The sequence below is a fragment of the Stegodyphus dumicola genome, chromosome 11 (genome assembly GCF_044657685.1).
Source record: "Stegodyphus dumicola isolate Sdum_Otavi_A_Nest chromosome 11, ASM4465768v1".
NCBI classification, from domain to species: Eukaryota; Metazoa; Arthropoda; class Arachnida; order Araneae; family Eresidae; genus Stegodyphus; species Stegodyphus dumicola.
In genome coordinates this window covers 92708163-92961804 of record NC_140778.1, presented here as the reverse complement: position 1 = coordinate 92961804, position 253642 = coordinate 92708163, and the positions used below count along the sequence as shown (strand labels likewise).

Sequence of the window (253642 nt, the reverse complement as noted above, 5' to 3'; positions counted from 1 at the left end):
TTCCACTTCCAAAGACCTGAAAGACGAAAGAAAAGTAATTTCGGATGGTTTGGTTGGTTTATTTAATAAAGGCCAAGCACTCGAGGGCTATCTGCCTAAGAGGTGTGATGTCTTTGTGAAGGATTTTCTAAGGAAAACTGACTCATATACACGTTACACATGGAAGAAAACCCCGAAAACGGCCATGCAGCCAGCCCATTCACAGGATACGAACCTCGGACCAAACTACCAGCGCTCAGCGACTTTACCACTCATCCGCTAGTAGTAGTAGTAGTAGTAGTAGTAACGGAGGACGTGGGCACCATTTCCCCCTACCATTGCGATTAATCGGTTCTGCCCACGTCCGCCATTATCTAGTATTTATTAATAAATAAAAGGTTTTTACATTGTCATATAGTGTGCCATATAGTGCCATATAAAAAAATAAATAAAAATAAAAATCTTAAAGTAGTACTTTAGAGTCTTTCATGAAGTGTATCTTTGTAAGTAATTCTTTATAAAATGTCGAAATTTGTCCTTAGTAAAAAACGTTTGAAACTTATTCCTTCGTTCTTCTTCAAGAAGTTCTCTTTCGTTCTTCTCTTTCCTTTAGTCTTCCTTTCATTTAATCTTCGTTAAATCTTCCTTTCTTCTATATTAATTTCTTTCCTCCATTTTACATGTATTTTCTTCCTATATATCCTTTATCTTTTTACTTAATATAGTGAATAAGGAATCCATCTTTATGAATTACTTGTTAACATATTCTTTCCACCTTCTACAGAAAAAAATTTCCTTTTTCTTTTTAAAACCTTTAATTGTAATATTATACCTTTTCCCTTTAAAATCTTTTTCCTTTGAAGCCTCCTTATTCTGCCTTTCCTTAAACGATTAAGTAGTCCTTCATTAGCTAAATCATCTTGAATACTACTCCTTGTTTCCTAAATCTTTAGTTATCCTTATACTATGGAATATCTTTATCTATATCTCAATTCCTTAAACTTCTTCTACTCAGCAGCTTCTTCTTCTCTTCCTGTAATTTCCGTTATGTTCCCTTCATTCTTCATATAAAGGACAAATATGAAATCCAGCATTAGGAATTATTTCTTCTTAAATTTTCACTTCCCTTTTCATTAATTTCATCTTCTTCTCGTCCTCGTGGTTTCTTCATAAATAACTTGATATCTTATTCTGTATTTTTTTAATAAAACATCTTCCTGTAAAATTTTCCCCTTCTTCTTTTAATGAAACTTTCTTATTTAATGAAAAATGTCTTAACTAGTAAATAGACAGTAGATTTTACTGGTTAGCAAATTCAAAGGTACATTTATTCTAATTGTAACGTGACATTAGTTCCTTTTCTTATTCCTTTCTATGGCTGAATCATGTAGAGCCTTCCCCTTCTTCCTTTATTGGACAGTTAAGGAAAACATTCTTGTTAGTTCTTGTTTCTTAAGAAAAACATTCCTTCTTCATAAATTACTTGTCCTTTTACCTTTTAACTTCTTTTTATAAAGGTTAAATAAATTTCTCTTTCTTCTTTGTAGAATCTTCCTGTAAGAATTAAATGCTTCATTTTCATAGGTAGCCTCCTTATTCTTTAAGGGAACAGTTGAAAGATCTGCGCTTTAGATTTACTTTCACTCTTAAATCGTATTTCTTCTTTACTCATCCGCTGGTGGGCGAAAGTAGTTTTGGAAACTTTATGCGTAAGATTTAAAATAAAGTACTAAAAATGTTTTCAAAAATTTCATCAAAATTGATGGCCCACCAGCGGCCGAGCGTAAAATCGCTGAACACTGATAGTTCGGTCCGAGGTTCGAATCCCGCGAACGGGCTGGCTGCATGGGCGTTTTCCCCATGTGTAACGTGTATACGAGCCAGTTTCCCTTAGAAAGTCCTCCACGAAGGCATCCCTCCCCTTAGGCAGATAGCCCTAGTGTGCTTTGCCGTATTTCTCAATACACCAAAAAATACACCATCGAAATTGACGATTAGAAGGTAGTCGGATACATTTAAGCTGAAAAATATACTTACTCTCAAGCGTGAACTTCTTTAAAATGGTAGTAAAATATTAATAGTAATTTTTTATTAATTAGAATATGAATAATTTCTCTTTCAGTTTTTACATATTGTCGTATTGACCATGGACGTCATTCCGATATTTTAAGCTAGTTTAAGGCATATTCGCTATATCTTCATATACCTTCTGTTTCTTCAAATTGCGCTAGCTAGCAAAGCGTTCAAAGCGTCACGAATAAAGGAATCTATCACTACAATCAAATTTGAGGGAAAAGGCAAATTTTAATATAAGGAATAAAGAGCAAATAGCAGAAATTTAATTTTGTTTTCTCTTCTCTAAAAGAATTAACGATTTTATTTGATTACGGCATAGCACGCAAGAAATATCCGGCTAGGTATGGGGATGCTTTCTAAAGGAAATTCACTCGCATCTACGTTATACATAGAGAAAACCAGGAAAACGCCCATGCAACAAGTCCGTTCTCCAAGGTTCGAGGCCCACCAGCGGCCGAGCGGTAAGGACGCTGAACACTGGTAGTTCGGTCTGAGGTTCGAATTCCGCGAACGAGCTCTCTGCATGGGCATTTTCGTGGTTTTCCCCATGTATAACGTGTATACGAGCTAGTTTCCCTTAGAAAATCCTCCACGAAAGGCATCCCTCTCTTTAGGCAGATAGCCCTCGTGTGTTTTGCCATAACTGAATAATCCAAATCCAATCCAAGGTTCGTACCCTGCTCAACTACCTTCGTTCAGCGACTTTATCGCTTAGCTGCTTGCTGCTGGGCAGAAGAATTAACGAGGCGCATTTATACACAGTTTAAAGCTATGCTTGGAAATCGGATAAATGGCTCAAGTTAACCTGGATATTAAAGACCTCACTTTAAGAAATGGTAAATAATAAAATAATTATTAAATTGTTTACACTGCCGTACTGGCAAAGAACTTGTATTAAAGCGAGAGAAATGGCTGTCAGCCTTGCAAGAAATATTTCCCGTTCTAACAGTCCAGATTACGTCGATATTTTTAGTTTTTACCTTTATAAATTAGATTCTGCGTTATTAAATTAGTCGGAGTCTAACGAAGCACGTGAGAACTCTTCTTGAAAGGAAAATCAGTATCGACATATCAGCGTGGAAGACATTAAGTTCGTTAATAAATTCCGTCTGCTTAAGCAAATGGATACTACCTTCATGAAAAATTACAGAAGTTAGCAAAAGCAAAAAACACGATGTACTTTTCCGTTTCCGCCGGCGCAAATCTCGCCAAGCAAACTTTATTGGCGACAACATACAGTATACACATAAAAAAAGTTAACAAATGTTAGTTATAAGAATTTTCTAGTTTGAAGGCATAAACATTTTAATATCGTTTAAAATTTTGTAAAAAGCCGAAAAAAAAAGGACATTAATTTAAGAATTTACTGTTTAATAAGAAAATGAATTTAATTAAATTTCATTTTAATACAAATTCAATTAAATAATTCTTGCGCCATTGCTGCAAGGAATGAAATTTAAATTTAAATTTTAACAAACACGTGTAAAAGTAAAAAAGCAAATTTAAAGCCAAAAAAAATTTTTTTTTTTAAATATTGGTTTCTAGATTTTTTTTAAAAAATAATTTTTTAAAAAAATTTAATTTTTTAAAAAAAAGTTTAATTTAATACTTGACTTTACTTGCTTGTTTCTCAAAAGACATCATTAGTATTTTCCTTTTAGAACTTTAATTCTTAAATGCTAATTTCTAAGGGTACCACTTTATTGGTATTTCTTTTTGGACATTCTTTACTTTTTACTTTTGGTTTTGACTTTTACCCTTGCCAGCATGAATGACGAAACACGAATTGAATGATGGAAGAGTTAGGTTTGGAGGCAACTTCCCCTTGATAAGTCTGTCTCCTGCCTGCTCAACAGTCATTCATTTATGCATTTAAAAAAAATTGTTTGGATTAATTTAAATTTACTAAATTAATGAATTTATTTTCATTAATTTATTTTCATTGATCGGTTTTGCACTTGATTTGCTTATGCTTCTGAATTTAAATGATATTGTAGATTAGTTCGAGAATTAAATCTTTTATAAGTTTACACATTTTTTAAATATTAAAAAATTTTTTTTTTTTGGCTTTAAATTTGCTTTTTTAATTTTGGCTTTAAATTTGCGTTTTTACTTTTATACGTGTTTGTTAAAATTAGAATTTAAATTTGTTTAAATTTAAGACTTTACTATGCTTTTATGGTTCAACATCCTGATTCGCCGGTTCATATCACGTGATCCCAAGTGATCTCATCTCACGCAAACTACGCTACAAAAATATAATTATATCAGTAATTTTAAGTTAAATCTTGATTGGGAATGCAAGAATTATTTCAATTCGTACGAATAGCTTACTCAGAAATTATGTAAAACCGCAGTGCTTTACTCATTAGAATTAATGAATTTAACTCTCGACTTTGCCTTTTCTCTATTTTCGCTTCGGGTGAGCGGTGTGATTACATCCTAATTGATTTGATTACCGCGAATGGCGTACTAATCTAAGGAAAAATGGCTTGTAATTGATGCTACATTTATTGAAAACCATGCCCGTGCATCCAACCCGTTCTAGGTGATACCTTTCTAAAAGAACCTCGCCTGTATTCAGGTTATACATAGAAACCATGACACATACGTCCACCTACCATTCACTGAACTATAACCTAAGCTGACTACCAGAGTTCATCGGTCTACTCCAAACGGTTGCTGGTGACCTTCAGGATTTGTTAAAAATGCAATACTTTATATTTACATAATTTTTTTATTATTTCCCAGTCTTTCTTAAGCAAATTCATACACATTAAAACAAAATGAGTGTTTCTTTCTTCAACTTCCGAATGAGTATGAGGTAGTTTATCTTAGAAAGTTATCTACAAAAGCAAAACCTCCCCCCTACGAAGATAGCCCTTGTGTTATATTCATGTAACCTCAATTTCTTCCCTTTTTACGCCACCACCGGCCAAGCGATAAGCTTGCTGAAACACTGGTACTGAGGTGTTTCGGCAATCTTTTACCGCTTGGACTGCTGGAGGATGAAAAATATGGGAGTTCGTCCCGGATTCAAATCCCACTGGGTTCAAATCTCTGCATGGGTTTCTTGATTTCTTTCACACGCGAAAACTTTCAGGTTAAGAGGAGAGATAACTCGGTGGAGAACATTCTAAAGAACACTGGTTCATATCCACAACACATGAGGTAAACCACGAAAACACACATGCAACCAGGCCTTTCGTTGGTATTTCAACTCAGGTTCAACGACCACTATGTCTTCCAATGGTCAAGGAATTTCATCGGAAACATTCCTCAAATTACTAACAGCATTAAAATTCCATTCTTTCTCAACAATATCATAAATAAACTAGCAAGTCAAGGCTCGGATTTCTGTCAAGTAACATTAAAGAACATTAAACTACTATTACTAGTAGCATCGTTGAAGAAGTGATTGCTATTAGGAAGTTGCTACAGTAGCTCTTAAATGAAATGTGGTTTTAGTACTGTATTCATTAGTCCAAAGGGGCTTTGTTCCTGAGAGACTATTGCTTGGCATTCTGCGTTGCAATCTTTAAAAGGCTGTATTACTTTTCAAACTGTCGCCACCAGATATTATCGCCCTGTATTATATTTGATGAAATTAAATAATAAAGAATTTGCATGAATGTATGTATGTATGTTTCTCGCATTGTGATAAAACAACGGTACCTAGAACCATCCAGTTTTGAACGACGTAATCTTACTGTGAATATGGGCATCTGGATGCCCAAATTTGAAATTTGGAATTTGTTTTATTATCGATTTCATATTTTGTTACACTTTAGCGAATTTTTGATTAACAAACTCAAGGATTTCAAAGCCAGCAAAGACAACGTTGTACAGAAAAAAAAATTTTATCACCAGCGCGTGAGACTATGTATCGAAAATTCTAAAGATATGCTGCATTTAAAATAATTTTGGGATATTGCTTTTGAACTGAATTTTATGACAAAATGTTAAAAAAAAAAAAAAAAAAAAAAAAAAAAAAAAAACGCCCCTTTCGACGCAATTTAAAATCTGAAACCTTTGAGATTTTCATTTCTTTTTAGTGTATTTTATTTTACTTATTATTAATTACACTAAGATAGTATTACTTTTTCAAAAAACTTGCATTAGGACTGAATTTAAGACTTTATTTTTAGGACTAAATTTTATGCATTTCTGTACAAATAAAAGAGAATTTACTTGATCAATGTACCAAGTAATATTGTAGCAAAGTAACAAATATTGTGTCAAAGCGCCTGGTCGTGTATTCATTGCGGATGCTCACAGCAGCCGTTGGGTGCTCAAAATGGCTAGTGGATAGAGGTTTACTTGGTTTGTTTGATTACGGAAAAGCACACGAGGACTAGCTGTCTATAGGGAGGGATGTTTTCGTGGAGGACTTTCTAAGTGAAACTGAACTTATATACGCGTTACACATTGGGAAAACTGCTGAAACTCCCATGCAGCCAGCCCGATCACGGGATTCAAACCGCGGACCGAAGTACCAGTGTTCAGCGGCTTTCACCGCTCGGCCGCTGGTGTACTAAATTTTCTAAGGGAAATTAGTTGTTATTCACATTACATATATGGGGTACAATAAGTAAACAAACAAGTAGCCAGCTCGTTTTCCGGGTTCAGAGGGCCGAGTTAAACTATAAATGTTCACCGGTCTTATCCGCTTGGCTTTCGGCGGGTTTGCACTGTTTCAAACTAGAAAGCCGCTCATTGATGATGAATTTTTGTGTGCATATCGTGGTGCCCTCCAAAAGTCGAATTTTCATTTTCGGTACTTTTCCCTTTGGCCGACGCAAATCTCGCCAAGCAGACTTTATTGGCGACAACACACAATATACATATATAAAATGCTTTAAGAATTTTTTATTTTAAGGCATAAACATTTTAATATCGTTTAAAGTTTTGTAAGAAGCGAATAAATAAAGATGATAAATTTGTAAAAAGACATTAATTTAAGAATTTACTATGCTGTCATGGTTCAGCATCCTGATTCGCAGGTTCATATCACGGGATCCCAAATGATCTCATCTCACGTAAACAACTCTATAAAAATCTAATTCTCTGAGTAATTATTTACATTAATTTCAAGTTAAATCTTAATTTGGAATACAAGTTTAAATGCAAGAATTATTTCAATTCGTACGAATAGCTTACTCAGAAATTATGTAAAACCGCAGTGCTTTACTTCGCTAATGCATTCTCATTAGAACTGATGAATTTAACCCTTGACTTTGCCTTTTCTATATTTTTTGCTTCCAGTAAGCGGTGTGATTGCATCGTTATTGACTTAATTACCGCAAATGGCCTTAGGACATAAAATTGAACTATCTGGTAAAAATTCTATAATAATTGTATGAAAGCAGCAGTGAGTACTGAAAGAAACAATCAATCTGATAAGAAATGGCTTCGACTTGTTTTGAAAATGACGCGTAAAAGGTTACCATCGAGGATATTCCGTTTGGCGTAAGTTGTATTATTATTGGCGACTTTATCGCCTGCGCCGGCAAAACTGAAAAGTACCTCATTTTTCCTTATATCCATTTCTGAATGTTTTCAGGACACTTTCATATTACTTCTCAATGCTTTTTACATTAATTTCAACATTACGGTTAAAACAAATGCGGGGGGGGCAACGTAATATACTCCGAAATGAGTTACGAGGAGCGTAGTGTAACCGACAACTTAATTTTTCTTGACGATTATTTAAACGCTGTTTTATTGAAGCAATGATTCTGCAGATTCGTGACTCTGGCGTGTAAGAAGTGACATTGTTTACCTGTTACACGCCAAAGTCACGAATCTGCAGAATATTTGAAACCAATGTTTTTAAAACCAATGCAGGCATATTTGAAACCAATGTTTGTTTTTATCTGAATACTATCTAAAATAATTACTAGATATTTTCCTGATATATTAAAATCTGTGTGAAACAATCTGACATTATACATATGAATCTGCATTAAAAACGAAAGTAAAAAAAGCTAACATATCACTTCCATTACAAGTGCAAACAATTTTGTATGAAAAGGATAAATGCCAAGGTACAAATCCTACTTTCCGAGTAACAGAAATAGCTCAAAAACCCGTTTAAACACATTTTTATCCGTTAATGTTGCTTATTAGCCACTTTTATGTTAAGTGTGTGTTGCTAACAGAATTATCGGCTTCAAATTAAGTATGTCAATAAAATGTTTTTACAAAGTCTCATTATGTGAAACTGGAAGTCTGATTTGGTTTATTTAATTATGGCAAAGCACTCGAGGGCTATCTGCCTAAGGGAAGAAATGCTTCCTTGGAGGACTTTCTAAGGGAAACTGACTCGTATACACGTTATACATGAGTTTTTAAATTTAACGTTTGGTGTTCCCTTCAAGCATTTTTACGATACATTTAAAAGCCAGACGAAGGCTGGCAGCGTAGCTGCTAGTAACTGTAATAAAAAAAAATTCAAACCAACATTTATGTGGAGAAAATGAATTCAGGAAAACAGATTCCTGACCTACAGAAAAAAAAAAAAAAAAAAAAGAAAAGAAAAAGGAGAGCTGTTATTTAACGAGAAGAGTACAACAAATAAGAAAAAAAAAACTTATGAGAAATATTTAAGAGAAAAAACTGTAGCTGTGTTGTTATTTATACAATTTCACAAAACCTTGTCTATAACTGTACAATCAAGCATTACTCTTCAGAAAAGTTTTGATTAAAAAAAATTATAAATTTCTTCTTAAACTAAATAATTTTGGCAACGTGAAAATAATGAGGTAAATTCAGGCCATGTCAATTTACATGCAAAACGAAAAACACAACAAAAATGAATTTGAGTGGTGCATTAAAGTGTATGCTTCAATGCGCCCGTTTGAAAAACAAAACATAACAAATCTGAAAGCTTCCAGATTTTATGTTACACTCATAGGGGCTTTTTTTTTTTTTTTTTTTTTTTGACGTTTTCTTGTGTTACTTATTAAATATCATGTTCTTCGCACTTAAACCATAAAATTCAATACAATATCATTAAAAAAGTAACCTCGCGTATAAAATATCCGTACTCAGAATGCACGCAATGTTAATGTTAATGGAACGCTTTGAAATCGTTGGATTTGTTAATCAAAAACTCGTAGGAAAAAAAAAAGAATCATGATGAATGAAATACTAAGCTGACGCAAAATCAATCGAATAAAACATTATTAACGCATTAAGAACGAGTCAATAAATGAATAAAATATGCTAAAGTAGTATAGTTTAAACTGTATAGTTTTATAGTTAAATACGTATAATTCTGCCCAAACGGAAACAACTGATTGATTCAAAATTTTATATGAGTAATTAGAAGTAATTTGAAAAAAATAGAATCAATACATTTTATTCGGTGATGCATTAATAAAATACTAAATAAAACTTCTGAAAGAAAAACGATAATTTGCACACAGCTAATAATTTAATTCCTTGATAGCGGATTTTATTTTTTATTTATTTATTTATTTATTTATTTTTTAGTCCAAAGGGATTTGAATCCCGAAGGACTATTAGTTTCGTTTTGGCATTTTGCGTCGGACTCATAAATGTCGGTTCACTTTTCAAACTGTTGCCACAGAATGTTAGAGTCCTGCATTATATTTGAAGAAATTAAATAATGAAAAATCTGCATAAATGTATGTATATTTCTCGTATTGTGATAAAACAACGGTACATAGAGTCATCGAATTTTGAATAACGTAATCCTCCAACGAATATGAGCATGTGGAAGACCAAATTTGAAATTTGTTTTATGGTCGATTTCCTATTTTTTAAAACTTTGACGAATTTTTGATTAACAAACTCAAGGATTTCAAAGCGAGCAATGGCAACGTTGTGCAGAAAAAACATTTTTATCTCCAGCGTGTGAGTCTCTGTATCGGAAATTCTAAAGATATGCTCGTTTTAAAACTATTTTGCGATATTCCTGTTGAATTGAATTTTATGGTTTAAGTACGAAGAACATGATGTTTAACAAATAAAGATAACGCACAAAACGTTAAAAAAACGTAATTTAATTTGGACGTAATTTAAAATCTGAAACATTTCAGATTTTTTTTTTTTTTTTTTTTTTTTTTTTTTAGTCCAAACGGATTTGAGTTCCGAAGGACTATTATTTTAGATGCGTCGGACTCCTATAAATGTCGGTTCACTTTTCAAACTGTTGCCACCAAATGTTAGAGTCCTGCATTATATTTGAAGAAATTAAATAAGGGAAAATCTGCATAAATATATATATATTTCTCGCATTGCGATAAAACAACGGTAGCTAGAGCCATCTAATTTTAATGAAGTAATCCTACTGGGAATATGGGCATCTGAAATCCCAAATTTGAAATTTGGAATTTGTTTTATATCGATTTCATATTTTGTAAAACTTTAACGAATTTTTGAGTAACAAACTCAACGATTTAAAAGAGCAATGGCAACACTCTACGGTGGGGGGGGGGAGAAACCTTTTAATCTCCAGCGCGTCGAACTGTGTATCGGAAATTCTAAAGATACGCTCATTTTAAAATTATTTTGCAACATTGCTATTGAACTCAATTTTATGGTTTAAGTGCAAAGAACATGATATTTAATAAATAAAGGTAACACACAAAACGTTAAAAAAACGGCCCTTTAGACATAATTTAAAATCTGAAACAGTTCAGAATTTTTTTTTTTAACTATCCGGCAAAGCTTGAACGCCGTGAACAATCTCCTGGCACCTTTCAGAAGTGAAATTTGATTTCGGGTGGGTTTGGTCTCATTCATTTGATTACGGCAAAACACTCGAGGGATATCTGTGTTCATTTCGAGTGTTTGGCAATTCAAATGGGCACGCAACAAGCTGTTATTCTCTGCAGCCCGTTCTTCACTCAATCTAACCTATAATAAATATAAGGAAAAGAGAAAACGAGCTGTACCATATTGAAACGTACTCCTTCATTTTGCCGATCCTCACACGTGACTATTGTTTGCGTATAGAAACTAATCTCGGCATCAAAGTTAACATTAAAAGAAATACGTAATAGAGAAAACATTAAGAAAAGAAAAACAAATAGAAAAATGTTTTTGGAAGAATCTGAAATAGTTTCAAGGGTTGCCAAATGATTGCAGAAATGTTAGTGATGGCATTTTTGGCGACGTATCAGCGACACGAGTTAATACAGAATTACATTTTTATTATATAATTTATATGCTTAAAATTATTACATATAATGAGCATGTACGAGACGGGTATAATTTCACTGACGAATTTATGTGTGATAAACATTCTTTAAATAAATATTACAAAATAATCTCAGCATCTTTTTGAATCATGTAATTAAATTTTTCAACCCACTACACAAGAAAACACTGCAAAAAAAGGGGAGAGTGCAGGTCCCCTATATCTCTCGTTCTACTCGGTCGATTGACGAAATTCAATAAAAGTTTTTCATGTCTCGAAAGATCCACTTAAGATATATATCAGATTTATATACAACTTTGTTCTAAAATAGGTGTTATGACCCAAAATCGGACTTTTTCTGACATGATGTTTTCCATATTTCTATCCTACGACTCAAATTATGCCTAAATATGAAATTTTGTAAAATCTGGTGAGATACCTGCTTAGAAATTTAAAAACTTAATTTGGCGCACTTTTTTCAGTTTGCTCCAAGAATCATTCACTTGGCGAAATTCTTAATTTATGCTAACCTACTTTCTTTTCCTTTCCACTGTGCAAGAGCGGAAAAAAATACATTGTTTATTCTTTCAAATAATTTTACCAAAGTGCGTAAACAACATTTGGCGATATTATCGCTTATAATAATATGCCAAATTTCAAATAGCGCCAGTATAGAAATTCAAGTACATCTTGGGAAATTTTGAATGAATAACTAATATTTTTTGCAGGAATGCCTAGAAATACGTCTATTTCAAGGTGATGATAAAAATTCTATAGCTTTTATTCAAAATGTTTTTTCGAAAGTTTATAAAAATTGCTAAAAATTACAAATTTAAAAAATAAATCAGAAAATATCTGAGAATTTTATTTGGATTGAACGTAAATTTAGAACTGTGAAAGAAGGAATCAAGTAAATTTAATAAAAAAGATATATTAATAAATGTATACCAAATTCAATTAACACTGAGAAGATAAAATTTTGAGAGCTATATTATTAAAAACTACTCATGCGAGTTTTTACAAAACTTGGCACTTTGGCATAATTTGAGACGTAGAATCGAAATACAGTGTCTCACATAAGTGATGGGACACTTGTGCTTTACAAAAGGAAACTGTTGTAAAATAAATTTAAAAAACATGCAAAAATTTTTTGTGGGTGTGTTTCATACTTAAATTTAGTAACAATTATTACATAACATACATTTTCTCAAAATATTAAAATATTAATTTAATAAAAATGCAATTGTTTAGAACGGAGCAAAAAATGGCTCACATAAGTGATGGGACACTTACTTTTCCATCAAATATTTATCCAAAAATTTTACTTTTTAAAAGGTTTTAATATTTTGTTGGATTTTCTTTTACTTTTAAAACATGATTTAATCTTCTTCGAATGGATTCGACTAATTTTTTTGTGATTTCTGGAGTGATTTTACCCCATTCTTCTTGAAGCACCGGTTTTAATTGTTGTTTTGAAGAAATGGTGTGTTTGCGAATTCTTGATTCCAATTTTTGCCAAATATTCTCTATGGGATTTCAGTCTGGAGATTGTGGTGGTGTTTTTATTATTTCAGGACAGTTATACAGCAGCCAGAGGCTAACGTTCAAAGCAGTGTGCTTGGAGTCATTGTAATGGTAGAATTTAAAATCGTTATGAAAGTTCAATTTTCGTGCTGAAGATTTCAAATTTTGATTTAAAATGTCAATATACTTGTACTGATCCATTATACTGTCAATAAAAACAAGATTACCAACTCCAGCGGACGACATACACCCCCATACCATGACTCCTCCTCCACCATGTTTTACTGTTGGCACCAAGTTCTCTTTGAGAAATTCTTCCCTGGGTTTTCTACACATGAAGATTCTACCCTCAGAACCAAATATATTAAATTTACTCTCATCAGCAAATATAACTTCATTCCAATAATCAGAATTCTTATTTATGTTGGATTTTGCGAAAGCCAGTCTGAGTTTTCTATTCTTTATTGAATCTGAGTTTTCTATACTTTACCGAGTTTCTTTACTGAGTCTGAGTTTTCTATTCACTTACGAAGAATTGTTTCCTGGCTGCTCTACCGTGATATCCAGCAGATCGAATTACTCTTCTAATAGTCTCAGGGTTAACAATTACTCCATACAATGGTTGTAAATCAGTAGCAACTTTAGGAGCACTCATTCTTGGATTTTTATTAATATTTCGAACGATAATTCGCTCTATTCCATTGAATAGCTTTGATGGTCGGCCAGGTCCTCTTTTATCTTGAATCATAGGATTCTTTTTATATCGTTTAATGATATTAAAAACTGTTGAATGGCCAAGTTAACTGTTTCAGCAGTTTCTCTAATAGATTTTCCATGTTCAATATGCAAATTAATAACTAATTTTCGAATTTCAGGCAAAGTTTCTTTTCGTTTAGCATTCATGGCTGCACAGAGCTAAAAAACACAAACATTCCAAAACAAACTGGAGAGAAATACTGCAGAGGATTTTATAAATTATTGCCAATTGCTTTTGAGTAAAAATAAAAACCCCAAAAAATATTTTTATTGTAGTACGTAGTAGTATCTAATGGTGTCCCATCACTTATGTGAGTCATTTTTTGCTCCGTTTTAAACAATTGTATTTTTATTAAATTCATATTTTAATATTTTGAGAAAATGTATGTTATGTAATAATTGTTACTAAATTTAAGTATGAAACACACAAAAAATTTTACATTTTTTTAAATTTATTTTATTACAGTTTCCTTTTGTAAAGCACAAGTGTCCCATCACTTTTGTGAGACACTGTATGGAAAACCAATTGCACGTCTTTTGAAAAAAAAAACTCCGATTTTGCATCAGAATACCTATATTAGAATAATGCTAAATGTAGATCTATTATCCCAAATTGTGCTTTCGACCCCAAAATATATCCCAAATTGTGCTTTCGAGACACAGAAAAAGAAAGTTAAATTTCGTCAGTTGGCCAGTAGAACAAGAAATATAAAACTGTATTTCCACTACTTCTGCATATCATTAGCTATATGATTAAAATAACAGTTAAAGAGATATATATTAGCTAAATTTTATGATGAATATAACAGTTAAAGATAGAAAAATGCGATTCTAGTTATTTATAGGGGAAATTCATTACTAAAAAGGCAAAGCAAATCATTAAAATTCTAATTACTAATTATAGCTTTCAACATATCTACAAATCGTGCAGCGAGCTATTCCACATTTAACACCTTTACCTTACCAAAATGTCGCCAAACTACCTGTTTTTTTCCACCAATCTGCTAGCCGAATTACGCTTATGCTAAAACTGTTATGGAACAAAAGTGCTTAATCATGACGAAGATTAGGTGCGAAATTGGGAGAAGGTGCAGAATTGCCCACTGCTTGCCGCGTTTTTAAGAATTGCGCATAACAAGGTATCATCTATGTGCACGTCGACCTATTTTCACTTAAAAAAACATCTCAGAATTGCACAAAAATGGCATTGCGCAAACTCTTAACTTTATCCATGTACACTGCTAAAGTCCTAGCTAGTAACCTTTATCGCCTTACCAAAATGTCGCCAAACTACCTGTTACCATATTCTAAAGATTAGCCAACGTTCCTACAATTCCGTACTGTTTGTTTACAGAAATAAATTACACTTATAAATACAGATAACACTTTTAACTATCCATTACTACATCGCTCTCTTTATCTGCACTGTGAGTTTTAATTAATTTTTATTTGCATCACTGTTGCTATCTACAATGTAACATTCATTTTTCTTTCTCTTCTTTCGTACGCAAAGTCTAAATCTTATGTTTAAATTTATTAGTCAATATCTGTTCAATTAATGCATCTACTATAATTTTAGGCAATACTTCAAAATGATCTTCAAGATTAAAACTTTTAAAATCCACTCACCCTATGAGAAATAAATTTCACTGGCAAAAATTCATCCATCTTTTTCGGTAATTCAGCCACCAGCGGAAGAAAAACAATGCAGCACTGCTGCCAAATTCGAAAATCCAAATTTTGCCGAAAACTTCCGAGTCAATAAATATCTGAAGTTCAAAATTAAAGAAGCTCTTGGCGTTCTTAATTATTCTTTTATAATAAAAAATGTGAGTATGATATTATTCCAAAATGAAAACATAAACTCCAATTAGAAAAATTTTTTCACTGATGATGTTTTAAATGAAATTATTTTGTCATTATTTGTTCTAACATTTTAGAATAAATTTTCATCAAGTTAGCTATTACTGCATAATTTATTGCCAACAAAATATTTATTTTTCCTTAATATGTAAACGAATATACAATCATATATATTTGTGACTGAGAATAGAGTATAATAAAAAAATTGTTACTATAATTTCCTTTCGAACATTATTATGAATAGTATTTTATAATTAAAAATATACTAAAAACTCCAAATGATATCATTTCTTTATAACTCTTATACAAAGTTCATGGAAATTTTTAAAATGTTCGAGACCAGTTATTATTTATTTAATTAGTCAATTAATACTTAATTTATAAAATTTGCTTACTAAAAAAGTCCAAAATTAGGTAATTCTAGTAGTTCAAATACTATTCATTTCATAATATAGAAATCATTTTTTAATGAATAAAAGCCGTTTTCTTTCGGATTTTTTTTCAAGCTTTGTATAGTTGACAAGTATGTCTATGAAATGTTTAACATTTATCTCAAAATCACTGCTATAATTTTTATTTTTAACACATGATTAAAATTTCAAAATATGAAAAATTCGAAAACAATTTTAAATAATCAAAACATAATAAAATTAAAGTACTGTACAATTATTAAGCATTATTGAACGTGGAATAAGGTAAGCAAAAGAAACATTTCATATAAAAGGCTGAAATTAAAATGATTTAAGAAAGTTACAAAATCATATTTCCAGAGTAAATAAAAAAGAATAACTTTTTGTATGAGGTTTACTGCATCGTTACATTAAAGAAAAGACCCCGATATTCCTTTGCGAGTCCTTTTATAGCCTTTGGAAAGGCGGAGCTTCCAAGAAATGACGTCAGCCTCGTCATCCATTCCAGCTCGCTTTAAATATCTCCAGAACATTCTATAACTGTACTTGTAGAAAAGGCGGGAAAAACAACTTGACTACGGGGCTGTAGATTTAATTCCACGTACTTTCAAATAAGATAACGTCACCATTAAAAATGAAAAGAGCATACAGTTAGAATTTTAAGTGTATTCTTGACTATGGAATTGTATTATTACATATATATATATATAATAGGAAACTTATCATAGAAAATCATAGCCTAATAATTCATGAGTTGACTGACAAAGCTGAAAACAGTTATGAAGTTTGCCGTCATATTTTAATAGAAAATTTGAACCAATTCCTCAGTTTCAAGAAATTTGGTTTCTTCCGCCTTCTTGGAATGCTTTCGTGATGTGGAAATTAACACGCTGGGCGAGTATTTCTGAGGTCCGCGGTTCGATTCCCAGCGAATGCGTAGCTAATTTTTCATCTTTTCTGCTTCTAAAAAATACTAATGTCACTACAGTGACGCCCGAACTAAAAGGGAGTTGGATGATGATTTTACATACCCAGGATTTGGCGACTGGGTCCCCTAAAACCCCAGTCGCCCTTTAAAAGAGGTAGTATATAAGGTATTTCTCCCGCCTTCTTAGCAAACCTTCGTTGTGTAGTGGACTGCACACTGGGCGCGTATTCCAGAGGTCCGTGTTTCGATTCCCGGCGAAGGCGTTGCACATTTTTCATCTCTCCTGCTTTTAAAAAATACCTCTAAATTTGCTCCTGTATATATATATATATATATATATATATATATGAAATGTAATTTCTCATACATTATTTGTTTAGTGCAGCCGGGGCAACAGGAATGAGACAAATTTTGGAATATAAAGTGGTAGATTTATTTTAGCATCCATCTCGTAAGCGTTCTCCTCGTACCTTGAGCAGAAGCCCTACTTATACATATGTGTACGTCACGAGGCTCCTCCAATCAGCAATATTAATTGAAATCACGAGGTGACGCTATCTTCTCATCAGGAGTGTTCTTAAGTACTTTATGTAATATGACAGATTTATGAGTTTGGCGATTTGGCGGGCGCCAACAGGTTAATATATTTTATACTAAAGAAAGGATTTCGCCAAAAGTTAGGAACAGGGATGCAATTTAGGTAGAGAATCGCCAACACATTATTAAGCAATATTAATAGAATTTAATTTAATCAATTGATTTAAAAATATCATTACAGATTATTCCCCCCATCTGAAAAGGCTTGCAGTCGCAGCCGTCGACCCAAGACAGTACAGATAGTGAAAGCAGAAAATTTAGTTATTAGGAAATTAAGTGAGTAGGAAAACTGATTGGATTTACCTCAAGGCACACAAAATGTTTACATAAAATATAAAATGTTTACATAAATTATGACATAAAATATTTGAATATAATTAATACAGTATATAAAATATAATAAATGATTAATGAAATTATAATATAGTAACTAAGTGCAGAACAAATAAAGCACTAATAGCATATTGCTGGTTAGCTACGCGGCAATAGGAAATAGTAATATAACTGAATTTGTAAGTTTATATCTTAGAGCATGCCATTCACAGTTTGTGTATGAGTCCGTACAATCATTAGAGTTGTCATTCAGGCTCATCTTCAGTCTTTTACTGGTCTTTGGAGATCTCCGTATCATTTAATTAGCGCTAGAATTATGGATCAGCATTGGCACTGAAACATTTGAGTTTTTATGTCACGATACTAGAGCTCTTATACTCTTGTTGAAAATACACATTTGGCTAGGTTTTTAACATATTTTGTCACTCTATTTTTCTCTTATTAATGATAACAAAACAAAATTTAACTTCCAACATCCATACCAGTTTTTTGTACACGATGCTGCAGAAACATAAAATGAAATTCAGAAATTTCAACAACTGAAATTTAACTTTTTTAACTGTTGCTACAATTTATAACACAAACATAGGAAAACATGAGCTCAAGGAAATGTGAGGGTATAGTACTCTACTTGCAGTATAGCCTCAATTGAGTGTTTCCCACACGGAAAGTGCATTGAATCTGAAACTCAAGTTTGAAGGAGCCCAGTAAAAGAAAAGGGCAGACAAACTTTGCAGGCACTGAGAGATAAATCAACTATTAAGGGGACAACAGGATGAAAACTAAAAGAAGGGTTATGGATAGTTTATTGATTTATAAATTTTGATTTATTCATGATGTAATTTAAAGTTTTCGGGTGGATAATAGAACCTTAATTTTGACGCATGTACAATCTCAGTTGGTTTCTTCGTGTGAAAATTTTCCCTGTCGATTTCATAATTAACTTCAGATAATTTATTCATAATCCGATAAGGGCCTGAATAGGGTGAAGTCAATTTTCTAGTATTTGGGTATTCCAATTCCTCGTAAAGGACAAAATCTCCAGGTTGAAATTTAGATTCTACAAATCTGATGTCATATCTAGTTTTATTCTTTCGGTGGTATTCGATAGTTCTTTTCTTTGCTAAAGCCCTTGCTTCATTTAAGGAAGGGTATTTATTTTGATCAATTGGAGATTCAAAAGGGAGGTTACCAAATAGTAAGTATGCTGGGGTGAACTTAGTTACCGTATGAGGGGAGTTGTTATATTCGATAACAACTTGCTCTAGCACTTTAGTCCATGGTACTTTTTTAGAAGAAGAATTTACTTTACATTTTAGTCGACTTACTATTGATTGATTTACTCTTTCTACTTTACCATTTGTCTGGGGATGATGATATGAAGTTAAAAGTTGTTTAACATTATGCTTTTTAAGAAATTTTTTGAATCTAGACGAAGTGAAGGCTGCATTCCTGTCACTCAGAATTTTTTCGGGGACTTGTACTTGAAATATTTGTTTTAGACAATTGGCATAGGTTTCTAAAGTTACACTTTTAGAGGGAAAAGCCCAGACATATCTTGTTGCATGGTCAATAACTATATGCAAATATTTTTTTTGTAGAATTATAATAATTAAATCCTCCCACAGTGTCAATAGAGAGACATTCGAAAGGTTTGTCGGTTGAGGGTACGTCTTGCATAAGACCAAATTTTTTCTGTTTTTTCTTTTTATTAAGTTGACAAGTATGACAATGTTTAACAAAATTTCCGATATCTTCGCTAATATGAGGCCAATAATATTGAGAGGTGATTAAGTTAAGCATAATTTGAACTCCCGGGTGACCAAAATTTTCATGGGTTTTATTCAACAATTTTAATCTTAAAGATTTAGGTACTACAATTTTATAAAAATTCTTTTTCTTAATTACCATCATATCATTTATCTCTTGGTAATTTTTTCCGCAGACATTATCAGTTTTTTGTTGTTGGATTATTCCATTTCTATCAAGTAAATGTACATAATGTTGGAGGTGCTGTGAAACAGGATGTCTAGAAAGCATGTCAGCTTCAATATTGGTAGAGCCTTTCGGATACTTTACTTCATAATTGAACATACTTAGTTTGAGTGACCAACGGAAGAGTCTACCTTTTAAATTTTTAACATTTTTGAGCCAAACGAGGGCCGCATGGTCCGTATGTATAACAAATTTTTGTCCATGCAGATAGTAATAGAATTTGTCTAGGGCATCTACTATGGCCAAACATTCTAACTCAGTAATCATATAATTTTTCTCATAATTTCTTAAAGTTCGGGAATGATATGATACAGGGTGAAGGACATCATTTTCATCTGGTTGTTTCAAAACAGCTCCAACAGCAGTTTGAGAAGCGTCAACAAAAATATGACATGGCCTACTGGAATCATACAATTGTAAAACAGGTTTGGAAATCAGTATTCGTTTCATTTCGTCAAAAGCTCTTTGACATTGGTCATCCCATTCCCACTTGACATCTTTTTTCAAGAGTCTGTTTAATGGAGCTCTAATAGTTGCATAATTCGGAATGAATCTATGATACACATTCACACTTCCCAAAACTCTTTGTAACTCTTTGGTGTTACTGGGGTTTTTAAATTTCTTTATAACTTCTATATTATAGTTATCGGGAATTATTCTACCATTTTTTATTTCATAGCCAAGAAATGTGATCTGATCTCGGACGAACACACATTTGTTTCGATTCAATTTAATATGCTCCTCTTTAAACACCTCAAATAAAATTTTTAAATGTTCTAAATGTTCCTTCTCAGAGGAAGAGTAAACGATTATATCATCAAAGTAACTGCAAGCAAAATTAATTTTATTTTTTGTTAATATTCGTCTAATTGTTCTGTTAAAAATTGCAGGAGCATTTTTGAAACCAAAAGGGAGTCTTAACCATTCGAATAATCCAAAATTCGTGCAAAAAACTAATTTCTCAGTATCTGCAGGGTGAATCGGGATATGCCAGAAACCAGATCTCAAATCAATTGTAGAAAATACTTTTGCTTTACTTAATTTGTCTAACAAAGTGTCAATGCGAGGAAGAGGGTTTGCATCTGTTTTAGCCAGGGAATTCAATTTTCGATAATCTATACATAATCTAGTTTTCTTACCTTCCTCACGTTTAAGTACTAAAGTCACGGGGGATGAATATGGGCTACAACTTTCTTTAATTATACCTGCTTGTAATAATTGATCAATTTGGGTCTTAATTTCCTCTTCTTCCATAGGGGATGTTCTATAAGGTCTTAATGATACAGGCAAATCAGAATTTAAATTAATTCGTTGAGGTTCAACATTAATTTTTCCTACATCATACTTATTTTTAGAAAACACAGATGAATAATCATTTAACAATTTTTCCAAGTTATACCCTTTGTTATCGACAGTATTAGAAACAGCATTTTTCACATAAATGTTAGACTGAGAAACTAATTCCTTTGGATTTGTAGTCCGAGATTTACAGGTTGGAAAATTTCTTACATCATCATCATTATTATTAACACATGGATAAACATTTGTTGTACCACCTTGAAGTTGGAGGTGTAGAGATATGGGTCGGCTGTCAAAATGGCAGTCATCATTAAGTACAATAGCTCTCTGTTTAATTTTTAAATTAGTACAATCAATACTCAACTCAAATAATTTGCATTCATAAAGTCCTAAAATTACATAATTCAAATTATTATCAAGAACAAACAAGGTAATTTGTTTACTAATCCGTCCAATTTTCATTGGTATACAACATATTTTGTTGAAGATTATTTTTCCTTTAGTTTGGGTTACTGAAAATGATCTAACTCTTTGTACTTTTAAACGTAATTGTCTAGCTGTTTTGGAAGAAATTATTGATATGGTGGCACCACTGTCTACAACACACTCTAGACGTTTCTTATTGGGCAAATATCCCGACACCTTTAATAGTCAACTACTGTGAGGGGTTTCTGGGGTTGGTTCTATTGCAAGGGGCGTAACATTAGGTGTATCAGATCTCTCCCTTCTGAAAGGACAAACCTGAAACCAGTGAAAAGCATTTGGGATTCCGTTCCGGGTGCAAAGTCTACAGGGACTAGGTGGAAATGGCAATCTATTTTGAGAATTATAATTATGATGGCTTGTAAATCCTGGACCACTGAACCGATTATAAAAATTACTTGGTCTCTGAAAACGTTGGAAATTGTTGGGTCTAGGAGAATCTTGTCTCACAGTAGCTGAAATTCTACTTCTATTAAATCGATTGTAATCTTGGGGACTGTTCTCAATCGGAGTAACAAATCTGGGAGGTGCACTTTTGATTTGTTGATTTTCTCTAATCTTAATAAGCTTATGGACATGAGTAAGCCAAGAGATGGGGTCAGAGGGTGCGTTGATCGTCATTAAGGATTTTAATTCTGTAGGAAGGCCATCCGTCAGACCCTCCAAGATCATTTCATGAGTTAGATTTAATTTTTTACCAATATCTAATTTTTTGCGAAAATATTGCGTTATGTCCTCTTTATGATTGTACTTGTAATTGGCAAAATCACCAAACGTAGTTAAAGTGGGGTCGAAAAAATTTTCCTTTAAAATTTGGACTAATTCCACATATTTAGTAATTTTATGGCAGTTTTTGACATATACGCTAAGTGCATTACCTTTTAGATATCGAGCTACATTATTAAGCTTCCACGTTTCATCTTTATCTAAGTGAGTTTTGTTAATGTACTCAAGCCATGAATTTATATCCATATCATTCTGCGCGTCAAAGGGAATTATACTTGTTTCAGGTTCAGCGCTAGCTGCCCTTAATGAATCATCAGGATCAGAGAGGTTTTCATTAGCCATTATTCTTTTAATAATACTTTCATAAATAAAACTAATAATACTTTCATAAATAAAACTAACTCAAAAATAATACTCTTTAAATTTTCCCAAACCAATATTAAAACCAAAATACATCCTTTAAATACCAAATTTAAAACACATTTATACCAAAATAATACTTAAAATTTTCAAAATAAAAACACTATTATTAAATCAGTAATTATAACTCAATAGTAATAATATCATTTGCATCGCCAATCTTTTTACTAATTGCTTCTGTTTGACTTATTGTGACGAGAATACGAGTGATGAAATCGACACGAAAATACACATTTTTGTGCACTCTTGATTAGATTTTCGCAAAACACGATCAATCACCACACAAGCACAAAGCTCTCGAGAGCAACACAGAACGGCGTAGACGTAGGGAAAGATTTCCATCCTCAAAAGTAGGTCAACGGTAAGAGCACATTTGATGAACGACGAACTTACGATGGAAACACAGATCACACATCACAGGGGGCAGAAGGATGCTTCTCTGGACGTAAAATAATCTGCAGTATACCAGAATACAGGTAACAGAACGATGATTTTCTTGAAGCAAGAACGCCTACAGAAAAATGTAGAAACATAGAAGTCGCACAGCGGCAAATTCATCTAAAGTGCGTAACATTTTATCCGTATAATCCTTGGGGTATTTTCTTTTTTAGATAATCCCTTTGAAGGTGGTATCCTACCGGCTTTCTGAAATGTAATTTCTCATACATTATTTGTTTAGTGCAGCCGGGGAAACAGGAATGAGACAAATTTTGGAATATAAAGTGGTAGGTTTATTTTAGCATCCATCTCGTAAGCGTTCTCCTCGTACCTTGAGCAGAAGCCCTACTTATACATATGTGTACGTCACGAGGCTCCTCCAATCAGCGATATTAATTGAAATCACGAGGTGACGCTATCTTCTCATCAGGAGTGTTCTTAAGTACTTTATGTAATATGACAGATTTATGAGTTTGGCGATTTGGCGGGCGCCAACAGGTTAATATATTTTATACTAAAGAAAGGATTTCGCCAAAATTTAGGAACAGGGATGCAATTTAGGTAGAGAATCGCCAACAGATTATTAAGCAATATTAATAGAATTTAATTTAATCAATTGATTTAAAAATATCATTACATATATATATATATCCCTAAGACCCTAACAATTTGGGGAAAATAATCATATGATTATCGTTTTCCCCCCTCTATGTTCTCTAGGTCTAATACCCTGTGAGTTCGCAATTATATTTAAATTAAAAATTAAACTAAAAAAGAAATATTTCGGATATTTGTCTGATATTTAACAGAAATCACAAGTGATCGTCGATGGTTTCAAAAGAAATCACTTTCACGGCGCTTTTGAAAAACGAAAAACTGCTATCCTAATAATTCATGAGTCGAGTACATTCACGAGGAGATTCCTTGAAGGTGATGGCAACTTAAACAGAATAAACAAATACATAATGTTGGCGAAAAGCCCACCTGCGGTAAGGTAGCTTCCCCGCAAAGAGGAGTTAGTGTTGCCAGAAAGTGGCAGGGAAAGGCAGGGTTGCCCGATATGGCGTCAAGTCGCCCATTTGGCTATAAAATTGGCGATATGCTGTGGATGGAGCAAGAACACTCTAGAACACACTTTTAGCATTTTTCTCGAGAATATTCTCGAAGCTATGTTAAAGCTATATATACCCTGCCTGCCCTGGGGGAGAGTAGTGTCTTGAGTTCAGAGATTAGCTTGAGAGCGATCGACCGAGTCCGGAGCTGTACTTTAGTACTTTGCCGTGAAGCTGTCATCCCCCTTATAGCCTGAAAGCTGTGTTGCTAGGTATTTCAGCGTGTTTGTGGTAGTTTTTCGACGAGTGTAAACGTGTCTTTTGAGCTATCCTGCGTAATAATGCTCACTAGCGAATAAATTGTGTTTTGATTTTTCATCACGTATTACCATCAATTACTCTAAATCTACAAACCCGTAAAACGCAGCGTAATTAATTTTTTCATCCTAATTATTTCGAATTAATTTCCGATAGCTCCTGCGCATTTTTAAAACTTGTCTTTATACTTTTATGTAAAGAGATAAGAAAAATATTTGCGTGATTATGATTTAATTTATATTTCAGCGAATTTCGGTTAATAGTAAAATTATAAGTATTTAGCCATTTTAAAATTCATACCGAAAAGATTTGAAGACGAATTCTAAATGATTTATTGCTTTCCCTCTTATATACGATGTGTTTCATTGCTATCAAGGTAGAAATAGCTCTTCGTTTGAATTTTTTATTCTTCATTTTGTCTTTGAACTTAAGTCCTTTATATATTGACTAGAAGCAAATTTTTATTTAGTTTTCGAAATCTTAAATATTTCTTTAGAAATGTCTTTGTCATGGTACACTACTGTCTGCCATTCTTGTATTTTATAACCATTAATGTTTGCCGTAATTGTATTACAATAACGAATAAAATCATTGTTATCTTAAACATTAGATTATTTGCAGGCATTTTGAATTACACATTATTTTTTGTAGCAAGAAACTGCTTTAATTTTAGAAAATGTAATGAATATTCTCGCGCATCAACAAGTTGTAGCACGTCATGTGTTTTTGCGAAAATAAAACCAACAAAAAATCCTATAATGCAAAGAAAAAAGTAGAAAGTTTTAAAAAAAAATTTAAATCGAAAAAAAAATCTAGAAGCTTTCATATATTTATATTACGCCCATAGCTGTGTTTTTTTAACGCTTTGTGTGTAACATTTAATTACTAATTATTTTCTTCGCACTTAAATCATAAAATTCATCACAACAGCATTATTACAAAATAATTAAAAAACAGCATTTCCGATACACAGTCTCGCGCTCTGTTGAAAAAAAAATGTTTTTTTTTTTCGTACAGTGTTGCCATTGCTGGCTTTTAAATCCTTGAGTTTGTTAATTAAAAATTCGTTAATGTTTTACAAATTATGAAATAGCAAAATATAAAACAAATTCCAAATTTGAGCTTTCAGATGCTCGTATTGGAGTGGAGGACTACGTTGAACCGCCATTTATAATAAAGGAACGCAAAATTTCAAAATGAAATTAATAGCCCTCAGGACAATTTTATCCTTTGGGCTAAAAAGAAAGCTTTCAGGTTTCATATTACGGCCAAACAGGTGAGGGTTTTTTTTTTTTTTTTTTTCATTTACAGACACATAGACGTTTAGAGAGCCTTTGGGCTAATGCCACATTGGGCTAAAAATATTTAAAAACACCATACCTTTAGAATTTCCGATAGACAGCCTCGCGTGCTAGAAATAAAAATGTTTTATTCCCTATAGTGTTGCCACTGCTCGCTTTGAAATTGTTGAGTTTTTTAATCAAAAGTTTTACAGAATATGAAATAGACAATAAAACGAATTCCAAATTCGGGCTTCCAGATGATGAATCAACAGGTCTTATATAAGAGGGAAAGGCAATAAATCATGTTCGGGTGGAGGACTATGCTATTCAAAATCTGATGATTCTAGGCACCGTTATATTTTCACAGTACGAGAAACATATATGCATTTATGCAGATTCTTTATTGCTTAGTTTGTTTAAATATAACACAGGGTGATAATATTTGTTGGAACAAGTTGAAAAGCGATTTGGACATTTAAAGTGATTCGGCGCAAAATTCTGTTGCGATATAAATATCCCTTCTGGGCTATCTCCCATTTGCGCTAATAATTGTACAATTAACCGAGAAACAGACAAATAATGAAAATCTTCAATTAAATGTCTAATGAAATGTTGTAAATATGTGCCGCCCAACCGGGGTAGTGGTTTTGACTGCCGTACGGAAGGACCGGGTTCAAATCTCGGAGAAGGCATGGATGTCTGTAAATGTATAGTGTCTGTGGAGCATTGTAATCAAATAAACGAAAACAAACCTTGCTACCATTCATTTACTCAACTTATATTTGTTTCGTTATTTCATTTAATTTTTATGGCCCTTGTTTAATTTATTACTAATTTGTTACCTTTTTATTTCTTTCTTTATGTTACTTGATTTAATATTTTAATTTAACATTTATCTATTGATCATTAACTTTAACTAACTATATTACTCACCTCTTTACATTTTAATTTCACTTAAACATTATTAGCCAAAAGGGCATTAACCCATAAGGGATATTAATTTCGTTTTGACATTTTGCGTTGGTTCACTATAAATGTCGGTCCACTTTTCAGATTGTTACCACCAAATATTATCACCCTATGTTATATTTAAAGAAATTAAATAAAGAAGAATCTGCATAAATGTATGCATGTATGCATGTTTCTCGCATTGTGCGATAAAACAGTGGTACCTAGAGCCATGCAGTTTTGAATAATCCTCCACTGAATACGGGCATCTGGAATTTGTTTTATTATCGATTTCATATTTTAAGGACTTTAACGAGTTTTTTATTAACAAACTCAACAATTTCAAAGCGAACAATGGCAACACTGTACGGGGGGGGAACTATCGGTACATTTATTATTTTAACAAAACGCGCGAAAGTGTGTATCGGAAACTCTAAAGATACGGTCATTTTAAAATTATTTTGCGATATTGCTCTTGGCCCACCAGCGGCCGAGCGGTAAAATCGCTGAACACTGGTAGTTCGGTCCGAGGTTCGAATCCCGCGAACGGGCTGGCTGCATGGGCGTTTTCGTGGTTTTCCCCATGTGTAACGTGTATACGAGCCAGTTTCCCTTAAAAAGTCCTCCACGAAGGCATCCCTCCCCTTAGGCAGATAGCCCTCGAGGCTTTGCCATAATCACACACACGCGATGTTGCTGTTGAACTGAATTTTATGGTTTAAGTGCAAAGAACATGATAGTTAATAAATAAAGGTAATACACAAAACGTTAAAAAAAACTCTACTTTGGGCGTAATGTAAAACCCGTAAGCGTTCAGAATATTATTTTAATTTTTATTTATATATTTTACTGGCATCTTCACATTATATGTTCACAATTAAACATAATTTATACCTTTATTTCACATTAATTCATTTATTTATTTTGCTTAATATTCCTGATGGCGTTTCATAAGGTTCCGACATTTCTAATTTTAGAAATTAGATCCGATGGAAGATTTCCAGTAACCACAATAAAAATTGTCATTCCGAACAGGAAATACACACAAACATAGGTAACTCGAAAAGAACATAAATTTCCTTGATGATCCTTATGAGGAAACTAAAATAACTGCAACGATACCAATGGAAGGAATAGTTTTCATTTGTAATTATGTAATTCTCCTTCTTTTCCTCGAATGGAACATACCTTCAAAATTATACAGGGTACTAAGGTCTTTGTGCTCTGGGAAAGATATATTCGGATATTAACACCGGATAATTACCTGTTAGTACTTGCAGCGGAAGCTCAATGAACTCTGTAGGCCCACATTTTCAAGGGTGGCTGCAATTGCAAATCGGGCAACGGTCATCGAAATGGTCATCGAAGCAGTTCGCGTAAATTCGTAGTGCGTGCATCCTTCTTCCCTGGTACCCCGTGGGAAGACTGATGTTTTGGGTTAGTAATTATAATCAGCGTCTTTTAACCCGTCAGGCATGGATCCGTCATCGACAAGAATCGACGCTTCGCATCCGCCATCTTGGGTCATGTGGTGTGAAACCGCTCCTTATTCATGAAGTAGCATCTACTCATGTGGTGAAAGGAGGTAAGTAAGCCAAAAATGGAGAAATACTTAACAATTCAAGAAACTGAGAAATATATAACAATTCAAGAGATAATATAAAATAATTTTCTCCGTACTAGCACCTTTCTTCATTCTTTAACATAGGTAACTTTACCTTCTTCACCATTATATTTAGGTAATAAAACAGCTCTTTCTTTCTTATTCTGTCTCCTATATATTAAGCATCAATGGATATTTATCACCAATAAACTTTTACGTAATCTTTAATATTTTTTTAGGAAAATCTCATGCTAAAGATCGAATATTTGTTCATAATTTTAGCCCAAAAGAAAGGTAGAGGGCTATCAGTCTCTAATGGTGTTTTGCGGCCTTTCACTTGTAGTTGGTTGGTTGGTTGGTGTATTTAATTATGGCAAAGCACACTAGGGCTATCTGCCTAACGGGAGGGATGACTTCGTGGAGGATTTTCTAAGGGAAACTGGCTCGTATACACGTTACACATGGGGAAAACCACGAAAACGCCCATGCAGCGAACCCGTTCGCGGGATTCGAACCTCGGACCGAACTACCAGTGTTCAGCGACTTTACCGCTTGGCCGCTCATTTCACTTGTAGAGGAGACATTAGGTTAGGCCGGAGAGATGAAAAATGAGCAACCGCCTTCGCCGGGAATCGAACCACGGATCTCTCAATAACACGCTGAGCGTGCAGACAACCACACCACGAAAGCATGCCAAGAAGGCGGAAGAAATACCTTATACACTATAAATGACGGATCACTTTTTAAATCGTTGCCACCACATATTATCGCTCTGTATTAGATTTAAAGAAATTAACTAATGAAGAATCTGCATGAATGTATGTATGTTTCTCCCACTGCGAAGAAAAGAAGGTACCTGGAGCCAACAAATTTTGAATAACGTAAGCCTTCAACCGAGCATGGACGTCAGAATTTTGAATTTCGAATTTGTTTTATTATCTATTTCAAATTTTGTAAAACTTTCAACAATTTTTCTTTAACAAACCCAACTGTTTCAAAGCGAGCAATGGCAACTCTGTGGGGGAGTTGGGGAAATATCTTCAGCAAGCGAAAATGTGTATCGGAAAATCTAAAGACAGGGGCTACGAGGCGTATTCGGAAACTAAGTACCGTTTTGAAAAAAAAAAAAAAAAAAAAAATAGTAAAACAATTTTTTCGAATCCAATTTTATTTTTACATGAAAATACATGTTTTAACTATTTTTCAACATAGTTTCCGCTAATGATCAAACACTTTTCATAGCGGGTGACCAGTTTTTGTATACAATCGTCAAAGAAACTTCCCGCCAGTTTCGATAACCACGACTCCACAGCATTTTTCGTGTCATCGTCAGATCCAAAGCGCTTGCCACCAAGCTCGCACTTCATGTGCAGGAACAAGTGATAGTCGGACGGCGCCAAGTCCGGGCTGTACGGCGGGTGATCGAACTGCTCCCAATGAAACTGTCGAATTAACGATTGAGTGACACCGGCAGTATAAGGCCGAGCATTGTCATGGAGCAACACAATTCCTTTACTGAACATTCCTCTTCGTTTGTTTTGAATGGCACGCCTTAGTTTTGTTAAAGTCTCACGATATCGTGCCGCTTTAATGGTTTCACCTCTGGGAAGAAATTCAGTAAGCAAAACGCCTTTCCTATCCCAGAAGACAGTGCACATGATTTTTTGTGATGACATTGTCACTTTGAACTTTTGTTTTTTCGGAGAATGAGTGTGTCTCCACTCCATCGATTGTTGTTTCGATTCTGGTCTGAAATGACACACCCAAGTTTCATCACGTGTCACAATTTGGTTTAAAACGTTTTCTCCCTCATCACTGTACCGCGTGAAAATGTCAGGGCACTACCAAGTCGCTTTGTTTTGTGAACATCAGTGAGCATTTTCGGAACCCATCGGGAACACAGTTTGCAATAATTCAAGCGGTCAGACACAATTTCGAACAAAACAGTACGTGAAATTTGTGGAAATGCCTCTGAAAGAGTTGTCGTTGTGAAGCTTCTGTTCTCATGAATTGCTTCATCAACTTTCCTTACCAAATCATCGGTGACAACAGACGGCCGACCACTCCGAGCCTCCGCGTGGACATTTGTTCGACCTGCATTAAACATTCTTACCCACTTTCTCACCATTCCATCACTTATCGCGTATTCACCGTAAACTTCTGTCACTTGACGATAAATTTCGGCTGGTTTAACATTCCTCGCGTTCAAATATTTAATCACGGCACGGATCTCACAGTCAGCGGGAGAACTAATTGTCTTAAACATTTTAAATGTGCACAGCAAATTGAAAACACAACATAGAGCAACCAAAATGGCGACAATTGAAAGTCAGTGAACAAGAAAGACTTGTGCGCATGCGCGGGACGCCTACCACAGCGCTGCGACGGAGCTAGAATGAAACGGTACTTAGTTTCCGAATACGCTTCCGAATTTTGCTGTCTTTAAATATTTTGTGATATTGCTGTTGAATTGAATTTTGTGTGTTTTAAGTGGGAAAAACATGAAGAAGTTGCATGTGATACATAATTTTAATGTTATTTTTTAATCTAGCGTTCCATAATAGGGTCAAGGGCATGTAAGTCTTTAGAAATGTTTTTGTTTTTGTTACGAATTACGTAACAAATTAGACTGTTGTTACGAATTACGTACCATATTAGACTTTTGTTACGAATTTCGTAACAGATTAGACTTTTGTTACGTATTACGTAACAATTTAGACTTTTGTTACGAATTACGTAGATCTTGACCTGTTGTTTTTGTTGTTACTTATCTCACTTGTCTGACAGTAACATGAGAACAATTCATCCTGACAAGCAGAGGAAGATTGTACCTGTCTTTGGTAAGAGCCGTAAGCATCATGCTTTCTCAAAGATATTCTGTATCGCAGTAGGCCACTATACCCACCTGGGCGGTAGAATTTAACCTAACCTTTTGCTAACACGTTTTGTTCTATTGTAATACATAATATACTGTTAACACTCACACAATTTTATTTTTTTAAAAACCCGTGAAATTTTTGAATATATCTTTAATGAAATTCCTTTAATTCATCTTTTAATTCAATTAATGTCATATTAAGATATTTACTCGTAACTCGTCTTTAATTCATAATTTATCCTTAATTGAAATTGAAGTAATTTAATTTAATTTAATTTAATTTAATTGGAATTTTTCTTTCGCGTTTAGGTACCGTAATTAGAAAAACGTTTATAGCCAAATGTTCTCGTCTCGTCTTAAAAAGTGAATAATGATGGACACCATTTTGAAATAAGAGTGAAAAAGACAATTATAGATTGGTCAATACAGTAACAGTGATTGCGATAGATTAAAAAAACCCCAGCAAATAAATTGCCAAAGTGGGGCTAAGTTAGAAGCGATTGTGTACTGGCACCTGTTCTAATCAAGTTTAAAGGAGTTGAGATACATATTTAGTCGAATAATATAGAGACTCTCGTGTATTACCTGGAAGGCATCAAAATGAACAACACACAGAATGGCAAAACAGCTATCACAATTTTCTTGTCCATATACGATTAAAAATAAAATATTAAAACGTCCACAAAATAAGTATACTGGGACATTAATAGAAGTTTAAAGAAAGCGGTAGCACAGAAATGACATCAAAATGACTCGATTCACTTAAATTTTCTTTTTACAATTTAGAATACATCATTGTTAGCAAGTTCTCCGAAGTAGATAGTATTCTTCCCTTCAGTAGATAGTTCTAGTGTGCTTTGCGATAATCCAAATAACAACAAAACACATTATTAATAGTCGCTGAACACTGGTAGTTCGGTTCCGGGGTACGAATCCCGGCTGCATGGGCATTTTCCTCATGTGTAACGACTATACGAGCTAGTTTCCCTTAGAAAGTTCTCCACGAAGGCATCCCACCCCTTAGCCAGGTAGCCCTCGTGTGCTTTGAAGAAATAAACCAATAAACCAAACCAATTAACAATTACACCAATCATGTGTAACAACCAATCATGTCATGTACAAACCAATCATGTGTAACAACCAATTCGTTACGCATGAGGAAATATCGATTTAAAATCCGTCATTAATAGCAAGTCCTTGGCCCACCAGCGGCCGAGTGGTAAAAGCCGCTGAACACTGGTAGTTCGTTCCGGGGTTCGAGTCCCGGCGAACGGGCTGGCTGCATGGGCGTTTTCGTGGTTTTCCCCATGTGTAACGTGGATACGAAACAGTTTCCCTTAAAAAGACCTCCACGGAGCATCCCTCCCCTTCCGTGTAGTGCCTAAGGGCGAAGCACGTAATAAATAAATAAAAGAAAAAAAAAAAAAAAAGCAAGTCCTCCACAAAGACATCTCTTTCTTCTGTAGACAGCCCCTAGTGTGCTTTGCCGTAATCCAAATAACCAAACCTAACATGTTATTTACAGGAGCGGTAAAGTCTCTGAATACTGGTAGTTCGGTGCGGGGTTCGAATCCCGGCAAACGGACTGGCTGCATGGGCGTTTTCATGGTTTTACCCATGTGTAACGTGTATACAAGCCAGTTTCCCTTAGAAAGTCATTCAAGAAGGAATCCCTCCGCTTAGCCCTCGTTTGCTTTGCCGTAAACAAATAAAACAAAACAAACTATTTCATTAACAATTTCGTGATTATATATTTATTCACATACTATAACCGAGAATATTGCGACAGTCAAAAAATAATTATTAGTCAAAAGGGGCTTTGTCTCTGAGGGACTTCGGTTTGTGATTTCGAGTCGAATCACTCTGAATGCCAGTTTCACTTTTCAAACTGTTGCCACGAAATATTATCGCCTTGCATGATATTTGAAGAAATTAGATAATGAAGAATCTGCATAAGTATCTGCATAATAATGTGCATATGTATGTGTTTTCGCATTGTGATAAAGCAACTGTACCTGGAGCCATCCAATTTTGAATCACGTAATCTTACTGCGAATATGGGCATCTGGAAGCCCAAATTTGAAATTTGGAATTTGTTTTATTATCGATTTCGTATGTTGTAAAACTTTAATGAATTTTTGATTAACAAACTCAAGGATTTCAAAGGGAGGAATGGCAACGTCGTACAGAAAAAAAAAAAAAAAAAAAATATTTCCAGCGCGCGAGATTCTGTATCGGAAATTTTAAAGACAGGCTCATTTTAAAATTATTTTGCGACATTGCTAACTGAATTTAATGGTTTAAATGCGAAGAACATGATATTTACTAAATAAAAATAACACACACAATTTTTTTAAAATGCCCCTTTGGACGTAATTTAAAATTTAAAAGCTTTCAGATTTTCCTTTTTTTTAAATTCCATTGATTAAAATTTAAAAGGTCTTTTATATTTTTATTGAAACCTAATTTGGTCTTTCTAGTTTCAAGAAGAGGCATTTCTATTCTTAGCTTTTCAATGGGTTCACGAGTAAGTCTCAAATCGCATTTCAAAACTTCAAGAATCGTATGTTATTTTGCGCGTCGCTCTATCTGTCATCCACCTAAAATCCGGAAAATCCAATAACCTATTTATTACCCTGGAATACTTTCACTTTTGGAGGAGGAAACGGCGGTGAAAGCTCCGAAAATTATGGAAATTGACTGCGCGCCCGACCTGTCAACCGCGACCGTGAAACCACCACGTCGCTGACCTGAGCAACGATTTGGCGCCTATTTGGCGAACGTATTCCATCCCTACTGACGCTCATCCAGATGATTAACTACATTTGTACGCTTATTTTAAAGCAATAAAAAGAAGCAATGTAAATAGAATTCGGTGAAAATCTGCAATTCTTGTGGATTAATAAAATACATTAACTTGCTTTACGCAATATGAAATAGCCACCAGTCTATTTTGAAAATACTTTGCGAAACCCTATATCATCTTTGTTTCCTGTCTTAGATAAATAGGTTTTTCTGACAGAGAAATTATGCGAAAACATTTTTTAAAAATATTTTTGCATTTTTTGGTTCCCTTTTTCTGTGAAGTTTTTTCCTTTTTGTCATAAGCTAACTTTGATTTTTATCTTTGTTGAAAACTGAGAAATATTAAACGATTCTTATGATTTAGTAATTCTGCCATTGAGTGAATGAAACATTTATATTGTCGCGTGCGTACGGGTTCGCAGTAGATTGAATGCACACATGCCCGATAATAGGTTGGTAAAATTTATTTTAGCAAAAGATGCATATCAGAGTTCTGGAATTTTCCACAGAATTTTCCGCATTGTTCCTTTAGCGACTTATCATGTAAGATACTGAATTCCTGCAAAATTTTCGCCTGTTTCTTGTATTATAGGAAAAACCTGCAAGCAAAAGTTTTAAAATCAAGTGTAAGACAAAAAAAAAAAAAAAAAAAAAAAAAAAAAAAAATCATAATTTTTTTTTATCTTTCTTTCTTTATTTTTTACGTCCTTGCACGAAGTAAAAAGGAAGTATTGTAATCGCGAAAAGTTTCAGGCAACATATTTCAACGAAAATATCCATTTTGACCGCTATCGAATGCAATTTAACGATGTTTTTGCGTGATATCTATACGTAAGGACAGAATAAAAGACTCGTTTCCTCCAAAAAAATTATAAAACTGCTTTAAAATTAATTCTGAAGAGAAATTTTCGTGGTGTCTGTACGTACATACGTTCGTACATACTCGTTTACGTACGTACATACTCGTTTTTGAGTTATGCGTCTCGCATAACTCAAAAACGAGTAGCCTCAGAACGTTGGCCATTGATTGTTTACATTTGAAACAGCAGACTAGTGGATTTGTTGCCAATCTAGAGAAACTTAGCTTTACAGCAACAAAGGTAACGCCTTCATTTATTATTGCCAATTAAATCATTCTTAATCCTTTCTGAAATCTTTTCGAGGAAATAAGCGTTTAAGATTTACTTCGTCATTTTTAATATAGATATTTTGAGTTTTTATGTATTTTTGCCTTCTCGCGAAGTGAGAACTGAATTAATTGAATGAGAAATACTCAATCGTCTGTGAAAAACTGCTTCTTTCTTGTTTTGTTTGCTTAATTTCTTTTATACATCGTTCTAGCTTTATTATAGTATTTGAATAGAACATGTGGCAACGATTAGATAATTCTATTCTTTAAATGATATAAATTTTGTGCATTATGAGTTATAATATGAACGAAATATAATACTGTTAAGTGAATCTAGCGCCAGAGTGTCGCTATGGTACACAAATACTAGAGTGAATTTTAAAGAATGCATTTATTCTCTTGTGGTTTATGCGCTGTCGGCGAAATAGATTTAATTCAATCCAATAAGTTTAAATGAAATGCAAGAGAAAATGCGTATAATTTAATATTCCGTACAAGGAAATCATGTAGTGTACACATCAGATTGTTTTTTTTTTTTTTTTTTTTTTTTTTTTTTTTTTTTAATAAAAGCCGTCGTTAACTTGGGATACAACTAAATGCATGCGAAAGCGGTGACGTTGAAATTGAGTATTTGTCTACCAGAGTTTGGTTGTATCCTGAAACTTTGGAGATTTCTACTAAAGTGGGTGCGATAATACGAAAGTATCAATTAATCGTTATATTTGATCAATATTCTGAATGATCTGTATTTTTACATTGATTGCAACTATGCCTGGATGCCACAGGATTCTACTATATAACTTTGTAAATGATTAATATGAAAATACAAATCATAGTCTTCTATAATCTGAAATTCAGGCACAACAATGTTTTATGTTAGGGATATTAGGTTATTCGAAGATGGCAAAGCCAAGAAGGTTACCTGCCTGAGAAGGAGGATGGCTTCGTGGAGGCCTTTCTAAGGCCAAACTGGCTCATATTGGTATTGCACATAGGGAAAACGACGAAAACCAACTATGCCATTTTATGTCTATATATATCATATACTATATACCGTATTTGCTGGTGTATAAGACGTACCTCTTTTTTTATACACATTTCTGAGGTAATTCACAGTAATGGTAAACAAATACTAGAGTGAATATTAAAGAATGCATTTATTCTATTGTGGTTTATGTGCTGTCGGCGAAGTAGATTTAATTCAATCCAATAAGTTTAAACGAAATGCAAGAAAAAATGCGTATAATTTAATATTCCGTACAAGGAAGTCATGTGGTGTACACATCAGATTTTTTTCCTTTGAGAAAAGGTCTGAAAAACGGGTGCGTTTTATACGTCGATAATTCATTTTTGGAAATTTTCTTATTTCGGAGTTAGGCGATTTTTTCTTGTTTCCTTGCGGAATGTGAGAATATTTAGTTAATAGAGTTCAGTGAATGCGCATGCATTGTCATCGACAATCACAGTCGATGACAATGCATGCTGAGTTCACAGCTGAGTTCGTTTAAGTCAGTGTTTCTTAAACTGCGGGACCTGCAGCAGGGGGTCGCTAAAAATTTTAGCAGTTTTGATATTTCTTTATTATAATAATTTTACAATTACCAAATATTTTTACACAATGTATCTGAAAATAGATAAAGATAAGCCAATACGGACAAAGAAAAGTAATGAAAACGTATTTGACGCATTCTTTTTATAATATAAACGTTCATTTTCCTTGCTTTGCACGTGACGCTGTCATTTCGTCTGTTACTTATTTAACATTTTCACATTGTTCTATGTTTTAAAATTAGAAATTAATGACCTAAAATTGCAATACTATATTACAGTACAAGTGAAAAAATTGACAGTTTCACTCACGCGTTTCGGATTTGCGCAAGTCTTATGGCGTCCCACAAAATTTTTATAAATATTAAGGGGTCCTGGGGGTCGCTAAAAAATCTCAGTAATAAAAAGGGGTCTTGACTGAAAAAAGTTTAAGAAACCCTGGTTTAAACTTTCCAGTTTTTGTAAACGACTTCTAAGAGTGTGAAATTTCTATTCACTGTTCAAATGTCTTAAGTTTCTTAGCAAGTTATGGCTCTAAAACAATGTCGGCATTGCTATTACATAGCATACAACCTACGTGTGATTGCGTATGCTAAAGAACATGGGAACACTGGATGGTACAGAGGACATTTGTTGTATGAGGACTCAGATGCTGATTTAGAAGAGGTTTCAAGTGACTCGACATTTAGCTCTGGAGATGAAAGTCTGGGTTTTGACGAAAAAGATTAGAAGGTATTCTATCCCAGATAGGATAGGTATTTTCAGAAAGCATTACTTTATATTATATATATATATATAAATAAATTCATTATAATGATCAGTAAATATCTATGTTAAAAATTACGAAGTAAATCTTAAACACTTATTTCCTCTAAAAAATTCCAGAAAGGATTAAGCATGATTTAATTGGCAATAATAAATGAATGTGTTATCTTTGTTGTTGCGAGGCTAAGTTTCTCTAGATTGACAACAAATCCACTAGTCTCCTGTTTCAAATGTCAACATCAATGGCCGCCATTAAAAAAAAAAAGGCTTAGCGGCACTTAGACAACTTTAAAATTGTTGATAATTCTAAAAATATTTAATACAGATGTACTAAAGGCATAAAAACCTTAACCGGAAGATAAAAACAACATCATACAATCATTTTTAAAGCAAAAAATGTACAATTTACGAACATATAAGAGTAAAGAAACTGAGATCACTGAGCCGGGTAACAAAGTGGATATATATATAAATATATTTATATACGTTTGGTGCGGCCGATTGGAACCAAAATACGAGGTGCACATCTACATGTTATAGTAGTCTTATATACAAAATTTAACGTTTTGAGTCTACTCGTTTTTGAGTTATGCGAGATAAATACGTAGCGTATTCGGAAACTAAGTACCGTTTCATTCTAGCGCCGTCGCAGCGCTGTGGTAGGCGTCCTGCGCATGCGCACTAGTCTTTCTTGTTCACTGACTTCACACTAGTCACAATCGTCGCCATTTTGGTTGCTCTATGTTGTGTTTTCAGTTTGCTGTGCACATTCAAAATGTTTAAGACAATTAGTTCTCCCGCTAACTGTGAGATTTGTGCCGTGATTAAATTTTTGAACGCGAGGAATGTTAAACCGGCCGAAATTTATCGTCGAGTGACAGAAGTTTACGGTGAATACGCGATAAGTGATGGAATGGTGAGAAAGTGGGTAAGAGTGTTTAATGCAGGTCGAACAAATGTCCCCGCCGAGGCTCGGAGTGGTCGGCCTTCTGTTGTCACATGATTTAGTAAGGAAAGTTGATGAAGCAATTCATGAGAACAGACGCTTCACAATGACAGCTCTTTCAGAGGCATTTCACAAATTTCACGTACTGTTTTGTTCGAAATTGTGTCTGACCGCTTGAATTATCGCAAACTGTGTTCCCGATGGGTTCCAAAAATGCTCACTGGTGTTCACAAAACAAAGCGACTTGGTAGTGCCCTGACATTTCTCACGCGGTACAGTGATGAGGGAGAAAACTTTTTAAACCAGATTGTGACAGGTGATGAAACTTGGGTGTGTCATTTCACACCAGAATCGAAACAACAATCGATGGAGTGGAGACACACTCATTCTCCGAAAAAACAAAAGTTCAAAGTGACAATGTCATCACAAAAAATCATGTGTACTGTCTTCTGGGATAGGAAAGGCGTTTTGCTTACTGAATTTCTTCCCAGAGGTGAAACCATTAATGCGGCAAGATATCGTGAGAGTTTAACAAAACTAAGGCGTGCCATTCAAAACAAACGAAGAGGAATGCTCAGTAAAGGAATTGTGTTGCTCCCTGACAATGCTCGGCCCCATACTTCCGGTGTCACTCAATCGTTAATTCGACAGTTTCATTGGGAGCAGTTCGATCACCCGCCGTACAGCCCGGACTTGCGCCGTCCGACTATCACTTGTTCCTGCACATAAAGCGCGAGCTTGGTGGCAAGCGCTTTGGATCTGACGATGACACGAAAAATGCTATGGAGTCGTGGTTATCGAAACTGGCGGGAAGTTTCTTTGACGATGGTATACAAAAACTGGTCACCCGCTATGACAAGTGTTTGATCATTGGCGGAAGCTATGTTGAAAAATAGTTTAACCGGAAGATAAAAACAACATAATAAAACCTTAACCGGAAGATAAAAAAAACATAATACAATCATTTTTAAAGCAAAAAATGTACAATTTACAAACATATAAGAGTAAAGAAACTGAGATCATTGAGCCGGGTAACAAAGTGGATATATATATAAATATATTTATATACGTTTGGTGCGGCCGATTGGAACCAAAATACGAGGTGCACATCTACATGTTATAGTAGTCTTATATACAAAATTTCAATGTTTTGAGTCTACTCGTTTTTGAGTTATGCGAGATACATACGTACGCACGTACGTACATAAGTTCGTAGAGACGCCACGAAAAATTAATTTTAAAGCAGTTTTATAATTGTTTTGAAGGAAAAGAGTATTTTATTCTGTCCTTACGTACAGATATCACGCAAAAACATCGTTAAATTGCATTCTATAGCGGTCAAAATAGATATTTTCATTGAAATATGCTGCCTGAAACTTTTTCGCGATTACAATACTTCCTTTTTACTTCGTACAAGGATGTAAAAAGCGTCTTATACACCGGCAAATACGGTATTTCATATTTCATTATTGTTCTGAGACAGTGGCCTTGTAGTCAGTCCCTTTGCCTACTATCGAAACCAAGCCAGGTGGAATTACAAGTATTCTGCGGTTTCAACTACCAACCACTGTTGATTCGAACAATGTTTTGAGGAGTTAAGTATATATTGTTTATCATAAAATTAAACTATTCTTTCAGAATGAAAGATCTAAGTTTCTGGATGTTGAGCGAGAGCTCTCATGTTACCGTTGGACGTCCTAAGACATCGAAAATCTGTTTAGTAAGACAGAGGTATGAAGAGATTATTAGCCAACCATTCTGCGCGATATCTTCCCTTTAAAAATACTCATTCATCAGATTAGTTTAATGAGATTCAGTTTGATCATGCATTAAAAGAAGCTTGATGCTTGGTCATTCCAGAAAGTCTTATTTGCGTTTGCAAGCCGGATGAAAACAGTGTGGAGTTCCAGGCAAATATGTAAAAGTGCAGAGACGTCACAACAGAATCGAACAGGTATTCCCCAATACACTAACCAACAAAAGTTTGAAAAACTGGAATTGACTGTATGCCATTCCTAAAGAACACTGGAGTTGTACATCGGGTTTGTTACCTTGAAACATAAGAGGGTAATAACATGAAATTAGGCAAAGTTACATAATATAACATAAACTGTTCAGTATACTCATCATAATACTGGATTACATAAATGCAATGGGGATGATATTTTGGAGATCGTTTCACTGGAATTTTTGCATTTTTATGTAAGTAGATAAACATAAAGAATTTGATTTTTCTAATGTATTGGAATGTCTGATTCTTGTTTGTGAGGATACATGTTTCAGGTACTGAGCTCAGATCTTTCATTACAAAGTCCATGGACTCAACTCAGCACAAAACATAAACAAAGTTCATGGGCTCAGCCCAGCACGAAACATAAACAATCACCCCCTCAAAGTTTCGCCCTCTTGTTCAGATTCACCCTGTATATCTGGTTGTTTAAATAGCTATAGAACTTTGCGAATGAAAAAATGACAAAATTTTAGCTCGTTGACTTCCTCAAACTCAGGTAAAGGGAGATACAATTGTTGATAATATTAACATGAACATTTATGCTGCGTTGAAGTAAATCGTATTATTATTCCTTCAGATAGTCTGCTTTGACATGTTCAAGGAATCATTGAAAAAATAAACATTTTCATGCACATGTTAGTATAGATATTCATTCATGCTTCGTTTCTCCCAAATTATTCTCTGTGACAGCCAGATGCATACGCGTGTTTCATTCTTAGTAAACGATTTGAAATAAATGTTATTGAAGAATTGCTGCAGAACTTTTGTAACTGCCAACATAATAGAGGTGGCTTTAGAAAGGGCTTCGGAATTAAAGATACAATTTCTAAGAATTCATTAGATTTAGTATTTGTAAACAGTTATGAATTGTTTATTAAATGTTACTTGTTTATGAAGGTCCGATTCAGTTCAAATCTGAAATTTTTGAAGTTATGTAAAGTTTTAGCTTAAATTGATTTTTTCTCTTTTTATGAGAAGTTGTATAGATGAAGGAGTTTGATAAAAGAAGACTCCAAGGAATAAAAATAATCTTCTTCATTTTCAAAAAATAAGTGCAGGTAGTAAAATATTTCTTCGCTTTCAAATTCTTCAAAAGACATACTGCTTTTCTAAGAAACTAATGCCAGTTTGAGACATAATTGTATCTGATTTTAATAATTTAAAGTAGGATTTTAATGTTCCGACTACAATTTACGCACACCTCAACAAAAGCTAGTAATATGCATAAGTGTATAACGTAAGTGATAAAATTTCCTTCTGAAAATAATTCGTAATATAAAGCATAAGAGAAGAGAAAAAAAGACTTTTTTTTTTTTTTTTTTTTTTTAAATCTGAAAGGTTTCAGAATTTAAATTGCGTCTAAAGGCACGTTTTTTAACATTTTGTGTATTACCTTTATTTATTAAATATCATGTTCTTCGTAATTAAACCATAAAATTCAGTTCAAGAGCAATATCGCAAAATAATTTTAAATTGAGCATATCTTTGGAATTTCCGATACACAGTCTTACGTGCTGAAGATAAAAATGTATTTTCTGTACAACGTTGCCATCGCTCGCTTTGTTAATCAAAAATGCGTTAAAGTTTTACAAAATATGAAGTCGATAACAAAACAAATTCCAAATTTCAAATTTGGGTTTCCAAACGCCCATATTCGCAGGAGGATTACGTTATACAGAATTTGATATCTCTAGGTAACGTTGTTTTTTCACAGTACGAGAAACATACATACATACATTGATGCAGAATCTTCATTATTTAATTTCTTTAAATATAACGTACAGGTCTAATATTTGGTGGCAACAATTTGAAAAGTGAATCAACGCTTGTAGTGAATCGACGCAAAATACCAAAACGAAATTAATAGTCCTTCTGGACAAATTGCCCCTTTGGACTAAAAACCTCTTTCAGATTTTATATTACTCACAAAAAGCCTTTTTTTTTAACGTTTTGTGTGTCTGAAAAGTGATTCAGACTTTTAAAGTGATACGCCACTGAATCCCATTTCGACACTGATAGCTCATTTGGGCTGACGCTCTTTTGGGCTAGTAAGTATGTAACGGAAACTAACAAAAATCAGTAGCTAGGGAAAAAAAAATCTGCAATTAAAATAAGGATATTAAAAAGAGAGTCCAAAAGCTTTCAGATTTTATATTACGCCCAAAGGACTTTTTTAAAGTTTTGTGTGTTGCCTTTATTTATTAAATATCATGGTCTTTCCACTTGAAGCTTATAAAATTCAATTGAACAGAAATATGACTAAATATTTAAAAACAGAATTATCTTTAGAATTTCGTCGATAGATGGTCTCGCGCGCTGGAGATTTTTTTTTGAGGGGGGGCTGTAGTGTTGCCATTCCTCGCTTGAAATCGTTAAGTTTTCAAGCGAGGAATGGCAACACTTCCTAATTCCAATCCAAATTTGCCTTCGGCCTTTAAAGAAATTATGTTTTAGTTCTAGTTTCACCAACAGATGGCGCCACTTGCTTATTCTTGTCCAGGCTTTCTTATCTTATCTAATCATTATTTCCTACCTTGTTCATTTGTGGTTTTGCAGCTGAGGATGGTGGTTCGGTAAAACCATCGAAACTAGTCCTGTGAAAATTTTGTAAATATAACGCTGATTTTTGTTGTTTGACTTCTGAAGAAGTATTTATTCGGCGTCTTAATTATTGTGTCTTAATCGTTAAGTTTGTTAACAAAATTTCTTTTAATGCCTGACAAAATATGAAACAGACAATAAAACATTCCGAATTCCAAATTAGTGCTTATAGATGCCCATATTCGGTAGAGGATTACATTATTCAAAATTTGATGGCTCTAGCTACTATGATTGCATCATAATGCGAGAAACATACATACATGTATGCAGATTCCCGTTTATTTAATTTCTTTTAAAGGGCAAAAATATTTAGTAGCAATAATTTGAAAAGTGATTTAGCCTTTCACAGTGATTCAACTCAAAATCCCATTTCGAGAAAAATAGCCCTTCTGAGCTAACGCTGCTTTAAGCTAAAAAAAAATTGCGATAAGTTATATAGTATTTTGTACGAACATCAAGTCTAATCACGCTTGTAAACAAAATTCATGAGATGCATACACAAATGTAGCGGGTTGTATCATCTTTAATGCTGTTTCTGTTAACAGAAGTATCACACACAAATGAGAGCATATAAATATTTTACTCGGATAAACACTCCTGCCATCCACACCTAAAAAACAATATTGCATAATTAGCATAACCTCATTAGAATAGCACAACCAGAACGCACAAGATAATGGCGACAAGCTTACCCACTTTTTCTTTTTACTAGAAGTTGCCAGATTCCTCAAGTTAAACAATACTCAAACAAATACAATCTTGACGTCACTTCGTTTTGTCGTTAAGACATTTTTTTTAAATTTATATTCACTAAGGACAAGTTTAGCGCATATATATATATATATATATATATATATATATATGTGTGTGTGTGTGTGTGTGTGTGTGTGTAAGATAAAAAATATTGCTGGGTTATTTTCTGACACAAGTTGTTACGTTATTTTCTTCCTTCACATTCGTACGGGATTTGTGTGGATTTGGAGTAACGATGACAGCACTTGATGAAATATCCAAACACACTTTATTTAGCCATTATTAATCAGGACAGCTCTAAAGTCTCAATGTACAATCGTCGAAAGTCTACTATACACTCGCTGAAACAATCAGCAACACAGCCTTCAGGTTATCAGGCTATAATGGTGGAGTCAGCTTCACTGCAAAGCACCAGAGTACAGCTCCCGACTCTGCTTGGTCGTTCTCGGAACTCCACGTACTGTTGAGACTCTCCACGCTACAACTCGTGATGCACTCGACGACACACAGAGCACAACTCCCGATTCTTCGGTTCAGTTGTTCCCGGAGCTGAACACACTCTCTCGATAATAACTAACCACGATACACTAAGAGACTCTTTCGATGCACTCGAAGACCCACTCGGCACTTTGTGCCCGGCTGTTAAATCGATCGACTCCGCACGGACTGACTAACTCGAAACTATCTCACACTCCCTCTCCGCGTATCAGCAGAGTTTATATAGTTTTTGGCTTGTGTTCGAGAACATTGTGGGCTAAACTGGTAAGAATTCGTTCCAGAAGGTTATCCATCCATCCATGGCATATCGCCAGTTTTGTCGCCAAATGTGGCAACCTTGCCATTTTATGGAAACCCTAAAATTGCTTTGCGGAGAAGCTATCTTACCACGCCTGGACATTTTGTAACAATATGAAAGCAAACTTCTAAACTTAATTGACTATAACATCTTTCATCTTTTATTTAATTTGGGAACTTCCTCTCTCTGTCTTAAAAATAGCGCCATAAGTCTAAACTAAGTCATTCAATTTAATCGTTCTATCTTACGTAATGCTTAATGCAGATGCGTCTTGCCCAGTCAAATAATTGCAAACCAAAACCTTTTTTACTCGAACTGAAACTTTTGACTACCTCTCTCCTTCCTCTGAATTACTGCATCATTTTTGGCTTCAACTTTTGCGCTACGTGGGTGCTTTGCTATGCTCGCTTCTATCGCCACAGTATCAAAAATGTAAATGTTCTTAAATAGGTACGATTGGATTGCTAAGTGAATTGTGACCACAAATGTGAATTTAGATAAAAAAGGAAGTTAATCTGGCTCGACTTGTCCCTGTTTAATATGGATCAATATCTAGACTAAACAACATTGCTACGCTTTTACATCTTAGTGTTCATACATCAATACTTCTCTGAAATTTGCTTTTATTACACTTATATATATATCTATATTAAAAATGAGTCAAATAATCCAACGAAAATCTTTTTAGAAGGAGATGTAACTTTTGTGAACTATTTTAATCATAATTTACTTGTTTGACATACGACAAATCATATTATCTGAGAATTCTCGTGTCCTTCTTATCCCTTCTCATTGAAGAGTATGATCGGTCTAAGTAGAACTGTTTGGAAATAGTTGATAAACATCAATTCACTTTTATCGTATTTCTAAAGTATTCAATTAAATTTAAATGCAGTTTGCATTTTGACCACTACATGCATTCTCCAACGCTGTCTAACAGGTCTATCATTAGTTACGCTACCTGTGAAGGTGCTTATCTTCAGAAACTGAGCAAGAATTTCTAATCCCAGCAGTTCAAAAATGTGACAAAAAATCACAACATTTTTCATCGTATCCTGCGAATAAATTGGTAAATAAAATTATTTTCTATTAAAAGGAACATTTATTGGTGTACCAGTGAAGACATACTGAGCGTTCTTATCTCGCGTATTACATCAATTAAACTTCAAACTTCATCATTAAAATTTCATCGATTAAACTCCTAAATTCATTAAATTTCATAAAAAGTACGTCGAAATGTGTTGAATCCTACTTCCATAAAAGATTGGCTTTTTGTCTGTACACACTGGCTTTTTCTCATTGTGAAACCACATAACAATTACGTCGAGTTCAATTAAAAATTAAAGCTTCTAATTTTCTCTTTGCAGTCCCAGTCGCCAAGCGGTAAAGTCGTTAACAGTGATAGTTCAATCTGAGTTCGATTTCAGGCGAATGGTCTAGTATGGGCATTACACAAAGAATTTTCCCCATGTGTAACGTGATTAGGAGCAAATTTTCCTTAAGGATAAGGATAAGGAACGGGAGACGTGGGCACTATGCCTCTACGATACGAGCACTATGCCTCTACCATACGAGCACTATGCCTCTACCATACGGTTAATTACTAGAGAACCCTTAAGACAACACTAATTCAAATACCTGAGTACATTATTGAAAATGAATGATTGATTACAAACAATTGTGGTATACCTTGGCAGTAAAATTGTTGCATTTGTGTAAATAACAAGTTACGATAAAGACAAAGATGTAGTGATAGTCTGTAAAGTGCTAACGATTAGTATTCCAGTTGTTGCCATTAAAAGAGGATACTTCCTGCTGTAATGGTCACTCCAGAGTCGCAAATTTTCCTTAGTAACATCTCTACGAAGACATCCCTTCTTTTAGACAGACTAGGTTTATGTTTATTTGATTAAGGAAAAGCACTTGAAGGTTACTACCTAAGAGAAGGGATGCCTTCGTGCAGGTCTTTCTACGGAAAACTGGCTCGTGTGTACATTACATATGAGAAAAACCACGAAAACGCCCATATAGCCAGCCTGTTGGCCGAATTCGAACCTCATACCGAACTACCAGTGTTTAGCGACTGCTTGGCTGCTGGTGGACTTCCTCTAAGCAAATAGTGCTCGCGTTCTTAACGATAGTGAGTTAAACCGAAAGGAATCGAATTTCTTCGCACTTCCACATTTTTTTTGAATTTATTCCGCAGTTCGCTTTGAAGTTAAGATGCTTCAACAACTGTAATACAGTGTTGATTTCAGCCAGTATCAATTTATTAGGTTCTACTAATCGGTGAGTGACAGGAAGATTGTTTCCAGACTTCTCTCTCTCTCTGTCTAGTTACATAATCAGATGTTGATGAGACATGACTGAACCCTGTGTAAAATAAAAGCTACTTTCTTAAATTCAACACTGATAGACCATAAAGCTCTAAAATTGAAAGCTATTTTCCACTAACAGTGCACAAAACTGATTACTGATTATGAAGTTGTTTATGTGGCCCTCAAAAGCTACCTTAATTAAGCTTGGTTAAGCCATTGAGGTAACATGATTTGTATGAGACAGCAGGTGAATCTCCAGGAATGGTCCAGAAAATGAGGTACAAATGGGAAGACCATTGTGTCTTTTACTGCATGTATGCCAATCTAATGCAAAGCGAGGAGAGACAAAAGTCACGCCGCGCAAGAAAACAAATAAACGTCGGCAATCAAAGCTAGGTTACGGATCTGTGGTCTCTAAGCATGTGAATAGAAAATATTTTGACCAAATTACTTTCTGGAATGATCTGATAACTAAAAACTCCTGAAAAATTTGCAGCATCACACCCAAGTCTAGTTTTGAAGAAATGCATATTTAGTAATGTGGTCCACTATAGGATGGATTTTTCAAGTCACCATGGATCGGTTTGTTTCCAACCAGGTAATGTGTGATGATAATTCTTATCAGAATCTTATTCTGTATTATCTGAAGTTTGTGGAAATCTGCCTTTGAGGCTAACGCCCAAATTGCAGATGCGTAGCATGAAATCGGCCGTATAATGTATGGGAATATCATTCTCTTTTTGTTGAGAGACATTCCAATGTAATTTCTAAGGCATGCACATAGAAAACGCATTCTAAACAAAAATTTGTGCATCTGTTAAACCTATATGTAGTGGTAAGCAATCATTTAATGTCTACTGTTATATGTATGATTAAGCTTACCAGATGTACTCTGTAATTCTCGATTATGGTGAACTATCTCCTAATTTGTTTCATAATTTGGGTCATAACAATAATTTCCCCCTTAGGGCGACTGGGGGCAGCTTCTGGCATTGTGTCTAGGACATGTACCAGACAGACTCGACTTCTGGGATAAATAATCAGTCTCCAAGTGACTAGAATCATAGTTTATTCTGTGGTAGGTTCAGGAAATAAACTGGAAAAACTCTCATCAACTATTTATCTATTAATGGAGATAACTTAAAAGCACTGTAACAAAGGTCTTATGACCTAATTAATTGTAATTATCATTGTATATTCATTGTAACCATGTATAAAATGTTTTTTATTTCCAATGGCAGATTATGAACAGTTACAGCAAAAATACAAGAACAAAGAACATAGAATACAATGAGGAAAAAAACAGCTGCAACAGAATCCATTAATCTATCCATAGACCATGTATAAAATTTATAATATCTGACTGGTGGTAGATAGTATTCATCAATAAAGCATAAAAAACGAAAGTTTAAATGATGGTGTTGCTGCTCTATTGCTCTGACTGGTGGTAGATAGTATCCATCAATAGAGCATAAAAACCGAAAGTCTAAATGATGGTGTTGCTGCTCTATTGCTCTGACTGGTGGTAGATAGTATCCATCAATAGAGCATAAAAACCGAAAGTCTAAATGATGGTGTTGCTGCTCTATTGCTCTGACTGGTGGTAGATAGCATCCATCAATAGAGCATAAAAACCGAAAGTCTAAATGATGGTGTTGCTGCTCTATTGCTCTGACTGGTGGTAGACAGTATCCATGAATAGAGCATAAAAACCGAAAGTCTAAATGATGGTGTTGCTCCTGTCACCTGTGTTAGGCTCAGGCTCGGCAGGGACCGATTAGCTCCCCTTGGTGAAGACTGTGGGATAGTCTTTGAAGTCCCCCCTGGATTGGGGGTTATGCCTCCTTGGATCCTCTTAAGAGATTGGTGCTTAACTGTTCATGGGCTTCTTTGAGCCTGGGTCTAGGAATACACTGTCATAACAATAATAATACAGCACCTAATACCTTAAGATACAATAACACGCCGAACAAGTATTAATTTAGAAGTCAAGCAACAAAGATCAGCGTCATTTTTTCAAATTTTCACAGGACTAGTTTGGATGGTTTTACCGAACCAGCATCCTCAGCAGCAAAAGCTCAAATGAACAAGATAACATATAGTGATTAGATAAAATACAATAAGAAAGACTGGACAGGAGTTAACTGAGACCGGACAGGTGGACAATTGATGGTGCCAGTAGCTTAACTCCTGTCCAGTCTTTCTTATCTTACCTAATCACTATATCTTATCTCGTTCATTTGCGATTTTGCAGCTGAGGATAATGGTTCGGGAAAACTACCGAAACTAGTTCTGTGAAAATTTTAAAATATAAGCACTGATTTTTGGTTTTTGACTTCTAAATTAAACCTTATACATTGTTTATAATACTTTTTATTTATGTCAGTAGTTTTATTAAGTGTCAGCAGTGTTTTTATTTACATCTGCAATGTATGTATTCATATTTTATTTTATCAGTAGACAGTTTGGTTAAGTAAAACAAGACCAAAGTTCATGTGGTTGCTAAGGTTATCAGAATGCACTCGACTGGTAAGAGAGCGTAAAGAAGTAGACAGTCAGTATAAAGGTCGTGAACAGCGAAAACGATCGTGACATATCGTTCGTGACGGAAAAATCAGATTGACTTCTTAAAAGAGGCTTCTGACGTCGGAATATAATGACTTGTTAATCATTCAAGCGAATAAATAAATAACAATAGGAACACTTTGGAACAATAGGAAAAAGTCTGTGTCTGTGTAGTCCTTTTCGATAAAAATTTCACATATATTTAATTCATTACAAAAAAGGCAAGAGGCTAACACCTTGTTAGTCTCTGAATTTATTGAAAATCATTGATGGAGCAAATCATAAAAATTCACGTAAATTCGTTGTAAGATTTTTACGCATCTAAATTAAATCATAAGACAAACAAATAGTACTCATTAAATCCTATGAAAACAAGCGAAACAAGAAGGGTTTATTAAATACTCTGTAATTAAACGAAAGGGAATTCAGTTTGGAAAATTTAAACCACAGATAAAAAAAATTAAATCACAATCGTTTTTAGCAGTGTGTCCTATTATTCGCTCGATAGTGCTGGAATCTTGGCTAGTTTATTTCACCAAGTTACACATTTCCAAGCACCCAGAATATAATTACAAAGTTCTAAAATTCAGGCCAAATACAGAACGTTAAAACACAGTGTTTTAGGAACAATATGTACATTAAACAACAAAGTACGTATTAAGAAGAGGTAGAGCAAGGTACTATACCCCTTCTTAAACGTAACACATCCAACTTCAGTACTACGGTTTACCGTAAACCTTCATCGGTTTGCCTTCCACCACACTTTAAATCATGTCATCCGACTAAACAAAAGTTAGCTTCATTTTATTCCTATGTTTTCCGTGCTCTTCAAGTTTGCTCCTCCAAACTAGCCCTTCATGAAGAACTAAATTATTTAAAAGCAATAGATATTGACAGGGGCTTTTCACCCAACATTATTAATCAGGCAGTTATAAAATTCTCATCTCAACACACTAAAAGGCACACTTTTGTTTTAGGAGATTATAAAACTTCTGTTGTCATTCCATTCTTTCCATCAATTAGCTATAAAATTGCACATATTTTGCAGAAATTTAACTTTCGGGTTGCGTATTCTCCCATCAATAAAATTCCGAGTTCCATACTCAAGGAACCTATTCCGGATATGAATTCCTGGGGTATTTATAGGATTACTTGCCAATGTGGTTTAATTTACATTGGCCAAACTAAGAGAGCCTTAAAATTTCGCGTCAAGGAACATGAGGCATATGTTAGAAAAAAGGAAACAAAGTCTTCTGTTGCCCAACATTGTTTCCGAAAATCACACTTTCAATTTTTCTGCTGCCAAAATTATTCAAAAAACATCTTCCATTGGAGAATTGGATTTTCCAGAAGCATTTCACATTCAAAAAAATCTTTCTCTTCTAGTTAACGATCCTAATTCCAATCCGTCTTTGCCTTCGGTCTTTAAAGAAATTATGTTTTAGTTCTGGTTTCATCAACAGATGGCGCCACTTGCTTATTCCTGTCCAGGCTTTCTTATTTTATCTAGTCATTATTTCCTATCTTGTTCATTTGCGGTTTTGCAGCTGAGGATGATGGTTCGGTAAAAACCATCGAAACTAGTGCTGCGAAAATTTTGAAAATATATCCCTGATTTTTGTTGTTTGATTTCTGGATTGGTATAGTAAGGACTGAAAGGTTTTGTCACTAGCATTACCTGTATGAAACTGTAGTAAATTAAGTTAAATGGATTGCATGGCTCTCCTTTTCATGTTTAGTAATGTGTGTGAGACGATAGTACAAGCCTAATCCGTAAGGATAGTTGTACAATGCTTCAATGTGTCCGGTTGAAATTCTGGTATTGACTGAATCTGAAAAAAATATCAAAATTTATGACATTTCGCAAAACGCTAATCAACTAAACTATGTACTCACTCTTGCAGAGTGGTGTAATTATGAGAATCCTTACCTTTTTGAGTGAACTTCATATAAAGCAGACAAAGGGAATTTGACGAGGAGATACTTCACAGGCCAGATGGCTTGTCGCCCTCAACCCATCCCCGAGACAGCGAGCGTTCCAAGTACTCGTAACATTATCATTCATGTAAGAATATTGGAACTTGCTGGTCATCCACTGCTGTAAACACGGAATATACAGGGTGATTCTAAATTGTTTTTACAAATTAAGAGGGGTGATAATATTCATCTAGACGAGCAATAATTATCATAGAACACAGGGTCGCATTCTACTCTGAGAGGCAGAAATGATGAAAGTAGAAACGCATTGAGGAAGATTAAAGCAGTTAAGAAAATTGAATGGAAATTTATCCCCCCCCTTCTTCACCATGGTTGGGTCGGTGGTGGGAAAGATTAAATGGAGTACTAAAGAGAATTCTTCTAAAGATATTAGGAAAATCCTCTCTGAACTACGAAGAGTTGTTAACAATCATTTGTGACTGCGAGAGCATTATACACAACCGTCCTCTCCCGTATGTGTCAGAAGACGCAAAAGATTTGAGAGCTTTCATCCCAGCAATGTTTCTAACAGAAATTCCAGGGACTGGAGTTCCGGAATATCTAATGTCTTTTCATTTTTAGTGCGACTTTGTGAAGTATCCAACTGTACACCGTTGTAGATCCATCCTCTTAGATCAAAACAGGCTAGAAGTATGATTTCTTGTGGCTGCCTTATAAAATTTATCAGTTCTTCTCTGGATTTATCGTCTAAGGACTATCAAGAATTAACCGTATGCAAATTTGAACTTAGGAAGTAGCTCTTAATTGGTACTGGAGAAAGCCAATCAGAGCAAACGGCGTCCTTGAAAAATGGCACAATATCATTCGCTTCAAGTATTACCTCAGTAACATCGTCCGAAACTTTTCATGAATGCTATTGCGAAGTACAAGTACGAGAAACTGGCAGATATTCACCTCACATACGGTAAAGCAAAAGGGAATGGACTCGAAGCACAAAGATTGTACGAACAAGTAGTTTCCACTTGTCGGATTCCAAGTCATCCAACCTTTTCCAGTGCTGATCGAAGAATGCGAGAACCCAGTTAAAAAAGCAATGCAGGGCTTTCGCGAAATGTACGAACGCCAGAAATGGAAGCGCGAGTTGCCGGCATTTTGAGCACTTTCTGTGAGTTTTTCACTAAACAGTAAATCTGATTGCGCAACTTTTGGTCTCGTTCATTCGCTTTCCCAACACTGTTGTAAGTTCAGGGTGGAATTCTAATATTCCTCTTTCCTGCCTCTCAGAATGGAATGCGACCCTAGTTCCTAGTTCTATGGTCATTATTGCTCGTCTGGATGAGTACTATCACCCTCCTTAATTTATAAAAACAATTTAGAATCGCCCTGTATTAATTAGGAACTTGGTTCAAGTTACATCCCTCCGGGAAAGTCTAGGTTATATGAGTACAGCCTTAACAAGGACAATAAAGGACCCCAAAATTTCTCACTCGCAACCCTGATTTGCATGACCCACTAGTATTCGAATACATACAGAGTGCACCACTTGAAAGGAACCCCCAAGGAAAGTGTGATAAAAATTTTATAACAAGAGGAAATGAAACCACATTTTTATATGACATACCTTTATGCTTTAGAAATGAAAGTGCATTACGAGACATACTGGACGTGATCTCTCCTCACCCACAGACACAGTTCACACTGCACTGCATGTTCGCGTATGTTGCTGCCAAAGTATTGCGTATCACTGCCAGGATTTCACAGCGGGCGTGGTGTGTACTTATACGCATTAAGAGGTTATCACTTCTAGCGACAGTCCCGGTTAGACTGGACTTTTCTGAGAAACGAGATTCTGGTAGCACAGTTTTAAACGGAAGGTTTCCTAGAAAAAAGAACCCCGCGGGAAGCGAAGTACCGCCTAGCTACGGAAACGATGTTGTGGCTAAGTGGGAGTTTTTCAAACCTCACCCAAAATGTCTCGGCTGGAGGTGCTCTGTCCCAGATAGAGTCAACCAATCAGACGAAAATTCTGCTTCTGAAAGGTTCACGTGATCCCAATCTGAGCGATAATGGATTACTGTTTGGCGTTCAAGTAGTAAGTGAAAATGGTAACCTAGCTACGTTGGTTTCCTGGAAATGTGCGGGTTCTGAGAATTGTCCCTTTCAACGTCCAGTCGCGCGTAGCCGAAATATAATGTAATTAGAACTTTACCTGTAAGGCGACTCCCATAGAACAAAGTCAAAAATTAGTTACTTAAAAACCTAATGCTTTATAAGCTCTAAAAAAGAAAGACTTTTAAGAAAGGCTTAATAAACATTATTTAAGCAAAATTGTACAATGCTCCGAATTCGACAAAACAATTTACGAAACATCTCCTAGATTAAAGAATTTTAAAGCTAGTTTTTTCAAATTTAATAACTTGTCTACCATAAAAGAAGATAAATCGTTATGTGATTAAAAAACGTAAAAACAAAAGTTTTTGAAGTTATGTCTCTCGTAGACAAAAAACTATTTTATTTTTTAGTCAAGATCATAAAATTATACTATTTTCTAGAGTTAATTTCCATAATTATATAATTATATAGTTATACTTATTTGTATAATTATGCATTCACGTATAATTACAAATATAATTGTGTAAAAATAATATAAAGTACACAATAATATATTGCGTAAATTGATATTAACAGTAATACAGTGTGTAAATCGTATAAATATATTACTGTTTTTAATACTAATATATTTGTGGAATTTACACGAAAATGATATTGAAATATAAATTTGAGTAATTTTATATAATTAATTAGGAAATTTTAAGTTATTTATATAATTTTAAGAAGACGCTAATTAAAAAAAATAGTATTGTACTGTTAACACTTCGAAGGAGATGTCTTGAAGGTGTTTACTGTTTACACCTCACATATTTTCTCTTCCAGCAAAGTCCGTTTCACTTTTCAAACTGTTGCCGCCAAATGTTATCGCCCTGGATTATACACTCTCTTAAAAAAATCGAAGCATCATCAAGGAAGTGGTTGTTTTTGATAAAACTGAATATGTGTATAGCTCATACGCAGATAATAAAATGATTAAAAATTGAAGGTCATAGTACCTGTTAACTGCTCACAATCACCCACTTAGTGTTCACATTAGTACTTGGTCAAGCCACCCCTGGCAGCATGCTTCAATTCGTCGAGGCAAGGAATGTTAGATGTTCCTAAAGTCATCCTGCGACACATTCTGCCAAGCATTCATCAGTTGTCATTCCAGATCTGCAGTATTTTGTGGTACCCGAATCTGGCAGTCTACCATATCCCAGACATGCTCCATTGGTGAAAGGTCGCGGGACCTTGCAGGCCAAGGAAGAGTATCAATCGCGCGGAGACAGTCCTGAGATGCCTCTCCGCCATTAGCTCCTGCCCTTCTGGACTCACACTTCGAACTCATTTTCTCTTCAGCGCCAAACATCTGATGACAGCTGGAACACATCAAGCAGAATGCTTGATGATCTCGGCATAAGTGGAACTTGGAACTTGGAGTCCAGAGATATGCGAGCGGTACGTGGCCTGGCATTATCTTGCTGGAAAATGGCCCCAGGAATCCGATCGCAAAAGTCCTTCTTTGTGCTTCGTTTATTTCCCCCCCTCCCAAAAAGAGTGTATTTGAAGAAATTAAATAATAAACAATCTGCATAAATATATGTATGTTTCTCGCATTGTGATAAAGCAACGGTACCTAGATCCATCTCATTTTCAATGGCGTAATCCTAATGCGAATATGGGCATCTGGAAGCAAAATTTTGGAATTTGTTTTATTATCGATTTCATATTTTCTAAAAACTTTAACGAATTTTTGATTAACAAATTCAAGGATTTCAAAGCGAGCCATGGCAAAGCTGTACTGAGCGAAGAATATGATATTTAATAAATAAAGGTAACACACAAAATGTTAAAAAAAAAAAAAAAAGCCCCCTTTGGACGTAATTTAAAATCTTTAAGATTTTTTTTAATATAATGAAGAAGCAAATTTCCAGCTGGAATTAATTTTTTATAAAATGAAAAATGAAGAAATAGCATAATATGCCCCCCTCAACCATTTAGAACCCCTCATTTTAAATATACAATTTTGTTTTATATCTTAAACTTTTAGGGAATTTATTGTTAAATTAGTAAGCCTATTCTACTAACTCCCTATCTTATAATTCCTTCAGATATTAAAAACAGGAATCTGCTTGCCAAGATCAGATAAAAGTTTCCTTTTAATATTATAATTTATATAATTTTTAATTTTTTGCAGTTTTCAGATTTTATTTATTTCAGTATTTACCTAGTATATGACTATAATAAGCTTATATGAAAAATACGTTTGTGCGCCATGCCCTTATTTCAGTACATGTATTCATCAAATGTAACCTCGTTTCACTAATCAATCCTTTTTAAGTTAAAGATTGAAAATACCGTTGCCGGAAGATAAATAACGGTACAATGTGTTTAAATTCTGGAGTAATCTTATAAATAGTTACTTTGTAGTAAACATGTTTTGAGTAAGAAGAATCGGCTCCTATCCAATGTTTTGGTTCAAGGTCATGGTTACTGTTGCCACGCAAAAATAGAAAGTTGTCTAGAACAAGTATTCTTTACAACTCTAGAATTTCTTTGGCAGACGCTATTTTGTTTACCAAGACTAAGTTTTTCTACGAATGATTTCCGCTCTGAATACGAAGGAAACAAATTTGCGGAAGTAAAATGTTAGCGTAAGATAGCTGTTATTGAAAATTACAGTTTAAGAGACTAAGTAAATAGACTAGAGTTTTACTATCCGAATCGTTTCCTCGGTATCGATGATATACTGCCATATCACAAACATTTTTTACTTCCTTGTATCAAGTAAAGGAAACAGAGTAACTACGAAAAATTTCGGTATCATATTTCAACGAAAATATCCATTTTGACTGCTCTAGCGTCCCTTTGATTGATTTTTTTTATTATTTTTTAAGTATTATTAACAAAGGAGCTTTGTTCCTTAGGCACAATCGTTTTTGTTTTGCGATTTTGTGTCAAATCACTCAGAATGTCCGTTTCACTTTTCAAACTGTTGCCATCAAATATTATCGCCCTGTATTATTTTTGAAGAAATCGAATGATAAAGAATCTGCATAAATGCATGTATGTTTCTCGCATTGTGATAATACAACGATACCTACAGCCATCCAGTTTTGAATGAAGTAATCCTACTGCGAATATGGGCATCTGGAAGCCCAATTTGAAATTTGGAATTTGTTTTATTATCAATTTCGTATTTTGTAAAGCTTTAACGAATTTTAGATTAACAAACTCAAAGATTTCAAAGCGAGCAATGGCAACGTTGTACAGAGAAAAAAAAAAAAAAAAACATTTTTATCTGCAGCGGGCGAGACCGTATATCGAAAATTCTTTAGGTATACTGAATGTAAAATTATTTTGCTTCTTGAACTGAAATTTATAAACAACACATGATATGGGCGTAATATTATATCTGAATTTTTTTAACGTTTTGTGCGTTACCTTTACTTATTAAATAGCATGTTCTTCGCACTTAAACCTATACGGTTTTTCTCTCGCTTTCTTAGCATGGCTTCGTGGTGTAATGGTCAGCACACTCGGCGAGTATTCGAGAGGTCCGTGGTTCGAATCCCGGCGAGGCCATTGCTCATTTTTCATTTCTACTGTTTTTCAAAAATATCTAATGTCTCTACAGTGGCGCTCGAACTAAAAGGTGTGGTGAATGATGATTCTTCACCACCAGAATTTGCGACTGGGTCCCTTAATCCCCTTTGAAAAGGGGAGTATATAAGGTATTTCTCCCGCATTCGTGGTGTAATGGTCAGCACATTCGTGGCGTATTCGAGAGGTCATTGGTTCAAATTCAAGGACCTCTCGAAAAATGAGCGACCCAAGGGCATTGCTCATTTTTCATCTCTCCTGTTTCAAAAAAAAAAAAAAAAAAAAAAAAAAAAAAAAAACACTTATGTCTCTACAAACCATAAAATTCAATTCAACAGCAATATCACAAAAAAAATCTTGCACATAAAATATCCTTGCTTGAAGATGCACGCTATGTAATGTTATGCACGCTATGTAATGTTAATGGAACACTTTGAATTTGTTGCTTTTGTTAATCAAAAATTTGTTAAAGTTTGAAAAAATATGAACTAGATAATAAAACAATTTCCAAATTTGGGCTTCCAGATACCATATTCCAGTGGAGGACTACGTTTTTCAAAATTTGATGTTTCTAGGTACTGTTGTTTCTTCCCAACGTGAAAAACATACATGCATTCATGCAGGTTCTTTATTATTTAATTTCTTTAAATATAATGCAGGGATCAGACTTTTATAGTAAACCAACGCAAAATGCCAAAACGAAATTAAAAGCCTTTCTGGGCAAATCACTCCTTTGGGTTAAAAAAAAAAAAAAAGAATATATCATGCACCAACAGAAATCCTTTCATTTAACATTTGTTATACAATAATATTCAGGTTTGTATAAATTACTCACACTTTCCTAATCTGAACTATACATAAACCCTTTCTTCTCCACAGAAAGTTAACTTTTTGCAGTACACACAATGTGTTACTGACATAACTCCCGCGTTCGGCAAGGGTTTATTGTATAACCATGTTCCAGGATAAGATTTTACACCAAAAATGATTTGAAAACTTTAGCTGCCAGCTCCAAGAATTTTGCCATTTTACCCCCGGATAAAACTATTCTGTGCTTTTGACAACTCATTAAGCAGTATGAAAACATTTTGAACAGAAATTTGGCAGATGTCTTTGATCCTACGTCAGTAATTACGCAAAATACAGTTATGCAAAAATAGTACAAAATTAGAAAACTTGCTTTATAAGACACAGATTTAAATTCAGACCTTAGAAAAACAAATGAAAATATTTCTCTCATTTTGGAAAGTTTCCAGATAGAAATAGTTGAATAATAAAATGGCAGGACACAATTTTAATAATTATAATAGAGCAATATCAACGTAATCTCTACATATAATAAAACAAAGAGTCTGTATGTGTGTGTGTGTGTTTTTCGTTCGCGCTGAGCGTAAGCTAATAGACCCACGGCTACGAAATTTGGTACATAGATGCATCTTGACAAGAGTCTATGCACCTCGAAGTGTTTTTTTTTTTTTAAGAAATTCGAATTAGAATTTTTTTTATTTTATGTTTTGTGACGAAATCGCGTCATTTTGAGACATAATGGGCTATAGGAAAGCGAGATTTTACTCTACACACTCCATTTTCACATCGTCATGAAACGTACGCACTTAGCTATTTTACGAACTTAAAATAAATTTCGTGTTTCAATAAATCGATTAAATACGAATTTATTTAACAAAGGGAGCTTAACACCTTTTCAACGGGATTTTTTCTAAAAAAGTTTATTTTTAAAAATGTACAGTTTATTTTTCTTTGATTTTTTGGACACGTTAAACTTTCATCCTAGCGACTGCTTTTTCAAAAAGAATTTTGGAAAAATGATAATAATTTGTATTTTTAAAAATTTTTTAAATGAAGCTTCCGAGTACACTTATCACATCTCACATCTTTAAAAATGTGATTTTGGCAAAAATTTTCTTGTCTTATTGTTTTTGATAGATTTTTGATGAAATAGCATCATTTTGAATAGTTTCATTCTTTTAGAAATATGGGTTTGGCAACAACATTTCATCGTATTTCTTATGTCACGGTTTTTAAAAGATTTGCATATATATATAGTACATTTTTATTGATTTTTTTTATAAAGTTGTTCTGTAGAGTAAAATTCTGCGCGGAATTTTATGTTTTTTGAGTTACTTTCATGTTATTTTTTGCTTATTTCTCTGTTTGTAAGATATTGAAAACTTTTGCATGATTTTTTTCTTCAACGGAAAGTTGGTTAATTTTTATTAGGATAATTAATATTTGTATTAAGGGATCTAGCTTATTTCAATGTAATTTTTTTCTCTTGAAAGTATAAGATAAAATATCATTAATTATACTTCGCTTTTCAAAATTTTTTGTTTTTTGTATTCTTTTATGTTATTTATTGCTCATTTCACTGTTTTTAAGATATTGAAAAGTTTTGAGTGATTTTTTTTAGGAAACAAAGTTCTTAACCTCCTTTATACCATTTGAGTTATTAAGATTTTGCAAAGGGAAATTTATTAGGATAATTATTATTTGTATTAAGGGATATTGCTTATTTCATTGTAATTTTGTTATACGTAATAACTTTTTTTTATGAAGTTCTTCTGCAGAGTAAAATTCTACGCAGTTTTTAAATTTAACGTTTGGTGTTCCCTTCAGCCATTTTTCCGGTACAAAAGCCAGACGAAGGCTGGCAGCGAAGCTGCTAGTATCAATATATAATATCAAGTACAATGTTAACACTAATGCAGTTCTGAAGCATATACAGATATCCGAATTCAAATATCCGGAATAACTAGGATCAAAGACAGAAAGACCCATCCGGATATTCGAAAAATGTAGATCGGGCGATTGCCTTTCATCTGTATGCCAAATAGTTTTTTTTTTTTTTTTTTAGTTTAAATGAGTAAATGAGGTGTTCATTTTAAAAATGTAAACGAGCGAATTTAATTTCTTATTTCAAGAAAAATTATACAATTAAATAACAACAAACTAAGTAACTAAAATAACTGACTAACTGAATTGAGAGGTTTTCCTCCTTTTTATAAGATTTTTAAATCGCGCGCGAGAACTTTCTAGTACTTTCTCGAAATAGAAAAGAGATATTTATTTATTAAATGTTACATGCACGCGCTCTTGTATTTTCAATTTTCCAGCTTAGCTTTCTTTTAATATTCGTCACGCGCTGCACTGCGCGGGAAATAAAACCATTTAATTTACTATTCAACTAACATAAGCCATTTAAATACCAAATCCGTAACAGCATCTTAACTTTGTTCAGTGCCATACAGTATGAGGCCGCCCCGGGAGTTTATTAGGATCTTAAAAGTTAACATGTCCATACAAGGGCTAGACTACATGTAGTACATTGTAAGAACGTGAGACAACTGAAGGTTATGGTTACAGAGGTAGAACAAAATAAGACATAAACATAAAACATAAATGGAAATATATAAAGAAAAACATGAAGAAACACATAAAGCACTAAAAACACAAAAAGGTACACTAAGATACACTAAAATACACGTAACTAAATAAACACCGAACACACATAGATAAACACGATGCAGACAATAATAATGTGGACACATAAAAACGAAACACTTGATGATGTTATGAGACGCATAATAGCACGTAATTATTTAAACAGCGCGTGTGATATTGAGAGGACACTCAATAAGGCACGCATATATACGTGAAGCAATGTGATGACAGTAGTTCATGAAACCATGATAATAATAGTACGCACAAGAAAACGCGTAGATATACAAGATGCAAAGTAAGGACTAAGGTACATGATACAATGATATACAGGATGCAATATAATGGTAATAGTACATGATGCAATAACAGTGGAGGACGCGGGGTATATGCCTGTTTACCTATGTTAGACACCAGGCGCCCCCGTCCTCCGTCACCTGTCACCTGCCATACAGTATGAAAAACTGTCAACAGGCATTTACAAAAAGGGGAGGAGGAACACAACATTTTACAAAAGAAAAAGGAGAAACAAACCTGATAAATTTTACTACTATTTTAATTAAATCCTGCTTTAAAGAGAACACGGTAATTTTTCAAAAAAATCTGAGGATTTCTTAGAGCGGTGCGCGTATGTTAATTTCACAAAACCATTTTAGAATCACTTTACAACTACGCAATAATCAGCAGGCATAATTGATAATGCTCACGGCTTGATAATTGTTATGCCTAAGTGCAACATAAAATGATTGATTTCTGTATATGTTCATGAATATGAGTTTTTTTTTATTAGAAAGAGGATTAAAATGCTGTATTCCCTATCATTCGCGTTGTTAATTTTTAGACAAAGAAAAGAGAAAAGTTAATTAAATCATATTTATTTAATTAGTTAAATAAATCTGTACGTATGAATATACTTTTTCAAAAGAGGAAGAGGGCTTTATCAAAATACGAACAAGGAACATGGATAAGAAATGTTTTGATAAACTCTTGTCTAAACATCTCTGGATTCTCATTTTAAAATGTAAGCCAGCTTTAGAACATGCAGTATTACTTGAGATGAAATTCTATTTATTTTTGTTCCGTTACTAAGCATATGGATCATCTTTAGTAACCGGAAATGTCATGTGTTTTCTGTTAGCAAAACAGCCTTAAGCACACCGGTGGCACAGGATTCCAGAAATTATGCTTCCTGTCGATGTCATACCTTTCTGACGAAAGCTGTTAGAGATAATTAGCTGTGCATGATTTCCTACTCTGTGTTAGAACTTCCTTTTGGATACAGAAAACCATGTTTGTTGTAAAAAGATCCCTTTAAATATTTATCCAGCAAATCGTTTCATCCTTCGGTAGAACAGAGGATATTCTTTTGAAAATTGAAAGTTATATTTCTGAAATGGGATAAGCAATCAAGATGGTGGGCGTTAACAGTCTCAAGAAGATATTTTAAACTTTTTTTATGAGTAAATTACACTGTAAAAAAAAACCTCGAAGTTTACAGACAAAAGTCTTGTATAGTTACAGAAATGCGAACAATTACGAAGGAAATACCTGTAACGAACACAGAACCAAACGAAACTGTAAACTCTACAGGAATTTTTCAAGAAGTTTTGCTTGGATTTTGTCCGTAGCGTGTGATCACGTGGCTTAAAACGGCTGAGAGAGAAGAACCAATCAGGAAGAAGGTGGAAAAACAGCGTCTTAGCGGGAGAGTTCAACGATAGTCGCCATGTTAGCCATTATTTTTGCTATGGTCGAGGTAAGTTCGAAATAGTGTTTGACGTGTATTTTACTAATTTTATGTAATGTATTTGTTATGTTCTTTACACTATCTATAATTAAATTCCTTTAATGTTTAGCTTATAATTCTAATGCTTCTAAATAAACCTGTGTTGAATTATTGTTAGAGTTCAAATCACAGAGCTTGTGTTCCATTTAGTAAAATAACAACTTTTATTCGTTACATCTGCAGGTGTCTGCAGTTAAACTGCTCATATTTATAAACAGAAACAAATTTGTTAATATGTTAGTTTAAAAACAAAAAAGCTTAATATTAATGTTCTATCTATAATCTAATAATTTCTCATTTTAAATATTTATGTATCTTTTAAAACATATCGCGTTAGAATATTCATATTTTTCATTTTGTTAACAGATGTAACATTATTATTCCATACATGTTATCATTAATCCCAGCGTGAACTGCTTTAAAATATTTTTCAGAGCATTATTACACTATGTATGTTATTATTAATCTGAACAAAAAAGAAAAAAATAAATGTAATATATTTAAAACATTCGACAAAATAACTTAACATACATTAAAAATGGAATATTATTTCATTAATACATGCGATAAGTTCGCCTTAAAAGATTATATAGTCGGATAGCAATTACATATTTGTAAATGTATTCAATGTATATTATTTTTTGTGTTAAAGATAGTTTTAATCCAGGACAGTCTTTACCAACTTATAAAGCATCTATTAAGTTACATTATAACCAACATTTACAAAAGGCAATAATCGAAATGCCGTGACTTTGACATATTTTTAACTATGATGTAACATACTAGGAACATTAAAGAAAAAAAATTCTATTTTTTCCTTTATGCTTGTTGAAAAGTAAAATATTAATAAAATGGTACAACATTCATTCTAGTACTTACAATGTAAATTTACATATAAATTTACTATAAATTTTGGTGCAAAGTTCATTATAAAATGCATTTGCTAATATTTAATAGTTATAGCATTCAATATCAAATCATGGAAATTTAAGTAATGATACGTCAGTTGCATATATTAATTTCAATACTCATGCCAAATTTCTTCTATATCTGAGATATTTTTTTGAGAATAATTCTTTTGTGTCATCTTTTCATTTAAAAATCTCTTTGAGATATATTTTAATGTGAATTATTTTCAAAATTATCCTCATTAGAATGAATGTTGTTCTCTTTATTATGTTTGAAACTGCCGTTACGCTAAAAAATATATTCAGAAAACTATTTATTGCTGAATGTTTAAAATAAGTTCTACTGCTCCTTTTTGACAAAGAGTATCCATTTGAATTGCAGTTGGTTTTAATTAATCGTTGGTTGTATTTTTAAGAACTACTTGATAAAATTCAACAAATTAGTTCAATCTATGAGTTCATCTGAAAAACCTAAAATTTTTATTCCAATTCTGTCATGTGTATATATTTCAAGAATGAAAAAGAATTACAAATTCACTATCCAACAATACTGAGTAATATAAGTTGTTGATGTAGCCAAACTTAAAATGACCCATTTTAAAACCAGATTAAATAAATCATCGCGTATTTTCGGTCATCGAATTTCTTTGGCGTTAAAAGTGTCAGAGATTTAGTAAATCCAAGGGTCAAGGTAAGCTCAGATATTTTTTTCATAGTTCATATTTGCTAAGTTATAAATTTTGCTGATGCAAAAGTTGTGTAACTTATGCAAACATATGCTTAGAGTATTTGAACTAGTGTTGAAAAATCACTGGAATTTAAAATGTAATTGACAGTATGCCTTAAAGCTTGTTTTGGTAAAAGCATATTGATTTCCCTTGATTCCCTTGATATCCCTTGATAATACAGGGAGCACCCTTCAATATACTCTAACTGCTGTTTTCCATAAATTAAAACATTTTAGACATTTAAGATATCTTCCTGTAAGTTACAACTAAATGAATGACTCTTAAGCATAAAAATATCAAATTTTTATGCTTAAGAGTAGAAGGAGTTATACACTTTTTAAATAACAGTGTCAGAAAAATATACTTTTTAAAATATGTAAACCATTGTTTGAAGTACAGAAAAACCTTCCTTAGCAACTATACCTCTTTAAGTGACTATGTCAAGTATTCTGGTGATACAAACATTGATATTAATTATCACTGAGAATCATGCTTTGTGAAGTAACCACCTCCATTAAATATCAAAATTGTACAAAATTATGGAAGGTTATAGAGAGGTTTTACTGTATACTTAAAGTATATCATATCACTGTTAGATATTGATGATGTAAAAGATATTATCTAATCATAAATATTTCAAGCATTAAATAGCTTAGTGTAAGTCAATAAGTTTTCAGATTCTGACTTTGTACCTTGTCTTTCACTATGTAGTATTTTTCTAGCAACTGTGTTAAGTACCAGTAAGTTTCTGTCTTAAATACCACTTAATGTAATCAGGTATCATCTGTTTTGTCTGTAAAACTTACTCGTAATAAGTGAACAAATGAATATCTGTAAAACTAAAGATGACACTCTATGTAAAAAATACAAGTATTGAAATGTCTATGAGAGGAACATTTAAAATATTAAATCCACGATCAATTTTTGCGACATCTAAGATAGAAAATACCCAAACTGACTAGTTAATTCAGAGGATGAATGCATGTAACATCATTGTTCATGTGTTTGTTAATTGTGTAAGTTTTGAAGTTCATGCATTCATTGTTGATAACTATTATTGGCCTTATATATATACTTGCATTTCAAAATTTTGTATATTTTGCCAGTGAGCTAAGTATTAAATGCTGTTACGTATAAGTTCATATTATGTGGAAAAGTAGTTTTTGATCTAACACTTTCTGAGAATTTTTTAATGTTGATCATCAAGCTTAAAGCATACGGCTGAAATTACCAGTATTAACCATAATTTAATTATTCTCCTGTTTCAGCGTTTCTGAAACTTTTTTCGAATAGAGATTATGTGAATTATCATAATTTGTGAATCCCCTTGCTGCTGTTCCCTTCGAAAGCAATTTTTTAGCATATATTACTACTAGTACACTAATATTTTTAATATATAATTAAAATCCATTATATTTTATAATTAAGCCCATTGAAGAAAAGTTATATTTCTAATATTTCAAGATTATTAATGAGAAGGATGATTTGTAATTCTTGCATGGCTCTTCTATATTTGGATATATGATGGTAACACCACAGTCTTAGTGGATATATGATAGTATATTTGGATATATGGTGGTAAGTACCACAGTTATAGTGCTTTAAATCCATCTTTTACTGCTAAGACTGAGTGGGAAGTCTGTAAGTAGGGTAACCAATATAAAATTTCCTAAAATGTCTATCTTACGAAAAAAGGTGATAGATGATTGTCATATGTAACTTTTTAAACTCTGAGATTTTTCAACTAAATTTTTTTGTCTCCTTTGGAAACTTCGGAGGACCACGAGGGCAAGCTGTATGATCCACAGACTGAGAAGTGCTACCTTAATACATTTCAATTTCTAGAGAAACTAATCTTAAAAAAAAACTGATCATTATTAAAACTACTTTACAGATTTATTTTATATTACAAATAAATATAGTAAATATCTAATAAACCTCTTATTTTCTGCAAAATGAATTATTTAAATTTGTACTGCTTTTGCTTCAAAAATGGATGATACATGCAATTTATGATTTCATGAAAGGACCAAAAGGAATCTTGTTTGCAATTTAATTATTTAATTTTAAAAAAGATTTAAATCATTTGGAATATGTGCAAGTGCATGCAATTATTATGAAGAGATTCTGAATTAAAATGTCACATAACAAATTTAGAATATGTTATGTACTTCTAACGAATGTGATTTTTTCTTTATTTAGGAGCCATGCTTTGAATCCTAAGAAGAAGAGGGCTGCACCTATACAACTATGATTAATTAAAAATAACAATAATATAAATTTTACCTATTTTTTTATTTTATTTTCCTTTTGGATAGTTTTTAAATAAAAATAAACCTATTTTTGTTTCTATATTCTGTGTATTGGAATAAAGAGTCCCCCCCCCAGTGTTCACTGATTTGCATGTAAAAGAATTGTGTGCAAAATTAAATCAATTTTTGTTTGTCACATTCATTTTTCACAGTATGTACAATTTTCAAGATCTACAATAGAAGATTCATTGTAGCATAAGTCATTTTTTTTCTGTGTATTTTAAATATAAGATCTGTTTTTGTATATATCAACATTTTCCATACCTTTTTCTTATTTAATTTATAAAAACGTTAAAATATAATAAAATCAAAATAAGTGTATATCTATTTTTCAAGTTGGGTAAGGAGGAGAGGCATGATCTAGCAAAGGTAAAATGGTTGAGAACCACTAATATATGGTATTAAAGGTATTTTCATTTCTGCATTAAATTGCTGGAACCAAATAGATCTTTTATATTATCTTTAATAGTTTTTGTCAACTAAATCTAATCTTACAAGATGTAGTTATGCATAACGAAATTCATTATTATGAATTATATTGACTGTTAATTATAGATCTTCACGCTAGCTGTATATGTTAGGAGTGAAATGCATTGCAATATCCAATATTTTCAAAATATGATATTTTTTGAAATAAAATATATGATTATGGAATATTACATTAAAATGAAATGGTTCCTTATGTAACCTGTATGTTACACTAAAAGGCTTCATCGAATACTTGTAAAGTAATGAGCAAATACTAAGTTAATATCTTGTGTGAATAAATATTAACTTACAGAATTTTTTATTCCATAAAAATCTATCTAAAAATATAATTTTGTTGAATGAAGATTTAAACATTTTTCCCGAAGATTTAAAAAGTCGTTTGAAATAATGATAACAAAAACATTAATCTGAAGCATTTAATAAATGAATAGAAAATTTTGAGAACAATTAAATCATCCACAGGAATTTTGAAATAATCATCGTATTTTTGACATCAGTTAAAGAAAGAAAATCTGAGTCATTTTGATTATAGTGATAAATTAGTTCCATTAATAGTAGGATAGAAAATTAAAATTTTAAGGAGCCATTATGCATTATCAATTTTTCATTAAAAATTTTTAGTTTATTACTACTATCATATCAATTATTAATGCTGAATTCTTTATCTTCAGTTTTTACATTCTTAAGTCTACTTTTCTTAATTTTCTAGGCATAGCAGAGAAAAATATAATTATAGGATCAAGGTATTTCCAAATACGTTATATTTTCTTCCTTAAATTTTTAAGATCATCCTATATTCATCATGTATTATAGACACAGTATCAGGGGATTCTGTTCAATTTTTCAGTTAGAATTTGGACGAAGTTGTGAAGTCATACCTACATTAAATGCTTGAATTGATTATTTGAAATATGACAAAGCAAGAGAGGGCCATCTGTCCAAGGAAAGGAATATTTTAAGGAAAACTTCATGTTACACAAACATTTACACAGGCAGCCCATTCTCTAGGATTTAAATCTAGAGCCAAATGCTAGTGTTCAGCTTACTGTCTGGCTGCCTGTAGGCAATAAATGTTTTAGTAGAAGGAATACTTGAAAAATTAAATTTAGGACTAATTCTTCAATTTTGTATTCAATGAGAAGAATGTAATTTATTAATAAAGTTTTAAATCTGGGAAAATGCCTGTACAACTGTCCGATTAATTAATCTATTATTTCAATTAATTGTCAGTAGCAGAAGAGATTAAAAAGCATTTATGCCTAAAAGAATTATATGTTGTAATTTAAATGAATAATGCAATTAAGCATGAAAATAATTTTGGATAGCTTGTGATAACTGAATTTAAGTTCATTGTTGAGTTACATCAGTAATTTTTTTTAGAATTTGAAAAAATATTTAGAATTGTTTATTGAAACAATTTCATTAAAATATTTTTTACTGTAATCATATCCAATTGCAGTCTCTTTAGATTACACTGTTGGGTATAAGGAGAATCATTTGGTTTAGTTTATTTAAGTATGGCAAAGCACACTAGGACTATCTGCCTAAGCGGAGAAATGCCTTTGTGGAGGACTTTCGAAGGGAAACTGACTTATATACATGTTACACATGGAGAAAACCATTAAAATACCCATACAACCAGCCCATTCGCGGGATTTGAACCTCGGACCGAACTACCAGTGTTCAGCGGAGGAATTCTAGAACATTACTAATTTATTGCCAAAAAACCATTAAGTCTAATACACAAGTTTTTTTCCAGCTATTTCATGATGCATATGTAACTTTGAGATGTCTTAAAATTCAATAAAGGAAAGTAATGTAGATGTAAGAAAAACATAAAATTTGAGCTTCTTTTTAACATTGGGAATATTTTGAAAGAAAATGTTGTATATCTTTTAGAAAATCTAAGGTATTTTTCCTTATAAAAAACTTAATAATATTTAAAGTTACATAACTTCCCTTTCCCCACAAATAAATAAATGCAGCGTATTTTGTTACAAGCAGTAGCTGTAGACATTTCACATAAAACATATGTTCTACATGTGTAATTATTTATAGTAATATTACAATCAAAATATTTAATATTTGAGAATACATCATTTTTGTATTTTGTATAAGACAAATATGTTCTATATGCATAATTATTTGGAAGAACTTTTAAGTAAATTATCTGCAACTTTTACATATATATCCTTTAAAATTTCACATGAAAATACATGTTCTTACATAATCACTTGCAATAACCTTACAAGCAGAACACTAGTAATCTACAAATATTCCCTTTAGTAATTCACATTCAAAAATTACGATCTACTTTCACTATTATTTCCTGTAATCTTTACAGATGTTTACATTGGTAAATCACATATGAAAACCACGTTATACTTACACGATAATTTCCTGTAACATTACAGATCTTTGATCTGTAACCTTTACAGACATATGCTTCGGTAATCAACATACAAAAACTTTGTTATGCCTACAGAATAACTTCCTGTAACATTACATGTCAAACATCTGTAACCATTACAGGTATAATCTCTGTAAAGTTACTAAGAATATTCCTGTTTTGATTACTCAAATAATCCATGGCATCCCAGTTTCCACGACTTTTCTTAGTAACTTTACAGATTTTTTTTTACAGTGTAGTTATCAAAATGATCCATTAAATAAAACTCTAAACAAGTTATAAATGTTTGTAATTAAGTATCCTTGTTTAAGTTAAGTATAATATCGAAAATCGAAATTTCCATTGCATGTACAAAGTAATATTGAAATATATGCAGTTTAGAAAAAAAAAATGATTGTTACGTTTCTCATACTCCATAAAATTTGTAAATTTAATATAAACTAAAGAAGGATAATTCTTTAGATTCAAAACGTAAATTAATTATCATTTTATAAACTTTTATTTAGTTCACTAAAAGGGTTTCACACTAAGCGGAATTTTGTCATCGAGTTTTAACTTACTACTTGGTATGCTATGGACTTCAAATTTGAACCCACACTTCTTGTCCTTTCGATTTCAATTTTTTTTTACGTTACAAAACATCACACATAATTTAGTTTATCGCGTAGAAAGAAAAATATTCTTTTTAAATAAAAGAAATCACACATAATTTAGTTTATCGCGTAGAAAACTTTTTAAAAAAATTCTTTTTAAATAAATTAAATTCTTTTTAATTCTTTTTAAATTTTTTAAAAAATTCTTTTTAAATACTGGAAAAGTATTTTTTCCGATCACTCAGTTAAAAAATAATCATGGAGGTAGCGAACACAGATAATAATTTTGAATTATTGTTTACATTCGAAATAATTTGCTTATAAAACATTTAAGACAACTCATTATAAATAGTGACATTTTTTTATTCATAGCAGTTGGCTACAAAGATGTAGAAAATTTTATTTCAAACAATTCATTCACTGAAAATAAAAGCGAATCCAACATATATATGCAGTTTTTACCTTTCTAAACCATCTTCTATAGGCAGTCTATTGCAATTTTCATTTTATTAGAATTTTTTTAAAACATTTTATTTTGATTTTATTAGGTTTTATTTCTAATAAAAATTTACAGGAAAAAATAGACGCTTCAAACTTACAAAACATCCGAAGCCAAATGTCGACACAAAATTAAATCTCTTTCAGCAGTATTAATACAATTTTGTTATAAAATTCTGATACGACTGAGCATAAAATGAGGTATTCTGAAAATTCAGGAATTCCAAGCAAAGTATCAGGAATTCCAAGCAAAGTAGTATTAAATTTTAAGATATAAAAGACATAGACAAATATTTTAGTTCTAATTACTATTATTAGCTAATTTTTCTTAAAATTAATTAATAATTACTCTCATCAGCTAGTTTTTCTCATTGACACCACATTTCTTAAGCGGTAATTCCTCAATAGTTTAACAGTAGTCATGATAAAATATCTAGTTTTCAACATGGAACAGTCTTCCATAAAAGCCAATTATTGGTCACTTCCAGAAGATGCCGTTAAGAAATGATTCACTATGGGTTAAGAAAGAAAAAGAAATAATTCAAAATGCTTCAAATCTAAAAGTTAAATGCTCAGTAAAGGAAATAAAACTTACCTAAATGCGAAAGCCAAATACAGAAGCCTCTCTAAGGAGACCATTTAGGGTTCTTAATAATGCACTCTTTTATGAACCTGGTCACCTTAAGAAAATGAGATTTAATACCGAAACTTCAGAGATATAACTGTCACTTCTAGAAGTGGTCGTCTAAGCAAGATGTATCACTGTACGTTACAAAACCCTAAGACATAACTACAAAATTTACAAATATATATCCGAAAAAATTTAATAATACTTTTAAATTACTTATAGGAAATATCGAGATATAAAGATTTCTCTTAAAAACGACCATTCACAATTCCTCATCTTTTTAGTCTTTTGTGAATTAAAGGTTATGTTAGAAAGTTAATATTTAAGACCTATGTATATTTACGCTCTCAGAAACATTGTTCTTCTGAAGAAGATAGTTGCCAAGAGGGCTCATTGTAATTGCATATTATTCCTGAAAAAAAAAAAATCTAAATTAAAATTTTTTAAGTATCATTTTAAATTTGAGGCTTCTCAATGAATGTTGAAAAAGAACGACTAGGTGTAGGTGTATTTAATTATGGCAAAGCACACTAGGGCTATCTGCCTAAAAGGAGGGATGCTTCGTGGAGGACTTTCTAAGGAAAACTGGCTCGTATACACATAAAAAAAAAAGAGAACGAATAAATTTCCCTTAATATTCCTTCGACGCCGAAATATTCGCCTTATCGCCGAAATATTCACCAGTGTCCTAACGGTAAAGTCGTTGAACACGCGTAGTTCGACACAGCGAAAGAAACTGGCTGCTTCAAATTTTTGTAGTTCTAATATATAGATGCTTGCAGGGAGAAAACTCCTCCACAAAGGCACCCTTCTGCTCAGGCACATAGCCCTAACATGCTTCGGCATAATCCAATAAATATAAATTTAGTGTTCTATTCAAATTTTATGCAGCTACTTCCTAACATGCTTCTGTCAAACGATTAACCAATGAAATATCCAAACGATTAACTGCAGGCTGTATATCAAAACGTTGATGACATTTTAAAAAGACGGATAAACTGAAATAAAATAAGGGTTAATTTTTGCTAAAAGAATATAACATTGACAAATAGTGAATGAAAATAATTTTACAATCTGATAATTAATTAAGCAATTTTGGTACAGGTAGCCGCATGCAGTTACCTACCTTCTCTTTTCTAATTTTTTTAGAGTGTAGTTTTCATAAAAATTGCAAATAAAACGTTATAAAAGAGATTAATTAAATAATGACCTTTAATAGTGAATAGATAATTTTAAAATTCTACTAATTGCTATATGTAGCATTAAATTTTCTACTTATTTTCAGTTTTTAATACTTTAGCAAAAATATTATCAATTAATCCTCAGGCAAATTAGTCATCTTCCCTATTTTGTATTTTTTAGGTTTATATGATTCAGGAAAAACAATCATTAAAACTTTATAAAAGACAGTAAATTAATAATGACCTTTAATAGTCAAGTGCATTAATTAAAAATTCAATTAATTGCTGTACTTTGCATTAATTTTCTACTCATTTTCAGGTTTTGAATGCTTAAGTTTCCTTATTGCTTTTCTACCAAAAACAGCTATAATTAATCCAAAAATATAAAATATAGAGGTTAACTATTTCTTATTCCTATTAGTTCACGTAAATCCTTATCCGAATATATATTTACAGCTTTTAAAGCTCAAAGTGCACACTCCTACAATATTATAGTCATGAGATGAGTTGCAGGTGCTTTATTTTTACCACGATACTTTTTACGACGATGTTTTAATATTGCGATGTTTTTGAACTGCTTTATTTTCGATGACGATGTTTTATACCCCGATGCTTTAGAATTGCGATGTTTTCCCTTTGTTTTCTTTTTTCCCATGATGATTTGTTTCACGGTGCTTTCGCCTTGCATTTTTTTTCTCCCTGATGATATTTTTGCGATGCTGTCTTCTGTAACCGAGAAGAGCAACCAGAAATTTGATCACGCCCAGCTGGCGGATTTTAGGGAATCGAGAAGAATTACGTGCGTGCAGATTTTGATGTAGGAATATGCCCTTTTAACGCACAGGGACTGTGACATAACCCCCTAAAATTCAAAACAGCCCGACGAAGACCACATTCAACAGATGAAAAAAATGCTAGAAAATTTCTTCAGCTGCCTGATAGAAAAAGAACCGTAAGAGCTGATGTCACTCGAGCTGCAATTCATGCCGCCGAACAAAACAAAATGGCGAACATCAAATACATCGAGGATGAATAGCTGAAACTAGGGGACATGCTTGTGGAACAAGCCGACTTTTAGTGTCTAGTTGGACAGGCGATGTTCTGCCTGTTTAACGTTGCCGGTTTCCACAAGCTAAAATACACGTAAAGTTATTCTTCTCAACTTTTTAATCCATGCCCTTCCGAAACGAAGGTACGTGTGTTTGAAAGGCCCGTATAATAGGGCAATTCGACATTGGCATATGGTGGTGCTCCTTCCTGAACGGAATTGTCTTATCAGTCAGTATAGACCGCAGCCACATGAACTTTACCCTGGTAAATGCGATTAGCCACAGATTCATTTCACTAGATGATGTCAAAGAGAACGTACTGAGAAAAACTATGAATTTTTGGACAAAGTATCCGTTGGTCGAATCTGGACAATTATAGAGCCCACATTGATGGGCATATGGAAATCAATCTCGTAGAAGAAAAGAACTTATTTACCAAGCAAAAATCCTCTCCAGGAATTATCGTAACCAATAATTACTTGATAACATCTGCTCTGATGGATGCGGATACAGGTCATAAATTTTAAAGGCAGCAAACTGATGTTTGACCTGCATCCTTCACTTTAACGAAGGAACACACTTATATTGTCCTAGTGATGCTGAATTTAATTCCAGCCGAATCACATATAGAGTTAATGTCAGAAGCTTTCATCAAATGGCAAAGGGTACACAATACAGGCTGCAAGTGTGTTCAGAAGGTAAGTCTAAATATTAAATTGATTTTTGATTGTATTTTAAAATTAACCATTCAATTTTTATATTATTTTAATCGGGAAAGTTGCTCAAAATGATAATTTCCTTTTAAGATATCAGAATAAATATGTTTACGTAGACAGAGTCGCATATTTCTAAAGAAATAATTTCTCAATAATTTCCAATTTAATATGTATTATTCCTATCTATAAAATGAGAAAATTGCAGCACCTTTCTTAGTGCAGTTGCAATTATCAGGGTTGAGACTTTAATATGCATTATTTTATAAATCCTATGTATAAAATGCGGAAATTGCAGTATCTTTCCTAGTATAATTGCAATTATCAGGTTTGCCACGCTATCTGGAAAACCGAGAAAAGTCAGGGAATTAGAAAATTGACCAAGATAAAAGCCAGAGAATTTAAATATTTTAACTAAAATCTGGAAAAGTCAAGGAATTTCGCACGGCGATATCCGCCCCAAAAAATCGATTTTCGCTCCAACATTGGAAGCAATCACTTTCTTGGCTAATTATCGCATGATCGTCATTCGGGCAGCTGACGTAGAGCCAATGTTTGCAATGCCAATCAGATTGTCTTTTAGAAAGGCAAAGCAAGTTTCCTGCATCTTTGGTTTAAAGTAACATGGAGAATCCAGAGATTCGCAAATGCATGTGCAGTGCATGTTGAATGAAAGTAAATTCCTCCCCCCCCATAGCTTAAACTGCGCCGGAGCCCGGCTCCGGTACTTCGTAATTTTTGGGATAAATCATACAGGGGTTGGACAAAAATATGGAAACACCTTTAAAAAAAAACATGTTTCTTTGCTTAATATGGTGTAGGAAACCCGTTGGCATCCAAAACAGCTTGCAGTCTTCTCGGAATGGATAAATACAGTTCCTGTACGTTTGCCAAGGGAATATTATACCATTCTTCCTGCAAAACGATGGCAAGTTCAGATAACGATGTTGGCGGTGGATAACGAGAACGCACTTTCTGTTCCAATGTAGACCACAAAGGTTCGATAATATTGAGGTCTGGTGACTGTGGTGGCCAGGGGAGATGAGACAACTCATCCTCGTGCTCAGAAAACCAGTCCTGGACAATGTGAGCTGTCTGAACAGGGGCTTTGTCGTCTTGGAAGACACCATCACCATCGGGGAACAAAGTTTGTACCATGGGATGAACTTGATCGTCCAAAATGTTCACATAAGTCTTCGCAGTCATGTGCCCTGACACAGTTATCATGGGGCTAGCAGAGAACCACGATATGGCTGCCCAAACCATAACAGAACCCCCGCCATGTTTCACTCTTGGCAACAAGCAGTCTGTATTATAGGCTTGAGATGGCGTTCTCCAGACGTAAACTTGGCCAGAAGTGGGAAACAATGTGAAAGAAGACTCGTCAGACCATATTACTCGCTTCCACTGCTCTATAGTCCAGGCTTTATGACTTAAACACCACCTTTTCCTGTTACGGGCATTAGCATCACTGATGAGTGGCTTCTCAATTGCAGCACGGCCAGCAATTCCCTGTTTATGAAGCTCCCTTCTAATTGTTTTGGTACTCACAGGGTTCGGTAACGCAACATTCATTTCAGCAGTAACTTTTGCAGCTGTGGTCTTCTTATTTTTCGTCACAATTGCCCTTAATGATCGTCTGTCACGATCACTCAGGACACACTTTCGTCCGCGCTGTGATTTAGCAGATGATGTTTTTCCGCTTTTCAAATATGCGGAATAAATCTTCGATACATTACCTCTTGAAACACTAAACATCTCGGCTACCTTGCTTACGGAAGCACCTACCATACGTGCTCCAACAATTTGCCCACGTTCGAAGTCTGTTAACTCTGCCATAATGCAATGACAACCTCACATAACAGTACTCCGACAACAACTGAACTGTTTAGCACATTTACGAAGTTGTATAGGTGGCGTCAGTAGTGAAAAACGCCAGCGCCACCTACATATTTCATTAAAATCAATCTTTCTTTTCAAACATGCATTTCACAAGGTGTTTCCATATTTTTGTCCATCCACTGTAATTGTAGGCGGAGCCCTAAATAAAAAGGCTCCGGCACTTCTTTTATGTAACTGAACAACAATTTTAGTAGAAATTTGAGCTCGAAAATTTTTAGTTTATTTCTTTACATTTTATTTAATTTTAATTATTTAATTACTTAAATCTTTAATCATTTAAATAAATAATAATTAATGAGTTTTTATTTAATTATATAATAATTATTAATTAAAAATAATCTATACATATTAATTATTAATACTGATTAACTAATTAATAATTACTTTGATGGTAATTAATTATTTAATTTTCAAATTATTAATGATTTTAATAGTCATTTTATTAATTCTTTCACTTTTGTTCCTCTTTGCTGACGGTCTTCCATAGGGTTCCGGTACTTCTAATTTTAGAAGTTAAGCCCTGCCCCCCCCATACTCGTATAAAATAAAATATTTTAAAGCTTTTCTTCTTTATTAAATGCCTTATTTTATGTCATTTTGCAGTAAAATGAAAAATAACAGTCATCTAGACTAACCATTTAATATATCTATATTTGCGAAAATACCGACGACTTTTGTAATTCAGTTTTTAATCTTTACGTAAATAACTTATTAATTTTTAATCTTTACGTAATTATCTTTACGTAATTATCTTTACGTAATTAAGACTTTTCACTTTCTTTATAATTTCGCATATGTTTTCAATTCTTTGAATGATGTTTTTCTTGCTTAAAGGTAACATTTTGATTTGAATTTTTCACTAAAGTTTTTTTCTATTTCACTTACGTTTTCAATTCTTTCAATCTCTTCACTTAAAGGTATAAAAAAAGGTATAAAGGTATAAAAAAATAGAATTTATTTTCCCCTTGATTTGGGGTTTCGAGTGAACTATTATAATTAAAATACATTGAAATGGTTCATCAGCTAATTCTGGATACAAAAAATCAAGGATTTTTGTGGAAGAGAGATTTCAATTGATTTCAATGTTCCGCTTCCTGACGAAGTGGCATTGAAGTTGATTGAATTCCTCTTCTATTATGTTCTTTTTTCTTTAAATTGTATTGATTTTTGAATTGTATTCATTCCTATAACATAGGATTTTTTGAAATTTATACTTATTTCAATTTTTGGTCTTTGTGAAAAACTGGTTCTAAATTTCTTACTTTATGTCTTTATTGATAATTTTTTCAGCATGATTATATTATGTTTAAAATAATTATTTTGTAATTATATATATATATACATTATAAGTCATATGTAATTGGTAAATTCTTGTGTTTGCAAGTGCATAATTAATTTACCCTCAGCACAGCCAACACACACTACACGAATAGCCTGGAATTTTTTTGAAACAACCTGGAAAAGTGGAATTTCCAGTCTCCTGTTTGAGTGGCAACCCTGAATTATTTTAGTGTCCTGGTGTAATTGTTATTTCCTGAGTTCGCTGTTATTTATATCCTAGTTGTGTTATTTTCTAAAATCCTGTTCCTGTTACAGTATGTACCTGTTTGGAAAATCAAGGAAAAGGATATTTCGGAAAAACAAGCAATCGCTTTGGTTTAATCAATGAACTGCGATCCTGATAGCAATGTCATCTATGAATTACTCTTATTACTCTTTGAATTATCTTAAAATATATACACTCAAATCAGAGTGATATTATTAAATGTTCTCTCTAGTTTCTATTTTGTTTTTTATTGAAAAATATGAAATAGATTACATTAATAAAGAAATTTTGTATGTACATTCTTCCTAAGCCTTTGTGCTTTCTAAGGTAAACGTACTTTATGCTTTGAAACCCCTCTCTAAGATGTGTCTAAATGTGCTTCACTTTTCTAAGAATTCCTTCCCCCCTTATTTTTGTCTTATATAATAATGTTGTGATGATATTGCAAAAGTAATGGCAATAAGTGAAAATGACTTTTCTTAATGGAAATATTTTTGTTTTCTCTTTTCTCGTTTTCAAAATATGTTTGACAAACGCGCTTTATGTTTCTATGTTTAATTCTGATGAATCTTGAATATTTTGATTCTGAATCTTGAATGATTTAAATAAATGGTTTTTAAGATCAAGTTTCCGAACAACGTTTTTTTTTTTGCAAGATTGTGACACAAAAATTATTATAAATGTTCGACTGACTACTAACAATCGAACCCCTATAAAGGGAAGACTGAGAATTTTAATGTATGAAACGCCGGCATTCAATAGAATACCTAGAATTTTATAGAATGCCTGGCGTTTTTAGGCAAAGTATGAAATACGAGAATTATTATATACTTTACCTAGGCACTGTATATCATACCTAAGCATTATACAGAATGACAAACGCGCTTTATTCAAAGCATGGAAGAAATGCCATGATGTGCTATTATTTAAAAGACGTTCATTTTTGAAAAATACAAACTTTTTCTGATAAAATAATGAAAGCCTGCCATTAAAATCTTTTATTCTAAATACGTAGAAAACATGTAGTGATATGATCGTGGTACATCATAATAAATTTATATTCTCTGCCTGATTGGATATCAGTAAGGTATACCTGACAACGGGAGTTAAATTCAGAAAAAATCATAGGTTTCACAACAATGCCCTTTTTAATACCTCCTAAGGTATATCCTACTTTTATAACGGTTATTTTAAGTTTATTGCATTTTCCTATCTCTTCTAGCTTCAGCGTACAGCTCCTTGCAAGAATGAGTTTTTAGAATCGCGTTAAATGGAAATAAGGAGTAGTAGGTAAGTTACACTGACTTCGAGAGAAGCATTCTAAATCTTTTTCCTAATTTTTAAGGACTTTCTGCTATTTTAACATGTCATGTACTTGTTAATATTTTGTAAATAGTGGTCTATTTTCTGGGTAAAAATATGTATTTTATGTTTTGTGTTTTTTACATCCCTCACGTGATAAAGGAGTCACCAACTTTCATCTTGTTCTCTGTACCCAATCAAACATTTTTGTACTTCCATCGCTCCTTGAAGCACCTATGTTACGATATCCAGTATACAGCTTGCATACTGCGGCAGCAGCGGTAACTGGAACTGCACTTCGAGAGAGACTTAGGATTCCTGAATTCCTTTTGGCTACTTCTCTCTAACTGTTACTACGTTCGGCCGTATTACGTGGCTTTTGATAGCTTCGCTAGCTAATTTAAAATTACGGGCTAACTAGGTTAGAATTTGTGTTAGCTTCGGCTAAATCTCTTTAGTTAGTTATTAGACAGTTCTTATTTCTTACATTTTAAGTTAAGTCCAAGTGGAGACTTTGTTGTACGCCCTGAGAAAGGAGCCATCTGTAAGTCTTTATTTTGAGTAATAAAGGGTAATTGACCCTTCTTGAGTTTGCGTTTCTGTTCTTGGACTTACGCAATTTTTCGCTTAATATTTCACTAGGTTCTTCCACACTTAGTTTAGTAGAATAAAAGGGAGGAACACTACAAATTTTTTGTTTCTTCTGGCAAGGTTCACAAAGGTGGATGTGGAGTTCAATATCATGACGTGTAACGTTTTTAGGTTTGGTTGTGAGTTCTTTCAACATTCTGTCACGTCCTCTGTGTACAATAGCCGAATGAGCTTCATGACGTAAGTGAAAGAACTCAGAGCCCGTGGCGTAGTATTGTACAGTACTGACGCCTTCTTTAACAGGATGAATGAGTTTACGTTTGATTTCTTTTCTGCAAACTTTTGCCTGTGATATGGTATAAGTGCTACAATATAATGAATTTTGCAAATGTCAGGCAAGCTACCAAAGGCATTATTTTTAATTTGTTACCGATATTATTAATGTACGACATCTTGCATATTACTATACACTCTTTCGTACGCTTATTAAAAATAGCTGAACTAAAGGACAGAAGAGAGTATTAGATTGTTGGTACAGAGTATGGCTGCTTGAGGAAATTTTCAAGTCGCAGCAATTGTTTACGTTCTATTCCTTTTTTTTTTTACTTCCTTATATGAAGTAAAGGACGTATTGTAATCACAAAAAATTCCGGGTACCATATTTAAAAAAATATCCATTTTGACAGCCATCGAATGAAATTTAACGATTATTTTGCTTGACATCTGTACGTAAGGACCGAATAAAGGATTCTTTTTCGCCAAACGAATTATAAAGCTGTTTTAAAATGGATTCAAACGAGATTATTTCGTGGTGTCTATCCGAACGTATGTATGTTCGCATAACTTAAAAATGACTTGCCTCAGAACGTTGAAATTTTGTATATAGAACTGCTTTAATATGTACTTATGCACCTCCTTTTTTGATTGCAATCGGTCGCATCAAAAATATATAAATATAATATGTATGTATACCCAATCTGTTACTCGGTAAGGTGAGGTCATTTTTTTATTCTTATATTTTGGTAAATTGCGCATTTTTTGCTTTAAAAATGATTGAATTATATTCTTTCTATTTCATGTTCGAGTTTTTATGCTTTTCGTTAACCTACATGCAATAATTGTAGAACTATAAACAATTTAAAAGTTGTTTAATGGCGGTTAAGCACAATTTTTTTTTACTATAGCAGCCATCTGTGTTTACATTTGGAATTTAGCAGAGTAGTTGATTTCTTGCCAGTCTAGAGAAACTAATCTTCACAACAAGAAAGATAACGTCTTCGTTTTTTATTGAGAATTAAATCATGCTTAATCCATTCCGAAATTTATGTATTTTTGCCTTGTCGCGAAGTGAGATCTGAATTAATTGAATGCGAAATGTATCTGTAATGAAATTCCATGAAATACGTTTAAAGCAAATGGAGGAAAAAATGCGTATAATTTAATATTACGTACAAGGAAGTCACGGGGTGTACACATCAGATTTTTTTTATGTAAATAATTCGTTGTTTTAAACAAATGCAATATAGAGAAAATTTGTGTTGTATCAGAATTAGTGCCTCGGTTATATATCTACATGCAAACAAACATTGAGAAATTTGAATATCATGATTTTATTTAAATCAAAGAAATTGCGTACAATATAGAATTGTTCAATACATTTACAAGTAATATATTTGTTCAAATCGTACCAGTAAGAGACTAGTAATATTTTAACTAATTTACCAATATAAGATTTGAAATTGTAATACGTTGAGCTGGATCACTACCAAATTTGGCATTTCTGTTTCGGATTCATCGGCGCATCTGAAGGACAATTAAAATCCTTGAAAACTCCGGTAAATTAGATATTTCTCCTCTGACTCTGAAACAGAAGATGTATTTTAAACTCTTTAGCACAGATCATGATATCAAATGATTAGCAATTTTGTCTAAAACTTCTAAATTTGTTTGGAAACTAATTAATTAAAGTAAACCATAAATCAGATATTAAGATCGAACAACCAAACCTGAATATGATTAAATAATATATATGCTACCGGTAAATTTTGAAATCCGGCATTGTATGGAATGCCTAAAACTATGTATAAAATATTTCCTATTTTACACATTTCCTAGACATTTAGTAGAATTCTAAATGAGAAACCGTCAAAGTATGAAATACATCTCCTATTCGTTTCGAATATCACGCGTATTTCAATTCATTCAATACTTCATACATTCCGTTTCTGATACCTTTTGTGTGTGTTTATGGTAACGAGTGACGCACTTGCATGGGCCATGCTAGTGAAGATGATGAAATGCATATTTTGTGCACCCTTTGTTTCATAACTGAAATTGTTGAAGGTAAAATAAATTCCGAATTCAATCTGGAACTACAAGCCAAAAAAAATGAAAATAAATTGGAAAAAAAATTCCCAATTCTTCTTTGGGATTACTTTTCGAGATCCTATTCCTGACGTCGACAAAGGCGAGATGATTCGCGGAATATATTGGCATATTTTCATTATCTATAGTATGCCAGAGTTTCATACTTTGCCGGCAACATATATAATAGATTAATGAAGAATCAGGATCAGGTAACATATATAATATATCAATGAAGAATCAGGATCAGGTAACATATATAATAGATCAATGAAGAATCAGGATCTGGTAACATACGTAATAGATCAATGAAGAATCAGGATCAGGTAACATATATAATGAAGCAATGAAGAATCAGGATCAGCTAACATATATAATAGATCAATGAAGAATAAAGAATATATAATGATCAATGAATGAGATCAGGACCTTTTTCATACTTTGCATTTGCCATTCTGTAGACTGCGTAGGTATTTTATACAAGGAAAAGTATGTAATAATTCCCAATTCCCATATTTTATAAAACGTCCGGCATTCTATAGCATGCCAGCGTTTTATACTTTGCCGATAACATATGTAATATATCCTCATGAAAATATTGATTTTACAAAACGAAAACCTAATGACGACTCTAAAATCCCCTTTAACAGGATACGGGATAACGAGATATTTTTTAATGTAGCCTGATCTCTCTAGATATTAGGGGAGAGAAACAAAAATTGATGATATTGTGGTGATGGCGATAAGGAGCGCGACTTGCGCCCTCCGATAAGTGTGGCAACCCTAGAGGAGAAGTTTTTTACGAGTAGCGAGCAGAGCGAAACAGGCAGGCTGTCGGGGAGTATGCGCGATGTTCCTAAATAAAGCTTAACTTTTATTGTGCGCTATGTCTTGTTAATATTTATATCAATGCAGTAGAAACATAATCTGTGATATGGAACTCGAGGATTGGTGGTAAAACATAACAGGAAATCACCATAATATCAAGAAGTGAGCACTGATTCGCCTCCAGTTGGATGCAAGTGAATTCCTTGAAAGAACCGCATGAAAATTGTGTTTCATCTGTGGCTTACTAGATCCATCTTCATTCTTGATAACTGCTCCATGAACTCAGGTGCAGCATCAAAAATTGCAGCGAAAATGCATTTTGCTTATGACTAGTTTTTTCTGCAGCGCTGCTTCTTTAGTATACGCCAAGCATCTAGTTAGAAGTAAAGATCTGCTTTTTTTGCTTTCGGTTGAAAAAACGTATGACCACATGCTGCTCCCTTACTGAAATATTTTGCACTTCAAATACAGTTTTTAGACAGCATGCCATCCAAATTGTGTATGAGACGATTATAGGCGAACCAATAAAGGGCACGAGAGTAACTGATCTCACAATTACAACACAGCGATGGAATCAGAGTGCCAAGGGTCCTCGGGTCAACAGATTTATCCCAAAAGTGTCAACAGAAATGCAGACTCAAAATTATTACCTGACACAGTTTCTAAAGGGACATAGCCTATTACTCACGCACAAATTCTGCTTTGACTTTCGTGACAGTAACGACGGCAAATGTGGTGAGGAAGACGACCTCGACTCTTCTCCTGTCCTCTCAGGGATGAAGACCAGCTCAAAACGCCAAGTGGCAGCTTCTGGCCGCAGTGGTTTCAGAATATTAAGACGAACTTGACAGCACGGCGAAAAGTGATAGACAGTGAAAAAGATAGTGATAGAAAAGTGATAGAAAGCAGTGATAGACAGCTGTTCAATAATGTACATGGTAGAGAAGAGAAACAGTTGAGATAATACCAGTAAGGTAGTAACTAATTCTTCAAACGCCAGCTCAGACAGTCATGACAGAGAACAGAAGCAGTGGAGATAATGCCAGCAGTAGTAACTAATCCCTCAAACGCCAGCTCTATGCCACATTATCTGCAATGGCACTCTTTAAAATTGTTGTTGTTGTTACTAATCTCCATGTCTAGGAATATACTAGACGAGGTCCACGAGTCCATTCACCTTCATAAAATCGAAAACTAGCTTAGGAGACATGTAAAGGTCCTCAAGAGACAACGCCAGGCACTCAAGGATATGTGCCGGTGCATCTAGTCATTTAGAACAAATTGGGTGCATCTTGAGACTTCTCTCAAAAGTAAGTCCTTTCAGGTGTCCACTGAAGAATCGGGAAAGTACTGTCTGAACACATCTATCGCAATCAATAACAAGAGATTTCCAGGACAATCAGCTTGATACCAGGAATGATTCGGGGGAACGAGCCAAATTTCCCTGTCTGCATGTTTTCTAATGGAATACAGTTCAAGATATGTCAATGAATTGGTAACTGAAAATGGTTCATCAGAACCCTCCTTCACCACTCTTTAAAGTAACCACCTAGAGATAGTCTGGGTTTCGAAATGTAAATACAACGATGTGTACTGTTGCAAGGCAAACAATAAGACTAATCTATGTAAGTAATTTATGCTGTGAATGTATACTTCTTCAAAGGCCATGCTCTGTAATATATTTTATCCAGTTCAAATTGCAAGGCAGGCAATCTGACTACATATACTTCAACGGCCCTTTAACCGTGCCCATGTAACATAGTGTATATAGTGTAGATAGATCAAATAAATGCATCTGCTGAGTTGGCATTCAATTCCGCATGCATAAATACGTATTTATCTGTGTCGAAAGCCAACTCAACGGTTTAAACCACACATCGCGCTCTTGTTAATGGCTGCTGCTCACTGTGGGAATTTACTTTCTCTTCGTAGCATCTGACAAAGTAAAGCCGACATTTAGAAACGAAATGTATGGCTATCTTTGCGAGAGAGATTTAAAGCTCCTTCGCTTTTTCATTAAATCATGTGGTAACAGACGTTTGCTTTTAAAAACCATTTCCATGTTTCACTTACCTAAACTTCGGAGGCACGTATGATTGACCGCGAAACTGTTCCTCCAGGTATTCTTTAGTTTGTTTCTCACACATTACCTGAAACAAATTTTATGTAATGCGCTTACATTTTTTGTGCAAATATACCAATAAATAGTTGAGTAAAATTGTACTACTATTTATTAATCTTGTTCGACATTAGAAGTGAAAGGATTTTGTAAATAAAATAAAAAATTATAGAGTTGTTAGGTTATTTTGAAGCAGGCGATGAGAAAAAAATGCAGTGCCTTCGCCGATACTCGAACCTGGACCTCTCGAATACGCACCGATTTGTATTACCGTTTCACCACAAAAGCATGGTGGACAGGCTTAGAAACCATGGTTTCACGTCATACTACTGTGTACTATTATTATACTACTAGCAGCTTCGCTGCCAGCCTTCGTCTGGCTTTTAAATGTACCGGAAAAATGCCTGAAGGGAACACCAAACGGTAAATTTAAAAACTGCGTAGAATTTTACTCTGCAAAAAAACTACATAAAAATAGTTATTACATATAACAAAATTACAATGAAATAAGCAATATCCCTTAATACAAATATTAATTATCCTAATAAATAAATTAACCAACTTCCCTTTGCAAAATCTTAAGAACTCAAATGGTATAAAGGAGGTTAAGAATTTTGTTTCCTAAAAAAATTACTTAAAACTTTTCAATATCTTAAAAACAGTAAAATGAGCAATAAATAACATAAAAGAATACAAAAAACAAAAAATTCTGAAAACCAAAATGATATTTTATCTTATATTTTCAAGAGGAAAAAACACATTGAAATAAGCTATATCCCTTAATACAAATATTAATTATCCTAATTAAAAAAATTAACCAACTTTCCGTTGAAGAAAAAAATCATGCAAAACCTTTCAATATCTTACAAACAGTGAAATAAGCAAAAAATAAAATGAAAGAAACTCAAAAAACAAAAACTTCCGCGCACAATTTTACTCTGCAGAACAACTTTATAAAAACAATCAATAAAAATGTATTATATATATTAAAAAATGACAATGAAATATGCCAGTCTCTTAAAAACAGTGACATAAGAAATACGATGAAAAATTTTTGCCAAACCCATATTTCTAAAAGAATGAAACTATTCAAAATGATGCCATTTCATCAAGAATCTATCAATAACAATAACAAAGGAAAATTGTTGCCAAAATCACATTTTTAAAGATGTGAGAAGTGTACTCGGAAGCTTCATTTAAAAAATGTTTTAAAAATACAAAATATTATCATTTTTACAAAATTCTTTTTGTAAAAGCAGTCGCAAGGATGAAAGTTTAACGTGTCCAAAAATCAAAGAAAAATAAACTGTACTTGTACTTAATCGATTTATTGAAACACGAAATTTATTTTAAGTTCGTAAAATAGCTAAGTGCCTACGTTTCATGACTATGTGAAAATGGAGTGCGTAAAGTAAAATATCGCTTTCCTATAGCCCATTATGTATCAATATGACGCGTTTCGTCACAAAACATAAAATTAAAAAAATTGTAATTCGAATTTCGAAAAAATCACTTCGAGGTGCACTGGCTCTTGTCTAGATGCACCTATGTACCACATTTTGTAGCCGTGGGTCTATTAGCTTACACGCAGCACAAACGAAAGACAGACACATACACAAGCAGACTCTTTCTTTTATTATATGTAGAGACTATTCTACCTATTATATGTACTATTATTATACCTTTTATAACTACTATAATTATATCTAATTGATATGATATCAATCAAAATGTCAATACACTATTATGTACTATTTTAAATACTAACTTTAAAAATAAACCGAAGTGTAGTGGGACTATACCTACATTACTTATAGTAAACATTGGGTGTCCCACTACACCTCCATCTGAACCTGAACCTGGTTTTATGTCATGGCTTTACAATCACCAAATCCTAGTGGTGACGAATTATTCTCCACCACTTATTTCATTTGTGAAATATGTTCTTTGCTTTTGCCGGGATTCTAATTTAGACAACTCGAATACGAAACGATTGTGCTACCGTTGCACCACGCAGGTAGGAAGGAGGAAGAAAATACTTTATGAACTGAAAAAAAGGAAATTATTTTAAACAATAACTGTTTATTTATTATTGAAAACTTTCATCCGTTAATCGCATGTATGATGTTGCCGTATTTTATTCAGAAGTGCTTAAAATTAACATTTTAAATGTCACTCTTGCTTCTTTCATTTTAAAAACATTCCGCTTAAGTAATAAATAAACTGCTGTTATTTAAAAATTGGAGGCATTGAAAGCTTTTTATAATCTTATATAAAAGGCCTAAACGGAGCATATTATAGTAGAGATAATCCTACGAGAACATTTGAATTAGATTATTACACCTATTATTCTAATTAAAATGCGTAAATAACGTAATTAAGTACTTTACTTGTTTGAATACTAAAATTAAGAATGAAACTGTTGTTGATGCGGCAATATTTTGAAATAAAGAAAAGGAGTTCATTGCTTCCTATCTTTTATTAGTTTAAATGGGCGTTGCGCAGAAGGGCTATGATTCTCGAAACGGCATTTTACGTCCAACCCCTAAAAGCGTTCTATAATTTTTTCACATTTTTGCCACCAAATATTATCGCCTTGTAATATATTTAAAGAAATGAAATATTGAAGAATGTGCGTGCATGTATGTATGTTCCTCACATTGTGACAAATCAACAGTACCTAGAGCCATTAAAATTTTGAATAACGTAGTTCCCTACGCAAATATGAGCACCTGCAAGACCGAATTTGGAATCTGAAATATTTTCGTATTGTCTGATTAATTTCGTATTGTCTAGTAATTTTGAAATAAAAATTTTGGTATTGCTATTTTTTTAAATATTTTATTAATTTAATTTAAGATATTGCTGACAATTATGAGTTGGCTCCAATGTCGCTTGTTTGAAACGCATTTTAATTTCCCCAAAATTTAAGAAGTCATGAAAATTTCTCAAATTTTATGCACACCGCTGGCCATTAAAATTGCAACACCAGGAATGAATGATCTAACGAACGTCAAAAAAATCACATGAAAAGAAGAAGAGGTTGGAAACTGCAAATGATTAATATTTTCAGCCCATTTAGACGACGCAGTAGGGAGAAATGACATCTGAAGCATTGCATAAAAGAAAAGTTGTGCAGTGGATTTCTCATTCGGAAAGCGCTTTGTAAGGTTGGATTTTGCTCAGAATATCATGTTATGTCCGCGATAATAAGAAATGCTTACCAGCAAGTATCGGAAAGCGATGCAGACAGGATCGTTGCCTATTGAGAGTGTAGATTATCGATCCGTGATATCACCCTTAGCACTGGTCAACATCCAACAACTGTCATGCGAATATGGAATCATGGATTGCTGAGGGTCATACTGGACGGCATGAAAAATCTCAACGCCCTCCTATGACTAGCGCACGAGAGGACACATATTATGAGGTCAGTCTTGCAACTCCGTACAACCACATCACGGACCATTATTCAAGAAATGGGCATATTTGCATCGATATGCAGGGTATTTGATTGCTATCCTGGCTTGCACAGTTTCCAGATCTGTCACCCATTGTAAACATCTGGTAATGGGTTGCTGAGAGACTGGCCCGTCACCCCTCTTCAGCTAATGTAGTCGTTGAAGTGTGGCATAGACTTAAAGTAGCATTGAATGAGTTTCCCGTTTCTGTGAGCCAAGCACAGTTCGACTCCATGAATGATCTGATAACGGCCGTTTTAGATGCCAAAGGTGGCAGCTGTTTCTACTAATTTAGCACCCCTGTAAACCCCCAAACTGCTTACAAATTTAATCATTTTGTTCTCATGCCATACTGTTTACGCATCTCTTTTGTATTTGCTTTCCTTTATGGTGCTGCAATTTTAATGGCCAGCAGTGTAATGAAATAAATCAAATAATTGCTCAATTTAAAAGAATCAATATGAATATCAAAATCAATATTTCAAAGAATTGCTTAATTTCTTAATGTCAAGAAAATTTTAAAAAAAATAGGAAAAAATAAATTACCGAACGAAACAATAGGCTGACAAAGCAGAAAAAATATTTCACAAATAGACTTATAAGTAACATTCTTTTGTATTTTATAGTAATGTAACAACTTTCCCATAAATTTGTCTGATAGTATTTTGCAGAAACTGGTCCTAATAATAAAATACCACGTTTATAGCTTTCTCTATTTACTAGCATTCATCTTGATATGAATACTATCGTACAAGTGGATGAGTACTGTTACCAAATGTATGAGTACTAGTATTCTCCAGTATTTCATCTTCGAATGAAATATATAACTTGTCTGTGTGTACTATATTTGGTCGAGTACGTCCCCCTCCTTTTTTTAGTAACTTTACCGCTTGAAAACCGAGAGATAATAGAGTGTAGTACTTCTAAAGTGATTGCTTAAATCATAAACACAGCACATTAAAAAGCACGCATTAAGACACATTAATATTATTGCATTGTGCATTTCAAAAGGCTTCCCAATTTCAATAGTATTTTTTTTACAAAATAATTTCCTATTTGTGCATATTGTTACGTTTTTCTTTTTCTGACACCAGTTGTTGCGTTATTTTCTTCGTTCACGTTCGTACGGGGTTTGTGGATTTGGAGTGAATAACGACGACACTTGATGAAGTATCGAAACATACTTTATTTAGCCAATGTTAATCAGGACAGCTCTAATAACACTTTTTACAGTCGTCGGAGATCTACTATAAACACGTTGGAACAAACAGTGACACAGCCTTCACACTGTCAGGCAATAACGGTGGAGACAGCTTCACTGCAAAGCACCTGAGTACAGCTCCCAACTCTGCTTGGTTGTTCTCGGAACTCCACGTACTCTCCAGACTCTCCACACGATGCACTCGAGGATACACAAGAGTATAGCTCTCGACTCAGCACAGTCTATGACGAAACTCGACGATGCACTAATTTGCGATGCACTCGACGACCACCTCGGCGCTAGACTTTGAGACACTCGCTCAATAACTGACTATCAGCTCGCTAGACGAGGCACACACACTAACTGACTGCGGACCAGCAGGGTTTATATAACTTTCGGCTTGTGTTCGGGAACATTCTGGGCTAAACTGGTAAGAATTCGTTCCAGAAGGTTCTCCAACCGTCCATGGTATATCGCCAATTTTGTCGCCAAATGGGCAATTTCTTGCCAATGTGACAACCTGCCCTCCTTTGCCATTTTATGGCAACCCTAAAACTGCTTTGCGGGGAAGCCATCTTACCGCGCCTGTAACAATATATTTTCCTGAGAGAAAATCGAAATGTAAATCAGTAGTTTCTAAATTACGCACTGAAAGCGTTAGGGCGAAAATACACGAGAGGGTAGCGCATGCGAGTAAATACGGCATTTCCCAAATGACGATTGTGTAATAAAGGTTGAACAAGTATTGGAAAAATGTACTACGAGGGTATTTTCTCCCTCCTTCCAGCATACCTTTGTGATATAAAGTCAGCACACTCGGCAAGGATTGTTCGGTCAGGTTCGAGTCCCAGTCACTACACTGCTTATTTACCATGTCTCCTGCTTCATAAACACCTAATGCCTGTACAGTACATCTACTTTAAATTTTTATAAAATCGATGCTTTTTAACACTTTTGTTTATAAAATTTATAAATGTTAAAGAAATCAGGGTTTGTGTTGGAACTGACGATCACTGGGTTTCAGCGGAACTGCAAACATCAGATTCTCAGTTCAGCGGATCTGCAAACATCAAAAATATCTTTTCCAGATATTTATATACATTCTCATCCAATGATGAAGTTCAATTACATGAGTTCTGAGGCAATCGAGGGGAGATAGTTAGTTAGTTAGTTAGTTCTGAGCACTGGCCCCCAGCCCACCTAGCAGGCGAAGCCTACCATATGGCTATGAGGGGACAGGCCAAGCCCCAAAGGCATAACGACAACAACAACAAAAAAAAAACATAAAGTACATACATAACATTCCAAACACTCTCGGTGAAATAGTATATACAGGGTTTTCGGGATAAATTTGACATATTTATAATTGATTATATTTTTCCGTAGGTTGGAGGTATTGACACACACTATTCGTCATTTAAACGTTTGGACCCTTCTTCAGCCATATACAAGATATCAGAAAGGATGGATGACTGAAACCCACCCACAAGGTGGGTTCCAGTTCCATATCATGCGGTTCTACGACGCATATTATACCTTTATACTAAATTTTGTAACTTGCATGATGATGATTCGTGCCGGCCATCAAAATAAGGATATTATGACTGCTGCCCAATGCTCCCTGAACACAGTAAAAACAATCAGGCATGAACTAGAGACTTGCAATGGTGACTACAAGGATGTAGCAAGAAGAAAGATCCCTAGCAGACGATCTGATTGCGTTCGTACAGCAGAATTCCTCGCAAATCTGCAGGAACAGGTGTTGAAGAACCCCGGCATTGGAATTCAGGCTCTGTCACTTGAAATGAATGTTGCAGCCTCTACTATGAAGCTTGCACTCAATGAAGACTTTCGCTACTACTCATACAAGTGGATTTTCGTTTTCCTTACGAAACTGTCAAATTTATCCCGAACACCCTGTAAATGTGTCGTTTCCATTTCTGTGTTTTTTCTCAAGTTTAAAATCTTTATAAGTTTTACTTTCAATTACTTATTATTATTCAAATCTTCTTTATATTATCAAAATTTATCTTAAATAAGTTACCTCAATTATTTCTGTTTTCAGTATGATTTTCTGCTTTGTTATATCTCGATACCAATATTCTTATTCTCATTCACAGTTTGCATAATATCTCTTGCAAATTTTCTAAACAATTTATAATTAATAAATGTATCCTCAAACTTCGCAAATTTATATTTTTCTCTCACACTTCCAGTCAGGCAACAGTTCTCGACGAAACGCTTTGAATCGCCGAATTTATTACAAACTTTACATATATCATTTTCCTGGAGGTGGAACCTTTTTATGTAAGCAGGGAACCTTCCATGTGCAGTGAGAATTTGATTGACCTCTGCATCTCCTAAAATTCCCATTTTTTTGCTAATTTTTAAACATTTTAGATAGTTTTTGTTTTTTTCAGAGAGATCCCATAAATTTTTCCAGTCTTTAATAAGCTTGTCATATATTATAGTACATGTCTTCTTTTTCGAATCTTGAATAGAAACCTTTTCGGTCCCAACGTCCAGGGAGGCTTCTTTCGCTACAGCATCCGCTCTCTTATTTCCATAATGACAAGCGTGAGATTTGATCCAATGTAAATTCAAAATATGCTTCTTTCGTAGCTCTATATGCTCATTTTCATTAACAATATTATTTTTTTGAAAGGGGCGGGAGAGCGCCATAAGAGAGATAAGGCATCTGAGTATAAATTAATGTAATACCCCACGGATAAGAGAGATAAGGCATCTGAGTATAAATTAATGTAATACCCCACGGATAAGAGAGATAAGGCATCTGAGTATAAATTAATGTAATACCCCACGGATAATATCTTGATCCAGGATAAGGCCATTTTAATTGCCAACAATTCTGCTTGATAAACTGAATTTCTTGGTTTTAAAGTAAACGTTTTGTAATCAATTTCAATACCGTGGAAAAATACAACGAAGTCACAGCCGATGCTCTCCGCAAACCCTGATCCATCTGTATAAATTTCAATTTCTCCAGCTGAAATATAGCCTTTATCGTAGGATATACCGTAATATTCGCTAATATAATACCGTGATATTTTATAGTTACCGGCGATATTCATTTTTTATAAAATTAAATAGAAGGATGCTGATAAAATAATGGATTGCAGGAAATAACGGATTGCAAATGGAAGAGAAGTAAGTCACTGTAAAATTTGTAACCTTAGACCAGCGTACATTTTAAAATATTACTTTTTTTTTTTTTTTTTTTTGGCTTGATGTTAAAAAGCTTCCAGCTCATTGATAAATGAATTTTACAGTAGATTAAAATTCCGAGATGGAAGTCAGTTCTTAATTTATTTTGTAAAAACTAAGCTCTAATCCTAAGTATTATGATACCTATGATAAGGCTAAAGGTCACTTAAAAAAGTCAAAATTCTCTCTGTCTTTTTCAGGTGTATGTGGAAGAGTATCAGATACGTAACGAATAAGATAAATAAAGTCTGTGGCTTATCCAGATAAGTGCAGTTCGTGGTCGCATAAATAAGAGAACCATAATAAGGCATAATATAAAATAGGTTTTAGGTGTTATGAGAAACTAACACTTACTTGAGCTGCACTTATCCAAAACAACTGATCCGGCGTATATTTCAACAAGGGAAGCCTTTCTTTTTTTTCTGTTTTTATGTATTCCTTATATGCCTGTAAAAACAGTGAAATAGATGCAACAGAGAAATTAAAACAAGGAAATAATTTTAAACGTAGTAGATGAATATGAAATGAAAACAGTATTCTTTTCCGACCATCAAAAGATACAAATAATGTTTATTTATAATATTTCATTTAATAAAATGTTTTTATATAACATATTATATAGTAAAATAAAAACATTTACATAAGTGACGATTAACGTGGAAGCAGTATCCATCTATGATTTTTAATTACGAATCGCAAGTAGATACCATCTGGTGTTTATTTATTTTAAATGCAATTTAATATATTTTGCAAAAAAAAAATTGAGAATAGTATTAGAAAGCTCAGGTTGAAGAGACTAAAATTCCGAATTCCTCAAAATAAATCTGCGCTTTCCGCCAGAGTCGAATACAGGGTCTATGAAAAAGAGCTTGGTTTGGTTTGGGAGATTAGGGGCAAAGCCTTGACAGCTATCTGCCTTAGGATAGGGATGTCTTCGTAGAGGACTTTCTAGAGAAAACTGGCTCGTATACATGTTAAAAATGCGGAAAACCACGTAAACGCCCACGCAGTCAGCCCGTTCGTGGGATTCGAACCTCGGATGGAACTACCAGTGTTCAGCGACCTTACCGCTCTACCGCTGGTGGCCGTATCAGTAAAACGACATGCGTACTAACCGTTTGAAAACAAGGCGTATGGAGGAGTGCATTTTCTTCTTTACAAAATTGCCTAATTTTTATTACTAATATGTTTAATTTTAATCATTTAAGCGTATTGTAAATCTACATAAAATTGAGTTTTAGGCAAGAGAAAATAAGTTCTGATAGATTCACAACGGATAATGAGAAGAAGGAACCTTTATTCCTTCTTCTCATTATCCGTTGTGAATCTAATAATTAATAATAGGAACCTTTATTCGATTTACAATTAGAAATTGGGTTTCATTGTAAGAAATGTGAAAATTTTAAATGCCATTGGGTACAAATTTATCAGAAGAAATTGTAAGCGAAACTGGTGTGAAGTTTCCCACATTTCCAGTTTTGAGATATTAAAACATCCTTTTGAAGATCTTGGGAAAAACGATGGGGCTGGGTGTAGCTGCTGTTTCAGAAATGCAAAGCCGAAATTCATATGATCTACTTCTTCGATATGAAAGAAATGGAATCATCCACAGAAACTTTATTTACATCAAAATTTCGGGTAGCGTTGATGATAAAACCGTCACTCCCTACATTTGAACTGACGGATGTTTTAAGCCCTCGATTGTTCAAGAAAAGTTCCAGGACGTTGAAATAATTTAATATCTTTACACTTCCATTGTTTCCATCGACGGTGGAATTACCGATCCACTGGTAATCGACTGGGACGCTTACTATATTGACCAAATGTCCCCGCTGACGGAGGCCCACCAGCGGTAAAGTCGCTGAACACTGGTAGTTCGGTCCCAGGTTCGAATCCCGCGAACGGGCTGGCTGCATGGGCGTTTTCGTGGTTTTCCCGTGTGTAACGTGTATACTAGCCAGTTTCCCTTAGAAAGCTCTCCACGAAGACATCCCTCCCCTCAGAGAGAGAGAGGCCTCGAGGCTTTGTTATAATCACAAAAACCAAACCAAACTCGTCTGACGGAACTAATTTTGCTCCAAAATTTCCTTAATTGTTGCGTCCCCAGAGTTATTTTAGGTGAACGTTCAAGTATACGAATGTGTTTTCAGAAATCAGTGTTCGAGGGAGGGAGGAAGCCTCCCGAGTTCTGGACAGGGATGGAAGAAGAATGCAACGGCGGTGAGAAGAATAAATTCTGTTTCCATATGTACAAAGCTAGATATGAATATATATATCTTAGATACTGTAGATGGTCTTTAATAACATGAATAGCTAATCATAGGTTTGGTTTGGTTTTTGTCATTATGGCAAAGCCTCGAGGGCTATCCGCCTAAGGGAAGGGATACCTTCGTTGAGGACTTTCTAAGGGAAGCTGGCTCGTATACACGTTACACATGGTTAAAACCAGAAAACGTACATGCAGCCATACCGTTCGCGGGATTCGAACCTCGGAGCAAACTACCAGTGTTCAGCGATGGCGAGAGGTAAAGTCGCTCTCGCCCGCTGGTGCGCGAAGAGCTAATGAATTCTGGAGATACTTGCAATACATATAAAAGGGACAATTGAGTTGTATTTATATATTTAGCATAAATAGTCATATAAATACATTAAGTATCACAATAAACAATTTTCAGAGATACAGATGCAAATATTTTAAACTATATATTAAGTAAGGAAATAAGCAGAATTATTCAGAGTTAAATTAGAGTTCATGACATTAATTTGAAGATAAATTTTTAAAATTATATTTTATTATTATCCGCGAGCACACGCACCGATCCGACGAACACGAGAACACGCGCCGGGTATGTCATACCCGAATAAAAAATTTGTAATTAAAAATTTGTCAAAAAAGATTAATCGTTTTCTTAAAAGAAATTAAATGTAAAACCAAGTTAATACTTCATTTTAGACAAAATAGGAAACAATAAGGACAGGAAAAATTATTTACTTACAATTTTTTGAACATTGTTTACAAAATGAGGTCATATGTTCCATACATATACTTTTGCTACAATTTTCACAAATGAATCTAGTCTTTCTATCTTTTTTCTTGGGGCACTCTGTACACCTCTTGTAAGTCATTTTAAGTTTTTGGGGGACAGTTCATTGTTAACATGTTCATCGGTGGTCAATGAACATTTTCTATTAAGCTACATCCCTAAGGCTTTGAGAAAAGTACTCGTCCCGTTCACGAGTGAAATTTTCCACCAATTCTAACATTATTCCGGAATTTATTTTTGTTCCATTTTACTCAATTTTTTCCAACATAAAACTCATTTCTACATTCCAGAATTTCATTTTCTGTTTCTGTATCTGAATCACTACTCTATATGGATGAATCATGATTACTAATTATATTCTTTGTCATCAACATCTTCCTCTTCTTCACTAAATGAATCCTAATCAGAAGAAACTGTTTCAAGAAGATTTTTCAATCTTTTCATTTCTTCATCGTAAGGAATATACGGCGCCATGCTTACAGCTCAAGAAAAACTTATACTAAAAGCTTGAAAACGAGAGATGCGAAGTGACTCACTGAGAAACGCCAGTACACGCGCGGGTATGACATGCCCGAACAATGCTGGTCCTAAAAAACCGTTGCACTTGCCACCTCAGGAATTTCTCCCATTTAAGTATGTGACCTTGAACTCAGCTACACCAAGTTTCGTCCTTTTATGAAATAATGGGCGAGAAATATACAAAAAGAAAAATGCGCATGGGTATGACATACCCGCCGCGTGTGCTCCCGGGTTATAAATACTTACACACATTGATTTAAAGGGGAAAAAAAATTATTAAAAGAAATTTAAAAAACGGAAAATAAAAAGTTAACTTAAGTAGCATACATTCAATGGAAGTACAGAAAATTTAGTGGCTGTGCTGGAGATACTGATAGGAGCTGAAAGTTATTCCAGCCTGTTTGAGATATTTTGTGTGATTCTGATACAATCAAAGACGAGTTTAGGACACAGTGATTTTTCAACGCATTTTCGTCCTACTCACGGATATGCTCCACAGCTGGCTGTCGAAGGTTCAGCAGTCTTCTCGCAATAAACACATAATAATCTAACCTTCTTGCCATTTCGCATGAGCACTGGTCGCTTTCACGTCGTCCAAAACGATGCAAATAAGTCATACCTGGTGCATGCTCTGTTATAAACGAAGTGATATATTCACAGGCATATTCTTAGAATCTGCTCTATTTGGTAAAAGTCTGTAGCCTTCTCTTCCAGTAATCTCTCTTTCCCACAGACGTTGCTAATGTTTCAGTAATTCGCTCTCAAGCTCAGCTTTTAACAACGCACCCAGATGGAGTACATCTAATGTGCATACGTGGGTCTCGATCGGTGCTCTATTGGTTTATTGCATCTGCAGTTTTTTACCCACTGGAGTTTAATTACTCACTGCAGTTCCCACTGGAATTTAAGCCTACGGTTATCTGCTATACTAATAAAGAGTTCTTATATGACCTTGACAATTTTTGCAGTCTGTGCCTTGGATTGGGTGAAGGCTATAGGCAAAGTTTGCATTTACTATATGTATATTGAAATAATCATTAACTAATGCATAGACAAATGCGGCTTTTAGTGCTACCGACTCACCCGGAAAAACTGAGTTTTGCTGCCTGAGCTTTCTTTCCCATTCTTTCTTTATGATCTGGCTTCCAAACACCTTTCATATCTTTATAGAGATGGTATTTGAAAAAAACGTCTTAACTCTTTGAAAGGCGGTGGTTACCTACAATAACCACCTTTTCTATTGAACGCCTTACTCACTCGAGTGAGTGGTTTTTCAAGACTGACCACTTCTGAAGTTCCCTTGTAGCTTACTAGATGGAAATCAAGAAACACAAGCTAGTAGTTGAGGACTTTACCAATTTTACATCCGGAGGATATTCGTACAGCGTTTTTCGGAGGACATTCGTCGTCAAACATTGTGCGGATATTCAAGAAAATATTCAAGCAATTCGTCTTCAAGAAAATAAGCATCAGCCATCAAAGACAACATCACGATGATGTGCACTATGCAGCATCAAGAAAAAGGCCTGTAAAAACAATATGGGAATGCCGAACATGCAAAGCTGCACTCTGGTTGAAAAAGAAAAACTGTTTCCATGAGTACTATAGAGACGGATTCGTAAGGATGTGTTCTGTGGGTGATGGTCACTGACACTAACCATCAGAAGTGGTCATTAGCTTCACGCGTCTTGGACAAAATATGTATAATTGTCGCAAGTAGTTTCATTGTGACACCTGATCTAGTAAATAAAACAAGAGTTTTGCTGAAAAAGTTAATTGCCTTTTCCTGCCCCTCAAAGAGCTAAAGTTTAATTTTAGGTGCTTATACATCAACGATTAAAAGACAGATACACATTTTCAATCGACTTTGGTTAAAAATACTCTTTAGAAAGCTTTCACATATTTGTAATTAATCACCTTTTGTATATATCAACGTAAAAGATCGAAATTTGGAAATCTTATATTTTACCGATTAATTTTAGCATGTAGTGTATTAAAGTGACAGAAGTCTAAAATGCATCTAAATATCTTTATAGGGTAACAGGTAAGGTACACTAACAGGTAAGAAGCAAATTATTGCTCCCCCTAACTCATAATATCCTCAGGATGTCGTGTAAGTCGCAATATCCCGGGGGGCATACTTAGGATATCCCGAGTATGTTGATTCTTAGTTATTCTGAGGACATCGTAATTTAACATCCTGAGGATGTCTTGTTTAAGTCGCTTTGTCCCGCGATATGTGATGATGTCCTGATGATGTTGATTCTTAGCCGTCCTGAGGACTTTACCAATTTCACATCCTGAGGATATTTGTACAGCGTTTTTCGGAGGACATCCGTTGTCAAACATTCTGCGATATTTATTCTCAAATTTACCAATTTTAGTTTTTTTACATTGCCCATCCAACAGCTATGTGACCTAGCTATGTCTGAGAACAATAACAAAGTTCTAAGAATGTTGAAATAACTTTTTATTTTTGGTCCACCAATGACCGAGTGGTAAAATTGCTTAACACTGATGATTCCGACCTGGAAACGATTTCAGGTTAAGGGACTGGTCGCATGGGCTTTTTCGGGGTTTTCGCCTTGTGTAATGCTTGTAGAAGGTTTATAGTTTTCCTTAGAAAGTCCTCCGCGAAGATATCCCTCCGCTTTGGCAGATAGCCCTAGTGTGCTTTGCCATAATCTATCAAACCAAACCAACCTTTTTATTTAAGCAGGATTTTGAACTTAAAGGCAGTGTCTTGTGGTACAATAAACCACACAACTTGTCGTCAAATCAAACGCTGAACAGTAGTCAAGGAATACACAATACACTATTACTAGAAGCTGGCTCACTAACTGTACCGGAGCGTCAGTGTTGGCAAAGAGAAATCGCAGATCCGAATGATTGCAACTATTAGAGGAAACTAACTACATAGCCAGCAGCACATGATGCTAGAAACACTCGCTGTCTCATATCCAAAAATCTCAGTTTGAATATTCACAACTATTTTGCATTCTGATAAGCAATATGGAAAGGATAAGTTATAGTAAAGACAAATTATAAATAACAGGTTAATTAACACATTTCCTACACTTTCCATTTCGGGATTTTAACAAACTATTTCAGTTAGTAGCATTTACCAATACCAATTGCCAAAATTCCGATTTTTCCCCCCTGTGATTTTACTTTTAAAGTATCGATGGGTTTACTGTTTACTCGAAATGCATTGGTAAAGTTTGAAATTGTAGAATGGAACATACAGATATGATGCGTGGATACAGGTACAGATACAAATAGGATGCGTGGTAAAGACTACGGTTTACCATCTTTGAGCTTACCATCTTCTACGGTAAAATAAATAGTAATGGTGTCGGTTACTTTAGACCTAAAAGATATTCATTAAATCGGATAATTGAGACAGCTCGCTTGAAATTGACAGACAAGAAGTTTATTTTTAGGCATAAACATTTTATTTCAATTATTTGCAACAAATCGCTTCATTACAAACTCATTTCTTTCAAAAAACTTTTAAAACTACTGTTCTAATCACAGTATCGCGATAAACCGAGGCGTTGCTACTCTTTTCCAAGCAAAGTAACGGTAACGTACTGGTAACGGTAACTGAGGTAATTTACTTACCATAAGTGGTGTAACAAACGGTAACGTACTAAAATAAACAGTAACGGTAATTACGGTAATGTAATTAGTATAAATATCAGTTCTCTACTGTACCTTTCCTTTTTCTTTTGTACTGTATTTGTACCTTAAATAATAATTTTACAAATCCAAAATTTTAGCTATTTATCTTACCAGATAGGCCGCTTTCAGACCAGCATTATCAGCTATAGTTTGTGCTTTTGTGTTCTTGCTATCTACCTGTGAAAGACATAATAGTTTCAGTTCTAAGGAGAAGGGTATATACAATTGTTATGCAAGATAAATCAGTTCTATAAAATAATTTTGTGCACTCTTACGACACATGCACCATAAATCAGTTCTATAAAATAATTTTGTGCTCTCTTACGACACATGCACCATAAATCAGCTCTATAAAATAATTTTGTGCACTCTTACGACACATGCACCATAAATCACTTCTATAAAATAATTTTGTGCACTCTTACGACACATGCACCATAAATCAGCTCTATAAAATAATTTTGTGCACTCTTACGACACATGCACCATACAATGCGTCTTTTAAAATACACTCCTTTTTACTTCCGTGTGCAAAGTAAAGGAAGTACTGTAATTGCGAAAACTTTCGGGTATCATATTTCAACGAAAATATTCATTTTGACCGCCATCGAATGAAATTTAACGATGTTTTCGCGTGGCATCTGTACGTAAGAACAGAATAAAGAACTCTTTTTTTTCCCACAACGGGTTGCAAAAAGTCAGAAGAGAAGTTTTTCGTGAATATTCACAACTAATTTTCATTCTGATGCGTCTGTACCTATGCACGTATGTACGTATCTCGCATATCTCAAAAACGAGTAGCCTCAGAGCGTTGAATTTTGTGTATGGGACTGCTATAATATGTAGTTCTACACCTCCCTTTTTTGTTGCTATAGGCTGTGCACCAAAAGTACACAAAAATACATAATTTTAGATTATTCAATATATATATATTGAATAATCTAAAATACATTGAATTCGAAAACAAATTTTTCTAATACTTGCGCAATAGCTGCAAAGTGAGATAATAATAATTTATTTACTAAAGAAATATTGATCATATTATCTCCTTATATAAATTTAGTAAAATGTATCAAAATGAGGGAACCCATAAGTAGGAAGTTCAATTCCGAAATTTTGTTTTTAAAAAAAAACTTGAATGTAAATCATAAAAAAAAAGTTTTCAGGGGACTTGAATTTAAATCATGAATAAGAAAATTTCAAACTTTGAAAAATAAATTAAAAAAATTAAAACAAGTAACGATCGCTACTTATCGGAATTTAGTTGACTTTTCAAGGGAAACAAATCAACTCCCTTTCAATGAACAATAATTAATAAGTGTGGAGGTGTTTCATGTTTTATTCAAGTAAGAGTGATGATGCCAAACTGGCAAATTTTACGAAAATTTTAGTTCTGAATGAAGCATATTTGCTAATACAGGATTCTTTAGAAATTTTGAGTGAAAAGCTAGTTTATGTGGTAAAATTTAAAAGACACTTCAGTAAATGTCCACCGACACCTTCGCTTTTATGCAAGTTAATTCAAGACTACTTTTATAAAAATAAACATAATAAACCGTAGTAATCTTAACTGGAATTACGAAATAGAACTCAAGATAATTGAAATAAACATGAGAAACATAAGAAACATAACTATGGTATCTTTGCAAAAACAAATCTCAAAGGAAGCGTTCAGTTTTGTGCACCGAAAAATCTGCCTTCTTGCCTACTGCCCGAATTGCTTGCTTCTTCGTGGAAACTCTAATTTTAATTGCAAAAATTGTTTCTTTTTTAATTATTTTAACTGTATGTCGTGTTTTATATTTTCTATTTTTTCAGTTTTTAATGAAGATATTTTGAGGTTTTATGTATTTTAAGGTCACCTTACCGTGAAGTGATAACTGAATTAATTGAATGAGAATCTCTAATGAAATAATTTTAAATGAAATGCAGTCAAAAATGCATATAATTTAATATTCCGTACAAGGAAGTCATACGGTGTACACATCATTTTTTTTTTTGATAAATGAATGTGATTTCTGGTTAGGAAATTTTAATATATAAACCTGATATAAAATAATTCCCCTGCCATTTTATTAAATAACATTTATAACACACCAACTCAGTTTTAATTTTAACAGCGAAAACGTTTTTATAAGATAAATACTTGATTAATTTTTAAATTTTTATTTAATTAGTTATGAATATAGAAATATGAAAGTTTTAGAATTATTTTATAGCATAAATCATTATTAGCCGTGGTGCCCAACCGGTGGTTCGCGGGCGACTGGTAGCTCGCAATACTGTCTATAGGTTTCACCAACCCACAATCAAAAACAAAAACAAATCAACTAAAAGTTGAAAAACTGAAATATATATAATAAGAAATAAGGAAATGTAAAATGTGAAATGTACATGAAATATAAAAGGCCAGAAAATGCATTAATTAACTTACGTTCTTTCTAGTGGGATGTCGGTAAAGTGTTTTGTTCTGTGTCTTATTCAGAAGGGGTGTGTGTCCGAAATTCCGTTATCGGTAGTCAGCAGTGGGAATGCTTATGGGTTCCCTCATTTTGATACATTCTACTTAAACATACATATACTCACTCTGTTACTTGGCTACATGAGCTCAGTTACTTCTTATTCTTATATGTTGGTAAATAGAGCATTTTTACTTCCTTGTACGAAGTAAAAAGGAAGTATTGTTATCGCGAAAAGTTTCAAGCAGCATATTTCAACGAAAATATCCATTTTGACCGCTATCCAATGCAATTTAACGATGTTTTTGCGTGATATCTGTACGTAAAGGAGAGAATAAAAGACTTGTTTCCTCCAAAAAAAAAAAAAAAAAAAATTATAAAACTGCTTTAAAATTAATTCGCAAGAGAAATTTTCGTGGCGTCTGTACGAACGTATATACGTACGTGCGTGCGTACGTACGTGTACGTATGTACGTATCTCGCATAACTCACAAACGAGTAGCCTCAGAACGTTGAAATTTTGTATGTAGGACTGCCACAACATGTAGATGTGCACCTCGTATTTTGGTTGAAATAGGCCGCACCAAACGTATATAAATATATTTATATATATATCCACTCTGTTACCCGGCTCAGTGATCTCGGTTTCTTTACTCTTACATGTTTGTAAATTGTACATTTTTTGCTTTAAAAATGATTGAATTATGTTGTTTTTATCTTCCGGTTCGGATTTTTATGCCTTTAATAAATCTGTCTGCAATATTTTTAGAATTATCAACAATTTTAAAGATGTTTAAGTGCCGCTAAGCCTTTTTTTTATGGCGGCCATTGATTGTTTACATTTAAAACAGCAGACTAGTGGATTTGTTGCCAATCTAGAGAAACTTAGCTTCGCAACAAAAAAGATAACGCTTTCATTTATTATTGCCAATTAAATCATGCTTAATCCTTTCTGGAATTTTTTCGAGGAAATAAGTGTTTAAGATTTACTTAGTAATTTTTAATAGAGATATTTGGAGTTTTTATGTATTTTTGCCTTTTCGCGAACTGAGAACTGAATTAATTGAATGAGAAATACCCAATCGTCTGTGAAAAACTGTTTCTTCTTTATTTTGTTTGCTTAATTTCTTTTATACATCATTCTAGCTTTATTATAGTATTTGAATAGAACATGTGGTAACGATTAGATCATTCTATTCTTTAAATGATATAAATTTTGTGCATTATGAGTTATAATATGAACGAAATATAATACTGTTAAGTGAATCTAGCGCCAGAGTGTCGCTATGGTAAACAAATACTAGAGTGAATTTTAAAGAATGCATTTATTCTATTGTGGTTTATGCGCTGTCGGCGAAGTAGATTTAATTCACTCCAATAAGTTTAAATGAAATGCAAGAAAAAATGCGTATAATTTAATATTCTGTACAATGAAGTACAGAATGCTCTATTTACCAACATATAAGAATAAGAAGTAACTGAGCTCATGTAGCCAAGTAACAGAGTGAGTATATGTATGTTTAAGTAGAATGTATCAAAATGAGGGAACCCATAAGCATTCCCACTGCTGACTGCCGATAACGGAATTTCGAACACACACCCCTTCTGAATAAGACACAGAACAAAACACTTTACCGACATCCCACTAGAAAGAACGTAAGTTAATTAATGCATTTTCTGGCCTTTTATATTTCATGTACATTTCACATTTTACATTTCCTTATTTCTTATTATATATATTTCAGTTTTTCAACTTTTAGTTGATTTGTTTTTGTTTTTGATTGTGGGTTGGTGAAACCTATAGACAGTATTGCGAGCTACCAGTCGCCCGCGAACCACCGGTTGGGCACCACGGCTAATAATGCAAGAAAAAATGCGTATAATTTAATATTCTGTACAATGAAGTCATGTGGCGTACACATCAGATTTTTTTTGCTTTAAAAATGATTGAATTATGTTGTTCTTATCTTACGTTTAAGGATTTTATACCTTTAGTTAATCTACATGCAATAGTTGTAGAATTATCAACAATTTAAAAGTTGTTTAAGTGCGGCCAAGCCTAGTTCCCCCCCCCGTAGCAGCCATATTCGTTTACATTTGAAACTTAGCAGAACAGTGAATTAAGTCAGTTTCTGCACCATCAGTGTTTTTCTCCGAGTAGAAGCAAAAGGAAGCGTTCAGTTTTGTGCACCGAAAAATCTGCCTTCTTGCCTACTGCCCGAATTGCTTGCTTCTTCGTGGAAACTCTAATTTTAATTGCAAAAATTGTTTCTTTTTTAATTATTTTAACTGTATGTCGTGTTTTATATTTTCTATTTTTTCAGTTTTTAATGAAGATATTTTGAGGTTTTATGTATTTTAAGGTCACTTTACCGTGAAGTGATAACTGAATTAATTGAATGAGAATCTCTAATGAAATAATTTTAAATGAAATGTAGTCAAAAATGCATATAATTTAATATTCCGTACAAGGAAGTCATGCGATGTACACATCATATTTTCTTTTTCTTTTTTTTTTTTTTTTTTTATAAATGAATGTGTTTTCTGGTTAGGAAATTTTAATATATAAACCTGATATAAAATAATTCCCCTGGCATTTTATTAAATAACATTTATAACACACCAACTTTGTTTTAATTTTAACAGCGAAAACGTTTTTATAAGATAAATACTTGATTAATTTTTAAATTTTTATTGAATTAGTTATGAATATAGAAATATGAAAGTTTTAGAATTATTTTATAACATAACTCATTATTAGGCGAAGTGCCGAACCAGTGGTTCGCGGGCGACTGGTAGCTCGCAATACTGTCTATAGGTTTCACCAACCCACAATCACCAATATCACCATTATTTTAATCCTAATTTAGGTAACAGTCATAAAAAAGTACAATTACACGTCAAGCACGTGGACGTTGTATTTTTGTTCTCCTACTGGCGTGTTAGGCTTTTCCTGACTGTTCTGTGAAAGAAGCATTGACGACGATGTTGACTTTAGCAAAACAAACTCTAGGGAAAGACATATACGACGCAGTTAAAACTGTCTTGCTAAAGCTATATTACTGCATCATTATAAAAAATCTAACTACATTAATGAACCATTAAAAAAAGTCTCGTCGCAATCACAACTGATTCAGAATAATACTGGATTTATAGGGTCTGTAAGTAAGATGACATATTTTCCAAACTTTATTCATACTACTACGTCATTCATCACGAACCGCTGCTAATAAATTGAATCATTGGCCGCCGATAAATTGAATCTCAGAAGTAAGGTGGCTAAGTCGAAGAAAAATTTTTACAAGACCTTTTCTTTCATATTCAATAATACAAAAAAAATGATGAGAAAATAATAAAAATACTATAAAAATACAAATTTAAATGAAATACAATAAATATTTTCGCTTACATTTGCATATTTGCATTAAATAGCAGTACACCTTCACTTTGGAAACATGAGTGACGTATTTAATTTAAATTTTTATTTTGTAGTATTTTTATTATTTGATTTGTTATTGAATATGAAAGGAAAAAAAGACTGTGTTGAAGAAGTATTTAAAAATTTTCAGATAAACAAAATAACATAATTTAAAGTAGTTAATCAGCTTTTGGGTGAACAGAAACACAGTGGTTTTTACTGAAAATGGAGTTTAACTGAAATTTGATCTACTTTTTCTTGACAGCGATGAATCAGATTTTAATTGTATTCCTTTTCTATTTTTCACTTATTTTTATCGTTTTCAAAATTTGTTCTAATTTAAAAATACTCAATTTTACATTTTTCATTTGCAAAACCTAACACTTTTTATGTAAAAAGTTTCAAAATACAATTAATTTTAAATTAATTTTCTTTCAAGTCTCTGAATAGGTTTGTTCAAAAATTATTTACTTTTTTAGTGTTTAATTAATTAATTTTTCAACAGCATTTTGTGCAGAAATAGTTTTAAGAATTTTTGTTTAAAAAAATTTCTACAGTACTATATATATATTATATACATATATACAGTACGTAATATATATATTACATACTGTACACATACACACACACATATATATATACATATATATATACCTAATAAGGTAAACATTAACAGACATTTAGCAGTTTGGTGATTACTAACCCTTAATTAATGAGTCTCCGAATTAAAACTCACTTAATTTTCAGCTTACTTACCACCAACTGAATTGCTGTATCGCCTGTTATGTGACTATTAGCATTTGTACTCAATCGTTGTTGTCGTTAGAGCCAGCCTAAACTCTCTATAGAATCTTAAAATTTGTAGCGGAATTTATAGTTACTTTGGAATATGGGTATTTGTGACCTGTGGTTTTTAAAGAGACCCTGTTAAGACTTTAACTGTGTTGAATGAGGATTTTAGCAATGTCTTATGCATTGTGATTCTGAGTTTACAGAGAATGTTTACTATAAAGGTCAGTGGTAATTTGGATGTAAGAAGTTATTGAGATGAATTTTTATACTAAACAATATCAATTGGGTGTATTAATGTACACTGCGAAAAAAAAAAGGGGGTACAATTCTATATCTCCCATTCTACTGGGCCGATTGACAAAATTCAAATTACGTTCTTCATCTCTCAAAAGCGCGACTTATGATATATATTAGATTTATATATAGCATTGTTCTAACATAGGCATTTTGACACAAAATCGGACTTTTTCTGAAATAGCATACCAATTTTTTCCCATGTTTCGATTCTACGACTCAAATTGTGCCTAGAAATTAAATTTTGTAAAATTTGGTGAGAAATTTACGAAGAAATTTAAAAAATTTATTTTGGCGAAATTTTTCCAGTTTGCGCCAAGAATAATTCCCTTGGCGACTTTCTTAATATGTGGCAACCAATTTTCCTTTCTCTTCCATTATGCCGAAGCGGAAAAAAAGGACACCTCGCTCCTACTTTTTTACACTGTGCATGAGCGGAAAAAGTCGCATCGTTTTTACTTCCAAATAATTTTAGCAAATCGTCTAAACCACATTTGATGTTTTATCCCTTTCAACAAATATACCAAATTTCAAAAGGGACAATATATAAATTCGTGTATACAGAGTGATTATAATTAAAGTTTAAGTTTCAAAACGCTATAGAAAAAGAACCACTCATGAAAATGACGCCAAATTTGAAAGGAATGTTATTGAAGAAGGCGGAAAGCGTATGGCAGAAGAAAAAATTTAGTTTCAAAAGTTAGCAACAGATGGCGCTGCAAGCGGAAGAAGACAAATAAAAATGTTAGTTAAATTTCAGTGTTGACCGCGCTCTGCTGGTAAAGCTGTATTACAAGAATGATGGTTGTGCAAGAGTAGCTCTGCAAAAATTCACTACACTGAAGGGTATAAAGGAGGGCGTTGGTCCAATGAGTGTCGTAGGTCTAAAGAAAACGATGCAAAAATTCGAAACGACAGGTTCGTTTGATGTGCAATCTGGTAGAGGGAGAAAACGAGTGCATTCGACGGTAGTTGAAGAAGTGGCCACAGCATTACAGGAGGGGTCGGCCGGTGGTGTGCAACCGTGAAGTGCACGAGGAATTAAACGAACATTGACAGGCCTACGAGCACGGTGCTGAAAATTGTACGAAACATCCTGCAATGCTATCCGTACAAAATTGGCCATGTGCAGGAGTTGCTTCCGCCTGACCTAACAGCTAGGGAGACGTTTGCGTTAGAATTCCTGGCTCGCATGGAAGTGGATAATGAATGGCCGTGGAAAATTTTGTGGAGAGATGAAGCCCATTTCCATCTGACAGGATACGTGAATACCCAGAATTATCGAATATGGGCAACAGAAAATCCACTGGCAACGCACCCCGTACCACTTCATCCTGAAAAGGTCACGGTATGGTGTGGCTTTACGGCATCATTTATCCTAAAACCATATTTTTTCGAACAGACGGGTGCTTCCGGTCCTGTTACTGCAACCGTCACTGGTCAGAGGTATGCGTCTCTTTTGCGCAACCACGTGATTCCAGCTCTGCAACAGCGTGGATGTGTGGATGAAATCATTTTTATGCAAGATGGCGCTCCTCCGCACATTGCACATCCCGTGAAGCAGCTGCTGAGGCGCCATTTCGGAAATGCTCGAATTATCAGCCGTCATTTCCCTACAGCCTGGCCGTCCCGATCGCCTGATCTTACTCCGTGTGATTTCTGGCTGTGGGGATATCTGAAGGATGATGTGTTCCGTGCTCCAATTGCAAATTTAGCGGAATTAAAGGCACGCATTTCGCAACACATTCTGAACATCACCCCGGAGACACTGCGATCCGTTGTGGAACATGCTGTTTGTCGCTTTCAACTTGTTGCACACAACACCATATTGAACATGTTTTGTGCCAGTCTCGCGACAGTTCCGAACTTCTTTGATGAATGGTTCTTATGCGGTATGTCGCCGCAAAACTCTTGAAACCGATTTGTCCCTTTCGATGTGATATGTACAGTCATGCAAATAAAATTATTCAACAATTCTAATTTGTCAATGCGTTTTAATGTGTAACTTCCACCTTAGCCATTGTTTTACGAATCGCTTCTCGTTTCTCGTCGTGATTCTGCCGCTTACAGCGCCATCTGTTGCTAACTTTTGAAACTAAATTTTTTCTTCTGCCATACGCTTTCCGCCTTCTTCAATAACATTCCTTTCAAATTTCACATCATTTTCATCAGTGGTTCTTTTTTTATAGCGTTTTGAAACTTAAACTTTAATTATAATCACCCTGTATATTCGGAAATTTTGAATAAAAAAATCTAATGTCTTGAAGGTATGCTTAGAAATACGTCTACTTTAAGGGAATCGTAAAATTTTTATAGATTATGATTTGAAACGTTTTTGAAATATTTATAAAAAAATGTTTTAAAATTCAAAATTTAAAAATAAATCATAAAAATTGAGTGAATTTATTTGAAATGAACCTGAATTTCGAAATGGGAAAGGGTTATCAAATAAGTTTAATAGAAAAAGAGAGATTAATTAATATATACCAAACTCAATTAACATTGAGGAGCTAAAATTTTGAAAGCTAATTTTTAAAAAACTAATCGTGCGATTTTTACAAAACTTAGTAGTTTGGCGTAATTTGAGTATTGTTTTTGAGTTGTGATGTTTTTTCAGAAATTGTCCGATTTTGTGTCATAATACCTATATTAGAACAATGCTATATATAAATCTGATACATATCCTAAGTTGCGCTTTTGAGACATGAAAAACGCAAGTTGAATTTCGTCAATCGGCCCAGTGGAACGGGAGAATAGAACTGTCCCTCCCCTCCCCCCTTTTTTTTTTCCCCGCAGTGTTGTTCACTTGTTTTCTTAGTTCATGTGCAATATTTCAATATTTGCTTGTTATATTCAGAGTAATCACTTGTGTTACTCACGTATTTACGGTTTGTTTTCAATTGATTTATGTATAGTCTGCCTAATAACTGAAGGTGACTCTGAGAAATAAAAATCAGTCTGTAGAGTTGGGTATTTATATGTTCATTGAAAAACATGTGCGTCGATAAAGCCCATTTAATGTAACGAACTGCTAAAGTTCTGGCCTAAATTTCTCAGAGTATTTCTAAGTTTGCCTTTGCGAGCCATCAGATTAATAATTATAAAATCTAAGCTTCTTTCAAAAAATTAAATTGCCTTTTAAATGACATTAAAAAAAATTCCTCAAAATAATGCATACATGATGCCATACGCTTTCCTGAATTCAGTTAATTTTCATTTGTTGCCTTTCTTTCAAAATCGGTTCTTTTGAGGAGGTGTAATACATCCTAATTAACTCATGCTCCCACTTGACCATCTCCAATGATTAATCCAACTTAAACAGTCTTTTATTACCAATTTAAACAGATCAAACAGGAAGAAAGTATAAAGTCTTAAATGTGTCTTACCTCTAAATTTAATCCGTAGTCATCTTCAATATAACCACCATATTGATTTATGAAACAATTGGATATCCCTTCAAACCTCAACTGTACGTGTGGTCGCCACCAGTTAACTTTATTGCCATCTTTATCATAGAATCGACCTGTGATGTTAACATCAATATTAACAAAGGGCACATGAAAATACATAAGTGTTTACTGCATTTTAGTTAATAAAAATCTTAAATAAGTCATTTACTTCCTAAATGAAAGCTATGATTTTATAACATTTGTATTTTTATTTCCAGTGCGATTGCAAAGCAAATGGAATTTATAATATTAATTTAAAAAGCAACAAGAGCTTGGAACATGGGGCATTTGAAGTGTTGGATGAATTAATCAGCTGAATCGACCTACTTGTTATATGCTAATTCAATAAGAATGCATAATAAATATGCATAATCATCTCTGAGTATCAGCAAGAATCTACAGCGCAAATATCTAGCAGGAACTCAGCTACTACAGCATACTTATTCTTTCTCCAAGAGGAATGGAATGATTGAAATTTAAAGCAAATCTCGCATATGTTTCCTTCCTTTAAGAGTTGGCATTCATTTTTAACCAAAAGGATTTTAAGTCAAAATGCAAGATGATGAATATTTTTGAGAAAGAGATTTATCATTTTACAAATAAATTTATTAGTGATAAGAAGGCACTTTAATCAACAATTCGAGATATCTGAAATATGTTAGCAGGCAGTATGTTTCGAAACAGCAAAAATCAGAATTCTTTAAAAATAGTTGATCTCTTTCCATCCATGTCTTACATGATTGTGAGATTGCCTTGAAAATATAGCTAAAAAAACAGAAATCCCTGGAAATGGTTAAAACAGTTATGATGAAATATCAAGTAAATGGTAACATACGCTTTTTTTAAATCTTAAAATGAAGGTTTTTATTTTTGTTTGCTTGCCGCTTTCAGATCTGAATGAAAACACCTTACAGGGTGGTCCGTTAAGTTTTGCTGATAGGAATTTTTTCCTGTAAAACCATTTAAGAGAAGGAGGAGTGGTTGGCGACTAAGGCTTATTCTGGAAATTCTTAATCACCACGGAAGGTTTAGTTATTAGTATAGAGTAGAAAGAGGGGCAGGAAACTTTCATTTAAACCGCAGTGGTTAAAATGCTCAACTTGTAAGGGTCCTAAGCTTTACTAACGTTTACTTATTTTAAAACTGTGCTATCACTTCTTATTTTCTACTTCCGGCCAGAATTAAATGCTTTAACTTGTTTAAGCAAATTGTCTTGCTAACGCCCTAGTATTTAAGTTGTGGCTTTTTGCCAAGAGTTAGAAAGAGAGAAGGAGATTTAGGAAGCAGGCCGCTTGCACTGCACTTTACGAGTTTTTTCTCCGTTGCTGGTTGCCTTTAAGGCCAGAGGTTTAGCCCTCTTGATATTTGAAAACGTACTGTAGTTTCAACAGCTCGGCGAACTACATACGTACCCATTTAAATAAAAGCCAGTCTTAGTGCTAGGCATTTGTATACTAATTCAAAGTTAGCTTTTAGTTAGAGCTTTAGTTAGTAGTTTTATATTCTTACGTTCAGACCACAAGTGGTTGGTCTCTGTATCCCGAAGTTCGGAAGTACTTTTAAAAGTATAGAAAATAAAGGGTTTCGTATACCTTTCCTGCTTGTGTCGTCTGTTACACACAAATCTTGAACATAGCTTGAGTAAGCTCCCTGTTTCTATTCAGGACACATCATGTTTCCAAAGCAAATCAAGAGAAACACAAGTCCTGACAAACTTGACAATTTTCTCACGTCTAAGTAATTAGTCTATACATGGAATGGAGGGTAAACTATTATTTCTAAAAACTGCTGGAATAAAGCTGATTAAAATGTTTTAGGGTAAGTTATACTATCATAATACGTTAATAAAAACTGAAAAAAGGTATATGAAGGCTTACACCACCAACTTGCGTTACGAAACAAATAAAAGTATAATACCCTGCTACAACAAAACTGTAATACTCTGCGACAAGGAAAAAATCTGAATATCTAGGAAACAGAAGAAATTGAGCAATATAACCAATTTTGTACTTCAAGGGAACTATTACCACTTAATAAGCATTATCTTTTTATTTAAAATATTTCGCTTTGGTAATATTTTAATAAGGTATTTCTCCGGCCTTAGTGGTGTGGTGGTTTGTACGCTGGGTGCGTATTCCAGGGATCCGTGATTCCACTCCCAGTGAAGGCGTTGCTCATTTTTCATTTTGCCTGCTTTCAAAAATAACTAAAGTCTCTACAAACTTAGTTATCATTTTAACGAATGAAAGACTCTCAAAGTAAAGTATAAAATAAGTATTTATACAAACCTAGTAAAAAAATGCTGTTAAACTCTTTCACAGCGAAGTCGCCCGAAACGTACGTGCATTCAGACACCCTCAGGTCGTCCCAATGCCTGCGCTCTTTTTCTACCTGGTACTTTCTCCCATCACGTTATAACCGTTAGCATGACTGATTGTTTTCGGGACATATCAATCATATTATTGAAACAATTAAAAATAGCTCTCTTATTTGAATGCACCTTCCCTCTCCTTTGTTTCGTCATAAGGGAAAACTGCTAACAGTGGGTGAAACCTCATAAAGATCCCCAAGAGAGAAGTAATCACTTCACTTAAGTAGGTTACCATTAACACAGTAGTATTCAACTTGGCATGGGGGAAGGAAATTCATTCCAACAAAAATTCGTGTATGCGGGTGTTTCAGATCTTTGAGAGGAATAGAATTTGGCCTCTAACGATGCGAAAGAATTAAACACAGCTCTACAGGAGCAGATGTGAAAAGGTGTTTCGGTTATAGATATAAAAGGTTAACTTATAGGATTCCCCACTGTGTAATTCTAAGTTACAGTTAAAAGTGAAGAATCTTAAGAACTAGTAAGCGAATAATGGCTTGAGCTCGTGAGATAGGAAACAACAAGTGAGAAGCGTGAAATAACCTTTTATTATTCCAACTAAGTTTAACAAAACTCCGTCTTGGAGTAATACAATAAAGCCGACACTTGGGCTTCAACTTAAGAGACTAAGAATTAAACTAAATTAATCTTAACTAAAGGGATATAGCCGAAGCTATCAAAATTCTAACAGAGTTAGCCCTTAACACTAATTGACTGCGAAGTTATCAAGGGCCTAAAGTAAGGCCGAGCGTAATAATAGCTTAAGAGAGAGTAGCCTAAAAAGGCGGATGCGTGCAGCCAGAATATCTGGTATCTCTCTTACTAAGATAGTAGAACTTTGCGGTTCAATACCGCTCTTCCTCATTAGCATTCAGACGTGATTCTAAAAGTACGTTCTGGCCAGGAGTGGTAAGTTGAAATTAAGAAGCGATAGGAAAGGTAATTTAACTGTTAATAAAATTAAAGAAATCCTTACAAACTACCGCGATATTTTTAAGGATTTAAGCAGCTCAGTTTTTAATTTGTTTCTTTACTGCATATGTATGCATACGCTGACTAATATTTTAACATGAATAATTATTTTACCTTCGTTTAAGAATGCTTGTGACATTTCTTGAGCAATCTTGAAACCCAGTGCTCCCCAATTCAGAGAGCTGAGGAAAAATGGATAAATGAATAAAATATATTTATAAAATTTTTATTATATACAATTTTTATCAAGTAATATGAAAAAATAAATTCAGAAAATTTAACTTTAAAGTATATGCGGAAAATCAATAATGCAGAACATTTCGAAATGTCTTCTGAAAATTCCTTTTAACCGTTTTGCTACACCATATTCTGTAAGGTTAAAATGCAAGGAGGAGTTTAAGGAGTAGCATATATAGAATAGAATAGTAGAATAGTAGCAAATAGCTCAAATTTATCTAATGTAGGCTTTGTAATAAATTTTAGTCCTTTGTTTGTTATTGCAATAAACAAAATCCTAGAAGCTTCTCGTGAATAATAAATACCATGTCTGTAAGCGGCCTTTATTTTCGCAGCTATCGTTTGCATACCTATGTTTTCATTGAAAATTATGTTTTAAATGACACAAAAATTCATATTTTGATATTTTTAAATTTTAAAAGTCAATTTTGTAAATGCTACGAAACCATACTTTTTATACAGTTCCTCTGCCTTATATTTAGAAAAAAATATTCTAAGGAATAAAAAATTGGATTAAAAAATAAAGCTGACAGAGTGATATTTAATTTCAGTTTAAGATATCGCCATCTTTTTCAGCTTGCTTAGAGGGATCGGTTAAAAAATAAGTTAAAAAATATTTCGTGATTTATTTTTTCTGTGCAATAATGATTATGGTGATACTTTTTTGTAGTTTACTAAGGCGTAGTATTTTTTAATTTATAAATTTATACGTATGGTATGATGAAAGAATGTTCAGATAAGTAATTTAAAGTTTTCAAAGTGAAATGCGTTATTAATATTCATATGAAGTTCTACTGTTAGAATTTACTCTAATAACTCTACAAAAATCGTTGAATGAACATGAAATATTTTTCTATTTTAATTTATACTAATGTTACGAACTGTCGGTGGCAATACTGAAATTTGCCACTGCTTTTAGTATATGTATTTTAAACGATTCTACGAATAAGATTTCCTTTAAACTTTTGTATCACTAGAATCTGCATAGAATGCTGGTCACTTAATCTATTAATATCAGCAATCTTTTCAATTTACGAAGTAAATTTTTCTCTCTTTAACTTACGTTCGACCATTCAATTTTAGGAAATGGGTTCAAAAATTTCAAAACTTAATACCTCAGCTAATTTTTACTGAACGGGGTCAAATGTTTGGTTCCCCCCCCCAGAAGGCGTATAAGCTTTTTCTAAATATAACTGTATGAACTAGGATACTGTACAAGAAGTACCGTACAGTTAGACACTTAATTTTTAGAATATTGATTTTTTAGATCTCAGATTGTCTTAAAATAAGTATTTACTTAATTTAAAGCATTTTTGAACATGGAAATACGTGTCTGATTACGAAAAGTACCAAAGTTTGTGAAAATAAGAGAGGAAAAAAAAACTCTACAGTTACAGTCTATAATCAGCTAAGCAGTAGGTACTCATTCATCGGTGGCTAAAATAGCACAAAAATATATTAAACATTTCAAATATAAATCTTTGCATGATTTTTGAATATGAATCATCAACTTTTGTCATTCTATAAAATTCACACTTAAATTTTATTGCACAGATTTGTAAACGTAACTTTTATGATGCTTTACTTTAACATTTTGTTTTTTTGTAAATAACCATTTGTAAAAAAATCTGTATAATTTTGTGCATGAATACAATGAAATTTAAATTGATTCCATTTTTGACACGCTAAAAATTAACTGATATTTTTTTTTCTTTGTTGTGAAGTTATTCGCAATTAGATGAAAAAAAGCAAATTTTTTGTGCTGTTGCTTTACCAGAATACGTTTTTTAGTCTCAAAATTTGTTTTAAAATGATGTTTCTAATCACATTCTTTTGAAACTGGCATACTTTAGTATAAAATAATACATACCGTTTTTTTATATATGTTTAAACTTTCCAGTACGACCGAATAATGGAAAGCAAAACCTCCACGTTTCTCTTCGGATATTAGTTATATACATAAGGTTAGGAAATATTTTTTTGTTGATAAACAAATTAAAGGACAATATAAAAATTAAATTTGGGAAATGACGAAGCTACTTGTTTTGTTTTAATTATATTTAATATTATGATTAATCCAGAACTCATTTAACGTATTCCGCAATTTGTAATGTATTTGTTCATCTTTACAATGTACCTGGTTATTAACCCCTTCGAGCCGGGTAGCGAAAACGCGCGCTTATCGCTGAGGCCGGCAGTGTCTTACGCGAGCGTCTCTCCAGGGCCGGGGGCTTTTTTGCTACTAAGCCTAAATCCATGAAATTTCCGAAGTATCAAAGCATTGTTTAATAATGCTCTATAGAGTATTTAAACGGCTTATGCTTTATAGATATTTTTATATATATACTTTAATTACCTTATTTCTTTTTTAAATGCATATTTTACACATTTTATTTTAATTACTCACCATTTTATGACTTTTAACATTATACATCTGAAAACTAAATATATTACTTAAAATTCTCTTTTCGTGTGAAAAATTTGAAAACAGGGATCTACACACATTCCTACATTACATTCCTTGCACTCGTAATAACTCATTTGCCGTTTTGGAGGATTTTTCCGGGAATGTGAACAAACGAAGCATCGTCGTCTCATTTTCTTATCAGTCTCTTCTGAACAAAGTTTTGGAAAATGTCTTTCAGTTAATCTTTCAGAATCAATATCAGAATTTCATAATCAATATCTGAAATATTTTGCATCATTTCTGCTATTTCATGCTCTGTTAAACATTTTCGACGCTTCGACATTGCAACGGTAAAAACAAAGAATTCACGTCTAACAAGATCTAATTATTTTCTAAAAACTGAACTGCAAACCGAAATACCCAACGCTTTAGAGAAAATAAAACTTCTCTACTTACAGTAAACAACTACCACGTGCGAATAAAGTGCGATTTAAAGAGACATCATAAATCACGCCATTCGGAAACATTTATTTCCCCGTTTGTTTATATAATCAAAAACACGTGTATGTGAGTCATGCTTCTCTCATTTCGAGTAGAAGGTCTAATTTACATGTATCTGAAACCATATGGACATACAGTACCATCTTCTGGCAGAAATTATAGTTTGAAAAACGTTCCAAAGTACTGGCACAAATACGTGACAGTCGGTAGAGAACGGAACAATCCTCTGGCACGCCTGCGTGTCGGCCGGTAGGTAAGTGTGTTCGTTGCTGGCACGTATACGTGACAGTCGGCGCGAAGGGGTTTTAAAGCATACTGTATGCCTAACATGTAACATAATAGTGAAAAGTGTTCCGCTTAGTTTCAGCAGTCCCCACCATGCACCTTCTTTCCATGTTCTGGTTCTTATTTCAATGTTCTTCATCTAGCATGGCCAATCCGCGGAGGACACAGTATTAAGCTCCTTATTTATATTTATTTTTAATTCCATCGACGAGATCCAACAGGTAATCCAACAGGCTGAAAAGCAAATAACCCAGTGAGCCAGCTGTTCCGTCGATGGCGAAAAGAAAGTATTTGCTACGACAAATGCAATACAGTTTACCGAATTTTCATGCCTTACGATTTGCTAGCTGGCGTTTCTTGCCTCTTAGCCAACAGAAGAATAAGCCACCGCCATCGACGGTAGAAAAGCAAGAAATAGAGTGTGTATCCCCACTTGCTCAAGCACTTCTTATTAAAATGATATACTTTGCACTACTTGTATATAATTTTATAAAATGAAGTTTTCTTTATTATTTAAAACTAAAAATGGGACTATTTGCTACCGCCATTTCAACGTGGCTGTTTCGCTGTCATACCGTTTCACTGTCGTGACAATTCGCCAGACATATTTTTCTTAACATGAAGGTATTATATTTTGCCGTATAATATTAAGATTATTTAGTTTAATAATTTTGTTTATATATTGCATAGTCAAGACATATTTTTCTTTATGCCTATATTATACTGTTACTGATTTTGTATTTATTTAGCTATTTTTGGTAGAATTAATTAAAATTGTTTTAAATCCCCGTGTAATGCAGCACGAGACTTATTTAAAGAGAAAGCTACGCCGGTAAAGTTAAAATACAGGAGCACACGCATTTAATAAATAGGATATCTCGTAATTGCTTTTGCTTTCCAGAAAACTCGAGAAATAAAAATTACCAGAATGTTCTCGTGCATGATTAAAAAGCTTCTAAAAGCCAGAGAAAAGCATCTCAATTTAGTTGTTTACTTAGTGCTGTTATTGATTGTAGCGAATTCGCGGTGAGATCGCGTTAGCTTTCTCAGTGTTCTGAATAGAGTTCTATTCGAAGTTTTAGAAGTTTAAAATATACCTACTATAAGATATTGCGATATTGTATGAATATATCTGAGAAAATTTTGGCATTTTGTTGTATTTCGTGGGATAAGAATAAATTTTATTAACTTTCTATCGACTTGTGCATTCAGTCCATTACGAATCCGAACGCAACAATAACTTGCAATATTATATTAAGTTCGCTTAGTTTGATTATTGTGATTTTCTATTATATACATCTGGCTGTCTTAAATTTCTTTCGAAATTTAAGAAAAAGGGCTTTGCAACTAATACATGTTCTAGAATTGCTAAAATATTACCTAAAACTAATCTAAACTTTAGGCATTTAAAGAACCAGATATTTGTGAACATTTATATTCCAGCAAATTCCTATCATTAAATGTTTTTGAGTAATATGTAAAATGATTTTGTGTACAATTTTATACAAATATATCGTTACGCATGATATAAAAGTTAAATTATTGATATACCCTCTGTATATTTATTAATTTCAAGAGAGTAATTTTTTAACCCGATTGCGAAGTAATTCTCTTTTCGTTTAAGATTTCATGAAAATGGGAATTTTTTACTAGCATGAGTGACTTTTCTGAACTAGCTAATTAAAATTTCAAGAAATTTTGACGAATCGTGTAAATATTGCATGTGAATAATTTTTGCAACTATAACATAACTTCTGTTCAATACAAAAATTTAGCTCATAATTATGAAATGCCATAAATTTTGTTCTGTTTGATATTGATATAATTTTATAACTAACTATTTAAAATTTTTTACATCCCATATCTGTAAACATTTGTATATATTTCAAGTAACTTTATAAGGTATTTCATTTCTACTTGAGGGCGAAACAGCGTATGACGAGTCAGCTAGCGACGGAATGTCCTGTTGGCTAAAGAGCGACGGTGATAGGCGAAGGCGCAAAGTCTTAGATCCTTGAAATAATGTCATGGAAATAACAAAGCATTACAAAAAAGAAAAGTGTTATAAAATGTAAACCGTGTTTAAAAGAAAAATTCAAGAGTGCTGCAAAATTTTTTAAAAGGGCTATGATTTGTGCATCAAATAACAGTGCATTATAAAAAGAAGAGTGCTATAAAATATAAACCGCGTTTAAAAGAAAAATTCAAAAGTGCTACAAAATTTTTAAAAAGAGCTAGGATTTGTGCATCAAATAACAGTGCATTATAAAAAGAAGAGTTCTATAAAATGTAAACCGTGTTTAAAGCAAAAATTCAAGAGTGCTAAAAAATTTTTAAAAGGGACTGGGAGTTGTGCATCATTGAGGTAGTGCGATAACTTACTGTAGTCGACCTCTGTTGAAAAATGCTTGTTGTAAAATTCCTGCTGGCAAATCTGTAAAATGAATTCTTTTCATGAGAAATAATAGAAAAATAATAAAAAAATTTTCTGCCTAGATCCAATATCATTTTAGGGTTTTAAAATATTGAAAATCCTTTAAGTATTGGATACATAAGTCTTAAATCATTCCTAAAAAAAACCAGGCATTTTCCCCACTACACGTTTTTAAAATTTTTAGGATGACATCTATCTGTCTGTGTGTGACGATTTTTTTCCAACCACGATAATACATACGTGAAACTTCTAAAAGCTTCCATTTTCCATGTTTAAACTTTCTGCATTCATGTGGAGATTTGATTTGGGTTGGGATAAAGTTGGGACAAACGGAAGTGGTATTTTATTCGAAGCCCAAAACAGGTTTTAAGAAACATTTTATTAAAATAAAATCCAAAACTTTTTAATTTTACTATTTAAGATATTTATATCAATGAGGACAACATAATAGATGTTGGCTATGATTGATAAATCGTAAGTGATATTTTATTTGAAGACGCGAACAGATTTTTGCGAAAACTGTATATTACGATATAATCCAAAACTTCTCAAATTTTGTATTGAAAACTCTTATATTTATATACACAATCATGATAAGCATATACAATCATAAACAATCAGGCGTATACAATCAATTTTTAACTGTATATGATGAACTATATGAAAGCCTTTACTTGGAATTCTCGCGGAAAAGTATAGAATCACTATAATAGGAGTTTAATCTAAAATAACGCAGCACATATTAAGGCTGTTTCTATTACAGCTAATATTTATTTATATCAAGCCGCAGGCGAGAATGTGCCATTGCTCGCTTTGAAATCGTTCAGTTCAATCAAAAATTCTTTAATGTTCGACAAACTATGAAACAGATAAAAAAGCGAATTCCAGATCCTTGTTTTCAGATTTAAGTACCGTTGTTTTTTCACAGTGCGAGAAAGATACTGTTGTGTAGTGAGCGAAACCGCTATGCAAACCCTGGGTTGTGACATCAGGTTCAAAACAAAACACAGCATAAAAATTTTATTGAACGCAAAAAAAAAAAAAAAAAAAAAAAAAGGCTACATAAAATTCGACAAGAGAGAAACTTACTATTTTCAAAAATCACATTCTATACCTTTTACGTGCGAGAGCAATTCGTGGCTCTCGAGCTTGCGTTTTTAACATTGCCAATGATTTAATTATTTTAATAAAGACTATTTTAATAACTATTGAAAACGTATTTGTAAGTTAAAAAAATAATAATTTTCAGCTTATGCTCACGAGACATCCTTGTCCATATAAATCTTCAGTCTCTTCTTCTTTTATGTAACCTTATCACAATGCATAAGATTTTTCCTTATTTAATTTCTTTAAATATAACGCAGTGCTCTAATATTTGGTGGCAACAATTTGAAAAGTGAACCTGCGTTTATAGTGAATCGACACAAATTGCTAAAACGACATTAATAGCCCTTCTGGACAAATTCCGTCTTTGGGCTATTTGCTATTAACTGCTCAATGAAGTACTGTTAGAAATTTTGTACTTAGATAGGTAATTTTAGTAGAATTATGAGCAAAATAAATTGTTGTAGTTTTCTGTGTAACGTAGCGCGAGACAAATTTTAAGAGAAAACTCTGCAACAAAACTACGAGTACAGGGGCAAGTGAATTTAACATTGTGTAAATGGGTATCTCGGTAATTTGGCGAGATATCGCCAAGCTGACAACGGTTTGGGCGACTATTTGGCGGCATTTCTGTTCTGTCCCTGTATCACCGTAATAAGTACTGTAAGTGAATAAATGTAATTGATCACTATGTTAGCTGTAACCGTAATTAGACACTCATATCGCCTTCCAGTAATTTCTGGAAGGAGACAATGCTAGAAATATCTTGGCTGCCGGCTTAAAACTATTTAAGGCCGGAGACAGAGCATCTGCTCTCAGTTAATTCCTGTTGTTATTTCCTGTTAGTTAATTCCTGTTTGTTTATTCCTGTTAGTCAGTCAGTTAATTGCTGTTGTTAATTCCTGTCAGTTAATTCATATTTGTTAATTACTGTTAGTCAGTCAGTTAATTTCTGTTGTTGATTCCTGTCAGTTAATTCCAGTTAGTCAGTCAGTTAATTCCTTTTGTTGTTGTTGCTACTGTTGCGAGTTCAGAGTGAGGTCGAATTAACTTTCTCTTTAGGCGCGCTTCGCATTGCGTTGTGTTTAACACTCTTAGTAGTTTGCTGTGTAACTTCTGCGTAATACTGTGAACATTTGTACGGCTATTTCTGTGGAAAATTCCAGAACTTTGAAATATTTCTTTTGATAAAAATAAATGTTTATTAACCTATTATCGGACTTGTGCATTCAGTCTTCTACGATCCCGTATGCACGCAATAATAAAATGTTTAATAAGAAATAAAGAAATCAACATTTGCTTATGTTGGTATAAATTTAAAAAACTGGTTTTTACGCATACATAATAAAACATAATCCAAAATTTTGTTTACAGACTTTTATTTTTATTGGAGCAATAAATTAGATTTTGTTTACAAACCATATACCGTAAGTACAAGACACATGCCATACTGTTTACTACTAAGAAGAATTTCCCGACTCACCTGCAAATGTATGGTGTGGACATTCTCTGGGTCAAGCAGGTCCCTTATCTTGGGGTGATCCTCAGTAAATCTCATACGTGGAACCCACACGTTACACATATTCTCAGGAAGTTTCGAGCTAGTAAAGCTTCACTCTTCCCCTTAATTGCTCGAAACAGTGTTCTATCTATTGATAATAAGTTGCTCATTTACAAAACCATGTTGCGTCCAATTCTTAGTTATGCATGCCCCGTCTGGGCATACTCGTGCAAAAGTTTGAGAAGGCAGTTACAAGCTGCCCAAAACGGGGTATTGCGTATGATATGTAATGCCCCCTGGTACATTCGGAATAGCCAAATTCGTAAAGAGTTAAGAATAGAGGATCTTTGTGATTTTTATTGCCGCCTATCTAGGGCATTTTATGATAAACAGGAACTTCTGGACAATCCTGTGGTTGTTAACTATTGTTATGTTACTAGGGACCCCAATTTCATTAACCGCCCAAGGGCGATCCTAAATGTTAGTAATATGTAATTTTGTATATGTGTTATGCAAATTGTTGCTCAGATTCTTTATTGTATATTGTTCTTTTTTCCTCCTGATTGCATTTTGTTTTTACTAGTGGCACTAAGGCGTCGCACTTCGTATTTTGTTTCTCTTGTGCGTACATGTATTCTTCTGTGAAATAGTTGTTAAAAATAGTTAATTATGTATGGATTAGTAATTAGGTACTTAAGGAAAAAAATATGTATTTATTTAATTATTTAGCACATTCAGTTATATTTCTCATAATTCGAAACTTTTATCATGTTATTCGATGAGGGGTAGGGCTATGCGCCCAGGCACCCTGGTGGTTAAGCACCGCAGTTCAATGTATATAATGTATATGCTTTATTTCGAAAAATATATATATACCGTAAGTGATACTTCGCTTAACGGTTGTTGCCATTTAAAATATGGAATTGTCAAGAAATCATATGGTAGAGATTTTTTTACTCATGGAAGTAAAATTCATATTTTACTACAGATGTATTTCATGTCTGAAAAGTGGCAAAAAAAAAATTAGACCTCTGTATACTTTAAGAAAAAATGCCATGTTGAGAAGATAACATTAATTTCAAGGCTGATTGGTGGAATATGACAGTTAAAATTAGCCTTTCAAAAATTGTTTCTTCAAAATAATTAAACAATCAGAAAAGAAAAGCATCCAGTACAAATTTTTAAAAAATGTAAAAATTCAGGATGTCGAAAATATCTGCATATAGTTTTAATTGAGTTTTCCATTACGCAAGCGACTATTTCGGAAGTGGGGCAGTGACGTTCACAAAATTCAAAAGATGATTTCTGTAATTTTAATTTATGACTATTTCTGTCATACCGTGTAAGGAATATTTGCTTTGCTCACTGGGTTCTTTTGTTGTACATCTAGTACTACCTTTGCTAATAGTCGGAATTGCATTTTGCTAATAGTCGGAATTGCATTTTGCTAATAATCGGAATTACATTTTGCTAATAGTCGGAATTGCATTTTGCTAATAGTCGGAATTACATTTTGCTAATAGTCGGAATTGCATTTTGCTTAATAGTCGGAATTTCATTTTGCTAATAGTCGAAATTACATTTTGCTAATAGTCGGAATTGCATTTTGCTAATAGTCGGAATTGCATTTTGCTAATAGTCGGAAGCATCTTCGGCTAATGATGTTTGTTCTTTCTTGTTCCGAAAGGACTAATAATCCTACAATGGCTCCCAGCTAAAATATTATGGACCCCTAATTCGTTTGAATTTTGTTGATTGGATTTTGTCCTTTTCTCACCAACGCCCCCTTTAAATGGGAGAGAATATGTGGAATTTTTTTTTGGTAGCACGACCGGCTGGCATTTGGAAAACAAATCCTGGCGAGGGTATACCTGATTCTTCCTGTTTCTTCGGCCGGAAAAAATAGTTTAATTACATTTTCTCATTTTCATGACATTTTGGTTAGCAATGCTGCGTGCATACTGGTTCGTAATATATTGAATACGCACAAGTCCGACGGTAGGTTACTAAAATTTATTTTTATCAAATGAAATACTTCAAAGTTCTAGAATTTTCCACAGAAATACTCGTACAAGTGTTCACAGTATCGCAGGGCTCAATCTGTAGTTACACTCGAAACTACTAAGAAAGTTAAAAGCAACGTAATATAAAGCGCACCTAAAGAGAAAGCTAATCCAGAGATATCTTATTTCACACTGAACTGAAAACAATAACAACTAACTAACTGAGAGCAGATGCTATGTCTCTGGTCTTGTATAGTTTTCCCGCGGCCCCGAGGTATTTCTAGTACATTCTCGAAATTACTGGAAAGCAATACCACGGTCGAATTATGGTTACAGCTAACCTAGTGATCCATTACATTTATTCAATAACAACAGCTATTACGGTTATACAGGCACTGGACTGAAAGGATTGATTTGTCGCGACGTTTGCCGACTTTTGGAGATTTCTCGTCAAATTTGGCGACAAGATAAGTCGCCAAAACTGATGTCAGCTTGGCGATATCACGCCAAATTAACCATTTATTTAATGTTAAATGCACTTGCCCCTGTATTGTTACTTTCGCGGCATAGCTTGTCTCTAACAAATTTTTTTTATATTACATTACACAGAAAAATACATCAATTTCACATATAATTACACTAAAATCATCTATCTATGTACAAAATTCGTAACAGTAATATTTGTATAATTATAGTACTTGAAACTGCAGTACTACTCATTTTCAGCTTTTCGTTCAACAGTGCAATGATTTCGATTCATGTTTTTTCAAATTTCTGAATTTCCTTTTCAAAGAAATTTATAAATTTGTTCCAAGTTTTGAGTTATTTACCATTATTCGTTTCGGTTACCACCTATTTTTTTAGCAAAATAATTGATCATTCTATTTTCTATTAAGTTTCCAGTAGGTGTTTGGATACATATTTAATATTTGCACTTTTTTGCCTTATTTATTTTTTCAGTATTTAATTCTATGTTATCATTAATATACGATAATCTTGGTTACTGGCAAGCTGTTTTGTTTCACTATTGAGTTTGAGTGAATGGCAACAACATTATTTTTGTTTATGTTTATTCTTTTTGGTATGGAATAGTTTCCTTAACAGCACTGTGCTGCAGGCATTTTTCTATTAAAGAATATTTAATGTTTTAGAATGTTAATAAAGTTTGTCTACAAAGCTCATTCTTTTTAGTTCAAGGCAATTAGCAGTATGCTTGGCTAACAGAATTTTTTTAAATCTAAAAATCGCATTATTTCAGAATTTCAATTTGAGTCCACTAATTCAAATTGTTAATATTTCTCAAACTAATATAATTTTTTAATTCCTATGGTTAGATTTTAGCCAAGTGATGATTATTCCTTGCTCTGCAATTTACAATCATGTAGAAGATAGGTAAAATAATGAACAATTCAGATTATTTTATTAATAAATATTGCGTTTCGTACTATGAAACTGCTCATTTTATGGCTCAGAAACGAGACAATAACTACACGTCTAGTGACACCTAACCCTGTAGATCAGGGATGTCAAACTCATAGGTACACTTGGGCCAAACAAACAAGGTTTAACTTTAGGCGAGCCGCAAAAAAAAAATCAATATTCATAGAAACGTAGATTTATTTCGAATAATACAATAATAAACATATATATATATATTTATATAGAAAAGAGCAAGAAAAATTTAATGTTTACGTCCTGATACTTGACATCTCTTCTCTGCTATTATCTTTCCTATTTCGGGAGAAATTTTGTTTGCAGTGATAACTTTCAACGCTGACCCAAGGTGAGCATCATTAATACGGTTTCTAATAGGAGACTTATTACCTTTCATGACTGAAAATAACTGCTCGCACCGATAAAAGCTACCAAGCATAGAAATAATTTCATATGCGAATTTTCGAGTATTTTCAAACCTGGCGGGTAAATATTTGTAAAATTCAGGCACGCCCACTTCAATGAATTTTGCTTTCAAATTTGAGTTGCATTGAATCTCGATCACCTCCATTTGCATATGGCTGGGTACTGAGTCAATACATATTGAGAAAATCGAAGAAAACAAAAAAAATTTGTCTTCGAGGGAACTAAAATCATTAAACCTCGTTTCAAATTCAGTTGTTAAATTTGAAATTTTTTCTGCGTATTTTTGATACGAACAAGTATCATCTAAACTTGATTTCTTTATGCTGCACGTCGGGAAGTGCGTCAAATCTTCATTTTTAAGTTGTTTTTCCCAAAAAACTAGTTGACATTTGAATGCTTTAATTATGTCAAACATGTTCGCAATGATATGATCTTTTCTTTGTAACGATAAATTTAAATCGGTTAAGTGTTTGGTTATATCAACCAAGAAAGATAAATCTTGTATCCATATTAGATCGTAAAACAAACTTACGTCTTGATTTTTCGTTTTTAAAAACTGACATATTTCTTCTTTCAAATCCCAGAATTGTTTGAGAATCTTGGAGCAAGATAACCAACGTACCTCGGTATAGTAGGACAAACCCTAATATTCACTAACTCACTTAAGAAAGCAGTGAATTGACGCTGATTTAAACCTCGAGATCTTATAAAATTTATAACTTTTTTTATATACGACAAAACATTCTCCATATTTATTACTTTTGTGCATAGAACTTCTTGATGTATAATACAATGCATATGATGAATGTTTGAACCGTGAATTTCACTAAGTGTTTTTCTTAGTAATGCTACGAAGCCCTTGTTTTTCCCGGTCATTGATGGAGCGCCATCTGTAGCTACAGAATTTAATTTTTCCAAAGGTAGATTGTATTTGTGCAGAAGTCCAAAAACACAAGCAAATATATCTTCTCCTGTGGTAGTACCAGGCATCGGTATTAGTTCCAGTAATTCCTCAAAAATGTTAAAATTCTTGTCACAAGAACGAAGAAACACTGCTAATTGAGCTTTGCCACTAATGTCCGTGCTCTCGTCACAGGCAATGGAGAAGCTTTCGAAACTAGAAGATTTTCTTTGATCTGATCACTTAAATTCGCGGCTAAATCAGTAATTCTTTCCGCAACTGTATTTCAAGACAATGAAATTGATTGAAAAGCCTTCACAATTCCAGGACAAACAATTTCTCCAGCTTTCATTAGGCATTCCTTGATGAAATCACCGTCAGTAAAAGACTTCGAATGTTTAGCTATCAACTCGGACAAGACGTAGCTTGCATGTACCGCCGCTTCACTTTCTTGCAATACTTTACTAAACATGGACTGTTGCTTTTTCACTCCTAACTTGAGCTCTTTCAACTTTTCTTCTCTCATTAATCCTTCGTAATTGTTACATTTCGATTTGTGTTGTTCGTAATGACGTTTAATGTTATATAACTTTGGTACATTAATAGTATTATTACATATCAAGCAGATTATTTTATCTTTTATTTCACAGCAAAAATATTCTAATTCCCATTTTACTTGGAATATTCTATGTTCGTCAGCGATTTTTCGTTTAATTTTACTACCACTTGGTTTTAATATAGACATACTGAATACAAAGGGCTGGAATAAACACGGTTAACGTTAAAAAGTTAACAAAAATTTATTCTTTCCACAAGAGATAAATCAAAATGCTGAAATATTTTTTCAAAAATATGCTAACAATATCACAAAATGTCAAAAGTTTAGCAAAAATCAATTCAAAACAGAGAAACTAATTCTATCTCACCGCGAAATCGCTACAAATCAATCACAGCATTAAGTAAACAAACAGTTCGCTAGATCTACAGCTACTACTGAGATGAGTTGTTTGTTTTCGGCTTTTATAAGCTTTATAATTAATTTCTCGAATATACTGGAAACATCTATAAATATCTGGATTTTTGTGGATGGCAACAGCAATTACGAGATATTTATTTATTAGGTATTAAATGCACGCGCTGTTCTATTTTTAACCTTCCAACGCAGCTGTCTTTTCAAAAATCGTCTGCGTTGCTAAGGCAACATGAAGCAAATCTAATTACAATTCTAAATTAAAAAAAACTAACTAAATAAATAACTATGAAATCCGTAACAATATGAATTAAGTAATAATTAATAATAAAGCAAAGTGCATGCACATGCATGCACCAATATATCGTACAAAACTATGATTGGAAAACTGAGACCATGAGTTCGGCCACATTCGGCTATCGGGGGATGCGTACAAGTTCTGAGTGCACGTGTCCCCCAAAAGGCGAAGGTAGCCGAACGCAAGCTACTCACACGCATTTGTAATTTTAGTAGTGTGTGTGTCAGCTCGCTGTGAGTTATCTAACAACACTGAATAAATTATCGTTAATTACTTAGCAGTAAACATTTCATTTTTTTCTTCGTCGATATGTTATTTTATTATTATATATTATTATTTGCCGATATATTGGCCGGGCCGCGAGTTTGACATCCTTGCTGTAGATGATGTTACGTAAAGTTTAACACCATGTTTGAGTTTCATTCTGCTTATTTTATTTTTATTCGTGATCTGCGGCAATTATTTTACTCTGCAGTGTTACTTTTGTTTCGGAATTTTAATCTAGTTTCTGTATACAGTATTTTATTTTTCCTGTTTTATGAGAAAGTGATTTAAAGGTTTCAAATTTTTAAAAATTTTTTTGTATATACAGAGACTGTTCGCACATTTTTTTTAGACGATTTTTCTTTGCTATAAAAAAGTCGTCTGCTTTGAAAATTTCGTTTTAACTGCAACTACATTTTTTAAAATGTAAATTATCATCTGCTATTTGACGATTGTGTTTTCCTGCAAAATGGCGTATTTAAAGAAGCAATGGACGGAAGGCTATGTTTGTGCTCTTCCCGAAGAAAATTATTCGTATTGCATTATTAAAAGGTTTCGTGAAAGCTATGGTTTTTCGGCACCTAATGTAACGATAGATGATATTATCAATAAGAAAGGGGGGAGAAGTCAAAGTTCGGCTCCAAGGAGAAAAATTATTCAAAATATATATCCAAGGTGTAAACAGAATGTTTCGAATGTTGTAAAGGTAGGAACATTAATGTTAAAAGAAAATCCTCGAAGTCAAAGGACAGTTGAATAATCATTAAAATACCCAGTGTCAAATGATTAATGCTAAGTGATTAATGCTGACTTAAGTCTTGAAACAGCAAAAAAACGTAATGTGCATCGTCTTTCTCCACGACATGTTTCCAAAAGCAGTTGCAATGCAGAATTCTCTATGAGAAACAATTATTCGGACAAAAATGGGAAAATGTTGTCAGAATAGATGATTCTTGGGTATATTTAAATGAGAGCAATGAAAAGGGATCCATTTATTATCATCAAAGAGAAGAAAAAACTTAGAACAAGGTTCAAAGAATCTGAAGGATAAAAGTTTTTCTAAGAGATTTATGTTTATTGTTGTTTTTTGATATAACGACAAAAAATAAAAGAGAGCGAAGAAAACTGTTAAAGTCAACTTATCAGGAACATATTTTATACCCAATTTTTTAAATATGAAATACCTTCTCTTTACCCACAGTGCATTCAATTAGTAAAACTGCTTCGAAACAAAGCAAAGAACCGCATTTCAAAATCCGCTGTTAATTTCTTCGAAAAAAATGGAATAAGAAATGTGTATCAAGGCTGTACCGTTCATTCACATCCCTTCTAAATCTCCTTGATATATCAACTACAGACTTTTAGCACTTTTGGATTTTTAAAATGCTGATTGTCCAAACGTCAAACAATCCTCCTTGGACTTTAAAAAGCTTTTTGAGAGAAATAGGATAAAATACCTCTTCCGCTACATCTAAAAATGCTTTACTGTCTTGGAAATTACGGTGTAGAAAGATAGGGAAGAATAAGGGTTATCAAATGAAACATTTAAAACACAAAAATTTTCGATAAAATAGTATCTGTAAATACAATGAAATTCGTCTGTGTCCGAAAAAAATCTCCGAACAGCCTTTATATATCCATGCGAAAACTCGAGCTATTAAGATAGTAACAATAAATTTCAAAAGTTAAAGAAGAAAATCATTTTACCAAGTCTGTTAGAACTATAGTAGTAAATAATCTGTGCAGACGATCCGTTTGGATATTCGGGAAATCTGCAAATGAAGCATGAAAACAAATTAAAACATATTTATTTTTGTAGTAAACTTATTTCTGAAAACTTTTTCAAATTGTAATTAAACTTAAAAGCTCCAATGAGAGAACTCCGGAGGAAATATTTGAAAAATTAAAAAAATGTCCATCTGTTTTTCAAGTTAGATTTTACAGAATGCAGAATTATTCGTATTTTAGCATAATCGAATGCTAATATATATCATGATCTTAAAGGTCCATGTACGGCCTGTATTTATACAAAGAGTAGTAATAGACAAATTGTACTTCCAGTTAGAAAATATGTTTAAATTCGTGCAAACTACCAAGGGAAAGAGGAAGTTTTTTGATTTGAAAAAGAAAATGCCCCTGGTATTTTATACCTCGATTTATGGATTTTTAATATATTACCTTGATTTCTTGGATATAGTCCAAGATGCATGTATGCATACTTTCGTAAAAATGTCACAAAAAATAATCTAAGCCGCATATATACGGCTTTGCTGGTCAGAGAGTTTGAAACCTCAAGCTGTACAAAATTACAAAATCTATCTTTTTATACAGCTGCTTTTGAAATCGATATTCATCTAAAAATATAGAAACCATTACAAAATGAAATTGGAGCGATTTTATTCTAAGATATCAACTAAAGGAAATTTATGGTTCGTTGAATTAAAATTATCATAATTAGCATGAAATTGCTAATTATGATAATTTTAATTAAACAGTGCAACATGAGTAAATTTTTAATTAATGTTTAAAGATTCTAAATTTGTGCTTCCTTTTTAGCACCACTTTTTTGACAGAATACATGTTGCTATCAAACAACAGCATTAGATTTGAAGATTAAACTTGATTTACAACCCCCTGAAGGGTTAAAACTAATTTATTATAATATAGAATGATTTTCTCCTGCAGGGAAGTCTTGAAACAAATTGCAATCACAATTTCCAGGCAAACAACATGATAAATCACTACAAATAAACTTAGAAATAATGTATTTTATATGGTTTTGGCAGGGTTGCCAGGCTACCGGGAAAAGACAAAATCGAAAATTGATCAAAGATGTCAGGGAATTTAACTCAAGTAACATCTGTGTAAAGAAGGAAAGGTTCCATAATCGTAATATAAACCAGTTTGCTATTATGCGGCACGATTTTCTTACCTCCGTGTGGTCCGCCACAGTAGCAAACATTCTGAGTTAATCATTTGGTCGCTTGGACGCAGCTATAAAATATACATCTTTGTAAACTCACCAAATTGATTTAAGACACAATAACACGCCGAACAAATACTAATTCAGAATTCAAACAAAGTCCTGTGAAAATTTGAAAATTTGAAAATATAAAGCTGATTTTTGTTGTTTGACTCCTGAATTAGCATGATTTTTGTTGATGCAATTTAGCTTTCAATATGATTTGCGTTGATTCATCAGGCTTTAACCATGATGTTTTTTGATTATTCATTTTTCATCACAAGTTATTTTTCGTTTCAAAAATGGGTTGATTATCTTACGTTTGAAATGCGTATCGCAAACACTGATTCGTAGCGTTAAGCGAATTTCTATCAATTCACGCGGAAGCCAAATATTGAGACTCTTACGAGTCCAAGACATCTTATGTAATTTGCAATTGTTGCGTGTGATACATTTAACTATTTTGCAATCTGTCGCGAAGTTATGCGGCGATTCGATTCAGTTATGGCTTTAATTTTGTCATCATTAACTTGACCAGAACGTTGGTCATCATCAAGTGAAAAATCTGCAGAACTAAATTTTTTAAAACAATTCTGATATATGTGTTATGTTAAGCAATCGACATCATAAGTACACCGCTGATCCGGTATAATGGTTAACATCGCTGACTGCCGTGCCGAAGAGTTTGAGTTCGAGTCCCGGAGAAGGCATGGATGTGTGTAAATATATAGTGTCCGTGTGGCATGAAGGCACTCTAAATATGCGGCGAGCCGAAGGTCCTCTCGAAAAACCGGTGGTAGAAGAAGAGGGGTGGGAGACCTGTTCGCCCGAGGTGCTTATCAAAATTGGGGGCGGAACTGAGGTAAATCGCACTGTCATCCGAAAGGTGCTCAAGGCCTAAACTTGCGCTCCTTGACAAATTTCGTGGGCTTGGGTTGACTATAGATCGGACAAGTGAGCTTTAGCAACAAGAACACATCACAAATATCATATATCTCTTTGTGAGCCCCAGCCGCTTTCTTGTCTTTATGAAAATAAAAAATCTGATGTGTACACCACATGACTTCCTTGTACGGAATATTAAATTATACGCATTTTTTCTTGCATTTCGTTTAAACGTATTGGATTGAATTAAATCTACTTCGTCGATAGCGCATAAACCACAATAGAATAAATGCACTCTTTAAAATTCACTATATTTGTTTACCATAGCGACACTCTGGCCCTAGGTTCACTTAACAGCGCTACATTTCAATAATTTTTTAACTCAGAATGCACAAAATTTATGTCATTTTAAGAATTATCTAATCGTTGCCACATTTTCTATTCAAATACCATAATAAATCTAAAGCGATGTACGAGGGCTATCCAGAAAGTAGATTACGTTTTGGAATAAAAAAATAAACAAAGTATAGGAAACAAATTTTATTATATACAGATGAAAGCCACACTCAAATACTACTTTTCTACATAGTCACCATACAAATTAAGGCATTTATCGTAGCGATGTACGAGCTTGGAAATTCCTTCGTCGAAAAATTCGGCCGCCTGCGCCTTCAACCACTTCGTTACCTCTTCTTGCAGCTGTGCGTCGTCATCAAAACGCATTGATTGCAATTTCGTTTCACAGTTCACATGTTTCACCCATGTTTCGTCACCAGTAACGATGCGATCGAGTAAAGAGTCACCATCCTTATGGTAAGCGTCCAAAAAGTTCAACGCTGCAGCCATTCGCTGATTTTTGTGGTCCTCTGTCAAGATTTTTGGAATCCATCTTGCACAAAACTTGTGGTAACCAAGCTTTTCGCTGATGATTTCGTGCAACAAACTTCGCGAAATTTGTGGAAAACTCAAAGAAAGTTCCGTTATTGTGAAATTTCGATTTTCACGGACTTTAAGCATCGACTTTTTCGAGAAGTTCGGCGGTCACTATGCTGGGTCTCCCACTTCGATCTTCGTCGTGAACATTGGTTCGGCCATTTTGAAATCTTATGACCCACTGACGCACTCCACCTTCAGTGATAATGTTGTCCCCATACACTTCACGAAGCTGCCGATAGATTTCTATCGGTTTACAGTTTTTTGCAGTCAGAAACCTTATTACTGAGCGCACCTCGCAGCTCGCGGGATTTTCAATTAACGCAGACATTTCAAACCGTCACAGTATCTGAACGGAGCACAGCACGAACCTCTCACTAGCACGGCTAGATGCAGACTGAGCTGCGCAACGCTCTGACCCCAAGATGGCCGCGCTAGCCCCGCCCCTAGCGGACACAGACGGAAACGTAATCTACTTCCTGGATGGCCCTCGTATAAAAGAAATTAAGCAAACAACAACAACAAAAGTTTTTCACAGACGAATTTTCAATTAATTCGTATTTCTCATTCAATTAATTCAGTTCTCAGTTCACGACAAGGCAAAAATACATTAAAACTCAAAATGTCTGTATTGAAAATTACGAAGTAAATCTTAAACACTTATTGTCTCGAATAAATTCCAGAATGGATTAAGCATGATTAATTCGCAATAATAAAAGAAGGCATTATCTTTGTTACTGCAAAGCTTGCTTTCTCTAAATTGGCAACAAATCTACTATTCTGTTGTTTCAAATGTAAACAAGCAATGGCCGACATGGCAAAATTATTAGGCTTAGCCGCACTGAAACAACTTTTAAATGTTGATAATTCTAAAAATATTGCATACAGATTTACCTTAACCGGAAGATAATAGCAGCATAATTCAATAATTTTTAAAGCAAAAAAAAAAAAAAAAAAAAAAAAAATGCACAATTTACAAACATATAAGAGTAAAGAAACCGAGATCACTGAGTGGATATATATATAAATAAATTTTAAATTTATATACGTTTGGCGCGGCCGATTGCACCAAAATACGAGGTGCACATGTACATGTTAGAGTAGTCCCTATGTATAAAATTTCAACGTTCTGAGGCTACTCGTTTTTGAGTTATGCGAGATACGTACGTACGTACATATGTTCGTACAGACGCCACGAAAAATTCTCTTCAAAATTCATTGTAAAGCAGTTTTATATTTTTTGTGGAGGAAAAGAGTCTTTTATTCTGCCCTTACTTACAGATATCACGCAAATACATCGTTAAATTGCATTCGAAAGCGGGAGAAATGGATATTTTGGTTGAAATATGCTGCCTGAAACTTTTCGAGATTACAATACTTCCTTTTTACTTTGTACAAGGAAGTAAAAAGTAAAATATACCGAGTATGTTTATTTTTGCACCCCAAACTTTTGCACCTCAAACACTGACTTTATTAAAACTCACTGTAAACTAACAGTTTCAAACAAAAGCACATGTCGTGTGTTTCTATAGCAACCTAAAAGTGTCAGCTGTCCAATCCCAAAAGAGGAAAAAAGGATTATAAGATTGACAGAAGAACAACAAAACGAACATAACGCTCTCGTATTTGTGCAAACGGAAATTATTTTGTTGCTAACCCAATAGTCGTTTGTAAATAAAATATAACATACATATCTACTTGCAGTTCTATCAAGTTCTTTACTTGGCCTTTAGTAGACCACCTGTAGACACTTATCCAGTAGTTCTGAGAAGTTTTTCTCAATTGAGAAAGGAAATTGTCAGTTGACCACTTGCGCACTTTCATGGCTTTGTCGAAATAACTTTCGTTGGTAAGTTTCAACTGTAAAACAATCAAATTTTATTGTACAAAGTCTTAACGGATTCTTCAGACTTTATAGGTAAGGTAGTTTGCGAAAATTTTAGTATAAAAAATGGTACTTACATTTTCGTATCGCTTGGCGATAAAAGAATCATTCCGAAGCAGATCTGGATAACTAACATGCAGTTCCATACTTTGAGCCTACATGACAAAACATATACATATATATATATATAACAATTGTTCCTAAAAAGTATTCGTAAATATGTAATGGTTAATTAATTTTTAGATAAGTTTTTGTTTCATTATGTTAAAAATACAGAAAAACACTCAAGTATTTGATTTAAGCCAAATTTGTAAAATATTATACGATAGTGACGGGATGAGGTGATGTACAAGACAAGAAATTTCATTTGGAAACATTTGTATTTACGATGTTTAGAGGAAATAACACATCAAAGAGAAATTAAAACCCATTTAATCTTAAATTTAACAACCAATATGGAGTAACGCAGCTTCCATTTACTCACAAGATGAAATATAAGGTAACTATGAAGTTTTTTTTATGAGCAATTCATTCCAAGCACTCGCTGTTAAATATTCCTTAGCTCAAACACTTTTTAATTAATGCATTTCAAATAACCTATTTCAAATTACTTTGTCGGTTAGATATTGTTACGGAACGCCCAGTTGCGGTAAGATAATTTCTCCGCAAAGCGGATTTAGGGTTGCTAGAATATGGCAAAGAAAGGAAGGGTGGCCAGATCTGGCGCGATATCGCGCATTTGGTGACATGACATAGACGGAGCGAGAACATTCTAGAACGAATATTTACCGGTTTTCCGCAGAATGCTCTCGAAGGCAGGTTAAAAGCTATAAATACTCTGCCTGTGCGAAAAGTATAATGAGTCGAGTAGTGTCCTGAGCTGAGAGATTAGCTCGAGAGCGATCGCCTGAGTCGGGAGTTGTACTTTAGTGCTCTGTCGTGAAGTAGTCTTCACCGTTATAGCATGATAGCCTAAAGGCTGTGTTGCTGATTACTTCAGCGTGTTTATTCTAATTTTTCGATGGATATGACGAGTCTTTGAAACTGAATACTGACGAATAAACTTAGTTTTTATTCCTCATCAAGTGTTGTCATCAATCATTCCAAATCCACCAACTCGTAGAATGCAACAATATACTGAAAAGCAATCTGAAAATAAATTTCAGCACTTTCAGCATGCAGATTTTCAGCATACAGAAAATGCATTTCAATATTACGTAAAGTCACAGCTTCTAACTCATATAAACTGAAGCTATTCTTTAGGGAAGAGAAAATGGTGCCCCCTTAGCGATCGTCTTAAGCAGCAAATATCCAGCATTACAAAAGCGCGCAGGAACTAAAAGTCGCATTATGAACCGCTCACGTGATTTACAGACACGACTCTAATGTTTTATGTTTCCTATTTTGTCAGTGCATAAAGCAGAAATTCGTCTGTGCTTTAAACAAAGGCAACGCGGTTGGAGGGGGGGGAGTCTGAAAGCTTTCATATTTTATATTACTCACAAAGGGGCTTTTTTTAAGGTTTTGTGTGTTGCCTTTATTTATTAAATACCCTATTCCCCGCACTTAAACCACATAAAATTCAATTACAATAATATCATAAAATATTTAAAAACAGCATATATTTAGAATGTCCGATAAACAGTCTCGCGCGCTAGAGATAAATTTTCTTTTCCCACCCAGTGTTGCCATTGCTCGCTTTGAAATGTTGATTTTGTTAATCAAAAATTTGTTAAAGGTTTTTGAAATATGAAACAGATGATAAAACAAATTCAAAATTCGGGCTTCCAAGTGCCCATGTACGGGTGGAGGATTATGTTATTCAAAATTTTATGGCTCTAGGCACCGTCATTTTTTTCACAATGCGAGAAACATACATACATTCACGCAGATTCTTCATTAGTTATTTTTTTAAATAAATACAGAGCGGTGATATTTGATGACAACAATTTCAAAAGTGATTCGGCGCTTTTAGTGTTTCAACAAAAAATGCCGTTTTGAGACTAATAGCCCTTCTGGGCTAAAAAAGAAAACCTAATATAATTTTTAATAACTTTTTTCCCGATGAAAACTTCCTACATTTACCTGAACTAGACCACGAGGAAGCCAGCAGGAAAATATTCCTCTGGTGGGAAGGAGAACACTGAGAGTTCATACCTCCTGATGTTACAAAGAGTCTTTCAATAAAATCAGGAAAATGTCGCTTACAGCCAAATCATAGCATCCTAATCAAGCTGAGGTAACAATGTATCAAATCCTTTTAATGACTATTCTGTATACTATTTTAAGGCTGAACTGAGAAAGAAAATAAGTATTTAAGATGGCTTCGAAACAGGAACTCTCAAAAACCAAACGCAGATGTAGAAAAACGTCAGACTCTTCAGTCTATACACCTAAATCAAAACTAGGAGTATATATTACTAAACTAAATTAAAAAATATGAACATATTAAACGTATGTAAACATGTTTATAACTAATAAATAAATAAATAAATTCTTAGCATTTTGTTTGTTTTTAAACAATTGAAGCATTTTGTTTCATTTCTGAAACCAAAAGAACTCTCCTGATCGCTCTTGGCAACAATTGTTGATGCCTTGTTGGCGACATTTAGCATTTCCTTGCCAATTTGGTGATTTGGGGATATTTCTGGAAAACTCGTTTTTGAAGGAGCGTGTATTGCAGGGTTTGTATATTCATGTGCTTGTTTATTTTGTGCATTATAATTTCGATTTTGTAATTCTAAATCGATTGGCATTCGAATTGTAAGAATAACGCAACCAGAATATAAAATATGAGCAGTTTTGCGATTTCTTGCTACCTAGAGAAGATTCTGGAAAAACTAATTTTTGATGATCGAGGAGTGATTTTTCTGATAGCTCCAAGAAGTTCTTGGACAACCCTATAAAATCTTCAACTGCATTGTAGGCAAGCATCCGTTTCTTCAACTGTTCTGTTGATTACATATATCTCTATTAAATTCCAGAGAGATAAAGACTATTTTTGACTTCATTTTCTGAATGATTTTAGTAATTTACGATATTCCGTACGTTTAAAAGAAAATTTGACTTGTCCTCCTTAAGCAGTTTTATTTGATGCATGAACTATTATTCACTTCCCTCTCTTAATATAGCGTAATTATTAAGTAGGTACTAATAATTCCGAGTACATAACGATCTTATGTGTGTCCTTCAAAAATCGTAAGTAACGTTCTAGACGAAATTTTATTAATTGTTTCTCAGCAATTAATTCAGTATTTATCTGATAGTGGCGAAAGTTTTTCGCTAATAAACATTCGTAATGAAGTTAGGGAAAAAAACATGAAAGTAGTACCTTTAGCTATTACCACCCAAATCTCTGATTTTCAGGGATCATTTTGGTAGCTTTTCAAAGCAATGAACGGCCCAAAAACATGTGGCCGCGAGTCCAAAACAGATCAATCTCATTTCGGAAGTCCTATGCAAAATGGAAGATAGCACCACCAGGAAGGTGTATCTCTAGATTTGAAAACAGGTAGAAGTCTGCGGGAATTATATTGGGGATATATGGTGGGTGTGGCAGACAAGTCTGCTACAAAATTGGCAAAGTAGATGGACAGAGGCAGAGGTAGGACAAAGGACATTATGCTTACTGCCAAAATTTAACATGGAAATAAAGACCCGCTGTGCTAGCCTAACACAGTTTTTGACAGGTCATGGACCATTCCCAGTATACCTGAACAGATTCAGACTTAGGGATACTCCTTTCTGCGAATGCGGACAGGAAGGTGACACGGACCATTATTACTTCCATTGTGTACATACAAAAACCTGGCACTTGAAGAAACCAGCGGACTTTGCCTGGGCAATGTGGACTTCTAACACACTCAAAAACAGAATAGCCCTTGGTAAAATAGGAAAAATCTCAAGACACTGCCTAAGCAGAAACAATCGTGAATAATATTATGTTTAAAATGTTCAGAACTTAAAGCAGATAACCAGAATAACGCTTAGTGCCTGCAGTTATCAATATGTAAAAACTGTTATTGGTATGTAATATTGGGCCTTGTTACTTTGGAGTCTTCCCTGCCGTGATGGCATATAATTCCGTTTGGTTCATGTCCGTGGTCGGAAGCTATCACAGCGGTGCACTCACGCACTCACTCACTCGTGTCCAGCCGTTGAATGCAGATACATGTGGTCTTGCATTATCTTGACGGAACATTTCCTTTTACGCCGGGACTCGGACAATCAATGAAAAACGTCAGTGCCGCTTTTAGAAAACTAATTTCGTAATAAACCGTTTTTCATTGATAGCAGCGTCAACACGGACTAGCATCTCGCTGTACACCTTACTTGCAAGAGTTTTACCTTTCTTCCACGTGCTCTTTGTGGATAATACCACGGCCATCCCACTAGATATAAAACATGACCTCTTTGTTAGACCAATTACGATTTACGACGCTGCCGACGGGGTCACCGGGCGCAGACCAACCCTCTTTTCGACAAGTGATGACGATACGGCCCAGAATTTTGTCCTTACGTTGATATTCCAGAAGATCAGTGCAGGCGCGAACGCGTCTCTCCTGATCTGCTGGAGTCGGCTAAAGCGGCAGCCAGCGAACTTGTACGTCAAGTTTATGCGACGCATAGCACGACTAATGGACATGGGCACTAAAGTCTAGCTCCTTAGCAAGCTTTCGAATGTTTCCCTACTGATCTTCTTTCACAAGTTCTCGCAAGCGGGCCTCATCGAAATCAATAGGCCGGCAGAGAGCTCTGCTTCTTGAATGCCATAGTCCTTGTTTTTGAACTTTCCGTAACAAACCTTCACAGTGTCATATGATACAACATTAGTACCTGAAGCTGTACACATGATTTTGGTGACATCCTGTAACTGACTTTCTGCAACAGAACTGGAAGTAAATGATGGTTCTAATCTGGTAGCATGATAGTTCCATTTTTAACACCATGTACACTGCGAAAAAAAAAATGGGGTAGTTCTATATTTCCCGTTTTACTGGGCCGATTGACAAAATTCAAATTTCTTTTTCATATCTCCAAAGCGCGATTTAGGATATATATATTAGATTTATATATAGCATTGTTCTAACATAGGTATTTTGACACAAAATCGGACTTTTTCTGAAATAACATACCAACTGTTTTACATATTTCGATTCTACAACTCAAATTACGCCTAAATATGAAATTTTGTAAACTTTGGTGCGAAATTTACGGAGAAATTCAAAAATTTACCTTGGCGCAATTTTTTTAATTTGCGCCAAGAATAATTCACTTGGCGAATTTTTAAATATATCGCAACCTATTTTCCTTTCCCTTCCATTATTCGGGAGCGGAAAAAAAGGCATGTTGTTCCTACCTTTTTACGTTGTGCATGAGCGAAAAAAAAGTCACATTGTTCCTACTTTTCAAATAATTTTAACAAAGTGCTTAAATCACATTTGATGTTTCATCGCTTTCATCAAATACGCCAAATTTCAACACGCGCCAATGTATAAATTCATGTATATTTTCGGAAATTTTCAATGAAAAAAGTGTAATTTTTTGCTTAGAAATAAGTCTACTTTAAGATAATGATAAAAATTTTATGGATTATAATTTAAAATGTTTTCTGAAAAATTTATAAAAATTATTTAAAAATACAAATTTTAAAAATAAATCATAAAAAATGGGACAATTTCATTTGGAATGAACCCGAATTTCGAAATGTGAAAGGAAGAATCAAATAAGTTTAATAAAAAAAAAAGAGACATTAATGAATATATACCAAACTCAATTATCATTGAGGAGCTAAAATTTTGACAGCCGATTGTTTAAAAACTATCCTGCGATTTTTACAAAACTTGGTAGTTTGGCGTAGCTTGACTCGTAGAATCGAAACACTGAAAAACATTGGCATGTCATTTCAGAAATAAAACAATGCTATATATAAATCTAATACATATCCTAAATCGCGCTTTCGAGACATGAGAAACGCAAGTTGAATTTCGTCAATTGGCCCAGTAGAACGGGAGATATAGAACTGTCCCCTCCTTTTTTTTTCCGCAGTGGACTTAGCGATGTTTTTTTACAAATTTCACAACACAGTGTTCTAGCAAGTCTCTTTCTTTCAAATGCCAAACATTCTTTGCAAAATGTTGTAAGGATCCTAAGTTTTACTAACATTTATTTTATTTTAAAACTGTACTATCACTTCTTATTTTCCACTTCCGGCCAGAATTAAATGCTTTAACTTGTTTATGCAAATTCTCTTGCTAACGCCCAAGTACTTAAGTTGTGGCTTTTTGCCAAGCGAGAGAGAGAAGGAGATTTAGGAAGCAAGCCGCTTGCCACTGTAGTTTTACGAGTTTTCACTCGGTTGCTGGTTGCCTTTAAGGCCAGAGGTTTAGCCCTCTTGATATTTGCAGACGTATCGTAGTTTCAGCAGCTCGGCGTACTACATACGTACCTTTTTCAAATAAAGGCAGGTCTTAGTGCTAGGCATTCGTATACTAATTCAAAGTTAGCTTTTCATTTAGAGTTTTAGTTAGCAGTTTTTATGTTTTTACGTTCAGACCACAAGTGGTTGGTCTCTGTATTCCGAAGTTCGGAAGTGCCTGTAAAAGATTGAAAATAAAGGGTTTCGTATACTCTTCCTGTTTGTGTTGTCTACGTCACACCTTCTTGAACATACACTGGTGTCCAAAAATTAAGGACGAAGTCGAAAAATTAGCATATCAGCTGAACGAAGAGGCCGAGCGAACAGAAAGACCAATCAGGAGATTAAATAAGGTGATGTACGGTAGCACATGCGCAGATATGCAGGTAGACGTAATGGGGGAGTGTCTGAGTAGAATAAAGCATGTTGTCGGTGTAACATCAGTATTTCTGGCAAAGAGATTGCATGCCGTATAGCAGTTAAAATCACACCGAGTTGCTGCCTCAGCGAGAAATGGCGAATAATCAATCTGTTAGACGACATCTTTTACCCGAGGTCGAATCATTGTGAAGTTGGAGGAAGGCCGCAGTGTGACAAGTGTGGCTGCAGAGTTCCGAATTGCTCACAGCATCGTTTCACGACTTTGGAGACAATTTCAAACTACAGGAACAGCTATCCGGGGGTTTAGTAGTGGTCGTCCACGAGGAACCACACCCGCAGATGACCGGTATATTGCCTTACAGGTCAGAAGAAACAGGCGGCAGACAGCGGGAGAAATCGCTAGACACACGACACAGGCGACTGGACGACCGATATCGCGTTTTACCGTGGCCAGAAGACTGCACGGTGGTGGTCTGTTTGCACAACGCCCTGTACGGTGTGTACCTCTAACGCCTGCCCATCGGAGAAGGCGTTCTCTGTGGTGCCGGGAACACCGGAATTGGAGAGACAATGGGGAGTACTCTTTACAGATGAGAGCAGATTCAGTCTGAGTAGCGATTCTCATCACATACTCATCTGGAGAGAGCGGGGAAGCCGCAATCATCCCTCAAACATCATTGAAAGGGACAGGTATGGAGGTGGCGGTGTTCTCGTTTGGGGAGGCATCATGCTTGGTAGTCGCACAGACCTTCACATCTTCGACGCAGGTTCAGTCAACGGGACCCGTTATTGTAACGAGATTCTTCTTCCATATGTGCGTCTTTTTAGAGGCGCTATGGGTCCGCAGTTCCTTTTCATGGACGACAATGAACCATGTCATCGCACAGTAGCTGCCGAACAGCTCTTAGAGAGTGAGGATATTGAACGTATGGATTGGCCGGCACGATCTCCGGATCTCAATCCCATCGAGCATGTATGGGGTTTTCTAGGCAGACGCTTGGCAGCTCGTACCTTACCACCAGTAACGATTCCGGAGCTTCGATTGGCGCTGCAAGACGAATGGGCAGCAATGCCTCAACAACTCATTGACACCCTCATTCTCAGCATGGGCAGACGCTGTGAAAGCTGCCTAGCAGTCAGGGGAGATCATATCACCTATTAAAGACCGGATGTTTCTTGCTGGACACCCATCACAGGGATGTTTCGGCCTTCAGTCGCATTGCGCTCCATGCTACTTTTTCAATAAAGCATCTTTTTATCCCTCTGATTTCTCTTTTAGTAAGTGTTGCTTACATTACTCATGTCCTTACGTATTGGGGATCTTACGGTATTAAATGTGTTGATTTGGAAAGCTTTTGTACAAAGTTATATTGAAAAAACCGTCTCGTCTTTAATTTTTGCACACCAGTGTAGCTTGAGTAAGCTCCCTGTTCCTATTCAGGATCATTCATGTTTCCAACGCAAATCAAGAGAAACACAAGTCCTGACAATGTGATTAAACACATCAACGCGAACCATTTACCAGATGATATTTGCGCTGGCGGGAAACTTTCGTTAAAAACTTGATATATTTTAAAATTCGGGACACTACAGCCTATTCCACATAGGTCGAACGAAAAATATCTTCTAATAGTATGCTGTATATTATGAAATGCATATTTTGCAATGAACTTATTTATACTGTAATGGAGTGCGCACATGAAAGTTTTGTTAGACACAAGTATCATAGGACGAACTTTGTTCCTAACCAAGGAGACGTGACGGAAACAGGTACGAAGATTTTTTTAAATGCCTTTGCGGTTCAAGTTTGCTCAAGTATAGTCAATAACCGAAAAATGACAACTGAAGAAACATGAACTGATATTCGGCGGACGATTTCGCTGAGTCAGCTGCACATGTACGCATGCGCAATGTTACTTTCCTTCAATGGCGACACCTTAAACACTTTTATAGGCATGACGTTCATGCCTTAGGAGTATGACAATGATGGCACGTATCGTGGAAATGCTGTTGACAAAAAATGTTGTTTAATTTATAACATTTATCATTGTAAGTGATATAACAAAAAGTAAGAAATGTAACAAACTTTATCTCTGGCCATTTCTTTAGCCACTTCATCCATCCATTCGGTCTCCGTAATGATTTGTAACATAATAAATTTTAGCATAGCAAACATATATTCTGCCTGCAAAATAAGAATGAAATTTTACAATAGTGCATTATTACTTTTGCATCTATTTTTGGTGCTAGTCTTAATTTTTATCTGTTATTAATATTTTAGAAAGTAATAAAATTTATCTAGATTTCTGGAGTTTTGTACAGCGGGAAAGCGATTTAGGCCTTATAACATCATTTTATGTTTGAGGATAAAAGGATACTTGTGTAAATTACGTAAGGGATACTTACGTAAGACCTGATTCTTTCATTTGAGTAATTTCGTACATAATAAGTATTAATTGCAACTCCGAAGTCATCCATTAGAGAAGAAAGGCATTGTTCCCAACGAGGTTGATTTTCTGGGACATCCGGGTTATCCTCTTTCCTCTGACCCAAAGTCCTCCATTCCTTGGACAATAGAGGCAAAGCTTCGTGAACAACTCTCCAAATCATATAATTAGCTACCACTCTGAAAACAGAAATTGACAACACAGTTGAAGTTATGATGTTCTAGCTTAGAAACTCTTCAGAACGGTTTCATGAAGCACGTTAAGAAATTAAATACTATATATGCATATAGTCACGAAACGAAGTAAATTTAAGGATTAACCCTTTACGGCACAGTGTGTCCGGTCTGGACACACCTAAAAATTTCCCTCTGTACGCACAGAAAAATTGAATGAAAAAGGATTTATAGGTTACTCTGAACCTTCTTTATTTATAGTAGATGGCAGCTCAACACAAACCAGTTCATATATTTTAGCCATGTTTAGTTTTTTAAGACCCTCATTTTTCAAAGAAATATTCCAGATTTTTTGGGGGGTATAAAAGGAATTGTTTGAGAAGAAATTTCTATGTTATTTTTTGGCTGTATGCTAATCTCCTTATTCTTTATTAGTTTTAAATTTTTACCTTGAAATCTTGCCTAAAATCAAACGGCGAGCCCTAGGTGGGCCCAGACCGGGTTCACAGATAATCTAGGACAATTGAGAGTCTGCATTCTTTGTTTCTCCGCATTTCATAGGTCAGTTTATTGACAACAATTCTCGTTTCAGCACTCTTTTCGAAGCTCTATTCAATCAGTAGGCCACTTTGGGCACACCCACAGAATTAAAACTATAAGTGTTATCTTCGCAAAATTTTACTTGTGTGCTCCTCTAGGCCTAATTAGACTGCCTACCTTTTTTTTTAAATCAAAGCTCTGACTTTAAAAGATAGCGTGCCGAAGATGGTTAAGGGAGAAAGGTGCATGTTTCGGACCTTAAATTGTCCTGGAGCTCACGTTAGCCCGGCTCCAATGATTCTTAGTTTTGGGGATAAATCATAATCCTAGCCGGAGTGCGCTGGATCCCCAAATAAGAAATCTGGCAGTTATTTTATGTAACTGAACAACAATTTCAGTATTTTAATAATAAAATTATATTAAAAATTGATTCTAACTTCTGAGTGCATGCTTCTTTTTTCATGGGAAACAAACCCTTGTATGGAGGGTGAGAAAAGAAAAGTCCCCTCAAGAAAAGTCTCCAAAAAGTACAATGAATTTATGACAACAGATAAATTTTGTTTACAACGCTAGTGCCACCCCGAGGAAAAGAGCACCTGCAAGCTTTTTGCCTTTGGCGTAACCAAAGGCAGGGAATGGAAATTGTTACTTTTGTGTAGTTAATCTTCGACACAGTGAAAATTTGCTCTCTTGACATAATTCTGCTTGACAGCTAGAATTATACTGACAGAAGCCAATGATTATAAGTTACGAAGTGCCTATGGTTCAAAACCATGTACCTCCACATGAGAAAAATATCTAAGTAGTGAGCAGTAATAGGAAAACTGCATAATTGGTTATCATGGTGCACACTAGAGGAAGCAACATTAGCTCGAGAAAGTTTAGGGATAGGAAAAAGCAAGTTTTGATTTTTTTGGAAGTTTTATGATTTTAAACTTTTTTTTTTGTATTTTTTAATTTTATGTATTCTTTTTAAATTCTATAACACATAAACATGACACTAAAGCAAAAAGCGGAAAGGAAAGATTTTACAGATTAATAGCCTCATTGGCATATGGCACTAATCATAGGGAAGTAAAGATTAAATTTTCGAGACGAAATATCCAGGGCAGCGGGCATGATGTGTTTAAATAGTGAACAGATTAATGAGAATGCAGAGGTGGCCACTTTTCAGTAATACTGGAGTAGGAGAATGGTAGAGCAATTACATGGCTAAGTACATCCTTCATGGGACGGACGCTCGAACTGAGAACAGAGGGCGTGTCTACGCCTTTTAGCTGGAGGATAGATGCCGCATTCGCGTCCCATGATTGAGCGAGGTCTTATATGCGAGCTGCAAATAGCAGGATCGTAGGCCGGTAACTGTTGAAGTGCACGGTTATCAGTCTGTTCAACTTTGAGGAATGAATTTTGACTAAGCTGTTTAATAACAACGTCTATGGGTTTAATGTTAAGATCCGAATCAATCAAATCAGTACGGACATAATACGCTGCATTAAAAACTAAACGCAGGGTCTTACTTTGGAAGCCTTGAAGTTTTTTTATGTGTTTTTTATTTTGCAGCTGTACCCCAGATGGCGCAAGCATGCAAAAATATTGGTCGAATGATGGAAGTATAGAGAAGAGCTTTGTTTTTGATTGACAGAGGGCTCTTTCGGCCTAGAAGGGAGCAAAGTTGGGTTCTGACGGTCTTCGCTTTATTGAGTGTATAATCAATATGAAGACGCCAGATTAATTTGGAATCAAGTATCACTCCTAGATACTTATATGAATTTGACCAGGGGACATAGTCATTGAAGAACTTTATATTAATGGTAGGGTACGGGATTCGGGAGCGTGTGAACATCATGGCAGAGCATTTAGCGACGTTAATTTTGATTTTACAAGTAATGAGCCGGTGCTCAAGGCTATGGAGATAACTCTGAAAGATTGTGAACCAGACCATTCAAATGTTCGTGTTTTGTTAGGATGGCCGTGAGCTACGCCATCATTGTCATTGCTCGGTTTGGAATCGCTGAGTTTGTTAATCAAAAATTCGTTAAAGTATTACAAAATATGCAATGGATAATAAAATAAATTCCAAATTAGAGCTGCAAGATGCGCATATTCGGTGAAGCATTGCGTTATACAAAATTGGATGGCTCTAGTACCGTTGTTTGAACACAATGCGAGAAACATGCCTTCATTTATGCAGATTCTTCATTATTTAATTTCTTCAAATATAATACAGGGAAATAATATTTGGTGGCAACTGTTTGAAAAGTGAAACGGGCATTCAGAGTAATTCCACGCAAAATCGCTAAGCGAAAACAATAGTCCCTCAAAGACAAAACCGCTTTGGACTAAAAATAATGATAAATGCCAAAACTTGCATAAAAGTATATTTTGCATTCATAAAGTAAATATCGAGCAGGTAAACTAAAGGTTCACCGCATTACTTCCCTTCTCCGAAGCTGTGAAATTACTCCTCCGAAGGCGAATTCCCTTCTGGTTAGAAACATACATACATTTAAGTAGTTTCTTCATTATTTAATTTCTTAAAATATAATGTAGGGCTATAATATTTGGTGACATCAGTTTGAAAGGTGAACCGACATTTATCGTGAATCAACGCAAAATGCCAGAACGAAATTATTCCCTTCTGGGCTAGTGCCCTTTGGGCCAAACAATATGTTGATCAGTTACGAAAATTCTGCCTAGCAGTGCTCATCTTTAATAACAGCAGAAAGCCTTTCCTAGGCTGGTACTTCATTTTCAGTCATATGAAAACTGAAATATTTCACTTTTCAATTGTATACGACTCCTAACTATGATCTCATATTACACGATAAAGTATTTTGGCCAATTATGTTTTAGCAGAGTCATTTTTTTTTACTTCCTTGTACGAAGGAAAAGAAGTATTGTAATAGCGAAAAATTTCGGTTATTAAATTTCAACGAAAATATCCATTTTGACAGCTATCGAAAGCAACTTAACGACGTTTTTGAGTGACATATGTACGTAAGCACAGAATAAAGAACACTTTTTCCCAACACGGATTGGAAAATGGTTTTAAAATGGATTCAGAAGAAATTTTTTTCGTGACGTCTGTGCTCACGTAGATGCGTACATACATACGATACGTACGTACGCGAAAAAAAATGAGACAGTTCTATATCTCCCGTTCTACTGGGCCGATTGATAAAATTCAAATTGCGTTTTTCATGTCTCGAAAGCGTGACTTAGGATATGTATTAGATTTTTATATAGCTTTCTTCTAACATAGGTAGTTTAACACAAAATCGTACTTTCTCTGAAATAGCATACCAATATTTTTTCCAATATACCAATATTTAAATAAGCTATGTATAAATATGATACATATCCTAAGTCACGCTTTCGAGGCATGAAAAACGTAAGCTGAATTTCGTCAAGCGGCCCAGTAGAAAGGGAGATATAGAAATCCCCCCCTCCATTTTTTTTTATTATTATTATTAATTTATTTTCCAAAGGGGCTTTGTCCCTGAAGGACTATTGTTTTCGTTTTGCGATTTTGCGTTGAATCACTCTAAATGTCCGTTTTACTTTTCAAACTGTTGAGACCAAATTTTAGAGTCCTGCATTATATTTGAAGAAATTAAATAATGAAAAATCTGCATAAATGTATGTATATTTCTCGCATTGCGATAAAACGGTACATAGAACCATCGAATTTTGAATGACATAATCCTCCTACGAATATGGGCATGTGGAAAACCAAATTTGAAATTTGGAATTTGTTTGATTATCCATTTTATATCTTTTAAAACTTTAACGAATTTTTGATTAACAAACTCAAGGATTTCGAAGCGAGTAATGGCAACACTCTAGGGGGGGAAAACCTTTTTATCTCCTGCGCGCGGAACTGTGTATCGGAAATTCTAAAGATATGCTCATTTTAAAATTATTTTGCGATATTGCTATTGAACTGAATTTTATGGTGTAAGTGCAAAGAACATGATATTTAATAAAGGTAACACACAAAACCTTTGGGCGTAATTTAAAATCTGAAACCTTTCAGAATTTTTTTCTCTCAGTGTACAAACGGTATACTTATCTCACATAAATTAAAACTGAGTAGTTTCAGAACGTTGAAATTTTGTACATAGGACTGTTATAACAGGCACCTGCGCACTTCCCTTTTTGCTTATAATCGGCCGAACCAAAAGTATATAAGTATGTACGAGGGTAAGTTGAAAAATAAGTTTCTCCTGTCGACTGTGGTCAGAGTTGTGTATGAAAGTAAAAAAATAGAATGAGACATTAAAGATACCTTTATTTTTCCACATAGGTACCAAGTACATTGAGACATTTGTCATATCGCTTGATAAGCTTCAAAAAGCCCTCCAGGAAAAAATCAGGGCTTTGCATATGGAAGAAGCGCTTGTTTCACTTCAGTATTGCTTCCAAAGCGCCTTCCCCAGAGATTTTTCTTCAAACGCATGGGAGCAACGCATGGGGGTCAGCCTGGAACATCTCGTGCGTTACCATGAAGATGGCAATGATTTTCTGATTCGGATTGTGACGGGGGATGAAACGTGGGTCCACCATTTCACGCAAGAATCGAAGGCCGCATCTATGGAGTGAAAACATCCGTCATAACCTGTCCGAAAGAAGTTCAAGACAGCTCCCTCTGCAGGTAAAGTGCTCCTCACAGTTTTCTGGGACGCCCAAAGAGTTTTGTTGCTGGACTTTTTGGAGGTTGGAACCATCAATGCTACGCGCTACTGTGACACCCTCTCAAAATTGAAAGAGGCGATTCGGAAAAAGCGCCTGGCCTTCTCACATCTGGCGTTCTGCTGTTGGATGACAATGCCAGACCACATTCGGCGACGGCAACGCAAAACCATATTGCAACTCTTGGTTGGGAGCGCCTACACCATCCGCCATACAGTCCTGATCTCGCACCAAGCGACTTCCATCTGTTTCTGGCTTTGAAGAAAAATCTCGGGTGAAGGCGCTTTGGAAGCAATACTGAAGTGAAACAAGCCGTTCAACGCTTCTTCCATATGCAAAGCCCTGATTTTTTCCTGGAGGGCTTTTCGAAGCTTATCAAGCGATATGACAAATGTCTCAATGTACTTGGTACCTATGTGGAAAAATAAAGGTATGTCATATCTTTAATGTCTCATTCTATTTTTTGACTTTCATACACAACTCTGACCACAGTCAACAGGGGAAACTTATTTTTCAACTTACCTACGTATATATATATATATATATATCCGCTCTGTTGCTCGGCTTGGTTTTTATCCTTACATGATGGTAAATTGTGCATTTTTGCTTTAAAAAGGATTGAATTATGTTGTTCTTTAGTTCCGGTTAAGGTTTTTATGCTTTTAGTTAATCTTCATACATTAGTTGTAGAATTATCAACAGCTTTAAAGTTGTTTAATTGCGGCTAAGCCTAACAGAGAAGCCATACTTTGAACATTTGAATCTTAGCAGAATATTGAATGAAGTCAGATTCTGCGCCTTCAGTGTCTTTTCGCCCAGTGGGACCAAAAGTAAACTTTCTTTACAATTACAAGCAGTTTGCCCAGCGGGCAAGAAGGCAGATTTTTCGATACACAAAACTGAAAGTTTGTGCATCAAAAAGTGCATCAAAAAATCTGCCTTCTTGCCCGCTGGGCAAACTACTTGTAATTGTAATTTTTTTTTTTTTTTAATTATTTTAACTGTTCTTTCCCTGCCGAAAAGTGAAAATTGTGTCAATTGAGTGAGAAATATATCTCCAATCAAATTCGAGGTATTAAATTTGAATGAAATGCAGCAGAAATTGTGTATAATTTAACAGGCCGTACAAGGAAATCGTGGTGAGCACATCAGATTTTTACTTTTTAAACTGAGCAAAAACTTTTCCTAAACATAAATTATAGCGATCAGGGGTAAGTACGAAAAATTTAGATTTCATAATTTTTGTAAAATTAATTTTTAAAATTAACAACATTGGAGTATTAATATTTACTTCTTTGGAATTTAACATATATGTTCACGACTGTCGATTGCAAAAATAAGAGCTCCATAAGAAGCTTTATCGATATGATGCATATACGTAAAATAAAGAATATTGTTAAGAATGGGAATTAAGATTGCTTCATTTCCTCGTGCGATGCAGCGCGTGACGAGTTTTAAGAGAGAGCTACGCCGAAAAAGTAAAATTACAGGAGCACCTGCATTCAATAAATAGATACCTCGTAATTGCTTTTACTTTCCTAATAGCTCAACAACTCAGTTAAGCATAGACAAAGTAGTTAGAAACATTACAACACGGATAGCTATTTCTCTAAATTGAGGAAAACAATAACTATCAAACATTCTCTGATTAATTTATCATTTACATAAAATTTGAATAAGATGTTCCATTAATGTTAGAAACGTGAATTAAAAATTTAAATATCAACTATTCACACAAATTTTAAGGGCTAGTCACTTTTACAGTAAAATTCTTTTAAAAGATTTAATCGAGTTAATTATTAGCCAGAACGAATAATTTATCCCTTTTAATAAAACTAATTAATTATTAATCAAATTATCCAATTACAGCTGTGTTTAATTTATTTTCTGAACAATTTTCATTTAAGTGTCCTTCCCTCCTTTTTTTTAACCCAAAAGGCGTTAACTTAGAAGGGCTATTAATTTCGTTTTGGCATTTTGTTTTGATTCACAATACAAGTCGAACCGCGTTTTAAATTCTTGCCACCAAGTATTATCGCTCTGTAATACACTGGTTATCATAAATTAAGGAAAAATCACAAAAATCACGATTACTGAAAAAGTTACATGTAGAATTTAATGAAACTTACCCACAATATACAACACATAGTAAGGTATCAAATAACATAAAAAGAAATTACCAGACAATTATGGTAGTATAGAAATTAGCACATGTATAAAATGAACAAATCGAAGGTGTCAATTTTCTATAGGAAAAGTACCTTCAATATAGAATATGATCACCTCTAGAAGCAATACAGCACATACAGCGATGTGTGATGCTTTCAATTATGCGGTCTATCAGTTCCATAGGAAGCGAGAGCTATTGCTCTTGCAAAGCAGTTGCAAGCACAACAAGGGTCTGGGGGGGCGGATTGAGAGTAGCTAGACGTCTCCCTAAAGCATCCCAAACGTGTTCGATAGGATTCAAGTCCGTTGATCGAGCTGACCACTCCATGCGCATAATTGTTTCCTGTTAAATATAATCATCTACGATGATAGCCCTGTGTCGTCCTGCAACAGGAAAGCATCACCTATTGCCCCGGCATATGGGCGCACATAAACATCAAGGATGTCATCTCTATAAATCTGAGCATTCACGGTTCCTACATGGAGGTCTGTGCGCCTACCCAAAGAGATGCCACCCCAAACACAGACACTGCCCCTTCCGTATGCATCTCTTTCACGGATGTTTGACGGATGATAACCGGTTCTAGGTTCTCTCCATATCAAATAACGCCTAGACTAAACCTGGACTCATCCGTAAAGAGAACACCCTCCATTGATCAGGCGTCCAGTGGACATGTTGTCGTGCCCACTGCAAACGGTCTCTCCTATGGCGTGACGTGAGCGGCACACAAATGGCTGGTCGCCTCCCATACAGACCACCTTCGTGAAGCCTTGTGCGCACAGTTGACGTTAACAGGAACCATCCGGTGGCTGCAGCAATGGAGGATCTAAGAAGAGTGGGAGTAGCGGTTCTATTCCTGCGTGCACATAATGTCAAATATCGGTCATCGGCGCTCCTCGTAGCAGTTGGCCGTCCTTGGCTGAACCTCCTAGAGGCCGCATCTATGGTTTGAATTTGCCTCCAAAGTCTATGAACCACAGAAGGACTCACATTTAGCCATCTGGGCACTTCTGTTTGACTTTGTCCTGCCTCTAGTCTCCCAATGGTTCTCCATCGCAGTTCTGCAGGCAAGTGATGTCTGGAGGTCATTGTTATGAATTGGCTATCTCAGATTTCTGATGTCACGGTCACAGTGTAATATGTGGGCTTGCTCTCAAACATGGACTTTTATGCTCCTCGCAGATGACGTATTCCGAAAGCAGCGCCACTAATTTGCATATCGCAATTTTACTCCGCGACACTTACACTGTCCCTTCAAATTTCACACATTCAAATTTTACACGGTTTGGCTTATGTTTGAGAGAATTATCGCTATTTTTGTGATTTTTCTTTAATTTATGATAACCTCAAAAATATAATGCTTTGAGAGATTTATATTTTTTTTTACCTAGAGCCATCAAATATTACTAAGGTACGTCTCCATCCGAATATGGGGATCTGAAAAACTAAATTTGCAATTTGTTTTATTATCTACTTCATATTTGGTAAAGCAATAATGAGTTTTTGATTAAGAAACTAAACGATTTCAAAGCGAACAACGGCAACACTGTACGGGAGGGAAAAATAATATCTCCAGCGAGCGTGACTTATATCGCAAATTCTAAAGATATTCTCTTTTTAAATTATTTTGCGATATTGCTGTTGAATTGAATTTTATGGTTTAAGTGCAAAGAACATGATATTTAATAAATAAAAATAACATACGTTAAAAAGAAGTTAAAAAACGCCCCTATGGGCGTAATATTAAGGCTGAAAGCTTTGAGACTTTTTTTTTAAATTTTTCTTTCTACACTGCTCATATCTTATATTCGTCAATCGATGTCATGTCGATTTCGTCTATCGATGTCAACTCATGTCGATCAGTCATGTCATCGATTTAAAATAACTGCACATTTAATGTAACGCCTATATGAAATTTGTCTTACCTCTTATCGGCCTTACTGATGTATTGGGCGAACTTCTTGATGTAATTGACATCATCAATAAATAAATTTTCATCTTTAAAAATTCTAGCATATATTAATCCATTGAAGTATTTTAGCCAGTCAACCTATCGAAAGGTAAAAGAGAAATGTTCCGCAGGTTTATTTGCACACAAATTTTTTTCCAATATAATTTCCATAAAAGAAAAGGAATGCAGTTTAATATTAGAAGATTTTACGAGAATACGTTGATTTTTCGATGCAGAAAACTTGAAAAATCAACTGTGTGCTGTTTGTGATATGAACAAAGAACCTTCCTCTTCAATATAATTCCGGATGTAAACTTACAATGCATGATCACGAATAGTGTAATGCTAGCTTTTCCTAAAGGAAAATATTCAGAGGACCTTCTGTAGAAAACTGGCTTCTGCTCTCGTTACGCATGAGAAAAAATACGAAAATTCCTAGCTGGTCGGTTTCCAGAATTTGAACATGATTGGAACGACGAGCTTTGTAAGGTCTTACTGCTCGCTCGCTACAGGGCAAACAAATTTAAAAGTTGTTTACAATAATGAATCTATGAGCTATTTACAATAATAGATACAATAACTGATATTATAATTTACCATAATTTGTACAGTATGTCGAATTATCTAATACACTCTGCAAAAAATATATATACACTCAGAAAGAATTTAGTCATAATAGGTCGGCAGAAGTACAGTAGTAGACAGGCAAATAGTAGATAAACAAATGATAAAAAAAATGGGAGAAAAAACGTTTTATTTACGAGTAGCAGCACAAAAGCCCCTAGAAACCATACAGCCAATACTCGGCTGAGTACTCAACCTTTTAAGTTGCCAGTGTCCCTTCTGAGGTAAAATGTGCCACAAATAGAGCAACTGTGTCGCTCAGAAATATATAGTACCTTGGACCGCTCACCTGTTCGTCTCCAGACGCGTATACGGCGGTCATCAGCATTGAGAGAAAAGCGTAATTCGTCGCTGAAAATCACATGCTTTGATATCGGACACTATTGAGCAAGAGAGGCACCATTCAGACGATATTGCTTATGGTGGAGTGGCAATGGCAAGCAGTCTACGTCGATAACTGAGTCTAGCGTCATCTAGTCTTCTATGAATAGTGTTCCTGGATATACATCTAACCCTGCGAGTTGGCAGATGGTGTTGAATCAATGGTCACGTGACTACTGGAGCTGAGGTGACAGCTCTTCTAATTGCGCGATCATCTCGCGCATTGTTGGCCCGGGGACGTCCTCAGCCACTATGACCGCTGGCTATGCCTTCGCTGAGCCAGTGGATCCAGCAACGCACAATGACTATATCACTTCGATCAATATGTCGGCCGATCTGGCTGTTCGACCGACTGGCCTCTTTTAGCCTTATGGTGCGACCCTTCTCAAAGTCTGACAACTCTTCTTAACGCTGTCGAGTACGTCTTAAAGGTATTTTTCATTACACTGTCATGTATCGAATTAGTCAAGTGCGGTTGTAAATGCTCACCACTCGTCGTACCTGCTCTTTTACATTCTACCAGCTACGCACTTCAAATGCGAGTTGTATCGCTTCACATTGCTAACTGATACTGCAAGCTTAATAATTTACAAAACTCGCCAAACTACATTTACCTACCACATTTTGTAGTTGTGGCTCAATGTTTTTTGGTAAAAAGGTAAATAGGTAAAAAATTAATATTTCACTGTTAAAGAAAGAATTTTGAAAATAAATGACAGCTATAGCCAAAACGTTATTAAATACGCAATACTAATTGTCAAATACGCAACAGCAATACCCAAGCACTTACAGAAGCACATAATATTAATAGTAAAATAATTATAAAAGCACATAATACCAACAGGCAAAGAATTGTGAACTACACAATACCAATATCCAAAGAGAAACTGAGAAGAAAAATCTTGCTTCTCTTGTACATAAACCCAAATATCTGATGTAGTGGCTTTAAAGCTATCACTTTAAACCTAACTGATTATGTTATCTGATCTCTCATCTGTACAGAGGTGAATAACTGAATACGATTGACAAAAAAAAAATTATTTCACGACTAATATTTGCATAGAATGCCACCCAGTCGGTATGGTGGTCAGGGAAGCTGACTTCAATGCCGAAGGGCGTGGGTTCAAATCCTGGAGAAGGCATGGTTGTAACTGTCCGTCCCTTCATAGGAAAGGCGATGGTGGCTCACCTATTGGGTGCCTCCATAATAAAGAGACCACCACATCCGGTCTTGTATTGATTAATGGACTGGGTTACATTTGTAATTGTTCACAATCTGCCATTGGGAAAAAAATATTTGCATAGAAGAAAATAATTTCATTTTAAATTTTGATATATCATAGGGCAGATCATATAAACAGAAATATCATAAGAAACCCTGAATCACATAACCGTTCCAAATCTTCAAACTAATGAATGGCTTGAATGTTTAAACTAAATGAACGTTTATATCTTATATCCTTACAAGTTTAAAATCTTGCATCCCTTAGCTTAAGCTTAGCCCTCAAACTTCAGAAAATACATTACTTTACTGTCTTCTGTGACAGTTTTAATCGAAAAAGCCTTGAACAGGTAATGGTTAAGTTCATGTATAGAAATGGCCCAGATGAAGATGCAATTCCATAGTACTGCGTGCTTGAAAAGAAACCAGATGCTGGTAGAACTATTTGTAGAAATTATTTCTTACGGAAGAATGCAACTCAAATATTTCATAGAGCAACATTTGGTTATACAAATAGACGGACGTCATTGCTTACTCTTTGTAGTGTTTGTAGACTCTTTGTAGTCTCTCTGTTTGTAGATAATGGATATGAACTCTTACAGACATTTTTCGTTATGCATTACCAGCCTTTGAACACTAAACAAGCTCCCTGCATGGACTAAGGTCAACAGGTGCAAATATAAGTGGACAGGATACCAGAATTTCCCTAAAGGGTGTACAGGTATATTCCCCCCCACTAACTCTGCAGCTCCACCTCACCAAGAGAACAGCCAGAGATGGTCCGAAGGTCTCCGAGTTCTCTTTCCTTACTACCAATCACTCGTGAAGGCTTTCTACTCGCCGTGTACTTCGAGTGTTCCCTTGCCACTCAGATGCTATATAATTATAAACATACGTGTTTTCTCCGAAATTCGAGCCAGACTCACCAATGACCGAGAGTAAATTCGTTGAACACTGGTGTTCGGTTAGGGTTCTAATCACGGCGAACGGACTGCTGCATGGGAGTTTAAATGGTTTTCCCCATGCTTAACATGTATACGAGCCAGTTTCCTTATCAAGGCCTCCACGAAGATATCCATTTCTCTAGGCAGATAGCCCTCGAGTGCTTTGCTTTAGTTAAGCACGATTGGGCATTTCTCGTTCCACGAGACTGAACCGTACTAAAAGTTCCTTCATCCCATAGAACCAGGCACAGAGATTGAACCTCCATCCTCGCACCTTGGAGAAAAGGACTCCTTGCTTAAAGCGACACTGGTCGTCAATTTGCTGCCTGCCAGTCGCTCAGGCTGCCCACCGCAGTGGGACGAGTGTACTAACCCCCGGGCTACTAAAGCCACACCGCTCTAAAACTCGCCATACCATCAGGCCAGCCAATGAGTGACCTCTCCGGGGCCTCCAGAAACACTAGGTTCACAGATTTTATATTCCCGAGGTTGAGACTGCCTAGGTACAGATCCTAGCCAGTAGCTTCGCAGATTGCTCTACGTCCACCTCCCCCGGGGTTGCTATAGTTAAATAAATCAACCAAACTAAACCGGCTTCGAGACGGGGGCCCATCTTTATGGCAGTCAGTTTCACAAACCACCATGCTGTCTGGGCGCCACTGAGATCGATAATCTTTTCATCGATGTCAGCATCTTTGATTGGGTATTAGCTCGACTATATACTGGAAGATATACATGTGAGGTACATCATGCAACATTCTGTGGGTGCATACTTGTTATCTTCATTGTTCAATAAAGTAACATAAAACGCATTGTAATAACAGATAACAGAATTTTCTCCTGTGTCTAGTAGAGAACGCTCAGGAATGTGTTGCCTGACATTTGGGCACATTGAACTCGCAGTTATTCTGTTTACACTGGTTTTACCGCTTGATCACTTGATATTGCTTTCTCGTTCTATATCTTATCTCGGCAGCAATTACTAAGAGACACGAAAGAGTTTCTCCGACATACATTTGAGCGTTTGCTTTCATTTATTCCATTGTCTATTAGTTTTATTACACACCCAGTACTTTATAACGGCTGCAATATGTAATGAAGTCCTTTCATTCAATTAGCGCCAAAAGATATCATGGGACTCTGAAGTCACCCATCTTTCTGAATGAATAAGCCAGCTGAATCTTCTTCTTGAAGTTCAATTCGTATAATTTAAGTTACTTGAATTTCAATCACGTTGCAAAAAGTAATTTTAAGTCAACTGCTTGTGTTTTGATAGGCGTAATTGTAATAGGAATTCATTATTAATATTTTGATTTTTATGACTACTGAAAAGAATTTCATGAAAAGGCAGTTACCTGTCTTGCTTCGTCCATAAGCTTCTGAACTGTGTACTTCTCCCTGAATTTACCTGGAAAAACGAGCTGGGAAAAAAACGTTTATTTAGTTTTATGTGAACTTTATATCACATCAGCTCGGAAATTACATAGCATAAGTAGGAGAAAAATTAAAAGCATCAAATTCAGTCCGAAGTTATTTATTTAACAAAAATATTTAATATTAAGAGACTGAGTTACCATAGATAAGATCCCTAATAACTGTAAATTGTAGTACAAGTACTTATACTTCCTTCATGTTTTTCATATTTTTATACAGGGTGATACGATACCAGGCCAATAAACTTGCAGGGTGTGTAGGGATTACAGAGACGACTCGGAATCACATAGATATGCAGGGTCGCAATTGCCGTAGTTTCGAGCTATGTTGCAAAGAAGCAGAGAAAAAGAGCAGAAACAGCAATACATTAATGAGACAGAAAACACTTTATTGAAAGGCTGTACTATAACAGGTGTTCGAAATATCGACTAGGCCTGACAGCGACGCTGCATGGAATTACTTACGTTTTGGAAGATTCGCGGCATGTCACTTATCCTCCCGGCAGCTACAGATATTGTAGTGACGAGGTCTTTAACTGGAGACAATCAGTTAAGCATCTGTAAAGCTTTTCAGCTCTATTGCTTAACTGACGGAACTGTCTACCATCCGCTACATCCCAGCCGTTGGAGCGGGCAGGAGATCAGCGACATTTATTAATGAATTTCGAAAACTATGCATGAATAATAAGTACATAACGTTGTAACATAGTATGAAGTCTTCAGCTGAAGGAATGGGAGTCTAGCGCACAAAACTCTTCATGTGGCCCCAGAAGAAGTTCATGCAAGATAGGTCCGATGACCTGACAGGCCAGTGAACCGGGCCATCACTACCTATCCACAGCTATCCAAAAGTTACAGTGAGAGATGTCAGTTGTGTAATGTAGAGGAGCCCCGTTATGCTGGTACCAGTCTACAAGAATGCCGGTCTCTTAAGCTGAACGTGGTTGCTTACGTTTAGGGTTTTCTAAAGATCACACATGGGCGTTATGCTGATTGAAGGGTCCCTCACGTGTGAAATATGCTTCACCTGTGAACAATATGGACGCAGTGAATGCGCTGGCTGCAGCACTCTGTTGCAGGAACCACGTAGCAAACGTTCTCCGAAGTGAATAGTCCTCAGGATCTAATAATTAGACGCGATAAAGATGATATGTGCTCATTTGATTTACTGCGAATATCCTCCAGAACAATGGACTGAGATAAACCCACTGGTTGAGCTATCGCTCGAGACTTGATCACCATTTGGGGATTTGTTTTAGTAGCGGAAATTTGGTAACTTTAATTAGGTTGGCAACAATGACTACTTTTTTAACATTGTTGTTTAAACCTCCTCAAGCTTGTGCATGAGTTGTTGAGCAGTAGTTGTTAAATGAGTGAGCTGGAGAGTATTATTTGTAAGAGAAAGTAAAATTTTTGCGAGTTTCAAGATTTCAACATTTTTAAAATGAGATATGTCATATTTTTGTCAACATAATTTCCAACTCTTGTGTACTGTGGTCTTCTCCAATGGGCTTAGGATATATTTACTAACTATTTATTGTCAATGTGAATTTTATTTTCCGGTGAGGGCTACTTGAATGTCGATTCCCATTTGGGGAACATGGCAGATTCCATCTTGTTAACGATGTTTATTTTATGATGGTTGATTAACGTATGTTTATTTTAAGCTCACGCGAAATCTGGGGCCATTTGACGTCCTGAAGATTCGAAGGTGAGTAAGCGTATATACAAGTACAAGTTATTCAGTTTGTGTTGTGCAGTCAATAAATGTAGTCTTGAGTAAATGTGTATCTCTGCCGCCTGGTTCTCTTCCGTAGTTCTACGTAACACATCTATATTCCATTCATATTCCAATTTGTAGTCTCTGTGCCAATCTACACACCCAGAAATAAATGTGAATTGAGAGAAAGAAAATTGGCTGTTAATGGGTTAATACCGGAAGAGATGTACAACCATAAACTGCTTGCGGAAAAGAAACAGAAACCTTCCATCACATGCTGCTAAATGTGCAGCATAAGAGATCACTGTCTCTAAAATTACTAAAGAAGAAGTAAATTAAGAAAAATTGTCTATGCATAAAGTTTTAATCAAGTAATTATGAAACAACCGTCTGCGAAATTCGCCCCAAAATGTTTGACGCCTGCGCATAAACACAGAGGTACTGTGTAAGCTAGACAACAAAGTCTGCGACCACATTTATTCAAAGAAGTCATTTGTTTCTTGACAATACAACATTACAAACAGCATTAGATAATTAAGAATTCCTTGCTTAGAATTTGTACTCGAACATCCTCATTAATCTCTGTTGACATTTCTACATTTAACTTTATTTAGTTTCCAAAAACCGAAATGTTGTTTCGTTTGGACAGCATTCGGGAGATATCCCAAAGAAACCTCAGCATTATTTCCAGCAAGGGAAATATATTGCCAAAAGGCATTAATAGAGGAGGGGCTTATTTCGAAGGTGGCTTTGTTGATATATTTGAGTAAATTAAAAAAAAAGTTTTCATATACTTCGCCTAAAAACATTTTACAAAGTCTTTATACTTTTCAATCTATATTGGACGAATAAACTGGGACCGTACCCCATTTGGATAGTTGGATATTTTTCCGAAGAAAGGGTTATAAAATATTATATTAACTGTCAAGAATTTCGAGTTATCCTGGTTCAAAAAACACTAATTCAAATCACACATAACATCAAAGTAAATGAACATTCGAATCAGATTTCTAAAACTGCCAAGTTTATTCATGTCTAACACACTTTCAACTACGGTGCCAGATCCAAGAACAAGAAGTATATATACATCATGAAAGATTTACGCCCTCTTTGGCGATTAAAATATATTTCCACATAAAATTTCTTACAAGGGTCTATGTGCACTTTAATTAATTACTGTATGTACGGTATATTGAAAATGGAAGAAAAAACTATTTTTAAATAAAAAGAGGTTTTAATTAATTAAAATGAAAAGGCAACACTTTTACATACATGTTATATAGCATACTGTGTAGTACTTAATTTTATTTTCCGGTGAGGGCTACTTGAATGTCGATTCCCATTTGGGGCACATGGCAGATTCCATCTTGTTAACGATGTTTATTTTATGATGGTTGATTAACGTATGTTTATTTTGAGCTCACGCGAAATCCGGCGCCATTTGACGTCCTGAAGATTCGAAGGTGAATAAGCGAATATACAAGTACAAGTTGTTCAGTTTGTGTTGTTCAGTCAATAAATGTAGTCTTGAGTAAATGTATATCTCTGCCGCCTGGTTCTCTTCCGTAGTTCTACGTAACACATCTATATTCCATTCATATTCCAATTTGCAGTCTCTGTGCCAATCTACACACCCAGAAATAAATGTGAATTGAGAGAAAGAAAATTGGCTAGTTCTGAAAGTCGTAGCTTGCTGAACATCACGGTCAAAGTAAGCGGTTTAACGGACAACGTACCTGCTCTTAAAATTTCTTAGCCAACCGTTACTTACTGTAAAGGATGAACAAACAAACTTATGAGCTAAGATCTCAGCTTTTTCAAACGGAATCCTATCCGAAATTCGTAGAACGTTGCTGCAAAAACCACTTGAAAAGGCATCTTCTAAATTTTTGCCTGTTGCTACCTTCATTGATTTTCCTGAAAAACTTTCATCTTTGTTTTCAAGCAGTGACACGAAGTTTAAAAGTGTAGGTTTGCTCCTTTTAATATCTGAAATCGTTGATTAAACATACTTCCTAATTAATTTTTTTCTTAAATTCTGAAAACGATTCGGATAATCAATGATTCGGATAGTCGGAGTACAGATAATTGGAGTTTTTTTATTGAGAAGAGATGACTCTACATATTTCTAATTTTAGTTAAATCATAAATATCTCCAAAAACGTTAGTTCAACACTGTTAAATATCAGACCTTTATTAAATTTAGTAAAAATTACACATATTTCACGGAAAAATATTCAGATTGAAAGAACTGGATTTTGATAAAATAGCGTGTAGTATATCATAAATAATGAAAATAAATTATAGCCATAAAATAAATAAATAGATTAAGAGTTAAACTGAAGAATCTTCTACACTTACTTTTGAAAGTCCGATTTCGAAGTTGAGTGCTTCAGATAAGCTTTTTGAAAAAACATCGATATTTGTGGAACTGAACTCCAGTAAGGAAATATCATTTGTACTTAGTACATAAGCTGCTTGCAGCATTAAATCGAAGTAATCGCTTTTTTCATTGTTATTTAAATTATCTTGCAGATAGTCATAATACAATCCTAAGGATGGTTGGTCCAGCTTGAAAAAGAAAAGACAATAATATTACGTATGAGCTGCATAAAGGAAAACATTTACTGAAAATATGGGATTAACATGATGTTAACAAAATAGTAAGGAAATAGGAGTAACATAAGTAAGCATAATAATACTGCAGTTTTCGATCAAAATGAAAAGTTTTTCTTTCGCATTCGTAATTCAAAAAGAAGATTCTTGTTTGTTTTAGTAAACTTTACCTTCCACTACTTCCTGATGATTGATAACTTGTAATTTCTATAGCATTTAATCTCGCTGGCATGGTTATTTTTAACACGGTTTTAACATTTTTGAAAGCAAATACATTCAAGCGAACTTTTTGTTTTGTTTCTTTAATTCCAATTGTCAAAAATATTGAAAATATAAAAAATGTTACTCAAAGAAGATGTCACACATTATTTTTAACAAAGTTATAATGAAGATTTGGGAACTTTGTTAACTATTTCGACAACTTTCTATTAACTTTTTCGAAATTCGTCTAAGTCGTTTTAACTTTGGTATCTGCTATCATAGTAAGTTTGATTTCTGTACATAATATACTACCCAGATTCCAAAGATTTTTGTTTCAGATTTTAATCGTGTGATGGTATTTTCTCCCTCCTTCCGGCATGCCTTCGTGGTGTAACGATTAGCACACTTGGCGCGTATTCAAGAGTTCCAGGTTCGAGTCCCGGCGAAGTGCACATTTTTCTTCTACACCTGCTTTAAAATAACCTAATGTCTCTACAGTGGCGCCCGAACTAAAAGGTGGTGGATAATGATTCTTTGCCACCAGAATTTGGAGATTGGATCTCCTAATCCTCAGTCGCCCATTAAAAGGGGGAGTATGTAAGGTATTTTCTCCTTTCTTTCTGCATGCCTTCGTGGTGTAACGGTTAGCATACTCGGCGCGTATTAGAGAAATCCAGAGTTCGAGCCCTAGCGAGAACATTGCAATAACTTGATGTCTTTACATAAGGTTTTTGTAGAGGACGTTGACAACATGATTTTGATTCGTGGGTAAAGTCTAATATCTAAGGAAAGAAATTTGTTTGAGAACGTGTGATTAATATTGAAGAAAATTAACCTAATTCAACCTCATGCAGGTTAAAAACCTTCTATAAATTTAAAATTTTACTTGCAGTGATGTATTAGTAAATATTAGGGTTACAACTAGTAAAACATGGTATGACGTTACGCTGAAACTGATGCTTGACGTAATAAATCCAGTTTAGACTGACAAAACTAAGTAAGCCTTTAGGTATGGTGTAAAAGAAAGACAAACTGCTTCTTTCAAATTGTCAGTACTCTTTCGATCCCGATTTTAAAAATTAGAATGACAAAAACAACGGAATTTTTAATAAATTTAGTAATGGTATTAGTTAATGGAATTATAAGATTATCTCAAAACTTGCTAGATTCGTTTCCATTGATATGCATGGTGATATCATCAGGAAAGGTTGTTGATCATATTATCCCAAATGTCGATTGATAATGTTCCGCAGATGATGCTAAACAAATTAAATAAAGGTAATTAAAGTAATTTCAGCAAGAAAATATATAGATGAAATATATTAAAATGGACGTATGGTTTCCTAATGGTTACAAGACCATTAGGATACCAGAGAGATTTATCAGCAGCTATTAAGTTTCGATTAGTAAAGTACAATTTTAAATAAAGGTAATTAAAGTATTTTCAGCAAGAAAATATATAGATGAAATATATTAAAATGGACGTATGGTATCCTAATGGTTACAAGACCATTAGGATACCAGAGAGTTTTATCAGCAGCTATTAATTTTCGATTAGTAAAGTACAATTTGGATTAATTATTTTTTACTTTTCAAACAGAATATTTAAATTAGTATATTTATTTACATATAAGCGGAGAATGACGCGAAAGTTTGTGTCGTAAATGACATATGTATGTGTATATGAATTATTTGATAACGTATTTCAAATTATTTTCTCTTATTTCTATATTTATGCTAAATTAAAAATTTAAAGTCCAGAATATAATATATTTTCATGCATTTATTACATCTGTGGGTAATTTTCGAATAATAATGCACTTATGCATTATTTATTGTTAAATTGTCAAGCCGTAAATTGGTTTCATTTGGCAGTTTTATCGAATAAATAGTAGATGAAAAAGCAGGTGACTATACAATGACCGGGTATAATATAAAGATAAAATTTAATCTCAAACTGGCATATATTTTGAAGAAACATTTGTGTATTTTTAACACTCCGTCGAGCGCAATATATTTCGGAACACGGTCGGGCGCATTGAGTCTGAGAGGCCCTTCATGATTAACTAAACATTTTTATACATAAAAAGGTTTTCTTACGAAAATCAAATGCTATATAGTATAATTAAAGTTACACAAGTTATACAAATACTTTAGAGACAATAAAACAATTTTTATAGTCTTGAAAGGAAACTATTTATATTAAACAATTTTTTTAAAATAACTTTTATAAAGCTGTTGTACAAGACTAATTATCGATTTAAAATTAATTAAAATTAGAATATAAGCATAATTTCTTATTATTCTGATTCACTAGGAGATATCTGTCCTTCTACTTCTCTCTTATAGCATGGAAAACACATGAAAACAACCCAGTATACCTCAACCCATTCCCAGTATAACCAGATTCAGACGCTCTTTTCTGCGAGTGCAGAAAGGAAGGAGACACGGACCATTATTCCTTTCATTGTATTAATACAAGAATCTGGCACTTAAAGTGACCAGACGACTGTTTCAGAGCAATATGGACGTCCAATACACTTAAAAATAGAGTATTCCTTAGTAAAATAAGATAATCTCAAGACACTGCGTAAACAGAAAACACTGTCAATAACAGTATGTTTGAAATGGTCAGAATTTAATGTTTAGACGATCTAAATTGTATTCACAAAACTAAATTACATAAAATTCTTGTGTTTTAAATGTTCTATTTGACATCCCTTATTCTGGACACCGCAATTTCCAGGATAATAATATCTTTTGAAGTGGCAGAAGAGGTATTCTATCCCATTCCTCCCGAACAGCTTTCCAGAGTCCTGTTAGGGTTTTGGGACAACGTTTGGATAATGCAGTTTTTAAAAGTACGAAAGCACAAAACTCCATAGGTGACATATCGCGAGATTTAGTAGGGATATCAGTGAAGGGTATGGCCCTGATACCAGTTTTTTGTTCCATTTCTTTTAGGAAATTTACAGTGGATTTTGATGTGTGACTTCTAGCTTTGTCCTGATGGAGTTTCACAGATGGATGGCACTGTGGGTAAAGCGATGGTATTTCATTCAGAAAAATTGGCGATAAAATATGTTCCTGATAGTATTTGGAGTTAATCTTGACATTTTTTTGCACTCTCTTTATTTTTAACTTGCCATTATAAGAAAAACCAGCAACAATCATGAATCCCTTAGAAAAACTTTCTTTCGATTTTTTGAACCATATACTTAAATTTTTTCTCCCCTTTTATGATAATAAATGGCTCTTTTTTTGTTACAATCATTTAAATACACCCATGCTTCATCTATTGGGACAATTGTTTTCCATTTTTCTTTGGATAAGTGTTTCTCATATAGAATTCTGCAGCGTGTTCTGCGTTGAGCGATATGCTTTGGAAGAAGACAATGCACATTGCATTTTTTTTTTGCTTTCTTAAGATTCAAATTAACGTTTATCATTTTGTTTACAGTGGACACCGAGCATTTTAATGATTTTCCAACTGTCCTTTGACTAGGGGGATTTTCTTTTAACATTAAACAACGTACCTTTGCAATAGTCAAAGATGTCCGTTTTTTCCTTGGATACTTGTTTGGAATTTCTGTCCCACTTGAGGCTCCAATTTGACGTTTTTTTTCCTTTCTTGTTGATGATATTACCTATCGGCGGTTTAGATATCACAGAACCATGACTCTCACATCGTTTTTGGATAACGGAGTATGCATATTTCTCTTCGGAAAGAGCGTAAATGTAGCCTTCGAACCACTGCTTTGTTAAATTCGCCAATTTGAATAAAAACAAAACTTTCAAGCCACAGACGATAATTTTGACTTTTAAAAACATATTACAATTGCAATTACGTCTTTTGCAGAAAACGAATGTTTATTACCGCTTACCAAAATCGTCCAAAAAATGTGCGAACAGCCTCTAAAATCCCCAAGCCGCTGGTAATTTTATCATAGAACAATAGGCTTATTTTCATTCAACAAGAAATGTAAATCTGAACGCTTGTTTCAGGTACTCAGAATATGTATTAACATGAACTAACTTTGGACAAGAAAGACTTTGTAAAATATAGAAAGTGCTTTTAGTACATAATATTCAACATTGTAACTTAGTAGATTTCCTCGATGTAATGACATATAATTCCGTTTGGTTCACCTTCGTGGTCGGAAGCCATCTTAGCGGCACATTCACCCACTCTTAGGTTCCTGCTCCTTCTGGAGCAAAAATGCTTACTTCTGAACAAGAGGAAACTATATGTTTAAATGCCCTCAAAACTGATAGAGCGTCATCCAGAATTTAGATTAAACTAAGATCCTTTCCTTGCCTAATTTTATATTTTACATTGGTGTGTATCTATTCCAATTATACAGTGTACTCCTGAAGAAAACAGTAAGTAGCTACAAATTGACCTTAAACCTTTTAACCTGAATCTGAATATAAGGCGAAGAATATAGATTAAGTAATTTATTCTAAGTAATATGAAACCTGGTTTTGTAATTCATAATATTCACATATGATTTGAAATTATATTATTACCCTCCTCAATCTGATTTACTGTTTATGGTGAATTTTATTGAATCTTGTCAATTTAAATCTGCTTAAAATTTCCCTACCGGCAGTTATCCTTGACTACACATTTTTAAAAACACACTGCTTTAGATTTAAATAAGAATTAGAGACTTATTACACGCGATTATGCTAAAGTCTATACACTCACTTTTATTACATGATTCGTGCTATCATAGGGATCCTTCACTAAAGATAGACCTATAAGGATGTCATGATTGAAGCCCTTCGTACGTAGTTTAATGAGCGTATCAATCCAGTCAAAGGACTGAGGATTCCAGTTGTCTCCTTCAATCACTGGCCAGCCACCAAGATCTTTCAGAACCTTCTTCAAAGGTTCACTTCCTGCTTTGTTGAGGCTTTCTGTCAGTGAAAAGAATTGCGTAGGCGCACGATTTATCAAAACAATTTTTTATCATCATTACATTTTTTTAATTAAAACATTATTCTAAAAATGTAAAAAAAAAAATAAGGTAAAAGTTTACAATTGGGTGCCCCTTGTTTTTTGGCGATTCTTTTTTGACGCCAAGATCGACGCCAGAAAACTACAATTTCAAGATGGCTGCTACACAAAACCAAAATAAGAAGTCAAAGAATTGCACAAACTCTGTGTCCATCTACACATCGATCTGTTTTTTCTTAAAAAAACATCCTAGAATTGCACAAAAATGGCATTGCGCACTGTCTTGACTTTATCCATGTATGCATCGACCTATTTTCATTTAAATAAAATCAGGAAGCTAAAACAAAGTTAAAACTATCATGGTAACCAGAAGTGAGGTTTCATCGCCAAAATAAAAAAAAATGCCGCTAATCGAAGGGGCACCCAATTCTACACTAGAGCCAAAAATACAGTATTTTAAAAAAAGAATTTTTTTTCTATTTTGATTGCGTAATACATAATATTAGAAACATATTTATTAATTAAAGCAAAGCTGCAAATTCGAAGAAGTTCTCATTTGCATATAACCTAAATTATATAAAATAGATACAATACAGGAAAAAAAGCAAAATAAAGTTTTAAATTGCAAAGAACTGAGCAAGACAACTACTTGGTTTGTTAAGCAATACTAGTCGGATTGAATTTGACGGATAAATAAAAGATCTTAGAGCAAGAACTAAAACTCCGTTCTAAGAGAAAGCTCGTGGAAGATAAATTAAAGACAATCTGTTTTCAGCAAGTACAGAACCAAAGGTATGGTGAAATTTGTTGCCATGGCAAAGCCTGTAAAGAAACTATTTAGTACAGTTAATAAAATTTTAAATTTATGGTTATTTGTTGCCATAGCAAAACGTGTCTAGTGATTATTTATTATTGTGCAATGTACGGAACATAACATAACGTGAAACCGCATAGCATAACATGACGTGGTAGAACAAGATAAGGAGAAGAAGGGATCCCTTCACATCAAGTAAGATGAGGCAGGACATTGTTTTGTACAACGCTTCATTAACGGATTGGCTTAAGGAATTTGCATACGAAAGATTTCATTGATACAACAGATATACAGACCATGAGTTCAAAAATTTAAAGCTAACAAAAATTATGAAATCTTTCTTCCAAAACCTTACATACTAAATATTTAATTTCTTTGATAATCTTTGAAATATTTCTTGAATTTTTATAATCAGTTTTCTTAGTTTAATTAAACTCTTTATATGTATATATAATCAATTTAAAATTTACAGTACGAAGAATTTAAGGGAACTAGAGGAGGTAATAAAAGACCAAAAAATGTTTTGCTACAGTAAATATAGTACAACTGCAAAATAACTTTAATAAATTGGTTCATACTAATGTTTCACAAAGAATATACTAAAATTACTCCAGGCCCACCAGCGGCCGAGCGGTAAAGTCGCTGAACACTGGTATTTCGGTCCGAGGTTCGAATCCCGCGAACGGGCTGGCTGCATGGGCGTTTTCGTGGTTTTCCCCATGTGTAACGTGTATACGAGCCAATTTCCCTTAGAAAGTCCTCCACGAAGGCATCCCTCCCCTTAGACAGATAGCCCTCGAGGCTTTGCCATAATCACACACACACACACACACACTAAAATTACTTTACACTCTCAGTAATAACATTTTTTGGCAAAAACCTCAATTAGTTCGAGCACCATTATACGGGGCTCTAAATTATTAAAGACCTAATACACTGTGTGGCCAAAATTATTCGGACCTAAAGAAATGGATCTAGCGGGTGAAGTAACTTGATGTATAACCGAAAATGTTGGCAGAAAAAAAAATTCTATAAAATTTTTGGCTATGGTTCCCAGGTCATATTTATGCGTTTGTGAGACAATAAGTACGTTAAAAGAGCTTGATGAATTTGATCGTGGCAGTATTATGTATGGCATGCCACTTATGTGGGAAAACAGTTCGTGAAATTCGGAACATTCTACACAAGCCCAAAGCCACTGTGAGTGATGCATTTGTAAGCGAGTTGACAGACAGAGGTGAGAGAGAGTTTGCGATATGTCTAAGATGAAAACCCTGCTCAGAATGATTTCGTTTTTATTTAACTTTATTTTAATTGGGTTCGCAAAAGATATAACTGGCCGAAGCGTTATGTAATTATCTTCGTCATTATTCAAGCATCATAGGAGAATTAATTTTGAAATATTGCGGATTGGAAACGCTTATAATAAGCAGTTTTTTAAAGCAGAAAGGGAAAATAAATAATATAGAGAGTTAAAGGAATACTGTAAATTAGTTTATATATATATTTTTTATCTGACACAACACACACACACATGCATATATACACTAATGTTTGTGAAAAAAGCAACGCCATGAAGAAATTAAACAAATTGGACCAAACTTACGGAAAATATAAAGCGAGGTACGACATTCAAATGATTAGAATTACAAACAATTGCGCATGCATGGCATTAAAACCAGCCGCTTTTTTCGTGTATATAAAGAACTGTTAAGTTGCGTTGAAATCTGTTTAGCGTCCTCTGCCTGCGGTGAACTTCTAATTAATGGCCAATATACCTTCTCAGTAGCAGTGCTGCAGAGTTCAAACGAGGCCGCGTAGTCGGTATGCGAGAAAGGGGTTCCGTGTCGAGCAATCGTAGCCCTCACGCAGCGTATTGCTACAACAGTGATGCGTGTTTAGAAGAAATGGACAGAGGAGAACTACATGGCTGTGAAGAATCGTACAGCATCCTCTCGTGTGTTAGCGCAACATTGCAGCACTGCTACAGGTGCTGTGGTGTCTAGCTCCAAGGTTCGTCTACATTACTGCGTGCAAGGGTTCCTGTACGCATAATTCCCATTTCGCTAAATCACAAACGTCTGCGACTTCAATGGGCATGGCAAAACAGTGCTTGGAGTGTCTTATGGCAACAAGCTGTTTTGTTCGATGAACCTCGCTACAGTTTAGAGCACAATGATGGAAGAGTACGCGTTACAAAGACGTTAGACGTTAAGAGAGACGTTACAAAGAGAATACCCCCATACCATGATGCCAGGCGTTTGCGCGGTATACTCTCACAGTGACATACCACGCAGACGCCTGGCATCATGGCATGGGGAGATATTAGGTATAATTGTTGATCGCATCGACTGCAAACTGCGTGCAACCTCAACAACGATCGTTACATAAGGAAATTGTGGAACTAGAAATCCTCCCTATTCTTCGACGCATTCCGGGCGCTGAATTTCAGCAAGATAATGATCCGTGCACTGTTTCTCAGACTGCACAAGCCTACTTTTATGGCACAACAAGTTTCGCTTCTTCCATGGCCTGCTTATTCTCTGGATATTTCGCCCACTGAGCATGTAGATTTCATCGGTAGGCATGTAGGTTTCATCACTCGCTTGTACAGCTAGTGGGGCCGCTCACTATAACTGAACTTGTCACGTCGGAGCCATATAGAAGGCCATTCCCCAGGATTACCTGTATGTAATTCTCCTGAGGAATGGCATTCCATGTGACGAGGGCCACGACTTGTAAGGCTCTCATCCCTCAGCGTGGCGGACACACACATTTTTTTTCCTCTTTTAAAGTTTATCGTTTATTGTATCGCTATCAGTAATATGTGGAATAAATTTCATTCATTTCCGACAATTCCTTTACGGTGCTGCATTTTTCACAAAGTTAGTGTGTATGTCTATATATTTAATGCATAAGTAACTCAAAAGACAGTAGACAAAGCTTTCTTAAAAGATTTCTAAAGCAAAGTTTAAAAAACTAAGATACGATCTGCACAATTGCTGCAGGTTCGAATTCTTAAAAGAATAGGAAATAGTTGGAGCTCAGATGCAGGTTTACAGTTTGTTTTCTATGAAGGTCCTAACCATTTTAGAAAAAAAATTGTAAGTCGTACTCAAAAGTAGTACAAGTAAAAACTTCTTATTCTATTCGTTATTAATTTCATACTTCTCATTTAATTTCTTATTTTATTATGTTATGCTTTCAGTCTTGTAATAATATTTGTAATTGTCACATGTACTACATTTGGGTTCGACTTCAAAGGAATGGGTATGAAATGGTTAGGACTTTCACAAAAAAAAAAAAAAAAAAAAAAAAAAAAAAAAATTGTAAACTCGCATCTAATATAATACAAGCTCCGACTATTTGCTATTCATTTAATAATTTTAATGTATAAATATATGCATATATATATATTAGCTAAATTTAAACATTTTTCACCAACATTAGCGTGTCCATTAGTTGATTTTAAAGTAAAGTTAAATGTTAAATACTTTACTGATACTTTGGAAAATTGTGAAAGTATTTTTTTATCCATTTAAGCTAAAAAATATTAACTTTGGATAAATATCTATCGTATTTCTTTCACATCTGTCATATGTTTATTGTTTATTTATTCTGGCGTTTAAATTACAGAATTACTCCAAGTTAGTGATCCAGTGCATAGCGTAAATCATATTGTTGGGACTTATCTCACTTGTCTGACATTACCATCAGAACAAGCTAACGCAATTCATCGTGCCAAGGAGTTCAAGATTGCGCATGTCGTTGGCAAGAGCCTTGAGCAGCATATAGATGACAATACGGCATTTCTCAGTTCCGCCCCCAATTTTGAAGGAGAGCACCCTTTTGTAACGGGCCCAAGTGTCTTCTACCCCTCTTCTCCTACCATTATCCTCTCGAGAGGATCTTCGGCTCGCCGAATATTTATAGAGCTTTCATACCGCAGAAGTACTAGATATTTACAATGATTTATGCCTTCTTTGGGATTTTAACCAGGACCCTTCGGTACGGCAGTCAGCGTCGCTAACCACTATCCCGATTGGACGGACCGTAAATCATAGAACTATAAATCCACTATCCCGATTGGGCGGACCGTAAATCATAGAACTATAAATCCACTATCCCGATTGGGCGGACCGTGAATCATAGAACTATAAATCCACTATCCCGATTGGGCGGACCGTAAATCATAGAAATATAAATCCACTATCCCGATTGGAAGGACCGTGAATCATAGAACTATAAATCCACTATCCCGATTGTAAGGACCGTAAATCATAGAACTATAAATCCACTGTCCCGATTGGACGGACCGTAAATCATACAACTATAAATCCACTATCCCGATTGGAAGGAACGTGAATCATAGAACTATAAATCCACTATCCCGATTGGAAGGACCGTAAATCATAGAACTATAAATCCACTATCCCGATTGGGCGGACCGTAAATCATAGAACTATAAATCCACTATCCCGATTGGAAGGACCGTGAATCATAGAACTATAAATCCACTATCCCGATTGGAAGGACCGTAAATCATAGAACTATAAATCCACTATCCCGATTGGGCGGACCGTAAATCATAGAAATATAAATCCACTATCCCGATTGGAAGGACCGTGAATCATAGAACTATAAATCCACTATCCCGATTGTAAGGACCGTAAATCATAGAACTATAAATCCACTATCCCGATTGGACGGACCGTAAATCATAAAACTATAAATCCACTATCCCGATTGGAAGGACCGTGAATCATAGAACTATAAATCCACTATCCCGATTGGAAGGACCGTAAATCATAGAACTATAAATCCACTATCCCGATTGGGCGGACCGTAAATCATAGAACTATAAATCCACTATCCCGATTGGAAGGACCGTAAATCATAGAACTATAAATCCACTATCCCGATTGGACGGACCGTAAATCATAGAACTATAAATCCACTATCATGATTGGAAGGACCGTGAATCATAGAACTATAAATCCACTATCTCGATTGGACGGACCGTAAATCATAGAACTATAAATCCACTATCCCGATTGGACGGACCGTAAATTATAGAACTATAAATCAATAACACGTTTAGCTATAAGAAACTTTATGCCTGTTTCCCATCTTAAGAATGTGTATTTCGTATGAAATACAAGCTAATTATCTGACCCTCACGTTTTTCGCATGGTGAAATAGGTAATTAAAAAATTATTTTACATTAAAACATAACAGATGATATTGAAAGCAATTTCACTCCTGAAAATGTTTCATTTTTACGTTTGATGCATATTTCACTAGAAGACACAAACGAGTATCTAGAACGTCATTGACACATTTATGTTTTCATAATTTACATATAATTAAGTGATTAAAATATAAATTCAAAACGAGAATTACCACTGTCCATGCAGGACTGATATATTCCTTTTATCATTCGAATGTATTCAGGATCGTTTTCCGTCGCCTTTTCTAAGAGACCTGAAAAAAAATTACAGTTATGTGACTGAAACAGCATCAGCATTCCTTTTTCTTTAATCCCCAAATGATTATTATTAATAATATCCTGTTAAAATACCTATTAGAAACTAGAAAACGTTTTGTAGCCACCCAAAGAATTCCATATGTTTTCTACTGACATTTATTAATTTCTATTGTCCTCTACTTGTTTTTCTTACTGGTATCAAAATTCCCTATAGAAACCATTAAGAACTTTCTAATGGATCTCATAGAATTGGTGTTTATTGACATTTACTGGTTTCTATTGATCTCTGCGGGTTTTTGTTACTGGTTACCGGAAGGTTATTTGTCGCCCATCAGAATACTCACCCTGCATCGTACGAGGAAAAACCCCCGCGAAAGCAACTCTAAGGTAAGTAGAACTTGAATCGAGTTCGTGCATTGTCTGTTTTTTTTTTTTTTTTTTTTTTTTTGTGTGTGTGTGTGTGTGTGTGTGTGTGTTATATATATTGTGTTTCCTTCTTTCCGATGAGAATAATACTTTATGAATTATTTGCATATAGCCAGGACTAGAATCTTAATAAATTATTTTCTCTGCTTCCTGGCTTGTGTGACTTCACCATAATGGCGACAATAACTCCCAGGATAATGTCTAAATATTTAAAATGTTGATGAACTTCTAGAAAACTGTGTAAAGGTTTGGAATGTTCATGAATGTTTTAGAAGACGAAATTTTAATGTAAAAGATGCCTTTATCTCAAGTATTTGTAATTTATGTTCAAGGTTTCTCTTTCAGCTAAAAAAGCATCTATAATCAGTCCAAAGGCGGAAGACCTTAATAAGTAGTTTCGGATCCAAAACTGAGAGCTTGGATGAATTGCGTCAAAACAATAAGGATATGCTCACATGTGTCATGCCGGATGCCTTACGTCGTTCCAAAGAAAATGTATTTAGCAATGCACACCCTTTCGGTAACAGAAATGTGTATTCTATGTGGATTTCTGAGATTCTCATAAAGGAATATTATGGTTAAAAATAGATTAATTTGCCAACAACGTCTGAAAACAGCTGTGAATTGCAAAAACAGTTTCTTTATTGCAGTGAGTGCATTTATATTTCACTCTCATTATATGACTCTATAAAGTCAGTAGAATGACGGCTTAAATCAGCCCAAGCATAAGAGAAACGAGGCTTCGTAGATGAATTATAAACATTGTGGTGATCGTATTTAGGGTTAAAAAATTAAGTTATTCTCATGGACTGACGGTATGCAAGGAACTTTTTGCAGTACTTAGAGAAACTTAATACAGAGAGGAAAGTAAATTCCAGTACACCATGATGAAACCGAATTTCATAGTGGTCTCATACAGACCAAAAATATTAAATTCGGGAGGACATACACCATGCAGTCCCAGCTTGAGATTTTTCAATTTTACTTTGTTTGTTTTGATATCTGGAAGACATCTGCTTGGCTTCGTTTCAACTTTCGAGCTCTAAACAGAACCGCGTTTTTATGTTTAAAGCCATTTTTTTCATGTATCACTTCAGATCTACAAAGAATTATAGGGAAAGGAAGTTCGAAATGGTAGATATATCAATTGCTTAGAATCTCCAGTCAGATTCAGAATTGCTCTTATTTATTTTAACTAACATCCTGTCTTTATGTTAATTATTTTCTGTACTTCCTACATCTTTCGTCGTTTTTTCCAAAAATGCAAATTTTTGTTAGTTTAAATAATGAAGGGATTTGTAATTCAGGAGTTTGGTAACCCTAGCAGTTTGTTCGCAGGAAAATAAGGGTCGTCCACATTAATTGCAGTCTAGTGAGGGATTTTATAACTACTAAAATCTAAAATTACAATGCTACTTGTTGCAGCTGAGTTAATGAAATTTAGATTGAGTATTTTACTGCTTTAAATACCTGAGTTGCTAAACCTCTAGAAGTAACGTTGGCTAATAATTGTTAATTTTAAGTTATAATGCTACAGCACATAGTTTAATACAACTTTTAGCTAATTTATCTCTTGTCTATGTTAATGAGGCTTAGTTGTGCTTCGTTTTTATTCTGAAGACCATAATTCAGTAGAATAAGAAAGATTAAGGAGGCGCAATAGACAGGTGAAGATATTTAGATGTAGATTAAAACTGTGTGAAAATATATAGAATTAAACTCTGTGCGCTTCTATTTGCTTTTTTGTTTGTTTGTTTGTGGCATCATCACCTCTGTAATGGCGGGGACTTAAATTTCGAGAGAGGAACCCTCGAATTCCAAAAATTCGCGGGAAGCCATTTCGACGATTCTCATTTCCATACAACTTTAATCAGCAGAGGTATTAATTAAAAACTCTGAAAACGCTAATTTTCTCACTCATTTTTCCGAGTGGCAACCGTCGTGCGCGTTAGAGATAAAAATCTGCTTTATTTCGAAACATGTTGCCACTGTTCGCTTTCAAATCCTAGAGTTTATTAATAAAAATTTCGAAGTTTTACAAAATATGAAATAAAAATAGCATTGCCAAATATTAAATACATTATATTATATAAGGTCATATTCTGACCTTGAAGAAAGCACTCTATTACATGTGACGTCACTGTATGTCAAAAATGTTTCGTTTAAATAAATGGCTGCTGTTGGCAACTTTCTTGTTTCAGGTTAGGATAATTGACTGCCACGTTAATTCTTTTATTAATATCGAGAAAAATTTTTGTATTACGTTAAATTGTATTATGTTAAATTGTATTTAAGTCATGACGTCATACGTATACTTATTAACCTGAAGAGTCAAAAGTTTTTGTTTCTTGATTTGGCAACAAAATAATTATTTACGAATTGGCTTTTGCTTGGAAAGAATGAACTGATTTTATTCATATTGAAATATTTTTATGCACTTTTTTTTCAGGTGTACAGAATTATAAATTTTAACTGTGCATAATTATATTGTACAGGTTTACATAATTATAAATTAATAATTATAAATTTAGTTTTCGCCACAACCCGCTCATCTGGCGGGTTTGCTCGCTAGTATTTATTAGTCCAAAGGGATTTGAATCCCGAAGGACTATTAGTTTCGTTTTGGCATTTTGCGTCGGACGGATAAATGTCGGTTCACTTTTCAAACTGTTGCCATAAAATGTTAGAGTCCTGCATTATATTTGAAGAAATTAAATAATGAAAATCTGCGTAAATGTATGTATATTTCTCACATTGTCATAAAATAACGGTACATAGAGTCATCGAATTTTGAATGACGTAATCCTCCAACGAATATGAGCATGTGGAAGACCAAATTTGAAATTTGAAATTTGTTTTATGATCGATTTCCTATTTTTTAAAATTTTGACGAATTTTTGATTAACAAACTCAAGGATTTCAAAGCGAGCAATGGCAACGTTGTGCAGAAAAAACATTTTTATCTCCAGCGCGTGAGTCTCTGTATCGGAAATTCTAAAGATATGCTCGTTTTAAAACTATTTTGCGATATTGCTGTTGCACTGGATCTTATGGTTTAAGTGCGAGGAACATGATATTTAATAAAGAAAGGTAACACACAAAATGTTAAAAAACGCCCCTTTGGACGTAATTTAATATCTGAAACATTTCAGATTTTTTTTTTTAATATATATATATATATATTTGTTAAATTGGACATTTTATTTGAAACCAGGCATTACTTACATTGACCTTTATAGACTATAAAAATACCTTATACGTTTGTAGGTTTCGTAATGTATCATGAGCATAAATAACACTGAATAAAAGAATATCATAATTTGTAAGAAACTGTTTTGAAACAGAATACTTTGAGAAAATTATTGTTTTCTATGCATTGACCAGTAATAATAAAGTACATTATTATAAAGGCATAGGATTCTCCATTAAAAGTAAAAACAATGTGGACATTTTTTTGCAGAATTAACAGACATATTTATTTTATAAATCTGTGAAAATAAATTTCAAAGAAGAGAGTAATTATACGTCCAATAATCCTTGGAAGGTTTAGCAGACTCGCAACATAGTTATACTGAATGTTCAGAGTACCAAATATGCCTGCCAGGTATAAAAGAAATGAACTCGTGTCTAATCACCCCATACCATAACTCATATTAAGTTGATATGCCAACGAATAAGGCAAGATTATGACGATTGTTTTCCATAGTGGCATCGTGTACACTTATGTCAGTCAAAATGTTGTATGCAGAAGTGACATTCTTCTCAGATGACGTCATGCCATTTACTCATTCATATGAGTCATTCAACGCAGACGAGTAAAGGCACATTAATATACTGTACTGTTAATACTAGACAAAAACTCCGCGACACTTAAAACGATGTACCATCGCACGAGCAGATACTTTTTTCTGTTCCACGTAGCGTAATTTTTGGGCCTCGGCGAGTGATGTAGTTACGTCCTGGCTGGTCGGGATCATCAAATTCCTCAATGTCGCTCGTCATTCTTTCCCGAACCCATCTGTGCCCACCAGCGGGCGAGCGGTAAAGTCGCTGAGTACTGGTAATTGGGCCTGAGTTAGTTTCCAGGCGAACCGGCTTGCTACATGAATGTATTCGTAATTTTCTTCTCCATGTGTAACTAGGATACGAGCTTGTTTTCCTTAGAAAGTCCTCATGGAATGCATTCCTCTCTTAAGCAGATAGCCCTTGCATGCTTTGCCGCAACCAAATATGCAAAACTAAACCTGAACACATCGGTTTTTGATCGCATAACAGCGATCGTATTTCAACTAATGCGAGTAGCAACTGACATTGTAGCAACTGGCAACAAGACAATCCGCTAACAAGGTAGGCACGCTATCTTTCTTCCATGATCAAACCTGCGAATTAAATACTATGTTTCACGCTTTCCTCTTATTCAAAAATTACTGCATTGAAATGCTTTCTAGTCGACATCGATCTTTGATATTCTTTGTTACATTAAAATCATGTGTAAAAATTAACTAAGTGGCGTAAGAGGTGGCGTGAGAGTAAGAGATGCTTCTTATTTGCTTATGCGCTGTAGTGCCACTTATTTTCCTATTCTGCGAATTAATATGCAAATTTCATCTCACTAAGTCGCATCCATCATCCTGTTGTGATTTTAAATATCAAAAAGCGTAACTTTTATGGCAAAATTAAGATTACACCTGAACTAATCCTGTTTCATACGAACGAAAAGGACATGTGAACGAATAAAGAATTGATTGGAAAGTACATTTATGAAGTAAAATAAATCCTGTATTCTGTATGAGCAAAATATTCGTTAAGTGTGTATACGGATTTAACGAATTCAATATATTATCTGATAAATTACTTGCAAAATATTAAATGATAAATAGGGCACTGCAATAATACCACAAAAATATCTATTTTTAGCTTGTAAACCATCAAATACAGCTGATCGTCTATTTTTCTCTGATCGTTCTTTGTAAATGAGTCTCTTTATCGGCCAATATTGAGAACGATATATAATTTTGATTGTTGCTCTACAAATTTAATTATCTAATTGTAGAGGTCTGTAAGTTGCTAAAGATTATTTTAATTTTAAACATGCTTTACTGTTTATTTTCCTTTCCCATCTACTAATCCCTACCAGAATGAGTTTTTAGTATCGCCTTTTGTGAAAGTGGATTAGAAGGACTATTTAAGGAAGTAGTAGTATTCAAGTAGAGGAAGCATAGAATCTAAGATAAAGAACCACTTTGAACTTTTCAGTTACGAGATTTTTCAAGAGGACCGTCATCTGCGCCCATTTGCGACTTTCATTCTTAGCAATTACCAAAGATTTCCTATATAAAGCTCAAATGTGCTCTATCTAAGATCTCAGCTGAATATGTGTATATAAAATGATTTTGACTTCCCACTCATCACTCATTTTATGTAAAGCAAATGGTTGTAAATACTGTATATATAGTCTTCCATTTTATAAGAAAAATTTTTATTTTTAATTTGTATTTTTATGCATTATATCTTGTTTCCAGGACTCACTTGGCATTTCCTTCCCTGCATCGTTACATGAAGCAACCAATTGAAGTAAGCAGGTATACAGTTTGCAACTTTGCAAGCTAAACATCGCTACATGAAGCAACCAACTGAAGTAAGAAGGTATACAGTTTGCAACTTTGCAAGCTAGACATCGTTACATGAAGCAACCAACTGAAGTAAGTAAGTATACAGTTTGCAACTTTACAAGCTAGGCATCGTTACATGAAGCAACCAACTGAAGTAAGCAGGTATACAGTTTGCAACTTTGCAAGCTAGACATCGCTACATGAAGCAACCAACTGAAGTAAGCAGGTATACAGTTTGCAACTTTGCAAGCTAGATGCGGCGACAATGGCAAACGGAGCGGAGTCTTGACGGCGAAACGGTCACGTCGTAATGGCCACGGCGGTTAATCCATTCCTGCTCAGGATCCCTTAGTGGCGCACGTTTGCCAGGCTACTTCGTTCTTAAATCTACGACCCTCATCCATATTGAATGTGCCTGTTGATAATCGCCGGCTATGTTATATTAAGGGCCAACTACGTTTAATTTCTTATTTTCTTAACTTGAGTTAAATGCTCAAGTGGAGGTTTTCCTGTATGCCCGAGAAGGAATCATCTGTTATTATTTCTTTGAGTGAATAAAAGGTTGTTTTAATCCTTCTCTAGACTTTGTTATTATATACGTGAACTCATCAATAAGTCGTTCTACAGTTCATTAGATTCCTCTACGTGCAGTATAGACCAAGTTCTGAGGATCATTATAAATGTTTAACTATACTATCTCACCGAAATATTTTCAGCATAGTTGTGGTCTCGAAAATGAGGGAAAAATTCACTAAACTCGTATTTTCATGAAACGTAAAATCCGTGCATAATTTCATAAAATTCCGTGCAACGAAGAGTCAAACTAATATCCAGATACGTTTTAAATTTATGTTTCATTTTTTTCCGAGTTCCTTGTCTTATGTTACGCTAATATTGCAAACATTTCGCAGGCCTTTTTATTTAAATGTTACGCCATAGCAAGGAGAAGGAGTTTTCAGAAAATGATTTTGCTGAAAGGGATTGCCATTTTCAAAATATGTATACATGTATGGGTTGCTTAGTATTCTTCACAATTGTTTGTCTGAGCCAAATTATTTCAAAGCAAAGCCCTCTCTTCTTAAACAAAGGAATGAGAAAGTTTTTCAGTGTTCAAGAAAAATTTAAAAATTTCACAGCTTGATCTACCTCACTAGTTCAAGGTTCCTATTCATTTTTGCCAAAAAAAATCGCTTGTCAAAATTAAAAATTATTTTTCTTACTTTTCAGTTGGAGTTGGATATCATCTTCAAGTTTAGAATAAACGGAAACATAAGATTTCTCCTTAGGAATGGTATGTTGTTTCAGCCAGCCACCGCAGGCAAATTGATAGAAGTCATCACATGGGTCCACATCCTCATCTAAACTGGATAAGATTTCAGTTGCTGAAAGTTAATTCAAAAATGTCAATTTCGAAGGATAATTTCTCCAACTGGTTTTAATTTATACTTCTAATTCTAAAATAGTGGGAAATTATTAGTTATTGGTTTTAGCACAGCTAGAAAACAGAGATGTTATTTTACAGATTATTACAAAATTATTAAATGGGTGTAAATATAGTTGTAAGGAGAATATGATCTCTATTTTATATAAATGATGTCTCCTGTATTAGATATCTTGGGCGGAGAAATTCACTTCAACTGAAATCCGAGAAGCGGGTATTAGTTATTCGTTAATAAAGGCATTAAAGATCTCGCAAGGAGAATTCCTTTTATCAAAATTTCAGTGTGTCCGAGTTGTCAGCACAGGATCCGATATTGTAATTTGGTATTATTTACACAACAACAACTTAAAAAAAGGTCTTAGTCACACACAAACATATGTTTGTTGTTGTTACCGGTCTCAGTTGTCTGACAATGGTCAGCACAAGCCCACGTCATTCACCGTGGCCAGGAGTGAAATGCGCCTGTAGTTTCCAAGAGCCTTGAGCACCAAATAAGTAACAATACAACTTCAGCTAAGTTCCGCCCCCAGTTTTGAGAGATAGCACCCTGGGGGGGGATGGGTCTGAGATTCTCCCACCCCTCTTCCTCTTCCAAGAACTCTCCCAAAGACTTTCATGTCGCACAGACACTACACATTTAAAAACATCGATGCCTTCTCCGGAATTCAAACTTCGGTACAGCTTTCAGAGTCACTAACCACTATTCCGGTTGGGCGACTTACACATGTTTTACTTTAACATGCATAATCGAAAGACCTACTGTTAGAGACTTTATGGTGCATATTTGTTGTATGTCTGCTTCCGCATTTGTGAATTTCGTAAAGGACTTTGAGATCTTGACCTCCACTCGTACCTTGAGACACGAGTGTCCAACACATAAGATTTTTGAGATATGATCGATCAATTTGTCCAGTTTTTGGCCTGAGTTACGAGTCAAAATTTGAGATGCGAGCTAGCGTCGTTGACAGCACTCGCAAATCTGAACCAGTAATCAAATTTACGAGTTTTGTTCGCAGAAATTATCTCTTCTATAACCATATACCCCAAGAAGATGAGCACAAAAATAGTGGTGAGAAAAAAAGAGTGATTTATATCGAATTAAAACGTGAGATAATACCAAGGCGTAAGAGTAAAAGACTTAGCAAAGACTTGATAGAAGAAGCATACCAAAGGTTTCTCGAAGGCAAACTGAAACTACATTTAAATGCTTGCTTCAGTGTTAGCAATTTTCTGATTTTTACTTGCTTGAACGAAGTAAAAAGGAGGCATCATATTTAAACTAAAATATCCATTTTGACCGCTATCGAATACAATTTAACGATATTTTTGAGTGAATCCGTACGTAAGGACAGAATAAAGGGCACTTTTCCCAAAAAAATTCTGAAGAGAAATTTTCGTTGCGTCGTGCGTACGTACGTATGTACGTATCTCGCATAACTCAAAAACGAGTAGCCTCAGAATGTTGAAATTTTGTATATAGGATTGCTATAGCAAGTAGATCTGCACCTCGTATTATGGTTGCAATCGGCCACAGCAAAAGTGTATATATATATATATATATCCACTATGTTACTCGGCTCAGTAATTTCAGTTTCTTTATTCTTATATGTTTGTAAATTGTGCACTTTTTGCTTTAAAATGATTTAATTATGTTGTTCTTATCTTCCGGTTAAGGTTTTTATACCTTTACTAAATTTGCATGCGATATTTTTAGAATTATTAACAATTTAAAAAAGTTGTTTAAGTGCCGCTAAGCCTAATTATTTTTGCAATGGCGGCAATGTTTGTTTACATTTGAAACAACAGAATAGTAGATTTGTTGCTAGTCTAGAGAAAGTAAGCTTCGCAAAAACAAAGATAACGCCTTTTTTATTAATGGGAATTAAATCTTGCTTAATCCATTCTGGAAATAAGTGTTTAAGATTTACTTCATAATTTTCAATATAGATATTTTGAGCTTTTATGTATTTCTACGTTGGCGCAAAGTGAAAACTGAATTAATTGAATGAGAAATACTGAATAGTCTGCGTAAAGCTGTTTCTTTCTTTCTTTCTTTTTTTTTTTTTTTTTTTTTTTTTTTTTTTTTTTTTTGTTTTGTTTTTTTTTTTTTTTCTCCCGTTTGTTTTTTGTTTTGTTTGTTTGCTTAATTTCTTTTATACATGGTTTTAGATTTATTATAGTATTTAAATAGAATATGTGGCAACGATTAGATAATTTTTAAGATGATATATATTTTGTGCACTCTGAGTTAAAAAATGAATGAAATTTAACGCTGTTAAGTGAACCTAGAGCCAGAGAGTTGCTATGGTAAATAAATATAGTGAATTTTAAAGAGTGCATTTATTCTATTGTGGTATATGTGCTGTCGACGAAATAAATTTAATTCAGTTCAATAAGTTTAAATGAAATGCAAGAAAAAATGAGTATAATTTAATATTCCGTACAAGGAAGTCATGTGGTGTATACATCAGATATTTTTAATTAAATTTGCTCGTATAGAAAGTGAAGAAATAAGTAACTTAAGTAACACAGTTGTTCGCAGAATGTCTGTTTCAATATTCCATAATAATTCTCTAATATTTAAGTGTGTTAGTATTTATAGTTTATGTTTCAACAAATTTTACTTTAATGGAAAAAAAATCGTGCCATATGAAAACCAGTAATAAAGCATAATTAAACTAGCCCCCGAAAGTTCATCAACACATAGAAATATTAGCATAGCTGGCGAAGAAAACAGATTAATAGTTCTTCAGCTTAATTTTAGAGAGTACTTTCGTAATTTTTTATCAAATTTAAGGTTTTTTAATGATTTATCGAATATAAATAGACCCACAAATTTTAGACTTCTTCCGTGCTTTCTGCTTTTCATTACAGTTACTGATATTTTCCTCAAATTTATGTAAGTTTATTACTTGACGAGTTGAATACCTCAAAATTAAAAACATTTTTTAAGACAATAGGGGTTACATTAAGTATGAAAATGAATTCATATGAAATATTGTAAATCAGTACACCTCAACTTAAATGTCTTGATTCAAGGCAATAATGTGAGAGTAGTATCAATTAAATCTAAACATGAGTAACGCTTTTTTTAGTTATGAAATTAGTTATTTGTATTATTTCTTTGTTTATAGTTAAGTGTGAAATTTTCACAAAATGTTCAGGTCGTTATGTTTCCAAGAAAATTTTTTACAGATATACTTTATTTTCCGTTATACTATACCATGCATACGCTGAGATAAATTCTAGAACATCTTCATTGCTGAGATTAATTCTAGAACATCTTCAACGCTGAGATAAATTTGTACAGATATACTTTATTTTCCGTTATACTATGTCATGCATACGCTGAGATAAATTCTATAACTTCTTCATTGCTAAGATAAATTCTAGAACTTCTTCATTGCTGAGATAAATTCTAGAACTTCTTCATTGCTGAGATAAATGCTAGAACTTCTTCAACGCTGAGCTAAATTCTAGAACTTAATGCATTGATAGTTGTCATTTTACGACAAGGAATACGCGTAGACCATTTGTAACTTAGGCATGTAAACTTCAGAACATGTTGTTCTAATCATGCTATATATATATGTAATAATAAAATTCCATAGTCAAGAATATACTTAAAATTCTAACTGTATGTTCTTTTCATTTTTTAATGGCGACGTTCTCTTATTTGAAAGTACGTGGAATTAAATCCACAGCCCCGTAGTCAAGCTGTTTTTCCCGCCTTTTCTACAAGTACAGTTATAGAATGTTCTGGAGATATTTAAAGCGAGCTGGAATGGATGACGAGGCTGACGTCATTTCTTGGAAGCTCCGCCTTTCCAAAGGCTATAAAAGGACTCGCAAAAGAATATCGGGGCTTTTTCTTAAATCTTCACGATGCAGTAAACTTCATACAAAAAGTTATTAGTAATTCTTTTTTATTGACTCCGGATATCTGATTTTGTAACTGCTATTTCTCCTGACCAATAATAAATGGATCCTATTTTTAAACTTATTTTTTAAACTTATCGTCTGATAATTTAAGCTACGACTACATTTATGATTCTTTAATCATAAATCTATTTATTCCAATAGACAATCTATTTATTCCTGACAAAAGCTGGTACATCACATATATATAACCATATGAGCCATGCTATTGTAATTTTCATTTTTTAATTGACTACTTACTTTAGGCTAACGCTGTATTTTTTACGGAATGCTTTTTTTCACTGCGGTTTTTAACTTAATTGTTTCAAAAAGAGCACATTTATAGCACAGAAAAACTCCATGTAATTTTAAAATACAGATGGATATATTAACATGACTACCTTTAATACTTTTTATATCATTACACCTTTTGTACATTCATGCTAATATTAAGTTATTTTATGTAATCAGCAGTTAAAAAATACGTGAAACAAGCAGCGTTCAAAAATTATCAAATATAACAAAACTTTTAACTGTACCATCTTTGTAGCACTGGTCTGTCAAGCACACGTTGCAATTTGAATAGTTTCTCATAAGAGACATTAGAACATCAGTGTCAACTAGCATAGATGTAAGTTTTCCGGAGTCTGAAAGAGAACAGTTCATACATGTTTCAGCTATATTATATAAAACTTTGGCAATGGAAAAAATGCAGTGAAACCCCATTTTTTTATTCCCTCACTCCAAAGGATTTGGACTTCACAAATCCTAAGATTCGTGAGGTCCCGAAATTCGCTAATTAAAGTGAATTATAAAGATTATCGGTGAAAGCACAAGAAGGGGCGAATGTCTTAGTTACTTCCGCAACTAAGCCCCTTCTTGTTGTTTTTTAGCCCTATATTTCACACAGTTACAATTTGTTTATATAAATAATAAACAAATATTTCATAAAACTCGACACATCACCAAGGAATGGCTCATTTTACGCCTGATCAAACAATTAAAGCTCCAGTAACTGTTTTATTGTGTTCCAAAATAATTTCTTACCTTAAAGATAAAGAGATAAATTTGTTTTTGTTATTACTAATCTACAGAATAATTTTCTTTTTGATAAGAAAATGTAGGGGCAAGATTTTAAGGTAGGAAACAAGGTTCTTAAAACATTAAAATTCTCTCTCTTTTGCGCCGGAAAGCTAAGTGGTAAAATTCTGTAATACATTTAAAGGCCTTTTTGTGATTGAACACATTTGAGAAGCGATCTAATATTTAAGAGATAAGGATGGTGATATTGTAGCAAGTAATGTTGATCAGATAAAAAGACTTTATGGGAGCGGGCTCAAATGCAGCTCTTAAAGGCTGCGTTAGGTATAACTCCTGAATAGTAAAGCAGGCGCGTCAGGTATATGTCAGGACAGGGAAAAGTCTATGGAACCAGAAATTGCAAAAAGTCTGTAGAAGGCGAGCAAAGCAAAAGGGAGGGGGACTGGTAAATGAAGAAGGAAGAAAAAAGCCCAGAATGGAAGAAACCCCTAAGAGGAAAATAAAATACCTCACTTAAGTTTTAAGATCAAGGACAAGTATCTGGGAGATATTGCTAGCATCAGAGAAGCAGGTCAATAAAGGCAGCTTGAAGAAGAAGAAATGAAAAGTCTAAAAAGACTTAAGAATAAAGGCGCTAGAAAGAAGGCAAGAAGATTTCAAGAGCTCAGCAACCACATCAGATTCTCCAGTGGAAAAGCCATCGCCACTTAAGGATGATGGAGCGTGGAGGAAATTTAAAAAGTCGTGCGAGCATGAAGAAGGAATTAGAAGAAGGAATTAACGACGGAGGATTTCATCAGTCCCCAAAGAACGTTTCCTGAGAAAAGAACCGGACCGCTGGAAAAATCCGAATGACAGTAAAAGTCAGAATCAAGGAAAAGGAAGAGGACCGGAGGTGACTAGTAGACCACCAGCCAGTAAGAAAACTTCAATGTAATGAGGTCTGTTAGTTGACTTAGAATGAGTCTATGAAGAAAGAATGACCGATTACAAGAAAAACAAGAGAATTTAGAAAATTTAGTTTATTTGTATTAATGTAAAATTTTATATTGTGCTTAAAGGGTACAATGTTACTACTATTACGAGTTCCTTTTACTTCAGGGGAGGATTTAAGTTGTTAAGTACAGCTGAAAAGCGTTTTTGCTTGTAAATTTGTTTACTTCTTAAGAATTTATTTTTATGAGTTAAACACCCTAATGTTGGCTTAATCGAAATGCTTAGGAGATCTTTGCGCAAATTCAAAAATATAAAAATTAGTGAATGGTTTTATGCATTTTCTATTTCAAATTTAAAATAGAGTAAGTTTAACACAGTATTTAAGTTCCTTAAAAACTTACTCTATATGAATAGCATACTCAAAGAATTAATGCTATTGTAAAAGGACATCGATATTGAAATAGGGTGTCGTTGAGGTCTACAGTATTTAAGTAGATAACCATGTAAGAATCGGGACAGGAGGTAAAAGTGGTATTAACAAGACCAAACACCCACATTGTATCCCTTATCCATTGTAATAAACCTGGAGAGCAGGGATAGAAGACGTTAGCACGTACAAAAACAAAAGTAGGAATGTAGAAGGTTATTCATGTATTCACATATTTATATGTGATGCTACTCAAATAATGTAAAATGTTGCTCAAAATATTTTTCCTTCCGGGAATCTGGAAAGCAATGAAAGCCAAGAGAAAATTTCTGATTGAAAAATTAATATCAGCATCTTCAGTCACAATCATGTATGGAGTACAATTAGATGAAAGTAGTTATTGTAAAGGAGGTGGCGTAAGGTTTAGTTTTAGGACTAAGCATTTCTCTCAAGGTCAGTAAGGCCTTTGTATTCGAATAGTTTACATTCTGGTAAGAGCAACTTTTAAAATATTATTTTATTTTAAATAAACCATTTTCTTATTTGGAATTTTACTACCATTTTTCCTTTTCGCTAGCTTTCACCAGGATGTAAATGAGTATTCATGTCGGAATTTCTGAAACAGAGCTTCTTGCAGTAATGCTCGAAAACTTTTTCCCATGTCGTCTAGTTCTGGCATAGCAGTTATCCGGAACTAGTCCTTTTGCCACCTACCAAGTAAATCTTGTACTTAATTGTAGGTTTGATAAAAAGCCAAGGTTTCATTAGGCTGTTTAGTTTAAATAACATTTAAATAAAAAGGTTTGTTTAAACTTTCTTAGGCTTCCGTTGTCATTTCATAGACTGTCGTCTGTCTTAGTACGGTTAGAGTATTAGTAGGGTCATAGCTTCAAAGTTGCTTGTCTGTCTTAGTAGGGATGAGGAAACCTTTAGTTAATTACAGATACTGTACCAAACGTACATTCTCACCTCATACTGCTGAACAATCAGTTTGCCACGAATGACAACTAAGGCAGTCTTATACTGCTGGATGTCAATGCTCCACGATTTACGACTAAAGAAATTTTGCTGTCGCAGAATATGGCTTTTTGGGCTATAATAGATATGCTAATATAGATCTCTTTATGCTAATAATAGATCTATATAATCTTTTTAGATATAGTAGATCTTCCTACTGTTGGAGATCTGTGCTGCTAGACATTGCTTATTCTGAAACTATAGAAAATGCAAATGGCGAATTTCGGGGGTTAAAGGGAGAATAGCAAAAGAGATCTGAGATCGCAGATTCACTTCTTAGAAGCGTCTCTCTATGCTTTATCTATCAGAGCTTCTACAGATGCCCGCATAGTGAATAGAATGGTAAATGGAACTATATATACCTGCTAAATAATTATTCGATCTTCCCTATAGGTATTTGCTTGTTCTTTACTCAGCCACTTAGCCATTTCCGGCTAAGTGGCTGAGTAAAAAACTACATCGAATTATGCTAATAATTATGCCCACTTTTATCAGCATAACTCGATGTAGTCTCCGAATCATCTGTTTGGTGGATTATACGGTGCCAAACCTCAGTTTCTTTCCAATAGTAAAACCTCTCTAGATGTTTGGTAAATGCAGAAATCATTGTCTCTGGCGTATAAACGGCATCTTCATTCCTCATATTTAACAGCATCAGTGTACAATTTTCATGTTGATCCTGATCCAATAAGATGCCTCTAGACCCGGCTGCAGGGTAGGCTACTACCCGGGATCGCATCAGATTTAGATTATTTGCACACCAGCATAAATCTTAGCAAATTGCATAGTTTCGTGGTAGCGGCATGATTCTTCGATGTGAAATAATTTAATTGAGAGTGCACGTAACTACAACACGTTTTAAACAGAACATGATTCTGGATGAAACAAATCAAGAACTATTGTAATATCTTTTAAGAAAATGACAGATATAAGAAAAATGATAGTAACCTTTCGTGAAGCATCCGTTTTCCAGACAGTGTTCGGAAGCGGAAGTGTCTCTGCGTTGCGAAATCTCATGAATTGTTTCGTCTAACGTGCATAAATCTGGAACAAAATCTAGAAGGAAAAATTTAATCTATTTTAAAATTTAATGATAAAAAATCTTACATGTATATCTAAGTAACAATAATATGTGCATTTAAAAAAGCTCAGTTTAAAATTGGACAGCACAATTAAAGGTATATATATCTTTATTTGTGTTACCTGTAATGTATGAAACGCCTGCATTCTATAGAATACCCAGATACCCAGGCATTTTATACAATGCCTGGCGTTTTTAGGCAAAGTATGAAATATGAGAATTTTTATAAATTTTATCTTGACATCGTATATTATACCTAGGAGTTCTATGAAATGGCCAATGCTCTTTAAGTAAAGTATAAAAAGAGATCATGGTGCAGTTACGTATATGGAGACTATTTTTTAAAACACGTTCGTTCTTCATAATACAAATATTATAACTAGGAATTCTATAGAATGACGAACGCTCTTTAAGCAATGTAAGAAAATAGATCATGATAGAATGAAGTATATGGAGACTATTGTTTAAAAGACATTCATTCTTCAAAATACAAATATTATACCTAGGAATTCTGCAGAATAACGAACGCTCTTTAAATAAAGTATGGAAATAGATTACGATACAGTAAAGTACATGGAGACTATTGTTTAAAAGACATCCATTCTTCAAAATGCAAATATTATACCTAGGAATTCTATAGAATGACGAACGCTCTTTAAGCAAAGTATGAAAATAGATCATGATAGAGTAAAGTATATGGAGACTATTGTTTAAAAGACATTCATTCTTCAAAATACAAATATTATACCTATGAATTCTACAGAATAACGAACGCTCTTTAAATAAAGTATGGAAATAGATTACGATACAGTAAAGTACATGGAGACTATTGTTTAAAAGACATTCATTCTTCAAAATACAAATATTATACCTATGAATTCTACAGAATAAAGAACGCTCTTTAAATAAAGTATGGAAATAGATTACGATACAGTAAAGTACATGGAGACTATTGTTTAAAAGACGTCCATTCTTCAAAATGCAAATATTATACCTAGGAATTCTATAGAATGACGAACGCTCTTTAAACAAAGTATGAAAATAGATCATGATAGAGTAAAGTATATGGACACTATTGTTTAAAAGACCTCCATTCTTCAAAATACAAGTATTATACCTAGGAATTCTATAGAATGACGAACGCTCTTTAAATAAAGTATGGAAATAGATCACCATACAGTAAAGTACATGGAGACTATTGTTTAAAAGACGTCCATTCTTCAAAATGCAAATATTATACCTAGGAATTCTATAGAATGACGAACGCTCTTTAAGCAAAGTATGAAAATAGATCATGATAGAGTAAAGTATATGAAGACTATTGTTTAAAAGACGTTCATTCTTCAAAATAAAAATATTATACCTAGGAATTCTATATAATGACGATAGCTCTTTAAGCAAAGTATGAAAATAGATCATGATAGAGTAAAGTATATGGAGACTATTGTTTAAAAGACGTTCATTCTTCAAAATACAAGTATTATACCTAGGAATTCTATAGAATGACAAATGCTCTTTAAATAAAGTATGGAAATAGATCACGATACAGTAAAGTACATGGAGACTATTGTTTAAAAGACGTTCATTCTTCAAAATGCAAATATTATACCTAGGAATTCTATAGAATGACGAATGGTCTTTAAGTAAAGTATGAAAATAGATCATGATGCAGTAAAGTATATGGAGACTATTGTTTAAAAGATGTTCGTTCTTCAAAATTCAAATTTTATTTTGAAGAAATAATAAATGAATCCCATTAAAAAAACTTTTATTCAAAATATGTGAAAAAAGTAGTGAGATAATTTTGGTGCACCACAATAAATTTATATTCTTTGTCTGGCTGAGTGTAAAAATTGAGAATATCCACTTGACAACGGGAGTTAAATTCAGAAAAAGTCATTTGTTTCACAACAATGTCCTTTGAAATACCTTTTTTTTTTCCATGATAGGCCTCACAAGTTGGATGTACATTTCAATATCATTACGTGGAACGTTTCCGTGTTTGGTTGAAGGTTTTCCAGCATTTTATCACGTCTTCCGTTTCGAATAGCCAAATAATTTTCATGACGTAGTACATGAAATAACATAGAATCCGTGATGTAATACTGCATAATACTAACATCTTCTCTAAAATGATACGCGAGTTGACTTTTTGTTTTCCTCAAACATCAGATCTTAGTGATTCAGCAACCAATAGTTCAATGGTTACTTCCTAGTCATTTCGGCTTTTTTTACATTATTTATTAACTTCTGGTAAGTAGTTTCGGTTATTCGAAACGAATCGAAGACGTATTTCATACTTGGCCAGTTAATCATTAGACGTTCTATAGAATACCCTAGCAATATATGAAATATTCAATCGTTTCATAAATTTCTGCTCAGTTTCCGGCATTCTATAAAATACCTAGGTATTCTATAGAGGGCCGGATTTCAAACATTCTCTGTAACATATACATATTTATAACTGCAATCGCTCTCCGTTTATATGTCGTTCCATTACACATGAGAGCTTGATGAACCAGTTTGGTGCCGGCGAATAAACATTACATTGAACTCGTAAAGAAATTCAACTTTGATGACTGAGAAAAACATGTTTAATATTTTATTCTGGAACATATTTATTGTATATCTAACTTCTGCTTTCGAGATTTTGAAAAATTTCTACTTCAGAAAAATTCGCAGTTTTTTTTTTTTTTTTAAATTTATCTGTTTCATTAAATGAAGAGGTGATCTGGTTCAGTTTGTTTCATTTGATCATGACCAGCACTCTTGAGCTATCTGACTAAGAGAAAGGATGCTTTCGTGGAGCGACTTTCTAAGGAAAACTGGCTGGTGAACATGCTAAACATAGAGAAAACTACAAAAATCCGATGTAGTCATCTCGTTTGCAGAGATTCGAACTAGGACCGAATTACAGCGTTCAGAGGCTTTTACCGTTCGGCCGCTGGTGGGGTGCAAGAGGCGATAATGTGAATTTTATTTCACTTTAATATTATTATTTGCCTGTGCTTTCCTATATGCATTTCGTGGTCAAAGTAGTATTAATTACTTATATTATAGAGACATTATGTATTTTTGGAAGCAGGCAAGGTAAAAAATGAGCAACGACTTCGTTAGGAATCGAACCGCGGACCTCTGAATTACGCCCCCAGTGTGCAGACCACTACACCACAGACGCACGCTATAAGGCGAGAGAAATACCTTATATATTTCCCTTTTCAAAGGGCGACGGGGGTCTTTAAGGGACCCAGTCGGCAAATCCTGGGTGTGGAGAATCATCATCCACCACCCTTATAGTTCGGGCGCCACTGTAGAGATATTAGGTATTTTTGGAAGCAGGCAAGATAAAAAATGAGCAACGCCTTCGCCGGGAATCGAACCACCGACCTCTGGAATACGCGCCCAGGTGCAGACCACTGCATCACGAAGGCACGCTAAGAAGGCGGAACCTTATAATATGAGTAGACAATTTTTTTTTAATTCTATCTTTGCAGATATCGGTGAATGAGTTAAATAATTAAAGCGATGGTACATATTTCATATATAAAATCTGTAATGGTGTTTGATTGAAAGTATGCATTTATATACATTTGTGAAATATTTAAAGTATAAAAAATTTGGATTATTCTTGTATTCTAGCATTTGAACAATCTAAAAACATAGTAGGATAAAATATAGTATATGGCCAGTGCATACCCTCTCGCCAATTTCGTGTTTCAAACCACAAAGAGCTTTAAGTGAAATATCACTTTCATGATTTTTAACAAATACGTAAAATCTAATTCATTCTTCCAATTAATATCTGGTTGTAACGATCGTTTTCCGCCAAAAACGTTCTTAAAGTTATAAAAAAGATGAAAGCAAAACCTTTTGTGCAGGTGGCCTCCCAAATCTATGAATTTCTGCCAACGTTTCGGCAGTTTTTCAAAACCTTCGGCTCATGCAAGTCCAAACAGAGATCAACCTCATCTCGGACGTCCTCAGGAGAATAGAAGCTAGCACCAGTTAAGATGTAGTTGCAGGTGAGAGAGAAAGTAGAAAGGAGCGGTGTCGGGGCTATATCGTGGGTGTGGCAAAAGGATAGCATTCGAGTCCGTACAGAGTCCACCCGGCGAATGCAGACACATGTGGTACTGCATTATCTTGATGGAACATTACATTTTTGGGCCGAAACCCAGTTCGACGTTTTTCCTTAATGCAGCGTCAACACAGACTGGCATCTTGCTGTATATCTTATTGTCGAGGTTTTTACCTTCTTCCAGATACTGGATAACACCATGGCAATTCCACCAGATACAAAGCATGATCTTTTGTTAGTCAAACTGCGCCTGTTGATGAGAGCACCGGACGCAGACCAACCTTCTTTTCGGTCTGTCTTGTTGAAGTAAATCCACTTTTCATCACAAGTCATGATCCGGTACATAAGTTTGTCCTTGCGTTGATAGAGCAGATTAGTGCAGGCCCAAACACGTCTGTCTTTATCTGCTTGAGTCAGCTCATACAGCACCCAGCGATTGACTTGTACGTCAGGCTTATGCGGCACTAGAATCTAACTCCTTAGCAAGCTCTTGAGTGGCTTTATAATGATCTTCTTCAACAACTTCCTTGTTTTTGAACTTTCGATACCAAGCCTTCACAATGTCATATGATACAACATTACTACCTAAAGCTTAATACATGATTTGGTGACATTCTGTAGCTGATTTTTTGCAACAGAACTGGAAGTAAATGGTGGTTCTAATCTGGTAGTGTGATAGTTCCATTTCAGACACCTTGTTTCAGACACTTAATGATAAAAATTTTAATTTTTTTAATTTCACAGTACCATGTTCGACAACGCGAGCTGTTTGCGCAGACGATATTTACAGTGGCGGGAAACTTTCGTTAAAACTCGATAGATAGGTCTGTAATACGAAATATTAAGTTACATTTTATTAGGTATAATTGGCCATGTGTAAAAATCGCCTTTGTTCCCTAAATTTGTACTAACATAGTTAAACGTTCGCCTCTTTATTTTTTGCTTAAAAATTGTATTTTAATGGAAAATTGAATAAAATATAACTTAATTCGTTTCTGATGAAAGAAAATTAAATATTTATGATATATTTTAAATAAATACATTGAAGGGAATGTCACGATTTGATTTTCTTCTATGCTATTTCTGTATAGTATCACCAAATCTAAATTATGGTGACATTTCTTCGCGATATCTAGATATCAATAAACATTGCTCATTAGTTTAAAGTACATCATAACATATTTTTTCACCAAAATCTGTTCAGTGTTTTAAGTAAAGTGTGACTTTTTTATCAGATTTAGTCAAAATCTAATGTGCTGTTCCATTGATATAAAAATTTTTATGCTTAAATTAAACGTTTTGGGTGTGTAAGGGTTCGTTATAAATTGAATGCACAAGTCCGATGAAAAATGCATAAAATTTATTGTTATCACAACAAATAAAACAAAAATGCTTAAATATCCTCAGATATTCGTACAATATCCCAATACCTCACAGTGGTTATCTTTTAAACTAGTGAAAACGTTCAACAGAACTAATTCAAAATAAAGAAAAGTAGAGAAAGCTAATCCGATTTCACTGAGAATTCCCTATAGTAAACAACAGCAGTTTTCTAAACAAAACTGAGCTGAGGTGTTCTTTCCCTGGCTTTTACAGCTTTTTAAATCGACCGTACAAGATCGTTCTAGCAATTTTTCGAAATTAAAAAGAGGTATTTATTTATTAAATGTTAAATGCACGTGCTTTTGTATTTTTAATTTTACGGCTTAGCTTTCTCTTAATATTCGTCACGCGCTGCACTGAACGGGGAATTAAACAATTTAATTTATAATTCTACTAACATTAGCTATTTAAATACCAAATCCGTAACAATATTTTAACCTAATTTTTCATTAAAAATTAGGTTAAGTTTTCATTAAAATTAGTATAATGTACCACTTTCGCTTGTTCAGTTTTATTCAAAATCTAATCAGCTCTTCGTGTGAATGGGAAGCTAGAAGTTTTATATAAAAGTTATAGTAAAGAAAAAATCGTCACACACTTACACATAGACAGATATACCATAGACATATATATTTCAAAATAGTACAAATGGGTTGTGGGCATCCTTTCTTATTTAGGGCTCCGGTACGCTGCGGCTAGAATTACAGTGGATGGACAAAAATATGGAAACACCTTGTGAAATGCATGTTTGAAAAGAAAGATTGATTTTAATGAAATATGTAGGTGGCGCTGGCGCTTTTGACTACTGACGCCACCTATACAACTTCGTAAATGTGCTAAACGGTTCAGTTGTTGTCGGAGTACTGTTATGTGAGGTTGTCATTGCATTATGTCAGAGTTAACAGACTTCGAACGTGGGCAAATTGTTGGAGCACGTATGGTAGGTGCTTCCGTAAGCAAGGTAGCCGAGGTGTTTAGTGTTTCAAGAGGTACTGTGTAAGGATCTTAAGTTTTACTAACGTTTATTTTATTTTAAATCTTTACTTTCACTTCTTATTTTCTACTTCCGGCCAGAATTATAAGCGTGAAGGTTTTTATGCAAAGTTTGTCTGGCGAACGCCAAGTACTTAAGTTGTGGCTTTTTGCCAAGCAAAAAAGAGAGGAAGCAGTGAGTTCGAAGCAGGCCGAACCTTAGAAGTTACGCAGTTGCTGTTCGCCTTCCAGGCCAGAGGTTTTAATCCTCTTGATAAATTAAACGTATTGTAGTGTTCACAGTCTCTGTGCTACATACGCTTCCTGTTATTATAAGGCCAATCTTCCACGTGTATTATTCTAAAGTTAAATTAGAGTTTAGTTTTATTTTTATACTTTTTTACGTTAGACCCCGAGTGGAGGGTCAGTGTATTCCGAAGTACGGAAGTTATTGTATATAGAGAAAAATAAAGGGTTTTGTATACCCTTCGTCTGTATCCTGTCTACTTACCACAATTAGTGAACATAGCTTTAGTAAGCTCTCTGTTCCGAGTCAGGTCCTTGTATGTTCCCGAAGAAGGTTAGAAGGAACATTGAACCTGATAGTGGCGCCCAACGAAGAAGAATAACCATGGCCGAGTTTCAAGAAGAACCTGTGCTGCCTGCAGAAACGGCTCAGAATCCAGAAATGCCAGCTGCCGCCCTGGAAGGATTCGGTTACATCGTCCAGACCATGCGCGCTTCGATGAAACCAGAAGCAACATTTAACGGAAACTCACCGGTAACCAGTTTTTTGGAAAAATTGGATGACCGCTTCATGCTCTACCCCGTGCACGAGTTTCAAAAAGTTACCTTAGCTACCAGCGCTTTGAGGGGCCAAGCGCTTAACTGGTTCAAATGTATCGGCAGAAGTCTCTTGGGTCAAGCAGGAAGTCCCACCTATACTTACGAAAATTTCAAGACTGCCCTACTAAAAGCCTTCCCTGTTGTAAGGGATCGTGCGAAATTAGAAACGGAACTTTTTAGTATACATCAACAAAGAATCGAAAACCTCTCGAGCTTTATTTTAAGAAAAATTCACGTTTTCAAGCTCTTGTATGGAAACCGTCCGGATCCTGAAATAATTCAAGTGATTTTGCCAAGGTTACAGCCCCAAGTGCAAGACTTTATTGAATTAAGAAATCCGACTACACTGGAAAAGTTATTTGAGCTAGCAATCCAGTTTGAAAGTAGAAGAACGGCGGACGTCGAAAGAAGACGCCAATATCAACAGCGAAACCAATTTGGTACGCCAAGACTACAGCAAACTCAAGCATACGGCTACGGAGAAAAAGCGAATCAGTGGGCAAGGAAACCCGAGCATTCAAAAACAGCCGGCGAACGTCGACAGTTCAATAGCAACCCAGGAAAAAAGTCTCAAGGCCAGGGGAAAAAGAAGGAAAGCACGGAAAGGAAAAATAATTTAAACTAAAACGGATTTCTGCTGACGAGAGGGTGCGGAAATCCGAAGGCCACGAAAACCCCTCTTCCTACAAGTTAAATACAGTAATGGTGAAAAATTTGACTCTTCCGAAGATTGAAGTCTTGGTGAATAATATCCCGGCCACCGCACTCCTGGATACCGGCGCGCAGTGTTCCTGTGTGGCAGAAGTCTTTTTTAGAAAGTATTTTCGCAAATACCGCATATATAATGCGGATAATACGACAGTATTAGCGGCGCAAGGAGAACAATGTAAGTGCGTAGGTAAAGTACCTTTGTATATCCGTATCAAGGACGAACAAGTAAAGGTGATGTTTTTTATAGTAAAGAATTTGCAAGCACATTTGATCTTAGGAATAGACTTTCTTTCAGGCGCACAAGCTACACTGGATTTTAATGAAGCGTCCCTTAAGCTGACAATGAAACCAGTGCGTGTAGAAAAGGTTGAACCGCCAAGGTTAAATCTTGACCACCTGCCTAATGACGAGCAAGATAGAATCCGACAAGTGGTAAGTAAATTTGCTTCGTTATTTAGTGATATTCCAGGATTTACTCAGGTTACTAACCATAGTATTGACACCGGAGATGCATTGCCAGTTCGTCAAAAACCATACCGGTATGATAAGAATAAGGAAAAAATTATAGAATGGCATATTACCGATATGCTACGCAAAAAGATCATAACGCCCATCTCAAGTAGTTATGCTAGCCCGGTGGTTTTATGTAAGAAAAATAATGATTATCCTTTGGAGCATCCAAAAAGGTGGAGATTCGCTATTGATTACCGTAAATTAAATTCCATAACGAAATATCCGGTATATCCGTTACCGATCATAGAAGAAATTTTAAGGAACATAAAATCAACCAAATTTATGACGACTTTAGACTTACGACTGGTTATTTTCAAATAGGGGTGAGGCCTGAGGACGTGCCTAAGACTGCTTTTATAACCAAGTCTGGCACTTATGCATTTTTGCGTATGCCGTTTGGCCTTTCAGGCGCCCCGGCAACATTTCAGCGATGCATGGACATTGTGTTAAGACCTGTTCTTGGAAAGTCCACATTTATCTATTTAGACGATATCATTATTACTAGTGATAATCTAGACCAACATGTACAGGATTTAAGACAGGTGTTTTCTTTATTAAATGAGGCCGGTCTAAAAGTTAATGTCGAAAAGTGCAAATTTGCAGCCCCTGAATTAAAATATTTAGGTTACAAAATATCTCAAAAAGGGATCGAGACAGATGAATCAAAAATAATCGCTGTACAAAAGTATCCGACTCCAAACACGGCAAAGAAGCTCTCTTCTTTTCTAGGACTTTGTTCATATTATAGGTCCTTTATAAAAGATTTTGCGGCTATCGCTGAGCCATTGTTAAAATTAAAAAGGAAAAAGGCAAGATTCTCGTGGACGGCCGAAGCCAATAGTGCTTTCGAAAAATTAAAACAAGCATTAACGCAAGCACCTGTGTTGAAATTTCCTGAAAAGGATGAAAATTTAGAAATTTCAGCGGATGCTTCGGATTATGCGGTAGGAGCGGTACTTTCGCAAAATCAGCAGCCCGTGGCATTTTTTAGCGAACTTTAAATCAAACACAAAGAAACTATTCCGCGACCGAGAGAGAGGCACTTGCAGTTCTGTTAGCAGTGCAAAAGTTCCGAGTCTATTTTGGAAAGGCGCCGATAACAGTATACTCTGATCATGCGGCGGTAACTAGATTGTACTCAGGGAAAAATTTATCCCCAAGGTTAATAAGATGGGCACTCAAGCTGCAAGAATATAATCTGGTAATCAAGCATACCCCCGGAAAGGAAAATATCGTAGCAGATGCCCTATCACGAATTAAATTAGACGAACAGGGGAATACCGTAAAAGTTGCAATGCTTACAGCGTGTACAATAAATTCCCGAGAAACTGTAATAACAGAACTGGGTAAGGATCCTGAGTTTGGAAGTATTTATGAGTATTTGAAGGATCCTGAAAATTTTAGCCACCAAGATATTGTGGCGATAAGAAATAGGGCGGCCCATTACGAATTAATAGATGGTCTATTATTCTACACAAAAACTACGAATTCCAACAACGAATTTCGACCTGTTATCCCAGCTAGTCTTAGATTAAATATCCTGCATGAGCTCCATGACAGCCCTTTAGCTTCTCATGCTGGTATTCGAAAAACTATCCAACGCGTACGCGAGGTAGTCTACTTTCCTGAACTGCAAAAGTTAACAAGGGCGTATGTCCAGTCCTGCCCAACATGTCAAGCCTTTAATTATATTAATTTCCGCCCGGCCGGGTTTCTAAATAGTATTAAATCCGAATTTCCAAATGAAATTATTGGCATCGATTTATTGGGCCCTTTCCCAAAAAGTCAGTTAAATAAAAGTCGCTATCTCCTTGCTATGGTTGATCATTTTAGTAAATGGACCGAAATTGTTCCCTTAAAACGAGCCTCCGCGAAATTGGTTACCGATTCTATTTTAAATAAATATATTTTAAAATACGGGGCGCCCCTAAAAGTTATATCGGATAATTGTCCTCAATTTGTAAGTAATATATTTGAAGACATGTGCCAAAAACTGGGCATACGTCATTTAAAAATGGTCCCGTATCGGCCGCAATCAAATATAGCGGAACGGGTCAACAGAAATATAGTGAAAATTATCCGTAGTTATGTTAAAAATTTTCATAAAAGCTGGGAAAACTATGTCAATGAATTTGCTTTCGCCCTTAGGACCGCAAAACATGATACAACGGGCAAAACTCCTGCTGAGTTATTTCTAGGCAGAAAGATTATAACACCGTTAGATAAACTATTTTATGTGCAACAAAGAGCCCCAGAATTTAAAATGGGTGATATAGAAAAACTAATAAAAGAAGCAAAAAAGAATACGGAAGTAGCACAAAGAAAACAGAAATTATATTATGATTTGAAACGACGGGGCGTAACTTATAAAGTAGGGGATGAAGTTTTAAAAATTAAGCATTCACTTTCTTCAGCACCAGAAGATAAAACTGCCAAATTTTTTCCACGATTTGAAGGACCATATGTTATAGAAAAAATAACTCACGCTGTTGTAGTGTTAAAAGCCAGAAATGGTGAAACCTGTTCCGCAAACATTGATCAAATCAAGCCCTACTTCGATCGTAATAAAATGCAAATCTTTTCAGATCTTTTGCAGGATCCGGCACGGCAGACACCGCAGGTACAAGTTCCAGAGGTGAAAAAACGACAAGTACAAGGGCAAGCCAATAAGAGACAGAAGCAAGTGAAAAGAAAATTGCCCCGCGGAAAAATGGAAGGTAACAAGAAAAAGAAGCCGTTCCACCGTCCAGAAAACAGAGTTCACGAACACCCCCAGAATGAAGAAAGGAGAAGGACGACGTATGTGAAGAGGACCAGGAGAAATGACGGCAACTATAACCCGGCTTTAAAACGGAAGATCTACTCATCCGACAGAACTCTCCGCAGCAAAAGTCGCCGAACTGCGGAAGGGCCATCAGCGGCGGAGGAAAAAGTACAAGAAAAATTTGAACGGCCAACAACGAGGTCCAAGCAGGATCACGACAGAAGTTTCCCGGTTCCGCCAAGACCAGCTGCCATCAAACGGCAAAGACCATAAGCAGAGGAGAAAAGGAAAGTATTCAAGGGTGGCCGTACTGGTGAAAAAAGGAAGCTTCCAGAGGAAAGCACTGAAGGGCGAGCCCGTACAAGAAGGAGGATAAACCAAGCTACTATCTGCACTACCTTTAAAGACTGGGCCCAGAAAAGGATGTCCGAATATTACAAAGATAAGTAAAATTTTATGTTACTTTGCAAACTTAAGTTAATCTTTCATTCTTACTGCAAGTGGCAGATTTCAAGAAGTTTTACCTCATGCGAGGTCTACCTTTATCGCCAAAAGGGCGAGAAATGAGTTGTGACCGATTTTCGTATTATGTTTTTAAATTACTCGTGCGTAAAACTAAAGTTGATGTATAATAGCGTTGTGTAAAGACTTAAATATTGTAAAAAGTTATTGTATAAATTTTATTTAAAACATTCTAGCAAGAAAGAAGTTTTAGTCTGAAAGACTTTTTGAAATGTAGTATTATTTCAATGTAGAAAGAATTGGCACTTGCTTTGAAAAGAATAGAAGTTAACAATGTACTACTAATGTACGTTTTCAAATGTGTAAAATTAACGGCATGTTGATATGTTCTTATATACATGTGAACTGTTATTTTAAATGTTAAGAAATACCGTGATATGGTAAAAGTGAAAGTAATGTTAAAAATTTGTTATTCGTGTGACTGTAAAGATTAAATCATGGCGAATATGTGGTAAAGGTTGAATGATGTAGTTAGGCTCTCTGACGCTACACTTTAGAGTTAGCCACTTTTAGAATAGTACCTCAGGGTTTAGAGTTGAAAGTAGGGTGTGTTAAGAGGTCTCGTTATGTTGAATTTTAACATGTTAGTGTTTTGATTGTAGGAGGAAGTGTGGCACACGTAGACAGAAACACATTCGTGTTTGGTGTTTTTTTACAACACATGTCAGAGAGCACGGGGAGAGATAATTAAAATAGTCATGAATGAAATAAGAATGTTAAGAGAAGTATATTCTATATGTTATTTGCAATGTCATTGTGTAACATTTCATTAAACTAGTTTTCCTTCCAGATTTCTGGAAGGAACCAGAATTGAATAAAGCTCCTGTTTAGATGCAGTACAGATGAAAAAAAAGATTGTTGTATATCCTGGGAGCTGCTATTGTAACAAATTTCTTTCTTTTAAATTTTCTAGTTTCTAGAGAAGTTATGTTGTAAAAGATTGGCCTCGCGTTAGATTCTAGAGCTAAAAGTTTTCAACAAGGTCGTTTTAGACCTCAGTTTCAAACTAATTAACTCTGGCGGGAAGTATGTAAGGATCTTAACTTTTACTAACGTTTATTTTATTTTAAATCTTTACTTTCACTTCTTATTTTCTACTTCCGGCCAGAATTATAAGCGTGAAGGTTTTTATGCAAAGTTTGTCTGGCGAACGCCAAGTACTTAAGTTGTGGCTTTTTGCCAAGCAAAAAAGAGAGGAAGCAGTGAGTTCGAAGCAGGCTGAACCTTAGAAGTTACGCAGTTGCTGTTCGCCTTCCAGGCCAGAGGTTTTAATCCTCTTGATAAATTAAACGTATTGTAGTGTTCACAGTCTCTGTGCTACATACGCTTCCTGTTATTATAAGGCCAATCTTCCACGTGTATTATTCTAAAGTTAAATTAGAGTTTAGTTTTATTTTTATACTTTTTTACGTTAGACCCCGAGTGGAGGGTCAGTGTATTCCGAAGTACGGAAGTTATTGTATATAGAGAAAAATAAAGGGTTTTGTATACCCTTCGTCTGTATCCTGTCTACTTACCACAATTAGTGAACATAGCTTTAGTAAGCTCTCTGTTCCGAGTCAGGTCCTTGTATGTTCCCGAAGAAGGTTAGAAGGAACATTGAACCTGATAACTGTATCGAAGATTTATTCCGCATATTTGAAAAGCGGAAAAACATCATCTGCTAAATCGCAGCGCGGACGAAAGTGTGTCCTGAGTGATCGTGACAGACGATCATTAAGGGCAATTGTGACGAAAAATAAGAAGACCACAGCTGCAAAAGTTACTGCTGAAATGAATGTTGCGTTACCGAACCCTGTGAGTACCAAAACAATTAGAAGGGAGCTTCATAAACAGGGAATTGCTGGCCGTGCTGCAATTGAGAAGCAACTCATCGGTGATGCTAATACCCGTAACAGGAAAAGATGGTGTTTAAGTCATAAAGCCTGGACTATAGAGCAGTGGAAGCGAGTAATATGGTCTGACGAGTCTTCCTTCACATTGTTTTCCACTTCTGGCCGAGTTTACGTCTGGAGAACGCCATCTCAAGCCTATAATACAGACTGCTTGTTGCCAAGAGTGAAACATGGCGGGGGTTCTGTTATGGTTTGGGCAGCCATATCGTGGTTCTCTGCTAGCCCCATGATAACTGTAACTTATGTGAAAATTTTGGCCGATCAAATTCATCCCATGGTACAAACTTTGTTCCCCGATGGTGATGGTGTCTTCCACGACGACAAAGCCCCTGTTCACACAGCTCACATTGTCCAGGACTGGTTTTCTGAACACGAGGGTGAGTTGTCCCATCTCCCCTGGCCACCACAGTCACCAGACCTGAATATTATCGAACCTTTGTGGTCTACATTGGAACGGAAAGTGCGTTCTCGTTATCCACCGCCAACATCGTTACCTGAACTTGCCACCGTTTTGCAGGAAGAATGGTATAATATTCCCTTGGCAAACATACAGGAACTGTATTTATCCATTTCGAGAAGACTGCAAGTTGTTTTGGATGCCAACGGGTTTCCTACACCATATTAAGCAAAGAAACATGTTTTTTTAAAGGTGTTTCCATATTTTTGTCCAACCCCTGTATGTTTATCCCAAAAACTAAACGGAGCCGGTCTCCGGCTCTGCTTCAGCTCTGCTATTAACACCTCGCTCCGTAATACTTGGAAAGAGACGGAGGTTGATTCGCGTCGTTTTGCCATTTTCTGTTCGTCTTTTGTTCAAAACTTAGGAGTTTTGCATCGTTTACTGTCCTTCTCTTTATTAATTTCAAATGCTTGAAGAACTTGATTAAAATGTTGGGAAAGAGCAAATGTACAGAAAATTGTGGATTTAAAAATTCACCGAAGTGGAATATTCAGAAGCGGGATCGTATTAGTCCAACCTATGGACAAGGAATTATACTAAACTTTAAATGTAAATAGAAGAGTTCATTTATGTCAAATTTATTAAACTCCGGAGGGAACTTTGTTTGGAAAGACTACCTGCAGTAGCAATAAGGAAAACTAAGAAGATACAATTTAACTACGCAAAATTTTATCTACTAATAAATTATACTCATGAAAAATGTTTGCAGAAAACCTGTATGAAATATTTTTCCTTCCTCGGTTATTTCAACATTTAAAAATATCGTTTTGCGGCATTATGATGCCTATAATCCGGCATGTTTAATTATCCAGTATGTCTACAGTCCTGAATGCCCCGGACTATGAGACCATTGCTATAAATCGAAAAACATCTTTTATCGGGAAGCATTTAATACCGGCTTATGAATTCCAAGTTCGCAATATTCTATATTTGCTTGCTTCGGTACCATCAGCATCACGGCAACGCTCTTGACGATAGTCCAGCAATACAGCCTCTAATCAGGTTGTACCTGTAACTAAGTGTAACTCGCTGCAAATCCTTGAATAGACGTGTAAGCAACTTATCGCTGTGTCTAACAGGAAATATAACTTAAGAAGGGTATAAAAGATTCTTTTAATTCAGAACTCGGAATAATTTAACAAAAGGCACTTCTTGTGCTTACAAACAAGCCGGCATTTATGGCGTGACTCAAACAAGCTAGCATTTATGACGTAACTCAAACAAGCTAACATTTATGGCGTAACTCAAACAAGCTAGCATTTATGGCGTAACTCAAACAAGTTAGCATTTATGGCGTAACTCAAACAAGCTACCATTTATGGCGTAATTCAAAATCAAAGAATTCCTACTAAAAATAAATAAAGTCGTAGGTTAGCCAAAGATTACACAGCAATGACTAGGTTGCACGTTGGCACAAACACTATGCAAGAATAACACAACGCCGCAGACAGACTATTATCTTAGAATTGCAATTAATAACGTGGCCTTCAGAAGAGGAAACACGCTCTGATTAAACGATCTAAGAGCTTCCTTTTTTATACCTCATAGGAATAACAGCAAACTAAAAATTAGCATTCTGGCAGGAAAAACGGAAAGTGAGAATGACAGCAAATGTAATGAATATAAAATAACTGGGTGAATAAAAATAAATAAATCCTTACAACTTAAATAAAAACGCGTTTTTCGTACTTAAATATGAAACAAAAACATTATTAATCTTATTTGGCGTCATTTCAGAATGCAGTATGGACAAAAATTAGCCTGGGCTATGAATTTGAATGGAACCTGTTGAATTTGGCGTTCAAGAGGTCCCTTGGGGATGTGGGCAGCGAAGAACTCTGAATTTGAAAACGTGTAACTATTTCTCATGAAGATAATTTATTAAGATTTCAAGGATCAAGTTTTTGTTCCTCCACTTTGTACAAGTTAGAAAATCATAAAAAAACAACTGACAGGGGCTGCTACAACTTTTAGTTTGTAAATAAAGAAAACTGAATGCAAGAAGCATATCTTCGCACTGATTTCTGTCGTTTTAAAGAAAGATTACTTAACAGTCTAATCTCGCTAAAACGGCCTTCAAATGTGGTTCGCTATATCCGGTTTCCTACACTCGAGTTATAACTCTAAATCCCTGAGTTATAATCCCTGATATGCAGAGTGACAGCAGCTTTTGTTCTGTTTCGCGTTAAACAACGCAGGTTTACTGTCTTGGTAACAGAATATGTTTCGCCACCTGCAATTATGACAATGGAGAAGGGAGTGAGTTGAGAGACAGAATGACCCCTGTCCAGACAGAGTGCCCGAACATGGTACTGAAGCTCGCCATTTCAAGCGAGGACAGTTGTAACAATGGATGCACCTCCTTTGCCAAAAATAAGTTGGCTAACATATATACAGTTATTTCTTAATATAAATATCTTAAGCATTATAGTCTAGTGATTATTTATTATTGTGCAATGTACGGAACATAACGTAACGTGAAACCGCATAGCATAACATGACGTGGTAGAACAAGATAAGGAGAAGAAGGGATCCCTTCACATCAAGTAAGATGAGGCAGGACATTGTTTTGTACAACGCTTCATTAACGGATTGGCTTAAGGAATTTGCATACGAAAGATTTCATTGATACAACAGATATACAGACCATGAGTTCAAAAATTTAAAGCTAACAAAAATTATGAAATCTTTCTTCTAAAACCTTACATACTAAATATTTAATTTCTTTGATAATCTTTGAAATATTTCTTGAATTTTTATAATCAGTTTTCTTAGTTTAATTAAACTCTTTATATGTATATATAATCAATTTAAAATTTACAGTACGAAGAATTTAAGGGAACTAGAGGAGGTAATAAAAGACCAAAAAATGTTTTGCTACAGTAAATATAGTACAACTGCAAAATAACTTTAATAAATTGGTTCATACTAATGTTTCACAAAGAATATACTAAAATTACTCCAGGCCCACCAGCGGCCGAGCGGTAAAGTCGCTGAACACTGGTAGTTCGGTCCGAGGTTCGAATCCCGCGAACGGGCTGGCTGCATGGGTGTTTTCGTGGTTTTCCCCATGTGCAACGTGTATACGAGCCAATTTCCCTTAGAAAGTCCTCCACGAAAGGCATCCCTCCTCTTAGGCAGATAGCCCTAGTGTGCTTTGCCATAATTAAATACACCAACACCTTAAGCATTATAAATTAGTCTTATAGTTAGATTTACGTGTAAAAGATTGAAGGATGTAATAAACAGTAGTTTTAGTTTGCTCTTTTTTTAACCCTTTGCGGCTCAGTGTTCCACTACATGGAACACCCAAATTGAATCGCCTCTGAAACCTTTAAATTCAACCGTAAATAGATAAAAATGCATTTATAATATACTTTGAACTTTTCTTTTTAAACAGTGGATAGAAGCATATCACAAGGAGACACAGAATTTTCATTTATTATGCGTTATTAAAATCCACTTTTTTTCAAGTAATTTTTTCTATTTTTTTAATGATATAAAAAATTTTATTTGGAAAAAAAATTAGGCATAATTTTGCTGGCTGTACTCCAAATTATCTGTTCTATATTTTTTTTTTTTTTTTTTTTTTTTTTTATCTTTCAGACAAAAACCATGCGCAGAATCATTGAATAAACCCGGGTGTTCCATTAGCGGGACCACTGCGCCTTTAGCGATCTCATGCTGTTACGAATCAGAACATCTGTGCTTAGGAGAGAACATCCGTTGTTTACGTTTTCTGTTTCCGTTGCTTTGGGAAAGGAATGAATTCAAACAAAGCAGTATTGAGGGGTGAGGTGTGTTTTGTTTTATGAAAGCCCTAATATTGGCATCTCGAATTTTTTGGGACTAGTTTTTTAGGCGGGAATTTTATTAGTAGCTTGACTCATCTTTACTTAGACCGAATTTTTTGTTGTCGCTTTTTAGTCTCATTCCCGTTTATTTTCAATAATTGTGTATATATTTTTCGTGTATGTATATATCATAGGCTTATTTTTCTTTATTGTTAATATTAATGGTAGTTAATTTTTTTTCTTATTAATTTTCCATAAATGGCGCGGAGAGGTGTAACTCTTTCCGAAGCGCTCTTTCTGAAAATTTTAAATATTTTTGTATATAGGACTTGTGTATATAGATATTTATCTCATTTATCCGTATATATTCAAGAATATTGTGTATGTCCAGGAAACCATGTATACAGCCATAATACAGAGTTTTTCCATTCTTATTATACAAACGCTTCTACTCATTTTCGTGCTTCACTGCAATACTCGCTTAGTCGCACTTTTAAAAGCTCTGGCGGCGCAGTGTTCCACCTCATGGAACACCCACAAAATTAAAACGGTAAGTGCAATTTTTACAAACTTTTACCTGTACACTCCTTTAGGACTAAATAGACTGCATACAACTGAAATTCCGACGTTAACGTATAGTGCGCCGCAAAGGGTTAAGGTATCTGTAAATTTGCTTTAGAGTGTAATGCTGTAACGTAGTTTTATTTATTACACACTGCTAACACGATAAAAGCTATATGCATGGATGGTACTTTTTGTAAACACGTCTTAAAATTATTTTTATTTTTCTACAATTTACACAAAACTATCGATTTTAATTATTTAAATTCAGTTTTGCATCTATTTTTAATTCAAATAAACAGAACAGAGGTGAAAAAGAAATCTATACTATATTTTTGATTTTTTATAACACAAGTAATCAAACAAATTGTTTGGTAGAATTGCAGCATGTCAGCAAGAAATAAAAATCGTATACTTTACTGAATTCTCTGGTGAAGTATTATCATTTTCAACTTATAGTACTTTTTAATAGATTTTTTTAAAATTTTTTGATTTTTAATGTCTGTCATTTAGTCATGTCATTTTATTGCCATACTTTTAGTGTCATATTGTTCATTTATATATGTACGTATACATATATTTCGTAATAAAAAGTTTTTCATGCATTGCTTGTTTTCATTTATATTTAAATTACTTTGTTCATGGAAATTATTATAATTCTGCAGTTATGCTAATGCTTTCTACTTAGATTTATTCAATAAATAAAATACATAAGAATTTTCAGCAGAATTAAGAAAAATGAATTTTTATCTTACACATGTGAGCTAATCTATATTATTTAACGTTAAAATTTACTTTATTTTTTGCATATGAGACTTGGAATTAGAATTAGCATATATAAAAATAACTTATAGTTTAAAAATACATGTAAACATTTATTCACCTGTAATGATTAATGTACAGGAATTTATACGCATATAACTTCTCAAAAGTAAAAAGCTAACTGAAGCTAAAGTAAAAGCTGTTATAAGCTAACTGAAAATTTTAAGCTTTATTCGTAATTTGGAGTAATAGGTTAATAAATTTTAAGCTTTTTATAATTTTGTAATAAGAAATAGAAACATTTCTTTCTTAACATTTTATGCAATATATGAAGTTAAAAACAATAGCATGAGAGTATTTTATGGTTATTTATTTTCTGAATCTCATGCATTGCAAATAAAGCTGAATAATTTTCATGTAAGAGAAAGTAAATCACAATTTTTCTTATTTCAAAGTATATTAAAATTTATTATTCGATTTTTTATGCATATTATGCTCAAATACACAAACTACCAGTAACATCAATTCACAAATTGTATTAAAATATTCATTTATAAGTAGCATTTTAAGAAATTAAATCTAGCAGATTATAATACAGGTTTACTGAGGCGTATATATATGATCAGCTGTTTTAACACATTCAAATTTTCATGATTATAAAATTTTTCAAGAAATATTTTTAATAATTTAATTTTCGACTATTATGATTATTTAATGGAAAACTTAGCTCACATAATCGCATGTTCTAATCTTGTGAATGAAAGCTATGAATAAAAACATTTTTTTAATTAACATATGTATATAAAAATTCAGAATGTGTATCAATATATGATTTTAAAATTTCTTTTATGGAACTTGTAGACATATTAGGTATTTTTTGGAAGCAGGCAAGATGAAAATTATGCAACCGCCTTCGCCGAGAATCGAACCGCGGACCCCTGGAATACGCGCCCAGCGTGCAGACCACCACACCACGAAGGCATGCCAAGAAGGCGGGAGAAATACCTTATAACCTAAGCATTTATGATTTCTCAAATCAAATCTTGAAAATTTGTGAAATATTTAATCAAAGTTTTAAGTACCTGAAAGACCTTATTATTTTTTATTCAAAAACCAAGTTTTCAGTCCGACTTTCTTGCTGTTTCAATTTTTATGTATAAGTTGCATTGATTTCCTTATTTTTATTACTTACTACACATAGATAAAGGCAAAAACCATATTTCTGTAAAATAAAATATACTCTATGTATTAAAAGTAATTTCATATCAGAAGTACTGTGAGATAGTGATAGTGTTAAGCACTTCAGAATGTTAAATATTGTATCATGACACCGAATTTCCAATATTTTAATGTGGATGTAATTTTTTGAAATATATATTTCATTAGATTTGGAAAGAAAAACTATATGTCCAAACAATGAAGATATGATTGTCTTTAAACTGTGCTTTTTATTTCACTGATGGTCTAATTTAATTCATAATCTTCTTCATCACCAATAAATGTTTTTATAAGTACATAGGTAGCAAATATAAACAGATGTATATGTCATTTATTTAAAATCACAATAGCATGTTAAAACGTAGCGTAAAACATTTTTTCAAGAGATAATATTAACCAGAAATCTAAAACTTTACCTCAGCCATAAACTTCACATACAGCAAATACCAATTTTCAGTTTGCAAATAAAATAAGTATATAAAAAACGCACCATCAAGAAGTGAGGAGAGTATTATAACTCCTTGTAATGTGTGTGGTTTCACCCGAATATCGGGCGATATCTCGCTATCAAAAAGAGCGAGCGAAGGAAGGGTCACTCTTTTTTTTTGTGTGTGAGAAGGGACCGCTTTTTACTAGAGCGAAAAGTCGCTCTTTCGAGGTTGGTGCCATTTTGGCATTAGAGGGAGGTGGGATATCACTCCTTTGGAGTCGGATACTCCTCTTCCGAATTTAGAGTGATATATCATTCATTATTTCACATAAATATCCAAACAGCGTTTTTTCGTTTTGCAAAAAGGAATAATAAAAAATGTTGTCGAATTCAAACGTTCAGTTAAGATATGTATGCTTCCAGGAGAAAACTCAATCACTTTTTTAAAGAATATCCTATATTTCTCAAAAGGCCCAGATAATGCAAACTCCAGTCCAGAAAACAGAACTTGAATGGCAGTTTTACTTAAAAATAATTAAGGCTGAAAAGTTTCCATTCCTTAAAAGGTAATTTAACTATACAAACTAAGCACATAGTATACGCTACTTCTTTTCTGAGAAGCGAAAATTTAAAAACTTCCATCCTAGTACCAGCCTCGAACATCTTAGTAAAAACCTATTTAAGTTCTTTGGTTTAATAGTCACAAATATAGAAAAATGATTATATATAAAACTAGTCTATATATAGACAATATAAAAAAAAGATTTTTAGTATCTAAAATCCGCTTATTGTGTCTTATAGTTCTCCTAGTATGGGCTGCATACCTGTTTCCAGTCTTAATTGAGAATAGAAAAAGCAATTTAAATGCGTTTTCCTATATGGATGGAATGTTGACTCTGGATCCTGGCATCCTAAGTGTGGATAATTTTAAGGGTTGGTAATTTGTTTCGTTAACATTTGCAGAAATTCTGGAAAAAATATAAAAATGTGTCAGTTCAAGATATTCATATATAGTTCGTTATATTTGATTTTCATACCTTTGGAAGTTCTCTGATAAAGTATAAACTAAGCTTATCGAAAAGTGAACCAGATTGAAAGGTCGTTCCGGGGGGGTGTATTTGCGTTATTATTTCAGGCCTGCTATTAAAGCTGTTCTTTCTACAAAGCATTGAAAATGACTCTTTGAGCATTGAAAATTATTTTAGACTAGCATTGTATATAAGCGCTCTGAAAGAAAGGGATTCTCACAGATCTACAGAACGTCTTCAAAAATTGAATTTAATTTTAAATTATATTTTGCCTGACTCAAAATAATCTGCAAAAATTCAATAATTCACCATGAAATTATTCAATTGCTTTAATTTTCACCGTTGTCTCCCCACTTAGATTACATTTCACATCCTATCTTCCAGATATGAACAAAGAAGTGTTAGATTATCTACTGTTTTACTGACAGGAGAGTTTATATGTCTAAATGTTAAAAATGTTCACATGAAAACAGAATATCGAGTAAGAGCTTACGTTTAGCTTCAACTAACTACATTATGACATACGCACCATTTGCAAAAATTAATTATGAGTCGAAACTTTTGTGCCGAAAATTAAACTTCCTTAATTATGCCATAGTTTCCACATAACTTTACCATATTCTTAAATGTCATCAATACGTATACTTCAGAATCAGTTATTCTATACATTGGTCAGTACTGCCGGTTATTAATAACCTAAACAGTATTTTAAAGTAACTGCATGCACATTTTTATATCAAAATTAACTGCTTTTATTTATGAAAATGCATATTTTCGGGTATAATATAATAAGTTATAAGTACAGAATATATACTTTAATATACCGAATAAGAAGTTTTACTTACTTAAGTGTTTGTTGTCAAAGGATGATATGCACAGGAACTTCATCAAAAGCTCAACATTCATTAGGCCGTACATTTTAAACCTGTTACCTGAAACCTCCTTTTCTATTCTGAGGATCTCTTTATTATTGCAGATTATTGAAATTGTAATACAATGCTTCAGAAAAGACAAGTCTAGCAAGTAAATTTCTTCCCTGTAGGTCAAAAACTAAGTCTTACTTGAAGGATCTGCAAGAGTGGAAACAGGACTGAAAATGATGCTATATAAAAAAGTTCATCTATGTACTCTTAAAGAACATACACGTCGCACAGTTTAGCGTGTCAAATGTCATGCATCAAATCATTGAACATCCGTATCAAACTAATAAATGAATTTAACAGTATTGTTTCCAGATCAGAAGCGTATTTGAGGGAACATCAAACAATACTTACCTCGAGGTCGAAGTCCCATTAGATGAAACCTGACGTTGCACAGATATAACAGTTGCATCAGATAGAAAGTTTCAAAGCGTAGGGTGGAACGCAATTCAAGTGTCAGTATAACATAACAGGATATGAAATGAGGTAATTCAAGTGTCATGGCACACTTGCTCTCCAGCTGTTAAGGAAAGAAATCAAAAACTTTTATTAAAATTATTTCCCAATAGTCGTACACATTGACAGTTACGCATTCTTCTGAAAAGGCCAAATTTTAAGCATTTTATAATTAATTAAATTTTAAGCATTTTATAATTTTGTAATAAGAAATAGAAACATTTCTTTCTCAACATTTTGTGCAATATATGAAGTTAAAAACAATAGCATGAGAGTATTTTATGGTTACTTATTTTCTGAATCTAATGCATTGCAAATAAAGCTGAATAATTTTCATGTAAGAGAAAGTAAATTCACATTTTTTTCCTATTTCAAAGTATATTAAAATTTATTATTCGATTTTTTATGCATATTATGCTCAAATACACAAACTACCAGTAACATCAATTCACAAATTGTATTAAAATATTCATTTATAAGTAGCATTTTAAGAAATTAAATCTAGCAGATTATAATACAGGTTTACTGAGGCGTATATATATGATCAGCTGTTTTAACACATTCAAATTTTCATGATTATAAAATTTTTCAAGAAATATTTTTAATAATTTAATTTTCGACTATTATGATTATTTAATGGAAAACTTAGCTCACATAATCGCATGTTCTAATCTTGTGAATGAAAGCTATGAATAATCACATTTTTTTTAATTAACATATGTATACAAAACTCAGAATGTGTATCAATATATGATTTTAAAATTTCTTTTATGGAACGTGTAGACATATTAGGTATTTTTTGGAAGCAGGCAAGATGAAAATTACGCAACCGCCTTTGCCGAGAATCGAACCGCGGACCCCTGGAATACGCGCCCAGCGTGCAGAGCACCACACCACGAAGGCATGCCAAGAAGGCGGGAGAAATACCTTATAAAATAAGCATTTTTGATTTCTCAAATCAAATCTTGAAAATTTGTGAAATATTTAATCAAACTTTTAAGTACCTGAGACCTTATTATTTTTTATTCAAAAACCAAGTTTTCAGTCCGACTTTCTTGCTGTTCCAATTTTTATGTATAAGTTGCATTGATTTCCTTATTTTTATTACTTACTACACATAGATAAAGGCAAAAACCATGTTTCTGTAAAATAAAATATACTCTATGTATTAAAAGTAATTTCATATCAGAAGTACTGTGAGATAGTGATAGTGTTAAGCACTTCAGAATGTTAAATATTGTATCATGACACCGAATTTCCAATATTTTAATGTGGACGTAATTTTTTGAAATATATATTTCATTAGATTTGGAAAGAAAAACTATATATCCAAACAAAGAAGATATGATTGTCTTTAAACTGTGCTTTTTATTTCAGTGATGGTCTAATTTAATTCATAATCTTCTTCATCACCAATAAATGTTTTTGTAAGTACATAGGTAGCAAATATAAACAGATGTATATGTCATTTATTTAAAATCACAATAGCACGTTAAAACGTAGCGTAAAACATTTTTTCAAGAGATAATATTAACCAGAAATCTAAAACTTTACCTCAGCCATAAACTTCACATACAGCAAATACCAATTTTCAGTTTGCAAATAAAATAAGTATATAAAAAACGCACCATCAAGGAGTAGCAGAGTATTATAACTCCTTGTAATGTCTGTGGTTTCACCCGAATATCGGGCGATATCTCGCTATCGAAAAGAGCGAGCGAAGAAAGGGTCACTCTTTTTTTTGTGTGAGAAGGGACCGCTTTTTACTAGAGCGAAAAGTCGCTCTTTCGAGGTTGGTGCCATTTTGGCATTAGAGGGAAGTGGGATATCACTCCTTTGGAGTCGGATACTCCTCTTCCGAATTTAGAGTGATATATCATTCATTATTTCACATAAATATCCAAACAGCGTTTTTTCGTTTTGCAAAAAGGAATAATAAAAAATGTTGTCGAATTCAAACTTTCAGTTAAGATATGTATGCTTCCAGGAGAAAACTCAATCACTTTTGTAAAGAATATCCTATATTTCTCAAAAGGCCCAGATAATGCAAACTCCAGTCCAGAAAACAGAACTTGAATGACAGTTTTACTTAAAAATAATTAAGGCTGAAAAGTTTCCATTCCTTAAAAGGTAATTTAACTATACAAACTAAGCACATAGTATTCGCTACTTCTTTTCTGAGAAGCGAAAATTTAAAAACTTCCATCCTAGTACCAGCCTCGAACATCTTAGTACCAACCTATTTAACTTCTTTGGTTTAATAGTCACAAATATAGAAAAAAGATTATATATAAAACTAGTCTATATATAGAGAATATAAAAAAAAGATTTTTAGTGTCATAAAATCCGCTTATTGTGTCTTATAGTTCTCCTAGAATGGGCTGCATACCTGTTTCCAGTCTTAATTGAGAATAGAAAAAGCAATTTAAATGCGTTTTCCTATATGGATGGAATGTTGACTCTGGATCCTGGCATCCTAAGTGTGCATGATTTTAAGGGTTGGTAATTTGTTTCGTTAACATTTGCAGAAATTCTGGAAAAAATATAAAAATGTGTCAGTTCAAGATATTCATATATAGTTCGTTATATTTGATTTTCATACCTTTGGAAGTTCTCTGATAAAGTATAAACTAAGCTTATCGAAAAGTGAACCAGATTGAAAGGTCGTTCCGGGGGGTGTATTTGCGTTATTATTTCAGGCCTGCTATTAAAGCTCTTGTTTCTACAAAGCATTGAAAATGACTCATTGAGCATTGAAAATTATTTTAGACTAGCATTGTATATAAGCGCTCTGAAAGAAAGGGATTCTCACAGATCCACAGAACGTCTTCAAAAATTGAATTTAATTTTAAATTATATTTTGCCTGACTCAAAATAATCTGCAAAAATTCAATAATTCACCATAAGATTATTCAATTGCTTTAATTTTCACCGTTGTCTCTCCACTTAGATTACATTTCACATCCTATCTTCCAGATATGAACAAAGAATTGTTAGATTATCTACTGTTTTACTGACAGGAGAGTTTATATGTCTAAATGTTAAAAATGTTCACATGAAAACAGAATATCGAGTACGAAGCTACGTTTAGCTTCAACTAACTACATTATGACATACGCACCATTTGCAAAATTTAATTATGAGTCGAAACTTTTGTGCCGAAAATTAAACTTCCTTAATTATGCCATAGTTTCCACATAACTTTACCATATTCTTAAATGTCATCAATACGTATACTTCAGAATCAGTTATTCTATACATTGGTCAGTACTGCCGGTTATTAATAACCTAAACAGTATTTTAAAGTAACTGCATGCACATTTTTATATCAAAATTAACTGCTTTTATTTATGAAAATGCATATTTTCGGGTATAATATAATAAGTTATAAGTACAGAATATATACTTTAATATACCGAATAAGAAGTTTTACTTACTTAAGTGTTTGTTGTCAAAGGATGATATGCACAGGAACTTCATCAAAAGCTCAACATTCATTAGGCCGTACATTTTAAACCTGTTACCTGAAACCTCCTTTTCTATTCTGAGGATCTCTTTATTATTGCAGATTATTGAAATTGTAATACAATGCTTCAGAAAAGACAAGTCTAGCAAGTAAATTTCTTCCCTGTAGGTCAAAAACTAAGTCTTACTTGAAGGATCTGCAAGAGTGGAAACAGGACTGAAAATGATGCTATATAAAAAAGTTCATCTATGTACTCTTAAAGAACATACACGTCGCACAGTTTAGCGTGTCAAATGTCATGCATCAAATCATTGAACATCCGTATCAAACTAATAAATGAATTTAACAGTATTATTTCCTGATCAGAAGCGTATTTGAGGGAACATCAAACAATACTTACCTCGAGGTCGAAGTCCCATTAGATGAAACCTGACGTTGCACAGATATAACAGTTGCATCAGATAGAAAGTTTCAAAGCGTAGGGTGGAACGCAATTCAAGTGTCAGTATAACATAACAGGATATGAAATGAGGTAATTCAAGTGTCATGGCACACTTGCTCTCCAGCTGTTAAGGAAAGAAATCAAAAACTTTTATTAAAATTATTTCCCAATAGTCGTACACATTGACAGTTACGCATTCTTCTGAAAAGGCCAAATTTTAAGCATTTTATAATTAATTAAATTTTAAGCATTTTATAATTTTGTAATAAGAAATAGAAACATTTCTTTCTCAACATTTTGTGCAATATATGAAGTTAAAAACAATAGCATGAGAGTATTTTATGGTTACTTATTTTCTGAATCTAATGCATTGCAAATAAAGCTGAATAATTTTCATGTAAGAGAAAGTAAATTCACATTTTTTTCCTATTTCAAAGTATATTAAAATTTATTATTCGATTTTTTATGCATATTATGCTCAAGTAGACAAACTACCAGTAACATCAATTCACAAATTGTATTAAAATATTCATTTATAAGTAGCATTTTAAGAAATTAAATCTAGCAGATTATAATACAGGTTTACTGAGGCGTATATATATGATCAGCTGTTTTAACACATTCAAATTTTCATGATTATAAAATTTTTCAAGAAATATTTTTAATAATTTAATTTTCGACTATTATGATTATTTAATGGAAAACTTAGCTCACATAATCGCATGTTCTAATCTTGTGAATGAAAGCTATGAATAATCACATTTTTTTTAATTAACATATGTATACAAAACTCAGAATGTGTATCAATATATGATTTTAAAATTTCTTTTATGGAACGTGTAGACATATTAGGTATTTTTTGGAAGCAGGCAAGATGAAAATTACGCAACCGCCTTTGCCGAGAATCGAACCGCGGACCCCTGGAATACGCGCCCAGCGTGCAGACCACCACACCACGAAGGCATGCCAAGAAGGCGGGAGAAATACCTTATAAAATAAGCATTTTTGATTTCTCAAATCAAATCTTGAAAATTTGTGAAATATTTAATCAAACTTTTAAGTACCTGAGACCTTATTATTTTTTATTCAAAAACCAAGTTTTCAGTCCGACTTTCTTGCTGTTCCAATTTTTATGTATAAGTTGCATTGATTTCCTTATTTTTATTACTTACTACACATAGATAAAGGCAAAAACCATGTTTCTGTAAAATAAAATATACTCTATGTATTAAAAGTAATTTCATATCAGAAGTACTGTGAGATAGTGATAGTGTTAAGCACTTCAGAATGTTAAATATTGTATCATGACAGCGAATTTCCAATATTTTAATGTGGATGTAATTTTTTGAAATATATATTTCATTAGATTTGGAAAGAAAAACTATATATCCAAACAAAGAAGATATGATTGTCTTTAAACTGTGGTTTTTATTTCAGTGATGGTCTAATTTAATTCATAATCTTCTTCATCACCAATAAATGTTTTTGTAAGTACATAGGTAGCAAATATAAACAGATGTATATGTCATTTATTTAAAATCACAATAGCACGTTAAAACGTAGCGTAAAACATTTTTTCAAGAGATAATATTAACCAGAAATCTAAAACTTTACCTCAGCCATAAACTTCACATACAGCAAATACCAATTTTCAGTTTGCAAATAAAATAAGTATATAAAAAACGCACCATCAAGGAGTAGCAGAGTATTATAACTCCTTGTAATGTCTGTGGTTTCACCCGAATATCGGGCGATATCTCGCTATCGAAAAGAGCGAGCGAAGAAAGGGTCACTCTTTTTTTTGTGTGAGAAGGGACCGCTTTTTACTAGAGCGAAAAGTCGCTCTTTCGAGGTTGGTGCCATTTTGGCATTAGAGGGAAGTGGGATATCACTCCTTTGGAGTCGGATACTCCTCTTCCGAATTTAGAGTGATATATCATTCATTATTTCACATAAATATCCAAACAGCGTTTTTTCGTTTTGCAAAAAGGAATAATAAAAAATGTTGTCGAATTCAAACTTTCAGGTAAGATATGTATGCTTCCAGGAGAAAACTCAATCACTTTTGTAAAGAATATCCTATATTTCTCAAAAGGCCCAGATAATGCAAACTCCAGTCCAGAAAACAGAACTTGAATGACAGTTTTACTTAAAAATAATTAAGGCTGAAAAGTTTCCATTCCTTAAAAGGTAATTTAACTATACAAACTAAGCACATAGTATTCGCTACTTCTTTTCTGAGAAGCGAAAATTTAAAAACTTCCATCCTAGTACCAGCCTCGAACATCTTAGTACCAACCTATTTAAGTTCTTTGGTTTAATAGTCACAAATATAGAAAAAAGATTATATATAAAACTAGTCTATATATAGAGAATATAAAAAAAAGATTTTTAGTGTCATAAAATCCGCTTATTGTGTCTTATAGTTCTCCTAGAATGGGCTGCATACCTGTTTCCAGTCTTAATTGAGAATAGAAAAAGCAATTTAAATGCGTTTTCCTATATGGATGGAATGTTGACTCTGGATCCTGGCATCCTAAGTGTGCATGATTTTAAGGGTTGGTAATTTGTTTCGTTAACATTTGCAGAAATTCTGGAAAAAATATAAAAATGTGTCAGTTCAAGATATTCATATATAGTTCGTTATATTTGATTTTCATACCTTTGGAAGTTCTCTGATAAAGTATAAACTAAGCTTATCGAAAAGTGAACCAGATTGAAAGGTCGTTCCGGGGGATGTATTTGCGTTATTATTTCAGGCCTGCTATTAAAGCTCTTGTTTCTACAAAGCATTGAAAATGACTCATTGAGCATTGAAAATTATTTTAGACTAGCATTGTCTATAAGCGTTCTGAAAGAAAGGGATTCTCACAGATCCACAGAACGTCTTCAAAAATTGAATTTAATTTTAAATTATATTTTGCCTGACTCAAAATAATCTGCAAAAATTCAATAATTCACCATGAGATTATTCAATTGCTTTAATTTTCACCGTTGTCTCTCCACTTAGATTACATTTCACATCCTATCTTCCAGATATGAACAAAGAATTGTTAGATTATCTACTGTTTTACTGACAGGAGAGTTTATATGTCTAAATGTTAAAAATGTTCACATGAAAACAGAATATCGAGTACGAAGCTACGTTTAGCTTCAACTAACTACATTATGACATACGCACCATTTGCAAAATTTAATTATGAGTCGAAACTTTTGTGCCGAAAATTAAACTTCCTTAATTATGCCATAGTTTCCACATAACTTTACCATATTCTTAAATGTCATCAATACGTATACTTCAGAATCAGTTATTCTATACATTGGTCAGTACTGCCGGTTATTAATAACCTAAACAGTATTTTAAAGTAACTGCATGCACATTTTTATATCAAAATTAACTGCTTTTATTTATGAAAATGCATATTTTCGGGTATAATATAATAAGTTATAAGTACAGAATATATACTTTAATATACCGAATAAGAAGTTTTACTTACTTAAGTGTTTGTTGTCAAAGGATGATATGCACAGGAACTTCATCAAAAGCTCAACATTCATTAGGCCGTACATTTTAAACCTGTTACCTGAAACCTCCTTTTCTATTCTGAGGATCTCTTTATTATTGCAGATTATTGAAATTGTAATACAATGCTTCAGAAAAGACAAGTCTAGCAAGTAAATTTCTTCCCTGTAGGTCAAAAACTAAGTCTTACTTGAAAGATCTGCAAGAGTGGAAACAGGACTGAAAATGATGCTATATAAAAAAGTTCATCTATGTACTCTTAAAGAACATACACGTCGCACAGTTTAGCGTGTCAAATGTCATGCATCAAATCATTGAACATCCGTATCAAACTAATAAATGAATTTAACAGTATTGTTTCCTGATCAGAAGCGTATTTGAGGGAACATCAAACAATACTTACCTCGAGGTCGAAGTCCCATTAGATGAAACCTGACGTTGCACAGATATAACAGTTGCATCAGATAGAAAGTTTCAAAGCGTAGGGTGGAACGCAATTCAAGTGTCAGTATAACATAACAGGATATGAAATGAGGTAATTCAAGTGTCATGGCACACTTGCTCTCCAGCTGTTAAGGAAAGAAATCAAAAACTTTTATTAAAATTATTTCCCAATAGTCGTACACATTGACAGTTACGCATTCTTCTGAAAAGGCCAAATTTTAAGCATTTTATAATTAATTAAATTTTAAGCATTTTATAATTTTGTGATAAGAAATAGAAACATTTCTTTCTCAACATTTTGTGCAATATATGAAGTTAAAAACAATAGCATGAGAGTATTTTATGGTTACTTATTTTCTGAATCTAATGCATTGCAAATAAAGCTGAATAATTTTCATGTAAGAGAAAGTAAATTCACATTTTTTTCCTATTTCAAAGTATATTAAAATTTATTATTCGATTTTTTATGCATATTATGCTCAAGTAGACAAACTACCAGTAACATCAATTCACAAATTGTATTAAAATATTCATTTATAAGTAGCATTTTAAGAAATTAAATCTAGCAGATTATAATACAGGTTTACTGAGGCGTATATATATGATCAGCTGTTTTAACACATTCAAATTTTCATGATTATAAAATTTTTCAAGAAATATTTTTAATAATTTAATTTTCGACTATTATGATTATTTAATGGAAAACTTAGCTCACATAATCGCATGTTCTAATCTTGTGAATGAAAGCTATGAATAATCACATTTTTTTTAATTAACATATGTATACAAAACTCAGAATGTGTATCAATATATGATTTTAAAATTTCTTTTATGGAACGTGTAGACATATTAGGTATTTTTTGGAAGCAGGCAAGATGAAAATTACGCAACCGCCTTTGCCGAGAATCGAACCGCGGACCCCTGGAATACGCGCCCAGCGTGCAGACCACCACACCACGAAGGCATGCCAAGAAGGCGGGAGAAATACCTTATAAAATAAGCATTTTTGATTTCTCAAATCAAATCTTGAAAATTTGTGAAATATTTAATCAAAGTTTTAAGTACCTGAGACCTTATTATTTTTTATTCAAAAACCAAGTTTTCAGTCCGACTTTCTTGCTGTTCCAATTTTTATGTATAAGTTGCATTGATTTCCTTATTTTTATTACTTACTACACATAGATAAAGGCAAAAACCATGTTTCTGTAAAATAAAATATACTCTATGTATTAAAAGTAATTTCATATCAGAAGTACTGTGAGATAGTGATAGTGTTAAGCACTTCAGAATGTTAAATATTGTATCATGACACCGAATTTCCAATATTTTGATGTGGATGTAATTTTTTGAAATATATATTTCATTAGATTTGGAAAGAAAAACTATATATCCAAACAAAGAAGATATGATTGTCTTTAAACTGTGGTTTTTATTTCAGTGATGGTCTAATTTAATTCATAATCTTCTTCATCACCAATAAATGTTTTTGTAAGTACATAGGTAGCAAATATAAACAGATGTATATGTCATTTATTTAAAATCACAATAGCACGTTAAAACGTAGCGTAAAACATTTTTTCAAGAGATAATATTAACCAGAAATCTAAAACTTTACCTCAGCCATAAACTTCACATACAGCAAATACCAATTTTCAGTTTGCAAATAAAATAAGTATATAAAAAACGCACCATCAAGGAGTAGCAGAGTATTATAACTCCTTGTAATGTCTGTGGTTTCACCCGAATATCGGGCGATATCTCGCTATCGAAAAGAGCGAGCGAAGAAAGGGTCACTCTTTTTTTTGTGTGAGAAGGGACCGCTTTTTACTAGAGCGAAAAGTCGCTCTTTCGAGGTTGGTGCCATTTTGGCATTAGAGGGAAGTGGGATATCACTCCTTTGGAGTCGGATACTCCTCTTCCGAATTTAGAGTGATATATCATTCATTATTTCACATAAATATCCAAACAGCGTTTTTTCGTTTTGCAAAAAGGAATAATAAAAAATGTTGTCGAATTCAAACTTTCAGTTAAGATATGTATGCTTCCAGGAGAAAACTCAATCACTTTTGTAAAGAATATCCTATATTTCTCAAAAGGCCCAGATAATGCAAACTCCAGTCCAGAAAACAGAACTTGAATGACAGTTTTACTTAAAAATAATTAAGGCTGAAAAGTTTCCATTCCTTAAAAGGTAATTTAACTATACAAACTAAGCACATAGTATTCGCTACTTCTTTTCTGAGAAGCGAAAATTTAAAAACTTCCATCCTAGTACCAGCCTCGAACATCTTAGTACCAACCTATTTAAGTTCTTTGGTTTAATAGTCACAAATATAGAAAAAAGATTATATATAAAACTAGTCTATATATAGAGAATATAAAAAAAAGATTTTTAGTGTCATAAAATCCGCTTATTGTGTCTTATAGTTCTCCTAGAATGGGCTGCATACCTGTTTCCAGTCTTAATTGAGAATAGAAAAAGCAATTTAAATGCGTTTTCCTATATGGATGGAATGTTGACTCTGGATCCTGGCATCCTAAGTGTGCATGATTTTAAGGGTTGGTAATTTGTTTCGTTAACATTTGCAGAAATTCTGGAAAAAATATAAAAATGTGTCAGTTCAAGATATTCATATATAGTTCGTTATATTTGATTTTCATACCTTTGGAAGTTCTCTGATAAAGTATAAACTAAGCTTATCGAAAAGTGAACCAGATTGAAAGGTCGTTCCGGGGGGGTGTATTTGCGTTATTATTTCAAGCCTGCTATTAAAGCTCTTGTTTCTACAAAGCATTGAAAATGACTCATTGAGCATTGAAAATTATTTTAGACTAGCATTGTATATAAGCGCTCTGAAAGAAAGGGATTCTCACAGATCCACAGAACGTCTTCAAAAATTGAATTTAATTTTAAATTATATTTTGCCTGACTCAAAATAATCTGCAAAAATTCAATAATTCACCATGAGATTATTCAATTGCTTTAATTTTCACCGTTGTCTCCCCACTTAGATTACATTTCACATCCTATCTTCCAGATATGAACAAAGAAGTGTTAGATTATCTACTGTTTTACTGACAGGAGAGTTTATATGTCTAAATGTTAAAAATGTTCACATGAAAACAGAATATCGAGTACGAGCTTACGTTTAGCTTCAACTAACTACATTATGACATACGCACCATTTGCAAAATTTAATTATGAGTCGAAACTTTTGTGCCGAAAATTAAACTTCCTTAATTATGCCATAGTTTCCACATAACTTTACCATATTCTTAAATGTCATCAATACGTATACTTCAGAATCAGTTATTCTATACATTGGTCAGTACTGCCGGTTATTAATAACCTAAACAGTATTTTAAAGTAACTGCATGCACATTTTTATATCAAAATTAACTGCTTTTATTTATGAAAATGCATATTTTCGGGTATAATATAATAAGTTATAAGTACAGAATATATACTTTAATATACCGAATAAGAAGTTTTACTTACTTAAGTGTTTGTTGTCAAAGGATGATATGCACAGGAACTTCATCAAAAGCTCAACATTCATTAGGCCGTACATTTTAAACCTGTTACCTGAAAACTCCTTTTCTATTCTGAGGATCTCTTTATTATTGCAGATTATTGAAATTGTAATACAATGCTTCAGAAAAGACAAGTCTAGCAAGTAAATTTCTTCCCTGTAGGTCAAAAACTAAGTCTTACTTGAAGGATCTGCAAGAGTGGAAACAGGACTGAAAATGATGCTATATAAAAAAGTTCATCTATGTACTCTTAAAGAACATACACGTCGCACAGTTTAGCGTGTCAAATGTCATGCATCAAATCATTGAACATCCGTATCAAACTAATAAATGAATTTAACAGTATTGTTTCCTGATCAGAAGCGTATTTGAGGGAACATCAAACAATACTTACCTCGAGGTCGAAGTCCCATTAGATGAAACCTGACGTTGCACAGATATAACAGTTGCATCAGATAGAAAGTTTCAAAGCGTAGGGTGGAACGCAATTCAAGTGTCAGTATAACATAACAGGATATGAAATGAGGTAATTCAAGTGCCATGGCACACTTGCTCTCCAGCTGTTAAGGAAAGAAATCAAAAACTTTTATTAAAATTATTTCCCAATAGTCGTACACATTGACAGTTACGCATTCTTCTGAAAAGGCCAAATTTTAAGCATTTTATAATTAATTAAATTTTAAGCATTTTATAATTTTGTAATAAGAAATAGAAACATTTCTTTCTCAACATTTTGTGCAATATATGAAGTTAAAAACAATAGCATGAGAGTATTTTATGGTTACTTATTTTCTGAATCTAATGCATTGCAAATAAAGCTGAATAATTTTCATGTAAGAGAAAGTAAATTCACATTTTTTTCCTATTTCAAAGTATATTAAAATTTATTATTCGATTTTTTATGCATATTATGCTCAAGTAGACAAACTACCAGTAAAATCAATTCACAAATTGTATTAAAATATTCATTTATAAGTAGCATTTTAAGAAATTAAATCTAGCAGATTATAATACAGGTTTACTGATGCGTATATATATGATCAGCTGTTTTAACACATTCAAATTTTCATGATTATAAAATTTATCAAGAAATATTTTTAATAATTTAATTTTCGACTATTATGATTATTTAATGGAAAACTTAGCTCACATAATCGCATGTTCTAATCTTGTGAATGAAAGCTATGAATAATCACATTTTTTTTAATTAACATATGTATACAAAACTCAGAATGTGTATCAATATATGATTTTAAAATTTCTTTTATGGAACGTGTAGACATATTAGGTATTTTTTGGAAGCAGGCAAGATGAAAATTACGCAACCGCCTTTGCCGAGAATCGAACCGCGGACCCCTGGAATACGCGCCCAGCGTGCAGACCACCACACCACGAAGGCATGCCAAGAAGGCGGGAGAAATACCTTATAAAATAAGCATTTTTGATTTCTCAAATCAAATCTTGAAAATTTGTGAAATATTTAATCAAAGTTTTAAGTACCTGAGACCTTATTATATTTTATTCAAAAACCAAGTTTTCAGTCCGACTTTCTTGCTGTTCCAATTTTTATGTATAAGTTGCATTGATTTCCTTATTTTTATTACTTACTACACATAGATAAAAGCAAAAACCATGTTTCTGTAAAATAAAATATACTCTATGTATTAAAAGTAATTTCATATCAGAAGTACTGTGAGATAGTGATAGTGTTAAGCACTTCAGAATGTTAAATATTGTATCATGACACCGAATTTCCAATATTTTAATGTGGATGTAATTTTTTGAAATATATATTTCATTAGATTTGGAAAGAAAAACTATATATCCAAACAAAGAAGATATGATTGTCTTTAAACTGTGGTTTTTATTTCAGTGATGGTCTAATTTAATTCATAATCTTCTTCATCACCAATAAATGTTTTTGTAAGTACATAGGTAGCAAATATAAACAGATGTATATGTCATTTATTTAAAATCACAATAGCACGTTAAAACGTAGCGTAAAACATTTTTTCAAGAGATAATATTAACCAGAAATCTAAAACTTTACCTCAGCCATAAACTTCACATACAGCAAATACCAATTTTCAGTTTGCAAATAAAATAAGTATATAAAAAACGCACCATCAAGGAGTAGCAGAGTATTATAACTCCTTGTAATGTCTGTGGTTTCACCCGAATATCGGGCGATATCTCGCTATCGAAAAGAGCGAGCGAAGAAAGGGTCACTCTTTTTTTTGTGTGAGAAGGGACCGCTTTTTACTAGAGCGAAAAGTCGCTCTTTCGAGGTTGGTGCCATTTTGGCATTAGAGGGAAGTGGGATATCACTCCTTTGGAGTCGGATACTCCTCTTCCGAATTTAGAGTGATATATCATTCATTATTTCACATAAATATCCAAACAGCGTTTTTTCGTTTTGCAAAAAGGAATAATAAAAAATGTTGTCGAATTCAAACTTTCAGGTAAGATATGTATGCTTCCAGGAGAAAACTCAATCACTTTTGTAAAGAATATCCTATATTTCTCAAAAGGCCCAGATAATGCAAACTCCAGTCCAGAAAACAGAACTTGAATGACAGTTTTACTTAAAAATAATTAAGGCTGAAAAGTTTCCATTCCTTAAAAGGTAATTTAACTATACAAACTAAGCACATAGTATTCGCTACTTCTTTTCTGAGAAGCGAAAATTTAAAAACTTCCATCCTAGTACCAGCCTCGAACATCTTAGTACCAACCTATTTAAGTTCTTTGGTTTAATAGTCACAAATATAGAAAAAAGATTATATATAAAACTAGTCTATATATAGAGAATATAAAAAAAAGATTTTTAGTGTCATAAAATCCGCTTATTGTGTCTTATAGTTCTCCTAGAATGGGCTGCATACCTGTTTCCAGTCTTAATTGAGAATAGAAAAAGCAATTTAAATGCGTTTTCCTGTATGGATGGAATGTTGACTCTGGATCCTGGCATCCTAAGTGTGGATGATTTTAAGGGTTGGTAATTTGTTTCGTTAACATTTGCAGAAATTCTGGAAAAAATATAAAAATGTGTCAGTTCAAGATATTCATATATAGTTCGTTATATTTGATTTTCATACCTTTGGAAGTTCTCTGATAAAGTATAAACTAAGCTTATCGAAAAGTGAACCAGATTGAAAGGTCGTTCCGGGGGGGTGTATTTGCGTTATTATTTCAAGCCTGCTATTAAAGCTCTTGTTTCTACAAAGCATTGAAAATGACTCATTGAGCATTGAAAATTATTTTAGACTAGCATTGTATATAAGCGCTCTGAAAGAAAGGGATTCTCACAGATCCACAGAACGTCTTCAAAAATTGAATTTAATTTTAAATTATATTTTGCCTGACTCAAAATAATCTGCAAAAATTCAATAATTCACCATGAGATTATTCAATTGCTTTAATTTTCACCGTTGTCTCCCCACTTAGATTACATTTCACATCCTATCTTCCAGATATGAACAAAGAAGTGTTAGATTATCTACTGTTTTACTGACAGGAGAGTTTATATGTCTAAATGTTAAAAATGTTCACATGAAAACAGAATATCGAGTACGAGCTTACGTTTAGCTTCAACTAACTACATTATGACATACGCACCATTTGCAAAATTTAATTATGAGTCGAAACTTTTGTGCCGAAAATTAAACTTCCTTAATTATGCCATAGTTTCCACATAACTTTACCATATTCTTAAATGTCATCAATACGTATACTTCAGAATCAGTTATTCTATACATTGGTCAGTACTGCCGGTTATTAATAACCTAAACAGTATTTTAAAGTAACTGCATGCACATTTTTATATCAAAATTAACTGCTTTTATTTATGAAAATGCATATTTTCGGGTATAATATAATAAGTTATAAGTACAGAATATATACTTTAATATACCGAATAAGAAGTTTTACTTACTTAAGTGTTTGTTGTCAAAGGATGATATGCACAGGAACTTCATCAAAAGCTCAACATTCATTAGGCCGTACATTTTAAACCTGTTACCTGAAACCTCCTTTTCTATTCTGAGGATCTCTTTATTATTGCAGATTATTGAAATTGTAATACAATGCTTCAGAAAAGACAAGTCTAGCAAGTAAATTTCTTCCCTGTAGGTCAAAAACTAAGTCTTACTTGAAGGATCTGCAAGAGTGGAAACAGGACTGAAAATGATGCTATATAAAAAAGTTCATCTATGTACTCTTAAAGAACATACACGTCGCACAGTTTAGCGTGTCAAATGTCATGCATCAAATCATTGAACATCCGTATCAAACTAATAAATGAATTTAACAGTATTGTTTCCTGATCAGAAGCGTATTTGAGGGAACATCAAACAATACTTACCTCGAGGTCGAAGTCCCATTAGATGAAACCTGACGTTGCACAGATATAACAGTTGCATCAGATAGAAAGTTTCAAAGCGTAGGGTGGAACGCAATTCAAGTGTCAGTATAACATAACAGGATATGAAATGAGGTAATTCAAGTGTCATGGCACACTTGCTCTCCAGCTGTTAAGGAAAGAATTCAAAAACTTTTATTAAAATTATTTCCCAATAGTCGTACACATTGACAGTTACGCATTCTTCTGAAAAGGCCAAATTTTAAGCATTTTATAATTAATTAAATTTTAAGCATTTTATAATTTTGTAATAAGAAATAGAAACATTTCTTTCTCAACATTTTGTGCAATATATGAAGTTAAAAACAATAGCATGAGAGTATTTTATGGTTACTTATTTTCTGAATCTAATGCATTGCAAATAAAGCTGAATAATTTTCATGTAAGAGAAAGTAAATTCACATTTTTTTCCTATTTCAAAGTATATTAAAATTTATTATTCGATTTTTTATGCATATTATGCTCAAGTAGACAAACTACCAGTAACATCAATTCACAAATTGTATTAAAATATTCATTTATAAGTAGCATTTTAAGAAATTAAATCTAGCAGATTATAATACAGGTTTACTGAGGCGTATATATATGATCAGCTGTTTTAACACATTCAAATTTTCATGATTATAAAATTTTTCAAGAAATATTTTTAATAATTTAATTTTCGACTATTATGATTATTTAATGGAAAACTTAGCTCACATAATCGCATGTTCTAATCTTGTGAATGAAAGCTATGAATAATCACATTTTTTTAAATTAACATATGTATACAAAACTCAGAATGTGTATCAATATATGATTTTAAAATTTCTTTTATGGAACGTGTAGACATATTAGGTATTTTTTGGAAGCAGGCAAGATGAAAATTACGCAACCGCCTTTGCCGAGAATCGAACCGCGGACCCCTGGAATACGCGCCCAGCGTGCAGACCACCACACCACGAAGGCATGCCAAGAAGGCGGGAGAAATACCTTATAAAATAAGCATTTTTGATTTCTCAAATCAAATCTTGAAAATTTGTGAAATATTTAATCAAACTTTTAAGTACCTGAGACCTTATTATTTTTTATTCAAAAACCAAGTTTTCAGTCCGACTTTCTTGCTGTTCCAATTTTTATGTATAAGTTGCATTGATTTCCTTATTTTTATTACTTACTACACATAGATAAAGGCAAAAACCATGTTTCTGTAAAATAAAATATACTCTATGTATTAAAAGTAACTTCATATCAGAAGTACTGTGAGATAGTGATAGTGTTAAGCACTTCAGAATGTTAAATATTGTATCATGACACCGAATTTCCAATATTTTAATGTGGATGTAATTTTTTGAAATATATATTTCATTAGATTTGGAAAGAAAAACTATATATCCAAACAAAGAAGATATGATTGTCTTTAAACTGTGGTTTTTATTTCAGTGATGGTCTAATTTAATTCATAATCTTCTTCATCACCAATAAATGTTTTTGTAAGTACATAGGTAGCAAATATAAACAGATGTATATGTCATTTATTTAAAATCACAATAGCACGTTAAAACGTAGCGTAAAACATTTTTTCAAGAGATAATATTAACCAGAAATCTAAAACTTTACCTCAGCCATAAACTTCACATACAGCAAATACCAATTTTCAGTTTGCAAATAAAATAGGTATATAAAAAACGCACCATCAAGGAGTAGCAGAGTATTATAACTCCTTGTAATGTCTGTGGTTTCACCCGAATATCGGGCGATATCTCGCTATCGAAAAGAGCGAGCGAAGAAAGGGTCACTCTTTTTTTTGTGTGAGAAGGGACCGCTTTTTACTAGAGCGAAAAGTCGCTCTTTCGAGGTTGGTGCCATTTTGGCATTAGAGGGAAGTGGGATATCACTCCTTTGGAGTCGGATACTCCTCTTCCGAATTTAGAGTGATGTATCATTCATTATTTCACATAAATATCCAAACAGCGTTTTTTCGTTTTGCAAAAAGGAATAATAAAAAATGTTGTCGAATTCAAACTTTCAGTTAAGATAAGTATGCTTCCAGGAGAAAACTCAATCACTTTTGTAAAGAATATCCTATATTTTTCAAAAGGCCCAGATAATGCAAACTCCTGTCCAGAAAACAGAACTTGAATGACAGTTTTACTTAAAAATAATTAAGGCTGAAAAGTTTCCATTCCTTAAAAGGTAATTTAACTATACAAACTAAGCACATAGTATTCGCTACTTCTTTTCTGAGAAGCGAAAATTTAAAAACTTCCATCCTAGTACCAGCCTCGAACATCTTAGTACCAACCTATTTAAGTTCTTTGGTTTCATAGTCACAAATATAGAAAAAAGATTATATATAAAACTAGTCTATATATAGAGAATATAAAAAAAAGATTTTTAGTGTCATAAAATCCGCTTATTGTGTCTTATAGTTCTCCTAGAATGGTCTGCATACCTGTTTCCAGTCTTAATTGAGAATAGAAAAAGCAATTTAAATGCGTTTTCCTATATGGATGGAATGTTGACTCTGGATCCTGGCATCCTAAGTGTGGATGATTTTAAGGGTTGGTAATTTGTTTCGTTAACATTTGCAGAAATTCTGGAAAAAATATAAAAATGTGTCAGTTCAAGATATTCATATATAGTTCGTTATATTTGATTTTCATACCTTTGGAAGTTCTCTGATAAAGTATAAACTAAGCTTATCGAAAAGTGAACCAGATTGAAAGGTCGTTCCGGGGGGGTGTATTTGCGTTATTATTTCAAGCCTGCCATTAAAGCTCTTGTTTCTACAAAGCATTCAAAATGACTCATTGAGCATTGAAAATTATTTTAGACTAGCATTGTATATAAGCGCTCTGAAAGAAAGGGATTCTCACAGATCCACAGAACGTCTTCAAAAATTGAATTTAATTTTAAATTATATTTTGCCTGACTCAAAATAATCTGCAAAAATTCAATAATTCACCATGAGATTATTCAATTGCTTTAATTTTCACCGTTGTCTCCCCACTTAGATTACATTTCACATCCTATCTTCCAGATATGAACAAAGAAGTGTTAGATTATCTACTGTTTTACTGACAGGAGAGTTTATATGTCTAAATGTTAAAAATGTTCACATGAAAACAGAATATCGAGTACGAGCTTACGTTTAGCTTCAACTAACTACATTATGACATACGCACCATTTGCAAAATTTAATTATGAGTCGAAACTTTTGTGCCGAAAATTAAACTTCCTTAATTATGCCATAGTTTCCACATAACTTTACCATATTCTTAAATGTCATCAATACGTATACTTCAGAATCAGTTATTCTATACATTGGTCAGTACTGCCGGTTATTAATAACCTAAACAGTATTTTAAAGTAACTGCATGCACATTTTTATATCAAAATTATCTGCTTTTATTTATGAAAATGCATATTTTCGGGTATAATATAATAAGTTATAAGTACAGAATATATACTTTAATATACCGAATAAGAAGTTTTACTTACTTAAGTGTTTGTTGTCAAAGGATGATATGCACAGGAACTTCATCAAAAGCTCAACATTCATTAGGCCGTACATTTTAAACCTGTTACCTGAAAACTCCTTTTCTATTCTGAGGATCTCTTTATTATTGCAGATTATTGAAATTGTAATACAATGCTTCAGAAAAGACAAGTCTAGCAAGTAAATTTCTTCCCTGTAGGTCAAAAACTAAGTCTTACTTGAAGGATCTGCAAGAGTGGAAACAGGACTGAAAATGATGCTATATAAAAAAGTTCATCTATGTACTCTTAAAGAACATACACGTCGCACAGTTTAGCGTGTCAAATGTCATGCATCAAATCATTGAACATCCGTATCAAACTAATAAATGAATTTAACAGTATTGTTTCCTGATCAGAAGCGTATTTGAGGGAACATCAAACAATACTTACCTCGAGGTCGAAGTCCCATTAGATGAAACCTGACGTTGCACAGATATAACAGTTGCATCAGATAGAAAGTTTCAAAGCGTAGGGTGGAACGCAATTCAAGTGTCAGTATAACATAACAGGATATGAAATGAGGTAATTCAAGTGTCATGGCACACTTGCTCTCCAGCTGTTAAGGAAAGAAATCAAAAACTTTTATTAAAATTATTTCCCAATAGTCGTACACATTGACAGTTACGCATTCTTCTGAAAAGGCCAAATTTTAAGCATTTTATAATTAATTAAATTTTAAGCATTTTATAATTTTGTAATAAGAAATAGAAACATTTCTTTCTCAACATTTTGTGCAATATATGAAGTTAAAAACAATAGCATGAGAGTATTTTATTGTTGCTTATTTTCTGAATCTAATGCATTGCAAATAAAGCTGAATAATTTTCATGTAAGAGAAAGTAAATTCACATTTTTTTCCTATTTCAAAGTATATTAAAATTTATTATTCGATTTTTTATGCATATTATGCTCAAGTAGACAAACTACCAGTAACATCAATTCACAAATTGTATTAAAATATTCATTTATAAGTAGCATTTCAAGAAATTAAATCTAGCAGATTATAATACAGGTTTACTGAGGCGTATATATATGATCAGCTGTTTTAACACATTTAAATTTTCATGATTATAAAATTTTTCAAGAAATATTTTTAATAATTTAATTTTCGACTATTATGATTATTTAATGGAAAACTTAGCTCACATAATCGCATGTTCTAATCTTGTGAATGAAAGCTATGAATAATCACATTTTTTTTTAATTAACATATGTATACAAAACTCAGAATGTGTATCAATATATGATTTTAAAATTTCTTTTATGGAACGTGTAGACATATTAGGTATTTTTTGGAAGCAGGCAAGATGAAAATTACGCAACCGCCTTTGCCGAGAATCGAACCGCGGACCCCTGGAATACGCGCCCAGCGTGCAGACCACCACACCACGAAGGCATGCCAAGAAGGCGGGAGAAATACCTTATAAAATAAGCATTTTTGATTTCTCAAATCAAATCTTGAAAATTTGTGAAATATTTAATCAAAGTTTTAAGTACCTGAGACCTTATTATTTTTTATTCAAAAACCAAATTTTCAGTCCGACTTTCTTGCTGTTCCAATTTTTATGTATAAGTTGCATTGATTTCCTTATTTTTATTACTTACTACATATAGATAAAGGCAAAAACCATATTTCTGTAAAATAAAATATACTCTATGTATTAAAAGTAATTTCATATCAGAAGTACTGTGAGATAGTGATAGTGTTAAGCACTTCAGAATGTTAAATATTGTATCATGACACCGAATTTCCAATATTTTAATGTGGATGTAATTTTTTGAAATATATATTTCATTAGATTTGGAAAGAAAAACTATATATCCAAACAAAGAAGATATGATTGTCTTTAAACTGTGGTTTTTATTTCAGTGATGGTCTAATTTAATTCATAATCTTCTTCATCACCAATAAATGTTTTTGTAAGTACATAGGTAGCAAATATAAACAGATGTATATGTCATTTATTTAAAATCACAATAGCATGTTAAAACGTAGCGTAAAACATTTTTTCAAGACATAATATTAACCAGAAATCTAAAACTTTACCTCAGCCATAAACTTCACATACAGCAAATACCAATTTTCAGTTTGCAAATAAAATAAGTATATAAAAAACGCACCATCAAGGAGTAGCAGAGTATTATAACTCCTTGTAATGTCTGTGGTTTCACCCGAATATCGGGCGATATCTCGCTATCGAAAAGAGCGAGCGAAGAAAGGGTCACTCTTTTTTTTGTGTGAGAAGGGACCGCTTTTTACTAGAGCGAAAAATCGCTCTTTCGAGGTTGGTGCCATTTTGGCATTAGAGGGAGGTCGGATATCACTCCTTTGGAGTCGGATACTCCTCTTCCGAATTTAGAGTGATATATCATTCATTATTTCACATAAATATCCAAACAGCGTTTTTTCGTTTTGCAAAAAGGAATAATAAAAAATGTTGTCGAATTCAAACTTTCAGTTAAGATATGTATGCTTCCAGGAGAAAACTCAATCACTTTTGTAAAGAATATCCTATATTTCTCAAAAGCCCCAGATAATGCAAACTCCAGTCCAGAAAACAGAACTTGAATGACAGTTTTACTTAAAAATAATTAAGGCTGAAAAGTTTCCATTCCTTAAACGGTAATTTAACTATACAAACTAAGCACATAGTATTCGCTACTTCTTTTCTGAGAAGCGAAAATTTAAAAACTTCCATCCTAGTACCAGCCTCGAACATCTTAGTACCAACCTATTTAAGTTCTTTAGTTTAATAGTCACAAATATAGAAAAAAGATTATATATAAAACTACTCTATACATAGACAATATAAAAAAAAGATTTTTAGTGTCATAAAATCCGCTTATTGTGTCTTGCAGTTCTCCTAGAATGGGCTGCATACCTGTTTCGTGCAGTCTTAATTGAGAATAGAAATGAAAGTGGCATACAACATTAAAAAAAGCAATTTAAATGCGTTTTCCTATATGGATGGAATGTTGACTCTGGATCCTAGCATCCTAAGTGGGGATAATTTTAAGGGTTGGTAATTTGTTTCGTTAACATTTGCAGAAATTCTGGAAAAAATATAAAAATGTGTCAGTTCAAGATATTCATATATAGTTCGTTATATTTGATTTTCATACCTTTGGAAGTTCTCTGATAAAGTATAAACTAAGCTTATCGAAAAGTGAATTAGATTGAAAGGTCGTTGCGGGGGGGTGTATTTGCTTTATTATTTCAGGCCTGCTATTAAAGCTCTTGTTTCTACAAAGCATTGAAAATGACTCATTGAGCATTGAAAATTATTTTAGACTAGCATTGTATATAAGCGCTCTGAAAGAAAGGGATTCTCACAGATCCACAGAACGTCTTCAAAAATTGAATTTAATTTTATATTATATATTGCCTGACTCAAACTAATCTGCAAAAATTCTATAATTCACCATGAGATTATTCAATTGCTTTACTTTTCACCGTTGTCTCTCCACTTAGAATACATTTCACATCCTATCTTCCAGATATGAACAAAGAAGTGTTAGATTATCTACTGTTTTACTGACAGGAGAGTTTATATGTCTAAATGTTAAAAATGTTCACATGAAAACAGAATATCGAGTACGAGCTTACGTTTAGCTTCAACTAACTATATTATGACATACGCACCATTTGCAAAAATTAATTATGAGTCGAAACTTTTGTGCCGAAAATTAAACTTCCTTAATTATGCCATAGTTTCCACATAACTTTACCATATTCTTAAATGTCATCAATACGTATACTTCAGAATCAGTTATTCTATACATTGGTCAGTACTGCCGTTTATTAATAACCTAAACAGTATTTTAAAGTAACTGCATGCACATTTTTATATCAAAATTAACTGCTTTTATTTATTAAAATGCATATTTTCGCGTATAACATAATAAGTTAAGTACAGAATATATACTTTAATATACCGAATAAGAATTTTTACTTACTTAAGTGTTTGTTGTCAAAGGATGATATATGCACAGGAACTTCATCAAAAGCTCAACATTCATTAGGCTGTACATTTTAAACCTGTTACCTGAAAACTCCTTTTTTATTCTGAGGATCTCTTTATTATTGCAGATTATTGAAATTGTAATACAATGCTTCAGAAAAGACAAGTCTAGCAAATAAATTTCTTCCCTGTAGGTCAAAAACTAAGTCTTACTTGAAGGATCTGCAAGAGTGGAAACAGGACTGAAAATGATGCTATATAAAAAAGTTCATCTATGTACTCGTAAAGAACATACACGTCGCACAGTTTAGCGTGTCAAATGTCATGCATCAAATCATTGAACATCCGTATCAAACTAATAAATGAATTTAACAGTATTGTTTCCTGATCAGAAGCGTATTTGAGGGAACATCAAACAATACTTACCTCGAGGTCGAAGTCCCATTAGATGAAATCTGACGTTGCACAGATATAACAGTTGCATCAGATAGAAAGTTTCAAAGCGTAGGGTGGAACGCAATTCAAGTGTCAGTATAACATAACAGAATATGAAATGAGGTAATTCAAGTGTCATGGCACACTTGCTCTCCAGCTGTTAAGGGAAGAAATCAAAAACTTTTAAAATTATTTCCCAATAGTCGTACATATTTGACAGTTACGCATTCTTCTGAAAAGGCCAAATTTTAAGCATTTTATAATTAAATAAATTTTAAGCATTTTATAATTTTGTAATAAGAAATAGAAACATTTCTTTCTCAACATTTTGTGCAATATATGAAGTTAAAAACAATAGCATGAGAGTATTTTATGGTTACTTATTTTCTGAATCTAATGCATTGCAAATAAAGCTGAATAATTTTCATGTAAGAGAAAGTAAATTCACATTTTTTTCCTATTTCGAAGTATATTAAAATTTATTATTCGATTTTTTAAGCATATTATGCTCAAGTAGACAAACTACCAGTAACATCAATTCACAAATTGTATTAAAATATTCATTTATAACTAGCATTTTAAGAAATTAAATCTAGCAGATTATAATACAGGTTTACTGAGGCGTATATATATGATCAGCTGTTTTAACACATTCAAATTTTCATGATTATAAAATTTTTCAAGAAATATTTTTAATAATTTAATTTTCGACTACTATGATTATTTAATGGAAAACTTAGCTCACATAATCGCTAAATATTGTATCATGACACCGAATTTCCAATATTTTAATATGTTTTAATCTTGTGAATGAAAGCTATGAATAATCACATTTTTTTTTAATTAACATATGTATACAAAACTCAGAATGTGTATCAATATATGATTTTAAAATTTCTCTTATGGAACGTGTAGACATATTAGGTATTTTTTGGAAGCAGGCAAGATGAAAATTACGCAACCGCCTTTGACGAGAATCGAACCGCGGACCCCTGGAATACGCGCCCAGCGTGCAGACCACCACACCACGAAGGCATGCCAAGAAGGCGGGAGAAATACCTTATAAAATAAGCATTTTTGATTTCTCAAATCAAATCTTGAAAATTTGTGAAATATTTAATCAAAGTTTTAAGTACCTGAGACCTTATTATTTTTTATTCAAAAACCAAGTTTTCAGTCCGACTTTCTTGCTGTTCCAATTTTTATGTATAAGTTGCATTGATTTCCTTATTTTTATTACTTACTACACATAGATAAAGACAAAAACCATGTTTCTGTAAAATAAAATATACTCTATGTATTAAAAGTAATTTCATATCAGAAGTACTGTGAGATAGTGATAGTGTTAAGCACTTCAGAATGTTAAATATTGTATCATGACACCGAATTTCCAATATTTTAATGTGGATGTAATTTTTTGAAATATATATTTCATTAGATTTGGAAAGAAAAATTATATGTCCAAACAATGAAGATATGATTGTCTTTAAACTGTGCTTTTTATTTCAGTGATGGTCTAATTTAATTCATAATTTTCTTCATCACCAATAAATGTTTTTGTAAGTACATAGGTAGCAAATATAAACAGATGTATATGTCATTTATTTAAAATCACAATAGCATGTTAAAACGTAGCGTAAAACATTTTTTCAAGAGATAATATTAACCAGAAATCTAAAATTTTACCTCAGCCATAAACTTTACATACAGCAAATACCAATTTTCAGTTTGCAAATAAAATAAGTATATAAAAAACGCACCATCAAGGAGTAGCAGAGTATTATAACTCCTTGTAATGTCTGTGGTTTCACCCGAATATCGGGCGATATCTCGCTATCGAAAAGAGCGAGCGAAGAAAGGGTCACTCTTTTTTTGTGTGAGAAGGGACCGCTTTTTACTAGGACGAAAAGTCGCTCTTTCGAGGTTGGTGTTATTTTGGCATTAGAGGGAGGTGGGATATCACTCCTTTGGAGTCGGATACTCCTCTTCCGAATTTAGAGTGATATATCATTCATTATTTAACATAAATATCCAAACAGCGTTTTTTCGTTTTGCAAAAAGGAATAATAAAAAATGTTGTCGAATTCAAACTTTCAGTTAAGATATGTATGCTTCCAGGAGAAAACTCAATCACTTTTGTAAAGAATATCCTATATTTCTCAAAAGGCCCAGATAATGCAAACTCCAGTCCGGAAAACCGAACTTGAATGACAGTTTTACTTAAAAATAATTAAGGCTGAAATGTTTCCAGTCCTTAAAAGGTAATTTAACTATACAAACTAAGCACATAGTATTCGCTACTTCTTTTCTGAGAAGCGAAAATTTAAAAACTTCCATCCTAGTACCAGCCTCGAACATCTTAGTACCAACCTATTTAAGTTCTTTAGTTTAATAGTCACAAATATAGAAAAAAGATTATATATAAAACTAGTCTATATATAGACAATATAAAAAAAAAGATTTTTAGTGTCATAAAATCCGCTTATTGTGTCTTATAGTTCTCCTAGAATGGGCTGCATACCTGTTTCCAGTCTTAATTGAGAATAGAAAAAGCAATTTAAATGCGTTTTCCTATATGGATGGAATGTTGACTCTGGATCCTGGCATCCTAAGTGTGGATGATTTTAAGGGTTGGTAATTTGTTTCGTTAACATTTGCAGAAATTCTGGAAAAAATATAAAAATGTGTCAGTTCAAGATATTCATATATAGTACGTTATATTTGATTTTCATACCTTTGGAAGTTCTCTGATAAAGTATAAACTAAGCTTATCGAAAAGTGAACCAGATTGAAAGGTCGTTCCGGGGGGGTGTATTTGCGTTATTATTTCAGGCCTGCTATTAAAGCTCTTGTTTCTACAAAGCATTGAAAATGACTCATTGAGCATTGAAAATTATTTTAGACTAGCATTGTATATAAGCGCTCTGAAAGAAAGGGATTCTCACAGATCCACAGAACGTCTTCAAAAATTGAATTTAATTTTAAATTATATTTTGCCTGACTCAAAATAATCTGCAAAAATTCAATAATTCACCATGAGATTATTCAATTGCTTTAATTTTCACCGTTGTCTCTCCACTTAGATTACATTTCACATCCTATCTTCCAGATATGAACAAAGAAGTGTTAGATTATCTACTGTTTTACTGACAGGAGAGTTTATATGTCTAAATGTTAAAAATGTTCACATGAAAACAGAATATCGAGTACGAGCTTACGTTTAGCTTCAACTAACTACATTATGACATACGCACCATTTGCAAAAATTAATTATGAGTCGAAACTTTTGTGCCGAAAATTAAACTTCCTTAATTATGCCATAGTTTCCACATAACTTTACCATATTCTTAAATGTCATCAATACGTATACTTCAGAATCAGTTATTCTATACATTGGTCAGTACTGCCGTTTATTAATAACCTAAACAGTATTTTAAAGTAACTGCATGAACATTTTTATATCAAAATTAACTGCTTTTATTTATTAAATTGCATATTTTCGCGTATAACATAATAAGTTAAGTACAAAATATATACTTTAGTATACCGAATAAGAATTTTTACTTACTTAAGTGTTTGTTGTCAAAGGATGATATGCACAGGAACTTCATCAAAAGCTCAACATTCATTAGGCCGTACATTTTAAACCTGTTACCTGAAATCTCCTTTTTTATTCTGAGGATCTCTTTATTATTGCAGATTATTGAAATTGTAATACAATGCTTCAGAAAAGACAAGTCTAGCAAGTAAATTTCTTCCCTGTAGGTCAAAAACTAAGTCTTACTTGAAGGATCTGCAAGAGTGGAAACAGGACTGAAAATGATGCTATATAAAAAAGTTCATCTATGTACTCGTAAAGAACATACACGTCGCACAGTTTAGCGTGTCAAATGTCATGCATCAAATCATTGAACATCCGTATCAAACTAATAAATGAATTTAACAGTATTGTTTCCTGATCAGAAGCGTATTTGAGGGAACATCAAACAATACTTACCTCGAGGTCGAAGTCCCATTAGATGAAATCTGACGTTGCACAGATATAACAGTTGCATCAGATAGAAAGTTTCAAAGCGTAGGGTGGAACGCAATTCAAGTGTCAGTATAACATAACAGGAAATGAAATGAAGTAATTCAAGTGGCATGGCACACTTGCTCTCCAGCTGTTAAGGAAAGAAATCAAATACTTTTAAAATTATTTCCCAATAGTCGTACACATTGACAGTTACGCATTCTTCTGAAAAGGCCAAATTTTAAGCATTTTATAATTAATTAAATTTTAAGCATTTTATAATTTTGTAATAAGAAATAGAAACATTTCTTTCTCAACATTTTGTGCAATATATGAAGTTAAAAACAATAGCATGAGAGTATTTTATGGTTACTTATTTTCTGAATCTAATGCATTGCAAATAAAGCTGAATAATTTTCATGTAAGAGAAAGTAAATTCACATTTTTTTCCTATTTCGAAGTATATTAAAATTTATTATTCGATTTTTTAAGCATTTTATGCTCAAGTAGACAAACTACCAGTAACATCAATTCACAAATTGTATTAAAATATTCATTTATAAGTAGCATTTTAAGAAATTAAATCTAGCAGATTATAATACAGGTTTACTGAGGCGTATATATATGATCAGCTGTTTTAACACATTCAAATTTTCATGATTATAAAATTTTTCAAGAAATATTTTTAATAATTTAATTTTCGACTATTATGATTATTTAATGGAAAACTTAGCTCACATAATCGCATGTTTTAATCTTGTGAATGAAAGCTATGAATAATCACATTTTTTTTTAATTAACATATGTATACAAAACTCAGAATGTGTATCAATATATGATTTTAAAATTTCTCTTATGGAACGTGTAGACATATTAGGTATTTTTTGGAAGCAGGCAAGATGAAAATTACGCAACCGCCTTTGCCGAGAATCGAACCGCGGACTCCTGGAATACGCGCCCAGCGTGCAGACCACCACACCACGAAGGCATGCCAAGAAGGCGGGAGAAATACCTTATAAAATAAGCATTTTTGATTTCTCAAATCAAATCTTGAAAATTTGTGAAATATTTATTTAAAGTTTTAAGTACCTGAGACCTTATTATTTTTTATTCAAAAACCAAGTTTTCAGTCCGACTTTCTTGCTGTTCCAATTTTTATGTATAAGTTGCATTGATTTCCTTATTTTTATTACTTACTACACATAGATAAAGGCAAAAACCATGTTTCTGTAAAATAAAATATACTCTATGTATTAAAAGTAATTTCATATCAGAAGTACTGTGAGATAGTGATAGTGTTAAGCACTTCAGAATGTTAAATATTGTATCATGACACCGAATTTCCAATATTTTAATGTGGATGTAATTTTTGGAAATATATATTTCATTAGATTTGGAAAGAAAAATTATATGTCCAAACAATGAAGATATGATTGTCTTTAAACTGTGCTTTTTATTTCAGTGATGGTCTAATTTAATTCATAATCTTCTTCATCACCAATAAATGTTTTTGTAAGTACATAGGTAGCAAATATAAACAGATGTATATGTCATTTATTTAAAATCACAATAGCATGTTAAAACGTAGCGTAAAACATTTTTTCAAGAGATAATATTAACCAGAAATCTAAAATTTTACCTCAGCCATAAACTTTACATACAGCAAATACCAATTTTCAGTTTGCAAATAAAATAAGTATATAAAAAACGCACCATCAAGGAGTAGCAGAGTATTATAACTCCTTGTAATGTCTGTGGTTTCACCCGAATATCGGGCGATATCTCGCTATCGAAAAGAGCGAGCGAAGAAAGGGTCACTCTTTTTTTGTGTGAGAAGGGACCGCTTTTTACTAGAGCGAAAAGTCGCTCTTTCGAGGTTGGTGTTATTTTGGCATTAGAGGGAGGTGGGATATCACTCCTTTGGAGTCGGATACTCCTCTTCCGAATTTAGAGTGATATATCATTCATTATTTAACATAAATATCCAAACAGCGTTTTTTCGTTTTGCAAAAAGGAATAATAAAAAATGTTGTCGAATTCAAACTTTCAGTTAAGATATGTATGCTTCCAGGAGAAACTCAATCACTTTTGTAAAGAATATCCTATATTTCTCAAAAGGCCCAGATAATGCAAACTCCAGTCCAGAAAACAGAACTTGAATGACAGTTTTACTTAAAAATAATTAAGGCTGAAAAGTTTCCATTCCTTAAAAGGTAATTTAACTATACAAACTAAGCACATAGTATTCGCTACTTCTTTTCTGAGAAGCGAAAATTTAAAAACTTCCATCCTAGTACCAGCCTCGAACATCTTAGTACCAACCTATTTAAGTTCTTTAGTTTAATAGTCACAAATATAGAAAAAAGATTATATATAAAACTAGTCTATGCATAGACAATATAAAAAAAAGATTTTTAGTGTCATAAAATCCGCTTATTGTGTCTTACAGTTCTCCTAGAATGGGCTGCATACCTGTGTCGTGCAGTCTTACTTGAGAATAGAAATGAAAGTGGCATACAACATTAAAAAAAAAGCAATTTAAATGCGTTTTCCTATATGGATGGAATGTTGACTCTGGATCCTAGCATCGTAAGTGGGGATAATTTTAAGGGTTGGTAATTTGTTTCGTTAACATTTGCAGAAATTCTGGAAAAAATATAAAAATGTGTCAGTTCAAGATATTCATATATAGTTCGTTATATTTGATTTTCATACCTTTGGAAGTTCTCTGATAAAGTATAAACTAAGCTTATCGAAAAGTGAATTAGATTGAAAGGTCGTTGCGCGGGGGTGTATTTGCTTTATTATTTCAGGCCTGCTATTAAAGCTCTTGTTTCTACAAAGCATTGAAAATGACTCATTGAGCATTGAAAATTATTTTAGACTAGCATTGTATATAAGCGCTCTGAAAGAAAGGGATTCTCACAGATCCACAGAACGTCTTCAAAAATTGAATTTAATTTTATATTATATATTGCCTGACTCAAACTAATCTGCAAAAATTCTATAATTCACCATGAGATTATTCAATTGCTTTACTTTTCACCGTTGTCTCTCCACTTAGAATACATTTCACATCCTATCTTCCAGATATGAACAAAGAAGTGTTAGATTATCTACTGTTTTACTGACAGGAGAGTTTATATGTCTAAATGTTAAAAATGTTCACATGAAAACAGAATATCGAGTACGAGCTTACGTTTAGCTTCAACTAACTATATTATGACATACGCACCATTTGCAAAAATTAATTATGAGTCGAAACTTTTGTGCCGAAAATTAAACTTCCTTAATTATGCCATAGTTTCCACATAACTTTACCATATTCTTAAATGTCATCAATACGTATACTTCAGAATCAGTTATTCTATACATTGGTCAGTACTGCCGTTTATTAATAACCTAAACAGTATTTTAAAGTAACTGCATGCACATTTTTATATCAAAATTAACTGCTTTTATTTATTAAAATGCATATTTTCGCGTATAACATAATAAGTTAAGTACAGAATATATACTTTAATATACCGAATAAGAATTTTTACTTACTTAAGTGTTTGTTGTCAAAGGATGATATATGCACAGGAACTTCATCAAAAGCTCAACATTCATTAGGCTGTACATTTTAAACCTGTTACCTGAAAACTCCTTTTTTATTCTGAGGATCTCTTTATTATTGCAGATTATTGAAATTGTAATACAATGCTTCAGAAAAGACAAGTCTAGCAAATAAATTTCTTCCCTGTAGGTCAAAAACTAAGTCTTACTTGAAGGATCTGCAAGAGTGGAAACAGGACTGAAAATGATGCTATATACAAAAGTTCATCTATGTACTCGTAAAGAACATACACGTCGCACAGTTTAGCGTGTCAAATGTCATGCATCAAATCATTGAACATCCGTATCAAACTAATAAATGAATTTAACAGTATTGTTTCCTGATCAGAAGCGTATTTGAGGGAACATCAAACAATACTTACCTCGAGGTCGAAGTCCCATTAGATGAAATCTGACGTTGCACAGATATAACAGTTGCATCAGATAGAAAGTTTCAAAGCCTAGGGTGGAACGCAATTCAAGTGTCAGTATAACATAACAGAATATGAAATGAGGTAATTCAAGTGTCATGGCACACTTGCTCTCCAGCTGTTAAGGGAAGAAATCAAAAACTTTTAAAATTATTTCCCAATAGTCGTACATATTTGACAGTTACGCATTCTTCTGAAAAGGCCAAATTTTAAGCATTTTATAATTAAATAAATTTTAAGCATTTTATAATTTTGTAATAAGAAATAGAAACATTTCTTTCTCAACATTTTGTGCAATATATGAAGTTAAAAACAATAGCATGAGAGTATTTTATGGTTACTTATTTTCTGAATCTAATGCATTGCAAATAAAGCTGAATAATTTTCATGTAAGAGAAAGTAAATTCACATTTTTTTCCTATTTCGAAGTATATTAAAATTTATTATTCGATTTTTTAAGCATATTATGCTCAAGTAGACAAACTACGAGTAACATCAATTCACAAATTGTATTAAAATATTCATTTATAACTAGAATTTTAAGAAATTAAATCTAGCAGATTATAATACAGGTTTACTGAGGCGTATATATATGATCAGCTGTTTTAACACATTCAAATTTTCATGATTATAAAATTTTTCAAGAAATATTTTTAATAATTTAATTTTCGACTACTATGATTATTTAATGGAAAACTTAGCTCACATAATCGCTAAATATTGTATCATGACACCGAATTTCCAATATTTTAATATGTTTTAATCTTGTGAATGAAAGCTATGAATAATCACATTTTTTTTTAATTAACATATGTATACAAAACTCAGAATGTGTATCAATATATGATTTTAAAATTTCTCTTATGGAACGTGTAGACATATTAGGTATTTTTTGGAAGCAGGCAAGATGAAAATTACGCAACCGCCTTTGACGAGAATCGAACCGCGGACCCCTGGAATACGCGCCCAGCGTGCAGACCACCACACCACGAAGGCATGCCAAGAAGGCGGGAGAAATACCTTATAAAATAAGCATTTTTGATTTCTCAAATCAAATCTTGAAAATTTGTGAAATATTTAATCAAAGTTTTAAGTACCTGAGACCTTATTATTTTTTATTCAAAAACCAAGTTTTCAGTCCGACTTTCTTGCTGTTCCAATTTTTATGTATAAGTTGCATTGATTTCCTTATTTTTATTACTTACTACACATAGATAAAGACAAAAACCATGTTTCTGTAAAATAAAATATACTCTATGTATTAAAAGTAATTTCATATCAGAAGTACTGTGAGATAGTGATAGTGTTAAGCACTTCAGAATGTTAAATATTGTATCATGACACCGAATTTCCAATATTTTAATGTGGATGTAATTTTTTGAAATATATATTTCATTAGATTTGGAAAAGAAAAACTATATGTCCAAACAATGAAGATATGATTGTCTTTAAACTGTGCTTTTTATTTCAGTGATGGTCTAATTTAATTCATAATCTTCTTCATCACCAATAAATGTTTTTGTAAGTACATAGGTAGCAAATATAAACAGATGTATATGTCATTTATTTAAAATCACAATAGCATGTTAAAACGTAGCGTAAAACATTTTTTCAAGACATAATATTAACCAGAAATCTAAAATTTTACCTCAGCCATAAACTTTACATACAGCAAATACCAATTTTCAGTTTGCAAATAAAATAAGTATATAAAAAACGCACCATCAAGGAGTGAGCAGAGTATTATAACTCCTTGTAATGTCTGTGGTTTCACAAGAATATCGGGCGATATCTCGCTATCGAAAAGAGCGAGCGAAGAAAGGGTCACTCTTTTTTTGTGTGAGAAGGGACCGCTTTTTACTAGAGCGAAAAGTCGCTCTTTCGAGGTTGGTGTTATTTTGGCATTAGAGGGAGGTGGGATATCACTCCTTTGGAGTCGGATACTCCTCTTCCGAATTTAGAGTGATATATCATTCATTATTTCACATAAATATCCAAACAGCGTTTTTTCGTTTTGCAAAAAGGAATAATAAAAAATGTTGTCGAATTCAAACTTTCAGTTAAAATATGTATGCTTCCAGGAGAAAACTCAATCACTTTTGTAAAGAATATCCTATATTTCTCAAAAGGCCCAGATAATGCAAACTCCAGTCCAGAAAACAGAACTTGAATGACAGTTTTACTTAAAAATAATTAAGGCTGAAAAGTTTCCATTCCTTAAAAGGTAATTTAACTATACAAACTAAGCACATAGTATTCGCTACTTCTTTTCTGAGAAGCGAAAATTTAAAAACTTCCATCCTAGTACCAGCCTCGAACATCTTAGTACCAACCTATTTAAGTTCTTTAGTTTAATAGTCACAAATATAGAAAAAAGATTATATATAAAACTAGTCTATATATAGACAATATAAAAAAAAGATTTTTAGTGTCATAAAATCCGCTTATTGTGTCTTATAGTTCTCCTAGAATGGGCTGCATACCTGTTTCCAGTCTTAATTGAGAATAGAAAAAGCAATTTAAATGCGTTTTCCTATATGGATGGAATGTTGACTCTGGATCCTGGCATCCTAAGTGTGGATGATTTTAAGGGTTGGTAATTTGTTTCGTTAACATTTGCAGAAATTCTGGAAAAAATATAAAAATGTGTCAGTTCAAGATATTCATATATAGTTCGTTATATTTGATTTTCATACCTTTGGAAGTTCTCTGATAAAGTATAAACTAAGCTTATCGAAAAGTGAACCAGATTGAAAGGTCGTTCCGGGGGGTGTATTTGCATTATTATTTCAGGCCTGCTATTAAAGCTCTTGTTTCTACAAAGCATTGAAAATGACTCATTGAGCATTGAAAATTATTTTAGACTAGCATTGTATATAAGCGCTCTGAAAGAAAAATATTCTCACAGATCCACAGAACGTCTTCAAAAATTGAATTTAATTTTAAATTATATTTTGCCTGACTCAAAATAATCTGCAAAAATTCAATAATTCACCATGAGATTATTCAATTGCTTTAATTTTCACCGTTGTCTCTCCACTTAGATTACATTTCACATCCTATCTTCCAGATATGAACAAAGAAGTGTTAGATTATCTACTGTTTTACTGACAGGAGAGTTTATATGTCTAAATGTTAAAAATGTTCACATGAAAACAGAATATCGAGTACGAGCTTACGTTTAGCTTCAACTAACTACATTATGACATACGCACCATTTGCAAAAATTAATTATGAGTCGAAACTTTTGTGCCGAAAATTAAACTTCCTTAATTATGCCATAGTTTCCACATAACTTTACCATATTCTTAAATGTCATCAATACGTATACTTCAGAATCAGTTATTCTATACATTGGTCAGTACTGCCGTTTATTAATAACCTAAACAGTATTTTAAAGTAACTGCATGCACATTTTTATATCAAAATTAACTGCTTTTATTTATTAAAATGCATATTTTCGCGTATAACATAATAAGTTAAGTACAAAATATATACTTTAATATACCGAATAAGAATTTTTACTTACTTAAGTGTTTGTTGTCAAAGGACTATATATGCACAGGAACTTCATCAAAAGCTCAACATTCATTAGGCTGTACATTTTAAACCTGTTACCTGAAAACTCCTTTTTTATTCTGAGGATCTCTTTATTATTGCAGATTATTGAAATTGTAATACAATGCTTCAGAAAAGACAAGTCTAGCAAGTAAATTTCTTCCCTGTAGGTCAAAAACTAAGTCTTACTTGAAGGATCTGCAAGAGTGGAAACAGGACTGAAAATGATGCTATATAAAAAAGTTCATCTATGTACTCTTAAAGAACATACACGTCGCACAGTTTCGCGTGTCAAATGTCATGCATCAAATCATTGAACATCCGTATCAAACTAATAAATGAATTTAACAGTATTGTTTCCTGATCAGAAGCGTATTTGAGGGAACATCAAACAATACTTACCTCGAGGTCGAAGTCCCATTAGATGAAATCTGACGTTGCACAGATATAACAGTTGCATCAGATAGAAAGTTTCAAAGCGTAGGGTGGAACGCAATTCAAGTGTCAGTATAACATAACAGGATATGAAATGAGGTAATTCAAGTGTCATGGCACACTTGCTCTCCAGCTGTTAAGGGAAGAAATCAAAAACTTTTAAAATTATTTTCCAATAGTCGTACACATTGACAGTTACGCATTCTTCTGAAAAGGCCAAATTTTAAGCATATTATAATTAATTAAATTTTAAGCATTTTATAATTTTGTAATAAGAAATAGAAACATTTCTTTCTCAACATTTTGTGCAATATATGCAGTTAAAAACAATAGCATGAGAGTATTTTATGGTTACTTATTTTCTGAATCTAATGCATTGCAAATAAAGCTGAATAATTTTCATGTAAGAGAAAGTAAATTCACATTTTTTTCCTATTTCGAAGTATATTAAAATTTATTATTCGATTTTTTAAGCATATTATGCTCAAGTAGACAAACTACCAGTAACATCAATTCACAAATTGTATTAAAATATTCATTTATAAGTAGCATTTTAAGAAATTAAATCTAGCAGATTATAATACAGGTTTACTGAGGCGTATATATATGATCAGCTGTTTTAACACATTCAAATTTTCATGATTATAAAATTTTTCAAGAAATATTTTTAATAATTTAATTTTCGACTATTATGATTATTTAATGGAAAACTTAGCTCACATAATCGCATGTTTTAATCTTGTGAATGAAAGCTATGAATAATCACATTTTTTTTTTAATTAACATATGTATACAAAACTCAGAATGTGTATCAATATATGATTTTAAAATTTCTCTTATGGAACGTGTAGACATATTAGGTATTTTTTGGAAGCAGGCAAGATGAAAATTACGCAACCGCCTTTGCCGAGAATCGAACCGCGGACTCCTGGAATACGCGCCCAGCGTGCAGACCACCACACCACGAAGGCATGCCAAGAAGGCGGGAGAAATACCTTATAAAATAAGCATTTTTGATTTCTCAAATCAAATCTTGAAAATTTGTGAAATATTTATTTAAAGTTTTAAGTACCTGAGACCTTATTATTTTTTATTCAAAAACCAAGTTTTCAGTCCGACTTTCTTGCTGTTCCAATTTTTATGTATAAGTTGCATTGATTTCCTTATTTTTATTACTTACTACACATAGATAAAAGCAAAAACCATGTTTCTGTAAAATAAAATATACTCTATGTATTAAAAGTAATTTCATATCAGAAGTACTGTGAGATAGTGATAGTGTTAAGCATTTCAGAATGTTAAATATTGTATCATGACACCGAATTTCCAATATTTTAATGTGGATGTAATTTTTTGAAATATATATTTCATTAGATTTGGAAAGAAAAACTATATGTCCAAACAATGAAGATATGATTGTCTTTAAACTGTGCTTTTTATTTGTGATGGTCTAATTTAATTCATAATCTTCTTCATCACCAATAAATGTTTTTGTAAGTACATAGGTAGCAAATATAAACAGATGTATATGTCATTTATTTAAAATCACAATAGCATGTTAAAACGTAGCGTAAAACATTTTTTCAAGAGATAATATTAACCAGAAATCTAAAATTTTACCTCAGCCATAAACTTTACATACAGCAAATACCAATTTTCAGTTTGCAAATAAAATAAGTATATAATAAACGCACCATCAAGGAGTGAGCAGAGTATTATAACTCCTTGTAATGTCTGTGGTTTCACCCGAATATCGGGCGATATCTCGCTATCGAAAAGAGCGAGCGAAGAAAGGGTCACTCTTTTTTTGTGTGAGAAGGGACCGCTTTTTACTTGAGCGAAAAGTCGCTCTTTCGAGGTTGGTGCCATTTTGGCATTAGAGGGAGGTGGGATATCACTCCTTTGGAGTCGAATACTCCTCTTCCGAATTTAGAGTGATATATCATTCATTATTTCACATAAATATCCAAACAGCGTTTTTTCGTTTTGCAAAAAGGAATAATAAAAAATGTTGTCGAATTCAAACTTTCAGTTAAGATATGTATGCTTCCAGGAGAAAACTCAATCACTTTTGTAAAGAATATCCTATATTTCTCAAAAGGCCCAGATAATGCAAACTCCAGTCCAGAAAACAGAACTTGAATGACAGTTTTACTTAAAAATAATTAAGGCTGAAAAGTTTCCATTCCTTAAAAGGTAATTTAACTATACAAACTAAGCACATAGTATTCGCTACTTCTTTTCTGAGAAGCGAAAATTTAAAAACTTCCGTCCTAGTACCAGCCTCGAACATCTTAGTACCAACCTATTTAAGTTCTTTAGTTTAATAGTCACAAATATAGAAAAAAGATTATATATAAAACTAGTCTATACATAGACAATATAAAAAAAAGATTTTTAGTGTCATAAAATCCGCTTATTGTGTCTTACAGTTCTCCTAGAATGGGCTGCATACCTGTTTCGTGCAGTCTTAATTGAGAATAGAAATGAAAGTGGCATACAACATTAAAAAAAAAGCAATTTAAATGCGTTTTCCTATATGGATGGAATGTTGACTCTGGATCCTAGCATCCTAAGTGGGGATAATTTTAAGGGTTGGTAATTTGTTTCGTTAACATTTGCAGAAATTCTGGAAAAAATATAAAAATGTGTCAGTTCAAGATATTCATATATAGTTCGTTATATTTGATTTTCATACCTTTGGAAGTTCTCTGATAAAGTATAAACTAAACTTATCGAAAAGTGAATTAGATTGAAAGGTCGTTGCGGGGGGGGTGTATTTGCTTTATTATTTCAAGCCTGCTATTAAAGCTCTTGTTTCTACAAAGCATTGAAAATGACTCATTGAGCATTGAAAATTATTTTAGACTAGCATTGTATATAAGCGCTCTGAAAGAAAGGGATTCTCACAGATCCACAGAACGTCTTCAAAAATTGAATTTAATTTTATATTATATATTGCCTGACGCAAACTAATCTGCAAAAATTCTATAATTCACCATGAGATTATTCAATTGCTTTACTTTTCACCGTTGTCTCTCCACTTAGAATACATTTCACATCCTATCTTCCAGATATGAACAAAGAAGTGTTAGATTATCTACTGTTTTACTGACAGGAGAGTTTATATGTCTAAATGTTAAAAATGTTCACATGAAAACAGAATATCGAGTACGAGCTTACGTTTAGCTTCAACTAACTACATTATGACATACGCACCATTTGCAAAAATTAATTATGAGTCGAAACTTTTGTGCCGAAAATTAAACTTCCTTAATTATGCCATAGTTTCCACATAACTTTACCATATTCTTAAATGTCATCAATACGTATACTTCAGAATCAGTTATTCTATACATTGGTCAGTACTGCCGTTTATTAATAACCTAAACAGTATTTTAAAGTAACTGCATGCACATTTTTATATCAAAATTAACTGCTTTTATTTATTAAAATGCATATTTTCGCGTATAACATAATAAGTTAAGTACAAAATATATACTTTAATATACCGAATAAGAATTTTTACTTACTTAAGTGTTTGTTGTCAAAGGATTATATATGCACAGGAACTTCATCAAAAGCTCAACATTCATTAGGCTGTACATTTTAAACCTGTTACCTGAAAACTCTTTTTTTATTCTGAGGATCTCTTTATAATTGTAGATTATTGAAATTGTAATACAATGCTTCAGAAAAGACAAGTCTAGCAAGTAAATTTCTTCCCTGTAGGTCAAAAACTAAGTCTTACTTGAAGGATCTGCAAGAGTGGAAACAGGACTGAAAATGATGCTATATAAAAAAGTTCATCTATGTACTCTTAAAGAACATACACGTCGCACAGTTTCGCGTGTCAAATGTCATGCATCAAATCATTGAACATCCGTATCAAACTAATAAATGAATTTAACAGTATTGTTTCCTGATCAGAAGCGTATTTGAGGGAACATCAAACAATACTTACCTCGAGGTCGAAGTCCCATTAGATGAAATCTGACGTTGCACAGATATAACAGTTGCATCAGATAGAAAGTTTCAAAGCGTAGGGTGGAACGCAATTCAAGTGTCAGTATAACATAACAGGATATGAAATGAGGTAATTCAAGTGTCATGGCACACTTGCTCTCCAGCTGTTAAGGGAAGAAATCAAAAACTTTTAAAATTATTTTCCAATAGTCGTACACATTGACAGTTACGCATTCTTCTGAAAAGGCCAAATTTTAAGCATTTTATAATTAATTAAATTTTAAGCATTTTATAATTTTGTAATAAGAAATAGAAACATTTCTTTCTCAACATTTTGTGCAATATATGAAGTTAAAAACAATAGCATGAGAGTATTTTAAGGTTACTTATTTTCTGAATCTAATGCATTGCAAATAAAGCTGAATAATTTTCATGTAAGAGAAAGTAAATTCACATTTTTTTCCTATTTCGAAGTATATTAAAATTTATTATTCGATTTTTTAAGCATATTATGCTCAAGTAGACAAACTGCCAGTAACATCAATTCACAAATTGTATTAAAATATTCATTTATAAGTAGCATTTTAAGAAATTAAATCTAGCAGATTATAATACAGGTTTACTGAGGCGTATATATATGATCAGCTGTTTTAACACATTCAAATTTTCATGATTATAAAATTTTTCAAGAAATATTTTTAATAATTTAATTTTCGACTATTATGATTATTTAATGGAAACCTTAGCTCACATAATCGCATGTTTTAATCTTGTGAATGAAAGCTATGAATAATCACATTTTTTTTTAATTAACATATGTATACAAAACT

General features: G+C 33.7%; 1 protein-coding gene across 3 annotated transcripts; it reads right to left on the bottom strand.

Annotated features, from left to right (window-relative positions):
• Positions 1 to 80628: 80628 nt before the first annotated feature.
• LOC118183624 (neprilysin-2-like) lies at positions 80629 to 212744 on the bottom strand. Of its 3 annotated transcripts, XM_085826472.1 has the most exons (18): positions 212535 to 212744; positions 189620 to 189727; positions 185790 to 185897; positions 181112 to 181273; positions 173769 to 173849; positions 167300 to 167511; positions 162133 to 162342; positions 157974 to 158039; positions 134750 to 134827; positions 134478 to 134647; positions 129715 to 129779; positions 119055 to 119106; positions 113357 to 113424; positions 109837 to 109973; positions 99599 to 99664; positions 92595 to 92687; positions 84308 to 84384; positions 80629 to 80903 (listed from the first exon to the last, which is right to left on the bottom strand). In XM_085826472.1, exons 1-18 carry the CDS (start codon positions 212605 to 212607, stop codon positions 80834 to 80836), a joined length of 1896 nt encoding a protein of 631 aa, XP_085682598.1. In that variant the 5' UTR covers positions 212608 to 212744; the 3' UTR covers positions 80629 to 80833. The 3 variants fall into 3 exon arrangements, with proteins under 3 accessions (XP_085682598.1, XP_085682600.1, XP_085682599.1); XM_085826474.1 differs by lacking the exon at positions 84308 to 84384; XM_085826473.1 differs by lacking the exons at positions 119055 to 119106; positions 129715 to 129779.
• Between the last annotated feature and the right edge of the window lie 40898 nt (positions 212745 to 253642).

What these genes read in the sequence shown, in the direction of transcription:
- LOC118183624 (XM_085826472.1), bottom strand. Translation starts at nt 212,607, where the DNA reads ATGTACGGCCTAATGAATGTTGAGCTTTTGATGAAGTTCCTGTGCATA. An exon ending in TCAGTCCTGCATGGACAGTG is followed by an intron (nt 167,512 to 173,768) that starts GTAATTCTCGTT and finishes TTTCACTGACAG; the next exon opens with AAAGCCTCAACAAAGCAGGA. An exon ending in TTCAACAGAGGTCGACTACA is followed by an intron (nt 113,425 to 119,054) that starts GTAAGTTATCGC and finishes ATTTTTCCTCAG; the next exon opens with CTCTCTGAATTGGGGAGCAC.